The sequence below is a fragment of the Rhipicephalus microplus genome, chromosome 7, assembly GCF_043290135.1.
Source record: "Rhipicephalus microplus isolate Deutch F79 chromosome 7, USDA_Rmic, whole genome shotgun sequence".
Classification (NCBI taxonomy): Eukaryota; Metazoa; Arthropoda; class Arachnida; order Ixodida; family Ixodidae; genus Rhipicephalus; species Rhipicephalus microplus.
In genome coordinates, this window is record NC_134706.1 from 79,769,790 (window position 1) to 79,976,528 (window position 206,739).

General features: G+C 46.5%; 1 protein-coding gene and 1 long non-coding RNA gene across 2 annotated transcripts; one reads left to right on the top strand and one right to left on the bottom strand.

Annotated features, from left to right (window-relative positions):
- The first annotated feature begins 3,294 nt into the window (after positions 1–3,294).
- On the top strand, positions 3,295–153,327 carry LOC142767803 (uncharacterized). Its single transcript, XM_075870044.1, has 12 exons — positions 3,295–3,619; positions 39,545–39,583; positions 61,588–61,647; positions 61,924–62,028; positions 67,021–67,058; positions 94,614–94,754; positions 110,566–110,585; positions 131,449–131,510; positions 141,745–141,843; positions 151,733–151,852; positions 152,873–153,241; positions 153,287–153,327. Exons 1-12 carry the CDS (start codon positions 3,562–3,564, stop codon positions 153,325–153,327), a joined length of 1,152 nt encoding a protein of 383 aa, XP_075726159.1. The 5' UTR covers positions 3,295–3,561.
- A 3,021-nt stretch (positions 153,328–156,348) lies between these two features.
- LOC142766991 (uncharacterized) lies at positions 156,349–159,151 on the bottom strand. The gene is made up of 3 exons (XR_012884695.1): positions 159,039–159,151; positions 156,626–156,729; positions 156,349–156,496 (listed from the first exon to the last, which is right to left on the bottom strand). It is a non-coding gene; the product is annotated as an uncharacterized LOC142766991 (long non-coding RNA).
- Positions 159,152–206,739: the final 47,588 nt, after the last annotated feature.

The following is a 206,739-nucleotide window of genomic DNA, read 5'->3' on the forward strand; positions in this document are numbered from 1 at the left end:
AGGCAGAGGGCGGATTGCGCAGGCTACGACCCGTTCAGTCTCGTCTTGTCTTTGTACCAAGATAGCTCCAAGACCAATATTGCTGGCATCAGCACCAACGTCTGTTGTCAGCATCTTCCTCGAAATGAGTGCAGGAGGAGAAGATAGCCGATGTTTTAGTTCACCAAAGGTAGTCTGCTGTTGGTCAGTCCAAATAAATGATGTGGTCACGCATGAGGCATAATGTTCGCTCGGCAATCTTGGAAAATTTCCAATAAAACACCGGTAATACGCACAAGGACCCAGAAATAGTCGAAGACTTTTGTTGACAGCTGGAGCTGGAAAAGTGCCGACGGCAGCAGTCTTGTCAGGATCAGGCCAATCATCAGCGGCGCTCACGACTTGACCAAGGAATAGTTCTCCGAAGCTGAAATGACATTTATCAGGCTTGATAGTGAGATCAGCTGATCAAATGGCTTCGAGTACATGTCGAAAGGGGCGAAGATGCTCGTTCATTGTTGGCAAGAAGACAACGACGTCATCGAAGTAGACGAGACACCTTTTCACATAAGGTCAGCCACGGCGGCATTCATTATTTTCTGGAATGTGACTGGAGCGATACATAGGTCGAAAGAAAGCACTCTGAATTCATAAAGGCCATACGGAGTAAAAAAAAAACGTTTTTTTTCGGTCACGTTCGTCAACCTCCATTTGGCAATAACAACTCTTCAAGCTGATGGAAAAAAAGTACTTCGCACGCCACAGCCTGTCTAAAATATCATCAAATCTGGGCAACGGGTACACGTCTTTCTTTAGGACATTGTTCAACTTCGTGTAGTTGAAGGGTGCCATTTTTTTAGACAATGGTCACCGCTGATGATCAGGGCTGCTTAAAGCTGCACAAATACATTGTCAAGCATTTTATTGACTTGTGTTTCAATTTCGTGCCATTCGGTTGGAGAAAAACAATGGGACAGCTGCCGTATGGGGCACGCGTCGTCATAGGTGATAATACGGTGTTTTGTTATCCTTGTTTGATGTATCTTGCACAGCACGTGTGGAATTTCAGCCCGCTGAAACGCTGCTTGTTCACTTCAGAAAGCGTTGGACTGATCGCGACGCTGCGAAGAGTTTTTCAGCAGTGCCAATAACTTCGGAATGAATACATTCCGTGACATTGGCGACTGGGTTGGTGTGGGCAATGACAGTTCCAGGGAAAAGGTGCTGGTGGCCGTAGATGAAGTTTCTGACAAGAACGCTGCAGTGATCATCATGAAGGTCAACAAGGCTTCTCGCTAGACAGACACCTTGAGACTGCAGGAGCCAGTGAATGCTTTCCACAACAGCTTCTCCGTGCATCCCTTCGTCACAAGCCACCTGAACAACGACTCTTCCACGGTGTGGTAACGTGACGGCGCCGTTTATGACACGAAGAGACACTCGGAAATGGCTGGGGTCCGCATCAGCTGCTGTGGCGTTTGTGATCAAGAACGTGACTAGGCATCCTCGAGTATAAAATATAGCACGTGCTCCCTGAGAAAATCCATGCCGATAATCAGATCTCGAGAGCACTGACGGAGAACGCCCAAACTGGCAAGAAACGTGCAACCGCAGGCTTGTACTTGCATCGTGAACATACCGAGTGGTATGAAGATATGCCCGCCAGCTGTACGAATTGGCGTAAGGTGCCAAGGCGCCATTACTCTCTTCAGCAGGACAGCCCATTTTCGGTAATTCTTGAATAGTCAACATCAGTGTCCACTAAAACTGACTTCGCGCCCATCTAGTAAAACAGAAATATCGAGGGAAGCTCTTGCCTAGTCAGCCGGTAAAGTCGTCATTGTAGTATAGTCGGTATCGTCAGTCCGCGTAGGTTGGAGGCCTAGGGCATGACCAGTCTGAGCGGCCTTGCCAGCGAAGGTCACTGTGGCTAGTTTTCTTGACGTGGGCTAGGCTACCAGCCCTGCACCACGCCCGAGTAGATGCGATGGTTAGGCGAGAACCGCCGTGAGGAAGCAGAACGTCAGTGGTGCAGTGATGTTGATCCGCGCTGCGGGGCAACAAAATCCGTGATTTCCGGAGGCCGCTATCCAAATCTAGTAGGCGGACAGTTTGCCGAAAAACGCCAAAGCCTCAGCTCTCGATTAGTGCACTGTTGGTAGATGTGCCTAGCTCCGCGATAGTGAAAGCAAGGACCACGTCGGTTGGGGGCCCACCACTTGTCTGATTTGTGATGAAGGCGAAAATTCTGCAAGCCTGTATGCCCAGATTTCGGTACACGTTAAAATACCCCAGTTGGTCTAATTTTCTGGAGCCCTCCACTACGGCGTCTCCCATAATCATATGATGGTTTTGGGACGTTAAATCCGACATATTATTCAATCATCAATACAAGCTTCCTATTACAGCATATTTCCACGCGCGTTTCTGATTTTCACTTTTGTTTCATTTGATTTTTTCCCACAAAGCTTTCCAGCAATGCCGAGCTCAAACTGCGCCTCAATAATTCATATGGTTCTTGATTATTGAACATAGTTTTTTTCAAGATTGCGGGCAATATGCGAACAGTCGAGATTATTCCAGTGCTTGCGCGACGACAAATGATAAGGTTGGAATATTTGAGAGCACTGGTATAAATACTGACCCATTTCACCTCTTGGCAGTTGATCGACGGCCGGCGCTCTCTTCCTCGCCATCAGTGCCAGAATGCATAGCTGTAACCTGAGTTTATGTTTAACGGCCACAAGTTCGGCTGAATAGGTAGTTTCGTTTTTGGACAAGCCGTTTCTGCTTCGTCAGCGTCTCGACCCCTTGGCAATGTAATATCCCAGTATTATTGGGGGACAAAAGTGTAATTGCTTTAATGCGTCAGATCATGTCATTATCATAAGGGGTTAGTGATTTCAATCTGGTCACACATTAAAAAAGTCGCATACTTTAAGCGCCTATTCCCCCAATACGACGTATTTGTTGCATATCAAGTTCAAAAATGTTTCACTTGCATGTAACTTCGTTGACGAATGAATGCTATGCACAACACAGAATGCAGCCATATGCGGAAGCTTCTTATGCAAGCTACGTTCAAGTAGATCGATTGTATTGTAGTTATCCACACTTTGAACTTCTCGAGTAAGACCTTACAATAAAATTTATGCACTAAGTGCTTGAAGTACGAACTATGAATAGCATATTGCCATCGTGTTGAACTCCTAAAGAAGAAGCTTAAGGGTTTCCATTTTTCATTTTATTTTCACTTTTCGATGACTGAGAAGCTGATACAACACGCGTGCATATAATGAATTGAGATATGAGTCAGACTTTTTTCTAGTTCGCTTAAGGCTGTATTTCTGCAATAATGACTTCTGCATCAACGGGATACGCGTAAAGACTTACTCCTAACACTCATACGAGGAGAGATCCAGTGTTCTGTGTCTGCTGTTTCTTCAATATAAGTTCATGCTACCTTGATGTAGCAGCATTGACGTATTTGTCTGGAAGTGAGTGCATATAAAGCAAGTGCGAACCAATGCAACACTGAACTTGGATGCATGTACGTGTATCGGTGCCAGCTGACAGAAAAAAATGAGGCTCTACTTCCTTCATTCCCTGTTCACATATGTATTCTTGTTCGCAATAAGTGGTGAGTGATTTGTACGCTATATAGGTTAATACTTTGTCATGTTATACCCTAGGAGTTTTATTTGCACGCTCTGTTGGAGAAATGTGGTAAAAAAATTGGCTGGAATCTACATGTTACACTGTAAATGTCGTCGAAAGACGATTGTCTTGTGTCGGGAGAGAGTGAACGAAACGATTATTTGATGTTCTGCGCAAGAAAACCGGTGAATGGTATTTTGAAGGCGCTGCATTAGAGTGCCTCGAGCGTGTAACGAAGGTGAACAAGCGCATCTAGGCACGTTAGGCTTTGAGCGCCATCTGGCAGTTATCTTTGAAAACGAAGGCGTGTGTGCCTACGGAGAAAGATGCGCGCCGGTCACGGAGGTGATAAGGTGTAGAATGCAAAGCGACGGGCAGGTGCTACCACCGTGCCGTCGTAGCAAAGCGTTGGAAACACCTTCTTGAGCATCGCGTTGCACTGTCAGCGCAGTGCGTTAAACGCTACAGTCCTAAGAGTTACTTGTGTGTGCCTCTTCTGTATAAAGGCAGATATAAAAAACATAGACATGTTGTTATGGCGCCTCAGATATGCACAATATTTGCTTTTTTTAATTGAAAATCACACAACGATAAACGCTAAACCTTGAGCGAAAATGGTGGGCGCTTCGGATGGGGTTGCCCGTTTGGCGCCGTTTGAGGAATCGTTAGGGCGGACAAACAGACAAACGTACAGATGGACAGAGAGACAGACCAAAATTGTTTCGTCGAAGGTCCCCCAAAAAAGACTATCGTATTTCATAACAGAATAATATGGAATACCAAGACTCTGGTCGTTGTAAAGTTAGAGGACAATTGAGCTTCGCGTTTAAAAGCGAAGGTGATTGCAAAACGTAATGTGAACGGGGCACGTAAAGTGAACGGGGCACAGTAACACCTATAAGCCAGATATCGGGTGTCAGAATTCTGTTATACCACCTTGCACAAGTGCGGTTGCAAAGTAAGCTCGGCGATATAGTTCTTCCCTTTTCGAATCAACTATAGACCCACTACGCGTTTGTTACGTAACACGCTAGGCTGCAGACCTGATTTTGATGGTGGTTTAGCTGTAAATGATGTTTGAGTGTTTCTGAGCGTTTTGTAATGACTGGGCCTTCAAACAACCCTGATGTGCACTTGTTGAAATGTCAGCCCTCTGTGCCACTTCCAACAGCGTAATAATTGCGCGCTACCTTTTTCTGTAAATACAGAAAACCCCAAAAATATGAAAAACATCCCGTGACGGCACTTAGACCCATGAAAACAAAGCAGTGCCCGCGAATAATCTTACTGAAAGCATCCACTTTGCCTTTTTTTCATCGCCAGAGAGAGCGTTTCGCATATTATCAAGGGTACTGGCCCGGTGTCAACAATGTGTCTCAGTGTGCAAGACTTTCTTCCGCTTTATTGTAAGTCGCAATCAACATCTCATGGTCAAATGTTTTCAGTGCTAAAGCAGCAGGAGGACTGTTCTGATTAGATCAGTTAGAGTGCAACTGTATAAGATCAAGGCGACACTTTTATGCGAACGTGAAGTGGTAGATGGAGCGAGCTGTGTTTTAACGCGACAGCCTTAAAAAGCTCGTTTTACAGAAAGTGTGGCGTCAGCGTCGTTGGTCGAAGGCGAAAAATTGTCATCTTATGCGTGACCGAACGATCGAGAACAATGCCCTTAGAATAAATAAATGACAAAAATTCCTGGAGCAGAGGGGGGCCAAACCAGGGTTGCTGCAGTCCGAGTGGAGATCGAACCTGGGTCGTTTGCATGACAAGCGAATGTTCTACCACATGGCCACACCTCATATTTTTGCTTTATTCCCTGTTCACAGGCGCCTACATCAAACCACAAGCACAACAAAAACAATCAGTTACAGCCCGACACAAACTAAAATTCCCTAAGTGCTGCCGAGGGCTCTACCCTCGACAACCTCTTAGGTACAATCTCCTGAGTTCTCAACAAACTTGACCATACATTCACAGAAACACATTCGTGCAGACCGTGCATTCTGGTCCCAATAAAAACACGCCATACGGCCCCGCGATAAACAGTGGAGGCCACATAACATAATCAAATCGAAACGCATTCCCTATTCGTCCTCTATTGGCAGAAATCTTATACCATGTGGATTAAAATGTAATTGATTCTTTAACGTCCTTTGAAATACAACCGAAAAATATGCTCCCTCCCAACAATGTAAGAAAACATGGTGTATGGTTTCCGGTTTTTCACAGATAAAGCAATTTTTCTCCCAAGGTGGTTGTGACAGATAATGTACCTTTGTGAAGCTCTGTTTGTGAAAACAGTGAAATGAACTTGCTCTGCTTGAAAATGCAGTGAAAGTAGCTTTCATGCTTCACAAACACACGGGTTCTTTATATATGCTTGACAAAGGGACATGAAATATTGCAGTAATAATGCGTGCTACTGACGCCAATTGCTAATGGGCGTCAGAATATGTGATCATCATAATGGCTCTATGGTTGTAAGCCGGTAACCCACTACAAAAGGCGCGCACACTACTGTGCCCATTCCCTTAAGGCTACATAGGGGATGAATAGCAAACTGGAAAATATTTCATAAACTAAGTGTTTGAAGTATGGCCTAGTAACAGGACGTGACTGTCACAAGAGAAGAGAGAAGAAACATTTACTGATATGAAAGCTAGTTTTTATGGTTATGGTGGGTGGTGCCCTTGTTCCACTGCTCCGCTGGATACTGTGACTCACCGATTGATCAAAGGTCGCCGGCTGGCTTTTTATTTCCAGTTACATGAGCCCCCCCCCCCTCCCACGATCAATTCAGGGAAACGCTATTCAACAGAGGCGAGATGGCAGCCTCCGGGCGTTGTGTGCACTATTGTAATGTGCCCCAATGTCGGTGTTGCTTCGCACCACGGACATGTGTCGCTGTATCTGTAAGAATACACTCTGTGTAATCTGTGTGAACGTCGAAAAAGGTTTGTTTGTAGGTGACGCCAGTCCCGTGCTTCTCCCTTCTTAATGTTAGGATGAGAGGGGAGGGGGATTTAGTATGTCTACCTAGTCTTTAAAGTTTAAGGATTTATCTTGGCACACCAGGTGTCGAAGTGTCCTCTTGAAAGGTGTGGTCTGCAACTTGGTCTGTAATGCCTCGAGCCAAACGGTCCACCAGTTAAGTCCTCTCAACCCCTGAGTGCACCGGGCACCAGGTCACACCATAATCTATTGTGATAGTCGTCCCCAGTATGCGTAATGCGCAGACCGGTAAGACTCCACCAAGGAAAAGACGGCAGGCGTCCTTTGAGTCCGCCAGAATAAATGCCGTTTCACCCTTGGCCAACGCAGCACGTATGGCCACAGCTATGACCGCGGCTTCGGCCGTTGCACTAGCGAATTGACACTGCAGTGGTTGTTCGCCGCTGATTAGTCACAACTTCAGCGAAAACAGAGGCCATATTTGTGTTTCTATTGTGGGCACTAACGTCTGTACACTACGCTCTACCATCATCCCACCATGTGTGTAAAGTGGCCACCCGGGCGCATTTCCGTGTCGCATGATGTACCGGGTGCATGTGGCGGGGGATCGGGGCCACGTGCACCCTCTCTCGGATCTCAGATGACAGTAACGTGGTCCAATGCCCGCAGAACGGTGGTCATAGTGGGTATTGCAGTATCTGTAAGACTGAACGGCCCTGAGGAGTCCTGCTCAGTCACTCACACTGAACCATTACCATAGCGACTGCATATTCTTCGTACGTGTTTTCCATGCCCAATTAATGCAGCTGCATCGTGTTTGTGTTGTCAGGTAGGTCGCGTGTTGCTCTACTGGCGATTCTGATTGGTTTGTCTACTTCCTTTGATTTCATGACGCTACGCCGTCTGGAAGGAAGAGGAAGCAAGAAAAGTGAGAAAGGCAGGGAGGTTAACCAAAAAGACATCCGGTTGGCTACCCAACACTGGGGGATTCAGGAAGGGGACAAAAAAGTTGAAAAGAGGAAAGAGAAGAAAAGTAAGTAGGGGAGAGACCAACAGTAAATTCACTGCAACGTGTAGACCTCTACCACAAGTCAAAGGCGTTCACACAAACACGTCTTCCTCAAGAAACACAAGAGGGTTTTCACTGCCTTGTGGGCTGTCGAGGAATGTGGACGGGGCTAGAAAAAATGTCCTTTCCGTAGATGTCATGCACTGTAGCACGCTGCAAAGCTTCGGAGCATAACAGAAATCGGCAACGTGAAAGTTCGGCCTATGGTCGCTACAGGTTGTAACGGCACTGTAGGCGTCATTTCTGATGTGGATCGTAGTCTGAAAAGGCTGGGTAATGCGACTAATGACAAAAGTGCGTACTAATTGCATCGTTTCTGCTTCAGTCATGCCCTCTCGGCTACGGGCAACCCTGCGAATAAGCCCCGTAACGCTCCGGACCGTGCGTCTGAGCACAGAGTGTTGCGCTCACGCTGCCAATTTCCTGTATGTGCATTCTAAGTATGCGCCGTTGGGGTACCCACTTGATAGGCTCTCCCTGCAGAGTGAGCTGCAGCTTCGGATACCTGGCTGCACGGGTATGTCTGGGTGTGATGTGAATGCACGCCGATTTGTCTAGAGTGTACTTCATACCTGCTTGTTTATGTGACCTTCAATGGTGTTGATGGCTCGTGTAAGTGTATCTTTTTGGTGGCCGTGTGATCTCTTGAATTCTCAGAGCGTAATATGATCCGCATATATGGTGCACCAAAGGTCTTGGGCCTTCTGCATGTCTAGTGCCATTTTACGTAGCTCGATGTTGAAGAGCATTGGGGACAATATGAATCCTTGAGGCGTAACTTTATCCGGTAGGTGATACGGCACAGAGCACGCTGAGCTGAGTCCTTTTCGCCCCGTGTGGTCGGTAAAAAATCATGAACATAGTGAAAAACCCTCTACCCACAACTGACGCCGCATAATTCCTTTGGTATTTCGGTTTGAGAGACGTTATCGAAGGCCTTTTCGACGTCGAGTGCAAGTACAATTTTATCCATACTACCTGGTGGAGGGTTGAGAACCTCATCTCTCAGAAGAAGGAATACGTCCTGTGCAGGGATTCCTTTGCAGAAGCGAAACATACAGTGAGGAAGGCATTTGTCTTCGAAGTAAGATTCACGTCGGGTTAGTATGGCACGCTTGAAAAGCTTGCACATGCGCGACGTGAGCGATGTGGGTCTCAAATTATTGAGCTCACGTGTTTTTTCTGGTTTTGGTATGAACACAATATTTGCAGCCTTACATTCAATTAGCAGTCTCCCACCAGCTTTGTAGACTGTATCATTGAAAAACAAATTGGCAGATCCTACGTACCGTGGGAATTAATGATATTCAAAGCACAAATGAGGAAGGTTGTTATCTCACTCTAAAATCAGCATAACGTTAGCAGGTGGAGATATTTTAAGCCGTATATGACTTTCATGTCATGATTATCATGTTTGGACGTGTCGTTTACGTTCATCGTTCATTCACATCCCGTAATGTCAAACTTGGTACAAGTAAAGCTAGCGAAACGGTGATGAGCGCTTTATGAACGGCCCAATATACTCCTACGTAACGTCGACGCACGCGCACGCTGGCTGCAGCGACGCTAAGATAGCACAACGCGCAGCCCTCTATATAGCCTGACGCCAGGTGCGACCGGAGCGACCAGCGTCCGTCGGCGTGGCCCGGTGGCAACCGGCGCGAAATATGACATGCTGCATTTCGCGCCGATGACGTTATTCAGACAGCAACACGTCTGCCTTCTTGACGAAGGGACACCAGACGCGCATGCGTCAAACTAAGGCAACGTGGGGCGCGCCTGCAAATCGGCGCCTGGCGTGGCATCGCCGGCGTGATTTGACGAAATAAACGCCGGCACGGACGTGCGCCGCGCCAGTGTGTGTCGGCGCCTTGAGTGTGGCATCTCATGATTATCATGTTTGTACCAGGAGGACGCTCTAGGTGCCGACCAGTGCGAACGCGCGAAGATCGGCTCCTGCTTTCAAGAATGCGTTCCTGGGGTATTCACGAATTTGTCGCCAAGTTTTTAGTCACATCTTGTGCCTAAGTTCTCAAGAAATCAGCAGATACCACCTTTGTGCAGGTGAGTGGACTTTTAAACCGTTTTTGAGACATTTTTACACGGCAACGCCACCGGGGGATTCAAGCCTAACCAAGGAGGCGATTGTCGCCGATGCGCCAGCCCGGCGCCAACGCGACTCAACGCTCTGCGCGTTCCAGGATCTGCAACTGAGAATGAAATACCAAGTAGATGGAGAGGACGTCTCTCCAGAGGATTGCACGGAAGACATGGGTTGGAAGGAAGCCGAAACGAGACGCTCAAGGAATAAGCAAGCCGCGGTTGGCGTTCCTGCTGCCAAGGGTTCGACCAAGGCTGGCGTTGCGGGAGACGCTCGAGCCAGTCGTAGTAGGTATGACACCAAGCATACAATCGTGCGAGCTGGACGCATGCCGCCACTACCCAAGGACTTCAGCAAAATTGTGCTACGACCACGTGGAGGATTAAATATCTCGTGAATTGGCACCGGAGCCGTGTCAGACGCGATAGTACTGGCGGCCGGCATCAAAGAGAAAGAGGCCATGCAGGACATCATCTGTTCCAACTTGCAGCAGAACATTATGGTGGCAAGCACTCCGGACCAAGACAGAGCTTCAAGATACCTCAAGGTCAAGCAAATTGACATTGGAGGCAAAGTTTTCGAGGTTAGCGCGTACGCCGCGGCACCCCATGATACTTGTAAAGGAGTGATTCGCGGGATCCCCGTAAGCGATACTCAGGACATTTTGACCCGAAAGATTGTAAACGCGAACAACCCGCTCGCGCTGCAGGCGAAGAGAATCAAGGACACCGGGACAATCATCATAGCGTTCGATGGACACAAGGTGCCCAGATTCGTGAGATATGGACCTTCACTTTTGCAGTGCTCCCTCTACCGCAAGAACATCGATATTTGTTACGTCTGTGGAAAGCTGGGACATCGGTCTGACGTCTGTCCGAACCCAGCTGAAACAATCTGCAGAGGCTGCGAGATCGAGAACCCAGATAGCCTGCACCAGTGCAATCCAAGATGCAGGCTGTGCGACGGTCACCATACCACGGCAGACAAGGAGTGCAAGAACAGGTTCTTAGTGCCATACGTCGTCAGACGCAGACGTTGGGAAAGATCGCGAGCAGCCGCAGAAGCCCGAGACGCATCAATCACATCGAGTCCAGCTACAATGACAAGCAGCTTATTCCAGCCTACGGGACCCAGAGCATCCAGACTACACAAGAACAGGAAAGGCGGCCCCACTCCAGGGAGAGGTCGCGTTCCAGAAGAGGTTCTAGACCCAAGGCCCGCTCCCAATCACGGGGGTGCTCGAGTTCTCAAGGTCACCATCAGGGCCGGGATCAGCCTGGGCGGCACCCGAATGGCCAGCTGCCTGGCGTTCAGTTCGAGATCACGGCTTCATACCCGGGGAGGACGCCTGCAGTTACATCGAAAGGCAGCTGGGCTGAGCGAGTGCGCAACGGCGGGGCAGAGGTGATGACAGGTAAGCTGCCAAAGCATGATAGAATTGCACAGCTAGAGCAAGAAAACGCGAGACTTACAAAATCGAATGAGAGGCTATCAGCTGAGTTAAAGGAAATAAAAATTCTTCTCACTAAGCTAACCAGCGCGCAATCTTCACAGCCAATGCCTCAGCCAGTTGATGTCCCTGTGGGTGAAAACGTGGGGGACTCGAGAACCACGAAAAAGAGGGCAGTCATGGCAGAACACGTGGAAGCCAGCCAAACGACCATGTCAGATATGAAAGAGGTGTTTGACACGCTCAGCCAAGTAGTAGCCAATCTTAGCGAGCAGATGGGTAGGCTACAATCTAGCGTGGTGGCACTGGAAGAGCATATGACTTTGCGCATCACAAAGGTCGAAGCATATCTGCACAACACAGCAAGGCCTCCTCATGCACCAAGCTCACCCCTTCGGCCACCAATACTAGTGGTACCAAACCTGTCGGCAGGTGCAGCATCAGGCTCTGGCCGCCCATGTAATAACCATGATGGCAGCGCTACGTGAAGCATTTCGTATCTGGCAATGGAACTGTAGAGGTTACCTTAAAAAGAAGGCAACCCTGCAGCAGTATATCAGGAGCAGCCAAGAAAAGCCTCATATTATATTATTACAAGAGACCCTTTCACCGCAAGCAACGTTGCCTGGACTTGGGACGTTAAACCCCACAAATCCATCAACGTTGCCTGGATTCCGGCCTGTAATAGGCGATACCGAAGGGAGGGGAGTCTGCACCTTCGTATGCAACAAACTAACGCACGTAACCCACGACCTCAAGATAGAAGCAGGCCGGTTGCAACACGTCTTGGTAGAGATCGTGCCGGGTACCAGCAACCGTCAGAGCATTTTCATTCTGAATATATACAGCAGTCCAAAGGAACAAAAGCAAGGGTTCAAGACGGTTCTAAAGAAAGCTGTTAATATCGCCGGGGAATGTCCACTCGTCATAGCAGGTGATTTCAACGCCCCTCATCATACATGGGGTTACAAGTACAACACTGGGAAAAGAAATCGACTTTGGCAAAGTGCCAGTGAACTTGATCTCACCCTAATCACAGACCTCAGCCTACCAACAAGGCTTGGTACATCTTGCTGCAGGGATTCCACCCCTGACCTTATATTTGTAAGGAACATCAAGAAGGCCCAGTGGATGAACCTTGCTGTAGACCTAGGGAGTGACCACTGCATTCTTGCCACTACCTTCTCCGTGGAGCGTAAAAAGCAAAGAGAATTCCACTTCACAGACTGGGAAAAGTTCAGGAAGATAAGGATGAAAAGGGAAGAAGATGGCCACAGACAAGGCTTGGAGCAGTGGGTCAAACAGATTAAAGATGACATCAAATCCGTCTTCTCCGCCATTACCACAGATTTTCCGGATGAAAGAATGGATAGCCGGCTCGCTCATCTTCTTGAGGCAAAGCAAGCACTACTGAACCGTTGGAAGGGTCAGCGCCTGAACCGAAGACTGAGGAAGAAGATATCTGAGGTAAACAGATCAGTCGAGGAACATTGTCGTGCACTATCGAGGCAGCAATGGGACAAAATCTGCAACTCCGTCGATGGTCAGATGCGCAATGGCAAGACATGGAATATGTTAAAGCATCTCCTCAACGAAAACACCACCAAAACAAATCAAAGGCATGATATCGCTCGAATTTTGCATAAAGAGATAGGGCGCTCTTCAGAACAGCAAGTTGTCCAGCAGCTCGTGCATAAATACCTCCCTATCAAAAGAGGATTGGCACAACCAAGTAGACAGTACCAGGGCACGCAAAATCCAGGTCTTGAGGGCGACTTTAACATCGAGGAGATCAGAAGAGCCTTCCATGATCTCAACGGCAGGTCGGCCCCTGGCCCGGACGGTATATCAAACAAGGCCCTGCGTAACCTTGATGACGATTCAATTGAAACCCTGAGGGATATGATCAATTCAGCATGGAAAGAAGGCAGGGTGCCAGAGCAGTGGAAGCTGGCCAGCACGATCCTTATTCCTAAGCCAGGAAAGCCCCCTAATTTGGACAACATGAGGCCAATATCCTTGACATCATGTATCGGCAAGGTCGCAGAACATGCCATACTGCACAGGATAAACAAGTACTTGGAAGATAACGACATATATACACACAATATGGTTGGATTCAGGGCAGGGCTATCCACACAAGATGCATTGAAGCTTATCAAACACCAGGTCATTGACAATGAAACCAGAGACGTGAGAGCCATTCTGTGCCTAGATCTAGAAAAAGCGTTTGACAACATCCACCACTCATTCATACTCGAAGCAATTTCCAAGCTTGGTCTAGGGAAAGCCTTCTATGACTACGTATGGTCCTTTCCTACAGATCGGAAAGCCGTGATGAAGATTGCAGATATCGAGACCGCAGCAATCGAACTAGAAGCAAGCGGCACGCCCCAAGGGGCAGTGATTTCACCAATGCTGTTCAACATTGCCATGATTCGATTGTCAAAGAAATTATCGAGCATTGAAGGATTGAAGCACAGCATCTACGCAGATGACATTATCATCTGGTGCACAGGTGGAAGCGAGGGGCAGATTGAGAGCGCTCTGCAAGAGGCGATTGACACCGTAGAAGACTACCTTCGCCCTTCCGGGCTCAAGTGCTCCTCGAGTAAGTCAGAACTTTTGCTTTATCGGACTGCACGCCGGGGACCGAAGCCCAGGGGATGGAAGCCGTTAAACCAGATAGATATCCACCTCCGTGCAAATCAAGGGGATGCCATCCAGAGGGTCGACTCCATCAAAGTCCTGGGAATGCTGATAGAGTCTACCGGCGCCAACAGCAAATCTATAGCCAAGTTAACTCGGAAAACAGACAGTGCGGTGCACCTCATACGCAGAGTGGCCAACAAAAGAAATGGGATCAAGGAAGACAACCTCATCAGGTTGATGCATGCGTTTGTTCTAAGTCACTTCACATACGAGGCAGCAATGCACAACTGGTCAAGAGCAGAGTCCGAGACACTGAATGTGTTCCTCAGGAAAGTTATCAAGAAGGTCCTGGGCCTGCCCATACATACCAGCACCGAGCGTCTGCTTGAGCTTGGCATACACAACACGCTCGAAGAAATAGCAGAAGCCCAAGAGAGAGCACAGTTTGCAAGGTTATCTACTACAAGGTCGGGGAGAATGATCCTGCAGGAGTTGGGCCAACACCCAATAGCAATCAGACGCAATTACAATGACATCCCTGACAACATCAGGGAGACTATCACGGTATCTCCTATACCGAGAAACATGATCCGGAACACAACGTCGGAAGAAGAGTAGCGAGGGCCAGGACTATACTTCGTCAAGTCTCAAACGAGGAACGAGGGGTCGTATTTGTTGACGCGGCTTCCTACGCCAATGGGAAAGCGTTTGTGGCAGTGGTAGTCGATGGGGCTGGCCATGTCGTCAACTCAGCGACGGTCAGGACGAAAGATCCAATCATTGCGGAACAAGTGGCCATCGCCTTAGCCCTCAAGAGGGATAACATTGAAGTCGTCTACAGTGATTCCATGGCAGCACAACGGGCGTTCGCCAAGGGGACGGTCTGTGAACAAACGCTGAAAATACTGCAAGGCAAGAACATAACACATCATTTTCTGAGTTGGTTCCCAGCTCACCTTGGACAAATCAACGATTCCCCTCCCAATCTCAACGAAGCAGCACACGAGGCGGTGCGAGAACTCTCCAACCGCGCCTCCCCGGGGATGCGTTCTACCGGTGAAGGTGATAACTGGGAAATTCTTACAACATATAACGAGCTCGCTAAACATTTCTACCTGTCTTGAAGGATTTTCCCTCCACCTCACAAAAATCTAACCCGGCCCCAAGCACTCACATTAAGGCTTTTGCAAATGCGGGTGTACCCTACTTTGAAAATGTTACACATCATGTACCCTGACCTATACCCAAGTAATCTTTGTCCACATTGTGGGGAAATAGCTTCATTAGAACAAATGCTCTGGCAGTGCACCAAATTCGCTCATTTATCGCACATCACCTCTGCCAGATGGGAGGCGGCAATCCGCAGCTCATCCTTGGCAGATCAGCTCTGGGCTGTCCACCAAGCCCGCGAGGCGGCTGAGGAGCTTGGCATCTCAGTCCCCACGTGGGAGCTGCCCGCAACACAGTGATCTGTGTTTGCGAGGACCGAATAAAAGTTTATCCAATCCAATCCATGTTTGTACCAGTCACATACCTTCGTCGTCTATTCACGTGATGTAATGCCAAATTTATCATTTGTAAAGCTAGTGAAACGGCCGCGAGTGCATCATGAGTGTGTCATGTAGTCATGTTGTTACATGACGCGCATGTCATGATTATGATGTTTGGACGTGTCGTTTACTTATTTCATCCGTTCGCGCCACGTAATACCAAGTTCGGTACATGTGAAACTAGCGAAACGGCCGCGAGCCCATCTTGAGCGTAGCATGTAGTTGATTGCACCCGTCACATACCATCGTCATCCATCCACGTCCCGCAATACTGAATTTGGTACAGGTGAAGCTATTGAAATGACCACGAACGCATCATGACCGTGCCATGTAGGCATGTTGTTACACGACACGCATCTCATAATTATCATGTTTCCACCAGTCATACATATATACGTCATCCATGCATGTCCCGTAATACTAAGTTTGGTATATGCGAAGCTAGCGAACGGGCGCGAGCGCATCATGAGCGTGGCGTGTAGTGATGTTGTTACATGACACGCATGTCGTGATTTTTATGTTAGGGTCTGTCGGTTGTGTTCGCCATGCAGTCATGTCATACGATACCAGTTCGCAAACTTGTCATCTGAACAAAACCGCCGCAAGAACAGCGAGACCCCGAAATTTAAATTATTATATTCATGACATACATGTGACGATTTTGAGGTTATGACTAGTCACTAATGCTCATCATACAGTCATGTTATGCCATACTAATTTTGGTATCGATACGACTATTGAAACGGCCAGGAGAACTAAATGTCGTAAGCGGCTAGATAGATAGATTGATAGATAGATAGATAGAAAAATAGATAGATAGATAGATAAAAAGATAAATAGATAGATAGATAGAAAGATAGATAGATAGATAGATAGATATAAAGATAGATAGATAGATAGATAGATAGATACGCTTAAAGACACAAAAGTTTGCAAATAAATGCTTGACATAGCTTTTTTAGTGTAGTGTCACTGAGGTTGCGTAGCATAGCGTTCGTGACTTGATCCGTTATGGGTGCTGTGTTCTCCGTGAAAGTATCCATCTAGGCTGCTGCATAGAGCTCGGGGAATATGATCGGGGCATCCAAGCTAGAGTTATCCTTTCCCTGATATTATTGCGAAACGGGTAAGGCTGTCTGCTCCTGCCAGGTGTAGAAGTTTTTGATGTGTTCGATAAGTTCCACCTCCGAGCCTTGGTATTTGACAATAACTCATCGCATGACATTTGCTGTCTCAGTGCACGTGCTGGTTAGGTCTAACATGCAGTGAAAAATGGCCCAAGTTTTCTTTGTCCAAAGAGTTCCGCCGAGAGAGTCGCAGAAAGTGTGCCAGTTTTGGGTATTTAGCCCTTTTGCATACTTGTTAGCCTTTTCCGCTAGCACAGCTATTGTGCGTCTTAGTTGGTGATTGTGACACTGCGGTTTCCAGAAATTTGTGAGGCTTATTCGAGCATCCCAGAGGTGAGAAAAATGGCTGTCTATTGCCAGTGTTTTCGGTGTGGTCTGAATCCACCTTGGGAATCAACATACTTGCACAGTGCAAGACTACGAGTAGTTATGACGTAACTACAGAAGAAGAGACAAGGACAGAAAGAGCGCTGCGGTCTCTTCTTCTGTAGTTACGTCGTAACTACTTGTAGTCTTGCGCTGTGCAAATATGTTGATTCCCATTAACCAACTAGCCCAATCACCTCTTTTATCGAATCCCTTTTGTTGTGGCAGCGTGGATTTCCCAAAGGAACGTTGTCCAACTTTGTGTAGTGGCTGGTGGCGAGGAGGCAACTAGTTGCTGGCATTCTTTGAACTTCTGCCAATCTGTGAGTTGGGCTTCCCCTAGAGGTTGTCGAACCTTGGCATTGTTTATAGATATAAATAGGAGGTGATTATCACTACCTAGTGTCTCCTCCTGGTAACGCCAAGTTACACCTTCTCAATGTTGAGAAAGGTAAGGTCAGGCATGGTGGGTTGTGCAATGCTGTTCTCCATTCGCATTCGGGTAGGAATGCTTGGCTGTGTTATAGCAAGAGTTTCTGGGACTGGGTCTCGCTTAGTAGGTTGAAAACCTGAATTGTGTCTCGGTCATGCTCCCATTGATAATGCCAGACATGGAAGCGCCTGAGGAAAATTAAGCGATTTTTCGTTGAGATGAACGTAGACACTAGTTTTAGAATTGCAGAGAAATGGGTTGTATGATCTCGAGAGGGACTCTATACGTTAGTTATGAGGCATTTAGGGCGCCCCTTCTTGACTGTCCAGTTTGTAACCATTTGATGTTAGATTTCTGCCCCAGATGCTTTGGTGATAGTAATGGCTAGGTCTTTTCGGACCAATGTTGCAACTTCTGGAAAGTCTGGACTGTTCTAAAAGCAGAAATGCTGAATGGGCATTTTACACTTTTCCGCTCTCTGAAGGCAAATTAGGTCAGATGGGTTGAAGGCTGCCTGGTGGGTGGTGGTGAAAACATTTAATAACCATTAAATGGTTACAGAGAGGTGATTGGGTTGGGGCCTTATTGGCCTCCTACCCTCACAGCACTAGGTGGAACCCCTATTCCGGGGCTCCATTGGCAAGCAACGCCGCTCGCGCACGTTGAACCAGAGCCTCTTGGGCCTTCAGGTCTTGACAGCCGAGCAGGGCCGCCTCCCAGTCCTCTCTCGTGGGATTGGGGTTGGGGGGGATAGATGGATTAGACTGGCACGCCCAGACGATGTGAAAGGTGTCAGCCACCTCACCACAGAACTGGCACGTGCCATCAAAGGATGAATTGAAATGTTTTAGCACCGCCGGGCACAGTACAGTATTGGTAAACAGTTTTAAAAGGAGGCGCTCGTCAGCGCGATGCAGTCCCTTACAAGGGTCTGGATAGCGCCGGTGCTCCTCCTTGTAGTAATTGGTAATATCTTTGAATGAAAGGGCCGAATTGTCTGATTGCGAGTAGGCTTCCAAAGACAGGGAGATAGCCCGGGAAGAGAGTGCGCGGGCGGCCTGATCGGCCTGTTCGTTACCCCTGAGTCCTTGGTGACCGGGTGCCCAAACCAGATTTCGCGGAGTTGGATTAACGTATCGGCAGCTAGGTTCCAGTATGCGCTGAGCAAGCGGTGAAGCCCACCCTAGCTGATAGTTCCGACAGGCCCCTCGTGAGTCGGTGATGATATGTTTAGAAGAGGGATAGGTGAGAGCCAGAGCGATGGCAACCTCCTCCGCGTGTGTTGCGCTGTAGGCTTTGAAAGTGAGCCCGTTTACGGTGTTTGCGTTGTGTATGACTGCGGCAGTATACCACCCCCCATGGTGCGGGCCGGCAACGTCCACGTAGCACACGTGTTCCTCTTGACCAAAGTGTCGCTGCAACGCTTCCGCGCGCGCCTGGCGGCGACCACTGTGGTTTTCTTTGGACATAATGCGGGGAAGGGGTCGGACCCGGAGGGCGCGTCTCCAAGGTTCTGGCACTCTCACCCTTTCCTCAATATAGTAATCGTGTTTGATGTGTATTCGGTCCAAGAGGCGGCGACCGGAATGGGTCTGTGCAAGGCGCGTGTATTGGTTAACGAGGTGGGCTTCTCGAAGTTCCCGGTAGGTATTCACCACGCCTAGGGCCAGAAGTCTCTGGTTGGACGTGGTGATAGGGAGGTCGAGAGCCCGCTTGATAACTTTACGGTGAATGACCTCGAGTTGATCATCCTCGTGTTTGCGTAGGTGCAAGTAGGGAGTCGAGTAGAGTATTCTACTCGTTACGAAAGCATGGGCAAGCCGCATTGCATCCCTGCTTCGTAATCCGCCCCGCTTGTTGGAGACCCGGCGGACCATACGGCCCACCTGGTCTCCCACCGTGCGAAGTTTGGCTATTGTGGTGTCGGCCTTGCGTTGGTGGTGTATGAAGAGGCCAAGGACGCGGATCTCCTTGGCCTCACGGATCGGTCCCGAGGGAAGACTGATATGGAGCTGAGTTGTGTCCTGAGGGGAGGGACGTACGTGCACAAATTCTGACTTAGCCGGGGCACACTGATGTCCGCAGTAGGTTGCGTAGTCGTCGACTACAGTCGCTGCTGCTTGCAGGCATGACTCCATGTGACCCAGGTTACCTTGCGTGGCCCAGATCGTGATATCATCCGCGTAAAGAGCGTGATGTATCCCTGGTAAAGAAGCCAATTTGGGGGGAAGATGAAGCATGGCTATATTAAATAGGAGAGGAGAGAGGACCGCGCCTTGAGGAGTTCCCCTCGAGCCGATGACGTAAGGCCCATGTTCCTCATCTTGTATGCGTATGTAGGCTCGACGGTCTGTAAGAAACTGTCTAACATAATTGAATGTTTTATAACCACAGTTGGTCTGACTGAGGTGGTCAAGGATTACCTCATGCTTCACGTTGTCGAATGCTCCTTTAAGATCCAAGGCCAGGACTACCTTGTCATTGTGGGGGCATTCAACAGGATCTAATATGTCATGGTGGAGCTGTAGAAGTATATCCTGGGCTGACTTCTGAGGGCGGAATCCAAACATGGTGTCCGCAAAAGTGTGCTGTGTTTCTAGAAACTCGGAGAGTCTGTCGCGCACCATCGTTTCCATCAGCTTGCCGACACAAGACGTGAGGGAGATGGGGCGAAGGTTCTCCACGTCAATAGGTTTACCTGCCTTCGGGATGAAGGTCACGAGAGCTGATTTCCATTCAAGAGGGAGAGGAGTTTCTCCGTCCCAAATGCTATTGATGTATTTGAGGAGCGTGGCGTAGGCTGCGTCGGGAAGATTGGCCAACAGTTTGACCGTAACCTGGTCACGCCCTGGTGCAGTGCCACGCTTCATCTTGCGTAAGGCCGCCTGGAGGTCGTGGAGCTGGAACGGGGTGTCCAACTGCGTGTTCTTTTTGCCTGCGTAGGAGTATGCGGCCATCCGGGGGTCCTTGGTGGTGCACAGGTATCGGTCCCTGAGCGTGTTTGCCAGCTGTGTTGTCGTTCCTGTAAAGTTGTGCATGACCTTATGTAAGTGACGTTGAGTTTCCGTGCGTGTTTGTGTTGGATCGATGAGAGCGCGAAACAGGCGCCACGTGTTGCGACCAGACATCTGGCGTGCAGCCGTGTTGCACCTGTCCACCCAGTTAGTGTCGGCTAGCTGAGCAGCATATTCCGCAGCTTGCTCCGTGAGTTCTAGGATGCGTTTCTTGAGGCGTCTGTTATGTTTCTGTTTTTTCCATCGTTTGGTGAGGCTGCGGCGGGCCTGCCAAAGATGGAGGAGGTGGTTGTCCACGTCCGTTTGAGTTTCCGTGAGCTGTATCAGCTGTTCGTGTTGTTTCAGTGTAGACGTCAGTGATTTAGACCAGGTGTCGTATCCCGACTGGAGAGGGTCTACAATAGGTAGAGTGGTGCGGAAAGTTGTCCAGTCTGGGATACGAGCTTGTGTAAGTGGGCGTTTTAAGGGACGCATGTACACAGTTGTGTTTAATACACAATGATCACTACCGAGAGTGTCCTGTGTGTTCAGCCAGTCGGCATGGCGTATGTTGCGTGTAATTGTGAGGTCCGGGCAAGTATCTCGTTGAACAGAGTTGCCTACACGTGTTGGGCTGGCGGGATCAGTGTGGAGGGTGAGTCCAAGTGTAGAAAGAAGTTCCGCAAGCTTCCTTCCACGCGTGTCCTCTCGTGGGTAACCCCATAACCTGCTTGGGGCATTGAAGTCGCCGACGATCAGGAGGGGGTCCCGTCCTGCCACCTGCATAGCTTGTGTGAAAGTTTCGCTGAACGTGACGTTCTTAAGCTTTGGGGGACAGTAAATGTTTAAAATATGAACAGGTGGGTCAGATCGCCTTATAGGCAGCACCGACACCATTGTGTATGGGAAAGGCGGTGTTGTGGGGAGTGTGACTTCCTGGGCGGTATATTGCTTGTGAACAAGTATACATGTCTCCGGGTTGTGTTGAAAAAGGCTGCCTTGATGCATTGTGTTAGTACAGCATGTCTCTTGTGAAGCGATCGACAATTCCAGTGCCAAACTATGAGATTCTCTTGATGTCGACTTGTTGGCTTAGCCAGAGTACGGGCTCTCTAAGGGTTCTTCTGTGTCTGTGGTTACTGTAACCTCTGTATCCCTGCTATCTCAACTAGAGCTGTTGTGCCGTTTTCGTGTTTTTTTTGACAACTTTGAGGAAGTCATCAAGATACCTTCTGAGATTTCGAAGCTTAGCAAAAAAATTATTGCATTTGCGCGCACATTTGATCCAGTTTTCCTGCAAGCTGTTGGAGAGAGGGTGGAGGTGGCGGCGCATTAGGCTGGATTTGCGGCTCTGTGTGTGGTGTGGCCTGTGTGTTCAGTGGCTGTGCGACCGTGTTTGTCTCTTGTGTTCCTCCCGGCGCCGTCCTCGGTGTTATCTGGCGTTTAAGCGCTTTAAGTTCATTTCTCACGGTGTTCAAGTTTGCCCTAAGTTGTCAGTTTCCCGCTGTTGTTACTCTTGTACTCCTTATTTTGTGTGATAGGTTTTGTCGTGGAGGACGCGACGGCTGCCCAGCTTACCTCGAATGGTGGCGTCACCGGAGTGACGGCCCTCTCTTTCGGTGATTCCCCAGATTGTGGTGATGATTTCTCTTCTCGCTGAGTGGCCCCTCGTGGGTGAGAGTGGGATCTGCTTTGACGGGTTGCCTCCGACTTGGACCAGGCGCTTGCTTGCCGAAGGGTTGGCAGTCTTGTATTACCTGGTAGATCGCGTTGGCTGTGTCAGCCTTTGGCGAATTTCAACTCCTCTTCTTGAGAGCAGAATCAGCGTAGGTACTGTGTTGCGTTTTCAGGCTTGTCGACGCGTTGTCTATCTTCAAGGGGTCTCGGTCGCTTAAGGCATCGTTGGCAGCTCCGATCTCCGGTGATGTGTGCACCCCCGCATAAAGCACACTTAAGTTTACATAAATGTCCATCCACTGGGTCTCTCACTCCACAAGTGCGGCACAGTTTCAAGTCTGGTTGGGGACAGACATCCGTATGATGTCCCTTTGCATGGCAAGTTTTGCACAACTGCACGGTAGCGCGGTAAGAATGACATGGAAGTTCACCACCATTGAGTGAACCGTTCGCGGTAGCGATGGACCACTGAAAGTAAGGACCGCACTTTTTGTGTGACCGATCATTCTCGCGTGGACGAGTTTGAAGCCTTGAGTTCATACACGCAGATTAGCCCTAATGACTTCTGCCGGCGTTTGGGGTGAAAGTCTATGTATAACTCCCCGAATAGCGTCCTCTTTAGTGGCAGCGTATATATTGACTGCATGTGCACACTCGTTGACTGGGAGGAAACTGATTTGGCGGGCCATTTGCACAACGTCTGACTCGACGTCGAAAGTATGGTGACTTTGGAACCTGGGTTTTTAAGGAGCGAAAGTTGCTCACTTCTGATTGGGAAGTTGCAGGCGGTGATGATTGCTATGGCCAGGGCTGTTGTGCTGATAGTCTTAAAAGGCAGTCCCTGGTGTGTTCGCACAACAATCTTAAAATATTCTTTGGGAAGCTTCGGTGTCCCTCTTTGTCGTTGATGTGGTTTTGTCGGGCTAGTGCAGCCCATCGAGTCTGTTCCTCTGTTGCACTCTCGCGCTGGCTGCTTCTTTTGTCTTACCGTCAAAACTGTCTGCCAGTCGTCTTTCAGCCACAGGCGTTCCTCATTGTGTGGTCGGATTTGGTCTGCTATTTCGTCGTGTCTGCCACCCATAAATATTAAGCCTGGTTTCGTAAGGTCCATGTTATACGCAGGGGTGGTCTCGCCATGCTTCGAGGGCGCTGCGGCTCCGAATGAATCTAGCGTCCCCGTCGCCATGCGGAGGCGCAGTGGCTGCCGCTTTGAGTTGTCAGTTGGGTCGGCGACGCTGCCTCGCCATTCCGAGAGTTGAGGGTTGCTGTGTCCTGTAAGCCCCATCGAATACCGGAAAATTATTATCAACGTGTTGCCTGCGTCTTCACGAGTTGGTTTGTATCCTGGTTAGATGAGTTGAAGCATTTTAACAGCGAAAAAAATGGCAGCATATCCACGGAGTGAATGATGGAGAGTGGGGCGAAGAATTCGTCCGTCCATTCATTCTTGCTTCCGTCCGTTCATGCGTCCGTCAGTGTGACCGTCCATGCGTCCATCAGCCCGTCCGTGCATGCGTCGGTTCGTGCGTTCGTCCCTGCGTTCGTCCATGCAGCCGCCTCTGCGTCCGTTCATGCGTCCATCCATGCATCTGTCTATGTGTCCGTTCGTCCATCTATTCAACACTCCAAGTACCACCATCTCGTATCTTTTCATCATATATTCCCCATATAGAAGCACCGCCATCCAGCGGACATTCCAAGGACTTAACAAGAGGTGGCACACGCACACTTTCTTACGGCTTGCGCTTCGGGTCCACTTCCCACCTTTAACCACCTCGAGTTCATGATATATACTAGTTCACTATATTCATGGCACTGCGGCCGAACGCTCGCTAAACCTTTCTAAAACCAAGGAGGTTACGCCCAGCGAGTATGACGTAGCAAACTTTTTCAGTCAGATAGTGCTCAATGTACATGCCAATGGCTGCTAATGGGAAATGAGAGGCGGAGAATTCGGCTTTTACTTTCTTACGGCTTGCGCTTCGTATCTACTTCCCATTTTTAACCACCTCGAGTTCATTAATGGTATATACAAGTTCATTGTATTCATGGCACTGCGGCTCAACGCTCGCTAAACCTTTCTAAAGCTAAGGAGGTTACACCCAGCGAATATAACGTAGCAACCCTTTCTTGTCAGATAGTGCTCATTGTACACGCCAATGGCTCCTAATGGTGATCGCAGCCTGCGCGTTAACTAAAAGCCGAATGCTCCTGTCTCTCATTCCCCATTAGCAGCCATTGACATGTACATTGAGCACTATTTTTTATTGTTCAACAACGCACAGAAGAAGTTTCTCACCGGCACCACCTTGGAGGTCAAAATGTTATACTTGTTACATACTTCGGGGGACGAACGGGTGCCGCTATAAGAAGTTTTGCCCCTAAAAGTCACAGCTTTGCCACAGAGACGAATCATTGAAAGCGATAGCAGTGAATTGGAAGGTTACGCGCAGAATGACAAGCAGATCAAAACATGCCCCACGTTTCTCACGTACACATAACGCACGAAACGTACTCGCAAGTGAAAGAATCCCAAAAAAGCGTTTCAGTTGTTCCTTTGCTCTGTCTGAAGAGAGGACTCTTTCCGCAAACGGAGAGTTCGCAACGCGTGCGTACCTTCGTACGCCCGGTAACTACAACAGGATCGTTCCGGCGAAACCAAAAGGCTAACCGAAACGTATGATCCTCCCCACTGCAAGATAACGGCGCGCGATCCAGCGTCCGCTCCATTTTTCTCTAGGCAGAGCAAAGTACGCACCCGAGATGAGCGCGCACCGCCACGTCGTGACTATGTGAAAACGCGCGCTTAATGCGCCAACTTGCTGGTAACGCTGAAAACAAGAAAGTTCTCCGAGATTCCCGGCACCAGCGGTAAGTGGTAGATTTAAGTAGCTTCTCGTTTGAACGTTGAGAGACGTGCTCCTCCGCAGCTCAACGGCTAACGCCTCGTTCATGTATCGGTTGTCTCAATTTCGATTCCGCGTGCCAGTCTTTTTTTTGTATTTCTCAATCGCGTTTTTATATATAATAATACTATACATATACGATGAGTGACGGGGACGCCGACACCGATGCCGGTGGCAAAATCTCAACCAAGAAGAGTGTCCATACGATTGCTTTCACAACTAAAATTGGCAGATCCCACGTACAATGGGAAACGATGATATGCGAAGGATGGATGAGAAATGTTGAGCACTTTGAAATCAGCACAAGGTTACGAGGGGGGAGAGGAAGATGCTGTACATGAATTCCATGTCATGATTATCATGTTTGGATGTTTCGTTTAACTTCGTCACCTATCCAGGTCACGTGATACAAAATTTAGTATGTGCGGAGCTAACGAAGCGGCCGCCGCCAGCTTGATATGAGCGTGGTGTCTTGTCATGTTCTTACATGACACGCGTGTCAGGATACCATGTTTGCACCAGTCATATATTTCGTCATCCAACGACGTCACGTAACACCAAATTAGGTATCTGTGTAGCTAGCAAATTTGACGTATCCATGTGGGAGGTATTGGCCAGATACTGCACCAGGGTGGCCAATCCTTCTCTGATGAGGGAGTGCGTTCCCGGCGGTGGTCATCGGTGAGGCCGCACCTCAGGCCTCTTAATCGAGTTCCATCAACACGCGGATTTTTTTTATCCGGTTGGGAACTGCGCGGCACCGGGATTTGAGCCACGGACCTCTTGCATGCGAGGCGGATGCTCTAACCACTACGCCATCGCCGCACCCGCTTGGAATACCAATACAATAAATTAGAAAATGTAAAACACTGTGCACATGTTATGTCCAATAACATACAGCTAACCATACAGCTAACCATTAACACAAAGCTTAACCATGGGTGCCGGCTGGGGGGTGCAAAAGGGCCACTTACCCCCTCAATCCACACCAGCAGTTGCCCCACCCAAACTACATTAGCATTCTCCCCCACCCCCAGCCGCGATGCAACACTGGTTTGCAAACTCCAAGACACAATCCTGACAGCGCTCATGCACTTAACACCAGGCACGTCGCTATGAAAAAAATAGATGGTGGTGGTCGTGTTTAGGAGGAAGCAAGGAAAAGACACTAATTTCCGCAACCCATTTTGAAGCAGGAATAAGCACCGTCAAACTCGATGCGCGCGTGCGCACACACACACACACACACACACACACACACACACACACACACACACACACACACACACACACACACGCACACACGCACACACACACACACGCACACACGCACACACACACGCACACACACACGCACACACACGCACACACACGTACACACACGTACACACACACACGCACACACACGTACACACACACACACACACACACACACACACACGCACACACACACACACACATACACACACACACACACGCACGCGCACACACGCGCACGCGCACACACGCACACACACGCATACGCACACACGCACACACGCGCACGCGCACACGCGCACACACGCACACGCGCACACACGCACACACAAACACACACACACACACACACACACACACACACACACACACACACACGAAATTTCAGTCACACGTACTATACAGACGTAGGGACAAGACCAGCTGTTAACGGGCGTCGACCCGTAAGTATTGAACAAGAACAGAAAAAAAAACGTTGTGGGGGGAATGAGATATGTGCGGGCATGGCGCGGCTATGACGGCGTGTCCTGCGCCAAGCGCACACGTGTTCACGGCGCGACGGGTGATGCGCAGAAAGGCGGCGAGAACAACGGCCACCGTTATTTCCGAACGATAGTGAGATCAACAGAACGCGGACACAACGGCACCGCGTCGGCTCAGCGTGTTAGGAGAGGAGGAGAACATCTGCGCATTCATGGACGGGCACATGCGGCAGCAAACGCTATACACCATAAGAAAGAGCGCGGAATGACGCAAAAATAGAAATAGAAAAAAGCTGGGGCAAAGCAGCGCGATTAGAAAAGCAAGCGTTCGGTGAGTGATGCCAAGACTGATTTCATAAGCAGGGCGGTGGCACCTTCAGACAAAACGACTGAGGTGCTGCTCTTGCGAAGGTGCGTACTAGCAAAATGGCCACGAGCGCATATTGAAGGGCCCAATATACTCCAATGTAGCGTTGACGCACGCGCACGCTGGGCACAGCGTGCAATGTTAGCAAAACGCGAGCACTCTTTTGTCTGACGACAGGCGCGACGAGCGTCCGTCAGAGCGGCCGAACGGCAACCGGTGCGACATGCTGGATTTTGCACCGATGTGTTACCCAGGCAACACTGCGTCTCCCACTTTTCATGATGGAGGGACACTGGACGTGCTGAAACGCGCAGGCGTCAAAGCAACGCAGTGCGGCGCGCACCTGGCGTGGCAACGCCGGCGTGACTCGACGAAATGAACGCCGGTGAGCACGCGCAATGCGTGATGTCGAAATATATTGACACCTTGACTGTGGCATCTAGTCACGTTCTCACATGACACGCTACTCAAGATTATCATGTTTGACCCTGTCACATGCCTTTGTCATCCATTGGCGTCACGTAATACCCTATTTGGCATAAAGCTAGCGAAAGGACCGCGAGCGCATCATGAGCGTTGCATGTTGTCATGTTGTTACATGACACGCACCTCATGTTTACAATGTTTGGATTTGTCATTTACCTATTTCGTGCGTTCGCGTAGCGTAATATCGGGTTTGGTACATGTGAACCTAGTGAAACGGCTGCGAGCGCATGATGAGCGTGGCATGTAGTCATGTTGTCACATGACACGCATCTGATGTTCATCATGGTTGCACCATTATAATACCTTCGTCATCCATTCAGCTCCCGTAATACAAAGTTTCATATAAGTGAAGCTAGCGAAACGGCCGCCAGCGCATCATGAGCGTGGCATGCGGTCATGTTGTTACATGATACGCATGTCACGATTTTTATATTAGGGCTTATCGCTTGTGTTCACCATGCAATCATGCCATACCATACCACTTCTGCAACATGTAATGTGAGCTAAACCACCGCAAGAGCTCCAGGGCCATGAAATGTAAATCATGACATTTATGACATAAATACCACGATTTTCCTGTTGTCACTAGTCAAGTATGTCATTTATACAGTCGTGTTATGCCATACCAAGTTTGGTATTGATATCATTATCGAAACGGTTAGGAGAGCTAAAAGTCGTAGGTGGCTAGATAGATAGATAGATAGATAGATAGATAGATATGCTCAAAGTTGCCCAAGTTCACTAAAAAATGCTTTGCAGTAAAAAAATTGCCCGCAGCTTCCCTCGGGGGAACACTGAGGAGGATGCGGAGCATATAATTGGTTAACGGGGTGTTAAAGTACGACTTACTTGGGTCGAAGGCTAAATTGGTTAACGTGGTTGTGAAATGGGGTGTTAAATTGCGACTTACTTGGGTCGATGGCTAAATTGGTTAACGTGGTTGTAGGAGGGGGTGATAAATGAGTGAACACGTACACACGTATGCGAAAGGGTTGCGCTGGTTGAAGGGACGTCGATCATTGTGTTTGTGGATTCGTTGGCATTCATTTCACCGCGACCTTGGACGTCGACGCGCCGTGCAAACACACCGACGAGCGGCAACTGAGCGAGCGAGCGCCGACCTTGAGTATATATACAGCGCGACGGCGCATGCACTGTCAGCTGTTGAATGTTCTCGAAGCGCGACGGCGCATGCGCGTCCACTGGAGAATCAGGAGAATTGTAGAATGTTCTCGAAGGGGAGAAGCGCGCGTGGCACAGATGGTGGGTGACGGTGCATGCGCGCGTCAGCTGTCGAATGTTCGAGAAGGGGGAGAAGCGCAACGGCGCATGCGCGCGCGTCAGCTGCCGATGTTCTCGAAGCGCGACGGCGCATGCGCGCGCGTCAGCTGCCGATGTTCTCGAAGCGTAACGGCGCATGCGCGCTACATTATACAGCTAGCGAATGTTCGTGAAGAGGAGAAGCGCACGCGGTGTGTAGAGGAGGAAGGGTGCACAGATGGTGGAGGAGTGAAGCGCGCGCGGTGTGTAGAGGAGGAAGGGATGCACAGATGGTGGAAGGAGGAGGAGGAAGCTTGCGGACGGCGCCGCACAACAAGCCTCGAGTATTAGATGCTCCGCATCTAAAATGATATTAAAACACACAGAGCAAGCCGTACTGTGCCAGCCGTACTGAGCTGCTTTGCGCCTGTTAGCGTTGCTGTAACCATCGCGTTCAACTCCTAAAGGTGAAGCTTTAGGGTCCCCTAATATTTTTTTTGTGCTTTTTCTTCATTGCTAATGGCTAAGTCAAAGTAAGCGTGTGTGAAGGCGCCTGGTGGTGGTGGTGGTAAAAAACATTTATTTCAGAAAAAGTTTACTAGAGAGTGCCGACGTGGCCCATCGGCGTGCTAGAGTGGCAAGACCCTATTCCGGGACGCCAGTGGAGCTGGAAGCTGCCCGTGCGCGCTCCACCAAGGAGCGTTGTGCAGCCAAGGTAGAGCAGCCGAGCAGGTGCTCCTCCCAAGCCTCTCTAGTTGGGATAGGAAAAGGGGATGAGAAAGGGACGGGATTAACTGGGCACGATGCTACGATGTGATATGTGTCGGCGAGCACATGACAGGTCGAGCAGGTGCCATTGATTTCCGGCAAAAAGTGCCTGGCGACCGCCGGACTTATAAAGGTGTTCGTCTGCAGGCGGCGTAGCAGTCGTTCGTCCGCTTTCTCCAAACCGCGTGCGGGGTCCGGGTAGAGGCGGCGCGAAGCCCGGTAATAAGCCAAAATTTCGCGAAAGCGCGTCAGGTTGGTATTGCCAGATTCCGTCTCGGGACATGGAGGGGCAACGGCCCGGACATGAGAAGCGCGGGCAGCGGCATTTGCCGCCTCGTTGCCGGGCAGGCCCGAGTGGCCTGGGGTCCACACTATACGAATGGGATGAGGGTTAAAGCGCCAAGAGGCTGCCTGTAGTAGGCTAGCCGCCAGCGGAGCAATGGAACCCTGAAGGTACTGAGAACAGGCCGAGCGCGAGTCCATCAGGATGGTGCGTGAGGCAGGGTTAGAGGCGGCCAAAGCTATGGCAACCTCTTCAGCGTGCGTTACTGTGTCTGCTCGAAAGGAGAGGCCATCTACGTGTTTGCCCTCTGTAATCACGGCAGCCGTGAAGTGACCCGAGGGGGAGGGACCCGAGACGTCCACGTAGAAAACACCAGGACGATCGGAGTGTCGCGTATGAAGGGCCGCGGCGCGTGCTAGTCTACGGCCAGGATGGAGGTCAGGGTTCATATTACGGGGTAGAGGTTCCACCCATAGCTTTTGACGCCAGAGCTCTGGTACCGGCTGCAGAGGGTCTTGGTCAGATATCGGGTTAAGGCCAAGTCTGTGTAGAAGACGGCGCCCTGAAGGCGTCTGCGACAGTCGATTGATTTGGTTAACGCGATGAGCTTCGCGCATCTCTGCAAAGGTGTTGTGTACCCCCAGAGCCGTGAATCGGCTGTTGGAAGTTGCAATAGGTAGGTCCAGAGCGCGTTTGTATACTGAACGAAGAAGGACGTCTAGCTGGTGCTCGTGTCGACGACGCAGGTGAAGGTAAGGCAAGGCGTAGAGGACGCGACTGGTCACAAACGCGTGGGCCAATCGGAGGGACTGAGACCCGCGGAGGCCGCCGCGCTTGGTAGAAACTCGCCGTATCATGCGGGTCACCTGTTCGCTGGTGCGTCTGAGGCCTGCTATTGTGCCCTTTGGATCCAAGGACGATGTGAGGTGAAGGCCAAGAACCCGAATATTTTGCACTGACGGGATGGGCCCGGACGGAAGAAAAATTTGAGGCGGCGGTAGCGGAGAGACTGAAAGAAGAGCCGATTTAGCTGGAGAGCACTCCAGGCCGCATGAACCTGCGTAGGTGTCGACCAGAAGGGCAGCCTTTTGCAGGCGTTCTTCGATTTGCGCTAAGGAGCCGGTGTTGGTCCAGATTGTGATATCGTCCGCATATAGTGCGTGTTGTATTCCCTCGACCTCGCTTAGAAGAGAGGGGAGGTTCATCATCGCCAGGTTAAAAAGCAGAGGAGACAGAACTGCCCCTTGAGGTGTACCCCGCGTGCCTATTAAGTACGGGCCGTGTTCGGTAGAATTAAGGCGAATGAAGGCGGTGCGATGTGATAGAAAGGCGCGAATGTAGTTGAAAGTCTTCTGCCCGCAGTTTGTGGTAGACAGGTTAGTGAGTATAGTGCTGTGTTTGACGTTGTCGAACGCCCCGCGGAGATCGAGAGCAAGCACGGCTTTATCGTTATGGCGCATAGTAGTCGGCTCTATGATATCGTGTTGAAGCTGGAGCAGGACGTCCTGCGCCGACAGATGCGGGCGAAAGCCAAACATCGTGTCGGCAAAGGTGCTCCTGGCCTCCAAGTAGGCTGAAAGGCGTTCGCGAACCATGGTTTCCATGAGTTTGCCTGCGCAAGACGTAAGTGAGATGGGTCTCAGTGCCTCAATGCTAACGAACTTTGCCGATTTGGGAATGAATGTCACGACCGATGTGGTCCATTCCGTTGGAAGCGGAGAACCGTCCCATATCGAATTTATAAGCTGGAGTAGCGAGAGGTGTGCTTGGTCGGGAAGATTTGCCAGGAGCGATACTGTGATTCCGTCGCGTCCAGGGGCCGTGCCCCGTCGCATTTTCGTGAGTGCAAATCGTAAATCAGAAAGCGTGTATGGGGCGTCGAGGTCGGTGTTAGGGGCGCCGGAATACGTATATGCTGGGCCTGCGGGATCAATTGTGCGGCAGATGTAGCGGTCACAAAGTTCTCGCGCGAGTTCATCCGTAGTGCCCTGAAATGCATGCAGAACACGGTGGAGCTGGCGTTGCGTTTCTCCCCTGGTGGTGGAGGGATCGAGAAGGCTTCTAAAGAGTCGCCACGCACTCTTAGAGCTCATCTGGTTTGCAGCCTTCGAACAGGTGTCTGCCCAGTTAGCATCGGAAAGTTGTGCGGAGTATGCGGCCGCCTCTGCAGTGAGCGCCTCAATGCGAGCGCGAAGTTTCCGATTACGTTTGTTGCGTTTCCAGCGCCTTATGAGCCCGCGGCGAGCGTGCCAAAGATGTAGGAGGTGTGGATCGATCGCAGGAGTCAAATTAGAGGTTGCAAGGGTGCGAGTGTTCGCTTGTTTCATATGAAGAGCGTATGATGCCCACGCTGCATATTCGGTCGAGGAGAGGCCGGCGGGGAATGGTTGCAATCTGAACTGAGTCCAATCGGTGAGACGGGCTTGGCCCCAGTGTTGGCGCATTTTCTGCCGCGGTGTGAACGAAATGCGGAGTAAAAAGTGATCGCTGCCTAGGTTTTCGCCTAAATTTTCCCATGTAGCATCGCGGATGTGACGGGTGAGGGAGAGGTCGGGGCATGTGTCTCGCGTGACCGAGTTGCCGGAACGTGTGGGTTGTGCCGGATCGGTAAGAAGCGTCAGGCTCAGCGAGGAAATGAGCTCCTTCAGCTCTCTGCCCCGGGCCTTCTCGTAGTGGTAACCCCAGTGAGGGCTGGGGGCATTAAAGTCCCCGACAATCACCAGTGGTTGTCGGGCCGCTATACGCAGTGCCCGATGGAAGAGATGTGCAAACGAAGCCCTCGCAAGGCGAGGGGGACAGTACACGTTTAAGATATGTATTGATGGTTGGCCCCTCCGCTGAGACAACACTGATATCATGCAGTAGTCGTAAGGAAGATCCAGATCGAGGTCGATCTGTATCGCCGTGTAAGCTTTATGCACGAGGAGGCATGTGGTGGTGCCGCCTACATAGGAGCAGTATCCAGAAAGGGATGGAGCAGGGCCAGATTCTTGGAGCGCCAAGACGGCCGGCTGAGAGCCAAGTGAGCTGAGGAAAAGGGAAAGATGTGAACGCTTTCGCCTGTTCCCGAAGCCTCCAGGGTTCCACTGTATGATCTCGAATTTAGACGCAATGTTTGAACGGGACGTACGATTGGTAGCCATCGTGACTGTCCTAGGTTTTATATTTGGTCCTCCATGTCCCGCTCGGAATCCTCAGAGGCAGGGAGGGGCACGGAGGCCGCATTGTCCGACGACGGGGTGGTGGTAGCCACCTTACGACGACGCCGTGGAGCTGTACCCTCACTGCTCACCGAGCAGGAGCGGGAACGCGATGCCTTGGGTTGAAACTGGGTGATTTCCCAGGCTTGAATAGCCTGGGTAACCTCTACTACTATGCGTTGGACCGAGAAGCTGGTGAGGAGGTGATTAATCGAAGCTTCGACGCGCGTGAGGCGGTCCTCTACGCGCGGGGTGTGCTCTTCGCTAGGGAGAGTTTGGTTAGCGGGCAAGAGAACCTGAGGTGCCCCAGGAGCCTCAAGAGCTTCTGGAGTAGATGTAGCACCGGTTCCGAGTGCTGGAGTACACATGGCTGCTTGAACCGGCGGTTTAATGGGAGTGGACTTAGCGCGAGGACTAAGCTTGGACATAGCTGGCGTAGCCGCCTGGACAGAGGAGGCAATACCGGATGGCTTTGCAGTACACTGTTGTTGGGGTTGAAGTCGCTTATTTAAGAGTTCGAGTTGTTTAGTTAAAAGAGAATTTTGCTTTTGAAGTGCCGCAACTTGCTGGCGAAGGGCCGCAAGTTCGGGAGAAGGAGGATCGACAGAAGGGGGTGAGAGAGGCTTAGAAGCAGCTTTCCCTGCCCAACTGCTCACCTGAGGCACCGCCGCTGGTGTTTCGAGCGGTGGGAATGCTTGAGTGTCGGCGTGGAGTGGTGGAGCCGAATGATGCAGGTTTGTGCTGCTGTCTGGCTGTGACGAACATGAGGTGGTCCCTCGAGGAGATATTGAGGGCTGCTTGCGTTTCCGATATTTTCGGTATTTTGCCGTGCAGCCACTGGTCCCAGTCTCGTGGGCGCCATGGCAGAGGAGGCACTTGGGGTGGCAGTCGTGGGCATCTAGACCTGCAGGTGCGGGGGTTCCACATTTGGCACACTGGGTTGGAGCGGCGTGAGGGCACTGAGGTGGTCGATGACCGATGGTACCGCACTTGGTGCATACAGGGACCGTTTTCTTATAGGCGCGGATATACGTCGCCACGCAGTGGTAGAAGAGGAAGCGGGGTAACTTCGTGCCCTCGAAAGTCACCACCGCCGCCGCGGAATCTCCGAGTTTGCGGACCGCAAGAATAGTACCTTGAGGCCAATACAGTTCAGACTTTATCTTTTCCGGGCTTTCAGCAGGGTTTACATTGATGACGCCCTTACATGTATCCCCTGGTGCCTTGGCGTGGCCTCGAACGGGCAGCTGCTGATCCCCCACTTGCAGCTGGAAGTCCCCGAGGAGCCGCTGTGCCATAGGCAAAATGGTGGTGCTACAGACCAAGATGTTCTGTTCCCAGATTGGCCACACTTGAATTTGCGTGGTAGTCCGGTCGCCGAGGTAGCTGCGGATGGCGTCGCCCGCGCGATCGGCCGGGACAAATGTGCGTAGCTCGCAGAGAACGCGAGGTTTCAGCACAACGATGTAGTCGTCGCGAGAGAGGCGAGGAGTTTGACGCGGACGCCACTTGCGTTGCTTCGCTGGCTGCGAGGACGGAGCAAAGGTAGGCACACCGCCGGAGGGATGGCGCGCCGGCGTTCCTTGCAAGGCTGGGGAATGGTGGCCCGCCGTGGCGTCTCGTTGTTGTTGAGACGCAGACTTCGATTTCACTTGCTTGCGTTGCCACAGTTTCACCATGTCGTCGAGGTATTCATCTTCTGATGGCATAGTGTTTTCGGAGGATGAAAGCTCCATGGACAGCATTTGGCTTGAGGTAGGATCATAGCCCGTAACCACGTTAGCGGCCGCCATCGCCGGGCTGAGAGCCCTTAGCGAGGCGGCGTTGTAGCCGGGAGTGAAGGACGTCCCTCAAGTTGTCAAAACTGGACCCACCTGGACGAAGGTGTTGTCTAGGCGAAGCGGAGAACTTGGCGGTGACGATAAATCCAAGTTTCAGGGGTACCAAGGTGGATGTCCGCAGAAATAGCAGAAAATCTACGGAGGCGATGTGGAGTGCGTCCGTCACCATCGAGCGCTCGCAGCGCCCCAAGGCACCTGTTTCCGCTGTGCGCAGCGGTTTATTTAGGCGTTCTGTTACAGCAGAAAAAAAAATGAGCTTGCAATCGGTACGTTGTTGAATGTGGCGCGGACAGATGTCGTTTTAACTTGTGCACATCTGGCTCATAGACATTTTCATAATTAGGCGAGTTTACTTTGAGTTAAAATCATGCTATGAGAAATTATATATTGTGATAAAGAAAGTATTTGTAGCGGCTTCTGAAATACACTGCTGAAAATGTGCACTAGCTTTGCTTCACCCAAAGCCGTTCTTGTTTTTAAATGGCACTGCGTGATAATTAGGAGCCCCTACATATAGCTACTACCACCAGATGCATCTTTATCATCGTAAACACGTTTAGTGCTAGGTCATCAAGATCATGAATTACGTTCAGTGTCATGTTGAATTATGCATATAGCTCTAGTAACGCGTTCCCCCTTTCTATACTTTATGTTACTGGTGTTGCGTGCGTTGATGCTGCCTTGTGCACTTGGTGCCACATTGTTGGTACGCTTGAGCTCTAGATCTCATATATTCGGTTGCACTTGAACGCGCATATTCAAATGGACAAGTTTAATCTCGATCAATCGCACCGACTAGCGATAATGCGGGACTGTTCATTACCTCATGCATTTATGCCGTTGCAGCTTGCCGCTGATTAGTTTATTGGTGACAAACGCTCTGTGCACTGACCTTTGTGTAAAGTGTGCATTGCTTGCTGTAATTTCAGTTTTCATTTCAAGGCCACAATACGACAAAATAAAGGTTTTCACTTTTAAGACACTGATTGTTCCTTTCTTCCACGTCATTAGCTGTGAAATGATGACTGTTGCCAAAACAGGCTGCGTGACAGGGCTCTTTAACTAGCAGCACTACAATGCTAATATCAAGACATTTTCACTCTGGGGATGACTGATTGTACATTATGCGCCCTTGATACAGCGTAACTGACGCATTTGACAAGAACTCGACAGCTATAAAAGGAATGCGAGAAATTGCACAAATCAATTACGCCATCATGCATCTGCATGATTTCACATACATCATGAGTCCATATCTGCCTTATGCCATGGTCTTTTGTGTTTGTATGAAGGTTCCGTATTTGGTACCACGTGTATTTTTATTTGGGCATGAAAGCATGTGCGACTTTGAATTTATTGTTTTCAAGAAAAATTTTGGTCAAATAACAAAGTATGCTGGACTGTAACTTTAGTGCATTGATTTGAAGCACAATCAACTAATAAAGTAACAAAAGACCTGTAAAATGAATACTTTTCAGGAAATGGCAGTTAAAACCTATCGATATTTACACACAGTCGTTTCAAAATGAAGAAAAAAAAGCAGGACTGAATCGAACGTGTCTTCGCTATCTCACCGATTTATGATGTGTGATTGCAAAGAGAAGCAGAGAAGATTTCTCAATAAGATAGTTTTAGTTAGCGTGTTCCAGTTCTTCACTATTATGAAGAGAAGTTGATTTGACGATAGATATGTGGGGATTAATGTCCCAAAACCACCGTATGAATATGAGGGACGCTGTAGTAGAGGGCTCCAGAAATTTCGACCTTCTGGAGTTCTTTAACGTGCACCCAAAGCTAAGCACATGGGTCTACAATTTTCCTGTCTCCATCGGAGATGCAGCCGCCGCAGCCGGGATTGGATCCCGTGACCTGCGGGTCAGCCGCCGAGTACGTTAGCCACTACATGCACTACCATGGCGGGGCATGAAGAGAAGTTATGAAGGTTATTACGTTAATAGCGTTCAAGGCCTCGTATCGCACAACTTTTGGTATCCGCGTCAGTGTCGGCATGGGTGCCGTTGCTTGGGAGTGAAAAGTATCACCTTGTCCGTGGCAAAAAAAAAGATGCAAATGAAATACATACTAATATATCAGGGTGCCAGTGAGAATAGAACCGAGGTCATTTGCATGGCAAGCAGGTGTTCTCCCACAAAGCCGCGTTTCTGCATAGAAGTACTTTGAAAATAAATTAATCTACTTGAAAATACAGGGGCAATAACCCCTTCTTTACGAACGTATGCGTCTTGTATATAGACTTCAAAGTATAACATGTAATATAGCAATTATATTGAGTGGCACAAGTGTACATTGTCGTCGGTCGGCAGAACAAATCATTATGCTGAAGACGTCGTGGTTTAACGTCACCCCCTTTACAAAAGGCACATACGTTACTGCCCGCGTTCCCGTAAGACAACGTACTTGCTGTATATGAAGCTCGAAGCGCGAAAAAAATTTCATGCGCACAATCGCTCGTGGTTGAAAGCATGCTACCCTTTACACATAATGGAGCCATATGCGAAAGCTTGACTGTCACAAGACACCACTACGAATTTCATCGGTTACATTACTAGGGACAGAACATTGATATCGTGTTAAACTCTTCAGGGTGAAGATTAAGGAGTCTTCAAAATTTATTGTGAGAGTATCGGCTGATTTTTGTCATTTCCCAGATATGCATATGTGCCTATATATGTATGAATACACGAAGAAAAATACTTCAGTAGAAAAAAATTTAAAGCAACCCAATTGGAATTCTAAACGGTGACTATTCGTTGCAGAGCTCTTACAACATAGTTCGGAGCAATATATCGCCGAAACCTAAACAATAGCTCTTCAATTGAAAAGTGCCCATGTGACGTGCACCATGAAGTGAACTCTTCTGTACAACTCATGATAATATGATATAGAGGAAATGTCACAACATATCCACGGAGTGAATGATGACGAGTGGTGCAAAGCGTTCGTCCGTTCACCCGTACGTCCATCTGTCTGTCTGTCCGTCAGTCTGTCCATCAGTCTGTGCGCTCTTCTGTGCATCCGCTCAACCGCCTGTGCCTCAGTACGTCCGTCCTTCCGTCTGTCCGCACGTTCATCCGTCCATGCTTCCATCTACACGTGCGTCCATCAGTCCTTCTGTCCGTCTGTCAGGCTGTTTGTTTACCTTACCATCTGTTTGTCGGATACAGCCAGTTACGTCTGGGGCAGGACAAGGTTAGACTTAGAGGAGCTTCGTCTCTGAAAAATTAACACTGAGTACACTTGGTGCCAGACTACACCGCATGGCAAGAGACGCATAGGGTCAATACAAGGCCCGTAGTTTAGAAAAATAAGTAAATACACTATCTTCCGCTAAAGGGAAATATGTCTATGTACACATGAAGCAGCGGGCGCTACCACTTACACTGGCGGTGGCGTTGACGTTGGCACTCATTGCGGCGTTGTGCAGCACGCAGTGATGAACCGGTGCCTCCTACTAGAAAACTCGAATCTCTGCTAATGAGTGAGCAGACACAGAAGATTCTAATCGGACACACAGAACCACAGTCTACTTTTAGTTAATGCACACACCCATAATTCTAATTTTTCAACAACGCAGAAAAACATTTCCCACTAGCACTACCTTGAAGGTCAATATCACGTGGTTATATATACATGGCTGCCTGTGAACGGTAGTGCAGATGTTATATTCATTTTTATTTCAACCAAGAAACTCGCTAGCACACGCTGCCAACGTAGATGTGGCGAGCCATGAAACCGGTGTGCGTAGGACAGCTGAGAGAGTGTCAGAGAGGCCGCACATGCGCGAAGGGTATGTAGACGCCGCGGGAAATTATGGCTAGAGAAGAGAGAGAGGGGAGTGCGAGCGTAGGCTAGCTGACGTTGCCTGCGGTGTCGCGATGCTACAGACATGAAAGTAGGAGTGGAAGAGGGAACGCGCATGTGCTATAAGGGTGATGACGCCGCACGCACACCGGATAGAACTCGACCATAAAATGCATCCCACCTAAAAGAAAGAGCGTTGGTTTCTGCATTGTAAACATTTGCAGCACGTTGCTCAATTACAAACGTGTAACAACTAAGACAGTTCTTAGATAACCCTCGTTTTGTGTATACCTAGGCGTCTTTTTCCTATGGTTCTTCTTTGTGCTACACCAGTGTGCTGAAAGTATCGATCTGCCGGTCGTTCTTCGTGTGATATACAAATTTCTTGCTACCATATTGATTGCTTCGTCCTAGTGGCGAAAGAGTGACTTTTTTCGGTGGTTAGCACTAATAGTGCCCTAACCCATGATTACTCTCTCCAGTAAGTGGGCATAACTTCAAAGGTACTGCGCGTCAACTTGTTTTTAGCCATGGTTGTTGACGTATATAAAACGGGCCAACTGTTATTCATGTATCTACAGTACTGATAACAGGAGAAGAAGTATACATGCGCGAAAACTCAATAATGAAGCTAAAAATGGACAATGAACAAGAAGTGCTTCCGCTGCATGCAGCGATAAAATGTGAAACAATCTAATTCAATATTTCTAGTTCCGCGCAGTGCTCTTTTTCTTGCTTTGTCGTCGTGAGTGTATTTGGCTAGAAACTCTTCTCCTCATGTGCAGCAAACCATTTAAGTCAATAATATATAAAAGTAATCAGCACGTTCATCGTCTCAGTTTTTACTGTGGGGTGTATCATTGCAGATTCCCAATGGATGGCCTTGGGCTCCCAGCTTTGCGCATGTGAGTTTGCCATCGGTGTTGCATCTTTTTACAATTAGCTGACAGGAAGACTTGTTGGGGTCTTCGAATTCAACTGCACGCACCAATGCTTGTGCGTTTTGGTAGAATAATTTTGTTATGAGAAGGGCTCATCTGAAGAAAAGCAGATTCTATGACAATTTCTTGCAGCGTTATGTACTAGGACACGCAATTTACTTTTCTGTATTGGGTGATGATTAGCCCTACAGGGTCAACCACTTCGAGTGTTAAAACAAACTTAGTATTCAAATCACTAAATTAGATCACGTATTTCAATTCGCGATGAAATTCCGCAATCGCACGCTCTACTTCAACGTACAGTGATTGATTGATTGCTATGTAGGGTATAACGTCCCAAAATTACCCTATGATTATGAGTTATGCCGTAGTGGAGGGCTTCGAGAATTTCGACCACCTGAGGTTCTTTAACCTGCACTCAAATCTGAGCTTCAACGTGCAGTGACAATCATAGCTAATTATCAATAGCATCTGCGGCTCACTTTTTTGATCGACAAACGCGCTGTGCTTGCTTTCATGCGCAAAACTATGTCCAGATATCCTGTACAATATTGAAACATCAAGCATCATCATCATCAGACTCACTATGTCCATTGTAAGACACAGGCCTCTCCCATGTTCCGCCAGTTAACTCGGTCGTGTGCTTGCTGCTGCCAATTCACACCCGTAAACTTCGTAATCTTATCTGCCCACCTAACCTGTTGTCTCCCCCTAATCCTCTAGCCTTCTCTGGGAATCTAGTTAGTTACCCTTAATGACCAGCGATTGTCCTGTCTACGTGCTACATGCCCGGTCCATGTCCATTTCCTCTTCATTATTTAAACTATTATGTCCTTAACCCCCGTTTGTTCCCTAATCCACTCTGCTATCTTCTTGTCTCTTAAGGTTATGCCTACCATTTTTAGTTCCATTGCTCGCTGCGTCGTCCTCAATTTAGGCTGAACCCACTTTGTAAGTTTCCATGTTTCTGCTCCGTAGCTAAGTACCGGCAGGATACAGTTGTTATATACCTTCCTCTTGAGGAATAGTGGCAATCTACCTGTCATAACTTGAAAGTGCTTGCCAAACGTGCTCCACCCCATTCTTATTCTTCTAGTTACTTCAACCTCGTGGTTCGCCTCCGCGGTTATTACCTGCCCTAAGTAGACACAGTCTTTTAAAACTTCAAGTGGACTCTTACCTATCTCAAAGCACTGCTCTCTTCCGAGGTTGTTGTATATAACTTTCGTTTTCTGCAGAATAATTTGAAGACCCACCTTTCTGCTCTCATTATCTAATTCTGTAATCATGAGTTGCAATTCGTCCCCTGAGTTACTCAGCAATGCAATGTCATCGGCGAAGCGGAGGTTACTAACGTACTCTCCATTAACTCTTATCCCTAACTGTTCCCATTCTAGGTCTCTGAAAACCTCCTGTAAGCACACGGTAAATAGCATTGCGGAGATTGTATCCCTCTGCCTTACACCCTTTTTGATTGGTATTCTGTTGCTTTCTTTATGAAGCACTATGGTAGCAGTTGATCCCCGGTAGATTTCTTCCAGGATGTATATATATGCCTCATTGACGCCCTGATTCTGTAGTGTCTGCATGACTGCTGATATTTCTACTGAATCAAACGCCTTCTCGTAATCTCTAAAGGCTATGTATAGTGGTTGGTTATATTCTGAGCATTTCTCTATTACCTGATTGATGGTATAATTGTGGTCGATTGTTGAGTAGCCTGTTCAAAATCCTGCTTGTTCCTTTGGTTGATTGATTTCTAATGTTTTCCTAACTCCGTTAGCAATTACTTTTGTAAATAGCTTGTATACTACGTAGAGCAAGCTGATCGGTCTGTAATTCTTCAAGTCTTCGCCATTTCCTTTTTTATGTTTTAAGATGATGTTAGTATTCTTCAAAGACTCTGGTAGTCTTCCTTCAGGGGGCACCTTGGAAACAGGGTGGCTAGTTTTTCTAACACAATCTGTCCTCCACTTTTCAGCAGATATGATGTTACCTGATCGTAACCAGCAGCTTTGCCTCTTTGCATGCTTTCCAAGGCTTTTCTAACATCTTCTATCATTACTGGTGGGGTGTCATCTGGCTTACTGGTAGTTCTTATAGTATTAAGGTCGTGGTTGTCCCTGCTACTGTACAGATCTCTGTAAAACTCCTCTGTTATTTTAACTATCCTATCCACATTGGTAGTTATTTTGCCTTCTTTGTTCCTCAGTGCATACATCCGATTTTCCCCTTTCTCAAGTTTACCCTTCACTGCTTTGACGCTTCCTTCATTTTTCAGAGTGTGTTCAATTCTCTCCAAGTTATACCTTACACCGGATACCTTAAGCCTATTAATCAACTTCGAAAGATCTACACACTCTATTTTGTCTGTTGTACTTTAGGCTTTCGTGCTTTGACGCTTCCTATTGAGATACGCTCTGGCGCTCTTTGGCCATATCCGGCCCTTGCGCCAATAAACACCACTAATCATCATCATCATTCTATTGAGATTATTTGTTTCCTGGGACAGCTTGCCAGTGTCCTGTCTAACTACAGAATCTCCAACTTCTACTGCAAACTACGTAATGATATTCGTCAGGTTATCATTCATTTCGTCAACGCTAAGGCTGTTTTCTCCGATAAGAGCCGAGTGCCTGTTCTGAAGCGAGACTGAATTCCTGTACTTCCCTCCTTAGTGCTAGCTCATTGATTGGCTTCTTGCGTATCAGTTTCTGTGGTTACTTCTTCAAGTCTAGCCGAATTCAGGACCGTACATATTTATGGTCACTGCATCGTACCTTGTCAAGCAATTTGACATCCTGCGCGATGCCTGGGTGTGCACTCATTATAAAGTCTATTTTGTTCTTAATTTCGCCATTAGGGCTCCTCCATGTCCCTTTACGGTTTTTCTCGCTTTCGGTAGGAGGTACTGAAAATCCTGAATTATTACGTTCTGCAAATTCTACTAGTAGCTCTCCTCTGGAATTTCTAGCACCGACGCCATAAGCTCCTACTGCCTGGTCTCTAGCCTGCTTTTTTCCGACCTTTGCATTAAATTCTCCCATCAGTATAGTATACCGTGTTTTGACCTAACTCATTGCCGATTCCACGTCTTCATAGAAGTTTTCAACTGAAGCGTCATCATGGCTGGATGTAGGCGCGTAAGCCTGTATCATCTTCATCTTGTATCTATTATTGAGTTTACGATACCTGCCACCCTTTATATATTTCTATAGTATTCCAATATGTTACCAGCTATGTTTCTGTGAATTAGGAACCCCACTCCCAGTTCTCTTCTGTTAGCCAAGCCCCGATAGCAAAGAACGGGCCCATTCTGTAGCCCCATATATGCCTCATCTTACCTCCTAACCTCACTGAGCCCTATTATATCTCATTTAACACCCTCTAGCTCCTCAAATAGTACAGCTAGACTTGCCTCACTAGATAAGGTTCTAGCTTTAAACGTTGTCAAGTTCAAGAAACATCAATAGCTGCTGTAAATGCAACACAAATGTTTGGGGTTAATCATAGACCAAGATTTATCATGTTGGAGACATGTCGCACCATGGAAATCAAAATGAAAAGCCTTTCGTTTTCTTTTTCATAGTGAGGAAGGAGCAATGTAGAGCCCGTCGTAATCGTCGTTTCTTCAGTTAATGCCCCGCCGCGGTGGTCTGTAGCTAATGCAGTCGGCTGCTAACTCGCAGGTCACGGGATCGAATCCCGGCTGCAGTGGCTGCATTTCCGATGGAGGTGAAAAAGTTTTTTGGACCCGTGTATTCTGATTTGGATGTACTTTAAAGAACCCCAGGTGGTGGAAATTTCCGGAGTCCTCCACTACGGCGTCTCTCATATTTATATGATGGTTTTGGGAGATTAAACCTCACATAACAATCGATCAATCAGTTATATATTGCTCTGTTTATAGAATATACATTGTCGTGGTGTCGTCACGTTAATCAAGGGGAGCAGACTGCAGGTAGAATAATAAACGCTTTAATCGGGCCGAACTTGTGGCCACGTAAAAGTCAGATTACAGCAAGAAGCTGGCACTGATAGCGGCGAGCAGGGCGTCGGCCACCGATCAACCGACAAGTGGCAAAGCGTGTTGGCATTTATACACTTGCCATCGAACATTCTAGCGTTATCGCTAGCGATGAAGTAAGTTCCAGAATAGCCTGAAAGGTTCACGTAGTGAGCGTAATCTTAAGAAAACAATCTACACTGCCTAGAAGCTTCTCAAACGTCTTAGGCGTGGCTTGCACTGAACATAGTGTCACAGGGCGATAATAAAACTTGAAAGAAGGAACGTGGCAATATTGTAGAACAACCCAATGTTCTTAAAGATCACATGACGATGAGAACACGCTAGAGAGCATTTACGCTCAGGGATTGGTTGATTTGTGGGCTTTAACGTCCCAAAACCACCATTTGATTATGAGAGACGCCGTAGTGGAAGGCTCCGGAAATTTCGACCACCTGGGGTTCTTTAACGTGCACCCAAATCTGAGTACACGGGCCTACAACATTTCCGCCTCCATCGGAAATGCAGCCGCCGCAGCCAGGAATCGAACCCGCGACCTGCGGGTCAGCAGCCGAGTACCTTAGCCACTAGACCACCGCGGCGGGGCACCCTCAGGGATTGCGAGCATTGTTGAGCCACTCTCAACCACGCTGGACGTCAACCACGGTGGACGTCAACGAACGGAACCTTTTCGGAAGCTCGGGCTTGTCCGATGAGTGTATACATGCGATGCAAATCACTAAGCGGCTATCTTCGCTTCTTGAGCTGAAGATGCACACCTTAGCCTGAATTTTCGAGTCAAAGTTTAGAGCACCACTTTGCACCACCCATCCAGGCTGCAGTTTTTCACGAGCAATGTATCGCAATAAAAACATTAAACAATCTACTATCAACATTTTCTGTACTGGGCGTTTCTCGAACACCTCCATCAGTCCTACCTAAACCACATGCTAAACTGAGAATTCCTGGGTTTATGAAGAATTCTCTACTATCATGCACTTTTTGCCTAAAAACTCACCCTACATCACATTTATACAGCGTACGGTGGTAACTTGCACGGATGCGATTCAACAAATAGGTTCTGGAAGTAAGATTCCGCATGCCTCGTAAATAAAAACGTCACGTCGCCCCACCACGGTGGTCTAGTGGTTAAGGTACTCGGCTGCTGACTTGCAGGTTGTGGGTTTATATCCCGGCTGCGGCGGCTGCATTTCCAATGGAGGCGGAAATGTTGTAGGCCCGTGTACTCAGATTTGGGTGCACGTTAAAGAACCCCAGGTGGTCGAAATTTCCGGAGCCCTCCACTACGGCGTCTCTCATAATTATATGGTGGTTTTTGGACGTTAAACCCCACAATTCAATCAATGAATTCAAAACGACACGTCGAAAGTATGATGCATTAGATTATTTTTATCGTGTCATTGACAAGACGCAGATATGATCGGTGGCAGTGACACCAGTCCCAACTGCGATACGCATCAGGTCCCAGAAATACTAGAGCACGTATTGGGTCCATGCCCAGAATGCGCACGTTAATGATAGCGAAATGGGGTGTCATCTGTTACGGTATCGTTGGTTCAATGCCCAGTTCTTCACTGCTTAGATGTGTGTTGTTCAGTGTAAAAGAAGAAGAAATGCGCACACTGCTGCCGCGGGGTGGCTACCGGTTGTGCAGTGATTGTTTTCTTGCATTTTTTGGAAAGCTGACAGAAACTATCTGATATTTCACAAAATGAAGAACATTGTTGGGAATGAAATACAGAAGACTAACGAATGGGTTTAGGGTGCGCCAACCAGCGTACGCATGCGGTTATTTATTTATTTATTCATTATTTTATTTATTGAGCAATGCTGTAGGCCACCACGTGGTCAATGCAGGAGCGGTTGTATATAACACAGAATAAACAAAAAACTTAACATAACAGTTTGAGCGAAAAAAATTTTAAGGCGATAAGAAAAATGGGAACGCAAAAATCTCATGTACAGTTTTGAAATATATAACAGTTTTGCCAGTTCGCATTCAAAATTACTGGCATCAAAAACAGTGGGGGGGGGGGGGGGGCACAGCATTTTATACGGACGCAGTTCTAGGAAAAAGTATGTATTTATGCGATTTCGTTTTAGCGAAAATTGGGGCAGGGTGCCCTACTGTGTGTGTGTCTAACCTTCCTAGTGAGTGTGGACGTACACAATCAGGCATGGTTACACTTGTATTTCCGGGAAGACAATTATGAAGAAAAAGCAACCTGTTGACGTATCTGCGCGATTCTAAAGATGGAATGCTATATTGCCTCATTAATGAGAATAGCGAAACAGTCATTTTATACTTATTGAATATGAAGCGCACTGCTTTTCTTTGAGGCCGTTCGAGTTCTGCACATAACGTTTGTGGAGGGGGTACCTTACAACTGAAGCATATTCCAATTCGGCTGTGACGTAAGTATTATAACCTAAAATCTTAGCTCTAGGAGGTGCAGTTTTCAGTTTCTTTTTCAGAAACCATATCTTCTTAAGCGCGGAGGTACAAGTAGACGATATATGTGATGACCAGGTTAGTTTGTTGTTCATAATGACACCCAGATACGTACATTTGTCTACCTCTTGTATATCACGCTGATTAGCAAAGTAAGTAACGTACTAGGCATTTTCTTTCATGTAATACGCAGAAGTACATCCTTTTCAGTGTTTAACTCCTTGCCGCAACGAATGCACCAGTCCCCAACAGCCTGCAGGTTTTGTTGTAACAGAACATAAGCTTTCGGAAAACGAAGACAGAGAAATAGGAAGACACAGGACGAGCGCTCGTCCTGTGTCTTCATATTTGTCTGTGTTCGTTTTTCACGCTGTTTACATTGAAGAATTATTTGTTATCCAACTTGCCCAATTTTCGATACTACCCAGTGCAATTTCTAGTACACAAGGCTCCTTTTCCGATACAGCGCTTGTCCTGTGTCTTCTTATTTCTCTGTCTTCGTTCTTCGCATTGTTTACCTTGAACAATGAATTTTTACCAACTTGCCCCATTTTATATGCTATTTGGAGAATGAAATTCTTTAAATACAACCTGTGAACAGTCGAATAAACGCACCATTATTAATTATGTCTGCCAAATCTATAATGTAATTTAAAAACAACTAGCTTTAAAATACCAAGCGATTCTCTAGTGGAAAAACTTAATTATGTGTTTTTATGACAAACGAAAAAACAACCTTAGAGTCACGCTCATATAGCCGCACATGGTTAGTAATGTCAACATACGTTTGCAAATCGCACTTTCGAAGTAGTAAACTGCTCTGCCACAAAGAACACCAATTTATTACACTGGTATATATTTACAGCATTGTCATCGCCTTCATCTCCAAATGTGTCAAAAAAGTTGAGTGCGGAAAATACCAGCAAGTAGCATAATGGTTTCGACATCCTATTAGTAACGACAGGAGAAGTAAGGAAAGCCCTAGAAGCAATGCAAAGAGGCAAAGCCGCTGGTGAGAATAAGGTAACATTCAATCTCCTGAAATATGGCAAAGAAATTGCGTTAGAAAAACCAGCCATCTTATATACGAAGTGTCTTTTGACAGGAAAAGTATCAGAACCTTAAAAGAACTTCAATATCATTTCATTCATTAGAAAAGAGACGTCAAGGACTTGAAAAATTACAGGCCGATCAGCTAACTGTCCCTTCTCTACAAACTATTAACGAAAATGTCAGGCGTCCGTCAGGATCCGTCCATTGCCATCTCCCATAGCAAGAGCTGCGGGCTCGCACGTCCCTAGCAACTGGAGCCTCTACCCTGTCACGATTCGGTGTCGCCAGCTGTCAGCAACAGCTACGGGCACGTGCGCTTGTCGTCGCCCGTAACAGCCGGAGTTCACCCCTCCTTGGCTTGAACGTGACTTGCCACCGCATCAATGCGGTGCGTTTGAAATGAGTTTGTAGCGTTTGTGTTGATAAGACGCGGACGCTATGGCCGTCAGGCACAATGACAGGTTCCCTGGCTGGGCGCTTCTCAAGAATATCCGAACTGTGTGCTCGAGACGCCACTGCAAAACGCCAACGCCAAGCCGAGGACGCTGTTTGTTTTATTCACTTCTTAGTATTTTTACCGTGCACGCTTGCTAATACAGTTGGAAACGCATGCCACGTTTCTCGCGAGTAATGAATAGATGAATGGAATAAACTTTATTTTGTATTCGGAATGTTAGTGGGCTGGGCTCCCGCCTATAAGTGTCGCCTAGAAGGTATTGCGTTCTAGCAGCTTCCTCACCCGCTGTTTTGCCCATAGCTGATCATCCAGGGCTGAACTGAACAGCACGGTCAGCCAACGCGTGCGGAGGTTGTCGGGGGAGGCCGCGTTCTCATTAGTGTGTTTTAATCCCTGATATTCCCATAGTATACGTTCTAAGGAAGCTCGTGACTGACAATCTTTGCATTGAGTGGTCGCGTAGATTTCTGGCTACATAGCATGAAGTAACGCTTGATTTATAGGCACCCGGCAATGCAGTTTACGAGATCTGATGGTAGCGCCAGAACACACAGCCTAGCGGGTAGGCGCAACAAAACCGAGTCTTCCAATGCGTAGCCTAGCGAGTAGAGGCAGCAAAACGAAACTTGCACGTGCATATCATTTTCGTTTTTAGTTGTGAGCAAGCGGTCACGGCTGATTATGTAGGCGCCCAGGAAGCTTTCTTTGCAAACATGCCAAAAAGGACACTGACACTTGAGCGTGTCACTGTGTTAAGCGAGCGTTCCATTTTCTTAGTATCCCTGGCGGTCGGTACCAACAATGCTGAGGCGGCCCAAAGTAAAGTCCCTAGATGAAACAAGTTTCCAAGGTAGCGACACCCTCCCTTTTCCTCCTCGCTTATTTGCCTGAAGCGCCCCCTAGAAGGTTCAAAACTTTCATCCAAAAGCGAATGTTTGGGTTCTGTTGCTACGGCGAATAGATGTAAATGAAACAAAATGGAACGAAATAAGACGTGGAATGAACAGTTACCTTTATGAACATAAACGGCACAACACAAGAGCGAGTGGGATGTGCGTTACTCAACCGGCAACGTTGTGCAGTTCTATACTTTACACCACTAGCCATGGCGTCTCGCGTAGTACATTTTAGTTCCACGGCCGCGGTATTTCGTCCAGTTCTAACTAGTCCACTTCTCCGATTGTGTTTTGTTCGTGTTGTGACACTGTGAACGTGCTTCTTGCTGGATCCTGTAAGTGGCCACAGGGCGTGACGTTGTGACGATTGATTACAACCGGCTTGTGCACACGCAAGAAAAAAAAACTACGACCAGACTGGTACGAACACTCGTCCAGCAGCACTGCGATGACGTTTTTTTTAATGTGCCCATTTGGACAATCGTGATGCCAAGTGATTCTGATGCGGTGCTGGGAACTTCCTGAAAAGTGAGAGCTCTACTGGTGAGGTGTCTCGAAGCAGTGCGTTTCGGCTCAAGCGGGAACTGGTCAAGAGTGAAATGTTTCTGAAGGTGCGTTGATTACAACCTACAGCTGTTCTGTATACGTGCATACCCACATGTATTTGTACCAACTGGAATGCACTAGACACGCATTAAACGCACGCCTGGCGTTTCAATAAAAACCGACAAGTGAACTCGCTTCGCAGATCCGCGTCGACATACGTTGACGGAGTTGCACAAAAAAATTCGCGTGAAATGGTTCATAGTTGCACTTCATGGTGCGCTTCATCTCGGAAAGCACGAGGTAAGTTGAAGAGAGCGAAACCATTTTCTGTTGTACACGGCAACGCAGCATTGCTGAAAAACGCAGATGTTGCATTGAACGATCATGGCGAAACAATCTTGGTCGACTTAGCGCACACCGAAACGCTCCTCCTCTTCAGTTTATGTTCTGGCTACGATTTTGTCTTCTGGTCACGGCGAGAATCCGGCTGGAGCCATATGCGCATGCGTACTTGTTTTGAACCTTTTGCATAATAATAAAGAACACCACCAGCCATTTGCAAGATCACGTGCAAGTAATGCACCAATTACAGACGCGGATGGCAGAGAAAAAAAGGAGTAATCGAGAGAGTGAGGAGGACGGCTCGAGAAAAATGAGTGACGCTACCTTGTTTCATCTAGGGACCTTAGCCCAAAGAGCTTCGTTGCGCCCTCTGGTTCACTGTCGGGTGCCTATAGAATATGGCTTGTGATTGTCGCCATTGGACAGACTATGCCCTGTTGAACTTATGGTGAGGAGGGGGTAAACACGCCTGTGTAATATATAATGTTTCGTAATTACATTGAACATTGTCACTCGGTTCTTCAACTCCCACACATTTGGAAATTTTGACGAGGGATCAACATTTGTCGTAGCCCAGAAAGTGAGTCCCCGAGCTACGTTGTGTGCCACCTCGATAGGGTTGATATCTCCCGTGGTGCCGGGTATGTGAGCTGGGAACAAGAGAATGCAAATGCATCTGTCGTCTTGGTTGGTTTCGCCAGTTCTAAGAATACGCAGTGCTTCACAGGAGATTCTGCCATTTGCAAAGTTATGTACGGCTGCTTGTGAATCGCTGATTATATAACACGCGTCAGTTTGTGATATGGCCAAAGCTATAGCACTATCTTCCGTCGTTCCAACGCGTCTCGCATGTATTGTCAGACTGGTGCTGCGTTGTTTGTTGCGGATAACTAGAGCCGCGACGAAGAATCTTGTGTTTGTAACGAGCGGCATCTACGAAGACCGTTTCTTTGTTGTTTCCGTAGTTATTTGCAACATCTTGGCTCTGCTCAGCCTTCTACCTGCGTTGTGCTCGGTATGCGTGTTTTTAGGTAATGGAGGCACTGTGAGCTTAGCCCGCACGGCCCGAGGAATTCCGCATTTGGTGCCAAATTGTGTGCGGTAAGGCCTGCCTAATTTTTTTAGGATGTATCTACCAGTCTTGGTTTTAGAGAGGCTCTCGTACTGTGCAATACGTTGTGCCTCTATCAGTTCCTCAAGTGTATTATGTAAACCTAGCTCTTACAGCCTCTCTGTACTTGTGCTTTGCATGAGCCCCAGCGCTTGTTTGTAGTTTTTTATAATGAGGCTGCTTAATTTCATTTTTTTCTGCTTCGAACCGTCAATGGTATGCAGAAACATACGTTATGTGGCTGATGATAAACCCGTGGATGAGCCTTATGACATTTGGCTCTTTCATGCTGTTATGCTTATTCGTAAATCTTTTGATTAGGCGCATCGTTTGCAAAACCTTCGCTTCGATATTGCGTACCGTTTTTCCATTAGTGCCTTTGGCTTCTAATATCACCCCAGTAGCCTTATCTTGTCAACAATGGGTATGCTGTGTCCAACTCGTGTTTTAAGTTGTATGTCTGTGTAGGTATGTGTGTTGTGGTGCTTGGGAGGTCGGCCCTTTAATGTTGGTCTGTATAGTAGCAGCTCAGACTTTTCAGCTGAGCACGTGAGACCAGTTTCTTCTAGGTATTGATCTACGGTGTCGATCGCTTCTTGTAAACGTTGTTCAATGGACCAATCGCTGCCGTTGCTAACCCCCAGAGTAATATTATCTGCGTATATTGTACGGTGGAAACCTTTTATCTTCTCTAATCTACTTGGGAGGCCAGTTAGGACTAAGGTAAATAACATATGTGATATTGCCGATGCTTCAGGTGTCCCTGCACTACCAACCGATATCTCCTCGGATGTGAGGCCTCCTACAACAATTTTGGCTTTTCTATTCGATAGAAAGTTCCCGATGTAATTAAACGTCCGCTCAGCTAAACCTAAGTTACTGACATATTTCAGTATGGCTTGGTGGGTGATATTATCAAATGCCTTTTTCAAATCAAGCCCGAGGATTGCTTGAGTTGGTCTGCTAGGTTGATCTATGATCTGGTGTTTTAATTGTAGCATGGCGTCTTGTGTACAGAGATACTTCCAAAACTGTATCATTGTACATGGGAGTACGTTGTGCTCTAGATAGTTAGTCAATCTGGTCAGTAAGGCGTGTTCCATTACCTTACCCGGGCAGGAAGTTAGTGAAATGTCTTCGGTTTTCAAGCTGTGTTTGCCAGACTTGGGTATAAGGACGACGTGCGCCGTTTTCCATGGCTGCGGTATGTGGCCTTGTCTCCAGCATTCATGAATAAAGTCTGCTATTTGCCAATCGACGTATAGTGTAGGTTTCGCAGTGTTTTGCTCGTGATGGCGTCAGGACCCGGTGCCGACGTAGTATTTAGTTTGTGTAGAACTACTCGTATCTCGGCTTCGTTGACTTTTTCATCAAGGTGAGGATTTGGCGCTCCTGCGTAATCGGCGAGGGAACATGGTTGTGCCTAGAATACGTACTTAAGCACGACGTCTTTGAGAAAGCCTTTTTCTGTGCCTTTATTTCGTTCATATTTATTTGCTCACAATAGAATTTCGTTCAAATTTCTTTGCGTACCGTTTTTTTCGTCTTCTGGGTTTAGGAGGTGTCAAAGTAAATTCCACGTTTTGCCTAGGTTCAGTTGGTTGTCCATGGCGGTACATGTTTCTTCCCATTGTTGGCAGCAAAGCTGTTTTGCATATCGTTCGATTTCATCGTTAAGTGTAGCTATTTTTTTTCTTAGTGCTCTGTTATGTTTTTGCGTTTTCCAGCATTTTTGCAGCCCTTGTTTGGCCTACCACATATGTAGTAGCGTACTTTCCAGAATTTCAAGCTTTTCCGATGGAACTATTTTTGTTGCCTCTGAAATATCCTTGTTTAGATTAGCTGTTGATTGGTCAATGTTTGTCATGCTTTCTGTGATGCCCTCTCGTATTATACTGAATATATCCTAGTCAACTAGCCCAAGCTATTTGCCCATGTGTTTGGTGGGCCCCCCAATAAGCTGCATTTCAATTATAGAATGATCAATGCCGAAGTCTTGCTATGTATTCAGACATCGCGTAGATTGCGTGTTTTTTATAGAAGTAAGGTCAGGCGTGGTATCACCACCGACAATATTTCCTTGCTTAGTGGGTATTGTGCGGTCTGTGATGCGTATTAGGCCTTCCTGCTGCGAGTTAAGCAAGAGATTCCTGCCCTTGGAGTGGACGTGTTTACAACCCCATGTACAATAAGGGGGGCATTAAAGTCCCCTCCGATTATTACAACTCGGTCACCCGCTATGGTAGGCGTGCGCTTAAAGAGAGTTAAAATCTGTGCCGTGTAAATTTTGGGTTACTGTACACATTTAGGATAAACACACTCTCCCCTGTTTTACTTGTGGGTATGATTACAATTAGTATATTTTATATATCGGTAACCTGTGTCCTGGGTTGCGCGTTGCACTGCCGTGTAGTTCCTCCACAATAAAGATGTAAAGGCTGTAGCCTCCCTCTCGGCACTGCCGATAGAGCGGTCGCCCGAGAACTTAGCGATGCCACACGGCTCCAGTAAGAGTATTGTCACGTTACTCTCGACAAACTTGATAAAAATGGGCTCGTTTAGTCGACTACTCAAGCAGCGGCTCAGAGAGATCGTCTTTGTCTTCTTTCACTCCTCGATCTCACCCAAGCAAACCATGTGGCAATAGTCCCCCCCTTTGAAAGCGTCGACTCGATGCTCGTAAATAAAAAAAATGAAGGTATACACACGCAGATATACAGAACCAAAAGAGGGAGAGTGCCACTACTCGCAGCGCAAATGAGAAAGTTTCGCCAACGCTTCCGCCAAGCGCCAAAAGAAAAGGCATTAAAACACAGGAGAACACAAACAGCAGCAGCAACGCAATGTCACGGCATGTCGTAGCACGTGAAACCACAAGGGCTACTGCGTGAAGTAGGGCTTCAGCCGAACGACATGCACGGTTTCGGGCCGAAGCTGTCGACGAGAAGACGCTGCGCCATCCGGAAATACTTCGTAGGTAAGATCTGTGATTCGTCTAAGAACCTTGTACGGTCCAAAATAACGGCTTAGGAGTTTTTCGGATAAGCCTGGTCGCCGGACAGGGGGATCCACACCCACACTCGGTCCCCAGGGTGGTAGGTGACATTTCGATGGCGGAGGTTGTAACGTCGTGCGTCTGCATCTTGTTGGTGACTGGTGTTTATGCGAGCTAGCTGACGAGCTTCTTCGGCGTATTGAGTGTATTGCTCAACATCTTGAGCAAGTTCATTGCTTTGGTCGCACGGAAGCATAGCATCGAGCATGGTTCGCACGTTGCGTCCGTAAACAAGTCGGAAAGGCAGAAATCGCGTTGTTTCTTGCGTTGCCGTATTATAAGCAAACGTGATGTTTGGAAGAATCTCGTCCCAGGTTTTATGTTGTACGTCCACGTACATTGACAGCATGTCCGCTATGGTCTTGTTAAGCCTCTCTGTCAGTCCATTGGATTGCGGATGATAAGCCGTTGTTTTTTGATGACTTGTGCAGCTCAGTTTAAAAATGTCCTCCATCATTTGTGCTGTAAACGACGTCCCTCGGTCCGTAATCACGCATGACGGGGCACCATGCCGTAGGACGATTTGGTGCACGAAGAACTGCGCGACTTCAGAGGCCGTGCCACGGGGTAACGCTTTTGTTTCAGCATAACGCGTAAGATAATCTGTCGCAACTATAATCCATTTGTTTCCAGAGGACGACAAAGGGAAGGGCCCGAGAAGGTCCATTCCCACGAGGTCAAACGGTGTCCGTGGTGGTGCGATCGGCGGGAGCAGGCCCGCGGGTCTCACAGGCGGAGTCTTGAGGCGCTGGCACTCACGGCAGCCTTTCACATATCGATGTACACTAGTTGATAGTCGCGGCCAGTAATACTGTTGGCGTACTCGGGCGAGAGTTCGCGAATAGCCCAAATGTCCTGACGTGGGCTCGTCGTGGCACGCCAGGAGGATTTCATCACGCATGTCGGTAGGAACAACGAGTAGGAAGGCTTTGTCGCTACCACGGGCGTTTTTCTTGTAAAGAATGCCTCTTCTTAGACAAAAAGAGGACAGTTCGCGAGCAATGTGTTGAGGGACCTGAGAGTTGCGGCCTTCCAGGGAATCAATGACTGGGCGTAATTCATCGTCTGCCTGCTGCTTTGACATAAATTCGGAGTCACTAACTGCTCCGAGAAAGGCATCTTCATCTTCGGAGCCCCTGACAGCGTTCCCCACAGGTGCTCGAGAAAGCGCGTCGGCGTCTTCGTGTTTGCGCCTTGACCTGTACACAATCGTAATATCAAACTCCTGCAAACGCAAACTCCACCGTGCGAGACGGCCGGATGGATCTCTGAGATTTGCCAGCCAGCAGAGCGAGTGGTGGTCAGTCACCACTTTGAAGGGACGACCGTAGACGTAAGGCCGAAATTCGGGCGTCGCCCAAACGACTGCGAGGCATTCTTTTTCTGACGTAGAAAAGTTGGTCTCAGCTCGAGAAAGAGTACGACTGGCGTAAGCTATCACATGCTCAACGCCGCCGTGTCGTTGTACAAGGACAGCGCCAAGTCCAACGTTGCTGGTATCTGTATGAATTTCTGTAGCAGCGTCCTCATCAAAATGGGCAAGAACAGAGTTGTTTGCATTCTCTGTCGTAACTCTGTGAACGCTGTATCTTGTTCTGCGCCCCAAGTAAAGGGTACGTCATCTCGGGTGAGTCGCGTAAGAGGTTCAGCTATCTTAGAGAAGTTGGCGATAAATCGGCGATAATACGCGCACAAGCCGAGGAAACGGCGTACTGCTCTTTTATCTGATGGGACAGGGAAGGCGGCGACAGCAGCAGTTTTGTCTGGATCAGGTCGCACTCCATCTGCACTAATGACATGTCCCAGAAATTTCAGCTCTTCATAGCCGAAATGGCATTTTTGGGGTTTCAGCGTAAGTTCAGCTGTGCGAATGGCTTCCAGAACCTTTCTCAGACGCTTCAGATGTTCTTCAAAGCTCTCGGAAAAGATGACCACATAATCGAGGTAGACAAGGCAGCTTTGCCACTTCAAGTCAGCGAGAACTGTGTCCATGATCCTCTGAAAAGTGGCTGGTGCAGAACAGAGGCCGAAGGGAAGAACTCGGAAGACATAAAGTCCGTCTGGAGTCACAAACGCGGTTTTTTCTCGGTCTCGTTCATCCACTTCAATTTTCCAATAGCCACTCTTTAGATCGATGGACGAAAAATACTTCGCACGTCGTAACCTGTCGAGGGAGTCGTCGACCCGTGGAAGCGGGTAGACGTCCTTTTTTGTGACGCTATTAAGCTTCCTGTATTCAATACAGAATCGCAGCGTTCCGTCTTTTTTCTTTACTAGAACGACTGGCGAGGACCAAGCGCTGCTGGATGGTTGAATAATCCCGTCATCAAGCATCTCTTTTACTTTTGTCTGAATAGCCTCGCGTTCTTTGGCAGAAACGCGATAAGGCTGCTGCCGGATGGGGCGGACGTCATTGTCGGTAATAATTCGATGCTTCGTAAGGTGTGTTTGACGGACTTTAGAAGAAGAGGCGAAGCAAGATCTAAACTCCCTTAAAAGGTCATGAAGTGCAGCCTTTCTCTCGTCTGACAGCGTCGAATTAATGTCGATGTGGTCTAGAAATTCCTCATCCTCATGCGTTTCCTCGGACGCGAAGCACTCCGTGACGTCGGCAACAGGTTCTCTATAAGCTAGGGTGGTTCCACCGAAAAGATACTGGTGCTCGTAATTGAAGTTTGTAGCTAGTATCGTTGACTGTCCGTCACGGACGCGCACAACACTTCGGGCGACGCATACACCTTGGAGCAGCAGAAGTGATAAGTTGCTCTCAGCCACCACGTCGCCGTCTTGGAAGTCTTCACAAGTGACTTCGATGGGAACAGTTGATCGGGGTGGCAGCGTCACACTGTCGTCAGCAACACGCAGCGCAAGTCTACGGCAGTTATCAGCGTCTCGATCTGTTGCGCCTTGAGTCGAGAAGGTCACGATGCGCTCACGGAGATTTATGATGGCACCGTATTCCCGAAGGAAGTACATGCCGATAATCAGCTGACGCGAACAGTCGGGAAGAACGAGGCAGCTGAGCACAAACGTTGACGCACGAATTTTCACTCTTGTGGTACAGCGACCCAGCGGTGTTACAACGTGTCCTCCAGCTGTTCGAATTCGCGTTTCATTCCACGGCGTGATCACTTTCCTGAGATTTTTCGCTAGCCTCCCGCTGATGATCGAATAGTCTGCACCAGTGTCTACCAATGCATTGACCTGAAGACCGTCAACCAGCACAGGTATGTCGAGTGACACGCGGTCACTAAGTTCAGATGCGGATGTCGGCGTTTCTTCGGCACTGCGATTATTCTCTGACGAAATGCCTTCGGCGTTGCGTGCAAGCATCGATGGGAGGTCTTCCGCACTTTGAGTCCCAGCGACCTTGCCCCCGAAGGCCGCTGCCTTCAGTTTTCCCGACGAGGGCTCGGGGAGCGTTCCCGTGCCGTCACCCCGAAACGTGGCCCAGTGGCTGCGGGTCTCCTCGGAGATGGTGACCGCGATTGCCGTCGTGTAAAGGGTGCACGCTGTTGCGCGAGATACTCTTCGATATCCCTTGGCCTTTGACCAATTCGGGGACGAGGGGAATTGACGGAAAATCCACGCAGTCCAAGTTGCCGGTATGGGCATTCGCGGTAAATGTGACCAGCCTCACCGCAATGATAGCAGAGGGGTCGTCTGTCTGGCGTACGCCAGAGATCAGACTTGCGCGTCGGTGTACGGCGACTATCGATGTCCAAATAAGCGTGCGCTGACTGAATCGCGACTGACGGCATCATTGTCTGGATCGGGACGTATGGCATTGTCTGGATCGGGACGTGCGGCACTGTCTGGATCGGGACGTGCGGCACTGGCTGCATCGGGACTCCTTGACCCGAAAGAGGAGTGGCAGATCGCAAGGCTTCCGCGTACGTACGACGGTGACTGTCAGTAGACACAGGAGCCATTACCGGATCAACCGACGTGGGCGGAAAACGATGGGCGTGCAGCATCTGCTGGACCTCGTCGCGGATGACACTGGTGATCGAACCAACATCGATTTGTCTTGTCCTGTACATCTTTTCCATTTCTTCCCGGACGACAGATCGAATGATCTCGCGAATCCGTTCGGGGCTCTTGCTCCCAGGGGTGGCGAAAATTTCGGGAGTTGAGGCAGCATTCACTTGACGGTCAAACTGGGCAGACCGTTGGTGCAGTACTCGCTCCATTGTTGCCGCTTCAGTAAGGAACTCAGCAACACTTTTGGGGGGACTACGCACCAAACCAGCAAAAAGTTGTTCCTTCACACCACGCATGAGGTGGCGCAACTTTTTTTCTTCTGCCATAGCAGGATCCGCTCGCTTGAAAAGCCGTGTCATGTCCTCGACGTACATCGAGACGGTCTCGTTGGGCATCTGGATGCGTCATTGTAGTGCACGCTCCGCCCGTTCGCGGCGGTTGGGACTCCTGTAGGTCTCCAGGAAACGACGCTGCAACTCGCGCCAAGATGTCAGAACATCATCCCTGTTCAAAAACCACGTCTTGGCACCGTCCTTTAAGCAAGTGTACACGTTCCGGAGCTTCGCGGCATCATCCCAGTAATTGATCGCTGCGACACGTTCGAACTCATTCAGCCAGTCGTCAACATCTTCATGCTGCTCTCCGTGAAAGGGGCTAGGCATGAGCGGGTTCTGGACGGTGCAGTAGATCGGCGTGGAAGGTGTCGGAGCTTGCATGGGATCTTGTGTCGAAGTCATAGTCGCTGCATCAGTGGTTGGTGTCTCAGGCGGTAGGCCTCGTTGGCGGTGGCTTACTCTATGAACAGGAGTGTCCATGGGTGCAGGGCTTGTGTTCCGGCTGCTGGACGGGGTCTTGGGCATCGGGTGGATTGCGACACGTTGTACCCAGCAGCTCCACCAGTCTTGTCACGTTACTCTCGACAAACTTGATAAAAATGGGCTTGTTTAGTCGACTACTCAAGCAGCGGCTCAGAGAGATCGTCTTTGTCTTCTTTCACTCCTCGATCTCACCCAAGCAAACCATGTGGCAGTATGATATCTGACTTTAAAAGCGAAGCATTTCTTAGCGATCTTCGGCGACGTTGAGGGTATCTATCTATCTATCTATCTATCTATCTATCTATCTATCTATCTATCTATCTATCTATCTATCTATCTATCTATCTATCTATCTATCTATCTATCTATCTATCTATCTATCTATCTATCTATCTATCTATCTATCTATCTATCTATCTATCTATCTATCTATCTATCTATCTATCTATCTATCTATCTATCTATCTATCTATCTATCTATCTATCTATCTATCTATCTATCTGTCCGTCCGTCCGTCCGTCCGTCCGTCCGTCTATCTATCTATCTATCTATCTATCTATCTATCTATCTATCTATCTATCTATCTATCTATCTATCTATCTATCTATCTATCTATCTATCTGTCTGTCTGTCTGTCTGTCTGTCTGTCTGTCTGTCTGTCTGTCTGTCTGTCTGTCTGTCTGTCTGTCTGTCTGTCTGTCTGTCTGTCTATCTATCTATCTATCTATCTATCTATCTATCTATCTATCTATCTATCTATCTATCTATCTATCTATCTATCTATCTATCTACGACTTTTAGCTCTCCTGGCCATTTCAATAATGGTATCGATACCAAACTTGATATGGCATAACATGACTGTATCAACAACATACTTATCTAGTCATAACATGAAAATAACGAAATATGTGTCATGAATGTCATGATTTACATTTAATGGTCCTGCAGCTCTCGCAGTGGTTTCATTCACATGGCATGTTGCGAAACTGGTATGGTATGACATGATTGTATGGCGAACACAAGCGACACACCCTAACATGAAAATCACGACATGCGTGTCATGTAACAACATGACTACATGTCACGCTCATGATGCGCTGTCAGCCATTTCGCTAGCTTCACTTATGCCAAATTTGGTATTACGAGATGTGAATAAATGACGAAGGTATGATACTGGTGCCAACATGATAACTACGAGATGTGTGTCGTGTAACATGACTACATGCTACGCTCATGATGCGCTCGCGGTTGTTTCGCTAGCTTCACATATATGCAAATTTGGTATTACTCGACGTTAATGGATGACGAAGGTATGTGCCTGATGCAAATATGATAATCATGAGTTGCTTGTCTCCTAAGAATATGACTACATGTCACAGCCTAAGCGCCAATACATTCTGACGTGACGCGGTACGTGGGCTCGCCGGTGTTCATTTCATCGCGTCCCGCCGCCGTTGCCACGCCAGGCGCCGGTCCTGCGATATGCTAGCAAGCGCTCGCCGCGCTGCGTCACTTTGACGCATCATTTCAGCGCGTCCGGCATCCTTTCGTCACGAAAAGCGGGAGACTCAGAGACTCATTGTTGTCTGGGTAACGCATCGGCGCGAAATGCAGCATGCCGCAGTTCACACCGGTTGCCGCCGGGCCGCACCGACGAACGCTGGTCGCGCCGGTTGTGCCTGGCGTCAGACTATAGAGGGCTCGCGTTTTGCTAACGTAACTTCACTGTTTCAAGCGTGCGCGCACGTCAACGCTACATTGGAATATAACGGGCCCTTCGTGATGCGCTAGCCGGCGTTTTGCTAGCTCCACATATACCAAATAGGGTGTTACGTAACGTCAATGGATGACTAAATATATGACTGGTGCAAACAGGATTACCTCGATACATGTGTAATGTAAGAACATGACAGCATACCACACTCATGGCGTGCTCGCGCCCGTGTCGCTAGCTCCACATATACTAAATTCTCTATCACGTGACGTGAATAGACTACGAAGGTAAGCGATACGTCTAAACATGATCATCATGCCATGGAACTCTTGAACGACATCATTTACCTCCACCTCGTAGCGATGCGCTGTTTTCAAAGTGACACATCAACCTTTTCCATTCGTGCTTCCCATATCATCGCCTTCCACTGTACGTGAGATCTACCAGTTTTTTATACATTGCAGTATCCATCATAACAAAAACAATGATTTAAATATAGTATGAGCGCCGCTTTAGGCAACAAAGTTTTTTGGTACAAGCCGCTGGTACCGAGGCTACAAACTTCATAGCAGCCGTTGCAGTGAAGTGAGGTTGGGGAACTCACTTGTCGGCAAGTGTACTTTGCAGAGAGTGACACTAAACTTGCTCGTGTGACAGCGTGCAAATGACACTCGTGGCTAACTGTACTCGCTCAATGTGCACTCAAGTTGCTACGTGTGGCAAGGGTGTTAGCTTCCAGCACTTTCGCCGGGACGAGAGAACAATCTTTGCAACTCTACTCGCACTGAACGGATTCTTAAAATTTTTGCGGCATTGAACTCGTGAGGCAATAAGATTTTCTAGTGATTTGATTCCATGGTTACCTAAAAAAGCGTTCGAGGGCCCCTATAAAGAATTTTGTTCGACAGGTGTCTCGACAAAATTGAGTCCATTCGGCGATAATAGCGCATGCTGGTCCAATCTACTTTGTGTGTGTTTGTGTGCGTGCATGTGTATGTAGCAAAACATATGAATAAGTATGCACTTAGCAGTTGAAGGGTGCACTAGGGGCCGGATTTCGCTGTCGCGTTCAACTCTTAAAGGCGAAGCTTCAAGGTCCCCCAATTTTTCACCAGTACTTTCCAAATTAAGAAAACAGGGACTCTAAAAGGGGCCACAGATGACTCTGGGTTGGTCAACCGAAAGACAAGTGTACTTATATAAAGAGAAAACACGCTTATGCCATGGCCCCAAGCTCTCATTGTCTGACCGTGAAAGATTGCACGCTTTGTAGCCACATTTATTCAGCTTATGTAGGCCGCGCATGGCTCAGTGCGTGTCTTCGAAAGCGTGGTCTCAAAGTACATAGCGGGTGGGGGGGTGGGGGTTGGGGTGGATGCTCATTTTGTAGCATTTTGTATTAGCTTAATTTCTGCAAGAATGTGCATACGTATTTTTTTTTCGCTTTTAAGGGCTGCTACATAGTTGTGTTAGGTATTGTTTTGGTGATTATCTTTCAGTTCTTTCTTTCAGTTGATACAGGCGAAGGAATATTATGCATCAACCACACCTTGAATTCGGCAGTATGCCCTGGTGAGTTGGCTACGTCAGTAATAGATATTTGGACAATACATATTATCTAGTTCTTGTAGTTATGCTTAACATTCTTTATCTATGGTTTCATTGTTTGTTTTCTACGCTACGTTGGTTTTTCAAGGCACCAACCTTTACTTTTCTCTTTTTTTGAGCCACGTAATAAAAATAGGCTAAACTGTTTAGCCCATGCAGCAGCGCTGTGAACGCAACTCTTTCGAGTTGTGAAGCTGCACAATAATTCGTGATTATTTACATTCTTCATTTTGTATCCAGTTGAACAAGGCGGTAAGAGAGCACCCTGCGTAGAAATTACTTCACACTCGTCCTGCAGGAGAGATTTGAACCCGGATGCTATACAAGCGAAAGTAATGAAAGTGGGTAAGTCATAATAACTCTGATTCTGGTGTTGAACGGAAGAAGTACGTTCACATCGCCATAGGTTTATTATGCACCACACCTGATAGGTAGGTTTCCTCGTGCAGTTTGAATTGCCGTTTAGAGAAGTAGTCTGTATGATAATGCCAAAGAAAGTCCCTCTAATTTATTTTTTCATTCTCATACATTCATGCTTTGTATACAATATTTGATTGGCTTGATATTTACCACTGCCCAATCTTAATTATCAATGTAAAACTTCGTTAGCCATCGTTGTGCGTTACTTTTTAAGGGGAGATGCGGGTCGAAAAACACGAGTTTTTTTTCCAAAATTACCATTTTTTTATTATTGCCTGTTTTGATAAGATTTTGCCTGATGTGATAAGATCCCGCCTGTGGCGGCTGCATTTCCGATGGAGGCGGAAATGTTGTAGGCCCGTGTACTCAGATTAGGGTGCATGTTAAAGAACCCCAGGTGGTCAAAATTTCCGGAGCCCTCCACTACGGCGTCTCTCATAATCATATGGTGGTTTTGGGACGTTAAACCCCACAAATCAATCATTGATAAGATTAGTACCTATACCGGTATGAAAAAAAATACAGGTCCATACTTGACTGGAAATGCTTTAAAATTGCATCTAAAGAGCACAAGGTGCCTGTTAAAAGGTCCAAACTGCGCAGTCTTCAAGCACATTGCCGCCGATTAGCGCCGCCCCTCGCCATTGTTGATCGCATTAGCCGAAGAGTCGAGCCTCACTTTTAGAGTAACAGCAGTTTCCCTTGCTGATGCGGTGCAAGAAATAATAAAAAGAAACATGCTTCTGCGTGTTTTTGGAGCACCGCGACTGGCTTACGACGTGGTACGGATTAGAGACCCCCATTGGCTGCTGCGCACCTGTATGTGCTGTGAAGCCTATTAGCGGGGTCCATGTCTTGTCGAGCAGCGCAGCTGAACAATGCTTTTCTCGTGCAATTATCTCCGTAATGAATGGAAAAAGCATTGCTCGCAAGTGAAAGCCGTTGTGCGGTGTGCTCTGTAGGAATAGGCTACGAGCAGCTGGTCCGATTCGCGGCAGTTGTTGGCTTGCAAAAACCAATTCGGAAAGTTCGTGATGCGGCAATGGATGACGTCAGCCCCAATCTTGCGAGGTCGAAAGAGCTCGCAGAGAGAGAACTTAGTGGGGTCGACATTGCCAATATGTACGATGGTATCTGGCACAAACATGGCCGCAAAATGGGATGACAATGGACTTACTTTGGATTTCGCAGTCCTGACGAACTTCTTCCTAGCGTGCAGTTGGCTCAAGGCTCTTCCAGATGAAGCGAAAGTTTGGCAAGCGTTTCATGGCCCTGTCTGTGAGCGAAGTGTCTGTGAGGAGTCAGCTCGAAAAAGCTGAAAGGGACAAACTCATGGGGCTGGCGTGTTTTAGTCACAGTGGCCACTACAAGAAGGATTGTTCTTTTTTGTGTGCAAATTTGATCAGATTGAATGATATCTTTCATAAATAAAAACTGAATTTAAATCAAGTACTCGTTTTTCTCAAAACACAAACTTTGCTATTTTTTTCAATGTGCCCATCCTTTTTCGGCCACTTCTAGTTCTCGGATCTGCATTAAAATTTGCCCAAAGTTTTTTTCCAATTGCAATTATGAAGTTTAAATTTCAAGAGTTTATTGTATAATAAAAAGTTGGTGTAAACCTTTACTAGGGTAGTAGAAATATGAACTTCTTACGTCTATTATTTTTCATGCCTATTACATAGTTTGTATGTGCTTCCTAAATAGCAATGTGCATTCTACACTTTATTTCAAACATTAATATTGATGAATGGTAAAAAATTACGGAAGTTTAGGGATGAAAAGAGGGGAGGCAAAAGGGTTAAGATTTTCACTTTGTCATTTCGCAGAGCAAAAAGTAAGCAACTTGCAAGAAAGGTAATATATTTGAAATCAGCATAAAAAGTTCTATAAAAAGCTCAAGTGTCGTTGCTCTGGGTGAATATTAAAAAAGTGTCTTCGAGTAGCACCTGCCCTTAAGAAGCCAGCGAATAGTTCTGCAATGCGTGAGCTGCACAGAGATGTCTGGTAGTTGGAAAGTGACAAGCGCAAATTTGACCAAGAATTCACAGACCAGACTGACCAAATTACCACTGAGACGGGGCCGCGTTAGTAAACCGAAAATTGGCAAAAGAGAAGCTTTTGTACCGCCCATGACGTTCTCCGTAGTAATGGCAAGAGATAGACACGCAAGAAACTTTAATAAAGTGCTGAGAATTCAGCCAGTGCTGCCCTAGAGAAGACCCTGTGACTTGCCGTTGACTAATGCCAATCTGGAGCTAGAAGGCATTGCCACTCCACGTTTTCAGGGCCCTCTGAACAGCCGTTGAGTGGTCTGCCAGTTTTGAACTCATAATAAAATACTGCCAGTTCTCGTGGTTGTGGAAGTCCTGTAACACAAGACTCAGCCAGAGCATGTGCGCTGTAGTGGACAATTCAACTTGGAATGCGAGCAAACAGGATATATCTTATGCGCAGCCTGTTAAGGAAAACCCCTCGATGTATGCAAACCCGACTGTAGCACTAAGGGCGTACGAGACTGCTATACATTACTGAAGATAAACAGCCAGAAATGTCACCACCCTCCTCTGAAATCAGCCGCCACATATCGAAACCTAATGTGAGGGTGACCTTGTCCAGTAGCCTCATAACCCACTGTGGCTCTTCTTCCGTCACGGTGCGCGAGTTCTCGCGCAGAGCGGGTGGCAATATTATTTGGGTTCAGGTGACTGGGTAGCTCGTCATGTTCCGTGTGAGCTGGGAGCCAATTCAGCTAAGTGATGCGATGGAGAGATTCTGGAATTGCTTTCTTCTTTAGAATGGCTACCACCTCTTTAGCTACGAGGCACAAAGCGAAAATGCTGTCCACCACGCAGGAGTCCGTGTACTACATAGTCGTTTGTTTGGATCCAGCTTTGTGATTGCGAAGGCAACATATTCAATCACATCGACCATACTAGTTCGTACCAAAGATACGGCAAGAAGTCAGCTGTTGTTAACCGCACAGACTCAGAATTTATCCGCTCATCTATGCTGAGCTGCATCTGCAAAAGATGCCCCGCCGCGGTGGTCTAGTTGCTAAGATTCTCAGCTGCTGACCCGCAGGTCACGGGATCAAACACCTGCTGCAGCGGCTGCATTTCCAATGAAGGCGGAAATGCTCTAGGCCCGTGTGCTCAGATTTATGTGCATGTTAAAGAACGCCAGGTGGTCGAAATTTCTGAAGCCCTCCATACGGCGTCTCTCTTAAAAATATGGTGATATTGGGATGCTAAACTGCACATATCAATGAAATCATCTACAAAAGATGCAATATTCGACATGCACTTTAAGGACACCTCAGGTCGCAGTACCCACTTTTCTTTAATTAACTCCTGGTGATCATGTAGAGGATATAAATAAACGAAGTTGTTGCCTCTGACCTTAATGTCAAGGTGTAACACCTCCTTCTTCGTGAAGCTAGATCGAATGCCGGCTGTCTACAAAAGACACCGACCAGCGGCAAAGCCGAAAAGCCTCACAACCTGTGCAGACTTTGGTGCTTTAATGAATTCGGGCGAAGTGCTGAGCACACTGAGCTCTAGCAGTTTCTTCGTGCTTTTCGCACTCAGGAAGTCGAGATCTTCCCTCCGTTTTTTCTTTATAAAGCTAAAACAGCATAAATGACGTGAACATTGAAGAATAAGCAATGCGCCATGAGCAACTTGTCCACACTTATCCTCTTTTTCTTATTACAGACTGTCATTGTCAATTCACAAACGCTTTCAGTTTTAGACGTAGGATGACCAATGACCTTGGTGTTGCAGCCTCTGGAGTACAGGGGCAGCCCAAGGATTCGCATCGAATCAGCACTGAGACTCTTCTGAGGATCTCTCGGCAATAACTTCCTTTTTATTGGGATAGCAATTATTAGGAAACTCTTGGCTAAATTTTTATGCCCGCATCGGTCTCGACATCAGCGTTGGCGTCACTCTCCTTATATGCATAGTATCCATATATGTGAAAACGCAAGAAAAAATATGCCAGAAAAAAACACTGTCACGTGGAATCGAGCGTGGTACCTCTGAAGTGTGAGTGTGACGCGTTAACTACTGAGCTGCGAAGCATCACCTCCATCAACAGGTTAAAGGCAAGCTATTTATATCTACCATTTAGTGCTGATGACGGGCATCTCGGGGGAAACTATCGTGTTTTCAGCATTGCCAGCAAAATGGTGCAATAAGCGCGTGTCGCCAGATCGGCACGACACGGCGGTGCGTGCTCTCATCTCCCACTCGTACTTTGCCCCGCTGAGAGGAGGCGAGTGAACGCTAAGTGTGCGCTCTTATCTCGCGGTGGGGAGGATGGTACATCTTGACTGGTCTTGGGCTTTCACCGGAACGATTCTTTTGTAGTTACCGGGTGCACAATGGTCAATGTAATCGATGTACTTTTTCTTTTCGCGAAAAGAACGCGCTTTTCAGAGAGCGAAATAACAACTGAGACGATTACTCGCGTTTATCTGTACCTGTGAGTACGTTCCGTGCGTCGTTTATACGTGAGAAGCGCAGGGCATAATTCGATCTGCTTGCGAGTCTGCACGTGACCTTCCAATTTGTTGCTATTGCGTTCATTGCTTCACCTTTGTGCCAGAGCTGTGACTTTTTCGTGAATGAAATAGAAAAGTACAGGTGGCGTTTGATACCCTCTTGTAATGGACGAAATGCGCTCTATTTGTAAGTAGTCTGAGTACTACTGATGATTGGCGTTCGCGAATCTTGACGCCATCGGGCTCATTACTAAATGTCCTTATCGTGGCTCCAACAGTACACAACATTCTTTTTATTTCCCCATTATCTGTATTTTATTGATTGTTTATAGAGTATTGAAGACTGACCTTTCACTCTGACTTAAATGTTTTTGCCGCTGGGGTCATTTTCTTCTCTTTATTCGCCACAGGTACAAAAATTGATGAGAATAGACCACCAGATTACCCGGTAAGTAGTCTTAAAAATTCGAAAGTAGACAGCCTGGAACTTTGAATACCAAAAGTGGGCTTTTACGCTGCAAAACGACGATTTGATTATCAGAAACGCCGTAGCGGGGGCCTCCGGTCATTTAAAACTACTGCTGTTTAACGTTCCCTGAAACTGCACAGCACTCGGTCCTCTACCAGTTCACCTGCATCGAAATGCGACCGCTATGGATGAAATCGAACATGCGATTTAGGGTCAGCAACCGAGCACTACAACCACTCCACGATCACGGCAGACGTCCAGAAGTATGTCATAACCAGTGTATTCAAATATTTCTGCCAAATATTGCTCTAGCTATGCTATCGACTATGTAAATATGACAATATAAATCTAGAGCATACACTATAAACTATTTGCATTGGCCTAGGGTTCACGGTACATACAAATATAGAGTACAATGACAGGGCCTTCTTATAAGTTTCTCTCGTTCAAAAGCAGACCAGGTTATTTCCAACCCCAGCATGTTTTTAGTTTTGTATTGAGAGCTAGATTAACCGCATTCTCACTGTGTCACTGTAGCTGGTAGCCACACCGCTCGTCGCATCGTGCGGCATGACGTCGAAGAAGGAGCCAGTGAAACTGCCTTGAAACAGTGTTTTCAGTTAAAAATGAGCGTTGTATATGTGTGTTCTACTCTGTAAGACATCATTTCAACTGCGCTTATGGTTAATGTCAGAGTTTTGTGTCGTTAAACGTGTTCTAATCTATCCGTGTTCAGTGGCACTGTGTGAACCTAACGGAGGAAGAGCCGGCGCTGCATCGTGTGAATAGGTGGGTGGGGCGAGCAATGCAATCGGTTTAAGAGATAAAAAGGAGGCGGTTTTCTTCGTCAGGCTATCATGGGTGAGTGCGCAAGGGAACATGCAAGTTTTTTCGGCAACAGTGGATCGGCCGTAGGACTAGCGTCACCTTTACGACGGGGTGGTGACCTGGGATCCGATAGAGGCTGAAAAGTATAAATAATATTGTTACTACTACTACTACTACTAATGTGACTAAATATCTTGCGTTATTATTTTTTGATGGTATACTCTTGTTCTGATGAGTGAACGTTCTACTCCTATACAAAACCCTTATAGATTCATAACTGAAAATTCTCAGCCCTAGCGAGGAATAAACTTGCTTTACCCGTTTGTGCTGTTTTTATTTTTGATCGTTTTTTCTGCACCAAATTCTTAGTCATACTTTACTAATTTGTATCACCGAATGGTTAGCCTTTTTAATGTTTCTAAACCTAATGGTTCATGTGGGCTAGTGCCCTGACACAAACTCGAGTTATGTCGTAACATTCTACTGAACATGTGTCAGCTTTTCCTTACGTTCCCTGCGCGTATGAAATTCTCTTCAATGAACCTAGCTTTATATCTATGCGTACTTCGGCAACCTGACCTTGCATCGGATTGCAAAACACATTTCTTCATCAAACTACAATAAGGTGTACCCTTGCTCATGTTCTCTTCACTTGCAGTGGTTACCAAGGCCGGCTTTCTTTTTATCACTGCTATCGAATACATTTTTGCCGCAACTCTCATACAACACTTGTCATCTCATCAATGTCCTTTGTGATGAATATTCTGGTCATTTTTATCAGCCTTGGAGCGTGTTGATGGACCTCGAAACAGCACTGCAGTGTTTGGTATTCGCGTTACGCCGGTTATCTCACCGTCAACTAGTGCTGGAAATTAGAGATCTGCTTCTCCACCTTTTCGACGAAGGAAATAAAATCTCGTTTGAGTAGTTTCCAGTCACGTGGGCATTATCGGCAACATGGATACCGACTTAGGTGCTTGATCTGCACATGAAAACGATGTAAAAAGTCTGTTTTATTCTCAAAAGCTGACGCCGCTATAAAATGCGAGAAATTGCTAATGAAAACATAAATATTTGTGGAACACAGCATGTTTTCTGTACACGTGACTATACACTGGACCCATCTCGTCGACTTCGGCCTCCATCCGGATTTTCGCAAGTAGCTGTAGCATTACTGATTGTTGGCCTAGTTGGTACTTGCTTACTGACATGCTTTGACCGTAACATAACACACACAAAGTAAAGAAACACTGAACGACAAGCAGAAGCGCTTGTGCTTGTCGTTCAGAGTTTCTTTACTTTGTGTGTGTTATTTAGCGGTCAAAGCATGTAAGCAAGCTGAAGCATCAACCTGCGAAGCCACGTCAAAGAGGACCAATAAAAACGCACTGTGGTTGAGCGAGAACTCGTGCCGCCTTTGCCAGTGTCGCACTGCTTTAACATATGGCCCTTCTCTATAACGGCCTAATAACCTCCATAAACCTCATCAGTAAATTGTTACAGCGTCCCGGGGCTAGGAAGTTTCATGTGGCCTATTGTAACTGGTAGGAGAATGATGAATAACATTTATTAATGCCCTGCAAGAAGCATGCGAGCGTACTCAGGGCTCCCACGTTAGAGCCCGCATCGTGGGCTTGTTGTACGGCCTATTTTTGGTCACCTAGGCTTGATCTACGCAAGACAGCCACCCACAAGCGCCGAAGTAGCATCGGGTTTAGCATCGCTTACAATGTAGTGTACTCTAAGAGCGTGTGTCTCAGCGTATGCGGGGCGAGTTTGCTTTGGTCGCATATATCATTATCGAAGAGTTTCGGGCACATGACGGGGGTAGCGTGTGGATTTGGGTATGACTCCGTTTAGAATAGCCTTAAAGTGAGGGCTTGAGCCCAACTTAGGTTAGAGCTAGGCGGTGGGAAGACCCGACGGGAGAGGTATAAGGGCTTGGTAATTTCATTAAAAGTGGATGGCACGTCCCTGTTTTCCACGGCCTCAAATCAGCCAGTATCTGCGCGGTCAGTAAATACTCGCGCAGCATTGTGAGTGGATTCATTGAGGTATATGGGCCAGCAGCCAGGGATCTGTCTAACGTAAACAGGGAACCAAATAAACGTATGAAGACAGAGTTATTTAGGACTGTTCTGGAGAATGCGTAAAGCCTGCGAAGAAATTCTGCCATTAAAGAAGGATTGGAATGCAGAACTAGAGTCACTAAAATGACTTACAATTTGTTGTCAACTACAGCCAGTGTAATAGCAGCCTGCTCGACCACAAGTGGGTTCTTGGTGTCGAGGGAGGTACAGTCATCAGCAAGCTTAAAACGAATGCTCTTTAGCGTGTCCGAAAAGAGTTTGATTGGTGCTCGCGCCACGAATCCTTGGTATCTGTGGCCGAGATGTTGCGGAGATACTAACATAGCACACAGAGGTATTATCTCAGCGATAGTGCCTAGCGCTTCGCAGCATGCATTAGTCAAAGCATTCCAGGTCACGTGTCAGAGCGTTCGTGTTAAGCTTGATGATGACAGTACGGTTAGTCAGCTCTTCTTTGTGGTTGATAACAACCGTGGTGAGCTTGAGATTACTTAGATATGAGGCGGCGTCTACGATACAGACTTTGCTGTCGTGTTCATGAATTTTGAAAACAGTGGTGACTCGAGCTCAGCGTCTTGGCTAATTGTGTACCGGATGAATATTTCTGAGAATTTTAGTGGCTGTTATAAGCTGCTGAAAACTCGGTGGTATTTCTACAGAGTCATCATGGTATGAATGTTCCATGTAGCCGAGCTCTTTGGGGATATGTCTGCCAGTCACTGAGGAGGAAAGGCGTGTGATCTGAAAGCACTCCTGTGCCTTCGCAATTTCTTCTAGGGTGTTGTGGATACCAAGCTGCAGAAGCAAGTCCGTACTAGTACTACAGGGAATGCCAATGGCACTTTTGATCGCTTTTCTAATGAGTGCGTTGAGTTTCCCTGATTCACTCGTATACCAGTTGTGCATATCAGCAATGTACGAGAAATGGCAGAAGACGAAGGAGTTTACCTATCGACGAGATCGTCCTCCTTTACTCCATTGTGTTTTTCGGCAACTCGGTTGAGCAGGCGTATAGCGTTGTTCGTTTTGCATACAAGGCTGTTGAAAGTGACACTATTAGTGCCATTTTCTTGAATGATCATACCCAGAACGCGTATACTCTTGACCTCGGGTATTTCTGTACCACAGCTAGTACAAAGAATAATGCTCTGATGGAATTCCTGCCAATGACGGGGCTTTCGACCCTGCCTGACAGGGTGGTAAATGATCTGTTCAGACTTCGCTGGCGAGCACCTGACACCGGTGGGAAGAATGTAGGACTCGATGGTATCTACTGCCAATTGCGATGCCTGTTCTATGTCCCCCTCGCAACCACTTGTCGCCCAGATGGTGATGTCATCCATCTGCACATATGGTGTGCTCACTGCCGTCTATTTTCTCCAGCTCTTTGACCAGACCAATGTAGCCATGATGACCATGCATGGCGAAATGACAACCTTGGGGGGGGGGGGTGCTGCATACACCTAGATCTCCCTTCTCGGATGAAAAGTCCTCTGCTTTAAGGACCATTCTTGGATAAAAAGCATCTAACGTAGTTATAGAAGTTGGTGCTTAGGTGAAAGTTGGACAATGTGTCAGGTGTAAACGAATGCAAAATTTCATGACACTTTCTCTAAATCAAGGCCTAGAATGGCTTTGATACAACGGGTGTTGTTGTCCAAGATTTGCTGTTTTATTAGAATCATGGCGTCTTGTGTAGATAGGTTCGCTCTAAAGCCGATCATCCTGTGTGGGTAAACTCCATTACTCTCGAGGTGCCGAGTAATTCTGTTAAGCTTTACATGCTCCACCGCTTTGCCCATTCACTACGTTACCGAGATAGGGCACAGCTTGTCTATACAAGGTGTTTTGTCGCGTTTCGGAATTATTATGGTGTGCGATACCTTCCTTGCAGCAGACAGTCCCATTATTTCAGCTATCAGTGAGGTATTCAATGGAGGGGTCACCAAGATTACGCTGGAGTTTGTAATGCCGTCAGGACCTGGGGTGGATCTACCATTAAGGTACTGCAGTGCAGTTCTGATTTCTTCAATGCTGAATTATGAGTCAAGCTTCGGATGTAGAGAACTTTAAAATCCGGTCGTGATGCTACAGGTTCCTTAAAAGGATAATTGGGGAGGAGGTTATCTATCATGGCTTCTGAGGACTTCTTGACCACCTAGTGCAGGATCCGTCTCAGGCGATGTCTCAGACTGCACTTGGTACTGGGGCTGTCCAGGAGGTGCTTGATGAGACTCCAAAATTTACCGTCGCGCATCTAGCCATCTATTGAATTGCAGAATTCATGCCACTAATGTTTGTTAAGGACTCGGCAGTGTTCTTCAATGTGTTTTTAAGCTCGGATATCTTTTTACGAAGTCGTCTGATCAGACGCTGACGCTTCCTTGTAGATATTAATGATTGTTTAGCTTCAATGAGATGGGATAGTCTGCTATTCATTCTCCTAACGGGGAGGTCTGTGCTGATAGTCTTGGTAGAGCTGGAAGCATCCTTCTTTATTTGTTCTATCCATGCATCAAGCTCGAGGCGATGAGAAGGAGAGGACTGGTCTTTGTTATTTTTAATTCGGCGAAAGAGTTTCCAGTTGGTCAAAGCTAATTATGTTTGCTGCTGGCAATGTAGGTGAGCTGGAAACTGTGTAATCAACACGTGATGATGGCTGCCAAAATATGTGGCCGAGTTTGTCCACATGGGGTCCAAGCAATTTTTGACGAACGTCAGGTCTGGTGTGGCGTCTCTACAAGTTGAAGGGCCTAGTCTGGTGGAGAGTGCCTCGTGAGTGACCAGTGTTAGGTAGAGGTCAAGTGCGGCCTGGCCCAGCTCAATCCACTTACAAGTGTGGTGATAGCCCACGTTGAATGTGGGGAGTCAAGTCATCACCGATTACTAAACAGTTGTTGTTTGCCACTTCATTGCTGTTTTTCAGAAGAGCCTTAAATCTTTGTCTGTGGTTGTTAGGGCTACTGCTGAGATTAAGGATGAAGATACTTTGCCCTCTGGAAGTTAGGAAGTATCTCTACAAAGACATGCTCTATGTTCCTGTTGCCGAGAGCCAAGTCACGTTTTATATACAATAATTTCTTGCAGACTAGCGTACACACACCTCTGCCTTCCGTTCGGGTGACGATTGAGTTTAATACAGAAAGTGAGATCGAAGAGCGAAGTGTTTCTTATAGGAGGATTATATTTGGTTTTCCTGTTAAGTTTGTAATGTGCTGCTGAAGGGGTGCCTTTTTGTTGGCATAGCCCCTACAGTTTCATTGCAATATGCAGAAGTTGCTAGCCGAACGAGCCATTATGAGTGTTGCTATCGTATTCCAACTGAGAGCCGCAGGTTGTAAATATAGATCGATGGGTACCGCTATTGGTTGGCGCATGCAGTGTAAAGGGCGCGAGAGCGCCACTAGTGAAAGCTGGTGCAAATACATTGTCTAAGTAAGAATCAATCTTAGACATCCTTTCGTTATGCATGTTAAGTGTGCACTGCGTCGCACCTACCATGTTTTGCATTTGTTTTATGCTTTTCTTGATGGTGACCAGCATGTGCTTTACTTCAGAATAGGCTTTGCTGGCTATGTTTTCAGTCTCGGTGGTAGCTATGGCCCTCTTCTCAGAAGCCGGAGCCATATCGCAGTCATGTTCCTTGACAGGGGAGTCTTCCGGATGAGGTGCCTAACTACCACTGCTGTTATTCTTCTCAATCTCTGCTATTTCGAATGAATGAATGAATAAATGAATAGACTTTATTTAAAATTCGGCAGTTCTAGCGGGCGAGGTGGGGGAAGAGGGGATTAACCCTTGTTCTTTCCCACTCTCCTCTTTCAAACATTATTTTTTCTAGACGGTTTCCTTCAAGAGCGGGTTTTCTCTTTTGAGAGAAGTGATTTAACTGCTACTGGCCGTGCTAACGCTAGCGGAGTGTGTTGCAGATTTGTGATGCTCCGCCCCGTCAGCATGATCTGGGAGTGACGCCAATACTACCTTTCTAGTAGTCTTGACTCGGTCAGCCCAGCTGAGAGATCCAGCCTTCTTCCCGGAAATGTCGACGCTTTCGGGTTGGCTCCGTCCACGGAAACTGATTCTGGGGTGTGACTGAGACCTGGATTTCCCTTTAGACTCTGGGCGACGTCGGGAGCTGGAACGAAGATGTCACTGGCTTGGGTTTCGCGCCGTGGTGGGGTGGCTGCAGGCTTCGTTCAGTGCTTCGGTTTTCATAGTGGTCCATTTCTTCAGCAGGACGCGCTCTTTCCCAGCGTTGTCGCCTTACGATGTAAGGTACCTAAATTTGCTGTTTACAGTTCTTGTGTGCTCTCTGGTGCTTGACGCCACAGAGCATGCACAGTGAAGGGCACTGGTGGGAGTTGTCCAGTTTGAGTATCCCACATCCATGCATATGAGATTACCAGGGGTTAGGCAAACGTCCGATCGATGTCCTAAGCGACCGCATGCGTATCATTGTCGACTTGTTTACGGTAGAGCGAGCATTGCACTAGAATAGGGCCATATCGCAAAAAGTTCGGGACTTTGAATTCATCAAATGCAATGATGATGGCAGTGGTATTGCTGATGCGTTTGGTTGCCAGTGCCATGGGATTGCATTCATTCACGATCTTGAAGTCGATAGTTGAAGGTCCATTGTGGAGTGGGATCACTCTAATTACTATCTTGCAGGTGGTGTGGGTTGCAGCCTCGTATGCGCTGATGTCGTATGCTGTTCGACTTTATTTAGCTTGATGCATACATATCTGTCAGCGCTTTTTTTCTTCGGCGTAATAGCTTCAATGATCTTTTGCTGCAGATTGGGACAGATTGTGTCGCTGCCTTGATCTTCTGCTCTGAGACCACCGGCAAGAATGATGGTATCAGCCATGACAGTAGGACCAGTCTTGGCAATGTCGAGGCCTCCTTTGGGTCTGAGTATAATCTTGTAGTCTTCTTCCAGTAGTTGTGGCATTTTCCTGGCGCGAATAATTCTTGCCTTAACGTTTCCACGTCCCCGCGACACCACATCGTTGCTGCTCGTCGTAGCACCTGGTACGTTAGAGCTAGTTGCAGCTCGATGTGCTGTTGCCCGTGTAGAGATGGCATGTTGCCACCTGAATTTTCGGAAGTTTTCTTGGTGGATCAATCTTCTCCATTAACTTGATATTCCATCTTCAGGTGTAAGTGAAGAAACGCGTTTAAGCCCTCAAGCCGTCCGCAAGTACACAGGGGCACAGATGCCGTAGCACGTCAACACGGGTGTCTCTGGGCGCTCGTAAAAAGTCAAAAAAGTCTCAGGCACCCTGAAATCGGGTTTCCTCAGAATACTTGTCACTTCAGAAAGCTGGCGAGCACAAAATGGGACAAGAATTTGTCCTAAAACGCTGCGAAGGCATTGAAAAAAGCGGCAGTCAATGCGAATGCGTCCTGTTGTTTGAAACGAGCGCAGCGCCCCGCCCTCCTCGGTAGGAGAGTGGTTGGGAAATTTTTAGGGGCGAAGCTCCTTATGCCATAGATCGTGCGTCCGCGATATATGTGGTATTAGTAGTAGTAGTAGTATTAGTCGTAGTAGTAGTAGGTAGCAACTTCTACAACCGGGCTAAACTAGTGGCACGCGCGCACTCTTTTGATTCAGGAGGTGACCCATGTATATAAAAATATAGATGTTTTCGATGAAATACCTTGCAGAGACGAGTCTCAGTTACTCGACCTCCAATAAAACTTACCTTCTACTTGATGCTTAGTAAAAAGCCTGTAATAGAAGGATGCTTTCCAGCACTATCTGTCCAGAAATTATTGCCACGTTAAACTCGCTGGGCGTAACCTCCTTATTTCAGAAAAGTTGAGCGAGGGTTGGGCCGCATTGCCATGAATTAGCGGCTTCAAAATCTGAAAACAAGACATGAAGCGCAGGCCGTAATACAGTGCGCACGTGCCACTCTTCTAATCCGACGTTTCCACCTCTCGTTTAGTCATTAGAATGTCTGTTGAATGACGTTACTTCTGTAGCATGAATATATGGTGAAGAGAAGCGAGATGGTGGTACTTGGAGTGTTCACTAGACGGACGAACGAATGGACAGACGCACGCAGGGATTGACCAACGGACAGACACACAGGTAGATGCACGGACGGACGTATGATTGGATGGACGCGTGGGTGGACGGACAGATGCATGGAACAGCGTAGGAACGGACGCACGGATGGACGCATGGATGGAAGCATTAATGGACGCAGGGACACACGCACGGACGGACTGATGGACGGTCGCCAGACGTACGGGCGTAAGCGCAGACGGACTGATGGACGGTTCACCCCACTCATCATCATGTACGCCGAGGATATGCGGTGAATTTTTTCTGCCAGTATTTCTGTTATATCTGCAATGCGAAAACGCAGTGATGGAGAACCCTAGGCGCGTTTTCACTGTAGTTGTGCATTGACAAACACTGACGCAACTGCTTGACAGAGATTTCAAGGAGCTTGTTGAATCTGAAACATGGCTGGCTCTTAGTCATCCTGAAAAAAAAAATGGATGATAGCTGGCTTGTCAGGCTCACAAGCGAATGCCATAAATGTTGTCACTAAATAGTAAGGGCGACGATAAGAGCAAAGAAACATATGAAATATATTGGTTATAAAGTCAATCACATGTTGAATAAGGCTACCCATTTCATCGTGGAAAGTTATATTAGGGCAGTGCACTGTTGCACAAGTCGTTAATGAACAATGATCAGGAATAAATAATAGTTAGCATCGTGTTGGAAAAACTTAGAAATTTTGCCATTATGAAAAATGACGCATTGTACAGGCAGTCTCCAATATTGAATTCAAGCCGCAATCTTGTCGCTACCTGTTCTAGGCCGGAGAAACTAATAAGAACGGCTTCAATGCGTGTTTGTTAAGATTTATGTTACGTGAAAAGTTCATACCATTTCACAGGACCTCTTTAAGATTTTCATGAGAGCCCACTTCGATTTGATGTAGAAACGTCACATAGTAAAGATTTTCAGGAGCTAAGAATATGTCGTGAGTGGGCGCGTAGGTAACCGCTGGAATTTTTTTCGATATTTTGCTACATTTTTTACGACCAGTCGAGTGCGAGATTTACGCTAACAAAACGCTGCATGACTGTACGTTGGCCATCTTTAGGGCAGTGGTGGGCTCAAACTCGCACTTCCTAATCCATTATTTACCAAAACGTTGAAGAAAGCAATGCCTACACCACCTTTTTTCGCATCACTAATGTGCCGATAAACCGACTTTAGTTCGTTTTCTAAATTTGCGACATTAGGTCGAGGTAACTGCGGGTAATTCATTGATTGATATATTAGGTTTAACGTCCCAAAAGCACCATATGATTATGAGAGACGCCGTAGTGGAGGGCTCCGGAAATTTCAACCACCTGGTGTTCTTTAACGTGCACCCAAGTATCAGCCCACAGGCAAACACAACATTTTGGCCTCCATCGGAAATGCAGCCGCCGCTGCAAAGATTTGACCCCACGAACTGCGGGTGAGCAGCCGAGTACTTTAGCCACTAAACCCTCGTGGCGGGGCAACAACGGGTTATTGAAAATCGCAAAATCCTGACCTGTTCAATGCCTGGTTGAGACAATTCGCATGTTTACAAAGCACTAAGTGGCGAAAAGAGAGAGCGCATATATGAAGAGAGTGAAGGCGAGAAATGAACTAATGTCTGGCCTATGATCTCTGCGTGGGTTAGGGGCCCTTTAAGGTAGCTGTGAAGTAGCTTTCGAAGCTAAGTATGGAGGCACCTGCCGCCACGAAATGAAGCATGACAAGTGGGTGATGTTTTGGGTATCGCATTGGCGAGTAACCCAATGTTCCCCAGGTGGTGCACGTTATAATAATAACGGATTGACATAAAGCACATTTAGTTCACCTATTAGTCACCTTAGTCATTTCAACGAGGATTCAAAATACCGGAGATGAAGATGTACTTTGAAATTAAATCCAGGAATCCGTGTTGCTACCGGTGGGAAGATAGCACTGCAATATGCGTAAACTGTTAGAGCATACAGTGCTCGACATGCGCCTTTAAATGAGACGTTTCCTTGAGAAGCCTCAAAACTTAGGCGATTTTCAGTAGAGATCAATAGCCTTCCGTATAGGTTATTTTTTCCAGGAGCACCGATCTGTTACTTTAAACATAATCTTTGTTCACCTCGAAGTCTATTGTAAACATTTTTTCCTAAGAAAACTTGTTGCTGGGCTGGTTGGCACATGCTTACGGAAGTACAAAATGACGCGTTTCATTAAGAAATGATTTCAAGGGCAGAACAGAAAGAGCGTCTTTAGTTTTCTTCTTTGATGGTACGCGTTTTTTTATATTAAGAAACTTTCCTTTCCTCACATAAGTTGCGCTATAGCAACGGTTATATATACCGTAACAACAACTGATGGCAACACTAAGCCCTAAAGAACATCGCGTTTAAGAGCAAGAAATTCATTATTTTCCAGCCACCTGCGGCCAGGTGGGTTCCACTGAGTATAACTTAAAGCATATATGGTATGCCCAGCATACCGAGTGATTCTGTGTATAGGTCAAAGGCACATACAAATTTTGGGTAATGATGGTTGCACAATTGCGACAAATACAAATGATTTCTTCGCACAGCTGTGACACCAGTTAGCCTAAATGCTGCAATTTTCGTGCGTACGGCATTCACGAAAGAAGTAATCAGCTTTTATGCGACGTGCTCTCAGCAAGCACCTTCATCTCGGAGGGCCGCTGGTCCCACTCATCGGCGATTCTCAGACTCCTATGGCGAAATAGAAACTTTTTAGGCAGGCCTCATTCAACGAATGTCATGGCATAATATCTTTCTGCACAGTAGATTTGTTTTAACGTAATAATGCTCTTCGGAGACGAGGATACGAGTGAAACATCTGCACACCACGAACGTGGGCTGGTTTGTCACTATCTTGGCATTTTTCAGGTGTGGCTCCATGACAAAACAAGATCACCAAAGAATGCGTGCCCTCGCGGAGTGACTATCATGTGTCTAAATATTGCGTGAGAACACGAGACTGGCAGACTGACGCAGCGATAAGGCTTACGCAAGAAATCAATACTTCCTGTTTTGCTTGCGCGCATGAAAAGGCCGCAAATGAGAAATGTACTTCAAGTACTGCTTGGTAGGGGTGCAATACAAGACGCACTCTCGTAGGTAGAGCTACAGGTTAGCGGGCAGATACAGCATTGCTGCATAAGTGGATTGCGCCTAAAAAGATCCCAATTGTAAGTCAATGATGAGCTTGTATTGATTGAAACATTTAGAATCACTATGACGCATCGTCCCATGGTCGTTGGAATAGAGTGAGAACTGCCTAATCAACTCATCGGTAAAAAGCGGTAAACTGCACCTTCTCCACTCTCTTCATATATCTAGGAAGTACGCTCTCGTATTGCACAAGAAAGTGCTGTTACTGTTATCAACTCATTTATTGGTAGTAGCATTTGGTTTCCATTGAATAAAGATGGAAATTCAGCATATGAGGTAGATGGTGTGTTTCTGTGCGATATCTAAACCTGAAGGCATAAGTTATCTTTCTGTGTTGATTATTCGATTTCTGGAAATGATAACGTGTTTTGGTTTGGATGAGGGGTAATTTTCTCAGCTAAGCATATGATGGCGACACTTTCGATACCCATACTGGAAGACGTCTTTCTTAAAAACCTAGCTTTCTTTTATTTTTGTGTCGATGTTTTCTAAATTACGTTTTATACTCATATTGATGTTTTGTAGCTAGGGACAATTCGTCTTACGCTTCGTTCTCCGCTCCGTTATTCTCCAGCAGCTGTTATGCACCAGCATTCTGCGGACTATGCCATGTGCTTCCGAACTGAGCATGAGCGAGAGGCAGCGAATTTTTAGAAGGCCAACATGTCGGCCTCAGCTTGTCGTACTACTCTGACCTTTCGTACAACTCTGAGGCCAACATGTCGGCTTCAGAGTAGTACGAAAGAAGTGGAAGAAATGATCGCCACGTTTCCCTCAGTGGGTAATTCCTCGAGTACCGTCTGCGCATAGCATCACTTGCAGTGTATGTTTCTTTACCATTCAGCAATGGCCATGGTAATGAATATGCCGGGTAGACTAGGAGGAGCCTAAATAAGCGGCTTTTTGAGCTTATGATGAATTGTCACAATCAGTGGAATTGCCATACTGCAGAGTTTAAAGACGTCTGTTCCATGGGAACGACGGAAAACGGATTGCTACACGTCAAGTGATAGTCTGGTCACAGTGTGGGAAATATAAGGCGAGTTCTTTTGTATGTCCCAAACTCTTCTATGTCGTCATTGAAATCCGGCGTATAGAAGTGTCAACCCTATTGCAAAACCCAATGCCACTGGGCACCAGCGTTCAGTGCCATGCTGGATTATGGGCCCAGTTTGACGCTTGGTACTAGGAAGTGGGAGCGGCATGTTACAGAGTGGCGCTGGGTACACAGCGCAAAACGGCTTTACAGCATCAAAACGGAGGTGCGTATTTACTGTAAATAAATATTTCAGTAAAAGAAACGACCTTAAAAGCATTGATGAATAAAACAAAAACGTCTGCCTAGACCATTCTAACTCACCGACCTAGTTACTCTACCCCCTACACCATGCCAGTTCGCCTTCAGCTGCTAGTTAAATGGCTATTTCTCCAATGAACATGTTGTTCAACTTGATGTTTACAGCTCGTACAGTCAACATCGACTCGATATTCGTTTCTAAATAACAATGGTGCCTTTATTGACACTAACGAACAGCAAGACCTGGTGACGTGATAGATGTATCACGTAGCAGATGTATCAAAGAAACTCTGCTTCACAGCGCAGAAACATTCAGGGTTCGCTAGATTTTATGTATCGCTTGTACATTTTCACCAGTTTTTCGGAAGCTGAACAACTACCATGCCATCTGCAGGCTATCCAATTGTTTTTCAGTTGATGTGACCCGTCGTGAATATACGGGATCAAAATCAAACGTCACAACAGACTGACTATGCAGACATGCAACTTGTTCTTGTTTTATGCACTTGAGCAGCTGTTCTGGCTTAACAGATACCATGATGGAGGGGTATTTTGCACTTGAAAGGCACTCAACTTGTGCCGACAAGCTGTTTTGTATAACAAGCGGGAGCAATTTCCTAAAAATATTCAGGACACATGATTTTATAAAACTTCCTTTAACGAGGCTCAAGTGCACAGAGGTATAGGCTGAGAAGAGCTGTGTGCTTCCTTCTCCAAAAAGCCAGCATGTCTGTTCAATTAATCGCTTAGCTGAAGGTCCTGGAAACGAAAATATTGCAATGCAACTTATGCGTCCACTTAACAGGGCGCAACTTTTGAAGATAATTAGGATACCAGAAGTCACAGGCTTTCATAACAATCAACAGAACGGAGAAATAGTCTGCAAACCTATAAAATATATCAATTGTTTATCACTCACGTGATTATGAATATGGCGCTCATGATCAATTACATCGTTTCTTTAGCAGTGGTGATAGGCAGGAACCTGTAGAGACCTCATTTCATTCAATCGAAATGTTATCATTCCATGAGGCAAGCAAATATTTTAAATGGAATTCTAGCATTTATATATAGAGAGAGATGCCACACCACGTGCCCGCTACAACGCACCACACCACGTGCCACATCACGTCAAACACACCACACCTTGTGTCCGCTGCATCAGCCGACACTGTTCCAGCTACCCCGAGCTGAGCGTGTCCCCCTGGAGGAATGTGAGGGTGAAAGATTGGGGTGGTAGCTTTGTGATTGTGAACAATCCCAGTTGCAGTGATACATCTTGAGGTTCGCTCCCCAGTAGGGAAAGTATGAGGAATATTAAAACCCGTTAATATAACTACCTACTGTATTTTGAAAGACCCTTAGGTGTAAAGGCATTCTTCTACGCTTTGTAAAAAGCAATCATGCGGAAAGAGAATAATAGATATCTTTGATAGCAGTTGCGAGCAACTTCAGTCATCGATCATTGAATTTTAGAAAGCTGATAACAGCACCGGAATCTCTAACTAAATATGAATAGTCACTGCAACACGACTTTACATCGCAACATGAACACAGCAACAAATTTTCGACAAGTGGCACTTTGAGTATATATCACTCGGAGAATGCATTCTTTCTTATGAGCCTTAGCAGCAAACAAGACATCTCAACGTAACTTCCTGATTTTTTCCATTTGTTTAAACAGCATGTGTATGTTGAATGCTTTGCAAAGTTTCTATTATTTGTGTTTTGCCCGAGCAAATAAAACATCGACCACCTGTTTAAAAATCTATTCAATAATCAGACAGTCTTAGAACTAAAAACCTTTTTGGTAGGTCGGCCACCCATTTTGTTTTTTTAGAAACTGAAAGAGAGAAAAAACTGCACTTTCATCAAGGAGACACGAAAAGAATTGGGAGCGTCAAGTCATATGATTGATATGTTACAATATATATATGTGTGTAGCAAAAGAGAAGGCACTCAGTCAGCGCCTTTTCTTTTGTTCTCTTCCGTGTTGCTTTCTCATGTAAGTGCACAAAACGGCTGCACCAATAAAACTTTTTTCTTGCCCGTTCATCTTGGCACTGATGAATTACTGTCAGAGATTCATTAAATGGTTGTAGAATTGCCCAACTTACAACAAAAGCATCAGGCATAATTCTTCCTCATAGGCTGACACAGGCCAACATCATCATTAAAGCGACATCTTGACTCACAAATGTGTAGTGCGTACTACGCTTCTCCCTAGAATAATAAATTATGATATTATGGGTAATTCCAGACTATGCACTATTTAGACGATTCATGGCATAGGGAGTATCGTGCATCTGTGCTTGTATTAGATGCACAAAAATTGCCTAAAAGGCTATAAGAAAGACTGTTTTCCAGCTTTTTGCCGTGACTGTGCTGTTCGTTTCACGCAGACCAAGCGTTTTTTTTGACCGCTGAGACATCTCTCATCAGGTGTATTGCGAATGGCCTATTACTTGCTTATAAAATGTGCCACACAAGATTATAGGTGAATTGCACCCTTGATACCGACCACACCAAAAGATGCGACACGCGGATTTCGATGATGCTGGAACCGGCGAGACCAAGTAGAACGGCGCGTTCTCAGTAGCAAAAGGTCGGCTTCTCTGCAGCAAATAAGAGCTCGATGTTACTGCGCTTGGTGAATCGCAGCGGCACAGCATTTTTTGTTGTGAGGTAGGAAAACAAATTCTCAGCCCGCACCATAAGCATATCACGCAGTACCAATTGGAAAAAAGAAATTAACAGGGCAGAGCCAAACGAATTTTTGAAGAGGAAGGACGTGCAGGAAAAGCGGAGTACACTCTCAGTCGAACCGGCAAAATGGTCTTGTTTAGGTTTACAATGTAATTCGTGCTGCTAGTTTGTTTAGCCGAGTTTATTCTTCAGCGAAGAATTGTTCCGATGCGCAGCGTGATAGGGCTGCCTTGGAGTTCCTGCTTTTTTGTTTGTTGTGAGAGTAGGAGTTGCCTGTTGATTTAAACTTCTCTTCCAAAATGAGTATTCTGTAAAAGTAAAAGACTTACGATTACTGCCTCCCCTTCCTTCCCACGCCCCGTCAAGGTCAATCTGGTTTGGACATTAGTTTTATAAATTTTTTCTGGTAGCAGATGCGGAGTAGGCATGTACAGTTGGAAATATTCTGGAATTTTGTTTCATTTATATGATGTAATAATTACCAGATTTAAAGTGCGACAGAGCAAGTGAACAACAGGGGCGTAGCTCCGGCTTTTGAAGGAGCTATATACAGTAATTATACTGAACCTTGGTGTTAGCAAAACTTGACGGTGGCACAGGGTGCAGGAAACAGTCTGAACCTGAAGCCAGCCACTATGTCATCATAAAAAATATGTTGCTGCTCATTAGTGGCTTCACTAGCTCTTTTGACGGCCTAGAGATCCGGCTGCAGTTAACATGGACAACTTTTTAAAGTTTCATGTTAGTCAATGTAAAATTACGTTTAAATATACAAACTTTTGTGTCGTTATTCATCGCCGAAATGTGGGGTTTGTGGCTAATATATTGTGTTTAGAAGCGTAACACAAACAATCTTTGTATTATAACTTTCTCAAAAATTGAGGGACACGTAAGAATTTTGAGAAAGCAATGTAATGCAATTTATTTATTTTTATTCTTATTTACAAATACTGCAAGCCAGAGGCCAAAGCAGGAAGGGCAAGATAATACAGTTGTCATACACATTTCAAAACAACATCAACAATAAAGAAAGTAAAAAGTGAAAAGCGTGACATATTTATACAAAAGTAACAAAAGGAAAGAGTGGGGAGGGAAAAGAGGAAGTAGTTGGAATAGTTAGAAAAACAACTTCAAATTTCAGCGTAAATAAGATCGGGAGAGTGTAAACTGCTTGCAGGCAAATCGTTCCACTCTTCAATGGTACGAGGAAAGAAGGAAAATTTGAACAAGTTAGTACGAGCAAATATGGTGTTAAAGAAAGTGCGTGTGAATGCCGAGTCTGGCGTGTTTTTAGTGGTGTGAGGTAGGGGTCAGAATTCAGAGCAAATTTGCGGTTAGAAAGTTGGTACAAAAATTTGAGACGTGAGAATTTGCGTCTCGACTGCAAAGATGTGATACCATTCGAAAGCATTACACTAGTTACAGAACTACCAGGCTTGCAAAGAGAATAAATGAAACGAACTGCCCTCCGCTGAACTTTTTCTAATGCATCAATGTTAGTTTTGGTATAAGGATCCTAGGCAACGCATGCATATTCTAATTTAGGGAGAATCAAGGATTGGTAAGCTAAAAATTTCACTTTCGTAGGAGCATCCTTAAGTTTGTGCCTTTCAAGAGAAACTCAAGAGAAAGAATGAACTTTGTGAGAAATACACAAAGTGTGCCTTCCGGCTTTCTACAAAATGGTGCTTTTTTCTGCCTGTGGTTCACTCGCCATGTAAATTATGTTGCTGTCAAGCAGCTAGCCTCCAACGCGCAATTTCAAAGAAAACCGGTTGACATTGCATATCAAGCTCAAGATCACGGCAGCACCTTGGCCATGCAAATCCCTAACCACTTCGTATTCCCTGTGCAGTTTCTACTCGGCCTGCTGTTCCCACCCTGCACCAGCGCTACCGGAAAGCCATTTTCGATTAACGCTACTCGGAATGCAACGAACAGCCACGTGCCAGAGACAGTTGCGAGGATCGCCCTGGATAATCAACGCCATCAGCACTCGTCAACACTCACGGATTCCGGCGCATGCGCTCACCCGTGGTCGCCCCTCGCGGATCAGCCTATAAGTTCGTCACCCAGGAGCGCGGCGGCCATAGGGCACGGCAGCACCTTGGCCATGCGGATCCCTAACCACTTCGTATTCCTTGTGCAGTTTCTACTCGGCCTGCTGTTTCCACCCTGCACCAGCGCTACCGGAAAGCCATTTTCGGTTAATGCCACTCGGAAAGCAACGAACAGCCACGTGCCAGAGACAGTTGCAAGGATCGCCCTGGATAATCAACGCCATCAGCACTCGTCAACACTCACGGATTCCGGCGCATGCGCTCACCCGTGGTCGCCCCTCGCGGATCAGCCTATATGTTCGTCACCCAGGAGCGCGGCGGCCATAGGGCACGGCAGCACCTTGGCCATGAGGATCCCTAACCACTTCGTATTCCTTGTGCAGGTAAGGAAACGTTTCCGTAAATGTATCCGCTCTAGTGACCGATGCCTGTTGGTGCTGCCGTGCCCCCGGCTGTGTGATCTGTTGTTTGAATGCTCATTGTTCGTGAGAAAACTGTTGTTGCTCGGCGGTGATGTAGAGACCAATCCCGGACCTGAGCTCTCTCAAATCATCAAGCAACTGAATGTAATTTCCGCAGATATTAAGGAAATTAAGGAACAGAGACTAGCGGATATTGAAAATAAACTGGACGCTCTAGGCGCACTAGAAGAAAAACTTAAAGCCTGCAACGACCAGGCTTTTGCCATGAATAGCACAATTGAAACGCTTGAGCAAAGAGTTGAGGAGCTTGAGAACCGCAGCCGTCGGTCAACCTAATTATTTATGGCCCTGAAGAAATGAAAGACGAAACAAGCGATAAACTGGAGCAAGCAGTTAACAAAGGTATAATAGAAAGTGTTCTTGAGCTGGAGCCGGTTCAAATTGAAAGAATTCATAGATTAGGCAGATATGCGCCAAACAAGACACGACCAGTGATTCTGAAGATTCTTGACTCGAGACAGAAAGGGAGTATTTTGAAGAATTGCTTCAAGCTCAAGAATACTGACCTCTCTATAGGGGAGGATTTCGCTCGCAAAACCCGTGAGACAAGGAAAAAGCTTTGGGACACGCGCCAAAACTAATCGGGAAAAAAAAAGACAAAGTCGCACTAGCATACACCAAGCTTTATATTAACGATGTCGCTTTTGTCTGGGACGACTAAAAGGGTGAAAGGGTACCAGTAGAAAAAAACGGCACAGTAAACCGCCCGAAGACCCGACAACACGCCCAATCAAAGAAATAACGTTACTAACCGTAAACGCCCGCAGTATACTAAATAAAACAGCAAGCCTTGGACAACTACTGCTTGATCAAGAGCCACATATAGTCGCCATCACGGAAACATGGTTGACGCCTGATATCTCAAACGACGAATTCACTCTCCCGGAGTACGCTGTAATCCGGAAAGATCGTCCCACACATGGTGGGGGTGTGGCCCTGCTGATAAGCAAATCGATTCCTTTTGTCGTGCTTCCCGATGTTATAGGCGCAGAGGCGGTATTCTGTAAAATTCATTGTGATGGAATTAGCATAGTAACCGGGTGCGTTTACAGAAGCCCCTCATCAGACAACAAATGTATTATAGCGATCCAAGATTATCTTCAAACTCATGCCCATAACTCTCGACTAATCATCATGGGTGACTTTAACCTTCCCGACATAAATTGGAACAACATGCAGTACACGTCACAGTCATCGGAGACACTTATTGATTTAATTTGAAATTTCAATCTACCACAAGTCGTGCTTGCGCCAACCCGTATAAAAGATCACACAAAAAGCGTACTCGACCTTATATTGATTAGTGGCCAGTTCCCGTTAAATAAATCAGTCGTCAATGTGATTCCGGGGATATCAGATCACCGCATACCAATCTGTCAGCTCCAACTAGGATATGACATAACACCACGTTCATCAGTAACTACTGTACGAAATTTCCCTAAAGGTGATGATGTCAGCATTGTAACCTACTTAGCTCACAAATTTGAAAACTTTTCAAACCTTGCTATACATCCAACGACTGATGTAAATCATCTATGGTCGTGCTTCAAGACTATTGTTGTGTTCTGCGTTACCCACTTTGTCCCACTGAAAACAAAAAGAAAAAAAAACATAATCCTTGGATAACCCGTGAAGTTTTACACGCAAAGCGCAAAGTTAAGAGGCTACGCCAAGCAATCAAAAAGAAAGGCAAGAATCCAGTAACCGCATCTAACCTAGCACGTGCTATTACAGACTTCAAACAAAAAGCTAGCTTCGCCAAAAGGCAATATTTTACTTCAACGCTTCCATGTTACAAAAAAAAACCCTCACTGATTCTGGAAACATTTTCGCCCTGCCGCTGAAACAAAGTCGTGTTTAAGCGATAGCGATAAAACAAACCAGGCCAATATCTTCGACGATTATTTTCAATCTGTCTTTACTGATGACAATGGCACCACTCCTGCGGCCTTGCCTACAGCCCGAATTCCCATTGAACCATTAGTTATAAGCGACCCCGGGATTCTTAACCTACTTTTGAATCTAGACACGAAGAAAGCCAGTGGCCACGATGATATTGCAAATGAATTTCTTTTTCGATACGCAGAACTGTGTAGTAAATACCTCGGCATAATTTATCGCAAATCTATAGAAACAGCAAAACTGCCACTGTCACACACAGGTCCCGTTAATTAGGGAGGCGATCGCCGGGCTAATTCCAAGAGCCGAAGTATCGGCCCCCCGAACCGCACCACGAAAGCGTGGACAATTTAGAAGTGGTCCTTTTTGGCGCGCCAGCAGACGCCGGCTGTGGCCCAAAGAACAAGTCAGAGCCGAGAGTTGATAAACAAAACAAATATTATATTCTCAAAAATGGCAGATCGAAAACAACACACAAGAATGCACACTCCACAATGGTTACATACAATACGTCACCAATCAAACAACGTACTACCCAGTACAATCAGCCACACTCAAAACAACGGACACAGACAACGATACGCTCTACAATGCAGTCGCATGCATTGAACAACCAAGACACTTAAAGACTAAAGAGATAGAAAACCTATCCAGTCCAAAGTTCTTGGGACAAAAGTCTGGATGATACTCTTCCGAGAATCACTCACTCAAAGTCCAGCGTTGTTGTCGTTCCGCTGCTCCCTGAAGTTTCTCTTCCAGGAAACCTTGCGTCTTCAATTGGCCACTCTCCAAGCTTCAAACTTCTTCGCCCGAACACGTCGGTTTACACACGCAGCTGTCGCCACGCGTCTTCGCTCGATAGCGGTAAACACACTCTCTTGCTTGTAGCTCGAGCCTTCACCCCTCAGGTGGAAATCCTCTTCATCTCCTGCTTCGTCCCTACGGACAAAACCTTCGCCGACTACACGGCGGGATCCCTACGCACTCTGGCGCTAAATTCCGTCTTCTCCTGATCTCTCGTCTCGGCCGCTCGATTAAATACCTTCCGCGCCACATTGTAGAAAGTTCTCGTCATTTCGTCGGCGCGATACGCAGCGAAGGCTGGGGAGAGGCGCGAGACTGTACGGGGGCCGTCCCCGACAGATGAGTCAACCCAGCATACACGCCCCGTTCCTTCTGGAAAAATCGAGTGCTTGCTCGGCCGCCGTTGTGGGGTGAGGAGGTTCGTCGGCGAAGCCACGCTTCTGCGGAGAGAGCGCGCCCCGGGGAGCCTTGGATGTTTGTTTTTTTTTCTTTTGACCTCGTAGCGTTTCTTCCGCTCGTTATCGCAAGAATTTGGCGGCGCGCCCATTTTTAGCGCTCGTTCTGTGACACTGCCCCCCACTTTAAGAATATTATCTCATAATATTCAGAACCACACAAACGAGCGCGAACAGTCCCCACACACTCAAAGACTGTAACACAAACCGTCGCTCATGACACTTCACATTCGGAATAGATCCTCAATACAACTGTACATTGTAATTCAATTTCCACAACACATGAAATATAGCCACAGGTACATGACTACAACACTTCATCACACATTCCAAACAATACAAACGTACAAAGTTCTCTCATTACAACAATTATACAACACTATACATCACATCATCGCACAGAACACTTTGACTCGCTCGACATACACTTGAGACACAGGATAACAAGAACATTAACACAACATATGTCACTCAGCCCTGCCAGACACATTCCGATTCTACCTCAGCACCTATCCTGTGTATTTCGAGCGGCGCTTGCGCCCTTTCTTGCGGTGCTCTCTCGATCTCTTCCTGTTTTTCTTGGTTCTTTTTCGGCGAGCCCTTTCCAACGACGGTATCTGAAGCGGCGTCTCAGCCATCGTTGTCACTTCCGACACCGTTAACGGGTCATAACATTCAACGGGTCCTGTCTGTTTATTTACCAGCTTGATCATGTCTCTACATTTTGCCCGGCTGGCCAACTCCGTCTCCTTTGCACTGTCGGTCGGTTGAGGTCGTGCCGACGTAAGTCCAGTAGCCCGGCCCGTGAACTCGTTAAACACGATCATCTTATCATTCATAGTCCCTTGCACCGCGGCTTCACCTTGGGCTCGAGTGGGATCCGTCACGGGTTGCTCCTCCACTGTATCTCGCGGTCGTTGGGTTGGCGAGGGCTCTATCTTAAGGTCTTCTCCCAAACATTCCGGGTCATTCGGTCCTCGCGCCCTGTCGATGTTTCCGATGACAAGGTCGTAAAGGGGGGTCGTCATACATAGAGCCGTAACCTTCCCGCTGAAGTATGGGGTTTCAACCTCGATGTCTGCTTCGGGAAGCATCCGAACTGTACGGTCAATTAAGCAAACCGGTTTCGTTTTGCCGGTTAACTCGCTTTCCCCTACCAAGTTTCTCCGCACGATAACAGTGGAGCTGCCGGTATCTCTTAACACCGTAATCTTTTTGCCCGCAACTTTTCCAGGCAGCGTTGGCATTCCTTTCGTAACACCGGTTGGCTGTTTTGACATTACAGCACCCACAATAGGAATTTTCTCCCCATTCTTCAACTCTACGAATCCATCGGTGACGGCATTATTATCAGATTTCGGTGCCGCTTGCACACAAGATACCTGGTGAGTTTGACTCACTCCGTTCCGACAAGCGTTTGCTTTGTGCCCAGTCTGACCACACTTGAAACATTTTACTGCCGTAGGGCTCGTAAAGATCGTTCGACAGTTTTTCGCGCGTTGACGCACTCGGTTGCACAGAAAACATCGCGGAATGCTCTCTGGTGCACGCTTCTTTTCTTCGGGAGCCAATTTCTTCGAATCATCGGGACAATCCTTCTTGACCTTGGCCAAATTAGTTCCACCTTGCGCTTCCAAGAATTGATCAGCTAATTCAAGCATGTCTTCAAATGACTTAGCTCTCCCCTCTTTCAAGTACAGCGACAGGCTTGGATGGCAGCTAGTAAGAAATTGTTCTCTAATTAGGAGCTCTCTAAGTTCATCGTACTCCTGCGCTGTCCCTGAAAGTTCAATCCATCTGTCGAAATAATGGCAAAGTCGGGCGGCATACTGCGTAGCTGTCTCACCATCAACTGGCTTTCCTGTCCGAAATCTGTCCCGGAAACCTTCTACAGTAAATCTAAATCGCTTCAGCAAAGCAGCTTTCACCTTTGTATAGTGGGCTGCATCGGTCGGCGTCAGCCTACCGTACACACTGAGCGCTTCACCACTCAAGCAAGTTCTCAAAGCAGTTGCCCATTGATGTTCCGGCCAATTCTGGCTCTTCGCAATCGTCTCGAATCGGTGAAGGTACGCGTCAAGGTCGTCCTTCCTTTCATCAAAGGCTACGAGCAGCTTGCTTGGGTTCAAGCGGAAGCCATGATCTTCCCGTTCGCTGCTTTAACTCTAGATTGGACGGGAGTTTCACTTCGCTGTTGCAACCGGAGCCGCTCGAGTTCCATCTCGTGCTGCCGCTGCCGTTCCCTTTCCTCTCTTTCTTCTTTCAGCTGTCGCTCCTTTGCCTCTCTTTCTTCTCTCACCCTTTCAGCTGCCAACCTCTCTCGTTCCAACTCAGCTTCTTTTTCCGCTTTGGCTCTTTCGACCGCCAACCTCTCTCGTTCCAATTCAGCTGCTTTTTCTTTCTTGGCTCTCTCAGCTGCCAACCTTTCTCTCTCCACCGCCTCTTTATCCTTCTGGCTTACCCATTTCCGTAGTTCGGCGCCAGAAAGACCCATCTTCTCACCAAGAGCTACTAGCTTTTCGAGATGCATTGTGTCTCGCAAATGAAGTCTTGCCGCGTGCAAAAAGTATCTGCCTAAATCAGTCTATCGGAACACTCCACTGCACTCGTTAACGAGAACACTGAACAACACACAAAATCGTTCCGATAGCACTATCAACAACTCGAGGCTCTTTCTCACTACTTTGGACACACTGTGCACCAAAAGGTCCTGTCGCGGACGCCAGATTAATTGTCACACACAGGTCCCGTTAATTAGGGAGGCAATCGCCGGGCTAATTCCAAGAGCCGAAGTATCGGCCCCCCGATCCGCACCACGAAAGCGTGGACAATTTAGAAGTGGTGCTTTTTGGCGCGCCAGCAGACGCCGACTGTGGCCCAAAGAACAAGTCAGAGCCGAGAGTTGATAAACAAAACAAATATTACATTCTCAAAAATGGCAGATCGAAAACAACACACAAGAATGCACACTCCACAATAGTTACATACAATACGTCACCAATCAAACAACGTACTACCCAGTACAATCAGCCACACTCAAAACAATGGACGCAGACAACGATACGCTCTACAATGCAGTCGCATGCATTGAACAACCAAGACACTTAAAGACTAAAGAGATAGAAAACCTATCCAGTCCAAAGTTCTTGGGACAAAAGTCTGGATGATACTCTTCCGAGAATCACTCACTCAAAGTCCAGCGTTGTTGTCGTTCCGCTGCCCCCTGAAGTTTCTCTTCCAGGAAACCTCGCGTCTTCAATTGGCCACTCTCCAAGCTTCAAACTTCTTCGCCCGAACACGTCGGCTTCACACACGCAGCTGTCGCCACGCGTCTTCGCTCGATAGCGGTAAACACACTCTCTTGCCTGTAGCTCGAGCCTTCACCCCTCAGGAGGAAATCCTCTTCATCTCCTGCTTCGTCCCTACGGACAAAACGTTCGCCGACTACACGGCGGGATCCCTACGCACTCTGGCGCTAAATTCTGTCTTCTCCTGATCTCTCGTCTCGGCCGCTCGATTAAATACCTTCCGTGTACATTCTAGAAAGTTCTCGTCATTTCGTCGGCGCGATACGCAGCGAAGGCTGGGGAGAGGCGCGAGACTGTACGGGGGCCGTCCCCGACAGATGAGTCAACCCGGCATACACGCCCCGTTCCTTCTGGAAAAATCGAGTGCTTGCTCGGCTGCCGTTGTGGGGTGAGGAGGTTCGTCGGCGAAGCCACGCTTCTGCGGGGGAGAGCGCGCGCCCGGGGAGCCTTGGATGTTTGTTTTCTTTTTTTTTCTTTTGACCTCGCGGCGTTTCTCCCGCCCGTTATCGCAAGAATTTGGCGACGCGCCCATTTTTAGCGCTGGTTCTGTGACAGCCACCAGAATGGAAAGTAGCAAAGGTGATACCCATACACAAAACCGGAGATACCGCTGTTCCTTCTAATTTTAGACCTATATCCCTCACCAGTACGTCATGTAAGATACTAGAGCATATATTCGCTAAGCATTTAACTATTTTTCTAGAAAACAACAATCTTCTGTCCCCCCATCAACATGGCTTCCGGAAAGTTTTATCAACAATCACGCAGCTTACCGAGCTTGTCCACGACCTTGCACTCAGTATAAACAACCGTGGCCAAACTGACGTAATACTACTTGATTTAGCAAAAGCGTTCGATCGAGTGTGTCATACTAAACTGATTTCGAAATTGCAGAACATTATTGGGGATGGGGAAATTATGAACTGGGTAAAATACTTTCTCATAAACCGGTCACAGTTCGTGATTTTCGAAGGAGTATCGTCGTGGACGGCCCCAGTTAAGTCGGGTGTTCCCCAAGGCTCCGTCCTAGGGCCATTATTATTTCTAATTTACATAAATGACATCACAGATAACATAGACGGCAAAATTAAACTTTTCGCAGACGACTGCATTATTTATAGAGCAATGAACAGTTCGAATGACCATTTATCTTTAAATAATTCATTGAGTAAGATTGCTCACTGGTGTGAGCAGTGGCAAATGTTAATTAACCTAACAAAAACAGTTTGCATGACGGTAACCAGGAAAAAAGAACCCTCCGACTTTACCTATACAATTAACGGCGTACCTTTAGAAAGAGTTACGCAGCAGAAGTATCTTGGCGTCACCTTGACTTCCGAATTGAGATGGGATGCGCACATTAACAATGTTACAGCATCGGCTTTGCGTAAACTGTTTTTTCTACGAAGGCGTTTACCCTTCGCGCCGACAGATACTAGGCTCCTAACTTACACCACATTCGTGCGACCAATTTTGGAGTACGCTAACACTGTGTGGTTCCCGCAAGGTGTTACTAATATAGCAAAAGTTGAACGGGTTCAAAGGAAGGCCATTAGGTTTATACATAATAAGTACAAACGCACCGACTCGCCCACAAACTTTTTAGAAACCTCCGGTCTACCCACGCCTGCAACAAGAGCAAAAATCGCGCGTCTCAAATTTCTACACCACATTCTGCATAACTACAGCCGGATCGATGCATCCAGGTACATATATTTGGCAGAATCATGAACACTACGACATAAGCATGCATACACTATCAAAGAATACTCTTCCAACAACGACTGTTTCAAGCAATCCTTTTCCCCCTGTCAATCAGCGAATGGAATAGGTTAGATCCCTCTATTACTAACGCACCATCACTGGCAGAATTCACTTCAAAAATTGAGACTATACTTTGAGACAACGGCTTTCTTCAACCATGACCTCCATTATTGTTTTCCAGTAGTATTTATTTGGATGTATAAGTATACACAATGCCTTCTCTGTATAAAACTGTATTGATTCTTTTTATGCAGCAAAGATTCAGTTCGCTGATTCCGAAGTGTGAATATTTGGAGTGCATAAATACCTGTGTCTAATGTTTCTATGTAACTAGGATTATTATTACCAATTTTAATATAACTACAGTTCTGTATGCCGCCTGTAAGAAAGTACTTAGCATTCATTGTATTCTGATACTCATGCCCTCCTGCTTTGGTCTCGTAAGAGACTGGCAGTATTGTAAATAAATAAATAAATAAATAAATAAATAAATAAATAAATAAATAAATAAATAAATAAATAAATAAAATCATAATGGTTATGTCACTGCTTCACCTATTCTGTCTGCTCACAATATGTTGCGTTATGTACTGAAGCATGAACTTTTTTTCAGCTTCCTGCTTCCCAAAATATGCTCTACCTCGTGGGTTACTCGAAGAATCTTAGTATGCCACAATACAAATGTATAGCGTCTTCCTACTTGTTTTACCAGTACGGTGGGCATTATCGCAAACTGCTCTTGAAAGAAAAAGCGGTGAGTGACCCATATAACACTAATTATTTTATCTCTTGAGCCGGGGACCTTCCCTAACTTCCAACAACACAAGGCATTTATTGAAGGTGCACTCAGGACGGCTAAACTGCCATAAATAATTATCGCAAACATAGCACGCCCGGTGAGAACAATGAATATTCGTTGAACACAACCACGCATACAGGCTTTATTCTTGACGTGTTCAGTTTCGCTTTTGGTTTCGTAGTGTGAGATACATGCAGATCACAACAAGGCTCAGCCCTAAGGACCTTCGCACATAAAATTGTAGCATAGACAAATACTCGCCCACCACTTCGCAAAAAACCTAACGCCACATCTGCGAATTTTTTTTCTGCTCCTAATGTTTCAGGTGGGAACTATTCATGAAATGCACATGCCTCATGACCTCTTAGAAAATGGTGCTATTTGAAACTTGTTTCTGTATAATGCTAGTTGAGTGCTCGCGTAGCCAGCATTTATCATGTTGGCTGTGGACGTACAGCCCTCAGCACGCTTAACTCAAAAGTTCTACCACGTAGCCTTGACGCACTTCGGCTGACTCCAGTGCCGCGAGGCGTTCTATAAGCTATATTTGCTACAGCTAAGGATGAATGCAGCGTGGGTCGGCTTCACAAGTAAATTTCTGCTTCATTTCTGCTTCATTTCTGCTGCTCGATGTGTCTAGTTTGCTGACTTGGCAAGTATGTCCGCACCGCTTTTCGATATTCTCATTCACACACACAAAATTGTTTTGACCTATTGCTTATGCTGATATTAAATCAAGAGGCCACACACCGAGACAAGCTTACGGTAATGAACATTATGGGCACAAGTGAAAGAGCAGCGCCGAACACAACGTGGAAATAAAGGACCGGCCTAGTGTGCGTCTTCCACCCACAGGGCAGGCACAAGTGAAAAGGAAGTATGCCTGTGCAATCGACTCGTGCTTCTTGTTTTCTTAGCTGTACTAAACAGCTTCTAGATTGCGTGCTGTGGATGTCTCTCCGCCCGTTCGAATTGACATACTTTCCTGCAAAAAAAAAAACAAAAAAGTACGGCACCTTGCGCGTCCGGCTGCATAGAGAAGGCGCGTTTAACGTGGTTTACGGGAGAAGCGGAGAGCGCGGAAGAAAGAGCGCACAGCACATTGGTATGCACATTGCTGTTTCTTTATTGCGAGCGAGAAATAATCAGCGCCCGGATCTTCTGAATGCACAGTAGAGAAGCCTTTTTTCGGTGCTGAAAGAAAACTTGGCAAAAAGTTAATTTTCATAACCAGTGTAAGGGCGTAACAGTTCGCATACGGTTGTACCACTTTTCTTCTCCCCACATTTCGTTTCACTTCGGCGTTAAATACCCCAATTCAAGAAAGACAAGAGTGTTTCAGCATTATTTCTTTCTTAAAGCGTCTATGGGTAGAAACTCGGCTAATTTTAGTCGACGAATCAAATGTCTTCCTATTGTCAAACATAGTTTTGCGATTTTTATCGTACAGATAATCATGAGGTGTTCACCCCAAGCATGGTTACGCTCTATAGAAGAGAGAGAGAGAGAGAAATAAAGATGCAAGGAAAGGCAGGGAGGTTAACCAGACGCACATCCGGTTTGCTACCCTGCACTGGGGAAGGGATAAAGGGGAGAAAAGAGGTTGCAGAAAGATGAGAAGGTACACACAATCACGAGCACACTCGGGGAGCACACACAGTCTACAGGCGGTCCCTCAGGTTTGTTGACTCTATAGAAAAAATATAAACTCCATGCCCAAGTCATGTTGCTGTAGTAGCGTCAAAAGTAATATGGCCGAAATATTGCCGCATGCTTTGGCCGTTCACCTACATTTAATCCATGAGTCAATGACAGAGAAAACGCCTGTGTGATTGTCCCTTTTTTCGTTGTCCTAATTTTCCTGATGTGCTGGTGGCACAATGTCGAAATATATATTGTTACTAGCAAGTAGTAGTTCTACAAAACGATATATATGCTTTTGTCAGTGAAGTGCGTAAGTCAAGTGATTTTCAAACTTGGCGCGGCAAGACCGGCTACTGAATATATGTTACCTGCGCCAGTGAGGTGAACACTGGCGATTGAGAAGAAGAAAAACCTCAAGAAAATCCCAGAAAAAATGCAGAGCCACGGCATCGCAGAAGAGGGAAGAGGGAGAATTGAGCTGGTGCTTGAAGGAACGTGGCTTGGGCGCGGCGTGCGAACTCATCGGGTGCAGGTACCGAGGCATCAAGGCCTCCACCTAGCCGACGACGACAATCACGTTGTCCTGGTGACCATTGAAACACCACCGAGGCTACTGGTGAGTTGCTAACACGGCCTTCTTCTGGTGTTCGAACAGAAGACAGCGCCGCAGGTGACATCGTCTACCGGGAGCGAGAGCGAGCCGTCGGGCTACGGGCACAAGCTTGTGCACTGCCACAATGGCGGCTTCCTCACTGAATTAATAAATGGCGTGAGTCGCTGGTGAGCCGTGTCTGTCTCCTCTCGAGTTCAGACCCCAACACAAGAACTTTCACTCGAAGGACCGTTTAGACTCGTAGAGGTTTCCCCTCGTTAACGAGAACTGACAGTGCTTGTTCGTTTATTTTTATGTGATTCATGCAATCCCCTTTTCGTGTTTATTTTTTGGGCATATATGTATATATTTTATGCGAATAAAACGCTCACCTCCTTTTCCTGTCGAAGAATAACATTTCATAGCTAGCCCAACCGGCATTATTTAAGGAACCTGTCACATACACATAAACCAGATAGGCTATAGGTAAAGCGCCCGTACCCTGTAGGGAATGTACAAGGAAAATGATGTAGTCTTTCCGGCGGGGTGGTGCCCCCATTCCAGTTGCCCCACTGGCACGAGCCATCTGTTCAGCTTTGTGAATTAGTGGCAGCTGATCCTCCAAGGCTGGGCTAGACAGCAGCGCCTCCCATTCGTCCCTTGTGCCATTTGTGTCGCCGTGATTTGCACACTCGCAAGTGATGGGAAAAAGTGTTAGGGTGACTCCCCACCCCGGGCCTGTGTCTCTCTACGCCATGGAGAGTGTTCCGATTTGTATAGCTTTTCGTCTGTACTCTTCTTCAGACATTCGCCGCCACAGCGCTGAGCTTGCTCTGATATGTCCAGAAAGTAGCAAAATGGTGAGCCTGAATGACACGTTCATTTGCGAGTGGAGTTGAGACAGCACACGAAACGTCATTTTTCTTTATAACCTCGTCGGGGCAAAATAATTTATCTTTATTTTACCCTCCGCTGTTTCTGAGGGGTCGCACATGCAATACAAATTTACTTATCAAGAAAACTGAATATTTATCTAGGAAGACATTCTCAAAAAGCCAGCAACTGACTTGTGACTGCTACATAACGGCCTGTGTTGTATGTCAAGCAGGCCAAATTTTGAACGCACGTTGCATTTTTTTCAGTAAAAGCTAAAGATCTCAATGTTCGTGTTTAGAATGCTGAACGTATCTTCTGAACACCGCAAAGCTCACAATGGCAATCAGCGACTACAAATGAATAAATAAATCATGCGGGAAACCAACGCTGTGCCCTCGAAGCACCAGAGACGTTCTGTCTAGACGTATGGTGACTGCGTCAACTATCGTGCCTGTCTGCTGCTTCGGCCCTGGAGGAAGTAGTTGGAAAGGCAAGGTGGAGAAGCATGGTGGTTTGGGCTAGTTGGTAGGTCATGACAATTGTTATAGCATGAGTTCAGAACAATGACAAAAGGACAACAAGAGGACCACTACACACGTAAAATAGTCTGAATAAATATACTTGTAACTTGGAAACGTCGCATGTGAGTGCCAAATCTTGTGCGCTATGCAAATGCAGCCTTCGGGCCAGACCCGAAGGACGCTACGTCCTCATTTAAGTGAATTTGTTTTAACAGCCGAATACGTTTCGATAGGAATGCTTTCACAAAAAAGAACAGATTCGTCAACATAAAATAAAAAATATATTAAATGAAGAAAAAAAAGGAAACCCAACAAACTAATACGGGTTGGAATAAAGTGAATTCAGGCCTAATCTCAACATTCCAATTGATTTGTTCCCCTTTGAAATTCACTGATTTATATGTAAGGTTTAACGTCCTAAAGCCACCACCTGATTATGAGAAACGCCGTGCCAGGAGGCTTCAGAAATTTCGACCACCTGGGGCTCTTTAACGTGCACCCAAATCTGAGCACAAGGGCCTACAGCACTTTAGCCTTTATCGAAAATGCAGTCACTGCAGCCGGGAATTGATCCCGCAACATGTGGGTAAGCGGCTGAACCTTAGAAAATCGCATCCGGCTTAGCAAACGTTCCTGTGGCTAAAGCCATTTCCCGTTGTTCGAATGAAAGTGGCCACCGAAAGGGATAAACTAAAGCCAACGTGCCGAGAAGTCCTTCTATCTGTCTTTTCCTAGGATTTGTGAATAACGTGCATGCTAACAGAAAACGATGCGGAGATTCAGTCTGGTTGCAGTGGAGGCACAACGGAGGCTTTGCAGACCACACACGTGTAGGTAAAAATCCAATAGTGGGACTCAGCATCATAGTGTCGTAGTTGATGTGTTCTGAAGGAGCTCCGTGGATATTTCCAAGCGTACTTAAAATTAGAAAAATCATATGTTGCCAGGCGAGACTTTTTTCGAGTGCTGGTTTTTGTCGGCTCAGTTGTTACTTTTTTTCACTTCATCACTCGGCACATACTCATGGGAGGGAAGCGTTCGAAAAGAAGATGAACTTATTCCAAAATTATGTGTTGTACTATTCATAGGTTCTCAAGTTAATAATTGCGAAGCATTGCTCATTTGAAGGGTCAATCTCCAGTAATAAAATATGTAATGCGCACTGAATTGAGCTAGAGATTTTTTTAGCCTCAGTGACATAGTCCTGAACAGTAAAGGAAACATTCTTGCAGCTGTATTACGATGCTTGTATCATGACTGCTAGTGTTGCAAATGTGAATACTTCGCGGAGTTTAGAAAAAATCAGTTGCTATATCACAAGTCTTTCCATATGCTGGTGTTCCCTTGCCTAAGCATGTACGTTGCCTCTCGTGCACCTTGACATGAAATTTTGAAATCATTGGGAAGCTGTATGAAAGTGCTGAACCATTTTGTACCCTCCTCATGCAAGCAACGTCATCGGCACGGCAGCCGTTGTGACCTTCGGTGGCGAGCGCCGTGGTGCGGAGGAGGAACGCGCCGCAGCCACCTCTGAAATTAGGCTATCTTTATGCGATTGGGATGGCCACAGAACAATCTGTCCATGCGCCATCTCGGAGGCAATATCTGACTCCTTCCCAACCATTCAATTGCCGTTGTGGAAGCAATCTCAGATGTCTAGAACATAACTGTTCTGTATACAGAAGGCCATCAAGTCACCTTGAGCATATCTTTGTGGTTGAATGTCAGCTTAAATGCCCTATCTCTTGTCCGCGAGACACAGCGTCTTATGGTCGCATTGAACAATGTTGCTGCTAAACGTATGCGTGTCTGTACGCACACTGTTCCAGCATTTATTCGAACGAAGCTCATAGAGTGCGGGCTGGTGACTGCTGCAGGTCATTCAGTAGAATGAGACGGAGGTCCTAACTTAGTTGCCATAGCTTCTTGCCTAGTTTGTTCGCCTGAATGTAGCCCCAGTCAGGGTGCCTGGAGTTGGAATCTCCCAGTATAAGCAGTAAGACACCTTGAGATAGCCTTGTGGTTTTCTGCAAGAACAGGTTGAAGTCGTCGTCGCGTTTCCAAGCTGCGCACTATACGTTAAGGACAGACTGATGGAAGCGAGCTTTTTTGTGGAAGTACTTCCCCTACAGTGTGTGGAATGTCCGAGAATTCCAATTCGTATTGTTTTGCCACGAGGCTCTTGTGGACGAGCGTGCTCGTATTTGGGGCTTCGTAACCGTGCAGGTCGGTGAATTGTTAGAAAGCGATGTAATCAGGCAGTAAGAGAGCAGCTGTTGTTTTATGTAGTAAGATGACGTCTAGAGGCGGTTGGCGATGGGGTAGTTGTGTTTATTATACGAGTAGCTGTGGGTGGGCTTCCTTTTCACGGAAGCGCCTGCAGTTCCACTGCTAAATAGTCAAGTGCGTGCTGGCCATGACATCAGCTGGAACATTACTTGAGGGCGTCGTGGGTTCGCTGTGCTGAGTGGATGAGTGAGAGGACACTCGTTTGCGTATGATAGCTGGTGCTCTGGCCATGCTTTGTTCGATTACTGCAAAAATTGTGTCTGCGTCAGTTCTGAGTGCTTCTAATCGGGCAACGGTGTTGTTTAAGGTGGTTTGCATGTTTGAGAATTGTGTATTTATGTTCGTTAGGCGTGAGTTTACATTTGCGAAGGCTTCTGTTACGGCGGTGCCAATCACTTCTGTGACCGTGGTATGAACAGTCGTGCGGAAGGCTTCGGCAACGGATGTTGACAGTTTGAATATTTCTCGCCGTCGTATTTCGCCATCGTATATTGTAGCGTTTTCGTCGAAGTCATTGCTTTACGTTTGGCTGCTGCGGCTGGTTGGGGCAGTGGAGTTGAATTATGCCCATATTCTTTCTATGGGTATTTGCCCATATTCTTTCTAGGGAGCAGTTCTGCACAAGCAGCATTTGGATCTGACCTTGTTGCATCGCCATTTGGGATTTCAACGCATTGATTGTCTGCACAAGTTCCTTGACGAGCGGGTCATGCGTCGAGGCGCACAATTTCGATGGCTGCGGGGGAAATGATGGAAGCGGAGACATTGCACTTTGCGCCCATGCCACACTAGCGTTGCTTGGTGATGCTTTTGATAAATCCACATGTGGGATGTGACATGATAATCGGGTTCTTGATTGCAACCTTGAGTGGGAGGTTGCTTGACCCTGACGAGACCGTGACTTCGATCGGCTGTCCTGTTTCGTCGGTGTTCGTTATGTCTCTATACTGGGGTAGTTAATTTCGTCCAAGTCAGGTGGCCTATCATGATTTGAGGTTGGCTGCGTCGCTGGTGACTCGGTTTGAAGCGTCTTTTCTTCTTATGCTGCATTAAGTGGTTGAGGCGTTTTGGCGAAGTGGTACTGGTATTTGGAGTTGTACGCTAAGTCTCGTCGTTGACAGGCGATACATTATGCTCGGCATGTTGATGGCGTTCCTTGTGGCAGTGGCTTGTGGTCTTCACAACGTGGGCAGCGTCGGTGTTTAGGTTGAAGGCACACATCAGAGCAGTTCCCGGTTTTCTGGCAGTTGAAGCAAGCGTCTAAATGGGATAGAAAGGGTATACTCGGATGAGAACTCTATGGCCTACAAGCCATCTAAGTTGGTGGCCTTCGATCAGCGTTATGAGTAAATTCTTTGTTTTCGCCATGCGTCTGCCCCTCATTTTTGTGTAGTCAGACCTGATGTCTTGAAGGTCCTTCAGCGTCTTATCATCGGTGGGGATCGTGTGGGCGTAGAAAGAGATGCCTCGTATCGCATAATCAGGACGCGGGACATACATGTATAGCTCAATCTGCCAGTCTTCTCAGAGAAGGATTGACGTGATATATTGGTACGCGTTTGCTTGCTCAGTCATAGCCACACTAACGGTGAAAATGGTTTTCGTTCGGTGTATGTGTACTTGGTAACGCTTGGCGATGTCCAGGTTACACAGAGTTGCCAGTTTAAGCAGTGCTCTCTTCGAGTCTCCGGGTGATGTATGCATGGCGTCAACGGGTGTCTTGGGACGTCCCACAATGTAGTACGTGTGCGACGACATTCTTTTCAAGGATTGGCGTTTCAGTTCCGGTGGCGGCCGAAGGGTTAGTAGAGTTCGGGGGGCTTTGCTTGCTTGCGCGTTGTTCATTTGGTCTTGTTGCTTCTGTGCCTGGTGACGTTTCGCCTGGGCTCGGAAACCTTGAGTTGGTGCCCAGGAATCGTCTGACCATTCCTCGAGAGAGATAGCGACACCTGCCGGTGGTAGCGACCGTGGCATCTGGTGTAGCGTCCCTAGGCCTAGGCATGCAGTACCGGCGCTTGCTGGCGCGCCTGAATACATGAAACGCTTACTTGAAAATGGTGACCAATACCCATCGGAATGTTGTATCTCCGGGACCAGTATGACTTGGTGAAACTATTCGTACAAGAAATCTTCAGCTATGGGGCCGTCTTCCTACTGAAACATTGGAAACCACCGGAGGTTGGTGCAGACGAGTCCGATCGCTTCCAGCGCTCGCTGCATCTCCTAAAGCAAGGTGGTTTGCCCCGAGTGCCTAGCAACGGTCAAGAGTGGGAGCGACCTGCTTTGCTCGACCTAACTCTTCAATTATTCACGCAGCCAGTGGTATCTACCGCAGGCACAATGTCCAATGTTGAACGCAGGCCCGAGTGCTTCGTTGTGGTTCCTCTTCTGCACGTCCGAGAAGACTGCCCTACTTCATAGGCCCTGCATTCGACACCTGCCTGCTCCTTCAGTGCATAATCCTGAGCGTCGTCCTGCTCTTCTCGGAATGCTTGTGGTGCAGACATTTATGCGTTACACCCCTAAATAGACAAGCCCCGCATAAGCTCTTAGCGCTCCCCTTAAGAGAATGCCATACATGACCCTTTTATAGGTTATATGTGGCCACATATAAGCATATATGTCAGCCTATGTGGCCACTTATAAGCATATATGTCATCATAAGTGGCTTCCATTTACCATATATGGGTGTATATCTGGCGGAGTCGGTTCAAGTATGGGGTTATATACAGCCACATATGACACGTATGGCCCATATAAGGAGTCAAATCCGGCCTTGATAATGCACGGCCACACCATATTTAACATATCAAGTGGATCCTTATTTGTAGAAGTGCTCCCTTATATGTATTTAACCACGTATATATTTAGCTCCATGATCACACTTTTGTGCGGATTGTAATATATAAGAATTTTTACACAATGCTGACCTGCTTATTTTCTACAACAATAAGGGTAGTAATGATATATGTTGTTTCTGCCATCCAAGAAAACCAAAAGTTCTGGTCAGCATTGTGTACGTGATAGTTGCAACTATGCATGCATTTTAGTAATTTAGGTTGTAAATTTTTCATGACATTTAGGTTTGAAACAATAAGCTGCAATTAATACGACATAAATAATGTATACGAGAGCAGATATGTTTTACGAGGAAGGAATCGTGTCAGGTCACAAAACGTATTGAAGCTCCTGAACCTCACTAATATTATAGAGCAATCCTATATATTATTCTGTAAAAACAAGCAAAAAATAGTAACTTCATCGCATTTTTAGCTTCCACATCGGTGGACAAAACTGATGATTATTTGAAGGTTTTGATGGCTCTATACTCCCTTATATAGCAAGATATCAAATAATCCTGTCGACCCCTCATCTGCGATTGCTTTCAGCTGCTATTTACCATAATTGCATGCGCAGTGCAATGTTTAAGGGAGTATTTTCAAAAACAAAAAAAGAACTTAGTGAATGCAACTTGCAGACACTATTATGATTACATTCAAGATGGAAGTTGTACTAATTTATTGCAAAAATACATCTTGCGTTTCCTTTGCCTACATGTAATGTTCTTGGCTGTGCACATAGTAAATTTATTGAACATTTTATGATTGCACTAGTAAACAATTATTTTGTGTAATGTTTGCAAGCGTAAAATAAATCTCACGTCATACACATGTACTTTAAGAAAGGTGCAACTGACTCACACGTAATACACTTTTAATGGATCATGTATTGAAATGCTGAAGCTTTATAGCAAAATTTAACGTAGGCTGCTGAATTCACAAAATTTATATTTTGTGTGGGTGTGTAATTACTTGGTCGAGGTCATTAATGCGCACGTGCCATCATCAGAATTAGTTTAAACATTGCCTTGCGAATACAATTGGTATGACACATTTTTGCGGGCTGGCGTGATGCCTAAACCAAACTATACAATATGTGAACAGCCCCTTGCCGTGCAGCCGTGTAATGATTAAAACTGCTTGCGAACATATCCTTTCAACACCAATACTGTGGTGCATTTACCTATAAGATATGTATGCCGGTACATACCCACCAAACTGCGCAATAGCACACTCACGTATAGAGATTCATGGGCACCCGGAAACAAGCATTTCATTCAATGTGGCCAGATATTTTCGGCCATGTCAGAATGATATGTGTATTATTATTATTATTATTATTATTATTCATATTATAACTTGTTATTATTATTACTATTATTATTGTTGTTGTTATTATTATTGTTATTATTGTTGTTGTTGTATCTCGCAAAACGTCCAACGTTTTAATTTCATATGCTGTCAATACTGTGTCGTTATGTAAGTTATATGAGATCAGTTATCTCGGTGTTCTTTTTTATAGCATGCTGAATTTTTCTACTTGCATTAAATGTGCTGCCATGCAAGGCCTTTGTTCTCTCCCTGTTGGCACAACATCTCTCGAGAATCCGGTTCTCCTACAAATTTCTACAAGTTGTACACCACAATTTGTTGTGCTGAACTTGAGTACATAAGCTTATCTGATTTGGAATGTCCTTGCTAAATCCAGCAGTAGCGCCACTGAGTGAGTCCAGAAAAACTTCATAAGCATTTATCTCCATCGTTTTATAAAACTAGAATCTTTTTAACAGTGCTAGAATATTACATTTGCCATCACCTAACAGCCGACAAAATTGCGCTGAGCTGTTACTTCTTTACAAGCTAGTTCAGGGTGAAATATTCTGCTCTTCTCGGCTGTAATAATTTTCAAACTCCGCGTAAGTAATCCAGAGAAAATCGACCGTTGCTTGTACCTGCCAGCTTCTTTGGGCTCTTTGGGCAGCTTTCTGGGCCCGCGGGAGGAAAAGGAGGTCCATTGTCCCAAAAAGCTCGCCTGACTGCACTGCAGCTGTTGGAAAGTTCGCAAGGGGTGCGCATAGTAAAAAATACAAAAAAGAGCGCCCGTCGGAGGGGTAGAAAATTCGGAGAACGTTGTTCGAAAAGGCGCACGTAGGCGCCGTGCAGCCCTGCCGTGGCCTACACCAGTCTGTCGACGCAGCAGGAAAGAGAGTGCCGCGGCCCAATTGAAGTAACGACGAAGAAAATAGTTTGCGCAAACATTCATTCGTATGGTAAGAATATTGCGTGAATAACTGTTAAAAAAATGAAACGTCGTTCGCCAATAAGCTCAGAAAAACTTAGTTCTGGTGTAAAGTTCGTAAATCATTGGTCTCAAGGAGTAGTGTAATGTTCATTGTAATGTTCATTGTCAAGCCTCCATGCACTGTATTCATCCGCGCCTTGTTGCTTTTTTGCTCACCGGAGCCTTGGCTGCATGCTGATCGAGTTTGTCACTTTTCATTCCTCTTGCTCTTATTTCGTGTTCAACTACTGCTCTAATTTACACAAGATAATGACGCAGCTCTCAGGAATCTACTTCGCTCTACGTGGTGAAATTGTGGACGGACGTGGAAGTGTTTTTGTGTGCGTGTGCGTGTGTACGCCGCTGGATTGGCGATCGTCAACTTCTCATGCGAAAAAAAATGGACACCCATGCTTGCGGGCAAGCGTTGTTTCAAAAATTATCCCAAAAGCAGTACGAATAGACGTGGTGACTCTAAGGTGTGAATAGTTTGTCAGGATTAACAGGCTCCTTGAAAGACAAGTCTATGTTAAAGGTTAAGGCAAGTTCATCATTTTCATTACCTTCACACGTTGTTCATAAATATTATGATAACTAAGAAAACATAGCGCATTGCATGCTTGCTGAGTTGGTAACCTCATACTAATTGTGATTACGTCATTAGGCTGTTTTGTTTCAGCGATACCACAACACTTTCTTATTTTATTTCTTCCAGACAGTGCTATATTTATTCGAAAACTCTACACCAGGAAAATGTGGATTTCGTGCTATAGTACTTTTCATAAATATAGAGATGTAAACATACTTGTCTTGTATTTTGCTCATTTTAACGCTTGAAGAATTACCAAGGATAAATTACAACTTGTGCAATTGAAAATAAAGAACAGTTGCATATTTCCAACTACAAGGGTGTCATGAGATTTATGAGCCCGCGTTTGAATTTGTCTTGCGTTTGAATTTGTCTTTCTTCGTCTACGTTTCCCTTGTTTTTATATTAACGTGTGTTTTGATAAGGACACGCAGTGAAAATTCTTTCGCTAGTTTGGTTCTTCAAATCAGGGTGCGATGCTCACAGATCGAAACGGAAAAACTTAAAAATAGCCAATAATTTAGTTTTCACCATCTGCCATTCGGTTGGTACAAGTGTAAATTTGACTGGAACGCGTACATCACAGGCAGCATTATCGTTACTGATGTCGCAAGATCGCGTGGTTATTTTGAGGAACTGCACATATACATAGTTACAGAAAATAATGGGATGTCACGTCTTAATCTGTCAACACTGTAAGTAGTTTTACGCAAGGCAAGAAATAAACTGGTATGGTGCATAAGGGCTTGCTACTGTGTGAAAAAACTGGGGAACCATTAGGCTCCCCTTTTCAGAGTTGAACGCGGTAGCAATATCCCGTTTTTTTTGTGCGTAATTCAATCACTCAGTATGTACTTTTTATTGTATGATGCTACTTAAACAATTTTTATTGTGGAATAGTACTGTTTAATAGAGAATGTTGAAAGTGCATCAATGAAGATTTCGCACATGGCTGCATTTTGTGTAAAAAAGGAAAAGCATAGTTTAAAGCACGAGCAATGTTATGGTATTACTGAGTTGCGCGAAAAAATTGAAATACAAAAGGAAGATGTCTGGACACAGCGCACACTGACAACTGAAACTTTGTTGGAGAAAACAGACATATGCATGAGGTTACCAGATCATGTGCGATGAAAAAATGATTAGATGAGCAGGCAGATTGTATTAATGATGCGTTTCCAGAAACGCTACCTCAGCGGCATGCAACATAACCAAAAGTTAGGTGACACATGAATCACCAGCTTTGTTTATGAAATACGCCTCTTAGATTTCACGCGCTACCGTGTCCCTGAATCGAGCTTTAACTACCGTATCATCGAGCAAGGGCTCGCAGCTGCACTCTCTACAGTGTGATGATCGGTTTGAGAGTGGTTGTTCCTTTAGAGAAGCTTTGTGATCCACAATTTTATAACTGAATCCTAAATAATACTTCCCGCATGACAGCGCTGTGCTGTACACCACATGATGATGTCCACACGGTTAAAAAAATGATTAGATGTCTGCTCATGCAATCATATTTTTCCACCTCACGTGTTCTCGTAACCGCATACATATGTCTGTTTTCTCCAATAAAGTTTCAGTTAGTGTGCGCTGTGTACAGGTGTCTTCCTTTTGCACTTCAAATTTTTTTCGAGTAACTCAGTTAAGATGATTTACCAACTCGCCCAGCAGACCGTGCTTCTCATTATTATGTGTGTAAAATGGTTTTTAACTTTATGCACCCACTACGCAGTCGTGAGGGAATACGCGCCGTAACGAGTGTGCCTTTTGTAATGGTTGGCTGTCTTTAGACCGCGAAGTCATGTTGGTAATAACGTGTTGTGATGCCCGATGACAATGCACGCTTGTATCTTGCAATATTGCTGCGATAATAAATATTGTGCTGTGAAACATGTATACAGGATGCGTGAATTGGTTAAGCATGAGAGTTATATTGCTTACATTTTCAACCAGAGGAAGTTATTCATGCTTTATTTCCAAGCAGATGCACATAGCTGTGTGGTAGCGCACTTGCTTGCCCTGCAAATGGCCTGCATGATTTCGATCATCACTCAAACCGGAAAATTTATAATACTTGTTTTATTTGCATTCTCTCAATTTTTGGTCATGGACAAGACGATTTTTCACTGAGAGCCACCGATGCCTACGCCGGAATTTCTGCTGAACGGGCTCTTCACCGCTGTTATGTTAATGATGCATTTTCAGCCGAACGGAAAGTGGGTTACGTTTAGAAAATATATTTTTTAGTGTCCCGTTGGCAAGAAATATCGCTAAAAGCCTCCGTTCCCACGCGCACTCAGATCTATAGACACCAGTTTCAGCAGTCGCGCTATAGGCCATTCCTAGTCACAATAGTTGTACATGACAAGCTTGCATACCAATCGCTTTAGATCGAACTCTTTAAAAGTTGATTATAAACTCAATTAGGTTATTTTATGCACACGCAGTACATACGGTCAACAGCAAGTCAATATTTCGTTTTGCTCACTATAGACACTCCATTGACACGCCAGAAAAGTTTTAAATAAACACACAGTGAAAAAACCCTTCATGATACTCAAATGCAGTTCTTTTATGCTATTTAATACTTTCAAGTCGGAATCGATAAAGCAGAATATTTACTTGCACCGTATTATGTCCCAGACCATATTCACCATAGGTTTCAGATAAGAAAAATTGGAAGAAAGACCGACATATTTCGAAATATTTTTCACTAAAGAAATCAGAGAATGAAACCATCTGCCTTTCAGCATTGCCTCCACTACGTCGAATTATTTGTTTTATTCCATGTTAGAATTCGTGTGTTGCATTTTTGGTGTGTGACATTTTTTTATTTATACATGTATTTGTGTTTCAGATTGTGATTGAGGTGACTTTGATTATTTGTTCGGCTGACTGTGTATCTTTTGTATTCTACTTTTCGTAAACGCTCCCCCAGTAATGCTAATTGGTGCTGTGAGTAATGAAATAAACTGATAAATAAAAAAGTGTCAACAAATAAGCAATTAATTTAGGCACAAAGAATGTATTTTTTCAGGGAAAGTGGACTAACACTGACATGTGCCCACCACAAACTTTCAATATAATGCCAAGTTATATTTTTAGCAATTAGTTATTGAGAATAACTCGAGATATACTAAGGATAACAAAATTGAACAAGAATGTTCAGGGTGTATGTACTGCGTTTGTTTTGGAGACGATGGTGACTGCATGCAGACCTTTCAACAAAAAGCTATATTTCTAGATGAAGAATGATTTGAGCAGCTATAATTTTTGCCGGCGACACAAGCTAAACTAATATAGATGAATCATCTGAATAGCTATGTTTAAAGGTATCTGTATAAGGCCACATAATAAACTATCCATATGACCTTATATAATGCTTCTATATATAGCCTTATATGGAATATGGCCATATATAGCCTTTGCAGCAACACCCATATATGGGTATATAAGGCCCATATGTGGCTACATCAGGAATTGGGCATATCAGATTATACGGGGCCCACACATGGGGATTCCATATAAAGCCTTATGTGCCAAATTCCGAATGTAGCCATATATGGGGATTTTACATAAGTCCATATATAGGATTTTCGTGAGGGTCTCCAATGAGAGGCTGTCGTTGCAGGACTCAGCATATGTGTTGCTTTTTGAGGTTTTTTCTGTGTGATATCGCGTTACATTTCTGTATAGCATCTTTGTTGTGTGTTTTCGTGTGTTGTTTTGACAAAGGAAAAGAGACATTAAGCAAACTCGTCATTCTCATTCGGAACATTGCTGTCCCCAAGGCAACGTTCTCCTATGCCTATATCTATTCAGAAGAACCACCTCACACTTACATCCTGACGAAAGTGTACCTCAGCCATAAAAGCCCCAGTGCTTTTTCTTTACCGAAAAGTTTCCAGATTTAGACTGATTCGTGCCTCCGATCAGGAATAGGTGCTCGATTATGACCTTTCTGTGCAAGGCAATGTATGCTGCGCTATGTGTATCGTGCGGTTAATCTAATGCTACTATGCTGTGGGCAATCAAGTTCTCTTTTGCAAAATTTGTGAACACTGATTGACTGTATGCAACAAGTATTCATGATGGTAACATTTGTAGTTTCTCGTTTTCTCTTGTCCTTTTCAGAGAAGCGGACCGTGGGACAAGTATGTATTTTTAATGAAAATTGTATATCTTGTGAACAAGCATTGAAACGCCCTCTAATTATTATGCAACAGTTGTGGGGCAACACCTACTGCAGCTTATGTGAGGCAGTGTGAATTATGAAGCAGTCAGAGAACCCTGTTGGAAGAACACACATTTGAAGTATTCTGGTGGGATCCAGAGAATAATTATGCGTGGTGTTCAAAATGACTGTTTTTTCACGGTGATGGCAAAAAAAACAGCGAGCATTATGATTACACTGTAGCGAACTTTTCAAAAATAATTGTGGTAAACTGGTCTTTAAATCACTGGTATAGCTTGATAGAAACGCATAATTAATCAATAGTGAAGCAGTGTATTCCTTAGTACTAATGTGTAGTGCTTGGCGGAAGGCGTTCACAGGCACGTTTCTCTAAGAAGGTTTTTATAGGGGAGATGTAAATATTTTAATTATGCTTCGTTCAGTTACATGAAAGCTGTCGTGGTCATCAACCACCATGTGCTCCCTTCTGTGTTTTCTGCCTCATTGCCACAGCAGGTGTGCTGAATCGTCTCGTGCGAAATGCAATTAACCTTATGTGCAAGTGAGCGAGTACAAAAAAGCAAAATAAAAAAGCAAGAAAGGCATAAAAGAGAAAAAAAAGAAATACACCCATTCAAATAGAATAACAAACACACACAAAAAGAGATTGAAAAATAAGCAAGCATAGCCATACATAGTACAGCATAAAGACTTAATCGATGGTTTCCCATACGCGCAAAGCCACGAAAGCCCTCTTGTGCTTTTTAAGGACCTCCAGACTTCACGACCGCTTATTAAACAACTTTGCGAGACCGTGCTGTGTAGTCTCGAGCTGACTATTCATGCTTCTCTTTCTTACTCCTCTTCTTTTCTATCTCTTTCCGTTCTATTATTCTCCTTTTCCCCCACCCCAAGTGTAGGGTAACCAACCGAGCCAAGCTTGGTTAACCTCCCTGTCTTTCCTCTATCTCTCTCTCTCTCTCTCTCTCTCTCTCTCTCTCTCTCTTAATCTCGCTGTCACCTAAGCAGCAGAACTCCGTGCACTCTGGACCCTCTCTAGCGTACAGCCGGCATCTGCTGTAAATCCCAGATTCACAACGCCACAGAAGTTTGTGAACGTGGGCCGTGCAACTTTCACAGTGCGAGCGCAACGCGAATTTCTCCTACCGCTAAATTCCAGTCATTAGGTGCGCAGAAAGTACCTTCCCCAACTTTACCAGGTGCTGAAAAACGTAAGAATGGACATGACTACCGAAAACGAGTAGTACCCAATGAGCAGAAAAGATTAAGCAGAAAAACAGAGAGGTTAGCCAGTTCTTAGACCGGCTCATTGCCAGCGCTTCAATGGCTGTTGCAAGTTCATTATATTTATTATTTTGCTAATAATTTATTCAATACTGCCACCTTTTATGCGAACTTTTTGGCAAGAGTGGATACACATATGCATGTATATTACATTTTACAATTCAAGAAAACAACTCGAAGAACTTATAACAAAAGAAATGCACCGAGAGAAACATTATTTGTGACACATTCAATTTTTCTGCACATCCTGATAAAGTTATCTTTTATATTTACTTGAAAGCTATTCACTCCACGCATTCTTAAAAATTTTGAGTCACTTTGAAGCCCCGATGTGGTGGGGAATAAATTTGCTGGCGTGTGGATTAAATCATCTGGCGGTTGCATGAATTTTAGTGGCACATAAAGTAAAATGACTGGCGCTTGGGCTAATTTGAGTGGTGGCTGAAATGAATTGACTGGCACTTAGATCATTTTGGCTGGCGGTTGAATCAAATTGAGCGGGAAAACCTGTAGAACAGTTCTAAAATTGAAACATTGAAAACATGAGTTAATGTAACACTTTTCTCCCCTTTCACTGAGAGTGAGCAAGTTTGCCTAAAAAGGCACGAGCGAACGATACTTCGTGTATATAGTACAGCAACTTGTTATAGTATAAAGTTAGCTATGGTCTGGCAAGGTGAGGATAGTGGTGATGGGGAGGAGTGAATGCAGGTGCGCATTAGGTACTACAGCATAGCTCAATGCAGTGTGGAATAGAAAATGGTGGGTAGGGGAAGCGAGAGTGAGGAGGAGTAAAAGAATAAGGTTAACGCTGTTAGCTCCATGCTCACTCAGGTTTCGCACCCCTTCTACTTGGCTGCGCCAGTTTTTGCTTGGCTACTAAGAGTTATCGCAATACTTTGTTTGCCAGATTCTCATAAAGACTAGCCCTGGTGAACTTACTTTGACATAACCGTTTAATTGTTTTATACCGAAGCTCACCCATCCTTTGATGACGTAGTTACGTCACAGAATTACATCAACAAAACCAACACCATCAATTCAGAAAGAACTTCACGTGGAGGCTGTATTGACGAGAATTGAATTAGCCTTGTCTCTACCATTGGCGATGTCTGGCAGGCATTTAGCTCCCTGTGCAACTCTCAGACACAATAGGGAAAAACAGAGACACATAGGTTATATATCGCACTTTCCCGATGCAGTGTTCTTGGTTGTAAAGGTCATGCTATATGAAGTCATAAAGTAATGCGGGGCGTTGGCGATTGGCTGGGACAAGGTGCTACTGCTTTGATTCAGTGACTTTCAAATAAAAATATTGTAATTTGACAGACACTTAACGTCTCATGCATTATTGGATTTAGCACTAGCTTAGCTCATATCGGGCGTATCTGTTTAGAAAAAAAACTTGTCACATACTTTTGAAGAGAAGGAGGATGAACGGGTGAAACAGTGGTATTGTTCGAAGTTACGACAAATCGTGCGTGGCATTGGTCAGTTGCCCTTCTTAGTTAGTGAAAAAGCTGTGTACAGATATATACAATGTTTATTAGTGATGAAACGTGTGGTGTGTTCTGTTATGAATTTCGTTTCAGCTTTACTATTACTGCATTTCGCTATCAGATCAAGCCTGAATTCTTTAAATGTGAGATCTGTGCACGTGTCCCTGCTGGTGGTTGTTTGTTTGCAGTCATACGAAATGCATGGTAGAGCATGTCAAGACGTCATATACTGTATAGACCAGTCGTTGTCCATGATATTCCCCGTCATCAGCCTCATCTTCATGATGTGCAATGGGTACCATGAATTCGGTATGCCAAGATAGCAGAAAGAATATCTGTGGTCTCGAAGCTGCTTGTTCTCCGTTATCATGGGCGTATTGTTATCGCTATCGTCGTAACGTATAGTGGATACCTTGAATCGGCTGTGCCGTGATAGCGGAGAAAACATGTTTGGTCAGAACTGCGACAGTTATTCAATGTCATCATCACCAACGTCATCGTGCTTCACTATGGCGAACGCCAACGCGAATGGACAAGGATTGATCTTAAGGTTCAGCGCCCCTAATAAGTCCCTCCTATATGACTGACTGCCGCACCGCGTTTCTTGCGCTCTGAGAGAAATCATGGCCCCGCTAGAGGGGAAAGGCACCCGCTACGGTGGTCTAGTGACTAAGGTACTCGGCCGCTGACCCACAGGTCGTGTTATCAAATCCCACCTGGGCCGGCTGCATTTTGGATAGAGACGAAAATGCTGCAGATTCATTTGCTCAGATTTAGGTGCGATTTAAAGAACCCCAGGTGGTCGATGTTCGCTGAGCCCTCCACTATGGCGTCTCTCATAATCGTATGGTGGTTTCGGGACATTGAACCCCACATAGTAATCAAGTATAGACAGCATTTCTCGTGCTTATTTTGGTGTTTCACAAAGCTTTGTAGGAGTTATTATCAAATACCTCTGCTCATTATGTTCTTCTTGAGGGCATCCTTGTTTAATATCTACCGTACGTGGTGTCCAGGTATACTTTAAATTGGCTATGACAAGATCATCCACTAAGTTGCGGCTTTTCTAGAAAATTTTAAATATATGGTCTTCTGCCCGCGTACCTGTACGCAAACTGGAACATTGAAAAGCTAGTTTATTGAACAATAAACCCTAGATGTCACCTTCCATAAACTCTGCAAATCACCAGTGACTGCCATTTCGCCATGACGTATGTGACGTTCTGTGCTTCTTGGAGTGGAGCTGTGGTCTTCCACCTAACTTTCAGTCACTATGATCACAAGATTTCCAATGCTGAACTCAAGAAAATACTAATAGCTCTATTGTACTTGTTGCTGAGCGCAAAACAAAATGATTGGAGATGCTCGCAAAGCGAGCGGCTTGTTACACCAAGGCTCGCGAGTGCACCAGTGTTGTCAAATTCTCAGATCCACCGCGTTTTTATAGAAATTCTCTTCACGAAGTTTTCATGAAATTGGGCCAAAAATGCGCCTGCTTGTTTGTGAACGTCGCTGCATTAACCCACATGAACGACTACGAGTGAAGACTGGGTGTCACGACCCCTCTAATAACTTCGGCTGCAGCAAGAGTTAAATTATGATCATGATTATTAGTGGTCCGGACAGAGATGTGTCACTAGGCGTCAGAATATACAAAATACCAAGAGACTATTTAGGTGTGAATAAATATCAATGTGCTGTAACAAAAAATTCACTCTTGTGAGGAGACGTTTATTGTCTTAATTGCAGAAGCCTGGGTACTGTGCTTAGTCAGTACATGTTAAAAATAACCAGATGATCACAATCTCCGGGGAGCTCTCCTGCGGTGTTTTTCACTGCCAAATCATGATTTCGAAACGTCAAACACTGGCAAATACTATTACTGTTACTCGTCTGTGTCATACCGATCCCGATGGCAGAGGGATCAGCCATATTTTTATTATAATTAGTGCGTAATTGAGCCACCAATCATTTAGTGATTTCAAATGCAATTTTAAAATTGCTCATGTGAGCTGCGTCATTCATCCGCAAATATAATGGTGCGTTACCAGGTAAGAAGACCACTATTCGTTATTATGAAAGCGCATCGGCGTAAATCGGGCTTTTCCGGTGCAATAGTACCAATCCGTTGTTGGGAAACTGTTCATGAGTGTGCTTTATTTATTTTTCCGCCATGCGGCGTTCTACAGCCGCCAATGGTTACCGATACGGCACGCGGCCATAATAATTCCACAAGCCTTGTATTGGGTTAGCATCGTAGTGCTCTTAATGATATTCCGGTTCACTCTCAGCGATGCTCCGAAAACACAAAGAATAGATGGATTCTGAATAGCAGAAATTCTCAGTCTTTTTTGTTTCGCCGTGTAGTATGCGAATTCTCATTATCGACCCCGAACATCCTGTTCTCTTGGGGCTCTTTGTCGTCTGCTTCAACCCTAAAACACGGGTGCCAATTAGCCTATTGTGAAATGCAATCGACCTTATTGGCCAGATAGGAAATACAAAAAGGAAACAATAACGAATAAAATATGTGAGAGCTAAGAAGAAAGAAGTCGAAAGAAAAAGAAAGAGAAAAGTTCTAGGAGCATGAACTTTCCAGCCAAGGCTAGATCATAGGCCAAGAACTCCGATCTCAAGGCGAGAGTTATAACGTTTCGGCTATCCACACACGCTAGCAGCTGAGCACAATGCTTTGTTTAGTGTCTGACAGCAATGAGATCGGAAAGCCAAAAAGAGAGAGGCAAAAGGCTGACGCCTAAGGAAAGGAGGAGGGCAGATAATAAAGCACAACCACAACCCCAATAGAACGAGAAAAATTAAAAGGACAAAACAGTGTCATTGAGAAAGAAGTATAGATGAAATGAAATAGGCACATGAAAATATGAAAATTAACCTACACCTAGACAGGTAGGGAACAGAGAGAAGAATTCACCTCATATTCAAGGAGATAATGATGATGAGTGGGGTGAAACATCCTTTGGTCTACCCCTCCATCCATTCGCCCGTCAGTCAGACTTTCTGTCTGTCTGTCTGTCTGTCTGTCCACAAGCGACCACCATTTCGCCATGGTGTATGCGACGTCGTTTGCTTCTTGGATTGGAGCTATAGTCTTACACCTAACTTTCAGTCAATGAGACCACAAGATTTCCAATGCTGAACTGAAGAAAGCTCCATTATCGCCATTGTAGTTGTAGCTGACGTAACAAGCATGCGGCTTGTTGTAGCTGACGTGTCTGTCTGTCTGTCTGTTTGTCTGTCGGCCCACCCGTGCCTGCCCGTCTGTTTGTCCATCCGTCAACTATATGAAACCCTCTACCTCCATCTAGTGATAATATTGCTGAGAACGATTGGCACAGTAATCCACACGACGAAGACGAGAACAGCGGACAGATGTGTACGAACACTTCGTTGGGCAGCTGAGCTCGACTAACCAGTTACAAATACATTTATTCCCTCCAGTCTCCGTCTGCTGAGTTCGTCTTGCTCGTAACACTTTTCGTGGATCAGATCCCCGTTTTCGTCATGGAGCTTTGTAGTGGGCGCTCACTCGCGGCTTTCTACATGGCCTCTCTGAACTGTACTTCTTCGGTCACAAACCTGCTGCCCTGCCTGCCAACCCACTATCCACAACAACTTTTGCGACGCTTCTCACCGTCAAATATACTGGCATTATATCAGGCTGCGAGAGTTCTGATGTGGACAAACGGCTACGCCTCTACAAACGCGTCAGCGCCACTTACAGGCAGGATTCCACCCTTATGCTCGCGAACGTCATCTTTTATCTCGACCGAATCCCTCGTGTCTGGTTCAAAAACCATGAACATGAACATACGAGCTGGGCCTATTTCAAGAAAAAGATCCACGAGTTTTTCGGGAATGCCTTTGGTGGTCGTCAAGCTGCGAAGAATGAGTGGTCCCTTGTCGTACAAACTTCCATGGAATCATAGATCAGTTACAATGAGACTGTTTTCACACCATGCCGTGAAGCTCACGAAAACATGTTGGAGCCTCACGAAGTTGCGCATTTTCTAAAGGGTACTGCTGACGGCGCCTTTAACTTGTTGGTAGAATTCTATGGCCAGTGTCTGATAGGAGCGGGCGTGTTTAGAGTGCGCTCTGACGATATGGACACTTGGCCAGTGCTTCGCTGTCAAGCCACCACCGCAATTGTTGCTGGGCTAGGCGCTTGTTCACTCGTTATATACTGGCTGCAGCTGATACTGAAAGGCTCGTTGGCGGCACCAGGACTCGGCTATAGCTGCTGGTGGCCATTGCTGCTAATATGACTGCCATCAAGGTTAAGAGCTTTCACGGCCTCAACCGATGGGTCAATCCCTGAGAATATGAACCTACAAGCTTCAGGTGAAATGACTGACTGACACCGGCGACTTCCACGAACGATTCGGCCGCCGCTACCATTCCTTCATCAGTACTGCTGCTGCCAGACAACAACCCATTCGCCCCTCTACGGGAGCTCGAGGAAGCAAATATCATTGAAGGCGAGCCTGACATTACTTTTATTCAAGCTCGCATATTTTTTATACCGCACCGAATGGAAAGAAACGTGCGCGAGGCTCGCTTTTACCGACTTTCGAACGACAGCACACTAGCATGCCTGGGGAAAAGTTGATATCTTACATTTAATTGTTTATTTTATATCTTGTGCACATACCATCCAGTAGCCCGAAAGTTCACCTCGTTTTTTGTTAACTGCATAGCTTAGGAGAAAAACAAGAAAACTTATTTTGTACAGAGGGACCAATTTCGTCTCTTGCCATTTTCAAACGTTAACGACGATATAAAAACACAATTATTAGGTTCGTGAAAACGATTTTTCTAGTAAATGTATGCCAAATGAATAGTGTAGCAGCATTGTTAGAAGCTTGTATGCTGAAGCAAAGTGTTTCGGAAAAATATTTTAACAGGTGACATTTAAAAAAAATTCTTGATTTGACATTTTTCCCCTAGGCTGAATCAGCTAGTGTTTTATACCCTGGTGATTTATTAAACATAATGGTAGCAATATTTTCTGTCAGTACATTGGTTATACCTCAAACACACATTTTTATATATGGCCTTAAACTCTCAAATTTGTCGACAGTAAAGCTTATTGAAAAATCAGTATTTAAAAACCCTCGCTTCAATTTCGCATAAATTCTTATAAAACGTTCCTCACAGACTATAAAAAAGGAATATTTAAAATTATACTGCGTTATTTTATTTTCAGCTGGCATTTTAGAAAAGGATGTTTCAGCTTTACGAGCATGCACTGAGGTGATAATGCATGAAAAATCGCGCTAAAAAGTTGCATTGAGCTTCTGGGTCTTTTGAACAGGACCATATTTACGAAGGAAAAGCAGATTCGGTGAATAGGAATGAGCGTTTTTAGCGCGCCCTTCTGAAATACCTGAATTTGCTGTTTCAAGACGAGGCTTGAGACCCAGAAGTTTTTTGCACCTCAGTTGCTCACCTCGGTTACATGAGGCAGCTATTACAGTTATGTGCTTTTAACGTTTTGGTTCAGAACGCTTTACTGAGAATAGGCTCGCGAGAGGAACCACCGAAGCATAAGGAATATTGAGATTTAGTAACGCTGCTGCCACTTCCTTTATCTGAACGCGGTTTAGCATTTCCTTCCCTGGTCGTCTGCTCAACAATTTCATGCGCGTCCCCTCTTGTAGGCAATGTATGATATTATAGCATTTCAACTATAGGAAACACCAAGAAATCTAATTTTAATGGAGCGTCATTTAGTAAAGCCTAGCGAAGCACGAAATCTCACTCTCCCACCTAAGAGCGACAAGCTTGGGAGTGATTAAGTCGGCATCTGAAATGATGTTGTAGAAGATAATATGGCTGAAGAATGTGAAAATGGTCAATGCGAATGGGGAATACCCACACTATTCGTTACTTTAGGATTGTTTTATTGCATATTTTTGCCACGTGTTGCAGACAGCTGTTTTCGGTGAAGTTTGTCAACCTCACTTAACGATACAAACTATGGTTGCATTTTCTTACTGTCAAGCACTGCTGTAAGTCATCTCAATAGTTGCAGCAGTATTGAGCATACCATGGCTAGTGTTCAATGCATTCCTGAGCTTAAGAAGGAATCGGGAGGGGTCATTCCAAGTGCTCGTGTACTACCTTTCGTGCACCTATGCTGGTGTTAGAGCTTTTTAATACATCGCGTTGTCTGCAAATATGTACGGACAGCCTTCGAGTTTGTCATTATGTGTTGATCCTCCGACATTAAAGCTGAGCGAAGCCCACCAGAAATGTCCCTTTACAGAAATTTATTCCTCAGTGTGCTATTTTGCTTTTTCTCTGTAAGTATGGCCCTGTTGAAACGACTCAGAGGCTCAAGGCCGCTTTTGTTGTCAGTTTTCACATGCATTTAACGCCTAAGTGCGTGATCAAAAAGCTGAAACTTCCATCTGTAATATTGTCTCTGCAAATAAAATAATGCAACACGTTTTTGAATATTTTTCTGTTATCTATGAGGAACGTTTTACGAAGTTGTAAGAAAAATTAAAATGGGGTTTCATAAATATTGATTTTCCAATTAGCTTTACTGGCGACGAGTTTGAAAGTTTGAGGCAATTTATAAACAGGCAATATCGTGAATATTAGGTTATAATAGGCAATCAAATTACAAGACACTTGGTTATTTAGCTTAGGAGGAAAAAAATTCTCAAAGCAAGCAACTTTGAAAAAAAAAATGTATCCTGTTCAGAGATTAAAAAAACACTTTGCTTCAGCATACAAGTTTCAAGCAATGCTCCTTCGCTCTTTGTCATGCCTAAATTAACTAGAAAAAATTGTCTTCCTCAAGCCAATATTTGTTTTTCATATCATCGTTATGTTTTGAAAATAAAGAAGGATGAAGGCGGTCTCTTCCTACAAAGTGTGTTCAATATTTTTTCTTCCTACACTATGCAGTTAATAAAACAAATGAAGTTCACTCTCAGGCTACTGGATGGTGTGTGCACAAATTATATTAAAAGCAATGAAATTTAAAATATAAAATTTTCAATCTGTGTCAATCTCTCGTGAAATCACCCTTCTCTTGTCACCGTATTGGATACATTTCTCGTCTTTGCTGAAGCCATTGGGGTAATACCGCAGCACCACAGCAGCGCTCTTTCAATGTTCGACCTTCTTATCGTCAGAAGACGAGCCCCTATTATTACGCTCACCAGAAACTTGTGACTCACCGCTACTTCCGCCCTCCCCCCCCCCCCAAAGTGGTCAGTCTTGTTCTCCCCGCCACCCACCTTCCCCCGCCTACCCTCGACGTTTCCCGACGCTGAACTAAATGTTGCAGCCCTTGGAGGTGGCGGTGCACCGATTGGATGACCCAAAATTCTGTACTGACCATACAGACTAAACAAAGCCTTATAGACGTGCAAGTCGACAGTGTACCTGTGACTGCACTGGTGTTCACTGCGCTCAACTTTCTGTAATGACCACCTATTTTTGTCGCAAGCTCAAAAAAGTTCGTCCACGTTGCCGGCTGCGGAACTGCATCTGTCGTTGGAATGTGCACCGCTCGTGTAAGCATCGCTGATCGCCACACAGTTGTTTTGTTCGCCGTCCCCGAAAAGTGCCCACACGACGTTATCTTAGGCTTCGACTGTCTGTCGGCACATTCTGCCCTCATTGACTTCTCAGCCAGAACGCTCCATCTTCAATTGCCCATGACATACCCCGCTGAAAAACGACTGAGTCGCCTCTGTACAGACGAATATGCTCGTTTACAGCCTCAAACAATGACCTAAGTCGAGTGCGTATCAAACACGCCCATTCCTGACGGCGACTATGTACTGAGTCTCGTCGCTGGTGTACTCATCAGCTGCAGTGTTACTATACCGCACACCATCCTGTCTGTCGTAGGGAACTCCGCGTGCCTCACAGTTATGAATTTTAGTTGGACAACTCTGGTTCTGCTGCAATGAACCGCTTCGGTGCTGCTTTCCACCTTTGCAGACAACACAGTGGATGTTTTTACTTTGGCCGCTCCTTCCGACCTCTCGGCCCAGCGCCACTCCACTCATCGCTTCGACAGTGTGATTACGTCGATGATTTCTCCTAAAATAACAGCGCAGAAGACTGAAGAGCTCCACGGCGTTCTGCTGTTTTACATTGACGTTTTCGACCTCAGCGGCCATCCGTTAGTGGAAGCTACTGGAGTGACCCACCATATAAACACTGGTCATGAGCTTCCTATTCATATGCGTCCATACCATGTGTTGTTGATGGAGCGTCAGATTATCCACACTAAGTTTGACAAAATGCTTTCAGGGCCAACACCTCCTAAAAAATTATACCCGGAACGTGAGGCGCGAACGAACTGCCCCAGCCTGTCATTTTACCCTCCTCCTTCGGTACGAAAGAAAGTGTTTCCGGCGGCCGCCCCTGCGAACACAGCTATGCTCTTGCAGTGTCCTCCGAGCAGCCGTGATATCACGTGAAAGAGCGTTACGGTTATGTAACGTGACTATAAGCGGTACGGAGGTGACCGGCCTCACGCGGCGGCCGGTCGCAACACAAGGCAGGAGGCATGGCCTCCGAGTTTGCGTGGTGGCAGGCATGGTGGCAGGAGGCTTCCAATTGAAAAGAGAGCGACGTTCCAGGCATGGTTTTTCTAGGAGGCGTTGGCCAGGCACATCATCGAACCATATTGCATTATGGACATCTCCTATCGTGAGTGTCGCCAAGAAAGATGCCACTTGGCGTTTCTGGGTCGATTATTGCAATTCAAACAAAATTACAAAAAATACCGTGACCCTCTACTACGAATAGACGCTGCACTTGATTGTCTCTACTGTACCCACTATTTCTTCTCTATATATCTACGTTCCAGGTACTGTCAGATTGACGCGCATATCGTGGGTCTGAAAAAGATGCAATTGATTACACCCGGCGGGCGACATCAATTCAAGGTCATGCCTTCCGGCTTCTGTAACGCGCAAGCCACGTTTTAACGGAGGATGGACTCGCTGCTTAGAGGCCTTAAATTGTCCACCTGTTTGCGCCACTTTGACGACGTTGTTGTTTTTTCACTTAGATTTCAAAATCATACCGAACGCCTATCAGTCAGCTTAGATATCTGTCGTCATGCTGGCCTTCAGCTGAACTCATCCAAGTGTCCCTTTAGGCGGCACCAAGTTGCAGCTATTGGCCATTTAGTAGAAGCGAATGGCATACAACCCGACCTGACAAAAATCAGCGCAACCTAAATCTTTCTTGTAGGAGAATTTTCAAAGAATCAGCGTAGCTTCTTCGGGCTTTGCTTTTACGCTGTCGCTTTATTAAGAATTTGGCGGACATAGTCAGGCGTCTTACACCACTCCTGAAGAAAGACGCCTCCATTTCATGGGGCCCCGAAGAGGCAACTGCGTTCTCGAATATGATCGCGCAACTTACCACTGCGCAGATTTCGGCCCACTTTGACCATACTGCTACTGAGATTCGTAATGACGCAGTTTTCTATGACATAAACGAAGTTCTAACGACAACGTGGCCACTACTGCGTTGTCGTGTACACCCGCTGCCACTTATTCGTGCCCAAACCTAATTATTTTCTCCCAGAGTGCGAACGTTAGGCTCAAGTCAGGGCGGTCGCCAAGTTCAGGCAATACCTATATGGACGCCCATTTTCGGTAGTTACAGATGATCATGCACTCTGCGTGCTGAACTCTCCTAAAGATCTCTCGAGGCACCTTGGCCACTCGGCTTTGCGTGTGCAAGAATTTTTATACTCCGTCGTGCACAAACCTGGCCGCCTGCACCACGATACCTATTGCCTCTCCCGGTACCGCGTCGCCAATCCTGCTGACCCCAACATGAACCCGGTGCACTCCATCTTCTCAGTATCTGACTCCATTCACATGGGGGAAGAACAGGGAAAGTATCCACTCCTGCTCGACAATATCAGCTGCATTGAGACTTCCACAAATAGACGCCCCCATTTGTCTCATAGTCTTTCAAGAGGACGTCCTATACGACCGCAAAGTATTTGACGGGCCTGACCTTATTGTCCTGCCTAAGCGTACGGCGAAGCGTCCTCGCTGAACCTAATGACACGCCCACAGCAGGACAAGTTGGCGTATCGTGCACACACGAGCGTGTATGACGCCGTTTTTACTGCCCAGGCCTTGCTCACTCGGTACGCTGATATTTTTCCACGTATGAGAAATGTCAACGTCGCAAAACACTATTGCTGTTACCCGCTGGCCATCACTAACCAATTGGCATACCCACGCAATCTTTTTACTGGGTTGGGTTAGACCTGCTCGGTCCTTTTCCTGAAACAACAGTAGGCAACAAGTGCATAACCATCACTAATGATTACGCCACAGGCTACACTATTACTGGAGACCAACCGACGAGTTTTGTGACCGACGTTGGTGACTTCCTATTAGTGATGTTATATTGATTCATGTTTCGCCAAAACAGCTGCTCACAGACCGTGGCCGTACATTTCTTTCCCAAGTCATCGCCGACCTCCTGGGTTCCTGTAACCACAGCTTACCACCCGCAAAGCAATGCCTTCACAAAACGCTTTAATCGTACTTTTGTATATATGCTCACAATTTATGTATCACCGGATCACCGAGACTGATATTTTTCCCTACCTTAAGAGACGTTCACGTACAACTCGTCCCGACACGACAAAGGAGGTTTTTCACCTTTCTACCTACTGTACGGAAAGGAAGCCGGCTTTACCGTTGTACAGCATTATTTTCAGCTTAAGGTTTGCCAACGAGCATGCTCGTCACGCTATTTCACGAGCCTAACATGCCCTTAAACTCAACCGTGCCTGTCGGATGGCGTTGAATAGCAAGCCAAGGCGTCACTGCGATGCTTCGCATCGCCACGCACATTTCGCGCCGAGTATCCCTGTGTTACTCCGGTTTCGTCATGTCAGGGGGGGGGGGGGGGAAAGGGGGCTGTCTGAAAACTTTTTCGGTTGTTACACAGGACTTTACTCTGTACTGCGACTGGTAACACCTGTTACTTATGAGATTGGACCCATCTCATCATCGTCATCAGTTCAGTGGAGTGATGTTCACGTGTCATGCCTAAAATCTACAACTCTGCTTCCGAGGACAACCTATAAAGCTTTGGGACGGTGCTTCCGCCAGCGGGGCTCTTGCTACGTGCCAGTGGCATAGCGATCCACCCGACGAAAAGGAGGATTAGAGCAGACAGACTGGCGCGAGCTCTTCGTTTTGAAGCTCAGCTCAACTAACTAGCTGTAGGTGCCTTTATTCCCTCATGCCTTTGCCTAAGGACATATGAACACAATGCCATTTAATGAGCAATACATTAGCTAGATGCAGCTACATACTACTAGTATTACCACTGCTACTACTACAACAACTACTACTAATATTACTACTACTACTTTGACTACTACTGTAAAGAACAGAACGACCCACGGCCTAAAGAGCTTCGCCCCTAAAAGAAATAAGAAAAAAAGCATGGGAATAAAACTACCCTGTCTGCTGAGCTCCATTAAGTTCTTCATTAACAGTGTTCTGTTTGCTCCTTCCATTCAATGCCAGTTACTGAAAATTCAATACTGTGTGCCTCTTAGAATAACAGCATAGGAGAATCTTTGTACATTTCCTCGTCAATGCAAGATGCACAAACATCTTACGCGTTAAGGCAGTGTTATACTTCACGCACAGGTTAAATATATGCGCATCATGTTTGCTTATGTATTTTATATGCCGGTTTTGATGTTTCAGTATCTTGTGTTTGATAACGTCTAATAGCGTTATTTATAACTGCAGGTGCTGCTATTGTTATAAGATTGGGGTGGCAGCCGTATATATCGCCACGAGAGTCCAAGCTTAGACAGCGCACAATGCTTGCTTGCGTGATAGCAGTTTTTATTTTTTTCCAGACTAGCAAACTATCGTATATTTGAGACAGCCGATATTTTATTCTCTGATATTTTGTAGTTTTCTTCATTGAAACAAAACTTCAACTTTCGTTGCTTGCTATTCTTACAGTGTATTTTAAAATCCCCTTTATTTATTATCTCTTGTTTGGTTTGTCCAGAGTTTTGCGTGTGCGCATTGGCAAATATCTACTGTTTCCTAGTTAAAATTGAAAACTTGCCTACTAGTACAACATAACAGTAGAAAAATGAGAATAACCACCTCAAGCCATCAAGAAAACAGCTTTACTACTAAACTTTAGAGAGGAAGAAGAATATGTGCCGCAGTGGGTCACGCCTTTAGCAAGAGGAGCCGAGCGCGAGCTGTGCCCCCGAGCGTTGTGTTTCCAGCGTCGGTTGCTGTCGCCCGCTTTCCGCATCAGTAGACCTGCTGTGCAAGTACTACTTGCGCCAATAAACCCCGTTTCAGAGTGGTGGAGGTGCTGGGTAAATCAACCTGGAACTCCGCAACAGGAAACTACCTGCATCCCAGACATGGCTGAAGAAAACACCCAGCAAGGTACGACCCAGCCTCCGATGGTCATCGTGCCCACTGCGCTACGCGTGTGCGATCCACCTTTTTCCGACGGTACTGATGAGCAAGACGTAGAAGATTGGCTGTCGACATATGAAAAAGTAGGCGCAAGCAACAAGTGGGACGACCCTTCGAAGCTGCAATATGAACCCTTCTACCTAAAAAAGGTGGCGAGTCTCTGGTTTAATAACCACCACTCGGAATTCGCCCCTTGGGGTGCTTTTAAGCTACGCATTACCGATGTGTTCGGTCGCCCCGAGGTACGCAAGCTCTGTGCCGAACAGCGCCTACAGGGACGCGCACAGCTTCAAGGAGAAGGCTTCACAAGCTACATCGAGGATGTGCTCGACTTGTGAAAGCACCTTGACCCTTAAATTATCGAGGCAGACAAGATCAAACATATTTAGTAGGGGATAGACGATGACGCCTTCCAGATGCTGCTGGCCAAGGGCCCACGTACCGTGTCCGAACTCGCCACTCTTCGCCAGAGCTTCAAAGAGTTGCGCAAACAACGGGTCATGACACGGCGTCCAGCGGCTACCGATGAAACTCTCGCGGCATTGAGCCTGCGTGGAGACCACAGCACAATCATGTCCAAAATCAAACAATATATGCGCGAGGAGGTGGCCCGACAACGTTCGTGCCTGTCGTGTTCTACCGGCAACGGAACCATCTTCTGAGTGTCTCGCGCCCGCCATCAGGCAGGTAATACAGGCGCAGGTCTCTGAGGCATTGCCGTCCGTCTCTCAGACAGCACCCGTCACCGCGCCATTGACTTATGCTGCTGTTGCTGCTACTCCGCCACGACCTCCGCTTGGGCCGACTCCCCAGCCTGTACGAGTATCAACGACGCCATTTTCAGCAACACAACAGCGCTATAACAGAAAGCCTTGGCGCACAGTTGACAATCGCCCGATCTGTTACGCATGCGGATATCCAGGTCACGTGGCGCGCTTCTGTCGCCGGCGCTTCGCAACGGGCCCGGCTGCACCTCCGAGGTACCCTGACTACTATTTACCGGCCCCGTACAACGCGCAACGAGAACTGCCACGTGAATGCGATCGACAATCAGTGGAACGTGCCCGTCACCAACCCAACTAGACCATCGCCCTGCTGCCGACTAGCGATCATTCGGTCCCCGTCGCTCATCCTCACCACTCCGCTACCGTTCTCCGTCCCCTCTGCGTCGCCGACCGAACCCTGTAGAGACGGAAAACTGACTGCCGCAGCTCCGGAGGCACGAGCTGCGAATTCGTCGCATTGTACAAGTCCTCGCCCGTCCCCCACAAACGTTCTGGAAGTGTTTGTTGAAGGTCTACGAACTCTTGCGCTTGTTGATACGGGTGCCGCCGTATCTGTGATGAGTCAGAAACACTGCCGTTCAATACGAAAAGTAACGACGCCGCCTTCCGACGTTTTCCTGAATACCGCGAGTGCGCAACAAATTCGACCAGTCGGAGCATGTACGGCGAGAGTAAACATTCAGGACGTACTTTACCACATCGAGTTTCTCGTGTTGATCACTTGTGCCCACGACGTGATACTAGGATGGGATTTTTCGTCATGCCGCCACGCGGTAATTGACTGCACTCGCGCGCAGGTGGGATTATCTGTGTTTTCAGATGCGCCATCTACCGACAATGAGCGCACTCACCTGGGCAAGCTTCTTGTCGCTTCCGACGTTGATGTTCCTCCTCTTAGTGCCATCGTTGTCCCCGTCAATCACACTGAATTGTCCGGCTCTAACGTTGTGTTCTCCCCATCTGACGTTTTCAGTCGACGCCACGGTACGTCTCTGCCATACGCCATTCTGCCACCTCACCAAGATACTTCCGGAATTGTCGTTTGCAATCTTAGCTCATGTCCTCTCACCTTAAGAGCTCACGAAACACTGGGCTATGTTCATCCTGTTGATGACAACGTTATTGTGCCTATTAAGTCCCACGACCCTGGCCAGTAACTTCAACTGAACGCCGTTACTCCTCTTTTTATGCGGGATGACTACTCCTCAGATATCTTCAATCGTTCCATCGACAGCAAGCTTCCTCCGGATCAACGGGACCAGCTAATAACCCTTCTGCATGAATTCCGAGATTCATTTGACCTTCCTCAAAAGGCACTGAGTCAAACTAACACCGTCGCTCACACAATCTACACCGGAACGCACCCTCCTTTGCGGCAAGGCTCCTACCGCGCATCACCCAAGGAACGAAGTGTAATTGCAGAGCAGGTGGATGATATGCTTCAGCGTGGTGTCATCAAACCATCTTCTAGTCTCTGGTCTTCACCTGTTGTGCTAGTGAAGAAAAAAGACGGTTCGATTTGATTTTGTGTTGACTACCGGCGACTGAACAAAATTACACGGAAAGATGTATACCCTCTTCCCCGCATCGACGACGCTATCGATTGCCTACAAGGTGCCAAATTCGTTTCTTCACTGGACTTACTTTCAGGTTACTGGCAGGTTCTGATGGCAGAGTGTGACCATCCCAAAACAGCGTTCGTTACGCCGGATGGCCTATACGAATTCATGGTTATGCCATTCAGTCGGTGCAATGCACCTGCAACGTTTGAGCGAATGATGGACAGCATTTTACGCGGCCTTAAATGGCAGATATGCTTATGTTACCTCGATGATGTTATTGTATTTTCTCCAGATTTCTCTACCCACGTCGACCGTCTACACACCATTCTTCAGTGTCTTACCAAGGCAAACCTCCAGCTTAACCTAAAGAAGTGCCGCTTTGGGGCTCGCCAACTTACTATACTTGCTCACATTGTGTCAAAGGATGAAATTTGCCCTGACCCGAACAAACTTCAAGCCGTAGCCGACTTTCCAAAGCCGACTTCACTAAAAGAACTTGGGAACTTCTTCGGCTTGTGCTCGTATTTTCGCCCTTTCTTCTACAAATTTGCAACAATAATAGCCCCACTTACACAACTACTGAACGGTCCAGCTAATCTTTCTAACTGGATCCCGGCATGCGACGAAGCTTTCCTTACACTGCGCCGCCTATTTACGTCCCCACCGATTCTACGCCATTACGACCCAAGTGCCCCCACTGAAGTGCACACAGATGCCAGTGGCGTTGGTCTGGGAGCAGTACTCGCGCAACGAAAGCCCGGTATTTCAGAGTACGTCGTTGCATACGCAAGCGGCGCACTCACAAAAGCGGAGATAAACTACTCCGTAACTGAAAAAGAATGCCTCGCAATCGTTTGGGCGTTAAGCAAGTTTCGTCCTTACTTGTATGGACAGAGTTTCGACGTTGTGACCGATCACCACGCACTTTGTTGGTTGGCGTCGCTAAAAGATCCTTCAGGTCGCCTTGGACGTTGGGCTCTTCGCCTACAAGAATTCGACATTCGTGTCGTCTACCGCTCAGGACGAAAACACTCTGATGCGGACGCCCTCTCCCGATCACCAGTGAGATCCACCGCAGACCTGCATTCGGACACCAACTTCTTCATCGCTCCCATTTCCGTAGCAAGCATGTCATCTGAACAGCGGAAAGACCCATGGATAAGATCTCTCCTTAACATTCTTTCCGACTCTTCAACGTCTGCGTACCCACGCGCTCTTCGCCGCCAAGCCACACATATCGCGATACGCAACCCGAAACTATACCGCAGAAACTACCACGCGGATGGTCGTAAATGGCTCTTGGTTATACCACGCCACATGCGATCTGATGTCTGTGCGTATTTTCATGCGGACCCACAACATGCTCACGCTGGTGTGTTAAAAACATATCAGCGGATCCGCCAGCGTTACTACTGGCGTGGTATGTACACTTTAGTACGAAAATACATTCGGTCTTGTTCATTATGCCAACGACGAAAGACAGCTACCCATTCACCCGGATTATTACAGCCTCTACCGTGTCCGGCGCACCCATTCGACCACATTGGTATCGATCTATATGGTTCCCTTCCTTACACTGCCACTGGAAATCGATGGATCATTGTCGCCGTCGACCATCTGACGAGGTATGCTGAAACAGCTCCACTACCTACGGCAGGTGCACGTGACGTAGCCAATTTCTTTTTGCGACGCTTCGTACTGCGTTACGGGGCACCACTTAACTACTAAGTGACGGAGGGCGTGTCTTTTTATCCGAAGTTGTACAACAACTCCTTCAGGCATGCCGCATGGTGCACCGCACCTCTACAGCCTACCACCCGCAGACCAACGGTCTAACTGAGCGCTGCAACCGAACGCTAAGAGACATGCTCGCCATGTATGTCAATTCCGACCAATCAAACTGGGATGCCATTCTCCCATTTGTGACCTATACGTACAACACCGCGACGCAGTCAACCACAGGCTTCTCGCCTTTCTTTCTTCTATATGGGCGTGAGCCATGCTCCACCCTTGACACTATTTTGCCGTATCGTCCCGGCGTCTCAGAGTTCAGCCCTCTTTCTGAAATTTCGCACCACGCTGAAGAGTGTCGTCAGTTGGCCCGATCATTCACCTCGGACAAGCAAGCATTCGAAAAAGACCGCCACGACCGTGACGAGCAAGTCGAGACTTTTGCCGTAGGCTCGCTTGTCTGGCTCCGACTGCCCTTCCACTCTCCAGGTCTGTCTGCTTAGTTTGCCGCCAAGTTTCACGGCCCTTATCGCGTCGTCGAACGTCGATCTCCTGTCACATACGTGATCGAGCCGGTCACGCCATCTACAGACAGACGATGCCTTGGTCGTGAGACTGTCCACGTGAGTCGTCTCAAGCCATATCACGACCCACTCCTAATCTCGTCACCTTGACTTGCCAGGATGGCTCGTCTTCTTCGCCGGGGTATTGTAGAGAGGAAGAAGAATATGTGCCGCAGTGGGTCACGCCTTGAGCAAGATGAGCCGAGCGCGAGCTGTGCCCCCGAGCGTTGTGTTTCCAGCGTCGGTTGCTGCCGCCCGCTTTCCGCATCAATAGACCTGCTGTGCAAGTACAACTTTCCCAATAAACCCCGTTTCAAAACAAACATCAGAAAGGAAGCATGAGTATGGTAACCTATGATGATTCTCATCTGACATTGAGAGCTTTGAATTAAAGGCACATATACCAAAAAAGCAGTTGACAATTGACGATGTCTTCAAAAGGTACGGTCACCAGTGAGCTTGTGGACCTGAAGCCTCTGGTTTATGTTTTTATTGTCCAGCAATGGTATGAAACACTTTACTTTTCGAACGACATTGAAATGAATGCCTAATCCGAATGTTGGCTATAGCTTTACTTAGACTCTTATGTCTGGGAGCTCTTGATAATACAAACTTCGTGATATTTCATACAAAATGTAGAAATCTCTTCAAGTTCGAAATATTGTGGGATGACTGTATCCTTATATTCTCATAACGTAAATCAGCTCTGACATCTGTTGGCATATTTCCGGAGCCTTACATTATTTCCGTATTGATTTAAATCTGTGGTAAAGGTCCAGAGCAGAGCGCAATTACTGTAAGCCCGGGAATTGTTTTCTTAGTATTTTAAGTTCTTTGATGACACGGACTGATGCCTTATTTTGCATTGCGAAATACTCTTGTCATTCACTTTTAGGGAAGGAATCCTTCGGATTGAAGCCACACTCTGCCTAATGACAATGAACCTATCGTGGACCTGTAAGTATATTATGTGCCAATACATATCTACAGAATAATTGAAACAAAGTTACGTACGTTGCTGCTTCTTAGCTTTATATATATTGAAAGGCCCAGTATGCATGGTAATTTGGATGGCAGTTTTCTTCGTGAAGATATCTGGCGAAAACATTCGACAGGTCTCATGCCATATAGGAGTAGGTGCCAAATGACGCAGTCAGTGGAAACTGGCCAAGGTGCTGTTTTCTTGCTTTAACCCTAAGCATAACGAAGCTATTTAGTTAAGTACTTTTTTATCTTGTACTGCAATATTATCCTCATCATAAACAGTTATGTGCCGCAGAAATTGGGTAACCCCAATAATTATGAAAAACACCGGTTAACAGATGAGTATGTTTCAATAAAATTAGTGCGGCCCATCAGAAAGCTATTCCGATCACTAACGAGATTGCGTCATATAAATTGAGTTCTATCACTACGCAATACTTGAACTGAAGAGGAAAAAGGCAACAATCAGCCCGACAAATGGCTGCTAAGCAATGGTGGCCAGCCGAATTCAAAGGAGCGGGAATGCAGTGTTGGCTGCGAGAAGACTACAAAGCAACAGAAGACCTGCGCCAACGACAATATACACGTGTGGTCTCTGTGACTCTCTGTTGGAAAGACAGTCTCCTCCAATATCATTCCAACAGTCCGTGAGTATTGGCCGTAGTTCTTGTGAAAAAAGGACAGCGTGTTGAGATTCTGTGTAGATTACGGGAAACTGAACAGCGTGACCAAGTAAGATTTCTACCTTTTTTCACGTATCGATGATATAATGCGTCTGCTACAGCATGCCACAAGATTCTCGTCATTAAATTTAAAAAGCGGTTATCAGCTAATTAAAGTGGACGGAAAAGACTGCTTTCGTAACTCCGGGTGATTTGTAAGAGTTTTAAGCAATTCCATTTGGCCACTGTTGTGTGCCAGCGATATTCTAGCGCATTATGGACAGTGTTCTATTGTGCCTGAAATGGCAGCCATGCTTACTCTACTTGAACAAAATTGTGCTATTTACTTCAGCGTATCAACAGCATGTATAATGACTATGTTCAGTGCTTCACGCTATTCATTCGGCCTACTTCACCAATAAACCCGAAAAAAGCCAGTTTCTATTTGAAACGCTTCGTTTTCTAGGTCATGAAATCAGTGCTTAAGGTGCTGGTTCAGACTCCGGCAAGAGTGCGGCCATCGCGTGATTCTCGAAGCCGGGAGAAAAAAGGAGGGGTGTCGATGTCTTGCTTATGCGCATGCGGCAGGCGATTTGTAGAAAGTTGCTCAAAATTGGCAAATATCTAACCAGACTCAGAATGAAGAATCATTCGTTTGACATATAGAACAAGAGAGAGCTTTCGAGGAGTTAAAAAAACGTTTACAAGCCCCACCGTTCTTCGTACATTGCGATTAAACTGTAGACACGAAGGTCCTTAGTGATGCCAGCAGTCTAGGTTTCAGCATGGTATTAGATCAAAGGTAAAACGAAGAGAAAGCCGTAGTCTATGCCAGTCTCACCCTCTCAAAAGCTGAAAAGAACTATTTCGTGACAAAAAAGTGCTTGGCAGTTATATGGGCTATCAGCATGTTCTGGCCATACATCTACGGAAGGCCGTTCCGCGCCTTAGCGACTACCATTCACTTGGCTGGCTCGCAAGCTTAGCGACCTGTCGGGACGACTCGCGTGATGAAGCCTCACGCTTCGATATTACAATATTACAGTGGTATAAAGGGCTGGAAGGAAACTCACTGATGCTGATTGAAGCGTCACTGAGAAAACTCAGTGATGCTCGCCACTGGACTATACTTATCCAGAAGAGGACGACTTCTCATTCCGTTGTTTATTCGGAGAGTGGGATATCGTTTAACACCAATGAGCCGACACATAACTGCCCCCATTGATAAAGTATCTCGAAAGGCATGACTCCCAAGTTACAGGTGTATTAAAGAGAGCATTATCCTCATTCTGCCTCCATGGTAATGTACTGTACAAAAGAAACTTCGGACACAACAAAGAGATGTTCTTACTTGTCGTGCTGCTAGACAGGAGTCATGAAATACTACAAGCTTGCCATGATGTACCGTGCTCGATTCACATGGGCGTCAGACGGACATCTGCCAGAATCTATCTGAAATATTACTGGCCCAACCTGTTAGCCTCGATACAGCGTTGTGTGAAGCCATGACGCGAATTTAAAACACGCAAAACACTACCTCTGAAAATGGCCGGGCTGCTTCCGCCCATAGACCCACCTCATACTTTATTGTAATAAACTGGATTGGATCTTCGTGAGCGAATGCCATCTTCAGAAAAGGGGTAGATTTTTGCCGAAGCCGACTACTTATCACGGCATGCTGAAAATGGCTGCCGTGAACAAAAAACGGCAGCAGACGTTGCCAAGTTCTTAGTTCACTACATAGTTCTCTGACATGTCACCCCAACCGTAGTCATCACCAATTGTGGAACAGCCTTCAAGACAGAGTTGATGCAGACTTATTGTTAGGACTAATACCGTTCATAGAAAAAGGACTGCGTATCATATCCGAACGAACAGGTTGATAGAACGCCTAAACCACACCATTACTGACATGTAGATGGACGTAGACATTGATCATATGACGTGCGATGGAATCCAACTTTACGTAACGTTCACTTAAATACGGCAGTAGAGGAGACCACCCACGTTCCTTCATTACCGCTGGTCTATAGGCGCATCGTAAGTAGAACACTCGACGCCGTGCTCCCGGTCGACAACAACAGTTATGAGCCATACAAATTTGACGGCTTCCTACAAGGAGCTGATGAAGCGTGCCAGCTGGCGCAACGCTGACTATGTCAACAACAATGCAGGGTCGCGAGTTACTACAACCTGTGTCGCATAGAAGTCAACTATCGCTAGAAGTCAACTGTGGGTGTAGACAGCAATATGCCAACGTGGCCTGTCAAAGCAACTCTCTTGCCACTATTTTGGTGGAAATAACGTTTTCCGTCAACTCAGTGACATAACTTATGATGTAATTGCCGACGGAAAAAAACACTGATGACAGGAAAACCAGGCAGAAGCAGTACATTTAGCCCGCATGTAGCCATACATCGAAAGGTACTCAATAAGCATTCCCTCTTGGTTATTTACCCCAATTTCGCATTGTGACGATGTGCATTTCAGAGGGGAGTAATGCCGCAGAGACAACGTTCACTGAGGTTGTACCTGGAGAACCGGTGAGCTTCTTTGTAAGCGTCAACAATGTCGCACGCATTTCTGAGGCACCACGAGAAACGCTCGTGGTACTCGGACTCGTTACAGTGGCCTGATCGGCAGTTTGTCAGGATGGTGTCTGTTGTATGCAGCGCTTTAGTAAACTCCTATTTTTTAACACAAAAGCATTTGTACCGAGGATAAACTTGGCCACGACCCCACACAGCTCCGCTGGCAAGATTTTGTATTAATATCACTAACGATTGCTAACGCAGCGCCGTTTATAAGCACCATATACCATTTTGTGGGCGTCAGAGCTCCGTCGCTTCAGAGCACTTTCGTCGTAAACAACCAGATGTCATGACGACCACCTGTGTGGCTCACTCTAAAGGTCATCGCGTCTCGCGTTTCGGAGAGCGCTTACTGCACGGAGCGTGGTCTGGTCATTTGGGAAAGCACTAAGGTCACTTCTCTTGCTGCCACAGCCCAATTTTACAAACTTATTACGCTGCTCGCGCGTGAGAAAGAAAGAAAGAAAGAAAGTAAACATTTCTTTAGTAAAGGTTGTGAATGATGGTGGGAGGATCCCTTAATCGAGGATCCCTTCAGCCTGGACCGCCCACCGGGCTAGAGCAACTAGTTTTCGCTAATAAGTTAGAATTTTCACAGTTGTTAGACCTTGTCCTTTGTATACTTGTGTGCTCAAATTGTGGGCCTTGCTGTTTGGACAGAGCGCTTTAAGCGTCGAGTTGTGACAGTTGTTAGTTTGCGCTTGTCTTGTGCATGCTAATTTCGCGTGTGCTTTCTGCTTGAGGTGTGCGTGGCAAGCTTCGTGCTGCTGCTGCTTCGCTCGTCATTCGTTGCGTTGGATTAAAGTTGGTTGCTGTAGCATTCATTCGTGTGGACTTGTGGCAAAAGAGTGCACAATAAATGCTCAACTACATCTCTGTGAACACTCGTTTTCCTTTCGTCTTTTATCAATTTCTAGGAAGAGGGATCACCACACTTTTCTCACCTACTTTTCTGCGCGCAAGTTCCCTGTTAAATGTAACTATTGTTGGTGTTGCCAATCTCGCATTTTGCTACCAAATATATATATATATATATATATATATATATATATATATATATATATATATATATATATTTATATCATGTAAAAGATAGAGGACACGGACACATCACCCGTTCCTGGTCGGCCTGCGCTATTATCTCCCTTCAACTTTTTTTCCATTTCACTAACCTGGTCAAGGCCTTGTTTTGCTCTTCCTCATTACATGGGCCTCGACATCGAGTGTGATGGGCTGCCGACACGGACAATGTCTCCACTGGGTGGCATGGTCTGTTCCAGAGTGGCCGGATTCTGCTACGTTGCCCTCACCTGGAAACTTGCCGGGTAAGGTTGCGGCGACCGACACCGACTATGTCGTAGAAGTCACAGGTACAAGATACCACGTGGTCTGCCTTGGTGTGTCACCGAAGAATGGTCGGTGATCAGTCGGAACTTGTTTGCAGCGCAACACCTTGCTTGTCGACAATCTTACATCGCGCACGTTTTATTTGCTGAACGTAGATGCGAACATTGCCGGACGCAGATGCAACCTGCGCCTTGGTTTTTAAAGACCGTTTGCAGCATGCTGCTCCGATATCGTTCATGCCCAGCTTATCAGTGACCGGTTTCACGCGAAAAAAGAACTACATTTGGATAAAGGCAGCCCTCTTGCGACGCACTGGTAGTCCGAGTTCAGTGTTCCTTGTCATATGTGAGCTCCCATGCCACAGCGTGGGGCTGGTGAACATCAGGTTCCCCTGGTTGGGATAAACTGGAAGGGTCAGCCATACTTGGGTACCTGTACGACAAAACAGACACACGTTCGACAACCCATGCATTGTTTGTTACTTTAATTGCTTCCAGCGGTATGCTCTACGGTTTAGGTAGACTTCTGTATATTTAGCCAATGACTTCTTTTCTAGCGAATCGGCTGGGCTTTCACGTGACAAGGACCTCTTTCTTTAAATTTCTTTATAGGTCAGGCTTTCAAAGTGGCTGGTCGTGAAGTTAGGGCCCCTTCTCTAACTATGTCTGACAGAAAGAGGTCGTCTAGACTCGGCTATGTGATGGTAAGGCTTGTGACCGCTTCTTCATTGGCTGCGAATGTGATATAATCTCAGCGTGCATGAGAGATGGTATCATGTTAGTTACAAACACAGAGTTCTAGAGTTGAAGTGGCGGGCCTTACCTCTGTGATGGGTTGGCAGGGCAGGTTCTTAATCTGGCTGCCAGTAAGGGGCAATGTACAGTTGTATTCTCGAGCTGCGTCTCCTCATAAGCTTCATCCAACGTACGTAGAACTAGGCGGTCATGGACCATTAATAGTTACTCTGTTCAGAAACAGTTATGAGCTTGCCGCTCCAGTCTGCCGAGGTCTCTTACCACAAGCTTTCGTATCTATGCCACGCAGTGGCAGTCACTCAAAGACAGTATTTTGCTGTGCATGGCTTCTTTCTGTCCGTCCAGTCTTCGTCATCTCCAACAGCGTTTACAGTCGCCACCCATTTATCAGCGTTGTCTTCAAGCCACGGAAATCCGGCAGTCCGAAGGCAGCTGGTGGTAGGAATACGGCAGGTGAAACTTTGGGACACGATGTCGTCATACGGCCTAGTTGATATGAGTGCCGCGAAGCTGTACCGGAGCTCTCTGTGGCTCTCGGGTGGGTTTTTCCATGGTGTTACGAGGCGGCTGTGGTGACTGTGGCATCAATCACCTGTAGTTCTAGCAAGGCCGCAAAAAACAGGGCAAAGGTCAACGCCGCCAATGCATTAACCACGATGCGCAGTCGCGCAATTATCCGGCAAAGCTCGGAGGTTCTTTAGGTCGATACACACTTGTGTCCAGTGGCTGAGGTGCTGATTGACTACAGAGCTAGGCGTTGCCCTAGTGTTAAGCGTGAATGGCATGTACGCGCAACCGTAGCGCGGGCACTCTCTTGGTGGCATCGGGGCAAGAGTGACCTTGAGCCATTGAGAAAGCCTGGATGCCGTAATAATTGTAAGATGGCGCAAAATACCCTCAAGACTCTTTTTATGTCTCGAGTATGTGGCCTACAACACAAAAAGTGGTGATAATTAGGACGTACAGATGAGATGATAGGATAGAACGCATAATTGAAGCCCACACTTATGGCCGACCCGGTCGACACTTCGGCTGGAAAGGTACGGCGAACAAAGTGTCTCAGACCTAAAACGTGGAAAATCTCGGAGACACAGTAACCACGGTCCAAGGAATCCTCCACGGGAGTGACAAGGTACTTGACAGGAAATGTTTGTTCACAGCAACGAAGCGTCAGCAAAATCGTGACTGAAACAGGGGTTCAGAGGAGTACTTCATTTCCAGTACCGTAGGTGACGTCTCGATGAAAGCTGTCATAGCGTTGCTTGTGGCCTTGTTGACTAGCTTGCGTGTTGAGCCGAGCGCGTTGTCGTGTGTGAGCGAGCCTGAAGATGAACTGTTCTGGTGTAGTTGTTAACGTTCTCGTAGTTACATGTAATAAAGGGGCGTCGATGGTATATGTAGGTGCATCCATAGGCGAGCAAAAAAGGTGGTTCGTTGAACAGTGGTGTCGTGTGCAAACGTTAAGAACGGCGAGACATTTTTCCAGTTATCGTAATTTCATCCAATGTATATAAATATCATGTCGACTAGAGTTTGGTGAAATCACTCAGCCAGGCCCTTTGTTTGCGGGTGGTAAGCTGATGTCGTCTTATGAAGAGTGCCACAAATTTTTAGAACTTTGTCAAGAATTGTGGCGAGGAAGGCAAGGCCGTGCCTCGGTCACTAAACAACACGCAAGGTACACCATGACGCAATACAATGACTTCTAAAGAGAAGACGGAGCTAGTGCGTACAGGAGCAGTCTCTGCGTGTCGTATGAGCAGGTCGATGGCTTTGACGGTCCAGCGGTGTCCCGCTAGCGTTACGAGAAGTGCGCCGTTGAGGTCTATTCCAACAACGACAAAAGTTGTTTCGGCATGTGGAAACGTCTATAACAGGCCAGCAGGAGCTAAAGTTGGTCGTTTTCGGCGTTGACAAAATGATCAAGAAGTGACGTAGTTATCCACAAAGGTAGAAAGACTAGGCCAGAAGAAACGGCTCCTAACGCAGTTGTAGGTCTTCTGAAAACCAAAATTTTTAGATGATGGATCATCGCACCATGCTTCAAGAACTTATTTTTGCAGCGAACAGTAAAATGCCGGCACCCACTGATGCCCATTCGTATTGTCAGTATAGCGCTGCAGGACATTGTTATCTAGCTTGAACTGCTGTAGCTGACGACGTAATTTCGCATTAGGTGGAGAAGGCGAGCCATTCAAGTAGGAGTCATCACAATGGCACGAGGCAAACTGAGCGCTGCTGTTGAAAGATAGCGATCCAGCAACTGCCAGGGGTTATAACGAGATTGAACCCGCTTGATCACCTGAGGGGCATTGAGGGTGCATGGTTGGAGATAAAAGTAGCAGAGGACAGCGAGAGAGAACATTGGCATCCTGATGCTGCTTGCCAAAGCTGTGCACAACGTCAAAAGTGTACTCTTGCAAACGAAGTGTGAAGCGTTGGAGGTGCCCAGACATTTTCTTGAGTGATCGCTCAAGAAATGCTGGTTGTCCTCGAGGACAAGCAGCATGAAGCTTGATGGCCTTTAAGCGCAGTGAAGTAGTGTTTATACAGATACACTCAAATTTTCTGGATGGCCTAAATGACAGCGAGGCAATTCTGTTCTGGTATGGAGTAGTTTTGCTGCGCAGGTGTTATAGTGCAGTTGACATACGCATTCACTCACGTGAAGTGTAGCCGTGCTGGAGCAGGACAGCACACAGCATCTGCGTGAAGGAGTGAGGGTGCACTCTCTTCGAAGTGATGGAGGACGAGGTCTGATGTGAAAGCACGTTTAAGTGCCTGTAAAACACACTCGTACTCGTCAGTCCAAGTGAAGGCCGTTCCCGAAGTGAAAAGCTTGTGTAACTGTCCTCAATGGTAGCAAAGTCACGGATGAAGCGGCGCAAATAAAAAAAAGCATGCCCAAAAAACTTAGCAATTGTTTTTGATTGCCTGGACAAGGAAAATGAATTACGACAGCAACCTTGTCGGGGTCGAATCGAGCACCGTCTTCGCTGACAAGGTGACCTGATACTTTATTCTTGTGCTGGTGAAGTGGCACTTTTTTGTATTGAGCTGAAGGCCAGCGTTCGAAATGCACGTTAGAACTTCGTCCAAACGCTTAAGATGCCGAACAAAAGTCGTAGAATATATGACAATGTCGTCTGGATTACATGAGCAGGTTTTCCATTTGAGAACACGTGAGACAGTATCTTTCATGCACTCCAATGTTGTCGGAGCATTCTATAAGCCAAAAGGCACGACGTTGAACTTGTTAAGCCCGTGAGGAGTTGGAAAGGCTGTTTTTCCTATGTCTGCTTCGCGCATAGGTATTTCCGAATACCCGGATCAGTGGTCAAGACTGGAGAAATAATCTGCATCCTGTTGGGAGTCGAGAGCATTATCTATGCGCGGCAACAGATATGCATTTTTTTCGTCATTCTACTGAGCCCTCTGTAATCAGGACAAAACTCGATCCTTTCTCCAGACCAACACCACAGGAGACGTGCTAGAGCTCTATGAAGGTCGAATAATGTTCTTTTTGAGCGTGTCAGCGAAGCTTTCCTCAATTATATGGCGTTCTACCGAAGAGACACGGTATGAGCGGCGGCGTACAATGGAGCTGCCATCGGTCTAGATGATGTGCTCTGCAACGGAGGCACGACACAAAACCTTGGAATGAACGTCAAGTGAAAGGCTGTCTGTTTGGAGAAGGTCTAAGAGGTCTCTTTTTGCTCAGCAGTGAGGTGGAGACTTACGGTAGCATTTAAAGCAAGAGTGGCAGCTTTGATATCAAATGTAGCAGACAAAGACGGTGATTCTGCGTAAAGGGGAACCAGCGAAAAGGGCTTGCTGTCAGCGAAACAGCTCACAGCAGTGCCCTGGGACAGCATCACTGGCGAATAAGTTGGGTTCAAGTCGTGATGAAAGCGCGGAAAGTCAGATGCGATAGTAAGTCCTGTCCTGCAGATTTGTAGTGAACCGGTAACGATAACATCCGAAGTGATCGTGAGAATTTGTTCGTCTCCTGACGAACTGAAACAATCAACGGGAGCAACGAAACGGGAGCTGTATGGATCGACATCGCATGAACACTCCGTCTCTGACATATAAAATACTCGCTGAAGCCACGATATCAAAGCTGATGCTGAAGAAAGCAAGTCCCATCCCAAAATGAGTGTGTGAGTGGACGAAGGGAGTACGAGACACTCAGTGGGGTGAAGGATGCCATCTATGGAAACGCGCACTCTACAAACACTTGAAGGTTGAATCTGAGCGATGAAGGGGAGGGCCATCGAATGGCGTCTTAACTTTTCTCAAGCGGGAACAAAAGTCTGAACGAATCAAGGAAAGTGATGAGCTTGTGTCTATCGGTTCCTCAGACGGTATATACCTTCAACATACATCAATAAACCATTTAATGGGCGTTTCGCAGGAGTTTGACGCCGCTAAAAAGATGCAGCTTTCCCTCTCAAAGCTGCGCTACTTAGTTTTCCAGTTCACGGTCGGGAATCGAAGTAGAAGGTTGAAGTGAAGTAGAGGAACACATAAATTTTGCTCCTAATATTGCCCAGCAGCTCCACCACTTGTAAAACGGCTACAGATGAGATGATGGAACGCATAAATAATGCCCAATATATATATATATATATATATATATTATACACACTGGCGCGGCAGTTTCTGTTCGTTTTTACTGCAAAACTCATTTTGTGTGTTTCATACCCTTTTTCCTTCTCGTCATACCAAATTCAGCAGTGTAAATGAAAGTGTTAGCGAAATGTGCTGCGTTTGAATCTTCTGGTTCCAAATAATAGCGACCGATATGTGTTCTGACGAGTTGACAGGAATCTTAAATAACATCGTGCAGGTCAAATCCCAAAACTGAACGGTCTCCAGAAACAGTATTTGATGCTGTATTATACGTGGGACACTATGGTTTTGTCCGAGTTGATACAACAAGTGGGAGGTAAGTGCCTTGATATGCATGTTCACATTGTTAAACAAGTCATTGAGGAGGCTGAGGGTTATCATGTACTTTATGCCGCGGAGCGCTGAGGTTGCGGAGCTGTTAGGACCACTGAACGATTTATAATGTGTATAAATAGCTTGCCGTTAACACTCTTTACAAATTCCATCCTGCTGCGCCCGAGTGGTTAGTGCTGCACACTGCGCATCGAGAGGACTGAGCTTCGACATTTCACAACAGATTCTTTCTTTTTCGTGTTTTCTTATATTCTGTTAGTATAGTTTACGTCATATCTGTGACGGAAATACCTGGGTGAAACCATTGGGGATCTCGGCACGAAACACTTTTATGCAAAAAATTGCATATTCGCGATGAGAATGGCAATGAGCGGGTGAGGTCATGCCGTGGGATCGTTCAGTTTACGGCAAATCAGCAGTGACATTGACTACTCACGCATGCAATTAAGTGCCAAGCATTGTGAAGTTATGCACAAAGTTTATTGGTCATAAGTAGTATGTTGTGGGGAGTTCTGAATCCGGTTTTTAGTTTCTTCTTTGTTATATCAAATGTAACCTGAAGTCTGCAAAGGCGAGGTCTTGGCTTGTTCCCCTTGGTCGCTGTTGCTTTTTTTGAGTCATACGAAATGCACCACTGAGCAATAGAGACGACAACTATGGCAAGGGCCAGGCATTTTTCGTGAGGAGCATTATCACTGTCTTCATCGTCATTTGCGTCATCGTCATGGCATATAGTGGGCACGTCGAATGTGATGTGCCGTGACTGCACAAAGAGAATGTGTGGTTTGGAACACGCTTGCTCTCTATTGCCATAAACGTCAATGTTTCGTCATGATGTGCAGTAGTACTTCGCATGTTCTTTGCTTGATGGCAGCAAGAAAATATTTGGTTTGCAACGATCTGGTTATTCATCGTCATCACGATTAATGTAATCGCCATCGTTAGCGAAGGCTACAACACACACTGTCAAGGTGAACACATACGCCCACGGACAAGGCTCTACCAAAAGGGGCTTCACCCCTATAAATTAGGTGACTGACACGGTAAATATTATAAGTACCACAGCGAGCGCCATGCTAACTTGGCAGTCGATTATACATTGTCTGCAGACGCACGTATTTTGAAAGGAGGAGCATTCCTTAGTCGCACAATATCACGCTTTGGCGTCGGCGGTGGCGACGTCTACACCCACACTGCAAACGCTCGCGGCTCTCGCCTCGTGCCGCGTTCTCACACGTGGCGCCGGTGATGAAAACATTTAGAATAAAAATTCAAAGAAAACGAAGAGGGTCTCTATGCCAGGGCGTCCATGGTAACCGAATCGACAGCCCAGGCCCTGACAATGAGGGCCCCACAGACCTCGGTGGCGCCGTCACGAAGTGTGCCTTGCCACTGCGCTGGGGTAAGGGGGGACCGAACGATTGGAGGCAAAGGAGGGAATTAGGCAGCGGAGCACTCTAACGTAACGTGAAAAGTTGCAAAAAAAAGAGTGTTAGAATTTCGCTTTATGAAAGGAAAAAAGACACTAGAGCGAGAACAGAAATAAGAAAAAAAAATCGAGACAAGAAAAAATAACTTGAAAAAAAAGAGAGAACGAAAGACAACGTTAAAGCAAAAATTGTGAAAACCATATACACTACATTCACGAAAGGTAAAGTTTTAACAACTATCGAGGAGTGCCCGTCACGTATTGTTCACATCTACTACCAGGAAAAAACTAATAAAACTCATGTGCAATACAACTTGACACTAATTGGGCTGGGGAAAGGGGGGTAATTAAAGTGCTTTAGTTTTACAGAGCACTCATTTCAGAAGAGAAGTTCAAATCCACAGGAAACTTCTACTCTCAGTGCAAACAAAAAAAGCGAGAACTCCAAGCCAGCTCCATTAGGCTGCGCATCGCGAGAGTCTGTCGCTGAAGAATAAACTTGGCAAAACATGTTAGCAGCAAGAACAACGTTGTAAACCAAATCGATGCTTTTTTATGTGGTTTAACTGTGCGTTGAGTTCGCTTCTCCTGCACATTCTTTCCCCTCAAAGTTTTGCTGGCTCTAGCCTGTTCATTTTTATTTTCTAATTGGCATTGCCTGCTATGGGTTTATAGTGTGGGCTGAGGATTTGTTTTTTATGCTTCGCAATAAAGAATGGACAGTAGGAAGAGGAGAAGCAGCTCCCTGGTCACGGTAAGATGTCACAGGAACGAGACGACACATGCGTAGGCTGCGTTAGATGCGAACGTTTGTTTGTGTTTCCTTAATTTTAGGGTGCAAACCCACTCACGAGAATCGGCGAAGAAAATGCAGAACACTTTTACTTTGGGCATTACAACTATAAGTCAGAATGAACTCATATAAATTATATCTAATATAGGAAAAAGCAAAGAGAAACAGAAAAGCGGGGCGAATAAAAAAATATTTTCAGAAAGTCTCATTTTAAGAGTTTGAGATGACCACACAGCTGCATTCACTTCGCCTAACCATTCGTAATCTATGTTTAAACACTTGTTGATGATACAGAATAGTAATAATTAAAATGGGCATTGAAATAGGAACGCTTGGATGCCTGATTAAAATTGGAAACTGCAATGAAATTGTCACTGTGGAAACGTTTCAAAAGTGAAGCACCGAAATTCTGAAAAGTTTCCGCCGTCAATCTAACACCGGTCTTCAGAAGGGGAGATAACTGGAAGCCTTTTTCCAAGTGTAGAGTATCAGTGACAATATAAAAAAATATTGTTCAATAGTTTCTGTTTCTCCGCAGAATGCACAGAGGGGTGAGATCACAGCTCTGCGTATACATTAATATACAGTGGGACACAGCATTGAAATCTAGTAATCGAATCTTCGAGCTCTCTGTATTGACTTTACTGGGGTTGCAATGAAAACTTGAGGTGGTTTTGTTCTGTCCTTGAAGATATTGATTCGAATATATCGCTACAGATTGCCGATTTTTTATATCTTATTACGGTTATATATGCAACTTCTGGCAGTACAAATGCGATTGGGTCATTAAGCGCGGCTTATGCTAAAGAATCGGCCAGTTCATTCAATCATAATCCGTAGTGATGTGGAACCCACAGTGATCTGAGGTACTTTCAATTGGGTGGTGCTATTGTTCAGAACGCCCTTATTATAGTTCGAAAGTTTTCAGAAGCTGACAGAGGTGCACTCTCAGAAAAAGGATGTGTTATTATGACTGCGCTGTTTTTATTCGACGGAAGTTTTCAGAGTGCTAAAATACCTGCCATGAGTTCAGCTTCAAAAACTGGAATAAAATAAGGCAGTCGCACTGAGAAAGAGGACACACCAGGTGGCGCAGAGTTGAGCAGTCAGGCGTCTTCGGGCTCCCGTATCAGCAAATGAATTTTGTGTTTTTTCGTGTGCTCTGCTTCAGGATCTTGCTACGAGTCGACGCATAAGCTGCCAAGGTTCACGTGGGTAGCGGACGTTTACCGGTAGGTGCATTTTTGAGAATTTTCGGACTTTTACGCCACCGACTACGCCTCACATGCTTGGGCGAACAACCACAACGCCGAGTTGGCGTCGGCCAGGAAGGACGCGCCTTCGTTGCACCTGCTGAGCGAATATGCTGGACGGTGCGGTTGTTGTTATAGGCCGTGATGACCTCCCTCCGGAAAAGTTTGGAGAAGAACACGGCTGGCGCTCCACCGCAGTGAAGAAAAGCTCGAGGCGCAAGAATGCCCGTGCTGCAGAGCATGCCACTGCTTGCGGCGGGAACGCCAGGGGCCATTACAGTGCTGCACGAAAAGCTCTGAACTTGAAAAATAAAGTTATCAAATCATCGAGAGTGTCTCGACTGCCGAGAGAGCACTGGAAGATTATCGTTCATCCAAGGGCTGGCTTGGATGTTGAGAAGGCGGGCTCAGCTAGACTTGGCTGGGCAATCGCAGAGGTGGCTGGAATTGCACCCACGCTTATCGGTCAGGATATCATCTGCCCAAATACAACGGAAAATATTATAGTTATTAGCACGGCATCCCAGGCAAACGCTGACTGTTACCTCAGGATGAGCTGCCTTACATTGGGGATAAAGAAGTATGACATCAACACCTACGAGGCTGCACCGCATGAGACGTGCAAAGAGGTCATCCGTAAGATTTACGCATCAGAGAGCCAGATGGAGCTGGAGAGGAACATCCTCACTGATAGAAACCCGTTGGCTCCCGGAATAAGACGTACCAAGAACACTGAAGTGGTGGTTATTGTCTTGGATGGATACAAAGTTCCCAACTTCATTTATTTTGGCAGTGCGCTGGGCAGATGCTCGCTTTACCATCGGCAGCATGACTGCTTCTACGCCTGTGGCAAACTGGGACACAGAGCGAACGTCTGTCCCACTCTGGACGAAGCTGTGTGCAAGAGGTGCGCAAATAACCACTCTGATGAAAAACATCAATATTCCCCGACCTGTGGATTCGGTGGTGGTCCACATGCCACGCCTGATAAAAGTTGCCAGCAAAGGTTTGAGCTTCCTTTTATTTTGCGAAGGCGACGAAGAAAGCGCCGCACGCAATCTGAGCGTCATGGTCAGCAAACGGTACGGACAAGGGTGTGAGCCAGCCTGCGCAACGCAATTCCCGTTCAAACAGTAGTTCTCCAACTGGGGTGGACAGCCGTGACTCATCACAAAGGGCAAGCAGCTGGTCCAGATCCAGATTTCTTTCCAGAAGTCGCTCCTGAGGCCAGCGAAATAAAACGTCGCGTAATAACAGAGCTACGTCCCGGTCCAGAGATTGTCGTTGGTCCCAATTTAGAGGTCCGTCGCACTCGAGGAGCTGGTCCAGGGACCCGTATAAAACAGTCCGTTTTTAAAACCCACCCCAACCGGAAATGCAAGGTGGCACCTTGGATGACCGGGTGCGCAGCGGAGGAGGTGGATAGGTAAAGAGGAGGGGGCATGACACCAGAGCATGGTCCAGCGGAGCTAAATCAGCTCAAGAAGGAGAGTGCTCAAATGCGCAGCATTTTTGATACGCTGAGAGCCAAAATGGCTGAGCTTAGACGTGCCAGTACATCTCAAGCGACTCGGGCATCTGCTTTTCAGTCGGTAGGAGTTCCCTCTCCTCAACCCACGGACGTTCCCGTGGTCGTGGAAGCGGGCCCCTCGGGCAACCCAGCCAAGCGTAAGGCTGCGACTTCGCCCGAGAATGTGCAGGCTAAAGCTAAATCTGAAATGAAAAACACTTTAGATTCAATTTGCCTTGAGATTCAAAGACTTAATGAGCGTTTCTGTGCGGTAGATCAACGTCTCACAGTTACGGATTAGAAAATAGATATTCAACATGCCAGAACTCAATGTGTGGAGACTCAAATACAGAACGCCGGCCTTATAGTTCAGAGCCCAATTATCAGAAGACCAACTAAGATTCTCCTGAATTTCTTTCGAGAGGAAATGCCATTATAGGCAGCCATTCCTATGAGTATCCCCAGTTCAAATAGTACAGCTTCTTCTGTACAGAACCTGACAGTAGGGTCATGAAGCACCTCCAATAATCAAGATGGCTCGCATGCTGAGGTTCGTATATAGCACTGTAACTGCAAGGGCATCCTTAACAAAAGGGGCACCCTGTAGCAATTCGTCCACTCTTACAGCGAGAAGCCGCAAGTGATCCTACTGCAGGAGACGCTGTCTGATAGTGTAACCCTCCCGGGGTACAAGGTACATACAGTAAAAGGGGAAGGCAGAGGGATTGCCACGTTAATCAGCAACAAGTTCACATTTCTGACACATGATCTAGGGTTAAGGCCTAAAAAACAGATCTCTCCTTGGTTGAGGTCATTCTGAGTGCTTCCAACCTTTCCAGTATTTTTATTCTTAATATATATAGTGCTCCTAGTGATCATAGGCAGCGTTTTGAGAAAATCATAGCTAAGGCAACCAGATTGGCTGGGCTCTCTCCTCTGGTTGTGGCGGGGGATTCGAACGCGCCTTTCCGGGAGTGGAACTACCCGTATGATTCTGTTATAGATAGAAGCTTGTGGTAGGCGACGAGAGATGCGCATCTCTTGTTAATAACGGACCCGTCCTTTCCTACTGGATACGGCACATCCACTACCAGGGACTCCACCCCGGACCTTGTTTTCGGGAAAAATGATGGCTCGGTAGGTTGGCAAAATCTACTGACGCTTTTAGGAAGTGATCATTATATTACAGTTACTGAATTGCAGATAAATGAGAAATATAAAAGCAAGTTTACTTACGTGGATCGAAATAAGTTTCGGGATTCACGCATGGCTCGAGCGGAACAGGGGAAAATCCCGAACTTTCTGGAGAAATTGGCTGAGATGTTGCTGCAGGACGCTAGGGCAGACCAGGGCCATAAAGACATGGGTACAGACATGAAATGCTTCGTTGGCTTGTGCATTCACTTCAGGCAAATGAGTCCCCATTGGCCAGATGGAAAGGCCAAAGGCTTAATTGTGAGTTTCGGAAAAAGATTGCGGAGGTAAATACATGAATTGAAAAACATTAGCAAAACTTGTTGAGGCAGCAGTAGGATGAAATCTGTAACTCAGTCGATGAACAAATGCGAACCAGAGGTAAATGAAATCTTCTAAAACACCAGCTTGATGAGTCGGGCACTAAATATAATGAAATAAGGGACCTCACTAGAATACTTCCTCTTGATCAAACATCCTGCTCGGGCGCGGAGCTATAGGGGCAGCTTCCTAAGATGTATCTATACGTAGCAGTTGATTCCAGCATGCATGCCTATCCGGGGTATATGGGAACACCTTGTGCCCATTTGGATGAACCTTTCGCCATCAGCGATGCGCGAAGTGCCCTGCAATAACTAAATGGCCGATCGGCACCCTGTACAAATAGGGTCCCCAACAAAACGCTTTGAAACTTGGAATTAGACTCTGTTCATTTTCTACTGATGAGATTGATAGAATTTGGAAAGGAGGTGATATCCCGGAGAAATGAAAGTTAGCGAAGGTGATCCTCATTTCCTAGCCCGCTAAATCACCAAGTTAGGATAATCGACGTTCGAACTCTCTAACGTCATGCGTGGGAAAGGCCGCACAACACGTTAGCCAGAACCAAACGGTGGAATACATAATGCACAATGATTGCTTTCCTCATCACTTAATTGGCTTTCGGCTAGGCCTATCTACGCAGGACGCTATAAAAGTCATTAAGACTCAAATTTTAGATAATCATACCAGAGACACCAAGGTGATTCTAGGCTTCGATATAAAAAAAGCGTTTGATAATGTCTTTCATAATTCTATTATGGATGCGATCTCTAGTCTCAAGCTGAATTCCTCTGTCCATGCGTTTGTCAGATACTGCCTAAGTGGTCGAAAAACCATACTTGAAGTTGGAAATCTAGAATCGGATGTGCAAGTACTGGAAAATAGAGGCACCCCGCAGGAATATGTTCCATCACCTTCACTTTTTAACATCGTCATGGCTGGTCTTTCGAGGCAGCTTTCAGAAATTTCAGATGTTGGTCACACAATTTATGCCGATGATATATATCATCATTTGGTGTAGAGGAGGAAGTAGAGGCACTGTAGAGGCTGCCCTGCAAGAGGCTATCGACACTACTGAAAATTTTTTGGAGGACACAAGCCTTTCCTGCCCTCTGTGAAAGTCTGAGCCTCTCCTCTATAACCCGGTCAGGAAGGGCCGTCAACCGCAAGGCGGGGTGCCGCCCCTAGAGACAGATATTCACCTACTTACCAAAAGTAGGTGGATCCTCAAAGTCGCTTACATTTGGATCTTAAGTATGACGCTAGAAGCAACGGGCATCAATACCATCCCGAATCAAAGGTTAGCAAAAAGACAGATAGTGTTCTTAGGCTGATAAGGCGGGTGGCTAATCGAAGGGCAGGACTATCAGGGGACAACTTGGTCAGGGTTATAGACGCTTTTATGCTGTGTAATTTTGCATATTTGGCGGCAACGCATGTTTTGAAGAGACCGGAAAGGGACAAGCTCAATGCAATGATAAGGAGAATGCTAAAGAATACCCTTATGCTCCCCATTTACACCCACACCAATCGTCTCCTGCAGTTGGGAATTCATAATACATTAGAAGAAATCGCGGAAGCACAAGAAAGAACACAGGTAATTATGCTGTATCGCTCAAAAGCGGGGAAGATGATTCTCGTGGATACGGGTATTCCACCAGCTCAGATTGAGGCTCTGTACCAAAGGTTGACGAGGGATGAGAAGAAAAACATCATTGTCTCGCCCGCCTCGTGGAACATAGATCCCCAACTAATTGTTGAAGGAGGAAAGCGCACGCTCGGGCCTTTCTCCGCCAAGTAGCGGATCTCGACGGGGGTGCCTGTTTTGTAGACGCAGCACACTATGATGACCAGAAAGACCAATTCATGGTAGTGGCAATTCACCACAAAAGCGTTACAATTATTGCAGCGTCCGTGTGCGCCAAAACTGCCAACAGCTGATCAGGTTGCCATTGCCTGGGCACTTTTGGAGCAGCATCACGAACATATATTTAGCAATTCTAGAGCTGCCATTCATGCCTTCAGTACTGGAGCTGTGTGAGAAAAGGCCGAAAACATACTCTGTGAGAATTCGCTTACAACCCGTACCCTGATATGTTATCTGGGTCATATGTGAAGCATGGATGGAGAGATTATTAATCTCAATGAGTTTGCCCATTCCAGGGCGCGAGGGTTAGCTGTCCGTCGCCCTGGAAGACCTTTGGGTTAAACTGGAGATTTCGTAGACAGGGATCCGCCAACTACATACAATGAAATTGCCCAACGTTTCACTATTAATAGGAGAATATTTCCACTTCCCCAAACGAAGCTAAATACAGCGCAGACACTTACATTGCCATTACTTTAATCAGGAATGTACACTAACCGTGCCCTTCTCCACCAGCTTTACTCTGAGGTTTATTGACAACTAGTGTACAAAATGTGGCGGTTTAGCCACCTTACATCACATGCTCTGGGAGTGCCCTTTGGTACGCGGCACCGATACAGCATCGTCCAAAAAGTGGGACTCCGCTCTACGGAGTCCGGACATAACATCACAAATTTGGGATGTCAAGAGGGCCCACGATGCAGCGCCACGTCTCAGCCTTACTGTCCCATCGTGAGAGCGGCCTACCGTGTGCTAGGGTGCATGCCTTCGGACTTTCACAATAACGTTTTTTTTTCAAACCAAACCAAACCAAACCAAAAAGAGAAAGACCTCCCAAGTAAATCAAAGGAAATGCCTATGCCTGCCTCTTGATCATTCACTTAATCATCTGTGGCTGTTACAATATTTGGTTTTCCATGCACCAGGGATTATATAATGTGTTATTTAAAGATCTGAGACACTGTGACTTGACTTTTAGGGGGAAAATGTTTTATAATAAACCATAACAATAAATTGGAGTTTTTAGTTGCCATTGCATATCTGATGCTCACATTTATACTTTGTAGTTATTGAAATAAAAAATATCTCAAGTGTGTGACGTAATGGTCAATAAGCAAGAAAGAAGCGGTCCAGGTCCGGTTTAAAAAATATTGAGATCTTCTTGCCGGTGTGCTATAAAATTTTTGAAAATTCTCCTACTATTAAAATCCAAAATTGAAAAAGTAGTTTAGGCAGGCGCGCTTCGTGAGAAAGTAAATTGATAGGCACGAACCTGGGAATAATCACCGGTTTTGTTTTATATGCAGGGCCACCCGAGAATAGTATGCATCCGAATTCCGGGATTAGGCACACGTAATTTTGTACAACATCGCTAAAGTGTGTCCCCGTAACCACATCCCCCTCACGGAAATTGAGTGCCAGGTGAAGGCGGAAGTTATGTCAGGCATTTTTCATGCATTGGCGAAGTTTTCTGCTTACCTACATTTTGTGAATATATCTTGCAGTAAAGCCAAACTGTTCGCTGTGGGCCAAGAAAGACTACGTGACAAAGCTCGAAGTGACGACGAGGGACTATTTTATGTCACTTTGTGACAATCCAGAGGTGGTTCCTTATCCGGAAGCTTGTCTGTCCTAATAAAACTCGACCAGCGCTTCTCGCGAAAATATTAAAGTTTCTAATGATGATACTTCATATTTATAGGATTTACGTTGGACGCTCGGAGCAATAAGACGCAGTATACATCGTCTCCCGAGTCTTTCGGCATTTTCGGTGCGACGCGTGCGTACTGACCAATCATTTATTTTTATGTACAAGTGGATGCATAAAGTTATTGAGAACGCGTGTACACCACTCTCTACACTGTATTTATCAAGATTCTCTCAGGAGCATCTGTCGACTCGGCCTACCCTACTCTCCGCCCTGAGCCTATAGCTGGCTCAGTGCACCTCCAGCTCCTTGCCTAGGCCTGGTGCCGCATCTCACACAACTTACATCGTCCTGCCCCGGCCGTCCACCAGTATGGAGTGCGTCATAGAAGGTCATACCATCTCTGAAGAGGAGTGGTTGGATGATTACTGGCAATCACCCGGCTATTGTGCCTAGGAACGACGCCGACGGAAACTTCGAAACCAAGGCAAGCTCGTTCTTCAACCGAGTGCGTCGGAAAATGCCCGCGTCACTGTGCCAGAACGCCAATCCCAGGTTAAGTCACGTCCGCCTCGGTTACGTGGGCGGACACCACTCTCCCGATTGCCGCAAGGCTCCATTCATATAGTAGGACGACCAAGAACGCCCATCGACTTCACAAAAGTGCCACCGTGGGAATTGCAAGACGCCCTGTTCAAGGCAGCTTCACTGCCAGATCAGCCATTGGCAAGTCGGGATCGTCTTCGGACGCACCCCACCAATATTAGCTTTACCTAGAGTGTCACCGACTCAAAAGCTGCTCAATGTATGAGGTGGCCAGGTTCCCCTCAAGCTGCTCAATGCAGCTTTTTTGCCTGGTAAACCTTGCAACTTTGTTGTTGTGAATAAATAAACAAACAATAAACAAACAAACAACACGCCCATACCTGCTTTCGAGTGAATTAGATTACCATTGGCGCTGCTACTATTGAGCTTCATGCCTATGCTCTCACTCCAGATGACACCGTACGAGGCATTATGTTCCATGCACACTATGAGTTCTCAGAAAAAGAGATACTGGCAGACCTACAAGCCAGCAACTTCAACATTCCTATCATGAGTGGAACACGCATGGGCCAAACTAGGCACGTTTTGGTTGCACTGATGACGCAGAACCTTCCCAAGTGGATAGCCTACCACGGAACCGACATCAGGCTCTACCTGTCCTACAACAGAGTGGAATCGTGTTTTAACTGCTGTGACGTCGGTCACCGCACAGATGTTTGCCCGATGCCACCTAAGCAGCGGTGCCACCGTTGCGGAGAGGAACACCCTCCACCAGGGCAGGGCGAGACACCGTTGCGAGACAATGTTTGCCAGAGCCACTGTATGCAACATATCTTTAATGAGCAAATTATGGTATGTGATGCAGGTTTTGTGTTGCTCACGGGTGCATGTGCAAATGCTGCATAGGATATATGCTGTGTTTATATGGGGGTCTACTTGGAAAAAAATGTAGTAGGACAAATCTGTTCCAAAGAGTAAAACAGGGGGGACTAAGCCTGTCACATCTGTTCGTGCGACAACTAGTTAATCGTTTTATTTTCTTTCGAGATCTTCAACACCCCTTCTTAAGAACGGTATGCCAGTTACGCCTTTGTCGTGTTCTGCCTAACTTTGTGGTTAGCACCACAAGCATGCTGGGAGCTACGCGAGGTTTCCTTAAGGAAGTTGCAGACAGTGTACGGTTCATGTCAGTTCAGTTTTCCAATGAATACCTTTCATCGGTCGGGCGAAAGAAATTGAATAAAGACATATGCGACATGATTTTTCCAGTTCGTATATATAGGTTAATTAATAGCGGGGGAGAAGGCAATGATGTTCTTAAGCGTGTTAAGAAAATGCAAATTCAGCTTAGTGCAAAAAGCTTTTTCTTTAAATTACACTCCGGAACACTACCGGTTAAGACTTTTTTAGACGATAGAGGAGTGTATATGCCATGAAGTTCGAACTGTTTGATCTGCCGAAAGCCGGAGACAATAGATCACGTTTTCCTGCATTCTTTGGAAGGGGTTTACTTCTGGGATCTTATACAGAGAACTCTAAAAAAGGAGCTTCCCTTACATACACTGGGTATCAGGTTTTTAACAGTAGAAAAAGAGGAGGGACTGCCTTTTGATCCTATAATGCTGCTTGGCCTCCATTGTCTATGGCGGGCAAGAATGGCCGGTTACTACTGCGACCCTGACAGGCGTCGGGCCCGTATGCTTTTCCGCAAAAGCATTGCTCAGTACATTGGTATACTTAAACAACAAGATTTTGTTCCGGAATGGCTCTCCAGGGTCGAACCCCTGGTGAACCTGAAGGAATTTTAGCACTGTAAGCACTAATAAATCCGCGGCTGTTTTGTCATCACTTCTGTTTGTATGTTACTGTTTACAGTGACTTATATTGATGTGTGTACCTTTTGCGAAACCGGTAATAAAGAAAAAAAAATTGGTATGGCGCAGTGGTTAGTGTCTCCGAATGGGAATCCGCAGGTTGCTCGTTCGATCCTCAGTGGCACCTTGTTTTTTTTACGGAACGGGTGTTTTTATATTGTTTTTGTAGAATTCCTTTTCTATTTGTTGTGGCAGGTCGTCACGGTGATTCTGACGCCATTTCGCGCTCAAACGTTGCCAGCACTGCAGCACCCACCATATCCCACCATGCGCCATGGTGGACGTTACCCACCCTTCACCCACTACATTAATCCACTGTATTGGTGGGTGGTGGTTTACACCTTGCCCACCATTCGTTTTTTTTCTGATAGGAACGACATTTCCCGTTTGATGTGTTGAAGGCCTTTGTCCTTACTTGGTTTTAGACTGAACAAGGGCCTTTGAAAATACACTGCAAGTCACTAATAATCTTGCAGCTCACAAGTAGTTGGGGGGCAGGGGGAGGTAATTGTGTGGTTGACACAAAAATGGTGGCACAGAAAAAAACTATAACAAATTTGCAAAAAGCTGGCAACAGCATGCCAAAATGCCCGTTGATTTTGGCGGAGTTTTTAAAGACACTTTTTGAGATGTCGCAACCCCAAAAAAGTGGTCATACGGGCTCCCCAACATATGCCAATCAATAACGGCATGCATAGATAATAAACACCACCACGTGACACACAGTGCGCATCCTACTTATGAATGGCGCCAAAAGACCACACGCTGTAAGGAAAGAAGTTAATACTTTTATTACGAGTTCTCTTAACACTACAAAACGCTTGATGAGGAGAACAAGACAGCTCCAGAGGCGAAAGCAGTCTTTTTGTGGTCACTTACTTAAACCAAGGACGTTGAGAACGCAGGATGCTTGCGAGCCGGCTACTGTTGTCTTTACAAGCAAGTTTCGCAGCCACTGCTAAAGCAGGGCTGCCACCCTCCTCTCCACCCCCTTCTCCTACCAGCAGAAGGTCATTATAATGGCTGTCCCCTTGACGAGCCATCGACTGCAGACAACACATGCCATCAGATTTTACTGGATGGCACTTGTGCGATGGAGATGACTGGCTCCCTCACCTCCCTAGAAGCCACGTTCACTAGCAGAGCATGCGCGCTTTTATTCGCCTGCACAATATTCTAAATAGAAAACCCAGTGCTAGTGTTCCAGCCTCATACATGAATATAGGGCCAGTGTGGCGCTGATTACTGGGACAGTGACACGCTGCTCGATGCCTGCGGGGACGTAGTAAACTAGAACAAATTGTTGGGGGCAGAAAATCGGGCATTTGAATTGTTTTTGATGTAAAGCACCTCTTTGACTAGCCTGTGTAATGCTGTCTCTCCGTTCACACCACGCTCACCTGGCTTCAAGTGTTGGGGTGGTGCCAAGTAAGTCACGCCTAACTTTCAAAGTGCACGCGCGTTGAGTACTCTCTCTCCCTACACTCTGAGGCAAAAGGGTGCTGAAAGGGTGTGTGGTCCTTTCTTTTGGCACTGATGGGGCCGCCACAAACATTATTCACTTTAAGGACTAACGGCACCGGGTCTAACAGTTAGTCCCCACAGACGAGCTCAAGAGACTAACATTTAGTCATTACATTTCACCTTAGGGACTAACCGGTAGTCCCACAATTCACCTCGAAGAACTAACACTTAGTCCTCACTTTTGCCTCTTATAAAGCAACTTTTAATCCCCACATTTACGCCTTCCCGGGCAACCGTTAGTTTTCACAGTGGTACCTTGCCGGATGAACGGTTGATCTACTCAAATACTCCTATTAGATGAACTTTTTGTCCCCAGTTGAAACATTGTGTTTTGTTTATTATCCGCTAGGCCTAATACTTTTTTCGTCTGTTTTTCTGCGCAGTGAGCAACAAATTGTGCAGAAAAGAACACACGGAAAAGTAGTTAGCCACCTTTGTGTAGCTGCTTTCGCAGTCACGGCAACGAAAGACAAAAGTGAGACATCGAAATTTTCTTATTTTTCTACATACACATGAAGTTTCTCCATTGTTTTAAGTGAATTCACGGTGAGGTGTACAAGTCCAGTCTCGTTGTCACATTTTGTTCACTCTTTGGGGAGCTCCTCCGACGGAGGCGATAGATGCCAGGCATTGCTGACGCCAGCGCACGTAGCCTTCTGCCTGTTGAGTTCCCACGGCTGCACGTACAATAATATAGTAGAAATAGTTAGACACACATGACAGAAGATGAAGATGCGCGCATATGACAAGTAGGTGCACGTTAATATAAAAACAAGCGTTAAAATATGACACACAAATAACTTTACCTTCACATCTCGCACAGTCCTTCTGAAGCTGCTCTGACGAGAGATGAATGACAGGCATCACAGATGCCAGCGCACACAGTCTTCAGCACGGTCCGTGCCCACAGCTGCACAATAGGTGAGTAAAATAGTGAGTCATACGTGACAGAGGACGAATACAAATGCATGTGAGAAATACATGCAAGCTGAAATGAAAACATACGTGAGATATGACATGCTAATAACTTCACCGTGATGTCACACATCGTCAAAGACTCATTCCAATCCCCGTAGCGCAACAGCTTAGGAGCGGCGGCCGCAGTCACAACTCCGTGAACCACCGTGCCGCTAACAAGTCGGCGTATCCTAAGCGAGCGACGTCGTTCAGCTCGAGCAAGCGAACGCAGACCAAACACGGCGCTGCACGCGGAGTGTCTGCCGCTAGCGAACTTCGAACAGGAAAGGGAGCGTACGCTTGGCCGCCGCCACGAACAGCACCGAGCTGGTTTGGAACTAGCGCCGAAAAAAATCTGCGGTAGTGCGGCTCTTTTCCACAAACTCGAGCGAGTGCACCACGCAAATGCGAGTCCACCGCCGCGACCAACGGACGGCGCCGAGCTACGTGTGACCGACTGACCGGAAAGCCAACTGTAATAGCGACCAATTTGGCGGCCAAGCCCCACTAGTCCGTGCTAGTGCACTTACAGCGCGCTACATACTACAACCAAGCTCTTTACGAGAACCCGCAACGTATTTTCGACGACTACAAACACAGCTACGAGGTCTCAGCCCAATATGGTTAGCCCGGAGCTCATGGCGGCGGCGAATACAGGCGAGCACTCGATGAGCGAGCCTACGGGAAGCCGACGGCAATGGCGGCCTATTTCCACGCGGTCGCAAAGCACAGGCGTACTGCAGACGCCGAAGCTCACCTTCGCGATGCATTTTCGTGTGTGCGATATACAACACGACCGAGCCTTTTGCCGGCAAGCGCGATTCATATTTCAGACGCGACAAGTAGAGTAGAATAAAGAATGATAACTTATTTGCCTTAGAATCCAGCGCACTTTTCTGCCCTGAGTCAGACTGAAGTATATATCCGATAGCCCTGTTGTCTTCTCGACTGCCGAATCGACCTTCCCAACTGTTGCTGTCGTGTGTTGGTCGTGACTATCTTGAAGCCAGAGATATACAGCGTGGCGTGGTGACGTGTCGGGGCTTTCTCCAGACTTTATGGGTGCAGCGAAACGCAAAAGCAGCAGCCAATGCTCATGCAAGCCTACACTCAAGCACCATGTCGTAATTCTTAGATCGTCGATTTCAGGCGGCCGTGGCCGAGCACTCCGAGCGCGACGCAACGCGAACCGTCCCCGGCAAAATTCCGGGACAGACTGAGCCAGCAGAGGAGGAGAAGGTGGGCTGGTCACCTTGGCAACGCTTTTCGCTCTGCCTGCAATCTCTAGGCGGTTCATCCCTTTGGAGAGTGTTTTCAGACTAAATGGTTTCGCGCCGCACACTTACCTCTGTGGTTGCTCCTCAACGGTCTATCTATTCATCGCGCGCGCCTATTGGGCCCCGTTACTCCTATTACGGGTAATTTTGGCTTAGAGTGTAGCCTGTCGCCGCTCACCGCATGTCATATCTCTAGCTTAATTCACCCTTTCCACCGCTCGCAACGTTTGAGCACAAATTAAGCGAAAAGTTTTTTTGCGATTAAACTTACATGAAACCCAACCCGCCCCCAGTGTCTTTGCGCTTCAAAAAAAAAAAAAAAAACGTTCACTCGAGTAAACGCTACACCGAGTTTCACTTTAAATCTTTCTTCCAGCACCCGCTCCGACGTCCATTTCAACCAGGTCAACACAGTAAGCATCACTGCCGCTTCGCATTTTATAAGAGTTCCTTCCGGGAGGTTATCCATCATTTTTAAAACTTTTGTCTCTCTCTGGTCGTAGTTAGAGCTTAAAGACGAGCGCTGCGACCAAAATACTTAAGTATATTTTCATCCTGATACATTGCAGCTACAACACATTTGAAATTGTTTTGACACAAAGTTACCTCATGTTCAGGTTCAAAAAACCTAGATATCTTGGCCTCACACGAACAGACGTGAAAATGGGCGGAGTAATGCACTGCTAAATATCAGGCACGGTTTGCAAGCGTTTCAGTTCTTACCGAAAGCTGATTTACCAACCTGCCAACTCATGGAAGGGTTTGGGTTAAAAAAAATTGCCCGCAGCTTCCCTCGGGGGAACACTGAGGAGGATGCGGACCATATAATTGGTTAACGGGGTGTTAAAGTGCGACTTACTTGGGTCGATGGCTAAATTGGTTAACGTGGTTGTGAAATGGGGTGTTAAATTGCGACTTACTTGGGTCGATGGCTAAATTGGTTAACGTGGTTGTAGGAGGGGGTGTTAAATGAGTGAACACGTACACACGTATGCGAAAGGGCGGCGCTGGTCGAAGGGACGTCGATCATTGTGTTTGTGGATTCGTTGGAATTCATTTCACCGCGACCTTGGACGTCGACACGCCGTACAAACCAACCGACGAGCGGCAACTGAGCGAGCGAGCGCCGACCTTGAGTATATATACAGCACGACGGCCAATGCACTGTCAGCTGTTGAATGTTCTCGAAGCGCGACGCCACATGCGCGTCCACTGGAGAATCAGGAGAATTGTAGATGTCGAACGCGGTGTGTAGAGGAGGAAGGGTGCACAGATGGTGGAGGAGTGAAGCGCGCGCGGTGTGTAGAGGAGGAAGGGATGCACAGATGGTGGAAGAGTGGGCGACGGCGCGTCGGCGCATGCGCGCGCGTCAGCTGTCGAATGTTCGAGAAGCGGTGCGGACGGCGCACTACAAGGCGCGAGTATAAGATGCTCCGCATCTAAAAGAAAGGTGACTTTTGTATAAGTGACACGACAGTGGCTTCGCACATGTATCAGTTCCAACGTCGCCCTTCGTTGACGGACGAAACATGCCTTTGAAAAACTAACAGCCCCAAGACAGTGCTGGCAACTGTCTTTATGGGTGAAAATACTTGTCCCATTTTTTACTGTTATTCCAGGTGTGCTGAGAACTCCCTACTGCATAGAGTAGGCACACTCCCTCGGTTGGATTGAATAAACTTGTTTTGTGCATGCTATGGTGCGCTTTCGTGTCCCGACGGGGGCCTATGTCGTCTTCAGTGTCGCCATTACTCGGTGCGCGACTCCTCTCACCGTTGCTGGCTCACTAGGTCCCTGCCTTTCGAGCGCTACGAAGACCTGCTAGACGGCCCAGAGTCTTCTTCCTGGTCGTAGCTTTTCGCAACCAGGCCCAATACCGAATTTCAGTTAGACAGTAAGTTGTTGGGTGTTTGATGAAAAACGTTTTGCCACAAATTGTTTACGAATCGGTTCATTACGAGCGGAGAAAAGAGGTTTTTTGAAGCGGCGCGAAACGAGAGTGAGAGGAGGTGAGCTCTAAACCCTTGCCGCTCCTCCGCGGAGCCTTCGCAAGCCAAATCTCTTTCCACCCTCTCCGGCATCCGACCAAGAGGTGACGTGCACATGACGCGCCGAACAAGCCCAACCCCCGTGCACGAAAGCGGCTAAGCTTTGTTGACCAGTGTTATTTTGTGGTCTTTTGCCTGTTTCTGCGGGATTGTTTGGAAACGCTGGCTTAGACGCGGTAGAGTAGATGAGCACAATGAGTGCGCGAACTCGTAGGAGCGTTCCACGGTGGTCCTCTGCTATATGCACTGACCGCGGGGACCCGAACGCATGCGAAACGCTGGCACATTAGTCCCGCATCTCGTAGCGTTTCACATTGTTGGGAAAACGCGCACAATTCTTTATTGCGTCCCAATATTTATTTCAAATTTTATTCATGTCTTAAAGCAACAAATACATAAACTACGCATGTTGTGTTGAATAATTTTTGTCATGTCACGTGGTATACTGTTGACAACGTCAGAGCATACTCGTCTACGTAGAGGACCGACGTCACTTCATTGCCGTCTACGTAAGGCCACTCCTACGCCTACGTCATGCTTTCATTCTCTACGCGTGCGCCGGCAGAGGGAAGGAGGAGCAGCTTTCATTTTCAAATTTCACCCACTTCCGTGGCGCGTAGCGTTGCAAATTTCGGGAGACGTGATCGTGAACGCCTCGTCAACGCATTGCGCTTGTCAGCTCAAAATTGTCATACCTGGTGAGTGGCCCTTCAAAGATATTCGGCAACCTCAAGCATCTATCTATCTATCTATCTATCTATCTATCTATCTATCTATCTATCTATCTATCTATCTATCTATCTATCTATCTATCTATCTATCTATCTATCTATCTATCTATCTATCTATCTATCTATCTATCTATCTAGCCGTCTATGACTTTTAGCTCTCCTGGCCGTTTCGATAATGGTGTCGAGTGTGGAATAACAGGACTGTATGAAGAACATACTTGACTAGCCATAACATTAAAATCACGACATGTATGTCATGAAAGTAATGAATTACATCTAATGGTCCAGCAGCTCTTGCGGTGGTTTCGTTGTCATGGCATGTTGCATAACTGGTATGATATGGTTGATTGCATGGAGAACAGAAGTGGCAGACCCTAACATGAAATTGATAACATCCATGTCATGTAACAACTAGACTACATGCCGCGCTCATGATGCGCTCGCGGCTGTTTCGCTAGCGTTACATATACCAAAACGTGAACGTATGGCGAAGGTATGTTACTGGTGCAAACATGATAATTATGAGATGCGTGTCTTGAGCAACATGACTACATGCCACGCTGATGATGCGCTGCCGGTCATTTCGCTAGTTTCGCTTATAGCAAATTTGGTAATATGAGACGTGAATGGATGATAAACGTATGATACTGGTGCATACATGATAACACGAAATGCGTGCAATGTAAGGACGTGACAACATGCCACGCTAATGATGCGCTCGCGGCCGTTTCGCTAGTTTCACATATACCAAGCTCGGTATTACGCGGCGCAAATGGACGACAAAAGTAAATAACACGTCCAAACATGATAATCCCGACATGCGTGTCAAGTAACAACATTACTACATGCCATACTCATGGTGTGCTCGTGGCCGTTTCGCTAGCTTCACGTATGCGAAATATTGTGTTACGTCACGTCAATGGGTGACGAGGGCATGTGACTGGTGCAAACATGATAATCATGAGATGCGTGTCACATGAAAACATGAATACATGACACAGTCAAGGGGCCAACACATTATACGTGACGAGGTGCACGTGCTCGGCGGCGTTCATTTCGTCGCGTCACGCCGGCGGTGCCACGCCAGGCGCTATCCTGCCATATATACGCAGGCGTGCGCCGCGCCGCGTTGCTTTGACGCATGTGCGTTTCAGCGCGTCCGGCGTCCCTCCATCACGAAAAAAGGGAGATGCAGTGTTGTCTGTGTAACGCATCGGCGCGAAATGCAGCGTGTCGCATATCGCGCCGGTTGCCGTCGTGCCGCGCCGATGAACGCTGGTCGCACCAGTCGCGCCTGGCGTCAGACTATAGACTACTCGGGCTTCCCTAACATTGCGTCGCTGTGTCCAGCATGCAAGCGTGTCAGCGCTACATTGGAGTATACCGGGCTCTTCATGATCCACTCACGGCCGTTTTGCTAGCTCCACATATACCAAACTTGGTGTTACGTGACGTCAATGAATGTCACAGGCATATGACTTGTGTAAACTTGATAATCCTGACAAGCGTGTCATGTAAGAACATGACAACTTACCGCGCTCATAGCGCGCTCACAGCCGTTTCGCTAGCTCCACATATAACAAATTGTATCACGTGACGTGTATACAGGACGAAGGTAAAGGACACATTCAAAGATGATAATCATGACACGTAAGCCATGTATGGCATCATTTACCTTCCCCCTGTAACGTTGTGCTAATTTTAAAGTAACATATCCACCTTTCTTATTCGTGCTTCTCATATCATCGATTCCCGCTGTATGTGGAATCTGCCAAATTTTTCTTGATCTTGCTTCTTCTGGATGCTCGATGCAGTCCCAAAAGATGTGCTTGTGACATGCCGTCCCCTCTGGCAGACCTAGCACTTGTCGGTCGGGCATGTCTCGGGGTGCATGCGATGCATCAGTGCTGGGCTCGGTAGTGATCCGGCCGTGAGCTGTCTCAGTAGTACCGCCTCCACTCGAGCCAGCCGCGGGAGCGGGAATGGGAAAGTCCTGATAGCCAGGCAGTAGGCCTTCGTGATGTCGTACAAAGTGCCGGTACTCTGGCTGAAAGAGAGTGAAGAGGCTCCCTGGCGAGAGTACAGTCATTCTCCTGAAATAGCTTTTATGTTCTCTGCGCAAGTTACGCAACAATATCACAGACTTTTATAATCTAGTCAGGCTGAAGTGCATCTACTTCTTCCAGAGTAAAATCACTCCTGCAGCAGCTAGGCCTATCACAAGGCGATGGTTCGTATATTTTTGCTCATGGGTGTACATGAACGAAATCAATAAATATTTCAAGCTGCCTGAATATTTCGAGGCGTCATGTGCAATCTTTCACTCCTAGTCTGTGTCCACATGAAACTGAGATTCTACTTTATCGTCATTTGTCTTAAAAAAGTAGAGCTTTTTGTACAGATGAACTGTGAACATGCAGCATAGATTTCTTGAAGCGTACGTTACACATAAAGAGCGGACATCTACACACACACTATATTCGTACACAACACAGGAAAGTGAACATATACCTCTGAACTACGGCCAATCATGCAAACAGCAGCCGGTATTTATATTCATAATTTCTAGCCCCCTTCTGGTGCAGGTGGCACAACAACTATATTACGAAAAAGCAGGCTCAAGTGTATCGCCTTTTCATTGACCAAGATATTGACGTGTTAGCCGTGCAGGAGACAAAAGTGGAAGGTGAGGAAGAGACCTGGAGCATGATGCTGCGGTTCACGTCTAAATATTATGCCATAGTTAGTCACGCAAATGTAACTTTGGCCGGTTGTGTTCTTTTTGTTAAAAAATTCCGCGATTGATTGTTGAAAGTCACTGTTCTTGTGACTCTGGTAGAACAGTGACTTGTGATTTTAGTACTAGCGAAATTGAATGGCCCGTCATTTGTGTCTATGCGCCAAACGTGGAGGCAGACCGAGAAACTTTCTTTTCGTTAATTAAGCAACATTTACGGACACCGAAACAGCTTGTTTTATTGGGGGATTTCAATTGTGTATTGAGCGCGAAGGATAGAATCAATAACCGCCATGTGCGAGACAGAAGTGTTCAAGTGCTCTATGACTTGCTGAATGAATCTGACCTAGATGATGTTGCGGAGTGACGCCGATGGGCCACGTCGGCACTCTCTAGTAGACTTTTTCTGAAATGAATGTTTTTTACCACCACCTCGAAGCAGGTCGCGAAGTTTGATTTACGCAATTTCAGGGAACCAGGCATGCATGTTTTGATAGGATATGCATGGCAGGGGAGAAGCTAGCTAAAACCAATAGTTACACAGTCTTACCTGTCTCTTTCTCTGACCATTGTCTTGTACAATGCAACGTGGAACTTAAACAAAAAGAAAACAAATTTAGTTAGGATTTATGGAAGTTTAACGCTAAACTACTTCGGGATGACATTTTTAATATTTTGTGATTGAGGGAATTAGGAACATTAAAGTGATCGGAGCCTCTATTGTTGGCGAGGAATGGGAGCTTTTGAAGCAAAGCGTTAAAATGAAAGCCATATCGAGATCTAGTACTTTAATATATCAAGAAAGAATGAAAGAAAATGAACTCAAAACAACGCTTAAGAAATTGATAGCAATAGAAAGCAAGGAGCCCGGTGCATATAAAGAAGATATTCGAACGGTGAAACGACAAATTGAGCTAGTAGAGCAGGAACGCTACAGAGGAGCCCTTATTCAAGCGAGAGCAGAGGTGTGGGCTATGGGGGAGACTCCTACCAAGCGCGCACTTGGAATCAAGAAATCACGAGCGCGTCGTAATCACATCGACGAAATAGAGAAAAATGGAATTCCGCTAAATTACTAAGAGCACTATCGCTGAAGCTTTCTTTCGGTATTACAAGTGTCTCTTCGCAGCCGCATTAGTAGATGTTACGAAGTTCAAGGACACTTTCTTGAGCCGGATGCCGCAATTATCCCTCGAAACGAAAGAAGCGTTAGAGAGGCCTAACCGTCCTCGAAATTGAATATGCAATAGATAGTCTCGCCGCTGGGAAGCCACCGGGGCCGGACGGTCTCAGTGCGATGTGGTATAAAGCTTTTGAAACAGAAATTGCACCAGTGTTACAAGCTGTGTTCAAGGAAGCCTACGCAATCAAAGCGTTACCACCTTCATTTGCCGAGACGCACACTATTCTAATACCTAAGACGGATGACAAAGCAAAATTAAACTAATTTTGTCATTTAGGCCCATTTCGCTAACCAACACTGACTACAAAATACTCATGAAAGTAATGGCAGGTAGATTGCAGTCCGTAATCACCGGAATATTTGGGGAGCACCAAACGTGTGGCATCAAGGGGCGCTCAATATTGATGAACACACACACACACACACACACAATGCGATGTGTCCTTGAGAGTTGCGATGCTTTGACTTTTCATGTTGCGATCTTCCAGCTTGATTTAGAAAAGGCTTTTGACTGCGTCCCGCAAGATGTGTTGTTCTCCGAACTTGAACATGTCAATGTCGGATCGGTGATTACAGAGGGCATAGTTTTGGCGTATAAGAACTCTACTACACGATAAATTATTAACAAGATCCCGGGGCCTACCATTAGGCTGCAACGTTCTGTACGCCAGGGATGTCCAGCAAGTCCACCCTTGTTTGCATTGTACATAGAGAGCTTATGCTTGGCCCTAACAGAAAACGAAACCATCCGTGGTTTCAGACTGCTTGATGCCGAAGTAAAGGTTTTGGCATACGCTGATAATGTAGCAGTGTGTTGCACCGCCAAAGAGAGTGTACAAGAGACAGTTGCCATTGTTAAAAGTTTTGGAGAAATTACAGGAAGTCGGGTTAATTGGGGAAAGTGTCTGGGGTTGTGGCACAGAGACTGGACATCAACCCCAGATACCTATGCTAACGTTCACTGGTTTAATACTCCAGTAAAATATCTAGGCGTGCCTTTTCAGCACTACAAGGACACCAATGATTACTGGACTTGAAAAATAAAAGAGACGTGCGAAAGAACAGCGCAGTGGAATGGCAACTGTCTCTCAATGTTTGCCATAGGTACTGTATGCAACATATCTTTAATGAGCAAATTATGGTATGTGATGCAGGTTTTGTGTTGCTCACGGGTGCATGTGCAAATGCTGCATAGGATATTTGCTGTGTTTATATGGGGGTCTACTTGGAAAAAAATGTAGTAGCACAAATCTGTTCCTAAGAGTAAAACAGGGGGGACTAAGCCTGTCACATCTGTTCGTGCGACAACTAGTTAATCGTTTTATTTTCTTTCGAGATCTTCAACACCCTTTCTTAAGAACGGTATGCCAGTTACGCCTTTGTCGTGTTCTGCCTAACTTTGTGGTCAGCACCGCAAGCATGCCGGGAGCTATGCGAGGTTTCTTTAAGGAAGTTGCAGACAGTGTACGGTTCTTGTAAGTTTGGTTCTCCAATTAATACCTTTCTTCGGTTGGGCGAAAGAAATTGCATAAAGACATATGCGACATGATTTTTCCAGTTTCTATGTATGGGTAAATAATAGCGAGGGAGAAGGCAATGATGTTCTTAAGCGTGTTAAGAAAATGCGAATTCAGCTTAGTGCAAAAAGCTTTTTCTTTAAATTACACTTCGGAACACTACCGGCTAAGACTTTTTTTAGACGATAGAGGAGTTTATATGCCATGGGGTTTGGACTGTTTGATCTGCCGAAAGCCGGAGACAATAGATCACGTTTTCCTGCATTCTTTGGAAGGGGTTTACTTCTGGGATCTTATACAGAGAACTCTAAAAAAGGAGCTTCCCTTACATACACTGGGTATCAGGTTTTTAACAGTAGAAAAAGAGGAGGGACTGCCTTTTCATCCTATAATGCTGCTTGGCCTCCATTGTCTATGGTGGGCAAGAATGGCCGGTTACTACTGCGACCCTGACAGGCGTCGGGCCCGTATGCTTTTCCGCGAAAGCATTGCTCAGTACATTGATATACTCAAACAACAAGATTTTGTTCCGGAATGGCTCTCCAGGGTCAAACCCCTGGTGAACCTGAAGGAATTTTAGCACTGCAAGCACTAATAGTTCGGCGGCTGTTTTGTCATCACTTCTGTTTGTATGTTATTGTTTACAGTGACTTATATTGATGTGTGTACTTTGTGCGAAACCGGTAATAAAGAAAAAAGTTGGTATGGCGCCGCGGTTAGTGTCTCCGAATGGGAATCCGCAGATTGCACGTTCGATCTTCCATGGCACCTTGTTTTTTTTACGGGGCGGGTGTTTTTTATAGTTTTTTATGGAATTCCTTTTCTATTTCTATTTTTTGTGGCAGGTCGTCACGGTGATTCTGACGCCATTTCGCGCTCAAACGTTGCCGGCACTGCAGCACCCACCATATCCCACCATGCGCCATGGTGGACGTTACCCACCATTCACCCACTACATTAATCCACTGTAATGGTGGGTTTACACCATGCCCACCAGTCGTTTTAGGGGCGAAGCTCCTTATGGCGTGGCTTGGGCGTCCCTCGTATGTAACCACCAGTGGTACATACCCGAAATAGGGATAACACTTGACCTCCAAGGTGGTGCCAGTGAGAGATTCCTTCTGTGCGTTGTTTAACAATAAAAAATAGTGCTCAATGAGAGACATGAGCATTCGGCTTTTAGTCAACGCGCACGCTGCGATCCCCATTAGCAGCCATTGGCATGTACATTGAGCACTATCAGACAAGAAAGGGATGCTACATTATACTCGCTGGGTGTAACCTCCTTAGCTTTAGAAAGGTTTAGCGAGCGTTGAGCCGCAGTGCCATGAATACAATGAACTTGTATATACCATGAATGAACTCAAGGTGGTTAAAAATGAGAAGTAGATATGAAGCGCAAGCCGTAAGAAAGTAAAAGCCGAATTCTCCTGTCTCTCATTTCTCATAAGCACGCTGTAACCACACGCTGTAAGGAAAGAAGTTAACACATTTATTACGAGTTCTCTTAACACTAGAAAACGCTTGATGAGGAGAACAAGACAGCTACAGAGGCGAAAGCAGTCTTTTTGCGGTCACTTACTCAAACCAAAGACGTTGAGAACGCAGGAAGCTTGCGAGCCGGCTACTGTTGTCTTTACAAGCAAGTTTCGCAGCCACTGCTAAAGCAGGGCAGCCCCACCCTCCTCTCCACCCCCTTCTCCTACCAGCAGAAGGCCATTATAATGGCTGTCCCCTTGACGAGCCATCGACTGCAGACAACACATGCCATCAGATTTTACTGGATGGCCACTTGTGCGATGGAGATGACTGGCTCCTTCACCTCCCTAGAAGCCATGTCACTAGCAGAGCATGCGCGCTTTTATTCGCCTGCACAATATTCTAAATAGAAAACCCAGTGCTAGTGTTCCAGCCTCATACATGAATATAGGGCCAGTGTGGCGCTGATTACTGGGACAGTGACACGCTGCTCGATGCCTGCGTGGACGTAGTAAGCTGGAACAAACTGTTGGGGGCAGAAAATCGGGCATTTGAATTGTTTTTGATGTAAAGCACCTCTTTGACTAGCCTGTGTAATGCTGTCTCTCCGTTCACACCACGCTCACCTGGCTTCAGGTGTTGGGGTGGTGCCAAGTAAGTCACGCCTAACTTTCAAAGTGCACGCGCGTTGAGTACACTCTCTCCCTACACTCTGAGGCAAAAGGGTGCTGAAAGGGTGTGTGGTTTTTTCTTTTGGGCACTAATGGGGCTGCCACAAACATTATTCACTTTAAGGACTAACGGCACCGGGTCTAACAGTTAGTCCCCACAGACGAGCTCAAGAGACTAACATTTAGTCATAACATTTCACCTTAGAGACTAACCGGTAATCCCACAATTCAACTCAAAGAACTAACACTTAGTCCCCACTTTTGCCTGTTATAGAGCAACTTTTAATCCCCACATTTACGCCTTCCCGGGCAACCGTTAGTTTTCACAGTGGCACCTTGTCGGATGAACGGTTGATCTACTCAAATGCTCCAATTGGATGAACTTTTTGTCCCCAGTTGAAACATTGTGTTTTGTTTATTATCCGCCAGGCCTAATACTTTTTTCGTCTGTTTTTCTGCACAGTGAGCAACAAATTGTGTAGAAAAAAACACGTGAAAAAGTAGTTAGCCACCTATGTGTAGCTGCTTTCGCAGTCACGGCAACGAAAGACAAAAGTGAGACATCAAAATTTTTTATTTTTCTACATACACATGAAGTTTCTCCATTCTTTTAGGTGAATTCACGGTGAAGTGTACAAGTCCAGTCTCGTTGTCATATTTTGTTCACTTTTTGGGGAGCTCCTCCGACGGAGGCGATAGATGCCAGGCATTGCTGACGCCAGCGCACGAAGCCTTCTGCCTGTTGAGTTCCCACGGCTGCACGTACAATAATATAGTAGAAATAGTTAGACACACACGACAGAAAATGAAGATGCACGCATATGACAAGTAGGTGCACGTTAATATAAAAACAAGCGTTAAAATATGACACACAAATAACTTTACCTCCCCATCTCGCACAGTCCTTTTGAAGCAGCTCTGACGAAAGAGAAAAATGACAGGCATCACAGACGGCAGCGCACACAGTCCTCAGCACGGTCTGTGCCCACGGCTGCATAATAGGTGTGTAAAATAGTGAGTCATACGTGACAGAGGATGAATACAAATGCATATGAGAGATACGTGCAAGCTAAAATGAAAACACACGAGAGATATGACATGCTAATAACTTCACCGTGATGTCACACATCGTCAAAGACTCATTTCGATCCCCGTAGCGCAACAGTTTAAGAGCGGCGGCCGCAGTCACAACTCCGCGAACGACTGTGCCGCTAACAAATCGGCGAATCTTAAGCGAGCGACGTCGTTCAGCTCGAGCAAGCGAACGCAGACCAAACACGGCGCTGCACGCAGAGTGTTTGCCGCCAGCGAACTTCGAACAGGGGAGCGAGCGTACGCTTGGCCGCCGCCACGAACAGCGCCGAGCTGGTTTGAAGCTAGCGCCGAAGAAAATCTGCGGTAATGTGGCTCTTTTCCACAAACTCGAGAGAGTGCAGCACGCAAATGCGAGTCCGCCGCCGCGACCAACGGACGGCGCTGAGCTGCTTGTGACCGACTGACGGGAAAGCCAACTGTAATAGCGACCAATTTGGCGACCAAGCTCCACTAGCCCGTGCTAGTGCACTTACAGCGCGCTACATACTACAACCAAGCTCTTTACGAGAACCCGCAACGTATTTTCGACGACTACAAACACAGCGACGAGGTCTCAGTCCAATATGGTTAGCCCGGCGCTCATCGTGGCGGCGAAGACAGGCGAGCGCTCGACGAGCGAGCCTACGGGAAGCCGACGGCAATGGCGGCCAATTTCCACGCGGTCATAAAGCACAGGCGTACTGCAGACGCCGCAGCTTACCTTCGCCATGCATTTTCGTGCGTGCAATATACAACACGACCGAGCCTTTTGCCGGCAAGCGCGATTCATATTTCAGACGCGACAAGTAGAGTAGAATAAAGAATGATAACTTATTTGCCTTAGAATCCAGCGCTATTTTCTGCCCTGTGTCGGACTGAAGTATATATCCGATAGCCCTGTTGTCTTTTCGACTGCCGAATGAGCCTTCCCAACTGTTGCTGTCATGTGTTGGTCGTGACTATCTTGAAGCCAGAGATATAGAGCGTGGCATGGTGACGTGTCGGGGCTTTCTCCAGACTTCATGGGTGCAGCGAAACGCAAAAGCAGCAGCCAATGCTCATGCAAGCCTACACACAAGCACTATGTCGTATTTCTTAGATCGTCGAATTCAGGCGGCCGTGGTCGAGCACTCCAAGCGCGACGCAACGCGAACCGTCCCCGGCAAAATTCAGGGACAGACTGAGCCAGCAGAGGAGGAGAAGGTGGGCTGGTCACCTTGGCAACGCTTTTCGCGCTGCCGGCAATCTCTAGGCGGTTCATTCCTTTGGAGTGTGTTTGGAGACTAAATGGTTTCGCGCCGCACACTTCCCTCTGTGGTTGCTCCTCAACGGTCTATGTATTCATCGCGCGCGCCAGTTGGGCTCCGTTACTCCTATTTCGGGTAATTTTGGCTTAGAGTGTAGCCTGTCGCCGCTCACTGCGTGTCATATCTCTCGCTTAATTCACCCTTTCCACTGCTCGCAACGTTTGAGCACAAACTAAGCGAAAAGTCTTTTTGCGATTAAACTTACAGGAAACCCAACCCACCTTCAGTGTCTTTGCGTTTCAAAAAAACGTTCACTCGAGTAAACGCTACACCGAGTTTCACTTTAAATCTTTCTTCCAGCACCCGCTCCGACGTCCATTTCAACCAGGTCAACACAGTAAGCATCGCTGCCGCTTCGCATTTTATAAGGGTTCCTTCCGGGAGGTTATCCATATTTTTTAAAACTTTTGTCTCTCTCTGGTCGTAGTTAGAGCTTGAAGACGAGCACTGCGACAAAAATACTTAAGTATATTCTCATCCTGACACATTACAGCTACAAGACATTTGAATTTGTTTTGACACAAAGTTACCTCATGTTGAGGTTCAAAAAACCTAGATATCTTGGCCTCACTCGAACAGACGTGAAAATGGGCAGAGTAATGCACTGCTGAATATCAGGCACGGTTCGCAAGCGTTTCTGTTCTTACCGAAAGCTGATTTACCAACCTGGCAACTCATGGAAGGGTTTGGGTTAAAAAAGAAAGGCGACTTTTGTATAAGTGACACGACAGTGGCTTCGCACATGTATCAGTTCCAACGTCGCCCTTCGTTGACGGACGAAACATGCCTTTGAAAAACTAACAGCCCTAAGACAGTGCTGGCAAATGTCTTCATGGGTGAAATTGCTTGTCCCATATTTCACTCTTATTTCAGGTGTGCTGAGAACTCCCTACTGCATAGAGTAGGCACAATCCCTCGATTGGATTGAATAAACTTTCTTTGTGCGTGCTATGGTGCGCTTGCGTGTCCCGACGGGGGCCTATGTCCTCTTCGGTGTCGCCATTCTCTACGTAGCAGCATTCAACAGTACTAAAACTCTCTACTGTGAAATGGTGCTACGTACGCATCACGCAAGCGCCTTGCGTTACGTGGCGTCGTTTACCACTAATCGGCTTTTAGTACGCCACAGTACCCGCGTACGTAACGAGAGTGAAGCGTGTTGCGCCATCTGGTAGATCAAAATAGAAGCACGTGTTGTTGACAGCCAATGTGAGCCAATCCAAGTGTTATAGCCAGGTTATGGCCATATTTTAAGCCACAGAGCCGGTCAGTGCTTGCCTTCCACGGAGGAAGGAAAGGTAAGGAGAGGGCATGCCCAGCCGGCGCAGGGCGTAAAAAATGTGGCGGAAATTACGTCACGCGCGGCCATATTCACTAGGCACAATGGCGGCGTTTTGTTATTGTTGATGTAGTGCGGTGCTGCACTGTTCAGGTGGTCCAGCGGAGGTGTGCGTGTTTTCACGGACCTCGCACCTAACCGTGGCGTACTGCAGGTGTTCGACAGCATCCGTTCTTTGTGCCGCATTGTTAGCTACGCGATTTTCCCCAGGCGGTGGTTGTAACCAGTTGTCTGAACTAGAAACCATAGAACGAGCGCGCGTATACGTACTCCGAATTTGCAGCGTCCGTCAATATTATGCTGAAAAGCCATCATAGAAGATAACGACTGTGCTCAAAAATTCGTTCAATGAATGCCTTGCAGGTTAGTGACAGTTATGAGGTGTTGCTTCTTTTGACAACGGACGATGCAATTGCAGTCCACAGGCCCTTATTAAGACTGTAATCTAATCTTGCTTCCCATGTTCCTGTACAGTTTGCGGTTGGGAGTTGGCGCTGATCTCTGTTCCAGATAAGAAAGACAGAAACAAGCGCCTTCTCTTTATTTTCCTCGAATGACTAGCCACTTATCCCGGAGACATCTTCCCTCGCATTTGGCTGGCTTTCCCTGCCGTCCTTGGCGGCTGTGTTGACGCGTGAAGCTTCCGGCAGACCTTTTCTCACGCATTCCTTCGGCTAACATTCCCACCTTTTGCCCTAACGCGATTCTGGTCTCCGTTCTCCGTAGCTACTAGTGCGCGTGAATCACACTGGAGACGTGTTCCCACACACTTTCGGGTGGTCTTCGCTGCTTTCATCCTAATGAAATCATGGCCTTTGGGATATCCGTAGGAACCAGTGCGCGTCGGACAAAAGAGGGGTGAAAAAAAAGAGGCCGCCGCAAACTCAACGGGCTGCCACGCACACAAGTTCCACCGACGCCGACTTTACTGGCATAATTACGAACCTCCAGGTTTATTGCAGGAAAGACATTTTTTTCTCTTTTTATCGTTGTGTCTAGCCCACAACCTGACCGAAAGTTTCATAAAACCTAAAGAGAAGCGCAAAAGGGAGAAAAAAGTGATCTGAAAAAAGCTGTACAAATTTCGGTGCCTGGTTCGTCGCGCGGCAATGTCCGAAGTATAATCTTTATTTTCACAAAGAACACATCAAATAAAAAAAGCTTAACGTGCAACTTGCCGTGTGTATCGTTAACGCCAGCAGTGCAAGAGTACAACAGCCATACGCAGAGATTTCGTCCACCGTATCGCGGCAAGACAGCGTGTTGAAATCCGTTCCGTTGGTTTCGGATAGCACCGACGCACGCCGCGCGCAGGCCACGTGCTTTTTGAAACAGAGAGGGATTCGCGCCTTCTGCTTCGCATTCACATGTAAACAAGAGAGGAGAATTTGCCAAGTCAATATGGCCGACTTCCGGCTTCATCGCGGCTTCAAAACGAGGGACGTCAGGGCCTCTCCTTACCTTTCCTTCCTCCGTGTTGCCTTCGATGCCGCCGTTTTGCAAAACGAAGTCTCGCGCTTTCGCGAACTTGTTCGAGAGCGGCGCGATCACCTCATACGTACGCACGCACGCATCTCATGCGTGCGTACGTAGCGGCTGCGTACGTAATGCGATACGTGCGCGTTGCGGTCTGCGCATGCGCACTACGCAGAACGAGGCGTCCTTACGTACGCAACGCCGACACGTACGCAACGTACGCAGTACTAAAACTCTCCAATACTAAAACTCTCTATTGTTGGAAAAACGCGCACAATTCTTTATTGCGTCTCAATATTTATTTCAAGTTTTATTCATCTCTTAAAGCAACAAATACATAAACTACGCATGTTGTGTTGAATAATTTTTGTCATGCCACGTGGTATACTGTTGACAACGTCAGAGCATACTCGTCTACGTAGAGGACCAACGTCACTGCATTGCCGTCTACGTAAGGCCATTCCTACGCCTACGTCATGCCCTCATTCTCTACGCATGCGCCGGCAGAGGGAAGGGGAAGCAGCTTTCATCTTCAAATTTCACCCACTTTCGTGGCGCGTAGCGTTGCAAATTTCGGCAGACGTGATCGTGAACGCCTCGTCAACGCATTGCGCTTGTCAGCTCAAAATTGTCATACCTGGTGAGTGGCCCTTCAAAGATATTCGGCGACATTGAGTGTATCTATCTATCCATCTAGCCGCCTATGACTTTTAGCTCTTCTGGCCATTTCGATAATGGTGTCGATACCAAACTTATTATGGCATAACAGGACTGTATGACGAACATACTGAACTAGTCATAACAATAAAATCATGACATGTATGTCTTAAATGTAATGAATTACCTTTAATGGTCCAGCAGCTCTTGCGGTGGTTTCGTTGTCATAACATGTTGCATAACTAATATGGTATGGTTGATTGCATAGAGAACAGAAGTGTCAGACCCTAACATGAAATTATTAACATGCATGTCATGTAGCAACTGGACTACATGCCGCGCTCATAATGCGCTCGCGGCTGTTTCGCTAGCGTTACATATACCAAAACGTGAACGTATGGCGAAGGTATGTTACTGGTGCAAACATGATAATTATGAGATGCGTGTCTTGAGCAACATGACTACATGCCACGCTGATGATGCGCGGCCGGTCATTTCGCCAGTTTCGCTTATAGCAAATTTGGTAATATGAGACGCGAATGGATGATAAACGTATGATACTTGTGCAAACATGATAAACATGAAATGCGTGCAATGTAATGACGTGACTGCATGCCACGCTAATGGTGCGCTCGCGGCCGTTTTGCTAGTTTTACATGTACCAAGCTCGGTATTACGTGGCGCAAACGGACGACAAAAGTAAATAACACATCCAAACATGATAATACCGACATGCGTGTCAAGTAACAACATCACTACATGCCATACTCATGGCGTGCTCATGGCCGTTTCGCTAGCTTCACGTATGCGAAATATTGTGTTACGTCACGTCAATGGGTGACGAGGGTATGTGACTGGTGCAAACATGATAATCATGAGATGCGTGTCACATGAGAACATGACTACATGACACCGTCAAGGGGCCAATACATTACACGCGACGAGGTGCACGTGCTCGGCGGCGTTCATGTCGTCGCGTCACGCCGGCGGTGCCACGCCAGGCGCCAATCCTGCCTTATATACGCAGGTGTGTGCCGCGCTGCGTTGCTTTGACGCATGTGCGTTTCAGCGCGTCCGGCGTCCCTCTGTCTCGAAAAGAGGGAGATGCAGTGTTGTCTGTGTAACGCATCGGCACGAAATGCAGCGTGTCGCATATCGTGCCGGTTGCCGTCGTGCCGCGCCGATGGACGCTGGTCGCACCGGTTGCGCCTGGCGTCAGACTATAGACTACTCGTGCTTCCCTAAGGTAGCGTCGCTGTGTCCAGCATGCGAGCGTGTTAGTGCTACATTGGAGTATAGCGGGCTCTTCTTGATGCACTCACGGCCGTTTTGCTAGCTCCACATATACCGAAATTGGTGTTACGTGACGTCAATGAATGTCACAAGTATATGACTTGTGAAAACTTGATAATCCTTAGAAGCGTGCCATTTAAGAACATGACAACATATCGCGCTCATAGCGTGCTCACGGCCGTTTCGCTAGCTGCACTATATAACAAATTGTATCACGTCACGTGTATACAGGACGAAGGAAAAGGACACATTCAGAGATGATAATCATGACACGTAAGCCATGTATGGCATCATTTACCTTCCCGCTGTAACGTTGTGCTAATTTTAAAGTAACATATCCACCTTTCTTATTCGTGCTTCTCAAATCATCGATTCCCGCTGTATGTGAGATCTGCCAATTTTTTCTTGATGTTGCTTCTTCTGGATGCTCGATGCAGTCCCAAAAGATGTGCTTGTGATAGCCATCCCCTCTGGCAGACCTTGCACTTGTCGGTCGGGTATGTCTCGGGGTACATGCGATGCATCAGTGCTGGGCTCGGTAGCGATCCGGTCGTGAGCTGTCTCAGTAGTACCGCCTCCAGTCGAGCCAGCCGCGGGAGCGGGAATAGGAAAGTCCTGATTGCCAGGCAGTCGGCCTTCGTGATGTCGTACAAAGTGCCGGTACTCTGGCTGAAAGACAGTGAAGAGGCTCCCTGGCAAAAGTACAGTCATGCTTCTGAAATTGCTTCTATGTTCTCTGCGCAAGTTACGCTACAATCTCACAGACTTTTATAATCTAGTCAGGCTGAAGTGCATCTACTTCTTCCAGAGTAAAATCACTCCTGCAGCTGCTAGGCCTAACACATGGCGATGGTTCGTATATTTTTGCTCATGGGTGTACGTGAACGAAATCAATAAATATATCAAGCTGCCTGGATATTTCGAGGCGTCATGTGCAATCCTTCACGCCTAGTCTGTGTCCACATAAAACTGAGATTCTACTTTTTCATCATTTGTCTTAAAAAAGTAGAGCATTTTCTACAGATGAACTGTGAACATGCAGCATAGATTTCTTGGAGCGGACGTTACTCAGACAGAGCGGATATCTACACACACACTATAATCGTACACAACACAAGAAAGTGAACATATACCTCTGAACCACGGCCATTCATGCAAACAGCAGCCGGTATTTATATTCATAATTCCTAGCCCCCTTCTGGTGCGGGTGGCGCAACAACTATATTACTATATTTGAAGAGCAATTATACATCTAGCACGAGTGTTTTGTAGTCTTTACGCAATTTGTGTGCACATCTACATTTCATTGTCAAACCAAACTACATTACACACAATGCCGCCCGACCGTTTTTCACTGCGCTTCAACAAAATTTTCAACTATGAACTCAATGCTGGTGTAATTACTACATTCCACCCGGCTGCGGTAGTCTTGCAGCTAAGGTGCTCGGCTGCTGACCGGCAGGTCGTGGGATGAAAATGCGACTGCGGAGGCTGCATTTTCAATAGAGCCGAAAATGCTGTAGGCCCAAGTGCTCACATTTGGATGCACGTTAAAAACCCCAGTTGGTCGAAATTTCCAGAGCCCTCCACTACGGCGTCTCTCATATTCATATGATGGGTTTGGGGCGTTAAACCCCACACATCAATAATTACTAAATTCTGATTATCAGCTGGCATTCTGACATATCGGTTCGAGGTGGTGAAGCCACTTACGCCCAAGTCTCTGAATTGTAGCCCTCATCTAAAACTACACTTGGGACAATCTTTCAGCCGTCTTGGTCAAAAAGTAGTCTACGAACGTTACAATCCGGTGTCCGATCCGACTTGCGATGCCGAGGCCTGTACTAGTATGCAAGAAAATCAATGTCTGTTCACAAAAGATAACTCTAAATCATCTGTGGCAGTTCTTGCAGTATTGCTTAAATCGGCTGCACTTTTTTGTAACAGCGACAGGCTTTTGTAATGCTCAAACTGCAATATTCGCGCACCACCTGCGGCGAGGTCGGTCCAACAAATTGTGATCCGCACGAATACGACTCCCAGTGAATGTAGTAGGCCTAGCTTACCGGCTGAATCGGCCATACAAGTCATCGTCTCCTCTGGGTTTATTTATAGATAACTGCAAGGAGTAAGAATGTCGGTACATTACAGCCTTGCCATCAGCCAACCTGAATAAACCATTGCTTATTGCGTACAGTGGCCATAAATAGCATTGAACATTATTGCGACGCACCTTCAGCCAGCATATACGGGCAGTCACCAAAAGCCACCGGTCACACTCGCTGGCACTTACTGACTGATACGTGAAAACATGGGCTTGTCGCTGGATACGTGTCCATAAATTAGCACGATGAGACACTTTATCGCACATGCAATTTGGTTTTAAGCAATTGCCTGTGTAGTTCCAGCTATTGATTTACACATGCAAATCAGTAAACAATGACACGGCCGCTGCCCTAGCATATCGTCGCTTGTGACATAAAATACACCTTGGTCAAATAAGTACACTCGTAATTATTGATCATTACAGTGAATATAAAAGTTTTGTACACGTCAGCTTGCAAGAAATGCTAGGAAAGGTTCTTACACTCGGCAGCAACAGCTGATAATATGCCCCAGCTTCCCTGTAATATTCGTATATTTTCTTCTCTATAGTGTGAGTATATAAAGAACCTTGGCATCTTGGCTTTAGCGGCATGCCATGCATAGATGACAGCACTTTCTATATTATGACGACGGAAAGTTTAGTTTTAACATACAAGGGTGTCTTTGTTCAAATTGTGACCCATGAAGTGGAACGGCGTGTTTTTTTACCAGTTTGTTTTTCTACGCAGTGAGCACGGTGTGACGCAGCGCTGTGGTATAGTACGAATGCCACCTAGGAAAATATTTTGAGGCGTGCTCACAACCGCCGTGACGTCACTTGTTTTGCCCGAGCGAGAGTGCTTACGGGAGGCTGTGAATTCATTGCCACCATCATCTCCCGTTAAAAGATGAAGCGTCCGTAGAAGTTATACATTCTTAGTGTTTTTATTCTGCCTTTTGCAAGGAAAAAAAGGTGTTGAGTTAGGCATTGTATTACCCTTTAAACCAGGCGGAGATTTATGTGTGACCCAATTATTCTATGAAAGAGTAAAGAAATATGCGCTATTGAACGTGTAGTCGATTTATAAGAGCAATCTTTAATGGACCACCAAAGTGACGAAATAAATCAGGTAAACTTTATTCATTCTTTTCCCACACATACACGCGATCATACAAGCACGCACGCACGCACGCACGCACACACACACACACACACACACACACACACACACACACACACATACACACACACACACACACACACACACACACACACACACACACACACACACACACACACACACACACACACACACATTACCTAGCGCATGCAGAGAAAATGTTCCTACTTATGTGCAAAGCTTCTGCAATTTTAATTGTTGTCTTTCAAACATGTTTTCTTTTTTATAGCCGCGCAGTTATATAGGAGAGTCAGTGCTGCTGCCACAAACATGTTATGCAGCACAATATCAGGATGATGACCCCAGAAAGAGAAAACGAAGGCCTTCGTTTCCCGAACATATCTTTTTTACCGACACAAGCAGTGGCGCTTCTCTTTGCTTTGACCCCTCTCGCAGTGGTGCGTAGCCGCCCCTATAGCTTAGAGCCCAAGAAAAATGTTAGCACGTAGTCTAGTAAACCATGTTGCTCCTATGAAGTATCCACTGCGCTGTCAGCTCTTGGATTGGCATACTTGGTAGTTGTTCCTGAATATAATATAGCCTGTAGCAAAACTCACACACCTGAAAACCAAGTAAACAAGCGCTTTATCGTATACTGTGTCTTTTAAGAAAATATATTAGCCTAAGGTGCAGGCATGACTGGCACAGAATTTTAACAGTGCACTGAAGTAATTGAAACACCTACAAGAAAATACTATGCACAAAACCGATTGGTACACTAAGCAATGCAGCAGTATTCCTCCCATTGTTTGTTTCCTCGACCAACTGAACTGCCGTATTACAAGAAGTCCACTGTGTGAATCGCCAATAGCAAAGCGTTTACCGACCCTGAAAGAAAAACGCCTGTTTTGAAAACGTGCCGCCACGCAATTTTATTATTTTATTGCGATTAACCAGTCAGAAACACACATGACACCTTTATTTTAGGGAAAGAACGGAACAGGGTGAAGTGGGTGCCCTTGGAATGACTTGGAAATATGTCGCACGGACACACGTACCTTCGGGTCACGAAAAAAAAAAACGGACGTCAACGTAAGCTTGGTGAACCACACGCTCCCATTTCGTTCGTGGTTTTCTTTAGGAAACGAGAAGACTCGCAACTTCGGTCTCTTTGCCACGACAATTTGTCACGCAGCATTTCTCAGCCATTCAAGGTTCAGCCGTACAGACTGCGAATATCCAGTGCACAAAGCGCATCACATCCACGCTGCACTTCACGGACACAAAAAAAGACGGTCTTCTCGAGTAGCCTACAAGCACAGCAGCACGCCACGAAAACATTCGTCATGTCTGTTGAACGACGATAGCAAGCGGGGGCATGTCTGCGCAGCGAAACACACCGATCTAAATGGGGGTACGTCTGAGCCCCTTGCAAAATCAGTGAGCAGGCCTGAAATTTTCTAGATGGCATTGATGATGACCCGTGCGGTCATATTTATGCGACGAGTTCCAACTTTGCTGGGCTAAGTGTTTTTTTTTTGTCACCCAATTTTCATTAATGTCTCGAGCATTTACTTACACCAGGGACAGTTTGTCGTTGCCGTAAAGTAAGTTTTATTGGCTTTTTAGAAGTTACCGCTGTTTCTTGCTTCGAGGGTGTTGCTAATGACACTTCGTGAAAAAAACTGTCATGATAAAAAAAACCATGTTTTTTTACCACTGAAAGGTAATTTATTACCTTAAGCCATTAAACTTACATTTGGGGCGTCTACGCTAACAGGCGAATGGGAGGCACTTATATTGCTTTGCGGTGTTGGTGGTGATATGCAGGCGCTAGATTGTGTTCTGTCAGCAAGGAATAAGGGCCAAGCCCCATGTAAGCCTCATCGGCATGAGAATTGTGTGGATTGGGAACTCCGCTTGTGCAGCATTGCTTTCGCAGTCTCACTCTGCTTTCAAAGAAAGAGTAAGTTCTGTGGCTAACTCGGCCGTACTCCCCCATAAAGTTAGACAACTATGGGGAGAGTAATACAGTTTCTCTGTTCTTGCAGTGCTCCCTGTATTTTTGGGAGTGAATGACCTTATTTTTTATTGTTACAGACTAGAGCTGTGCGCCCGTTTGATATCAGTGGTGGCTGTGCGACCATGCTCCCACCTCCGCAACAGGAACGTCAACGGCAAGGGGTTCATGGAACCGGTGAAGGCACGGCTTGGTGGGAGTGGGTGGGAGAGGGGGCATATTCAAGAGTTGATGTGCAGAGAAATTCAGCCCCTGTGTTTTGGGAAAAAATCTGGCGCCGCCAAAGGACGAAGCAGTGGATGCGATAGCAACATGCAATCTTACACCGAAGGAAGGGTAGCATTAAACTCTTCTTAATTCGTTCTCGCGTCACTCTGAAAAACGCTGGTGTATGGTGCTGACATGGCAACTCCCACAAAGAAGCGTTTTTTATGCAGTTGGTCATCTCATTGGTTACTTCTCAAAGTTGTGAGGTCATAACGCGTAGAAGGGTATACAAGCCGTTTTGCTGATGCCTACCGTGATAACGCGCACACCAGTGCTCCAGACCATGCCCTTATACTCGAAGTTCTCTGTTGTGACTTGAGTCTCGACGAACACCTGCCTCGGCGTCTCTTCATACTCCATAATCGAGAATGGACCAAGGGCTTCCTTTCTTCTTTAGGATAAACTGACGGTAATCCTAGCATGCTCGTGATGGCCATTACATGCTCCCTCCATTCTGCGTAAATAGGTAGCTTGATTTATCCCCGGTTCAATCGTGTTTCTCTATAGCAGTCGTGAGCTTTTTCTCACGGGTGCAACCTACAATGTACGTAAAACGTGGTTGATTTGAAATTGATATAGAACATCCCGGCCACAATGAAACCCCGTAAAGAGTATCGATATATTTGCGGTTAGCATTATAAAAATAAAAAAAACTGTGTCACATGGCTCGTCTTCCTACTAGCGAGCTCTATTGTCTCCGAAGGATTTAATCGTTCGAAGAGTGATACCATTCAATTCTCTTCCATTGGTTGTCTACTCACCTTCACCATAGTTCTGAAAGGCGATATCTCCTCGATGCTTATTCATCAAGAAAAGCACTCGGGCATTGCGAGCGATAAGTGTGGAGTCTATTGGGATTTCGCGGCTTGTCGTCTACATTCTTATTTCCGCCCTGGCAATCAGAAAGTCCCAAAATATAGTGAAATCAGTTTATCGTGCATCAGAATCACACGAGGTGAGGGAGAACGGGTGGGGAAGGCCAGGGGAAACACAGAAGGGGCACTTCACAACTGATCTTTTTCGTATACGGACAAATGGAGAGTCTGTGCCCTAATTGTGTCAGGTTAAGTAAGCACCGTTGTGGCGGCGCAAAGAGTGCCAAAACAAAAGTGAGAAATGTCAAAAAAGTACAACGCGCTCCATTTCGCGTTTTTAAAGTGAGTGATGTGGCCATAAAAAACACATGGCCTGCATACACGGATAAAAGACAGTAGTCAAGACACCACAAACGCCACTAACTGCATCACCGCGCAGTGGTGGAAAGAAAGGTAAAAAAAAAATCACAGCATATACAAGACTTGAAGTCAAGAAGTGGAGTGAAGCGTCCATCCGTCTATCCTACCATCTGTCTGTCTGTTCTTTACTTATTTCTCTCTTTCTCTTTCTTCCCCTCTTCTCTTTTTTCAATTTTTATTATTGATTTTGTGTGCGTTACGAAAAGCAGTGACGACTGCATAAACAGCATGCAACAGCCAGAAAACCTAAAGCGCCCCAGACTTGAAGAATACTTAACGACGAATTTCCAGTCAGTAGCACGTGGGAGTTAAGTGGTGGCTCTCTTGACTACATTCTTTTGTCTGCATCTCACTATGTGTGTTTTTAACTTGGTTACTTACCCACTAGCTCAGCTACTGGGTGGAAGAGCTTTTATCAATTCTCTCACAACTGACGTGGCATCCCTGATTGCGGTCACCACACGAACTGCAAAAAGCCGTCGTTTCATGGGCCACCACCGACAAGCGGTCAGCTCTAAATCTCTAAAATTTCATCAAATAAAATTGTATTCTCCTCCAGTTTTTCGTTGTATTTCTTTCCTTATCTACGTATCAAGTCGCTTGAGTAAAAATGAAAGGAAAAAAATTACGGCGTAATCGCTAAGTGAAGCATGAGTAGTTGACAAAGAAGTGAGATTCTTCAGTGTTACCGTAAATCAATCGTAACATTGGTCATTCATGGATGTAAATGAGTCACAAAGCGGTGTAAAGTTTTATACAAGGTTTACGGGTCATAAATTAAACGTTATTTTAAGTTATAATTTTCCTTTTGTCTTCGTGATTGCTGTTTTGCAGTACCAAATTAAGCCTGAAGTCCGCAAAGGCGAGGCATGGGCACGTTCTCCTATTGGTTGTGTTGGTTGTTTCCAGTGATACGAAATTAATTGTAGAACATTTAGAGACGTCATCTGATAATCGTTGTCGTCAGTAGCCTCATTGTCGTGGTGTATAGTGGGTACTTCGCACGTGCTGTGCCGTAATGGTAGCAAGAGAATATGTATTCTAGAACGCGCTTGTTCTACATCACAATGAGCGTCAACGGTCTGAGGTATAGTGGGAACTTTGCATATGCTGTTCCGTGATGGCAAAAAAATGTTTTTGTTCTTGTTCACCTATTGTACGTGGCGCATACCCACTGCGGGGGATAGGCCAACAATCGAGTGTTTTGTATCAAATTCTGTGCAGTTTTAGAAGAACGCAGGATATATATTAGAAAGATTACCGATGACCTAGGAAATAGTGATGCTTGATCCAATGCAACCTAATATTTAAATAAAGAAGCTGGTGGTTTTAGGACGCTAGAGCCCACATATCAATTAATAAGTAAAGAAAGTAACTTAGTCCTAAAATAGATCAATACTCTCAATTTTATACGTATATAATCTTCTAGACACGGTAGAATAACAATACAGAATAATTAGTCAATGTATTAGTTTCATTATTATTATTCCGAATGGCTGCAAAAACGGTTGCACTAGAGAACCCAGAAATGGAAGCTCCACACGACAAAATGGCAGGCACAGATATATCCATCCCAACACCACGTAAAGGTATTTCTGAAAGCGCTTTTGTATAGTGTTAAACCATCTGTAGGTCAAAAAGAAATGGTCTATAGTTTGCGGTAAGCGCCCTTGAACTTCATCACGATCAGCATCATCGCTAGCGGTGGTTACGGCATCGCCAACAAACAATCTGTGGTCCCAAGAAGATTGGCCTCTAAATGTGCATTAACCCATCTAATATAATACTAATCCGTTTAATTTATCTATGCACACAGTAGCAGATCCAAGACTTTACGAATATGCTATGCCGCGAGTTGGGTTGTCGCACTGCAAGGTTGAAGGATGTCGTGGCATCGAGGTCTCGTAATTTTTTTATTCTTCTTGAGGGTGAAAGCTCAAAACCTCCGGAGCTGTATTTGATACGCCAAGCTAAGGGAGGTTTCCGCAGTAAGATTCGGTAGGACGTTTAAACGACACTAAACACTTTTTCTAGTAAAGATGAATTGAATTCACTGGAAGAGCATATTGCCTCACGAATCCGACACCACAAAGATTTTAAGAATCCGTCCAACACGAGCGGAGTTACAAGGATTAGTCAAACACTGCAATCACTATCCCTCTTCTCTCGTCCTGACAACAGCGCTGAAAGCTAACAGGTAGAGATGGCAGGGCCACAGAGAAACGTCACGCGCCCCCCGGGACCTTGAGCACTATTTTTTCTTGTGAAAGCGTGCCGATCTTCACAATTGTGTTAGATGGGCGGCCATATTGAACGTAATTTGATGGCTTAGGCAGTGAGATTTTTGGCACAATTTCGGAGCAGTAGGCGCACAAGCGAATGTCTAGGCGCTACGTTTTTTACGCCGCAAGACATTCTGTCGCTCTTATTAGTGTCGAGAGTTAATTGTGAAAGCTTCATGACGTGTAAAAGGCGTAGCGGGAGAAGAACTGGAAACCGGAGCGCGTTGGTCACTGAAGTTCAGCCAAACCGACGCGGCCAAAATTGACCGGCCACTTTGAGTAAACATCAATAACTGCCCACATAAAAAATAAAACAGTAGCCCACGGCGGAAATTGTGACCAGAGCACAAGGAGGACGCGGTGTCACAAGAGTTTTTGGGCTCTAGGATCACGCGCTCGGGAATTTTCGATTGTTCCTTTCTGTGAGCTGATGAAGAAAAAGCAAAAAAAGCAAAAGATGAATGCAAATTATGACAAGAGCCCGAAAAGGTTGCGGCTGCAGGAAAGGATGGCTCATAGTTTCGCTCTCTGCTTGCCTCCTCTTACACCACTTTTGAAGGAAGCGCATTCCACTTTCAATATATTAGGCTAGATTTGTGAGAACTTCGTTACGTAAAAATGATGTTCAAGATAAAGAACTAAAAACAGTGGGCGCACTGCTAAATCGATTCCAAATGCTCAGTGGCGGTTGAATCAATTAGTTTATTATAGGGTCATGAAACGCTCGCCTTGTGAAGTGATGTTTTTTTTTATGTCCACAACGCCTGCTCAATCTAAAACTAACGGTGACGCGCTCAAACCGAAACATCCGCGGCGGCGCGAGTGGTGTGAACAAAAAGTCACGTTATATCCACGGAGAGAACTAGGATGAGTGGAGCGAAGCTTCGGAGGGTTTCATCGGTAAACCGCGAGCTATTGTTCCACACGCCGCGTCCGTCTATCTGTCTGTCTGTCTGTCTGTCTGTCTGTCTGTCTGTCTGTCTGTCTGTCTGTCTGTCTGTCTGTCTACATACGCCACTGACTACCGAAAACGAAGCGCCTCGCCCCCAGGGTAGCGTTGCCACCTACAAAAAAAAAACTGTTCCAGGAACGTTTGAGACCGTCCGTGTTTGTGGGACACTAGATTGAAAAAATAATTTCTAAACAATTCATAAATTTGCTCTCGACGCATTGGCATAGAATATTAAATCTTAGGCGAAGTCCACCTTCCGCGCCTACTTTTTTTAAATGTGCCACCAGTGCTCCCGGTGTCAGGGCAGGCTCTGTACACCGTGGCCGGCCACTACCAGTGCGCGCTAAGTTACAGTGTCATACTGTACAATATTTCCAGTGTCTTTCAGCTCACTGCGTCATACTGTACAAAGTCTCCTAGTAAAACGAAGCATACTGCCGTGCACTGGGAGAGAATGTACTGCGTTTGCAATGCCACCCAGTGCGCGAAAAGACACTGGTAGGCAACAGAAACGCTGCTTGCCAACAGAGATACGGATCGTGCAAAGATGTTAGGGATTTCTGTTTTATACGAATAACTAGGGTAGCGGCGAGAACACCCAGAAGGTGTTCATGCACTCGTTATCGCGATAAGAAGAAACAGTGGAATTAATGCTTGACATATCGAAGAAACCACATACGCTCTCAGTCTTGCTGCATAGCTGCAGGTTCAAAATTTAAAGCCTTAATTTAAGTCTAAGTAACTTGTGTTTATTCTTCGAGATAAGCGTATATGCACACTTAAAAATTGACATTTTTGTTGGTACTCTTTTAATAAGTCATATGATGAAGGTAAGGTAAGGTGGGACAAAATAAGACATTTTGCATTTCACAAAATTTCAAGTTTACTTTCTTCATTGCCAAAAAACATGAACTCACCGTGTGGTCCGTCGTAGTAGCGTAGTGGTAACGATGCTTGGCTGTTTGACCAAATGTTATGGGTTCAAATATGGCCTCGGCAGTCACATTTCTATGAAGACGAAATGCCATAGACCTATGCATTGTGTGATGTGAGTGCTGTCACGGGATCCGTTAATTAGGGAGGTGATCGCCGGGCTAATCCCAAGGGCCGAAGTATCGGCCCCCAAACCGCACCACGAAAGCATGGACACGAAAGCACAGAACTGGTCCTATTTGGCGCGCCAGCGGACGCCGGCTGTGGCCCAAAGAACAAGTCAGAGCCGAGAGTTAATAAATAAGACAAAATGATATTCTCAATTCTGGCAGATAAAACCGATACACAAATATGCACACTAGACACTAGTTGAATACGATATGTCACCAATAAAACAGCGTACTACACAGTACAATCAGCCACACTCGAAACAACGGACACAAACAACGATACGCACTACAATGCAGTCGCATGCATCAAACAACCAAGATACTTAAAGACTAAAGAGTTCGAAAACTTATTCAGTCCAAAGTCCTTGGAATAAAAGTCTCACTAAAAAAAGCGTCACTAAAATAATAATACAGTTTTAAGACATGCATGCTAAGATACACCAGAAAAGAATGAAACTGATTGCCATTAAAGAACTCGAGTTTGAGAACAACAGATATTCATCTTGCTTCAGCATACTATTAGGTGCATTCTACTTAGGCATTAGTTCTGAAAAATTCATTTGTAAAAAGCGAATATTCTTATTTGATGCAATCGAAGTTATAAATGGCAGCATAGCTACGAGCTTAATGATGGAGAGGGGGGCGAAGCATCGGTCCGTCCATTCGTTGTTGCTTCCGTCTGTCCATGCGTCTGCCTGAGTGACCATTCATGCGTCCACCCGCACGTCTTAGCGTGTACCTTTTTGTGCGTCCGCACGTCCATCCATGCGCCCGTCCCTGCGTTCTTCCATGCATCCGCCCCTACGTACGTCCATGCGTCCATCCATTTGTGCAGCCATCCGAGCGTCCATTCATGCATCTATCTGTGTGTCCGTTCGTTCATTTAGTCAACACTCCAAGTACCAACATCTCGCATCTTTTTATCATATATTCCTTATATAGAAGCACCGCCATCCAGCGGACATTCGAAGGACCAAACGAGAGGTGGCACACGCACACTTTCTTATGGCTTGCGCTTTGTGTCTACTTCACACCTTTAACCACCTCGAGCTCATGGTATTTACTAGTTCACTGTATTCATGGCGCTGTGGCCCAACGCTCGCTAAGCCTTTCTAAAACCAAGGAGGTTACGCCCAGCGAGTATAACGTATCAACCCTTTCTTGTCAGTTAGTGCTCAATGTACATGCCTATGGCTGCTAACGGGGAATGAGATACAGAAGAATTTGGCTTTCAGTTAACGCGCACGCTGCGAATTTTTTATTGTTCAACAACGCACAGGAGAAATCTCCCACCGGCACCACCTTGCAGGTCTAATCGTAAGACTGGTTACGCACTACGACGAGGAACGAACGGGTGCCGCTTTAAAGAGCTTCGCCCCTGAAAGAGAAACCTCGGGCAATAATCACTAAATACAGAGCAAAAGATTCTTGCTGAGGTACTAGCTTTCATAGTGGCACTGTACAATACGTGATTCATGAAAATGATGTAGCCATACAAAAATAAATCGTCAAGATTTCTTAGGGGAGAAAGACAGAAGATATAGTAGAAAAAATAGGGGCAGCATTTCAATGTGAATTTCAGTTGAGGTCTAATTATTCTATCTGACGTTATATATTCTAGTCTGAATTGAGCATTTCAATATGTCCTATATTTATTACTTTTTGTTTTTACGTAAAGACACCCCAATAAGTATACTGCTGGAGCGAGAAATGAAGAAAAAAACAATAAATGAGTATTGATATACAAGCTTTCGGGAACTATTTCGGTGTCAATGAAGAGACCCATGTGGGCAAGCGATTTTGGGCCACTATTGTTCAAGGAAAAAAATCTGCATTGGAACACGTCAGAGTGGCTGAGCGAGGTTGAAATAATGGTCGCTTCTCGTAGATGATGATCGGCAGGACGCCTGGATGGCGTTCTGGCTTATGGAGACGCGGTAAGTGATATTACTGTAAGGCAATTTTTACAATTCCATATGACGATGGCTCACAAGTGTTGTGAGGGCTATAGCTGCTGGAGAAACTTCGTCATAAAAATATTTCTGTCAATTTTATTGAGTACGAAACGCACAGCTCTTTTCGAATAAATTCCAGATGTTGTGGATTTGATGCAGCTTAGGATCGAGCTCAATATAGTGTGCCGCGTGACCACCCTTACTGCGCATGCGCGTACGCTCCTCCCCATCCTCGTGTCTTACGCTCCCCATCTTTATTCTCGCAATGCCAATGGCGAAGCGTCTGCTCACCTACGCTTGCTACCTCTCCCGTCTAGCCGTACGTCCTAGCAGTGTTTAAACATTGTGAGAGTAGCCGAGAGAGGGCGTTACGTGACGGCATCATCATCATCATCATCATCATCTAGACTTGGCCGAGAGAGGGCACTATATGACGGCACCATAATCATCATTGGGACTGGGAGTTGTGGGGGTTGCATGTGTGGGGAAGAGGAGAGTTCGGCCTGGTTCAGGAGAGTGGCAAGACGGAGCGGTGTGTTGTGCTTGATTTAAGGTTAGCGCGTGACATGTGGGAGCTCGTCCAGGATGGATTCACGCCCGAAAACAGGAGCGGACAACATGCCTAGGCTCCAAGGCATCGTTGAAGAGCTGTTGCAGGGTGCCGAAGGCTCTGCCATGAAGCGCGAACGAATCGCGGCGGTCGTGCGCGATGAAGTGATGGCGACGCCGCTGCCCACAGTGCCACACGTGGGAGCATGGACTGTGATCACTAGCACTGGCGCGGTCCCTTCGGGCCACCGACGACTCTGCGCCTCGGCTCGCCGCTGCACCCCCCCCCCCCCTACTGCGGTGTTAAAGACTTGCAGTCGCCAGAGGAGTTTCTTGAACGCCTGGAAAACTTCTGCCCCGTAACGGGCGTCGCCGCCGATAAGCGACTGACTCACGTGGTGCCGGCTGCCCTCGAGCACGGCGCGAATTTGTGGTGGCGGTTCGTGCGCGGGTTAGACTCGTGGGAGCAATTCACTGCCGCCTTCCGCTCCGAGTTCTCGTCGATTGGCGCAAAGCATCGCCTGAAGGCGAAGCTCGAACAGCGCACGCAGCGCCCGGAAGAGAATTTTAAGGAGTTTATTTATGCGATCGCAACGTTTTACGGCTGCATCAGGAAAGAGGTCTCCGAATCCGAGAAGGTGCAGCGCGTACTGAGGCAGATGCACCCTCATCTGTAAGATTTGGCGGAGGGGCAAGCCTAAAACGACCTCACCGATTTGGTGAAGGCAGCCGATGTCCTAATAGAGCGGGCTTGGCGTCGCCTCCAGTACGGACCACCGCCACTTCCGGGCAACCAAGTAGCCAGAGATCTGGCGTTCTGCCCTAGCCAGGCCCCCGACCATCGCTCACTGCCGCAGCCGAACACTATGGCGACTGCATCGTTCGCTTCGTTTGCTGCTGCTCCACCGGCGTCGCCGACTTATCACTGGCCACTGCATCCAGCTGTGCTGGACCCGTCGTACTTCCAGAACCGGCAGTACTCGTGCGACACAGCACCTCTGTTCTCACCCTACGGGCTGGGAATGATACCGCGGCAGGAGCCCACGAGGGGAGCAATGCGTGTGCAGTGCCATCGCTGTGGTGTATTTGGCCACATTTCTCGTAACTGTGCCACAGGTCGATGAATGGGGCCACCCGTTTGCTTCCGGTGCCAGCAATCGTATCATCTGCAAGCACAGTGCCCGGGAAACCAGTGGTGGTAGGTGCTGCCCCGGCGGGCACCCACGACAGTGCGCACCGAGTAGCGATAACAGCCGGTGGCAAAGAGCCCCTTATGGACGTTCGTATCGGGTCGTCGACGTTCAAGGCCCTGCTAGACACAGGCTCAAGTATAAGCATCTTCGGACTGCACGCCGCGGTGGCGGCCCGAGATTCTGGGGCAAAACCCAAGGCAGACGTACGAGTGCTGCGTTTGGCATCAGGCTGGTCGCAGTCAACCATGTCTCTTAAGTGCCCGATCGAGTAAGCTGCCGGTTGCCACCGGCAGCAGTTTTTGTGCGTTCCTGACCTCTGCCGTGACGTCGTTGTTGGTAGGGATTTCCTGTGGCATCTCTGCACTTGTCACTTGGTGGCTGGACTGTCGGCACAGAACCACAAAGAATTGTGCCCTTTGTCAAGGCCGTTAAAGAACTGCCTGAGGCCGCGGATGATCTCGGAGACAGTCTGCGCTGCATTTTTGCCGAGGGCGATGCCAGCGTGTGCCAGTGCACCGGAGGCGACTGTATCCTGCAATGTGCTCATTCCCGGCCACTCGTCAGGCATAGACTCACGGATGACACACGTTTTAGAAGAGTTTAATGAAATCTTCACCACTACTCAGGGCTGCACAACCCTGGCAGAGCATCGCATAGACACGGGAGACAACGCACCTGTTCGATGCAAACTGCGACCAGTGAATGCCAAGAAGCAGGCTATCATGAAACACTGCATTCACGACCTGTTGGCACAGAACCTCATCCGCCCTAGCCAAAGTCAGCATGCTAGTGCTCCAGTCCTGGTTGAGAAGAAGTCTGGTGGCTACCGCATGGCTGTGGATTACCGCCAGCAGAATGCACGCACTAAGGTACCAGTCTACCCCATGCCCAGAACTGATTGGTTGCTGGCACAGCTGGGACGAGCCAGGTGGTTCTCAAGTTTTGATCTTTCACAGGGTTTTCTTTTTCAAATCCCTGTTCAAGAGCATGATAATTCAAAGACAGCGTTCATCTGCCATCGGGGAACCTTCGAGTTCATGAGAATGGCCGTTGGAGTTGCCGGAGGTCTTGCCACGTTCCAGATCCTGATAGACCGACTACTGGAGGGAATCAATCACTAGTTTGCCATGGCGTTTCTCGATGATGTACTGTGTATTTGAAGACCCTAGAGGATCATCTCGAGCATTTTCGGGAGGTGTTGAAGCGGATAAGTTTGGCACAGCTGACCATTAACCCAGAGGAGGTGCACGTGTGCTGTCAATACCTGAAATTCCTTGGCCATAAAATATCACCGGGGCAGTGTAGGCCGGACAAGAAAAAAGTGCGTGCGGTGCTGGGCTATTCTCAACCAACAACACTCAAACAGCTGCAGGCCTTTCTGGGACTAGCAGGCTATTACAGAGGATTCACATCTCAGTTTTCTATCACTGCACGTCCACTAACAGAACTCCTTAAAAAACAACGTTGGTGGTGGGAGCTTCAGGAAGAGGAAGCCTTTAGAGCCCTTAAGCAGTCCCTGGCCGACGATGTCATTGTAAACTTGCGGTACCTCAACAGACCATCCGTGGTGGAAACAGATGCCAGTGGAGTCGGCATTGCAGTGGTGCTTCTGCAGGCAATCGAGAGTAATGCTACACTGCGCCCAATAAGCTTCAGTAGCAGGGTCCTCACTGAGGTAGAGCAGAGCTATACAGTGCAAGAATGGGAGTGTCTAGCAGTGGTGTGGGCAGTGGACAAGTTCCGACCATACCTTGAGTTCACCGAGTTTGAGATACACTGTGATCACACCTCACTGTCCTGGATGTTCACCACATGCCAGGCCTCACCACGTGTAAAGCGCTGGGTTTTGCGGCTGCAGGGTTTCAACTACAGGATTAAGAACAGGCGGGGTCTTGTAAATGTGCCAGCCGACGCCTTTAGCAGAGCTCCCCTTCAGCACCAGGAAGTTCCAGGCCCGAGTCTACACGAGACGCTGTTCCCTATGGCATTTCCGGAGCCCAGCCCACAAATCAGCTTTTAGGCTGCTGCTGTAGCATCTGAAGTGGACGACTCTACTGTCTTGAATAATGCAGGGCTCCTTGCCCAGGAACAAGAGCAGGACCCCATATTGTCAAAACTATGAACTGTGATGAAGGGAGGGAAGTTTCTGCCCACTGACAGTGATCAAATTTTGATCAAAGACCTGGCGGAGACAACCGAAAAGGAAGAGTGTGGGTTGCTTCTACAGCACCGAGGGAACAGGAAAGTACCTTGACTACCAAGCCATCTCTGCAACTTGGTCCTTCGACTGTCCCATGACCACCAGATTAGCGGCCACTCGGGCTTTTCTAAGACCCTCAAGCACATTTCTCAGAATTTCATATGGCTGGGTATGCGCTCGGACATATTCAAGCATTTGCGATGCTGCCAGGTTTGTCAGTGCACCAAAGCACACCGCCAGATGCCAGAAGGGCTGATGAGCAGCCAAGGGGCCACTTCCACCATGGAACAGCTCAGCATATACATAATTGGGCCCTTGTCTATGACGCCTCGACGCCACAAGTACCTTCTCGTGGTGATTGACAAGTTCACGAAATTCATTGAAATTTTCCCATTACGGGCAGCAAACAGCAAGAATGTGCTTGCCTGCATGATCCAGGTTTTTTGCAGGCATGGTACACCTATCTTCATTTCAAGTGATAATGGAAAGCCCTTTGTAAACAGGTTGTCGAAGGGCCTCCTTGAGCACTGGGGCACACAAAACCGACACACTGTTCTGTAACGCACTGCCGAGCAAATGGTGGAGCGCCACAATGGCACTATCAAGCAGTGCCTTAGGGCTTATTCTTCCAACCACAAAGACTGGGACCAGCACATCCCTGAAATTGCCCTAGCCATGCGCATGGCTGAAAGCGTTGTCACGGGCTACACGCCTGTCTTCCTCTGTTATGACCGGGAGCTGAGAACCCCATTGACACAGGCTGAAGCCAAAGATGACGCGGAGTCTCCTGCGACAGCATACCGTGCATTTGCTACTGAGGTCTCCAAGTGTCTGCAGGAGGTGCTTGACTTTTCCAGGGCACACCAGGGCCACATGAGGCGCGCCCAGAGGACTCACTAGGACCGGCACAGGCGGCCACTGACAATACAGGAGGATGATCTTGTTCGGCTCGAAAGCCACTCTATCAGCGATGCCACCAAGGGCTTCTCCTCAAAGCTTGCACTCGGCGTTCCGGTCCCTTTCAGGCACTGAGACGTGTAGGACAAAATGACTTTGTTCTAGTGGACCCCGAAAAAGGTCGTCGCCACGGTGTGAGACACGCAAATCCGCTGACACTCTACCATGAAGCTGTAGGTGATGTGTTGTGGTGGATTGACATTTTGAGGAGGGGAGACCTGTGCGCGTGGCCAAGAAAGGGCGTTACGTGACGACATCGTCATCATCATTGAGACTGAAAGTTGTGGGTGTTGCGTGTGTGGGGAAGAGGGGAGTTTGGCCTCGTTGGGGAGAGTGGCAAGACGTAGCGGAGTGTTGTGCGCGATTTACGGTTCAAGCGTTATAACATCATTGCGTATGGGAGACCCTCGCACTCTCTGTTCTCTATTATGCCTCCCTCTTTCACTTTGCTTTATTGGTCCGAGCAGCGTGAACTAGCGAGCTTCTTGATTAAAAAATATGACTGATCGCGTGGCGCGCCCGTTCACTACCAGCTCTTATATGAGGCACTGATTCTTGACCTGCAAGGCAGTGCCGGTTTAAGATATCTCTTGCGCGTCATTCAACAATAAAAATTAAACAATCTCCCGCTAAAGGAGACTGTTTGTGGATGCGAAGCTGTGGGGAGGTGGTGAACTGCACCTACAAAAACTCGTCTACATAACCTCATGCAGGTGCACCACCGTTCAGAATCTTCAGCAGACTAAGACCCCCAGTGACCCTCGCTTGACGCTGGTGACTACTACTATTAACGCAGCCGGTGACTATGACCCTGCTAAACAGCTGGTTCACTCAACGAACAGCAGAAATATCTAACGTGATCCCATGCCAACCAAAGCAGACATGCTCTGTCTCACGGAAACGTGGGAGGCTGCAAGACCGATGATCAATTGCTACGAACAAAAACGCACTGTGTCCTACACGAACGTGGAAGTAGTTTTCGTGGGGTGCGTAGGAGGAGAAGGAGAGTGTAACTGAAAAGAGAGAAAAGGGAAGTAGCATACGCGCATTGGAAGTGTAAACGCCGCACTGCTGAGGATGCGTTTCGTTGCCTTCGGCGGTGACTAGGGAGAGAGAGATGGACGTAAGAGGGGAGAGAGAATAGGGAGGGGACTCGCGTGCCCCGTTATGGGGCGACGCCGGACACTGGAGTGAACACTGCCATAAGGTGCTTCCCATGTAAAACATTATTTGTTTTCGCTTGGTCCTGCGTGTGCCCACGTTCATCCAGAAGTTACTGCCGTGATATCGATATTCACTAAACTGTGTACTTGTGTGCGCTGTTTTAGGGTTCAAGAGCGGTACGCAATGGGAGACAAACAGAACTCTGAACTATACAAATTTCATCGTTTCAATTCGGTAGCGATTGTTGACCATTCAGAGTGCTTGTGCATTGCAGTCTAGTATGAGATAGCGGCAGGCGAACCTAAGTAGCAACGTGTATTTGGAACAAATGTTTGATCATTGTGGTACTCTACCACGGGAGAGCTTTAGGCTGTCCCAGCAAATGTGTTTAGAAAAGGAGCTAAACAATTTAGAGCACTTGGTTTTCTAATAAGGGAAAGCACTTTGCCACCCCAGCAAAACTCTTCGGTAAAATAAGGCTATACGAACACTTCTATGGTGAAGTGTGTAGAGAAAAAGTGTTCAAATATTTATGGTACTTCGGTACTACGGGAAAGAGAACGCCCTTCCTTTGTTTGCTGGTTAAGCGGTCAGTGAAGGTGCCACGAACACATTGCAAATACACAAACAGCCGATGCTTCTTTCGCGTGGCTGATACAAGCTTTTCGTTAAGCCACCCTTATTGCTTTGGGTACCAAGGACATGCTCTTCTAAAGAGGGAGTCAAGGTTCTAATTTCGCATAGTGCCATACAATTATATATAACATAAATTGCACCAGCTTTACGTTCTTCAGACGAATGCAAGTGAAAAACGAACCTTTTCAAGCGAAAGCTCTTGTGAGATCAAAACTCGGGTCACGTGTGGCGCCAGTGGTACTTGTCCGCCGCCTCCACCACCGGTGTCCGTAACCACTATCACATGAAATAGGAAAAAAATGACAGCATATTCATGGAGTGCTTCATGATGAGTGGGGCGAAGCATTCGTCAGTCTGTTGGTGCTTCCGTCCGTCCGTTCATTCGTTCTTGCTTCCGTGCGTCTGTGCGTTCGTCCCTGCGTCCATCTATCCATCCATCCGCGTGTTCGTTCGTCTGTCCGTGCATCCGTCCATCCATCTGTGCATACGCCTGTGCGTTCGTTCATGCGTCCATCTCTCCACCCGAGCATCTATCTTTCTGTCCACCCATCCGACCATCTAGTGAACACTCCAAGTACCGCCATATCGCATCTTTCCATCGTATATTCATCATATAGAAGTAATGCCATCCGGTGGACAATCCATATACTAAACGAGAGGTCGAACGACCGGACTAGAGGAGCGGCACGCGCAACCTCTCTTACAGCCTGAACTCTGTGTCCATATATATAGTTCCCACCTTTCACCACCGCTAATTCATGGCACTGCGGCCCTACCCTCGCTAAACCTCTGCGTGGCTAGAAAAACTGGCAGCATATCCACGCAGTGAATGATGGATTGTGGGGCGAAGCCTCCACCCGTCCATTCGTTCTTGTTTCCGTCGATCCATGCGTGCGTCTGTGTGGCCGCCCGTGCGTCCATTCGCCCGTCCGTGCGTGCGTCTGTTTATACGTCCGCAGGTTCATCTGTGCACCCTTCCCTGCTTTCGTCCATGCATCCGCTCCTGCGTCCGTTCGTGCGTCTATCCGTCCGTGCAGCCATCTGTGCGTCCATCCATGCATCTGTCTGTGTGTCTGTTCGTCCACCTATTCAACGCTCCAAAAACCACCATCTCGCATCTTTTAATAACATCTTCCTCTTATAGAAGCACCGCCATCCAGTGGACATTCCAAGGACTGAACGAGAGGAGGCACACGCACACTTTCTTATGGCTTACGCTTCGTGTCTACTTCCCACCTTTAACCACCTCGAGTTCATGGTATATACTATCTTACTGCATTCATTCACTGTGGCCCAACGCTCGCTAAACATTTCTAAAACCTAGGAGGTTACGCCTAGCGAGTATAACGTAGCAACTTTTTTTTGTCTTCTGTGCGTTCTTGAACAATAAAAATTTCGCAGGGTGCTCGTTAACAAAAAGCCGAATTCTCCTATTTCTAATTCCCCATTAGCACCCATTGGCATGCACTTTGAGCACTATCTCTTGTTGTTCAACAACGCACAGAAGAAATCTGTTACCGGCACCACCTTTGAGGTCAAAATGTTATACTTGTTACACACTACTACAACGGCTACGAGGGACAAGCGGGTGTTGCTATAAGGAGCTTCGGTCCTAAAAGGTGTTAACAATTTGGAGTGCTGTGTACTCTACTATGGGAGAGCAAAAGCCATCCCGTGGGCCTCGCATGTTAAACACGCAGCATATACTAGCCAAAGTTCGATGAATGTAAACTCGCTAAACCTTGCAAAAACCAACGAGGTTACTTCGATATTTTAGAACCTAAAAACGCAGATATAAGAAAGAAACGTACACAACATGGGTGCTAATCGAAGTCACGCATCTTTACCAACCCACCCAACTCACCACACTCAAAAAGGTTACTCCCAGCGAGTTTAACGTGGTAACTTTTACTGGTCCTACATTCCTCAAAGTGCGTCCTTCTGTTACTAGTTTTTTTAGGAAGCTTCAAAGTCAACGCAAAATTTATTAGCGAATAAAACTCACTGATACTCGTCTCTGTAGGTTATTTTGCCGGAAACAACCATTTTTTTATTTGTGATGAACGTTCAAAATCAAAATAAAGTGCGCGTGTCGCTTTTCTAGTCCGGCAGTGGAGGTGGTTACCTGTTACTGCTGCTACTACTACTACTACTACTACTACTACTACTACTTCTACTACTACTACTACTGCACACATCGCGGACGCACGACCGACGGCTTCACCCCCAAAAATTTGCAACATGCACGTTACCTAAAAGCGGAATGCGGGTCTCTGCGGCCAATCGGACTCTTCTGTCTCTCCCTGATCAGTAGCAGTGAGTGGCATGTTCAAGTAAAAACTATAGGCGCATCGCTGCGATATTTCTACCTTCCCAGGTTTCTCAACGGCGTCGCCCTTCCGCGGTGGTCTAGTGGCTAAGGTACTCAGCTGCTGACCCACAGGTCGCGGGTTCAAATTCCGGATGCGGCGGCTGCATTTGCAATGGAAGCGGAAATGTGGTAGGCCCGTGTTCTAAGATTTAGGTGCACGTTAAAGAACCGCAGGTGGTCGAAATTTCCGGAGCCCTCCACTACGCCGTCTCTCATATACATATGGTGGTTTTCGGACGTGAAACCCCACAAATCAATCAAGCAAATAATCAATCAATCAAATAAGCAATCAATTATCTATGGCGCAAAGAAGCGATGAGCGCCAGCGTCATCGTCGCCACCAGTATAAGCATTTACGCCGGCCGTTTCGCCCTTACACAAGGTTCCCTTTAGCGAAAGTTGGTGCAATTATTTAACGCGAAAGACTTTCATGCTGCGGTCCACCAATACTTCGGTTACGTCTTTGCGTGAAGGAAATGATGTCGACAAAACGCATGATCAGATGACAAAGAAGAAAAAATCTCTCAACGTGAGTGTAACCCATGACCTCAGGATGAACGGCCACAGATGGCGGACGCGCTTTCCACTACATCATTGTCACAGATACTTAACCCCCAAAAATGCGCCTTTTATAACTACCATAGTTATCTCAGCGTTCTTGGTAAAGGGCCGTAATTCATCATGACCATGAGATTCGCAATTATTTCTTTGAAGACATTGTTTGTAAGTGTCAGTCTCAATCGGTGCCTTTATAATAGAAGGATGTGCGATTTGTCAACGTCAAACACAACGCAACGTGGCGATCTTACCCCAAACGTGGGTGTCGCTCATAGCATTCATTCATACCACAAAATAACTCTGCGATGCATAAAACAACGTGCCTGCTTCGTCTGGATGTTCTTACTCCGCGTTCGCCGCTTACGCTGCCCCCGACAATTGTGAAGAGCCAACAGACAAGACACAACGCGCAATGCGTTTCTTCTGGCCGGGCCATGGGACGAAAAAAATCACAGAATATGCATAGATGGTGGTGGTAAAAAACATTTATTTCAGAAAAAGTCTACTAGAGAGTGCCGACGTGGCCGATCGGCGTGCTAAAGTGGCAAGACCCTAATCCGGGACGCCAGTAGAGCTGAAAGCTGCCCGTGCGCGCTCCACCAAGGAGCGTTGTAGAGCCAAGGTAGAGCAGCCGATTAGGTGCTCCTCCCAAGCCTCTCTAGTTGGTATAGGAAAAGCGGATGAGAAAGGGACGGAATTAACTGGGCATGATGCTACGACGTGATATGTGTCGGCGAGGACATGGCAGGTCGAGCAGGTGCCATTGATTTCCGGCAAAAAGTGCCTGGCGACCACCCGACTGATAAAGGTGTTCGTCTGCAGGCGGCTAGCAGTCGTTCGTCCGCTTTCTCCAAACCACGTGCGGGGTCCGGGTAGAGGCGGCGCGAAGAGCATATGCATAGAGTGCATAATGATGACAGGGGCGACGCATCTGTCAGTCGGTCTGTGCTTGTGTTCGTCCGTTCGTTCTTGCTTCCGTTCGTCTGTCTGTGCAACCGTTCGTCTGTTCGTGCATCTGTCCATCAGATTGTCCGTCCTTGCGTCGATGCGTTCGTTTATCCGCCCGTCCGTGCGTCTGTCCCTCCGTCCGTCCATCTATTGAACACTTCAAGTACCGAAATGTCACATCTTTTCATCATATATTTATCATAACGAAGTACCGTCATCCAGTAGATGTTCCAAGCACTAAACGAGAGGTGGCACAGCTGGGATAGATGAGCGACACGCGCGCACTCTCTTATGGCCTGCGCTTTGTGTTTAGTTCCCACCATTCACCGCCATTAGCTCATGGCACAGCGGCCCAAACCTCGATAAACCTTGCAAAAACCAAGAAGCTTACGCCCAGCGAGTTTAACGTGGCAACCTCTTCTGTTCAGACAGTGATCAAAGTGCGTCCTTATATTTCTACTTATTTATAGGCATCATATACAAGACGGATTTTATTGAAATTTGTCTCAATTGTCGTCTCTGTAAGTTATTTCATCAGAAACAACTATCTTTTGGTTATGAATAACGGGGGCGGGGTTTCTTGTGTATTCGAAAAAGTGTGCACGTACTACTCCTGTAGTGCGGCTGTGGAGGTGCTACCTACTACTAGGATGGCGATGACTACTTCTACTACTACTACTACTACATACATCGCGGACGCACAAACCATGGCTTAAGCAGCTTTGCCCTAAGAACTCCAACAAGCCATGGGTAGGTGACCTCCGCCAAAGTTCGGCGTCCAATCAGTCGCGTGCTTCTGGCTGTCACATTGTTTTCTCTGGTTCTGCACTCATCTATGAACACAAGGGTTTGTTTAATTGGTAATAATGATTGTTAGGTATCGGATGAAGAAATATGTCAAAGCGTTAGCATGTATGGATCCCTGTTAAGCGGCGTTATAGCTGTCAAACACCAAGAAATATTGTGCAAGCTTTCTTTTATTATTGTAAGGTACACACTATAGTCAAGGAAGGATACTGTTTACTTTTGTGTTTCAGTGATTCTTATGGCGGAGTTATCAAACATAAGTTTTATATCCCATTTCCTCTCGGGGCACAACTAGAATTACTAAGCACCCTTTCCTTCCAGGATTTATTCTGTAATAGGGAGCAGTAGAAGGCTGCCCTGCCAAGCTTGAAACCCGACGTTGAGGAGGCCCTCCTGGCTAGGAAGGATAAAATTTTGGATAGCCACTATGAGTAAAAACCTCCTCCTATCCTTCTATCCTTTTTCCTTCAAAAATGCAAATACAGCTCTTGGGCCGAAGATTCTCAAGGCGTGGGTTGGTCGCCCACAATTTATGTAGTACGTAGCAATCTCATGCTGGAATTCACCGAGAGGTAATAGTTGTTAGTGGAATAAACAAATGGAGATGTTATAAGACAGATAGCATCTGTAGAGTTTTATAATGAACAAGCAAAACAAAATGTTATACTTACGCTAGGGGGCACTTTCACTTCAGGGGCAATGGTAGAGTGTATATCAAAGGACATTAAAGAATTAGAAGGAGAGTGCGAAACAAATATACTAGGAGATATGAATGCGCACATAAAAGATATAGAAGGGTATACCAACCAAACAGGCAGAACGATCATGGATATGTGTTAAAGCCATGATTTGATAATTTGCAACAGTACCGAGACGTGTGAAGGGCAAATAACATGGGAGGTAGGAAGGCTTCAGTCGACGATAGAAAACTCACTGATGCCACATAGGATGTATGATAGGCTTAGGGGAATCCACATAGATGAATGTGGCTCCAGAAGTCTAGGTAGTGATCACAAACATGTCAACCTAAGTTTTGGAAGAGCCGTGAAGGTGGGAAGTAGACAAAATAAGCAACTACAAGAAAATTTTTATTCAGAAAGGCAAATTGTAATCGCTACTAATCAAATTAAGAAAGTAATCACTGAGAATAATAAAACACTGTGGACCCACACGAACCTAATTAGACAGTTTGAGCTAGAGCTTGCAAAGGCACGTGACAAGTCACCCCGGAAAAGAAGACACAAACCCAATAGTTGCTAGGATGAGGAAGGTAAGAGAGCCATAGCAAAACGTCAGGAAGCCTCTAGAGAACACAGACAGGCTAATCAGTGGGGTGAACCGACAGATGAGGTTCAAAAAAAAGGGAAATCTTTCTAAGCTGTAGAAGGAATAAATTCCTTCTGATCAATGAAAATTTCAGAAGAAAGGTGGCCCAGTGGCTGGAAGAAGTGCATAAAAAAGATAGAAAGTCAGCTGAGAAATATTGGGACCATCTAAACTCCATAAGGAATGAGAGGACCCCAGAGCAGAGATTCATAACAACAGCTCAAGGTGCTAGGCTAGAAGGGGATGAAGCTATTGAATATATAAAAACAAGTGTGACAGGAAAATTTCATCAAAGAAGTGCTTTACGCACTACATTAGGCAAGGATGCACCTAGTGGATCAATGGCTCCATTTTCACAACAAGAGAGGGAAAGGGCTGAGAGGAGGGTTCCTAGTAGTACATCAACAGGCCCAGATGGCCTTCCAATTATGCTGATAAAGACATCAGGTCCGATGTCTAAGCAGACTTTGAGAGAGGCAGTGAGCAAAATGATAATCGATGGCGAAGTCCCCGATGAATGGAAAGTTAGCAAGATGAGGATAATCTCTAAAGGAAAAGGGGACAAAGCGGGCATAAACAACTACCGTCCCATAACAGTGACATCAGTGGTCTACAGGCTGGCGATGCAGATTATAAAGGAAAGACTGCAGGAATGAATAGAGGATGAGGGGGTGCTGGGGGAACTGCAGAATGGGTTTTGGAAACACTGGAGATTGGAAGGGAATCTGTTCTCACTGAGGCAGTGCATCGAAATAGCAGAAAAGGAACACAGGCCCCCGTGGCTAGCCTTATTGGATATCAAGGGAGCGGACGATAGCGTGGTTCAAGAGGACCTGTGGGGAATACTGGACACACTAGGTGAGGAAGATGGAGTCACTAATATTTTAAAGGATATCTATAAAGGTAACAAGGCAGTTATAAAGTAGGAAAAACAGGTATCCACGCCCGCAGAGGTGAATCGGGGGCTTACGCAGGGGTGTCCTCTGTCACCCTTGCTATATATGATGTACCTACAAGGATTATAGGCCAAATTACAGGGAATTGGACTGGGATTCATCCTCTTTTTCGTCAAACATGGAGAATTCATTTAACAGGCATTACCAGCATTGATGTACGCAGATGATATAGTGCTAATGGCCGACAACTAGGAAGATTTGCAAAGACTGATGGACATCTGCGGTACTGAAAGAGATAGGTTAGATTTCAGATTCAGTAAGGAAAAATTAGGAGTCAAGATTTTTAATGATAATGAAGTTAGTGAGTTTATTATACAGGAGGTCATGCTGGAGAGAACAGATAAATACAAATACCTGGGACTATGGATAAGCAATGTGACCGGGTACCTAAGGGAATACGAAATATACGTGTCGACTAAAGGTAACAGGATTGCAGTGGTAATGAAAAACAGGGCACTGTGGAATTACAATAGGTATGATGTTGTGAGAGGATAATGGAAAGGGGTCATGATTCCTGGTTTGACGTTCGGCAATGTGTTCTTGTGCATGAGATCAGAAGTTCAAGCAAGATTAGAAATTAAGCAACGCTGAATAGGTAGGCTTGCCTTAGGAGCTCACGGGAGTACACCAAATCAGGGAGTACAAGGTGATTTGGAATGAATAATATGTTAGGGCAGGGAAGCTAGAAGCAAGATAAAATTTGAGAAGTGATTGAGAGAAATGGGGGAGGAGCGTTGGGCTAGGAAGGTATTCAGCTACTTGTACATCAAGAATGTCGATACAAAATTGAGGAAGTGAACCAGAAAACTCACAGGTAAATACTTAGAAAACAGCAGGGGGTGAAACGAAAGATATTTATCAGTTAAGAAGAAGGTGAAGGAAGGCGAGACTAGTATGGGGAGAATTGGCATGAATAAGAAGTCCACATTAGAGATCTATCGATTTTTTAAGCAGGAAATTGCGAAGGAAAGGATCTATGGTAATACTTGAGGTAGTTCTTTACTGTGTGATGCCAGGACGGGAGTATTGTGAACCAAGACATATCGAGCCAAATAGGAAGGGGTATACACGGTATGCAGTGCGTGTGGAGAGGAAGATTGATTGATTTGTGAGGTTTAACGTCCCAAAACCACCATATGATCATGAGAGACGCCGTAGTGGTGAGCTCCGGAAATTTTGACCACCTGAATTCTTTAACATGCACCCATATCTGAGTACACGGGCCTACAACGTTTCCACCTCCATCGGAAATGCAGCCGCCACAGCCGGGATTTGATCTCGCGACCTGCAGGTCAGCAGCCGAGTACCTTAGCCACTAGACCACCGTGGCGGGGCGGTGGAGAGGAAGAGGAAACTGCCGAATGCACTATAATGTTCTGTAAAGGGCTTCACCCTATAGTTCAGGTTGATGGCGCAGTGTTTTTCAAAGCACTGGGCATTAGGGACAGGGAGAGAAAGATCGAGTTTAAGTGGGTAGAATTAACTAGAAGGAGGTTATCTGATTGGTTGCTAAAGTCAAGGCACGAGTGAACTATAAACCTTTCACTGCCAAGTACGAATCCTCAACCTCACTATTTAAAGGAAAAAAAATAAATCTAGTTCTTGGTTCATTAGGTATTACGGCTCGGTTGTGTTAGCCACCGCCCGATCTAAAGGGTACTGCCATATCAGTCCATCTATCCATCCATCGATGTTCCTTATTCTGTGGGTCTTGCGGCCGTGATGTATGTAGCAGCAGTAGTAGTACTAGTTGTTGTTGTTGTAGGTAGCCACCTGTCATTCAGTCTTTGGAATGCCCGCTGGATAGTGCTATATCGATACAAGCAAAATGTGATGAAAAGGTGTGAGACGGCAGTACTTGGAGTGTTCACTAGATAGATGGACGGATGGACAGAGTGACAAGCAGACACACGGGTTGATGGACGGACGCAAACACGGATGGACGAACTCTCGGATGGGTGCATAGTTTCTCAGATGGACATGCGAACGCACGGACAGACGGACGGTTGGACGCACGGAAGGACGGATGGACGCATGAATATAAGGAGGCACGAGCAAACGGGCAGACTGAAGCGCAGATGACGGACGGACGCTTCCCCCCACTCATTATCAGTGAGGCCGTGGGTATGCGGTGATTTTTTAGCACCATTAAAAGAACTTTTTGTTGTTCCGAAACTTGCATAAGGCGCAAAAAGAAGAGTTTGTGGCAATGTACGAATGAACACAGCTCCCTGACTCAGTGATTTTTGGTGCTTGTTACACATGTATAGACCGAAATCAAAGAAAAAAGTGCTTTTTTTATTTTTACTTTTGTAATGCCATTTGTGCACACTCAAAAGTTGAGCTGGCCAAGTACTGCTGTAAATATCAATCATTCAGCCTAAACTATGTTTCAGATGTTCCCTGCCGCACTGTGGAGGCTACCAGCCCCTCAGCCAATAGGAAGGGCGCTTAGCCCCACCACACGTATTCATTCTCACCGTGTCGTCTGCTCACCGTATTCACGGTGCCTGCTTAAAGAATATCGTCACAACTGCGTTGGTCTTGCGGGCTGCCACAGGACACGTGGCGGCACCTTTGGTTTGCACCGTGACTTTCAATGCCACTTAATGCGAGGCTATCAGCACCACGCTGGTGCTGCCACTGCTGACTGCTTCAAGCATACTCAGTCGAGCTTGCCATAAAACGGATCGCTCAGGCTGACCGAGCAGGGATTTTCAGTCCAAAGCCCCGAGCAAACAACGTCAGTTTTCTATGTGAGCGTGTAGACACTTGCTTGTCTCTGTTTGACTATTAGGTGGCTACATTTCCCCGATCATCCACTGTCAATGTTTCACTAAGTATTAATATCGATTTGTGCACTTACTGCGCCCGCATCGGCTGTTTCACTGAGCACAGGAAAATTGCGGAGTCATGCAACCTTTTGTGGCTCAGTTCCTGTTCATGTATTTACGGTCACTTGCTGGGTGGACGCCTAGTGCTTGTGTTTTTTTCACTTGCTCAATCGCTCATTTGTGTGGGCGATCTGGAGCTTAACCCTTGTCCCGAAAAGGTTGACCAAAAAGTGGCACTAGTTGAGGAATTCATTGCTTCAAGTGAACGTTTTCAAAAGGAAGTGACGATCAAGCTAAAAGACATTGATACTACTGTAACAGACGTGAAAAGACTGCTCTCTAAAATTGAGGTGAGTCTTAAGAGCGTTGACAACTTGAATGAAAGAGTCAAGTATGTCGGCTGTGTTCTACAAGAATCTCAGGAGCAGTTAAAAAACATGAAACAAAAACAGACCCATCGAACTAACCTCGTTTTGGATGACCTGAATAATCAATTGAGGTGCAATAATCTCGTGTTCAAGGGTGTTCCTGGGCAAGCTACTGAAAATGGAGAAATACAGAGAAAACTATTCACTAATTCGTCACTGAGAAATAGGGAATTAAACAGGTGAAATAAAGCGAGCCCATCGGGTCAGGCAACGTAAAATTGATCGCATTTGACATGTTGTGGTCAAATTCCAAAATTTTAATGGTAAACACAATAATCTTAAGAATGCATTAAAGCTAAAAGACCTCGTTACTCCTCGTGTGTAGATGGAGAAGGATATTTCACCCCGAATGCAACTAATTAGAAAAACACTTCCTGATTTTGCACGTATGAAACGACAAGAACAGAGTTGTATAAGTTGCAGTTTGATAAGCCTATAATCGGCAAAGACATTTTCATCTTAGATTCCTCGAGTAATAAAGTGATCGCCATCCCGAGACACGACGCTGCCGCGAAGTGTGACTGACGCCCCTTCGCAAATGAAAATACAATTCCATCTAATATTATAGCTAATTTTAAAAGTATTTATCTAAAACAATATTACCTTTGCGCGTTTGTCGAATCCTGCTCCGCTGATAATATAGTGGTAACTGAAACGTGGCTGACGAGTGACGTGTGTAACCATGAAAAACTTTATAGTGTTGCGAAAAAACAGAAGGAAAACACGAAGAGGCGGCGTTATGATTGCTTTAAAAACTTCAAGCGCGTCTAGCTTATACGAATTCTTTTATTGAAATTTTATTGGTGTTAGTCCGCCCCGCCGCGGTCGTCTAGTAACTGAGGTACTCGGCTGTTGACTCGCACGTCGCGGGACAAAATCCCGGCTGCGGCAGCTGCATTTACAATGGAGGCGAAAATGTTGCAGGCCCGTGTGCTCAGATTTTGGTGCACGTTAAAGAACCCTCTACTAAGGCGTCTCTCATATTCTTATGGTAGTTTGGGGACGTTAACCCTCACACATTATCAATCAAATGTGGGTGTTTGTCCAGCTTTTACGTGTAACATGTGTCATTGGGGTTTGTTACCATCCACCTGACTGAAAAACGCGTTCGTTATTTGTTTAAATATATCTTTGAGCCTCGTATTTGACAGGTTTCCTGGATCTCCTGTGATTCTCGCGGGTGACTTTAACTATTCTAGAATAAACTGGCGCACGGGCACAGCCGAT

What these genes read in the sequence shown, in the direction of transcription:
- LOC142767803 (XM_075870044.1), top strand. Translation starts at nt 3,562, where the DNA reads ATGAGGCTCTACTTCCTTCATTCCCTGTTCACATATGTATTCTTGTTC. An exon ending in ATTCTTGTTCGCAATAAGTG is followed by an intron (nt 3,620 to 39,544) that starts GTGAGTGATTTG and finishes GTATCATTGCAG; the next exon opens with ATTCCCAATGGATGGCCTTG. An exon ending in AGAAGCGGACCGTGGGACAA is followed by an intron (nt 110,586 to 131,448) that starts GTATGTATTTTT and finishes ATTCACTTTTAG; the next exon opens with GGAAGGAATCCTTCGGATTG.